This window comes from Caretta caretta, chromosome 1 (genome assembly GCF_965140235.1).
Source record: "Caretta caretta isolate rCarCar2 chromosome 1, rCarCar1.hap1, whole genome shotgun sequence".
Lineage (NCBI taxonomy): Eukaryota > Metazoa > Chordata > Testudines > Cheloniidae > Caretta > Caretta caretta.
Window position 1 is genome coordinate 109,275,225 of NC_134206.1, and position 240,024 is coordinate 109,515,248.

Consider the following 240,024-nt stretch of genomic DNA (forward strand, 5'->3'; position numbering starts at 1 on the left):
CTCATTGTGCACAGCCACAAATAAAATATATCAGAATCTATATCCAGAGAATGCCTTTATCTTTGCTGAGTCTCTTGGCCACCAAATTTTCCCAGGGAAAGAGATGATGAGTAAGGCTAAGATTTCATCATAGAATTTTTTAGTAAAAGTCATGGACAGGTCACGGGCAATAAAGAAAAATTCACAGAAGCCCTTGACCTGTCCCTGACTTACTAAAAATATCTGTGACAAAATGAGGAGCTCTGGAGTCCCTACACTGCCTGCGGCGGCTGCGCAGCGGTGAGGGCCCTGGCTCAGAGCTCTAGGAGCCCCCACCACCCATGGCTCGGAACTCTGGGTGTCCCCCCCGCCTGTGATGGCTCGGAGCTCCGGGTGGGTCTCCACCGCCTGCAACGCCTGGGAGCTCCTTGGCTCAGAGCCCCCTGCTGATCGCAGCAGCATTGAGCTGTGGGGTCCCCGTGCCACCCACAGCAGCTCGGAGCTCTCAGGGGCCCTGCGACCTGTGGCAGCCAGGCACTGTGGGGTATCCCCACTGCCCAGAGTGTCTCAGCGCTCTGGGGGTACCTTGCAACTCCTGGCTGCCGCAGGCGTGGGAGGGACAAAATCATAGCCTTAATGATGAGTTCATTTACCTTTCAACTCTCCCAAAAATTTCTTTTTGAGAAAAGCGGGGAGGGGTGCAGGTCCTGGGAGACAGAGCAGAAATGGTGATTATACTAAACACTTTTCAGGCTGCTGCCACCTTACAAGATGTCATGCCGCTTCAGATACGAGAATGAAAGAAGGACCCATTATTCTAGACCTCAGGGAGATCTTCTGTGTATGCAATGGAAATCTTTCTGTGTCTTGTGACAGATGAATTGATAAGTGCCTGGACAGGGATTGCAAGTTAAAGCAGTGGCAGATGGAGGCTTCCCTTACCAATGAATCTCACAGACTGTCTGGAATTTTTATTAGGTGAATAATTCTATTTTACTACTCTCTCCAGGAGTGGACCAAGTAAGATCAGCAATAAGCCAGATTCTGCACTAATGAGAGGGCGACTTCGCAAGCAGGGGTATTGGATAGAAGTGCCTTTAAGGATTGTGTTACAACAACAAATTACATTTTCTCCGAGATGAGGCCACAAATATTCAACTTTTGCATTAATGTTTTTCCATTAAAAAAAGCTACTGCGTTCAGCCCCTGTAAGCTGCTGCTCCCCCCTCCCCCACTTGTCTGCCATTTGAAGCACCGTGGTAGCAAGAGGGAGGAGGAGATGGGATGGTACACAAGTACAATGGCACAGCATCTGTCCATAAATGAAGCAACAGCTAGGAATAAGCTAAAACCTGCCCAATATTTCATAATATCTGTCATAATAATTGTAATGCTGGCAGACCAGATGCCAGCTAATGCCAAGGTCCCCATGCCTCAATTGAATATTGACAAATACATAGCTGGAATCAGTCTGGCTCACCTTTGTGTTAGTATTGTTAAAATAGGTATTAGAATGATAAGAATGTGTTTAGTGTTTAAACTTCAATGACTGTGAGTTGCTGCATGTATTAATCTCACTTATAACATCTGTATTCCATATTGTAGGAATCATAAGAAGTCACTATTACTTTTAGGTCCTAAATTTAACTTTCCTAAGGTTTCTGCCATCTTTCACAACAGACTAGTGCAGAAGAGAACTGTTTCGAAAGGGAACAGCTTCTGTGGCTGGTGTTGTAGCCCACATATAAACGTCTTTGAACCACGCAGCTAGAAAGTGTTGTTCTGGGGTCAATGGGCCACTAATGATAAAGTATTCTCAAAAGGTAATCTGCGAAATTTAAGAAAAGTGCCAGGTCGCCTACTCCTCTTCCTTTGTGAGGTGTTGGTTCCCACGTCTTTACTATAACCAAACCTGCTTCGGGTCTATGAGGCCCCCAAATAATCTTATGTCTTCCCATACATACCCTCAATATGACCCACCCTACTCCAAATGCTTTGTCAGAATATATAGGGAAAAATTCTGGCTCCAAGAATGAAAGCGGTTGCTGGGGATGGGAAGAAATATAGCTGCTTTGAGACCATACTCTGGCTAATCTTGATCTCATGCATAGCAAGGCCCCTGCTCTGGGCTGACAATTCTTTAAACTGTCCCTGGATCAGCCCCTCAAAATAAACTATTGAGAACTGGTAAGATTTCTGAATGGAGTCAGTGGTTCCTTTTCTCACCACTCCCATTCTCTGGGGCAGATTTTTATATTAAAGGGCCATTTTTACTTCCTTCTATAATAAAGTTACCTTAGATGAACTTAATAATACAAGTTTTGCTTATACTGCCAGAAGCTGTTTACACAGACTGAATTAACACTTCATAATAAGCCAGCCACCTCTGAATTTCTCAAACAATGGACACTTGATTTGAATTTATGTCCTTAACTTTCATATCTTTCCACATGCCAATGCAGAACCTTCTCGTTTACATTTAAAAAGCTGAGCTAAGAAAAATCATCCTTCAATGTATTTTGCTTCCTTTAAATTAAATGATTAGCCAATGTGCATTTGCAGAATTGGGGAATGGGGGGTCCATCAGAACTAGGGCACAGAGCCTCCCAAACACCTTCTGCTAGAACTGTGTGATGATGCGGCTTCCTGGAATATGTCAGCAACCAGTCACTGGAATAAACCATTGGACTAGGGTAGCATTGGAGCAGATTCATTGGCCTCCAAAACCTTCAGTAAAAAGAAGCCTGTAAAGCAGGCAAAGGAGACTTAAAAGGAGAAAATAGGGAATAAACTAATCAAAAAGATTTTTTTTCCTAAGAAACATGGTACACGTAATAACCTAGGGTTACGCCATGAATTCTCTGTAACCAGAGTCACGTTATGGGCCAAATTCAACATGATGGAACATGGCTGGACATGCCGTGAGGACCTTACTCCACCAGAAATATCCTTTTAGATATTGTGACAGACCCAGACTAGTGGGATACAGGAGTCTGGTAGAAGGCAAATATATTGGCCACTGGATGAACAGTTTTCTGTTCCCTGAGTGACCAGAGCAGGGGCTGCCCTAGAACAATCAGGAGTCTGCCAGAACCAATTAAGACAGGCAAGCTAATCAAGACACCTGGAGCCAATTAAGAACTTTCTATATTCAATTATGGCAGGCAGGTTAATCAGGACACCTGGTTTAAAAAGGACCTCCCATCAGTTAGTAGGGGGTTTCACCAGGAGCAGGGAGTGAGAAGGCGTGCTGCTGGAGGAGTGAAGAGTTCAAGCATGATCAAGCTTCAGGAGGAAGATCCTGCAGTGAGGATAAAGAACGTGCTGGGGGGAAGGCAATGGGGAAGTAGCCCAGGGAGTTGTAGCTGTCACGCAGCTGATACAGGGGACATTGTGGACAGCTGCTATCCACAGGGCCCTGGGTTGGAACCCGGTGTAGAGGGTGTGCCTGGGTTCCCCCCCAGCCCCCAACTCCTGATCGGACACAGGAAGAGTTAACCTGGTCTGTGAGAAACACCAGAAGGGAAGGTCTAAATTGGAAAGGGATCTGCCCTGTCCCCGACCCACTAGGTGGGACACGGAGACTGCGGGGATTGTTCTCCATTTCCTCCATGCTGGCCAGTGATGAGGTTAGCTGAGTGGATGCCAGGTTTGAGCCACTAGCAAGAGTGGCCAAACTGAGGGCTGCCGTGAATCTCTGAGGCAAGCAAATCCGCCAATAAGCGCAGGACCCACTGAGGCAGAGGAGGAACTTTGTCACAATATGCATGCAAGTTCTAACATTTTTATTTGTTTTTCATTGTCTTTTTTAATCCTTAAGGAGCCACTTCTGGGACCAAAGCAACACCCTGTCCTTCTATAGCTTCATGATGAGGCAATTTTAAAAAAAAACTGCTCGTCACTCAGGCTTCACATAAAAGACTATGTCATCATACTAATGAGCCAGTCACAAATAGTAATAAACTATCAACATATGCTATTTGCTGAAGCATCCAATGCAATATATGCTAGACAAAAAGATTTAAGGTGGATGAAGCTGACTTGTTGATTCCAGAAGTATTCTCAGTGGTCCTTGCTCACTCTACCTCTCTGTTTTTGCCCACATCCACCTCAGTGTAATAAGTACAGCAGCGTTGCTAGTTCTGGGGATCTTCCTTTAACACTCCTGCTTCCCATTATCCCACCTCATTCAAAAATCCTGTCCTTGATCTTTATACCTATAATGCCTCCCTTACACAAGCGAACTACTCATTAGGCAAATGACTTACCAGAAGATGACTCTTCATTTACATGATAATGTCATTCTGGAAAAGGTGTTACCTGGAACCTTTAGCAATACAAAAGGACAGAACATTGAAATGTATTCATGAAAGTTTGTTTATTCAGAATTACTCTGTAGAAAACCTGGGGCTAAATTAATTAATTGGCCATTAGATTCTTGGCTACACTAGAAAGTTGTACTGCTCTAACTATACCATTATAGTTAAAATGGCACAATCCCTCTAGGGTAGATGCAGTTATATTGGTATAAAGCAGAGGTCCCCAAACTGTGGGGCATGCCCCCCAGGGGTGTGTGGTGGAAGGTTTGGAGGGGCACAGGTGGGGCCCAAGTCAACCCCCACAGGGGGTGTAAAGGGAGCACCACCCAGCTGCCGACCTTGTGCCGGCAGGGGGCCCTGGACCCCAGCCTCAGCCTCGGCCCCCAGCCTTGGTCCTTGGCTGAGGCTCCACTCCCGGCCCTGCCCACCCCCAGCTGTGGCCCCAGCCTTGGCCCCCTTACCCCTGTCCCCATCCCCCTCCAGAATTGGGACCCCGTTCCCAGCCCCGGCTTGGGGGGGGAAGGGTAGGGCAGCAGACAGGGGTAATAGAGATGTGAGTGTGACCCTGAAAAGTTTGGGGACCACTGGTATAAAGGTATATCATAGGTTATACCCAGTGATGAGTTGCCAGAAGCTCAAGAACTGGTTCCTTCACTCGCTCCGGGTCTTCGACGGCACTTTGGCAGCACGTCCTTCAGTCCCTCCGGGTCTTCGGTGGCAATGAAGGACCCGCCGCTGAAGTGCCGCCGAAGGCTCGGAGTGCCGCCAGGTCAGTAAGAATTCACATGGGAGCCTCCCCAGCCGAGAGCTCAGGCGGGACAGACAGGATGGTCCCGCGGGCCCCATCCTTTCCATCTCGCCTGAGCTTCCCCACCCCTTTAACAACCGGTTCTAAACCGGCTTCAAAATTTAACAACCGGTTCGTGTGAACCGGTGTGAACCGGCTCCAGCTCACCACTGGTAATACCTCTAGGGCACCCCATTGGGGTGAGGGTAAACACCTCCAGGTCTGGATTAACCAATGTGCATGTTGTGCATTTGCACAGGGCCCCCATCTCAGGGGGAGGGAGGGGTAAACTGAGTGGTGATGTGTAGCAGTGCCACTTGCTCAAATTTGGCACGGCCATGATGGAGGGGCCAAACCTAGGCAGTGTGGGCTGTGTGAGAGCAGAGAGAGCAGAGCTGGGAGGCCAGGATCAGGAGGAGCCGCCCTAGCCTGGGACAGGAGCACTGAGCCAAGGGGATGCTGGTGAGTGGCCAGGAAGGGCCTCAAAGCAGGGGATGAGGGCTGGAGATGAGTCATTGGTGGGCTATGGGGTGAGTGGGGAGTGTTGCAGGGTGAGGAGTTAGGGCAGGGGTGGCCAACCTGAGCCTGAGAGAGAGCCAGAAGTTACCAATGTACATTGCCAAAGAGTCATAGTAATATGTAATGATTATATATATGTGTGTGTGTATAATATGCCCACACATAATCATTATATAAGTTGATAATGTGTATTTATTATACATTTATAAAGTATAGTTAACGATAATAACAACTTAATCTTTTACTTAGTGGGACTTCTGGCAATCTTTACTTTCAACAATTCCCATGAAGTTTGGTTTGTGATCAGTTGTGTTCACATGCAGCAGTTCTCTTAAGTGGCTATCTATCAAAATGGATCGATGCTTGGATTTCACATGTTTGAGTGTCGAGAAAACAGACTCACAAAGATAGGTCGAGGCAAACATCGAGATTAATTTTAGGACTGCACCTTTGATGTTGGGGTATTTATCCTTTGGTACAGATTTCCAGAAAGTAAGGGTCCCCTCTGTCTTCTGAACAGATTTCAGTCTGTCATATTCCAAAAGTTCTATTATTTCCATCTGGGATGTTGCTTCATCAGTGACTAAAGGGGGCTTCAGACAATTGACTTCAGTACTAAAAGGGTCAATCCGAAATCTGATTTGAGGTCTTTTCTGCTGCAAATCTTGGAATCTTTCCTCAAAACTGTCCTTAAGATTTTTAATCATGCTCACATACCTAGTTGTGCTCCATTTTAGGGGTTCTGTTGCATCTTCTTTTGAACTGGCTTGAAGTTGTGACATTGAGGGAAAGTATGTCAGCTCTCCGTCAAGCATTTGTCTGTGAAACAACTGCAGTTTGTTCATGAATGCAAATACACCTTGCACTAGATCAGACAGCAACTGGAATTCTCCTTGTAAGTCCATGTTAGTTTATCCAAATGTAGCAGCATGTCTGCAAGAAATGCCAAGTCTAGAACCCATCCAGGTTCTGTAAGCTCAGGGTGTATTCTGTGCTTCTCCTCATAAACAATTTTACTGGTTCCAGGAGCTCAAAAAAAAACAGGAAATAACTTTACCTCTTGAGAGCCATCAAAGTGTACAGTGAAATGGCAAATTGGCAGGGGAGTCGTCTTCATCCAGTTCTTCAATTAGATTTTGAAATTGTCTGTGATTGAGTGCATTTGAGAGAATGAATTTCACAATGTGAAAAACAGGTTTCATGACGTGATGAAATTTGAGATTTTTGATACCAGTTGCTCCTGATGAATAATACAGTGAAATGTCCAAAATTCGGGAAAGCTCTCGTCAGACTTACAAAGCCCTACTAATCCATTCGCAAATCCCCTCCTGGATGGAGCCCCGTCCATTGCAATGGCAGTGAGCTTCTGTAAAAGCAAGTGGTTTTTTGTAACTACCAACATCAGTGCTGCCTTTAAATCTCGTCCACAAGTTCTGTCCTTTAGTGACACAATATCAAGGAGTTCGTCCCTTACAACACAGTCGTCAGACACAGTGCAGACAAATACTGATAATAAGGTTTATCCTGTGCATGGCACGACTCATCCAAAGCAATGCTCAGATACTCACACTGCTGAAGTTGCAAGTGCAATTGCGATTCAATGTCACAGTTCAGGTCGGAGATTCTGATAGGGCTGCTGGTTGGTGCTGAGCATCCTCCATTTCCCCCCCAAAGTTGGCTCCTAGCAGGAGTCGTATTATCTTCTGAAGAGCCGCATGCAGCTCCGGAGCCACAAGTTGGCTGCCCCTGGGTTAGGGGCAAGTGGAGGATGTTGGGGGAGATGGGGTGAGTTGTGGGGGTAATGAAGGATGTCAGGGACAGTGGGGTGAGTTGTGAGGGCTGCGTGGGGAATAGGGGATTCTGGGGATACTGGAGTTGGGATGTTGGGAGCTGAGGATGGTGGGGTGAGATGCGTGGGATGTATATGAGGGCTGCTGGTATGTGCGGGGGCTGTCAGGATTAGCAGGGCTGGGAGAGGGTGTTGGACAGGCATTTGGAGGTCTGTGTATGGAGAGGGGTGGGGTGGGAGAGGCATTCAGAGGTCTGTGTGGGCTGATGTATGGGTGGGTTACGAGTGGTATTTGGGAGTCTGTGTGTGGGGTGGGAAGAGAGGGGCATTCAGGGGTCTGTGTGTGGGGTGGGGTATGTTTGGAGCAGGAGCACTTTGCTATCTAGTTTATGGAAGGTGGGGGCCCCAATTACTATAGTGCACAGGGTCCCATAATTTTTTAATCTGACCCTAGGAACCTCTCTCATCCCAGACATACTTCCTTGTATGTAGACATCACTGTAGTGCCAGTTTGGAGTCCAGGATGTGTTCCTCCCGCAGTAAGTCCTAGAAACACAGCTCCTTCTCTTCTGAGCATAACAGCAGCCCAAAACAAAAAAGGGAAACAAAAAATAATCCTGCAGGCCACAAGACAATCCGGGCTCACCCCACTGTTCCCTGCAAGGCAAAAGATAAATCTCTATGAAGGGGATCTGGGTTCCTAGAAACTCTGTGTGTCTGAGGAGCCCAGGCTGAACACCTTGGGCTCCAAAAGGGAAAACAGAGTAAAGAAGGTCCCACTATCCTCTCCACACGGTCCAGGCGGCTAAGGCCCTTCAGCAGCTTTCCTGGTAGGCAGTCCTAGCTCCGTGGGGCTAGGAAGCTAGAGCTCTAAGTCTAGCTGGGTACGTCTACACAGCAACTAGACACCTGTGGCTGGCCCTTGCTAGCTGACTCAGGCTCGGGCTGCGGGGCTGTTTCATTGCAGTGTAGACTCCTGGGCTCAGGCTCAGGCTGGGGCCCGGGCTCTAGGACCCTGTGAGGTGAGAGGGCTCTGAGCCTGAGCCCAGAAGTCTACATAGCAATGAAACAGGCCCGCAACCCGAGCCCCATGAGCAGGGCCAGGTTTACAATGGCGCCAGTGGCTCCATGGAGCTGGGTCCATGCTCAGAAGGGGCCCTGGCCTGCTCCGCTTGCACTGCGCCCTGAGACCCCACTGGCTCCCCCCACCCACTACTTGCTCCTGTTGGCCTGCCCGCCGGCCGACCAAGAGCTCCTCTCTGCCCCCTGGCCCCACCCCCTGCTTCTCTCTGCCCCCTGGCCGGACCCCTGTGCACCTCCAGCTGTGGGCAGTCTCTGCTTCCCACCACCTGTGGGGCCCTGCCTGTCCCCTCGGAGCTGAGCCGCTTGGGACTGGTGCAGAAGCCTGGCCAGTCTCAGCCAGCTATGAGGAGGGACAGTGCTGGGGGGCTTGGCTGGTGTGTCTTGAGGGAGCCCAGCAGGGGCAGGCCCTGGCCTGGTTGATCGCGCCACTCCCGAGGGGCCGGAGCGATTCCCATCCCTGGTTGTGCTGCCGGCTCATCCCAGCAGACAGTCGCCTCCCAGCAGGGTTGGTGAATGTGGCCGGGAGGCAAGGCGTGGAGGAGTGGTGGGCTGTGAAGGGGTGGGGAAGAGCTGTGTGTGTTGGGGCACTCGGGAGTGCGGGTTCTGTGCAGGGGGGGGTGGAGCTGTGGGCAGGGGTGGTGTGCAGGGCGCTGTGCATTTGTGTGTAGGGATCTGTGGGGGGCTGGGCATAGGGAGTAGGGGGGATGTTGGGCGGGGGGGCTGTGTGGCGCAGCATGGGCCCACCCCCGGAGGGGAAGGGGCATGCTGGCAGCACAGGGCCGGGTGCGCCACTCTGCGTCTGGCAACTGCTGGTTTGTAAATAGTGCCCTTATGCTGGGCGGAGCGGGGCTGCCCCTGCCATGCCATGACCTATTGCCCCTGGCTGGCCCCTCGCTCTGGGGACTGACCTCCCCATGCCATGCTACATTGCCTCCATGGGGGCCCACAAATATATTTGGTGCCAGGCCCACAAAAGATTAATACGGCCCTGTCCATGAGCCCAAGCTGGCTGGCGTGGGCCAGCCGTGGGTTTTTCTTTGCTGTGTAGACATACTCTTGCACACTTTAAAAGATGGATTCTGGATGAGTCCATCTCAAAACAGGACAAATAGTAAACTTGATTTAAGACTACGAATGGGTTAAAAAAGCCAAACTGGATTAAAAAGGGGAAGAGAAGAGAGAGATTTATGTTATACTTCATGACAGAGAATATATCCATATGTATATATTTGTGCAATTACTACCCAACAGAGATAACAAATCAACAACCCAGGAGACTGAAATCTTAAATCTCTCCGTAAAAGATATGCCACAGGCAGCAGCACGTGTTTCTCCCATGCTCACTAATCAAAGTGCCTCAATCCAGTATTGGAGGCACCATTCTTGTGGGGAAGAATGTAGTTCTGTCTTCACGCTCATTCATCCTTTAGCCCTTCTGGTGCAATGCATTACTGGTGTAAATTGAATTACTTCTGTGGACGTAAACCAAGGATGACCCCTGGTTTCTAATACCAACATTCATAGTAGAACAATTGTTACTAATTAAGTTTATCTTGTCTGAGTATGACATATAGCAGAGAGACAAGGTGGGTGAGGTAATATCTTTTATTGGACCATCGTCTGTTGTGAGAGAGACAAGCTTTTGAGCCACACAGAGCTCTTCTTCAGGCCTGGGAAAAGTACACCCAGCATCACAGCAAAATAGAACATGAAACAGATTGTTTATCATAAGTAGTTAGAACATATTGTAAGGGACTATTCAAAGTAGCAGTTTTAATCCTGATACTGATTTGATTTAACAATTTAACATATTCTCATTAGTAAATGAGATATAATATCAGTACACAGTTCAACTGTCAACAGTGCAGGCAATCCTTGTGAAAAACAACCAGAAAGGGCACAACTCTGCTCTCAGTTACACTGCTCAAAATATACAAATTATTAAACAGAACGGCTGTGAAATCTCAAAGACTAAACTGACATTATTCCCCGGCCAATGAACTTACACTAAGTATATCTTCTGTAGAAATACACTTCTTGATCTGGTAGCAATATATTCCTAGTCAAAATCCTTAGTACTACATATGTTAGTAATTAACATTTGGATTGTCTACATCTTTTTTCATCACTTTTCCTTGCTTTGTTTTCAGCAATAATGTTATGAAGATGTCAGTACTGGTCATCTGAAATTATTTAACAGTAAACGCATTCTTTGATTGCAAATCAGGCTACTGAGCATAGGCAGAGTAGTTTAACCAGACAAAGAGAAAGGGGCTTTCTTTGATCTCAGTAGAAAAACTCCCTTTGATCAATCAGGTAGACAGTGAGAAAGATAAAGTGTTTGATTGAAGTCAGTGGCTGTAGGATAAGGCCCAAAGAACCTTAGCTTTTACCTGGCTCCTTTTAAGTGGGCCCAATTCAAAGTGAGTGAATATCCAGTTTGATCTTAAACTGCCTTAATGTCAAAAACACATATTAGGATTCCCGCTTCAGTAAAGGGATTATGTTATGTTAGAGCAAAATTGATGGCTGGGACCAAGTTAATAACTGAACAAATGAATTAGATCCTGGGTGAGATCATTTAAAATATGACCAATGTTTGAGCTAGTGTGTATGTTTATTTGGCAAATCTGATAAAATACTTTAGCAGCAGGAAGGATTAAATTTTGTTATGCTGAAGGGTATTAATAGCCGCCAACAAGCAGGCCTTTGATCTGCAGACCTTGTAAAAGCTAATAGGTGTGCTAACCATCCTTCTTTCAGGCTAAATGGAAGAAGCATTAAGCCCCTTTATGAAGAGAGATAGCTTACTCCTTGGGGCACTCTGTGCCAAAAAATTAAAAATTCTGCGCAAAATATTTTAAAATTCTGCTAAATTGTGCAAATTTTATTTGTCAAAATAGCAGTACATAATCATGCCAGTTTCAATTATTTTGGTAATTTATTTCAAAATACCTGTCAGCAACTATGTCTGTAACAATACAGACAAACACAAAAATTCCCCCAGGAGTAGAGAGTTAAAGAAACCCTTGTGACAACCAATTCCTGTTTCTCTGCCCCCTTCGGCCCCCACAGAGCCCAGCTGAGGGCCCAGACACCCACAACCCCTTCCCTCAAGAGCCTACCTGTGGGCCCTCTCAGCCAATACACCCAACCCTCCTCCTCCCCAGAGCTTAACCATGGGGGCTCCCAGCCCATATACCTGCATCCCCTCTCCTTCCCCCCATGAGCCCAGCTGCAGGGCCCCCCTTACCCAGACACCCGTCCTCCTCTCCCCTGGAGCCCAGGGATCCAGAGGGAAAAACTTCCTGATACTCAGTTCCAGGCTTACACAGTTTCCTGATGACAGGTTTCAGAGTGGCAGCAGTGTTAGTCTGTATCAGCAAAAACAACGAGGAGTCTTTGTGGCACCTTAGAGACTAGCAAATTTATTTGAAAATAAGCTTTCATGGGCTAGATCACACTTCGTCAGATGCATGGAGTGGAATGTGTTGAACCGCTTCCTAGCAACTAAAAAAGATGCAGTGTGCCCGATTATGATAGTTTGGCCAGAAAAATTTATAAGACTAATTTATGACCTTTGAAATGGACATAGAGTTTATGCTCTCGTTATTTGGGGAAGGATGGCCTTGTGGCTTAAGCATATGACTACAAATCAGAAGATCTGGGTTCACTTCCTAGCTTTCCCTCAGAATTCCTACAGGACTTTGGGCAACCTACAGAACCTTTTGAAAATTCTGGCCATAATCTCATTGTCCCTTAGTTTCTCCATGTATATAAAATGGGGATAATATTTCCCAATTTCACAGTCAATTTGTGAAAATGGATTCATAAATGTTTTTAAAAAGCATTGATTTCCACCAATGGAAATGACTATATAAGTGGAAGTTTATTTATATTTATTAATTATTATTACTATTATTATACTGATTGGACCAGATCCTCATGTAGGCCCTGATCCTACAAACATTAGGGTGAATCTACAGTGCAGCTGGAAGTGTGCTTCTAGCATTGGTAAAGACACATTAAAACCAGCAGTGCAGTCACGGGTAGCATCAGCATCAGCTTGGGCTGACTGCCTGAGTACAAACTCACCTGGACCCCCTTGGTACCAACTTAAGTGTCTAGCCTGAGCCACTGCCCATTCTACCCCGCCAGCTGCACTGCTATTTTTAGAACTTTAGCAGAGCTAGTGTGTATCTGCCTACCTGAGCTGAGAAGCACCCTCCAAGCTACAATGTAGACATACCCATTATCTCCTCATGGTAATAATGTTAAATGGGTGCATGTTTGCAGGATCTGGGCCCTAGTGTAAATTGTGTCAATGAATCTACACCAATTTATGCCACTAGAAGATCTGCCCCATCATTTTGAGTGTCTCTGTATTAGTTGAATTTAAAGTTTTTGGGGTGTTTTGTTGTTGTTTTTCAAGGCAGGGGCCATATTTTCCCTATATGTGTGTACAGTACGTAGAACAGTGAGGCTCTGATCACTGATACGCTATCAAAATACAAATAAATAATAAATAAAATCTAGTCATTGACCCTATTATAAAGCTGCCTTCTATGACTCAACAGTATGAGTACCAACCACAGGGCAGACTGTGAAGAACCAGGGCACAAATCCCAAATTGGTTGTGAATTCTATATGTAGATTTTGCCAACAAATTATCAAGTGTAATCTCATCAGCCACTATAACAGCCTAAACATGAAGTCTATTGACATCTCAATCTGGGACAGTTACTCAGATTTGTCACCTAAAAAGAAGGGCTCAGGTATAGGAATCTCCTTCACATCCTCTGCAGTGAAGACCAAAGCAAAGAATTCATTTAGCTTCTTCGCAATGGCCTTGTCTTCCTTGAGTGCTCCTTTAGCACCTTGACAGGTTTCAGAGTAGCAGCCGTGTTAGTCTGTATTAGCAAAAAGAAAAGGAGTACTAATGGCACCTTAGAGACTAACCAATTTATTTGAGCATCTTGGTCATCCATTGGTCCCACTTACTGTTTGGCAGGCTTCCTACTTCTGACGTACTTAAAAAACTTTTTGCTGTCAGTTTTTGGGTCTTTTTCTATTTACTCTTCATATTCCTTTTTGGCCTGCCTAATTCTACTTTTAAACTTGGCTTGCCAGAGTTTATGCTGGTTTCTATTTTCCGCAGTAGGATTTGACTTCCAATTTTTAAAGGATGCCTTTTTGCCTCTAACAGCCTCTCTGTTGTTTAGACTTGGTGGCATTTTGTTTTGGTCCTCTTACTATTTTTTTAAAATTTGGGATATACATTTAATTTGAGTTTCTATTGTGGTGTTTTTAAAAAGTTTGCAGGCATTTCATTCTTGTGACTGTTCCTTTTAATTTCCATTTCACTAGTTTCCTCATTTTTGTGTAGTTCCCCTTTTCTAAAGTTAAATGCTACTGTGGTGGGCTTCTTTGGTATTTGCCCTCCAGCCCAGAGATGTTAAATTTATTTATATTATGGTCGCTATTACCTAGCTAATGGTTCAACTATATCCATCTCTTTGACCAGATCCTGTGCTCCATTTTGGATTAAATCAAGAATTGCCTCTCCCCTTGTGGTTGCATGACTAGCTGCTCCAAGAAGCAGTCATTTATGGTGTCTGGAAACTTTATCTCTGCATCCCGTCCTGAGGTGACATGTACCCAGTCAATATGGGGATAGTTGAAATCCCCATTATTATTAAGTTTCCTAGTTTTATAGCCTCTCTAATCACCCTGAGCATTTCACAATCACCATCACCATCCTAGTCAGGTGGTTGGTAGTATATTCCGTGTGTTATACTCTTATTATTCCAGCATGGAATTTCTATCCATAGCGATTCTATGGGACAGTTTGAGTCATTTATGATTTTTACTGTATTTGTCTCTATATTTTTCTTTACATCTGAAGAAGTGAGTTTTTACCCACAAAAGCTTATGCCCAAATAAATCTGTTAGTCTTTAAGGTGCCACCGGTCTCCTTGTTGTTTTTGTGGTTACAGACTAACACAGCTCCTCCCTGATACTTGACAACCTACTTTGTCATTCCTATATATTTTGTACCCTGGTATTAACCTGTCATTATTCCACCAAGTTTGTGTGATCCCAATTATATCAATATCCTCATTTAATACCAGGCACTCAAGTTCACCCATTTTAGTATTTAGCCTTCTAGCATTTGTATACAAGCACCTGTAAAATTTATCACTTTTTAGTTGTCTGCCTTCATGTGATGTAATTGAATGGGACTCTTTTTCATTTGACTGTTTCGGTTCAGTTCCTAACTGTACTTTATCAACTTCTATTCTCTCCTCTTTACTAGATAAAGAGAGAGAGAGAGAGAGAGAAATCCCCGTTAATATATCCTCCCTTATAAGGTGCTTCTGTCTGAACCGTGTGCTCCTCTGTTCCTGTCAGCTCTCCCCCAGCCCTTGGTTTAAAAACTGCTCTACAACCTTTTTAATTTTACATGCCAGCAATCTAGTTCCCTTTTGGTTTATGTAGCGCTCATCCCTCCTTTATAGGCTCCTCCTTTCCCAAATGGTTCCCCAGTTCCTAATATACCTAAAATCCTCCTCCTCACGCCATTCATGCATTGTGACCCTGCAGATCTCCCTGTCTAACTGGCCCTATGTGGGAACTGGAAACATTTCAGACAATGCTATCATGGAAGTCCTGAACTTCAATCTCTTACCTAGCAGCCTATATTTGGCCTCTAGGACCTCTCTCCTATCTTTCTCTGTCATTGGTACCTACACCTACGACAAAACCACCAGCTCCTCCCCAGCACTGCACATAATCCTGTCTAGATGTCTTGAGAGGACCGCAACCTTTGCATCCAGCAAGCAATTCACTATGAGGTTGTCCCAGTCATCACAAAGCCAGCTATCTATATTTCTAATGATCTGATCCCCCATTACTTTTCTCTCTCTCTTCCTTATAACTGGGATTGCCTCCCGCAGAGAGAGATCCTCAGTATGAGTGGATAATACCATGACATCCATCTGAAAGGAGGATCCCAGCTATGCGACTGTTTTGTTCCATTCCAGTTTGAGATTCTCCTTCCCCAAGACTTTCATCCTCCTCAACAGCACAGAGCCTGTCAGAGTGGGGGGTGGGACTGCTCTACTCTGTCTGAGAAAGTCTCATCTATGTACCTTTCTCTCTCCCTTAGCTCCTCCAGTTCAGCTATTCTGGACTCAAGAACCCGTACTCAGTCCCTGAGGCCATCAGCTCCTTGCACTGAATGCACACATACGCCACCTGCCCACAAGGCTTGTAATCATACATGCTGCATTCAGTGCAATTAACTGGATTGCTGTAGGACTTCTGCCTGCAGTTTTTTTTTTTACTCCTGCACCATTTTCGGGGTTGTTCTGTTTTGTTGAGGTGGGGAGGGGGGGGGAAGGTGTTTATTAGCCTAACTCAGGGGTTCTCAAACTTGGTTCGTGGCTTGTTCAGGGTAAGCCCCTGGCGGGCCACAAGACGCTTTGTTTACCTGAGCGTTCGCAGGTACGGCCACTCACAGCTCCCAGTGGCTGCGGTTCGCCGTTCCCAGACATTTAGAGAATGTAGCTGGCTCCCTCTCTAAACTTCCTCGCAAAACACTCAGTTTCCTGCTCCTGTTCACTAGCTCCTCTGGTCACTTAGGAGCTGGCTTTTTAAACCCTTGTTCTCCCTGAATAGCCCTCCCCTGGTTAATAGTTAATGGATCCTAAAGGGATTAGGGATCAAGGCCTTGTTAAGAAGTTCTCAGCCTTGCCTAGCAGGCCACTAAGCTCAGCACATGCAGGCCCCCTGCAAACAGACTACGTTATATACTACAGTCCAGCAGCAAACACACAACAAACAAACAGACAACACACTTACCCCAAGGGTCATGTAGCCGCTCCTCTTTCATCTGGAGAACTCCCTTGCAAAACTCCCCTGTTTGCTACTCCTGTTTCTGTAATTAACAACTTCCTATCTTGTCATCTATCACTTTTATATTTAGCACAAAATACATCTTTGGTGCAGCTGCCAGTATCCTGCGTACTAAGAGCAGGAGATGTCTTGATGGGAGTCAACAGACATTTATTTTCTTCTTGCTCAGCCCACAGTCGACAAATGATCATGAGAAACAATATTATAAGGTGGCTCTGTACATGATGCCAGGTTCCAGACATGTTTACTCTGGAGTTGGAATTTTGTAATTCCACAACATAATATTCCATTCCTTGGGTCAAATTCCCTGGAATAGCTAAAGCTCATTAGCAACTGGACTTCTTTTGGGCTGCCATGCAATCTGTACATCAGCTCAGGAAAAAGGAGGTTACTCATGCTAAATGAGTACAGAAGAAATTTGCCCAAACTGGTATTTTTTTTACATTCATAGCAAACACGAAGAACCTATATTAAGGAAGTGCAACTAAAAATAATTAAATTAAGTAATACTTGACAGTGACCCTAAATTTTAAAAAATGACTGGAGAAAATATCATTTGTCTTGTCCCTACCAGAATATGAATTAACCAAACCATTAAAACTGTAGTGACTTCTCCCTGTTGTTAGACCAGGTGTTTATATGAGTTGATATCAAAAGTATTCTTGGTAGAACTGTGCATGAATCCAGGACAGAAATTAAAACTGTCCTGAGCCTTAATGTCTCAGATTTCTTATGAGCCAAATCCAACCTCACCGGCTCTCCTTGGCTAGCCTCCTCTTTTGATTTGTTACCTGGGTTTCATATGTGAAATACTGCTAAGGATGACCATAATCGTGGCATTTGCATTCACCCTGGCCATGTTCTGGAGTTAATGGAAGTACTTCAATAATCCCATTTTAATGATCTGCCACGAGATATAAATAACAGTTTATAGATGACTCTCACTCATAAATCAGAGTGTCACACAGACGACCCTGGTCAGGTGAGGGAGACAGAGAGCTTTTTGAAAGAAGAGATCAAATTAAAAGATGGAAAAGATAATTTATGGGTTATTTTAACTGGTGCCAAAAAAAAATTAAACCAGCAGCTTGAAAAGCCTATATGAGAAATTTATCTTGTATATGAAAAGTAAATCCTGATTTGAACAATCTCATTTACATTTTAACAGCATCCTGGGTTTGGATTTTTAACCCTAGTCTTTTGTCAAGCAACAATCCTAAACTAAATCCAGACCCTTTGGCAAGTTTGCAAATTGCAACATTGATAACTTCTTCAAGGGCAGATTTTACAATCTGTTGGGCCTCAAGAGGTCAGAATGAGGGGGAATCAAACAGTTTCTGTCTCTGGTCTTGGATTCTGGAGGGGAAGAGTGGGCTGGATTTAGTACAGGGCAGTGACTCCCTTTCAAAATTTAAGTGCCCATGTTGTTCTTTGCTTTGGGTTTAGGTTTTCCCCTCCTCTGCTTTACACCTATCTTTTGGCTAATGCATAATATTGTTTGCAGTCCACTTCAAGCAGGAGTGGTGAAACCTTCACTCTTTTCTCAGTCTGTGCAGCAGGGGGTGGGAGAGGTGGCTCCTGGTGCACATTTGTTGCCTTAGATCAGCAGGTAAAATGCCCTCAGCCGGCCCTGACACCCTCTCGAGCCTGAGTGCATTCTGTACATACTGGAGCAGAGCAGGCTACTCCCCTCCAGCCGGCAGCACGGCTCTGATGTGTCTGTCAGGAGCTCGGCTAGAGCCGGGATTGGCTGCCGCTAGTGGGTGTGCCCCAGAGGAAGGCGTGGCGCTGCGGGCTTGTGTGGGCAGCCCGCGGCGGCGTGGAGCCGGAAGCAGCGCTGATGAGTTGTGTCAGGCGCTTGCCTGTGTGTTTGGCAGGAGGTGGTGTGAGCCCCGCTTGGTGGCTAGGTAAGAGGAGAGTGCAGAGCGGTGCGTGCGGGGCCCGTGCTGGGGCCGTTCCCAGGCCCCCATCCGAGATGATTTGGGGAAGGGGCACTGTCACCACTTGTGTGCTCGCAGCACTGGCCTCGGCTGTAGTTACGATCATCTGGCTGCAGTATGACAAAGGTATAAGCCCTCTCCACTGGGTCTCTCGCCAGCAGGGTATGGGGGACCCGCAGCTTCGTTTGGGCGGCAGCTGCCGCCAGCCTAAGCGAATGGCGGAAGCTTTCCCGGCTCGCCACGGGCCAGACAGGTGTGTGCGCTGGGCGCGCGTCGCCGGCTTTCTGAAAACTGCTGGACAAAGCAAAGTGCCCTGTGCCCAAGCAGGGTCTCCACTCGTCAAACAAACTGCCCCTTGGTCTGGGTTGCCTGGAGTTGATGCTCTTCAGGGCACCCCACCCTTCTGACTCCCCCGCGGAGTTTCACAGGCGCGGGGCGGAGGAATTAGAAAGCAAAGCCGTGGGTGGGTGTCTTCCCGGAGCAGTGCCACGGGAAGCATTGGAAGAAGGAGCTCAGGAAGAGGGTTGTGCTGTCAGAGACAGGGCCTCCGCTGAGAACAGCAATGCGTTGTAATTTGATTTCAGTCGTGCCTTGTAGTTACAACGGTCTGTACAAATGTTAGCTAATGTTTAGGCCCAACCTATACATTGTGCCTTCCTCGTTTTGGATAAAACCTAGTGTCCATGGAAATGTGTGGATGAATATAAACTGTTCTTTAGTCAATTGGGTGAAGGCTTTCCCGTGCCATGTTCGCGGTCCAGGGTTTCAGCATGACCCTGCCAAAGTGAAACTCACTAGCGTCCAAATAGGAGTGAGATGTAAATAGCAGGCAACGTTACATGGGGGTGGAGAGCTATAGCTGACAGCTTTATTTTTTTGGAGGTGGTGTTTGGTAAGAAGATATTGATTATTGAAGAGGTGATTCGGCTGCTCAGGCAGGAGCTGTCTGTTAACAAGAGGGTTCACATCACACGGACCAGTTTTCAGCACAGGGGCCTCGGTGTTTGCCTATCGCCTAACACAAGGACCTCTCCAAGTGCGCCTGGAATAAAAAATAATACATCCAGGCGCAACACTTCCACACCTGCCTGTTACCGTGGTGGTGGACAAAACTAGCGACTCTCCCGGGGGCATGACGCGAGGGGAGCGGGGTGTTGGCCAGGAGCTGCCGAGAGCAGGGCTGAGGGCCGGCCACGGCCGAGGGTTGGTTGTTTAAGGAGCCAGCCGCAGCCTGACTCGAGCGGCAGGTGCTGTCTGTGTGTCACCGCTGCGTGGCCCGGGCGAGCGAGCTCGGAGCTGCGGCGCGGGCCCCGCTCCCAGCAGCCGCGGGCCGGCCCGGCTGAGCCCCGGCGTGCGGGGTGAGGTAGCGCGCAGTGCGCGGTGACGCCGGGCGGGCGGGGGTCTGGGCGCGGAGCTGCCTGCGGCGCCCTGTGTGTGTGTGAGAGAGAGGGGGGGGGGGGAGAGAGAGGGAGGAGGGGGGAGGGCAGCGTGCGGGGCTCCGGCCGCGGCGGGCGGGGGCGCCGGCGCCGTGTGATGAGCAGCGAGCGGGGCCTAGCAGCTCAGCCAGCGTCCTACCGGGGCCCGGGGAGCGGCCGCGCCCGGGTGACTGGCTGAGCGGGCGGCGCCCTGCGCCTGCGGGGCCGCGGCTCCGTCTGCAGGGGACCCGGACCGGGCGGCGGCGGCCGGAAAGTTTGTTTGCGTGGGGGGGCGGCGGGCTGGGATGCGGGGCCCGGCGCTGGCTTCTCCGCCACTTGCCGCTGCGCCGCCGGGGCTGTAGGCGAGGCCGGGCGGGCGCTCCCCCCCCCCCCCCCCGGGTGCGCGGCCATTGCAGCGCCGGCCGGCCGGCCGAGGATGATCACCAACACGCGGGGCTTCCTGTGGTCCGACCTGGAGACGCGGGCGCTGCTGGAGATCTGGGGCGAGGCCGACGTGCAGTCGGCGCTGGACGGGAACTTTCGGAACAGCCATGTGTACCGGGACGTGGCCTGCCGCCTGGCCGAGCTGGGCTTCGAGCGCACCCCGGAGCAGTGCCGCATCCGCATCAAGGGCCTCAAGCGCCAGTACTACCAGGCCCGGGACGGGCTGAAGAAGAACGGGCACGCCCGCAAGATCTGCAAGTACTACGACGAGATGGACCGGATCCTCAGCTGCCGGGGCGGGCCGGACAGCGCGCCCGAGCTGCTGGCCCAGCCCGCCGACGGCGTCCAGCCCGCCGCCGGGCCGCCCACGCCGGGCACCCCCCACAACAGCCGCGAGCTCGACACCGAGCTCGACGAGGACGCCGAGCTCGAGTCCCCCCACGACCACTTCACCGAGGACTCGGGCGAGTGCTCGTCCTACGCCGAGCACCCCATCAAGGTGGAGTGCCCCCCGTTCGCCATCCCCGTGCCACCCGCCGAGGGTGAGTACCAGCGGCCGGGCCGGGGAGCCCCACCCCGTATGCACGCTGGTAGGGGTATCCCTCCCCCCGTCTTTGCCCCCATACCCTCTGTCCCTCCCCCCCCCCATACAATAGAAGTACTAGCGCCTCTAGCTAACGTGCTTCCAATCGCTTCTGCACTGGCCTCTTCCCTTCCAGACTCCTCATCCTCTTCAAGGGGAACTGGATTAAAACGTCTTTAGTGTCTTTAACCCCTTCCCCCCCCCCCCACTGTGGAGTCCTATCTCCTCCATTTAATTTCTCTTCTCCTTTTTGCCCTTCTCCTTCCCTATCCCAGTGTTTCGTCCCTTTGGCTCTTCCCAGAATGAAAGCAGGAGCGGAAAGGAATTAGTTCATGAAGCTCTTAAAAATTACGAAGTAAATAGTTGCAATATGGGGGAGGGAGAATGAAGGGTCTCTAGTTTTCATTCGTTTGTTATCAATAGGAAACAAATAGGAAACTAAAGTAGAGATAAGATAGGAGGTGCCAAACAGTTCTGGATAAAAATGGCAGCATCCTCATCATTCCTGCTATGTTTAAACTTTGCTATAGATGCTATGCAGTTCTGTTTATCACTGTGTAACTATTATTTTTTAAAAATAGTTTGCTATGATAATAGTTAGGAAAATGTTCTGTTTGTTTTTATCTATGTACTGTCATTTGTGGGCCAAAAACCTAACTGGGCTTTTTCTAGAACTCTTATTTGACTCAGTTGAATAGTACAGTTGTGGGGGGGGGGGGGAGGGGAGGGGAGTAGAAAGCAACATAAAGCCTGCCCCTTTCCCTGTTGCCCTTTGTACTCTGCACAAATGTTTTTTTAAAGTCCAGTCTTGTGCTGTGGGTATTTGTCTAAAACCTGACTCTGTCTTCGGAACACTCGGAAGTTAGCCAATTGGTTGACATTTAACCAATCTCCTTTTTATACATAAATCTCATCAAAGTGTTGTTTACACTAACATCTTTTTTGAAATGCAAATCTAAAATGCCAGCAGGCTGAAGCTCAATTCTGATTAGCGTAATTACCTGCAATACACAAATGAGGCTGTACTGTTGAATAGCTTTCACAAACCTTTTTAAAAGATCAAAAAGCCTCTTCCTATTTTTGAAGTTTAGTACTACAGCAGTTAAAAGGGGTCCCTATTTGATTACATGTTACCTGTATAATTTGTTGGATAAGCATGTATTCCCTATTTTGGTACTCTTAAAATCATCAGAAATAATCATGCCTAATTTTGAAACAAAATGATACTTTGAGATGGCAAAATAGATCTCCATTTCACAAGGGGAACAGTTTTACTATTTACTTGTTCCTTTTAGTATGTCTGGAAGATTGAAAATAATTTTATCTACTTTGTTTTAGGCTTTAAACAAATCAATGCTCAAACCAGTACACAACCACTCTCTCAACCCAAAAGATCAAAAAAACGCCATGCAAATTTAACACTGGATAAAATGATGGAGAAATTCCTACAACAGAGTGTGGATACAGAAGAGAAATTTTACAAATATGAAGAGCAACGACTTAAAATTGAGGACAAGCGCCGTGAAGCTGAGCATGCTCGAGAACTCCAGATGTTACAAATGTTGGGACAGATGTTGGCAGGAATTTCTTCTACAGTATCACAAAGGTCACAGTCTATACCAACTAGTCCACCTCAGAGAGCAAATCACCGATCATATGGCGATAACTTTAATTATAATGCTATGACAGCAGCACTTTCTCCACCAATAGGTACTTCATTCTATAGCATAAATAAGATCTAATATTATATTTAAAAGATTTGTGCAATGGCTGGTGGTTGTATCTGAAAATAAATGTCTAGCTTTGACTTATTTTCAATATTGTGATGAGTTTTTTTGTCTGTAAATTGAATTAAAATGCCTTGCCTTGCTATTGTACTGATATTAAAATAAAAAAGACTAACAAATTCTAAATACTGAAATAACATTTTGGAAAAGTAATCCATAAGAACTGATCAGTTCATGTCACGTTCAGATCTATATAGAATGCAATTATATATAATATGTTACGGAGCTTAACTTTTACTGGAAATGATCTGGAAGCAAGTGTCTTGCAGCAGAATGAAACAATAGTCTACATAAAATTGAAAAAAGCAATATAGATCTTAACATTTTTGAGTAGTAATCTTGCTGTCAAGGCTGTCATCATACTTGAAAATGTTAATTCAAAGTAATGAAAAAGACCTGGAAAAATAACATGTATTGAGGTTTTTAACAGTGGGTATGTCGGACATGTTTTGAACATTACGGCTGAAGTCCTGGCCCTGCTGAAGTCTAAGGAAGTTTTGCCATTCATTTCAGTAGGGCCTGGATTTCACTCTGGATCAGCGGTTCTCAAACTGTGGGTCGTGACCCCATTTCAGTTGGGGTCGCCAGGGCTGGCGTAGACTTGCTGAGATCCAGGGCCGAAGCTGAAGCCTGAGCTCCACCATCTGGGGCTGAAGCCTGATGGCTTCTGCCCTGGGTGGCAGGGCTTAGGTTACAGGCTAACAGGTTATAGCCCATCAGGTTGGAATGAACAGTTGTTTTGTTTTACTTTTGTTTTTAAAATCATCTGTGGGTTCAGTATTCAGTGGATGAGTAGTCTTATTTATATATATAGATAAGCAGAATTAGAAATAAAACTCTGTAAGCCAGTTTCTGGTTCTGGGCAGGCTATCAGAACTTATAGTTTGGGCATTTAAAGAGCCAAATAAATGTAAGGCCCAGTCCTGTGTTTCTCTGACCCCCAAACTTCTCTTGAAATTTAGTGGAGTCTTGAATAAACAAGGAATGAATGTTTAGGCCTGTTATGGTTTAAGTTAGCATACTTTCTTATTCTATTGAATGGATATCTGGTCTGTAATACTACTTTTTGATGTCATAATAGTTTATCAAAGTTTTTGAGCAATATTTTAATATTTAAATTAGACCCTGTATGTATACTACAGTTTATTTCTTACCAGTAGTGGTACAGAAAACTACTTAAGCTCCTAAATCTTGAACACAATACATATTTAACCTTAATATTTATTACTTCTAAAATGCATTCACTTTTAATCTGAAAGATGTTCTATTACCTGTGTACTACATTTGATGATGCAGATGTAGTTGTAATTTTGTACTGTAGCAAGAGAAACTCTGAATTGGCTTCCAATCATAAGAGGATTTTTTTTACAGTTTATAATAAAATATGCTTTAAAAGTAATTATTTAAGGCAACATACTGTATATGTTAATGATTTGGGACCTAAGTTATTTGTATCTAAAGTTGAAGTGAAATCTTTAGGCAGAAGTGAAATCCAGTCTAGAGTTCCTTTTTTTTTTTTTTTTTATGTTCTCTACTGTTTCCCCCTCATTATAGTCTCTGTTCTAGAAAAGCAAGAAAACTGAAGGTTTTTTAGCTGCCAAGGCACTGTAAGTAGATTGTGAGGTGTATGGGATGCATGTTTCTTGTAGATTTTATGGTAGAAAACTAGGTAGTTTGTAAAATGTGGAGTAATTTTAAGGGGGAAATATTGCCCTATTTCCAGAGCGGAGATGAGTTTTTTGTTATATTCTGGATTGTGACAATGATATTTTGGCCATGCTCCAAGAAGGTTAGTGTTTGATCCCAATGGGAGTTGAATGCCTGTATTATAGAAGGTTTCAGAGTAACAGCCACGTTAGTCTGTATTCACAAAAAGAAAAGGCGTGCTTGTGGCACCTTAGAGAAAGCTTATGCTCAAATAAATTGGTTAGTCTCTAAGGTGCCACAAGCACGCCTTTTCTTTATATTATAGAAGTCTTGTCAAAACAAGAGATCAGCCAGGAATATAATTATCATTATTGAACACTATAAAGTGATTTTTGCTACAGTTTAGCTAGTGTGGTTTAATGTTAGATTCTGTAAAGATTGGAGAAAAGGGTTTTCTGCTGACATTGCGCAGAGCCGGTGTTTTCTTGTTTGTTACAGGAATATTTTCAGAGTTGTCTCCTAACTTTCTTAGAACATCTATTTTTTTATTTGTGGTGTTGGTATGGCAAGGACAATTACTGAGTGCAAGACTGAATAGTTTTGTTCAAAGTAAAATTGGAGAGTTTGGGTTTTTTAATCATTCTGTGCGACTATGTAACATCTGTTATAGAAATTGATTACATGAATACTTCTGAATGTTTCAAAATGCACTGAGGTTTCTATCAATTTAAAAAGAAACATTGCTGAAGTAATTTTTTTAATGTTTCTATCTTTTTCTAGTTATCGAGAGAGCCTTTTCACTACACAAAACACATTCTATAAAGGATATGGAGAATATTTTTCAGTTGGTGCGCAATGTTATTCCTCCTCTAACGGCAAAGAAGCATAAAGGTCAAGATGGACGGATAGGCATCGTGGGAGGATGTCAAGAGTAAGTTAAACAGAAATATATATGCTGTTGTTGATTAGGGATTTCAAGTACATGTTTTACTACTTTTTAAAATAATTTACGTTGAAAATACTGTTTTCAAAGGGGGCTTTACTTAGTCGATCATTAGAATCAGAATACGTGTCCCCCTATGTCAGTGATGCAAGACTTAAGGGTTGGCAATTTCTTGGGGGGAAAACTAGTTTAGGTCAGGGCTGGTAAATACCAGTTTAAACTGGGAAACTGGAAGAATAAAATTATTAGAACATACTAATGAAAATTACTGGCAAATATCAAGCAACTTAATAATGATTTTGCAGTAACATGGTCTCTTTTAATTTCAGTTAAAATAAAACAAAAAAGACCTAAAACTGTATGCTAGTGCCTTAGCTACCTCAAACAGAAACTGAAACGTCTGAATCTGGGAATACCCCTTCTTTGCTTTAGCAATGAAAATTACATGTTTGTTAAGCAAACAGAGAGGGGGAATTCCCAGATTCAGACGTTTCATTTTCTGTTTGAGGTAAATTGCCAGACTACCTGTCTAGCCAAATCAAGAGACAGAGTACTGGACTAGTTGGCGTACAGTTGCTGCAACTGAATTCCGGTGTATGGTGACTCAAGTCAGAGTATTTCAGCATGAGCAAAAGTGGAAGACCACTTGACCCAGTCCATGGCTATTTTGAGAAAGTTCATGGTGGCGGCAAAGAGAGTCTTAAAGGCAGAAATTGCAAAGAAAAAGTGAATGGGAAGGCAGACCGTATGAGGAAACATTTTGCAAAATGCTGTGGAAAGAAGAAAGACACCAGACTCCCTTTGGCTAAACACATGGATCAGCATTCACGTCGCACTCCCTGTCAGTATCCATCCCAACTTGGGGAAGCTAATGATCCAACCCGCGGACCAAATTTGGTGTTGAATCCTGGTCCCATGCCACCTGAAGCATGTTGCGCATACACTAAGTAGTAGAACTGGAATCAAACCCTGAGGATGAGTACAGATAATACTTGCATAACCATTGCCAAGTACATCAGATCCAGGTCGGCTAAAGAAAACAAGGAGTAAGTATCATGTTTTTTGAACCAAAAATGGATATTTTTGTAACACAAACAACTCCAAAACTGAAACAAAAATTAAACTTGAAAATTGCAGAATATTTTATGGCTATAATATTCCCTTCTCTTTTATTCAACATCCAACTTCTCAAGCAATGATTAGCTGCCTAAGGCCAAGCTGCAAAGCATCCAGTTGAAAGCAGGTAGCTGGTGAACTGTTAAACACAAATACTGATGGCTTGAGGATAGTAGCATGCAATAAATTATGTGGAAAAGCATATGGTTGGAGTAATGTGTAGTGACCCAGTGATAGCTAACTGTATGCACACAGGGAAAATTGTGGTTTATGTATCAGTGGTTGTGAGCGCAAGCACTTCTGTATTCACACCCTTCACACCACTGCAATGATTTTTGTACAGAGTATGCCTTGTGAGGTATCATTTGAAAACAAATAACATGCTGGTCAATAATATCATTGTACAATATATGTAACAAGGCTGTGTGTGAAACTATAGATACTCACTAATATTATGCTTTAAAGTCTGTGACTAAAAACCAGGCATGTCGGGGAGTTGATAAACAGGTTTTCCTCCGATAAGAAAAGAGGCCAACACCTCAGGTCAGGTGTGGCCAAATTCAGTGAGTTATCATTTGTATGGGAAGTTGCAGCAGAAAGAGATAATGAGCATAGTAGCAACAGCCAGCGGGGAAGGAACCAGCTTGGAGTCTTATCCTCCCAACCTCATGGCTCCGTTATTCAGCATGAACTAATGAACTTTACCCGAGGGTACCCTTCAGAAGAATGTGTTTCAAATGTTCATGGGACTATAAAGAGAGGGGGAGTGAGCCCCTAAGGGATTCTTTGCCTTAAGAAACCAAGCAATTTGATCTCTGTGATGTCCTGGCCAGGCCATTCAGTAGAAAGCTGGAAAGACTGGATCAGAGGAAAATCCTCTTTAACAAAGACTGTCTTGCGAAATTTAAGTTTTAAACTTTTAGATTGGTGTTTTCACTTTTATTTGTTACCATTTCTGACTTTATCTCTTGAATGCACTTAAAATCTGTGTATTTTTGGTTAAATAAACTTGTTTTACTTTTATTCCAAATCCGCCTACTACTGTGTTTGACTTAAATTGATTATTAATTCCAGTTAAAGCAACAGGCTGCTGTGCTTTTGTGTCTTTAAAGGAGCAACAGACCGTATTACTTCTCTGAATGTTCCAGGATAGGGCTGGACGTTTTCAGGGTAGATGGTTTTGGGGAAATTTGGGACTGGGTGTGTGTTGGGGGTCACTTGGCTAATAAAAACAAAGGCTGGTTGAGACCAGAGTCTGGCTGTAGTGTAGCAAGCAGGCTGCTGGAATCAGAGCTGCTGAACCAGTGCTGCTTAACATGCAGTCATTCAGTGCATGCTCGTATGCTGGTTGGGAGCGCCCAGACAGGGAGTTACAGCAGCAGAGCATTTTAAGGCATTCAGAGTTATGGGGCGAGTAGTGACACAACCACTCACTGGTCTGGGGTGAATCTTAAAATGTGACAGAGGTTGAGACTTGAAGCAATAAGACAGGAAAGTACTGTGATACCCTGGCAAGAGAAGCCAAGGCATTAGTAAGTGAATTGTATATTTGTGGTGGTGAGCTACCTGACAGACAGTGCGGGGGAAAAGTTGTAAAGAATGAGAAGTAATTTGGAAAAAATGACACTTTAGTTACATATAGTTGTGCCTTACATTGGCTAAATCTACTTGGACAAGACCTTGCACAAAGTGCTTTGATGAAACATGTAGTAGATTTACAAAAGTATTTGAATACTGGAGCCTGTTTAAAAAAAATGCCAAGGATCTGTGAAATCCCAAATCCCTGGTGAGACACAATGGAACACTCAAATAGTATGCCTGGAAACATAAATTAAAAATTAGCTGTGTTATCTCAGGATTGTGAGTGATCATGAGGCAGAATTTGAAGGTAGAGTGATCAGTCTAACTACTAATCAAGGGATTTACCAAGAAGCAAAGAACTTGATCAGTCAATAAAAACCAGTTGCTGTGGCATTTGACACATTCCAAAGGGGCACATTAACAATTGCAGTTGCATGCAAAGTATGGTTGGATTTACTGAAGATCTTGCACTGTGCAAAGCAACAGCACAAAAGAGATTTAATGAGGCAGTTACTCCTGTACACATGTTGGCCAACCTGGTTTGGTCTTCATCTAAAATAAGCAGGAAAGAAATTGTCAACTGAATAAGAAGAAATTGCCTGGCAGTGGTTGCTCAGTAAAAATCCTCACTTTCTGCCATATTCACTTGCATTTAAAGTAGAAACGCTGTATCTAAAATCAGTGTTTTCATCTGCTATGAAGGAAAAAGTTTCCCCTGTAACATGGTGGGAAAAATCTGAAGACTACTAATATTACATCTGACTTCATAGAACTGGTGGTACAATTGCATCAGTGTTCAGCAAGCACAGAACAAATCTTTTCAAACTTTGGATACATCAGTTCAAAATTGAGGCTTAGTGTGTACATTTCATAAAAGTTGGGCTTGTGCTACAGAATGCTGTACTGCCATATGGACCTGGAGTGGTAGTCTACAATTCTGCATGCTTCTGATTGCTTAAAGTTTCAAGCCTACAGTTCTGCGGTATTGTCACTTTCATATAATCAACTGTTTTTAATTTTTGTCTATGTAACATGGAAAAATGGAACAGGTCCTGACTGAAATGTATAACTTGAGAAAATACCAAACAAAATGTGTAGACGTTCCCATGTTCAATGCTATGATTGCATATATTAGAATTACACCCAGTTCAATTTTACTTTTTTTGCCAAATTTAAGCCAATAGATTCAGAAATTTAATTTATATAACCACAATTTGAATCTAACTAAAACTAAGTTTAAGGTGGTATGCATTAATGAAACAGTTTTTATCATAGTCACACTTTAAGGCACTTTCTAACTAGCTTTTCTTGGGGTAGTAAAAACCACTTCTGGTAAATGTCATGCCATCCCTGTTTTGGCTATAAATGCAGTTGAAGTTTGGTCATTTGAGTTCCATTCCCCTCTACCTTCTCTCTTCTTTCCACCCTAATGTCTGTCTTTACACAATGTAGAAGGAAATTTAAATGGAGCTTATGGGAGAAGCATTGAGAATAAAGTAACAAGGTGAAACAACTGATGATAGTGGTGATGTCCTTATACGATTCCTGACTTACACCAGACTTATGAACTACATCTTGGCTACCTGGCCATGGTTCTTGGTTTGAATTCAAGCTGCCTTTTGAGACTCTTATTATGCACCTTCTCAACACTAATCAGGTGGCATATTTTTGCTAATAGTATCCTGATTTGAACTCTGGGGAACAGAAGATAGTGTAGGTCAATTGAGGAGGGCACAGGACTGGAAGTTATAGGACCTAGGCTCTATTCCTGGTTCTGCCAGGGACCTGATGATAGGGACCACGTGTCTTGAACCCGGGTCCTGAGGAGCTAGTAAGTTCCAGCCTGTTGCCCAGTGACCTAAAAGTTGTCAGAATAGAAGCTGAACTTTGACAGAGGAGTCCAATCCTGGGATCTGACTGACTGGTTCAGAGCTGCTATTTAAACTAAGCACAGGGACAGGAAGCTGTCCATGCAGCTGGGTTCCCCGTGTTTAGGACTGCTTCCCCTCTAGTACCTGATCCTGCTGTTGATCTCCTGGTATCTTGACCCTTTCTGATGCCTGACTCTCGGTTTTGCTCTCTGGTCCATCTTGAACTCTGACCTGCTCTGAGCCCAAGGCAAGACTGCCGAACATCTCAGTTGTGACACCCATTGTGATGCGTTGGGTGAGTCATTTCACCTTACTGTGCCTCCGTTTGGCCGTCTCTAAAATGGCGATATTACTTCTATTGTGACGTGCTTGGAAATCTACAGATTAAAAATACCACTTAAAGAGCTAAATTCATTATTTTCATAGAATATCAGGGTTGGAAGGGACCTTTTTGTTACAGTTAGGATTTCCCTATTGGATTATCCTTGTCTCTCTAATTCGCTTTTTTGATTGGTCTACTAGAGCCCAAATTTGACCTGGCAAGGCACGTTGCAAGATACTTTCTTTTATATCTGAACTTTTTCTGAGTCCCTTTTCTGAATGGATTGAGTCTGTCTCTTGTGCTTATGTGAGTACTTTGAGTTGACTTTTATTTATGATGTAATCCATGTAAATATCACACAAGTGAGAGTGGATGCACAGGGTGAAATCTCAGCCTCGTTGAAGTCACTTGGAGTTTTGCTATTGACTTCAGTGGGGCCAGGATTTCACCCATCCTTTATAAATAGGAACTACTTGAGCTTATTTATTTAACTTGCTCTTGAATTCGATTCTTCATTGTAGCAGGGTGATCAATTGCCAACTTTGTCTTTTGGTACAATTGTGTGTCTGTTTCCTAACCTAGAAAATGTTTCATTTGTAGGTACACTGGGGCACCATATTTTGCTGCAATTTCAGCTCTAAAAGTGGTACGTGTTTTCCAGCTTTCATGTGTAATGTATTTTTAATAACATAAATGGATTGTCTAGTGTCATTTGCAAAAGGCTTGTATTGTACTATGTATGGGATTTTAGTTCTACTAGAAATGTAACTTTTTTTATCTTTTTAATAATTTCTGAGTTCTAGAACATTCATAACTTCTATGGCTAGGAAGAATCTCAGATTTGTAAAAGTCATTCATTTTTTTTTTCAGTAAGCTAAGTTTATTATTATTTAATTTAGGCAAGACCAAAAATAATTTAAACTGGGCTTTTTTGTGTTTAAAGTTTGACAGAGATGACTACTCGGTATGACAAGACACTATGGCCATAATACAGCCAATTGTTATGTGCAGGCAGGCTGCTGCACCAACCTGGAACCTTACTGAATTCAGTGGGCCTATGCACAGACATAGCATTTCACCTTAACAGAACAAACTTCAGGATCAGGATCTTAAATTGCTCAGGGCTTGGAAAATGTTAAATGATGATATTAATACACCAGAGGAACCATTAGTTGGTTACTGTCTTCCTTTAAGTGTTTGTATCTTTTAAGTCTGGTGTATCTTTCTACACCCGAAGTATTGGAAACTTCTTGTCCCTGGCTACCTAACCTACGTGTATATTATTTGCTTTTTCTTATCAGAGGTAAAAGAAGCATAGGGTCAAACTCAGAAATGCATGCAATTCAATGGTAATAAATGAAATTGTGCCAATTTATCTCTAGTCCAGATTTGGCTCATTGGATCAAAAACTATGGGATTGGAAAATAACTCATGGGTAATCTTGTTTATCCTGCATGAATATAGCACAACACCAATTTTTGTCTGTGCTGTAACCTATCTCCTACTTGACTGTCTCCTTTTTGTCTTTCCTTACTGTGGGACTAGGCCTGTCATTCTTGCTCATGCATGAATGGAGAGGATTAGTCATGTGATAAAGGGTTTCAAGATCTGGCCCTAAACTTTCACTGATTTTTGCCATAATCCTGTTCAGTAAGCAAGTATATCTGTAAATATGCAATTTAGCATGGAAGTTAGAGCTAAGAAATAAAGTAATTTCTCTCCAAACTATTGAATGCTAGTCAAGATGGAACAAATAAGTGCCAAGTTTGCTTTATTTAACAAGCAGTAGGAATCCATAGTTGTTCAATGAATAGCTATTGGAATAATTGTTTATGCACTACTAAGATTACAAATGGTAATTCTGCAAATTTTCTTTCTTAGGGTGCAGACTTATCCCACGTATTTTGTACCAAAGATGCAGCAGCTGTAATAAAGTCATATAGTCCGGAGCTGATTGTTCATCCAGTGCTGTAAGTAACTTTTTTTTCTTTAAATTATCAAGTCAGGACTACAAGATTGAACATTTCAGTGTGATAGTTCATTGGTTTACAATGTTTCTCTTCCTGAATCACAGGACAGGTGAATTAAAGGTTATGAAAGTGATTATGTATTGCGTATTTTCATTTAAGAGCATGTGCAGATTCTGACCTGTTAGAGCCATGTACGTGTGTTTGCGCGTGCGTGTTTCTGTCAAAGCACAAATTAAAAAAGCAAACGTTATTCTTTCAGCTTGCTTGCTGATGTGTTTGTAATTGTAATGCATTAAACGAGAGCAGTCACAAAATCCAGAACTGAGTATGGGACAAGTCCGCATTTTAGAATCTCTTTTAAAAAGCCAAAATAAAACACTCACATCCCAATTTTTTTCCTTCTTGGTTCTGCATCAGTTTTACTTTCTCACCACTGTGGACATGACACTATACATGCTAAATTACTGCACGAGAAACTGATTTTAATTTTTTATGATTTTCTTTTTAATCTAAACTTCTTAAATGTTTCACCTTGTAGATAACCCTTTAATGACTACATTTGTTAACTAAACTCAGTATAAAATATCAAGGTCTGCTTATATGAATTTGTGAGAGGTTAGTTGGTTTTTGTTTCAGTTGTTGGCTGGAGTGTGTCACTAACTGGATATCTTACAGGCGACATTGTTTGGGTTAGGTTTTGCAAATTGTTAGGAATGAATGTACCAAGTAAGAATCAAGATCTAGAGCCCTATAAGTGAGGCCTACAGTAAGCTTGCAGTACAAATTGCAGTGCATTGGTGTAAATCAGTTCTACACACACTAGAACCTTATATAAACTAGAAAAAACAGTGCTTTAAAAACAAGAATCGAAACATTTGATAAATGCTACTGTAGACAGGATTTAATACTTTAAAAAGGGTGCTAACATGTTTTTTTTAAAGTGATCAACCCTAAAGGGAAGCCTGGGATTGACTGCTACCAGTTAGCCCATTTTAAAGATGTTAAATGTTTTCTGTGTGAAAATTGGAAAAATATGTTTAAAACAAGTAAGCAATCAGGATTTTTTTGGGGGGAGGGGCTTTTTTTAAAAATTATTTTTAAAGCACACCTTTTTGTTTTCCTGGTGTAGACAAGGTAGAGTTGTTTGCATTGCCCTGGTGCAACCACACTAATGTCTATACTCCAATGGCTAGATCCTCAGCTGGTGTAAATTGTCACAGCTTCACTTACTTCAGTGGAGCTATGACAGTTGGGGTAACCAATGTGACTTTATGTGGGAGGAGTTGATACACAGTACCGTTGGCTAGTTTGTGGTAATGAAAAGGTATCGTAAGAAAAAATGAGATAATGTGGTCAGAAAGGAGAGATTGCTGGATCTTCATGAAGTGACGGATTCTCTCTCTCTCTAAATTTCTATATGTGGAATTCCTATGGGTTCTTCTTTCCACACAGATTTTAGCTCAGTGTCTTCTGTAGAATAAAACTGTCAATTTAAAAAAAAAAAAAAAAGTTGCCCCTCTGGTTGCACAGAAAACCTTTTGACGCTAATCTGATGCACTGCCCTATTAATTCTGTAAAAAAGACAAATGCTCTGTGTGTGTGTGTGTGTGAATGAACTTGCCCTATTCATCCAAATAGAATGTTAGGTGTGAAGCCTTGTCACTGTTTGTGTCTATCGCTATTTTTTACACATCAAACTGACTTGGCAGAAACAGTCAGCTAATATACACCTCTACCCCGATATAACATGAATTCAGATATAACGTGGTAAAGCAGTGCTCCGGTGGATCAAAGCAAGTTTGATATAATGCGGATTCACCTATAACGTGGTAAGATTTTTTTTTTGGCTCCCGAGGACCGCGTTCTATCGGGGGAGAGGTGTACTTATTCAGTATGGTTGGATATTGCTGGGAACATTACTTAAACTTGAATAAAGTTTAAGATATAAAAACGCAAACAATGTTCAGGTTTGGTTTTCAAAAAAAAATTTTTACCTCCCTATAAGACTTCTTACCCATTCTCCTGCCTCCAAATGTGAGATAATGATTAAGGGTACGTTTTGGTCATGGGTATTTTTAATAAAAGTCATGGACAGGTCACGGGCAATAAACAATAAGTCACAGCCCTGTGACTTGTCCATGACTTTTACTAAAAATACCTGTGACTAAATCTTACCTGTTGGGAGGGGAGTCCCAACCCCATGCCCCAGCCCTGTTTCCCCTCCCTTCTTCTGTGACCTCCATGAATTGTTTGTGATCTTAATAATGGTCTTTCCTCATAAATGTGAGCACTGTGCATTTTTGCGGGTTCCCAAATGCCTTGATGGAATGTTTTAAATCCAGTTTTGTCTGTGTCAAACACACACTGCCCACATTCACTTTTAAAGCCATTCAAGACTTAGTTGCATCTTTTACATATCATCTCTTATGTGGTATTGAGCTGTCAGTCCCTGTTTCTCCTCTTCCAGCAACAGCAAAACCCATCAGTCCATTTTTTCCTCTCAAACATCCCTTGCATAGTTATCTCTCTTTATGAATGAGAGGCGCTCCCTATAAAAGTTTGCAGAGCTGTTGCATTGTCCTTCTTCGTACCCCTCATTAAAGGTCACCTTTGCTGTGATATCTGCATAATGCATGACAGTGGCTAGGCAGCTGACGTTCTGTGACCCTGCTTGTTATGCCAATCATTATCAGGGCCTTGTGTATTCTGTGTTCACTGATTTTTATTTTGCAGAATTTGACATTTTGCCAGACTGCTGTACAATGCCCCCTTTTAGTGCAGTCAGGAGTCTGACATCTTGTGCTCTCTGCTCTGCTGTGAGCTGACTGCAGCTTCCTCTTTTAGTACTGCTTTCACCTCAAGAGGGAGTACATTACGATAAGTAGCACATTTTCCTGCCTTGCTCTCCTTAAAAGTGCAAGCTGGAACATGAAACGAAAGCTCTCTGGGCTCATCAGGATGGCCTTTGCCTATCTTTTGAAGGTGTGGGTCAGAGGAGGTATGTGACAGCCAGAGGCTGAGCTGATGAGCCTTGGGAGCCAGGCACACGCACTCATGCCCAGGATACAAAATGTCATGGCGTGGGGGTCTGAACAAAGTTTGAGGAGGAAGGTTGTTAGGGCAGAGGGCCAACCTGATGAGCTGCAGGAACTGGGTAGAATTCCATTCCTTGTGAGCCGCAAAGGATGTGGGGCTGAATTGGGTAATTTGCAGTCCTAGGTGTACCACAACTCCTAGTTTCAGACCATTGCCCCATCTGCCACTTGGACAGATGGTGGCAGGGTGCCTGCTCCCCTCCCAGTGAGGCAAGGGTAGCAGCATGAGGCCTGGGAACGATAGAGCTTTACCTAGCTGCCACATACTCCTTTTCCCCCATTACATCCCAGGAGCTGGGTAATAGTAGCCGTCTCTATAACAGAGGTGGGCAAACTACAGCCCACAGGACCATCCTGCTCGGCCCCTGAGCTCCTGGCCCGGGAGGCTAGTTCCCAGCCCCTCCCCGCTGTTCCTCCTCCACCGCAGCCTCACCTTACTGCGCCACCGGCAGCGCAGCTGCAGAGCCCAGCCTGATCCGGTGCTCTGTCCTGCGTGGCTGCCTGTCCTGGTGCAGCCACACCCCCAGCCACCAGTGCTCCAGGCAGCGCGGTAAGGGGGCAGGGAGCGGGGGGGGGGGTTGGATAGAGGGCAGGGAAGTTCGGGGGGGTGGTCAGGGGCCAGGGGTGTGGATAGGGGTTGGGGCGGTCAGAGGGTGGGAAACGGGGGGACAGTCAGGAAGAAGGGGGGTTGGATGGGGCAGCGGGGGGCAGTCAGGGACAGAGGTTCCTGGGGGGCCATCAGGGAACAGGGGGTGGATGGGGCAGAGGTTCCTGGGGGGCCATCAGGGAACAGGGGGTTGGATGCGGCAGGAGTCCGGGGAGGGGGGGCATCAGGGGGAGAGAAGCAGGGGGGGTTGGATGGGGGTGGGGGCCAGGCCATGCCTGACTGTTTGGGGAGGCATAGCCTCCCCTAACCGGCCCTCCATACAATTTCAGAAACCCGATGCGGATCTCAAGCCACAAAGTTTGCCCGCCCCTGCTCTATAGGGAACCTAAACATTCAGCCTTATCAGGAGTAATTTTCTCCTTTATCCAGGGATTCTGTAAAATATACTGCTGCACCTTCTGAGAGGATTTGGCAAGGTAATGCAAAAAAATCAACAAAGTAACCTAATTAACATTGCTGTGGAATTGAATAGCACATGCTGCAAAACTTGAGCCCATAGTGCCTGGATCACAATCTCCCTCTTCACCCCACCATCTCACATCATATTCATCTTTTTTATGTCATCGCATACTTACACTGTAAATTCTTCAGGGTGCCCACTGTGTTGTCATTATAGGCACATACAGTGTCTAGCACAGGAGTGGGAAAACTACAGCCTGTGGGCCACATCTGGCCTGCCAGCCGATTTAATCTGGCCCTTGAGCTCCTGCTGGAGAGTGGGGCCTGGGGCTTGCCCCGCTCCTGTGCTCCAGCCGGGGAACAGGGTCAGGGGCCTGTGTGTGTGTGTGTGTGCGCGCGCGCTGCGGCTCCGCGTGGATTCCGGAAGCAGCAATGTGTTGTGTCCTCCCCCTCCTGCCCCAGCTCCTACGCGTAGGGGCAGCCAGGGGGCTCTGCATGCTGCACCTGCCCCAAGCGCTGCCTCCACAGCTCCCATTGGCCAGGAACTTGTTGCTGCTTCAGGTAAGCGCTGCCTGGAGCCTGCACCCCTGAGCCCCTCCCATGCCCAAAACCCCTGCCCCAGCCCTGATCCCCCTCCTGCCCTCCAAACCTCTCGGTCCCAACCTGGAGCACCCTCCTGCACCCCAAACCCCTCATCCTCAGCCCCACCCCAGAACCTGCACCCCCAGCCAGAGCCCGCACCCCCCGTGCCCCAATTCCTTGCACCAGTCCGGAGCCCTCTCCCACACTCTGAACCCCTCAGTCCCAGCCTGGAGCACCGTCCTACACCCCAAATCCCTCAGCCCCACCCCAGAGCCCGCACCTCCAGCTGGAGCCCTCAGACCCCCCAAACCCTGCCCCAGCCCGCGCCTGCACCCTGAACTCCTCATTTCTGGGCCCCCCCCACCTCCCCCAGAGCCCTCACCCCCTCCTGCATCCCAACCCCAATTTCGTGAGCATTCACAGCCCACCATACAATTTCCATACCCAGATGTGGCTCTTGAGCCAAAAAGTTCGCCAACCCCGGTCTAGCATGTTGAGGTCGTTATTGGAGCCTTTACGTGCTATTGCAGTACAGATGATAAATGTCCCAGTTCATAGAATATCAGGGTTGGAAGAGACCTCAGGAGGTCATCTAGTCCAACCCCCTGCTCAAAGCAGGACCAATCCCCAACTAAATCATCCCAGCCAGGGCTTTGTCAAGCCTGACCTTAAAAACCTCTAAGGAAGGAGATTCCACCACCTCCCTAGGTAACGCATTCCAGTGCTTCACCACCCTCCTAGTGAAGTAAGTTCCAGCTTGCTGACTTGCACACTCAACAGGGTTGTGTGCGGGGGTGGGCAGCACAGGTTTCCTTCTCCTCCCCCCATCAGCGGGAGCACAGAACTTCTCTGGTACCGGAGAGGGGAGAGTGAGCTCCTCTGGCCCTGGGGCCACAGGAGGAGGAGGAGAAGAGCCAGCTCCACCAGCTGTAGTGGGGAGATGACTGCTCCTCTGGCCCTGGGGTCATGACGGGGAGAGGCAGATCCTCCAGCGTTAGGGGATGGGAAGGGAGAAGCAGCTCCGCTGGCTGCCGGGGGGGTGGGTGAGGTGGAGAGGCAGGTCCTCCAGCTGCAGGGGTCACACAAAGTGTCCCTCCAAAAGCAGCCAGATTTTTATTCCTGTGCATGCCCTTGCCAGCCAACCTCCTTCTCTTCCCAGCCTTCCAAGTGTCTGAGTTCCTAGCAGCTTTTGGGCCCCAGTGATATACGCTGCATACAGGCCTACTCAACCAAAAGTATGCGCTGAATGCTCCAAAACTGTGGTGTGTGATATGTGCACTTTGGGATTTGGAACATCCTGGACTCTGTTTCAAACTCTACTCAGTAGAGAGACAGGCAAGTGGTGCATCTTGGCCCTCACTACCTCATTAAGGACTCCATTCCATACCCATTGAAATCAATTACAAAACTTAAGGGGCAGGATCTGGCCCCTGAATGTCAGCTGGCTGTATGAGAAGAGAGAATATTGCAAGGTTAGGCAAGAAGTCTGGCAGATACAGCATTAGTTCCTACGTACTTAACCATCACTACACCCTAGAAAAAGGTCCACCTGATTCACCCCAAATGTAACATACCTTTGCTTTGAGTGAGACTTTGGACTGGGGCCAGCCACCCTGAAAGAGCAAAGGTGCTACTACAGGGGTGATTTCAGAGCAATTTGAGTGCTCCTTTTTCCGCAAAGCCTAGCCTCACTCATCTGCAGTCATACTCTGAGCCCCTGCCAACCTGGGGAACTAAGACTGGCTCAGGGACTAGGACCTATGGCTGTTGCATGCCAATGTATTACCCACAGACCAGCAACTTAGACCATAGGTCTTGTATGTAAATAATCAAGACTCTGTGTGAACTTTTTCCTAATTAGGGTAAAAGTGATTTGTTATAATTCTTGTAGAGAAGATTCCAGGAATTAGTGGGGTTTGTAAAAGTTCTGCAGCAGTTCTCTTCAACGTTTTTTTAATGTCTTGTGTTTGTCTTTACAATGGCAATGCTATAGTTAAAGTTGCATCAAGTCCATTAATGGCAATTAGCCAAGATGGTGAGGGACATAACCCCATGCTATGGATGTCCCTAAATCTTTGACTTCCGGAAGTAGGGACTGGACAATGTGGGATGGTTCACTTGATAATTGCCCTCTTCTGTTCATTCCCTCTGAAGCATCTGGCAGTAGCCACTGCTGGAATACAGGATATTGGGCTAGATGGGCCATTGGTCTGACCCAATATGGTCATTCTTAAGTTCTTACATGGCAGCCATCTGTGCCAGCAACAATATATGGTTTTTGGGGGGAGAGGGGAATTGTAACTACTGTACCCCACTTTAAAAGTACAAGAAAATTATAGGTAGTGTAAAATGTATGAAGTTGAAATTGTCAGCCCACCAGTGCTTAGAATTTTTAATGACTGCAGCTGGTCAGGGCCCCTGTTTCATGATGATCTAAACTATTAAAAAAAAATCTGAGTCAAGGTACATGGTTCCAATATGGCTGTTCCCTGGCATTGCTGCAACAAATTAAAATTGGTAGTGTGATTGAAACCAAACCATGTTGTAACTCAGATAAAGAATTGGATATGTCCAAGTGCAGGCTATAAAATGGCTGTATTGATAGTCTTTGGCAAGGTGGGTAGAGTTGCTCTTGAGTGGCTTTGTTCTTGTGTGAGAAGCCTCAGAGGACAGTTAGGCAGTGGCTCATTTGTCCTGAGGGATCTCTTTGGCAGTGTACATAGGGCTGTATTCTGTCACTTCTGTTGCCCAACAGTCATATAATACCTCTGGGATAGTTAATAAGGAGACATGGATCACAATAGTGTGTTGACCGTACACAGTTCGATGGCTGTATCACCTCTGATCGTGTTGGCACAGTGAAACAAAAGATCCAGTGTTTGAAATCTAACTAGCTGAAACTCTACCCAAGTCTGTTCTTGGATGTTCAACTAGCAACTGTGGCCAAATGTGCTCATTTTGTTGGTTCTCCGTTGTTGCCTGGTAGGATGAATGTGACTGTTTCTTTCAGATGCAGATCTTGATAGAGTCATCCATGTCTTTGTTGTCATGAGGTTAGAAAATGAAGCTGGTGCAGAATGTGGCAGCCCATTTATTAAACAAAGTATCTTACTGTGAACATATAACTTCAGTGCTCTTGGAACTGCACTACTGGATTGCCACCATGGCTCCTGTTTTAGTCTGCAGGTGAAGCCTGCCAGATTCTCTAGTGGTGGTTTTGTTACTGGTAAATCCATGAAGAAAACGGTTGATGTTAAAGATATAGAACCCCCTCTTTCTTTGGTTTGTTTTTGTTTTTGCTTACCTAGTCCACAAATGCAAGGGCATTAAAGATGAAACTAACTCTTGGTATACCTGGGGTCTGCAGCTCAGATATTATATAAAGTCATCCAGTTTGTCTGAAGTCCACTGTGATAATTAACCACAATTTGGTTGATGAATAAAAGTATTAGTATTCTGAATTTACTTCAGTGTAACCCTTTAAATTACCATTTCTTAAAATTCAGATAGGTCTTTTTGGTTCTCGGGTACCTTCTGACCCACAGCATGCCAGTGAAGTCACTTTGATTTGATCTGGTTCATTAAGGCCCTTTATGAGGGAAACTTGGATTGGTAATGGGATTATAGAGCTTTTCACATAAAGGTCACCATTTCAAATCCAGTTCAAGATATTAAATACTGAAAGTTTCTGCTTTCTGATGTCTTTTTCAGTGATCTGTATGAAAAGTTAGTGGACTTGGTTCCATCCCTGGTAGACAGACAGATTTCTACTACAAAATCCATTATTACTGTACACTCCCCTGTCTGCTTCAGAAAAGAGATCAAACATTTAGTAAGCCAAGATGAAAGTACCCTCTGTCCAGGTAGGTGGTCCATCCCAGGTTCAGTCTGAGGCACCTGGGTGGACGGTGTAGGTACTCTTGCATTTCCTGTGCAGCACATCGTTGTTGGTTGCTGTCAGTCTGGTATCTTTCATGAACATACAATTACTGTATTTATTTTATAACATATTTAAACATAGCCTTTCTGAAATAAAATTTAGATTTGTCAATTTACTGCAAGAATAATTGTGTATACGTTTAACAAATAGATCAGTTGTAGGAGTTTATAGATTCACATAACTTCACGATAAAAAGAAAATCCTCCCCCCACACTTTTCTCTAGCTAATCTGCCCAGAATATTCTCTTCCCATCACAACCTCACCCAGGATTTGGCATATTGGTTAATTACTCCACTTTCTAAGATTACTTAAATCCGGGAGCTATACACTGTGTGCTGGTTTTAAATCTGTTTATCTACTGTATAAGGTGCCTCAGTGTAAATGTCAGCAGATCTAAATTTCAGTTTGCATTAATATAATTACCTGAAACACTGGACAAACACAAGTGAAGCCCATTGAGTCACATATCAGAAACTTTTTCTTACCTTTGAAGATAAGACTCTGCTTAGACTTTTGAAACTGGCCACTTAAAAAATATAAATGGCTTTATCTGATTTTATATAACAGAACTTTGTAGTTTTTATGCCAATTTATTTGGAGTTGCCTAAATGAGTCTTAGGCCAGGTCAATACTATGAACATACATTGGTATAACTGTTACACAGAAGTGTGAAAAATCCACACCCCTTGACCAACACCATTATACTGTTCTAACCCACGGTATAGACAGTACTGTGTTCACGGGGGAGCTTCTCCTATCAACATAACTAACATCTCTTGCAGAGGTGGTGTGACACTACGCCCCATGTTCTTCTAGAGATATTGTTATGATTATGGCATAACTATATGTGTTTTGTGCAAGATGGATCCTGTAGGATATCACTGCGAAGGTTATGATGCACTGAATATGATTATCCTATTTGTATGGATGTATCATTTTGATATCTGAAGTTAGGAATATTGTCTATGCATCTCTTACAAATGTGATTACACCTGGGGAACACCCACAAGGCAGAATGCAATCAGTCTAGATGGCTGGCTGGGAAGGGCCATTAGGGAGAACAATAGGTCTTAGAAGAAGCTAATCTCCTGGGGGGGGTGGGGAGGAGCCTTCCTGAGGACACTACTAACAGCCTCTGAGTCATGGCTGCTATAACACTACAGGGGCATGTGACCAGATTACCTGGTACTGGACTCCATCTTGGAATACCAGTATTTTTCCACTGAAAGGCATGGGAACCAAGATGGGAGACAAAAGGTTCATGCCATATGCAAAAGCTATTTAAGTCAGGGGAGTGACATCGTGGTTCTTCACTGACTCCCTGCCCAAAGAGACTCCTGGAAACACCTGAGGAAAAAGGACTAAACTTGGGAGAACCTAGGCTAGAGGGATTTCTAGCTTGCGAAAGGAATATCTGTGGTTTTTAAGCTGTGAGCAAGTGCAGCTGGCCCCTCAAGAATCTCTTCAAACTGCTTAAATCAACAATTAGGGTGAGAATTTGCTACTCATATCCAATCTCTTTAGTGTATTAAGCTTAAATTGTGTTTTTGTTTATTTGCTAGGTAATTTGCGTTCATCTGTTTGCTATCCCTTATAATCACTTAAAATCTATCTTTTGTAGTTAATAAACTTGTTTTTGTTTTGTCTAAAATCAGTGTGTGGAAATCATAACTTGGGGCAGAAAGTTGTTGCATATCTTCTTCCACATTGAGGGAGGGAGCAAATTTCATGAGCTTACGCTGCACAGTTCCCTGTGCAGCGCAAGACTGTATAATTTGGGTTTACCCTCCAGAGGGGTGTATGCCTGGGAGCTGGTAAGTGCCCTAGCTGTATAGCCTTCCCATGCAGGGACTGGTCAGAAAGCCTGTCAGCGTGTTACTACAGCTGTGTTACTACCTCTGTGCTGGTGAAAGTGAGAGACCGGGAGCGTGTCTGCAGCTTCTCACAGCATTACAGGGTGAATGGGAGCCCAGGCTTGTGAGTTGCGGGGGGCTCAGTGGTACCCCAGTTCCAGTTGGCACTCTGGGGGGGGGAACCCATCACAGGTGGATTAACTACCTCAACGGGAGAAGCTCTCCCACTGGCATAGTAGATCTTGGCTGAAGTGCTGCAGCTGCACTGATGCAGCATTGTAAATATAGACCTGCCCTTAGAGTGCACTGCTAATGAGCAAGACTTGGAAAACACATTCTCCAGTGATGAGTGAAATTATTGATTGGGTGACTGCACCTTGGCTTGCCAGTGCTCTGCTTCCTTGCACAACAATTAGCCTCCATTTGGGCAGATGCAGAACTCTGATTACAAAAGAAAACGAAAACAAACTTCAGGACTAGCAAGTCTTGCCACACTCTTGCTTATGAGTTTATGGCTTTATTTTTCTATCACCTTCCACAGTTCCTAGTTACTCACTGCAGACTGTCTCATACGTATTTTGGGTGTACAAAGAAGGAAGAATAACAAGCACATAAGATGCTGATAAATACACCTATGCATACTTCTGCCCTTTTTACCAGTAGCCAGGGGAGAATCAGGGAGACATTTGCTGGGCCTTTCAGGAAGGTGCCTTTGGATCCCACTATGGGGACACTTCCTCTTTCTTATTTATATCTATCATTTAATTTACCATTATTAAGGGAACTTAGTCAAAAAAAAATCTGATGGTATTTCACATTGCTATTATTTGGCTAGCCTGGAGCTAAGCAGATGCTTAAAGGTTCACAGCATTTGAAGAAAAGCTGCCACTTTGGCCTGCCTCAGGAATGTTTTGATTGCAGATATCTGCAAAGCAACTGTATAGTTTATGCTTCAGATTTACAAAGTATTATTACTTGGATTCAACCTCCAAGTGGATTTTCACTATGAGATTTTCATTCCCACCATAGGGGAATCCAAACTCTTGCCCAGTCACCCCACTCAAAAAAAGATTTTATTTGGGGACATCCCTAATTTTCATTTGGTCAATTTTTGCATTGGATTGTTAATCCTTTTTGCATTCTCAAATGTTATATGTTGGACTTGTAAGAAATTCCTGGCTCCTTTTTATATTGTTAATGCTATTCTTTTGGGACATTCCTAGGGCTTCTTACGCTTCAGGAGTAGGAGTCCTGCAGAGGTAATATCTGTTGGATAAGAGAACATTTGTTTCTCATAACTCTGCTTCTCTGAAGATCTCATCTTTCATTATTCTTGTTCTTCTGACCAGTTCCCCTCAGAGCCTGATGGTTGTTTTTTGAAGGAGGTTTCTCTTGCACTTTTTCATTTTTCCCCCTTTTGAGGTTCATTTTTGATTGTGTTGATCATTTTGAATAGTCTTCTCTCTGGGAGCTTAGGCTAGTGATCAGCTGAAGGCACTGACTGGAATGTCTAGAGGATAGCAATTGCATTCCTTAGGGCAGAGGTTCTCAACTTTTCCAGACTACTGTACCCTTTTCAGGCATCTGATTTGTCCTGCACATCCCAAGTTTCACCTCACTTAAAAACTGCTTGCTTACAAATCAGAGATGAAAATACAAGCGTCACAGCACACTATGACTGAAAAATTGCTTACTTTATCACTTTTTTATTATATAATTGTAAAATAAATCAATTGGAATATAAATATTGTACTTACATTTCAGCGTGATACTTGAGTCTGTTTTTCACTTGTGAGTCTTGTCATTCTGGGAGGCAGTGAAGTGACAGCAACAACTGTTTTTTTCAGAGTAACAGCCGTGTTAGTCTGCATTCGCAAAAAGAAAAGGAGTACTTGTGGCACCTTAGAGATGTTTTTTTCCACATTGAGTCTATTCCTACTCTCAGGGCCGGTGTTAGGAGGTGGCAGGCAGGGCAATTGCCTGGGGCCCCACACTACGAGAAGCTAAGTTGCTCAGGCTTTGCATTCCATCCTGGGTGGCGGGGCTTGGGCTTCAGTTTTCTGCCCTCGGTCCCAGTGTGTCTGAGGTCGGCCCTGACGATCCCATAAAGACAAACTTGCGACCCACAGTTTTGAGAACTGCCGAGATAGTATATAGAGCAGCATAAATAAGTCGTTGTCGGTGTGAACTCTTAGTTTGTCCTGAGTTTACTAGTGCTTTTTATATACCCTTTTGTAAAACTAAGCAGATATATAGATGAGTTAATGTACCCCCAGAGGTACACCTACCCTAGGTTGAGAACCACTGACTTAAGGGGTCAACACAGTGACCAGTAAGAAGTGGGGGTGTCTAGTTTTTACTTTGGTTGAGAATCCTGCAAGATTGTATCTTCAGTGAAACAAGGTTACGTGTTAGGTAATTACCCCATACTGGTTACAGTAACAGTGTTACATCTGTAATTTGGTGTGTGTGTGTGGTGTAGAGTATAAGATGGCAATTTTATAATTTATGTATTCAGAACTATTATGCAATATAAGCAATCCATATTTCTCTTTAGCTGTGCAATCATAGGTATTCTGAACACCACCGATACTCTGAAATGAAGTGGGTTTGATGCTACTCTAGGCAGTACTTACTCTGATTCCCTTATTAAAAAAACAATAACCCAGCAATCATTTTTCAGCATTTCTTTATGTCAGTGAATTTTGTGGTGGCATCATCATTATTGTTGCTCCTAATCTCTGGTTCTTTCTGGCAGTCTGCTTTGTGTTCTTTCTTGATGTGAAATTGCAAAGAAGTGTTGCATGAAAGTTAATGTTTGTAAAATGCTTTGAAGATGAAAAGGAGTACAGAAATGCTAAATATTATCACCAAAGGCAAAATAAGCAGGATTGGCTCGACATCGGATTTTGTATTTCTGAACAAATGGTTGTCTTAAAGAGTGTGTATCATTGGTTGAGCTGAGGAAACAAAACTTTCAAGCTTGAAAATAAAAAAAAATAGTGAATTTTCTGCTATGAGGTTATGTTCATGAACTGTCCGAAAAGCGACAACATAGTTATGCAACTACTGATGACTTGGATTCAGCTATTAGCCTAAATTTAACAAACCTCTTTTATTTATTACATGCATTTGTTCTTTCCTAGCCAAAATCATTTTAAAGTCATGCTTTTCAAAGCTTCTCTTTTAGCATGGAATAAAACCTTGTTACATAACACTTAAATTGCAGAATGCAGAAGAGGAAAAGTAATTTAATAAATGAATAAAACAGTGGCCCACATTACATTTTTTTTTCCAGAAATGGTACCTTTATTAGAATTTGGGTTACTGGAGCCTTTCCACATACTCGATTGTGTGTAAAAATGAATAATTTTTTAAGAATGCTTTAGAAGCTCAAGACTTCCAGTAGCACATTTCTACTTGCCTTTAATGTTTTTCATATATCTGATTAGAGAGAAGACAGAAAATATCTATTTGGAGACTGTTTTATTACTGTTCTTTGTGGGTTTAAAGGAGACAAACTTTAATTAGAAATTGGGTGTCAGTACACTAAGCAAGGAAACTGTTGCAGGGACACACATTTTTATCAAATGGTGGTTTGTCTCATTTACCTATGCACTGGTTCATCACTTCTGCACAGCAATCCTATTTTTGACAGAACCATTTTGGAATCTCAGCACAAAGTGTCTTTTGGGAGCTTGTCCTAGTGCATTATGGGATTCCTGAAGCAGCTCTTGCTAGTCAGAGGGGCTTTTGGCCAACTTCCAAATGAGGCACTGCATCATGGGTTGGGTTGAAGAGAACTGGTTGAGCTCATATAGCTGCAAATGCTTTTGACTCCTGCCTCACACTTGAAGAAAATCATTGTAGAGTGTGCTAGTTCTGACAGACCTAAGCTAAATGTTTGCTCCCAAGTGTTATGACCAATCGTTATAACTGATGCTTCTAAAACACCTAGGATGGCTGTTATCTGTAAACACGAAGCTTTTGTACGAATGTTGCAAATTCAAGATTTTCCAAGTAATAGTATCTTGCAACACTTTTTTTGCTTAAAGTAGAGAGGATTTGCTGGTCATTCCTTTGTTATAATGTAGTTTTGCTAATGCCGTTTAAAAAGAAGCAAAACCAAAGTCCTACTTCCTGCCTTCCATAGTGTTTTACTACCTCTTCACTCACATGCTAATTAATCCTCACAATACTCCTTGGAGTTAGGTAAGTGCATGGAAAATATTAGGGCTTGTTGACCAGACCAGGGCTGACCAGAGAATTTTGGGAGCCTGGGGTAAAATCTGAAACTGAGCAACCCCCCCCCCACACACCTTCCAAAAAAAATTCTACTCGGGGAGACCCGGGGAGAGACATTGTGGATGGTGAGCTTGCCCTTCTCTCACCCTGCAGTGGTGGCTCCCATCCTGCAGGGTTGCAGCACCCCTCAGATTCGGCCCTCCATCATGACAGACAGGCCACGGAGTCTAATTCCAGTGAGTGGCATTGTGACATGGCGTACAGGGTTGCAGCACCACACAGGTTTTGCGGGCCCAGGGCAAACTGATCACCGTCCCCAGAAGCCCTAGACCAGAATAGTCGTTGCAGAGAAACCTATTCTGCAACTGATTAGAGTTTGCAATGGCTGTTCTGGACAGCTTCCCCATGTAGCACTACGGAAGTGTGACGTATTTCTACTGGATAATATCACCAGTTGGATAGTTTGATTTTTCTGTTAATTGACAGGGAATGAGGGGGACAGTGGCCATAACTGAACATCCGAGGAAAAAAATACAAGTAGATCATAGCTTTGCCATGTTAGAACAATGAACAGCGGTACTCATTCCAAAAAAGGCTGTGGTGTACTCTTCAAACATGTAGCAGTTTGAGCTCATTATTCTCTAATTACAATTTTTCAAAGGTTCCAGTAACAAGCAAATGTCCGTTACCATTAAGTATGAGACTTAACATTCAAAAGTCAGGATAGTTACTAATAGCAAAATGTCCAGGTGCTAAGTTGACCCCTTTTAAAAGAGGTGGAAAGGGCACACAAAATGAACTACTTTTTGTAATTTCAGTTGGTTTTAAAATATACCAGGTTTTGGTATCAGAGTACACTTATTGAGAGGGAGGAGCTAAATTCCTTCCACCATTATTCTGTTTCTTTCCCTTCCACCAGCAAGTAGGGAAACCTGCTGTTCCCTTTTCCCTCTCTCCACAGTCACCCAAACAGGATCTGAATAGTGTACATTCTTCATGTCTTTGCATCTTCCCACTCATGGGGATGAGCCTGTGAGCGCAGCCAAATGGTTGCACCTTCTTGTTGGTGTGCTTAAGTGCCCCTCCACACCTGCCGTCTGTGCTCATGAGTATTCTGAGAGTGAGGCTATAAAAAGCGGGTGGGCTGGCACCCCTGCCGCCTCAGTTCCTTCCAGCCACAGCAGCAGCCAGACCTCTACTTTTCCAGACCCATCTGATCTGGGTCCTTCTCTAGTGAATTCAGTGCCTTCTATTTAGCCAGTTTTAGTTTTAAGGATGGTTAATTAGCTGGTTCTTTTTAATTTTCTGTGAAGGTTTGTATTCCTTAGGCTAGTTAATTCCTACTTTGGTTCCAACCACCAGATCTGAAAACAAGAAGACAAGGCTTCAAGAGGTGTGCCTGTTGTCCAACAGTCTTCTCAGCGTCAGACACCCATACCAGATGCCTGTTGTGGCTCAGAGAGGGTCACTCTTCTTCGAGTGGCTCAATTTGCAGCACTTTAACTGCTGGACTCACAAGGAATGCCAGAATATGCTGCAGGCCTCATTACTGCAGGAATCTCTGGCTGCAAAAACTCCCAGATCTGGCACATTTAAAGGGTCTGTACATAACCATAAGAGAGTTGCGCTTGTTACCTTGAAGTCTAAGGAGGTTGAGAGCCCTATGCCAAAGGTTCCAGTCTCTGCCCCAGGATCAGAATTCAAGGCTTCAGTGGGGACTGATTCCAGACTATTGTATCTGACCTCAAAGCTCTCAGAGGATCCCTTTGCCAGTCTCTGAATTCAGAGGCAAACCACAGGAGAAACTTTCAAATCCATCTAACTGAATTCTAAGGAGAACTCTGCAGAATAAGAAGGTTTCTATAAGCAGGGCCAAATCTCATTCAGGGGAATCCTCAGACTCCAATCTAAGGACTGCAAATCCTAAACAAAACAAAAATCTGGCATGGGGTAAATCTCAGGTTAAGAGCCATGTTCTGATTTCTAAGATTGTATTGGATCTGAAGAGATTCAGCAGTAGATTCTGTATCTCCCATCCACACTGTATCAGCTCTCACAGTGGTATTGCAAGTGCACCATATGGTTCTGCATTTGGACCTATTGTCACATTTGCAACGAGACAATGTTGTCTCATCTCCCAAATGGAAAGCAGCAAAGAGGAAGAATCCTGTTAGTTCTTCTGCTCCAATCTCCCCACCAGAGAAAAGAAAGTGATCAGACAAATCGTTGTAGATATCCCTGGACACTTTCTTTTAAAATGCCTTTGGGATTCCCCAATAAAGTTATTTTGCCCTTCTTGAGTTTTACATATGACAGGTCCTGTAGTTTCTCCAATAATTAGAGTCCGAGTCAAGATCAGATGCGAGGGTAGAGCTGTAGTCTGAAGAAGTTTTGAAACATGTTAAGCATACCCATATACCTCCTATGTTCCATTCTCATTAGAAAGATTACATCTCCTAAATACAGCGCTTACAGAACATCACACCCTCCTAGCCTGACTTTGGTTACTGGTATGATTGGGAGATACTGCTCTTGTCTTGTTGGCCCTATTAGCCCTTTCTTAGGCAGTATGGGAATGTTCCACATTCTAATCAAGGTAGAAACTCCTTTCTAATATAGGCCAGAAAAGTATCACTCCTTGGATCAGAGACTCCTGGATCCGTCATCTTCACCTGGTTTTAGGGAGCGTTCTTCCACTATAGTTCCTGATGCATTATCAGAGGAAGAAGCAGCACCTGCTGCTCAATTTGAATGTGAGGATTTGGAGCCAGATCTTGACGAGGAATCTTTCATGGATGAAAATCTTGATGTTGCTTCGGCATCCTCCCCACGTGAGGCTGCAATACAATTACATGACTTGATCTCTCCCATCAATCACAGACCAAGAAACTTCCCATGCTGTATTCAGCGTTCTGGGTTCTCAGTCTATAACTAAGATTACCCTTCCCATTTTAGGCACGTACAGGCAGTTTGGACTTCTCTATTATGGCAGACTATGCTGAAAAAAAGCCAGCATATTGTACCAATTACTGTATGAAGGTTCTCGTTCTTTCATATACACGCTACCTCTAATTCTCATGTGGTGGTAGTGTCAATATAAAGATCCAGAGGACAGTTACATTCTACTCCTTCTGACGGAGAGGGAAAGAAAATGGGATGCAATTGGTAGAAAAGCGTTTTCATCTCCTTTGCTCAATGTTTGAATGGCAAATTCAGGCAGGGAGATTGCACTATAAGTACCACTTAAGGGAGAAAATGAGCATAGAGTATTTGCCAAAGTGCTTCTCGAAGACCAAAGGAAACTTGGCAGCGCCTTCATAATGGAGGGTGAAATAATGGCTAAACATTTGTTCAGAGCTTCTTATGATTCATTGGACTCAGTAGCAAGAGTGAGTGTGTCAGCTATTGCACTACACAGACATACTTGGCTTTGTTTGTCTGCTCTCCTACCTGAAACTAAATCCAAGGTAGAAGACCTTCTTTTCAAAGGCTATGGGTTATTCAGTAATTAAGAGAAAATGAAGGACACTAGGTCAACTAAAGATGCTGGGAACTCTGCCAGCCTCCAAGAAAGAGGACCTCAGAACTTGTTTTCAGATATCCTAGACAGTTCTATCCCCCTTCCTCTTCATTGTCTTATTTTTCACAAAGATACCTCTTTCTGCATGAACAGCCCCCTCCTTCCCAGCCACAACAGAGGCAAAAGGCTTTAAAGCCCCAAAGGAAGGGGAGGTAGTCTTCAACATTTGTCTTCAGGATTGAATCTTAAACCTCAAATTTAACCTTACTTAGACAACTGACTGACCAAAACCTTATCAGATGAAGGCCTTTCCAAGGTTGTAGTTCAAGTGGTCTCTCTCTTTCTGAGACATTAGGGCTTTTGATAAACAAGAAAAAAATCTCTACACAAAGGATTTCCTTTACAGGAGCAGTTCCTGATTCTCATGTAGGAACAGAGCCTTTCTGCCTGAAATCTTTTCTACCTCACAACCAGAACAAGGTAGTGCAAGTCTTCATAAACAACACAATGGCAGTGTATTATATGAACAAATGGGGGGAATTCTTTCTCTACAACAGCACGAGAAAGCAGTTGTGCTTTGTGATTATTTATCCCGTAGCTCTTCGCCTCGTAAGCAAGGACTGCATACTGGTGGATCAAAAGAGCAGAGATGTAATGGAACTTCATGACTGATTGTTAAAAATATCAGTGATAGATGAGATCATCACCCTGTGGGGGTTCTCAGACATACTTCGCATTTTGTCTGGTTGCAAATAAATGTATCAGAGGTTTTGCTCAAGAAGGGGGAGAGGCAGTCTGTCTATATTGGATGACTTTCTACTGGAGTGGGGAAAAGGTCTGCCTTGTATCTTTCCCCCCTTCCCTCTCCTCCAAAGGTGATAAAGAAGATAAGATAAGACAGAACCAAAATAACGTTGATTCCCCTAGCATGGGCAAGGCAACAGTGGTTCTTAGACTTTTTCCAGCTCTCCAAGGGTGTATATAGGCTTGTCCTTGTGGCCAAAGACTTATTACATTCTGCCCTTCTGTTGAGTCATCTCCTGACACCCTATTATTGCGTCTGACTGCATAGCCTATAGGAATCTAATGTACCTTTGGAAATCTTGCACATCGGAAGTGTCACTAGCATTGATTAACTCTAGAAAGCAGTTTACTGGAAGGTATTATCTCAAGTGGAATAAGTTTGTGAAATGGGCAAGCAAGAAACATGTATCCATCAGTAGCAGCAATTCAGTCTATTCTGGAATGCTTTAATTAAATCATTTTGGGGTTTTCTATCTTCTCCTTTGAAAGTTCACTTAACAGCTATAGCTGTCTGTAATGTGTTGGTAGATAAATCAGTCTTTGCACATAATACGTTAAAGGAATTTATGAAGGGACTTGTCAGTATGTATCCATGCATAAAAGTTTCAGTCCCATCCTGGGATCTCAAATTAGTTCTTACGCAGACTTCCTTTGAGGCCACAGCAGAGTGTTCTTTGTTCTACTTGTCTATCAAAATGGCTTTTGTCATAGCTATGACATCAGCTAGACAAATGAGTGGATTAGATGCCTGCCTAGTGTATCCTTCATTCACTGTCTTCCAGAGAATATGGTGGTGCATTGCTCTAATCTTAGTTTCCTTCCCAGGGTGGTGTGTGACTTTCACCTTTTAATCAAACTATTAATTATCCAGTGTCTTTTCCCTAGACCTTGTACTCATGTAGACAAGACAGAGCTGCATACTTTGGATGCTAAAAGGCTTAGGCCTGGTCTACACTCGGGGGGGGATCGACCTAAGATACGCAACTTCAGCTACGAGAACAACGTAGCTGAAGTCGACTTATCTTAGGTCAACTTACCTCGTGCCCTCATGGATCAGGGTCAACTGCTGCTGCTTCCCCGTCGACTTCGCTTCTGCCTCTCGCCGCGGTGGAGTACAGGAGTTGACGGCAGAGCGATTAGGGATAGATTTATCGCATCTACCCTAGATGTGATAAATTGATCCCCGATAGATCGATCACTAACCGCCAATCTGGAGGGTAGTGTAGACATACCCTTAGTGTCTTAACAGTGTCTTCATTTCATACGCTGATAACCATAAGGGACTCTCTCTCTCTTCATAGATGCTAGTTAGTTGGGTTAGGCAGTGCAAGCAGGAGCGCTGTGAACTAGTATCCATTCCACCCTCCTTGGGGGTTAGATTACACTCTACTAGAGCAATTGCAGCCTTTGTAGCACACCTTAGACCTGCTCAAATTGCGAAGATCTGTCGAACTGCAACTTGGAGCTCTGTATGTACACTTACAAAACACTACTCCCTAGACTTAGCATCTCAGTGGAATGTGCAATTTGGAAGAGCATTACTATGATCCCTGTTCAATTAGGACCCCAGATCATACCTTCCTTACAGGAAGTGCTGCTTATCAAACTATCTCATGAGTGGAAATATGCAGAGGATACTAAAAGAAGAAATGAAGATTAATTACCTGTAATGAGAATTCTTTGAGATGGATTCTGCATTGTCTCACTCCCTGCCCACCTTCTCCTCAGAATCTTAAGTCTGAAGAGGAAGTGGAAGGAACAGAAGTGGCAGAGGGTGTCAAGCCCCCTTTCGTAGCCTCAGCCTTGGAATGTTCCAGAACACAGAGGGGAGTGGTGGGTGGTGATGCTCTCATTTGGCATTGCTCTGAGCAGGTTTTCCTGAGGTGTACCCACTGGCACATCCCCAGTAGTGTGAATATACAGAGTCCATCTGAAAGAACTCCATTACAGGTAAATAACCTTCATCTTCCTTTGGGGAAATACAGCATGTATCGTAGGGAACAATTCTACAGGGAGAATGATTAGGTCTAAGAGATCTCTTCCATCTCTGAGGCTTTTTCCAGTATGGAAAGATGCACTGTTTTAACTAAATAGATGTAAAAATCAGTCTAATTAAACCAGTGCAGATCCATAATCCTAGATGTATTTAAACTTGTTTAACCCTTTCTTAAATTGGTAATGTATTGATACTGCTGTATTGGGTGTTTGCACAAGTTGAACTCACTCAATTGTTAAATCAGTTTCATTAAACAACTGCATTTTTCTAGTATACACAAGGACTCATGTACTAATCTAAAGGAAATCTATTATTTCTCCAGTGGCACTTACCTTTATACTGTAGTTTTCCAAGTTCCTCATGCTGGCATATTTTAAAATTCAAATCAGAATTTTGTAGAACTCGACTTGTTTGACTTTTTTTTTTACAGTTGAGGCTTATAGTAATGTCAGTGAACCTTACCTTCGTAAAGGTGAAGGATAAGTAAATAGACACATCGTTTACCACAAATCTGTTTTTCAAAGATGGTTTCTTTACAGTTTTGGGTAGTGATTTGAGGGGAGTCTGAGCTCTATATAGAACAGAGAACACCAGTCCTTTTAACTAATGAAATAGCTGGCCATTTGAACATAAAGATCCTGATCCCTAGAATTCCTAATTAAAGCATTGATTGTGCATCTGTGTAGCATCCTGTTCAAGTGAACAGGATTCCTTGTGGGATCAGAGTCTGCCTGCACAGATCTAATTGCAAGACTGGGGCCTTTGCTAACAGGCGTTCCACTCCTTAGAGAGCGCTTAGGCCCCAAATGGTTCCCAATTCTCCTCTCCTCAGTAAGATGAAAAAACAAACTTTCAACAAAACAAAAATCTGTTTATTTCACTAGAGGGCAAAAACCGGCATGATAGCAGTAATGTTTGGCTAACCTCAGATGTACATGGGAGATGCTAGATTTCAGATTTGAGAGTGTTGAAAGTAAATGCTTTGTACTTGTTTTCCCTACGTAGTGACCGTCCTAATGCTGTTCATGAAGTGGAAAAGTGGTTGCCGCGACTGCATTCAGTTGTCATAGGACCTGGTTTAGGTAGAGATGACGTACTACTTGAGAACGCTAAGGTAATGTGTACTCTAGTATTTTGCTCTACATCTTTGTTACTGAATTTTATAAACCAAGTTTTCAGTTTTTGTGCAGCTAAACTAATATTTTTCAGTGGGGTTATTGTGTAATAGTCTTAATGGAGCCATTAAAATATAGTTTGAAAGCAACATCTGTAATAGGATTACTGGCTATAAGTGAATCAAAACTGCCTTCAAATGAAATTTCTATAAACAATTTCTTTTTGTTATGACTGGTAGTAGTCAAGATCTGTTGGTCACTAAATGTGAGTAACTATAATTTAAAGAGAAAAGCTAAAACTAGAAGTTGCCCAGCCTTTGTGGTGAGGGTCATAGATCTTAGGGCTTGTCTAAGTGGCAAGTTGGTGCATGGCAAGCCACAGTGAGAATCTGCAGCATGCTAGACTGTCACACATTAACTCACTGCGTGGACTCTGCTACCACACATTAACAGTTACAAGGTACACTTTGATGTACTGCCATTTCAAATGGGAGGCAAGCTTGTACACTGTAGATTCATCCTCTGGCTTCCTGTTGGCTTGCCATGTAGACAAGCCCTAAGTCATATTTTCACCATCAGAAACTCAGAGTGAGGCTTGAAGCTCATGCATCCAAGTGGTTTATTTTGATCACTTTCATTTTGATAGTAAATCTGTAAAAACAAAGGCCAATATTTTCTAACGCAGGTGTCTAAAGTTAAGCACCTAACTCTATATATTTAGGCTCCTATGTTAGAAAACGTTGTCCCCAACCCCTCCCCGCCCCCCCCCTTTTTTTTTTAACAGATTCATCACCAAAATGGAAATGATCAAAAATAATCACTGAAATGCTTAAGCTTCAACTCACTTTAGGCACCCAGGTTTGAAAACTTTTTGGCAAGAACAATATCAGTAAGCAAATGTGTACCCACGCACTGGAGGAGTTGCTAATAAATAAATATAAACTTCCTTTTCTAATGGAAGCAATATTCTTGCTGGAAAAAAGAGCATTTAAATATTTCTATACAGAGAGGAACAAACTGCTACACAATATTCCAAGATGAAGTCTTGCATTATTGCTGTCATATGTCAACACACCAAAGTTCATGTTTCAGTCTAATGCCGGAAGCTGTGTGTACAATATAGTAAATTCTGGTGAAGCGAAATGCTGGGCTAATCAGTGACCATAACAAAAAGTTGGATTGTTAGGTTTTTCAGAGATCTTGACATTTCAGCGTGGAATTTACAAAACAGTAGATTCAAGAAACACTTAAACCAGAAGGTTAAAGTATCCTGAATGTGATGGAGAAAGGAAGTGATTTTGGGAACTTCTGCATTGAAACTGTGACTTATCTTCCTTCTGTTTATTTTTAAAAAATTATTTGATGATGTGTAGATGCTATATTAGTGAAAAGACTCAGTGCCCTGTGCCCCTACTGTCCCAGTGTGCTAACAAGTGGGAGGTTCTCTTTATTTATAGAGCTGGTCAAAAATCAGTTTTTATTTCTGTGAAAAACTTTGAACAAAACAGGTTTTCATTAAAAATGTTTACTTTTCTATGAGATGTTTCTGTTTTTCAACAAAAAACTGAAACAAAACAATCGTAATGTTCTGTTTCCATTTGAAATTTTTATTTCATTTCAGATTTTTTAAAAGCAAAACAAAAAGTTTAGAATTTTCAATGAAAAGTCCAAAATTTGGTTGAAATTGAAGGTAAAAAATAATTGTCTAAAAATTTTGACCAGCTGATTTATTTGTATTGTAGAAGAGGCCTCTTTGGCCTTGTATTCACTGATAAGAAAGGTGTGTGTTTTACCTCAGGGTAACTAACATACATAAGCTATCCCTGAGGTAATAACACAGTGATGATAAGGTGCTTTAGTTTCGCTAACTAAACTAAGTTGGTCAACGCCAACTTCAGGCGGGGATATAGGGTTGACCTTTGCAAGCTTACCTTGTGGTGAAACTAAAATGTCTCGTCTTCAATGTGTTTTTTAACCATGGGGATAGCTCAGGCACATTCGTTACCCGGAGGTGAAATATGCACTTTTTTTAGCAGAGAAGACAAAGCCTATCAGGATACAGGCTCCATTCTCCTAAGCACTGTACAAAAAGCACATCAACTCTAGGAGCCATGTTTTGTGTTTGTGTATGTTTTCTGGGTCAGTACAGGGTAGAAAGGGCCTACTTCTCAATCCCCTTTTGTGTGGCTTATTTGGATTTGTTTAAATATTGTATTCACCCAAGGCTTCAGTATGTGAGTGTAGTCAGGGCAGGTGAATCCCAGTCACTTACATAGCGAGGCCTGGTGTTTCCATCATCTCTGTGCTAGAGATAGGTGCAGTCGGTTTGCTTCAGTGGTAAATTTCACTTTTGTAACTTTATTTCTCCCAAGGGGAAAAAGCAGCTACAGCAATTGGCCATTTAAATTTGTATTGAAGGGCGGTTTTTGTGTATCCTTTTCTTTACAATATTTTTGGCTAGTCTAAGCAAGCTGCCTTATGCATATAAGAATGCAATGTAGGTTTGTAATTATCCCTTATATCTTTCTTTGACTGGCAGTGAAGATGGGAAAGAAGAGGGCTCTAAGATCTGCTCCTGTCTCATGAGAGAGTGGAGGTCTTAGGGCTCTATTCATCTGTCTTAACTCTGATCTTGTCTGTAGTGTATGAATATCTTCATAGTATCTGAGTGAGCTAAGATACTAATACATTCAGGCTTCTTATTTCTCATGTTAGGCACTATTAGGAAAGGAATAGATAATAAGACAGTAAAAATCACAATGCCATTATATAAAGCCATGGTATGCCAACACCTTGAATACTATCTGCTGTTCTGGTTGCCCCATCTCAGAAAACATATATTAGAAAAAGTACAGAGAAGGGCAACAAAAATGATTGAGTATGGAACAGCTTCCATATTAGGAGAAATTAAAAAGACTGGGAAATGACTGATCATCTTGGAAAAGAGATGAATAAGGGGAGAAGGATATGTTAGAGGTCTATAAAATCATGAAGGGTATGGAGAAAGTAAATAAGGAAGTTTTTTATGTGAAGGGGTAAATAACAAGAACCTGGAGTCACCCAATGAAATTTAAAAGACTGCACTTGCCAGAGCCCATGTCAGTGTTGGGATGAACGCTAGTAAACTTACTAACATGCCGTGTAGGTTCTTTTGTTGTTGTTGTTATGTTTTCTCTGTAATGCTTTGTTCCTTATAAAGCAGGCTTGCTTACAAAGAGTTGTGTGGTAACTTATGTTCGTAGCAATCACTTTGTTACCCATCTCTGAAGAGAAAAGAAGCAGGTGTCCTAGGACAACCTGACTGGGAATGACACAGTAAAGGAAAGACAACTGTTCAGCCTGGGAATATTCTGGTCAGAAGGGAGAGAGACCCAAAAGAGGCAACAGCTGGGGAGCTGGAAGCCAAGAGTTGTTGCCTTTGCTGAACTGTTGAGGGGAATACAGGTACAGTTGTCCTGTACTGTGGAAGCTCTTAATTGCGGATTCCAAGCAAGTTCACTGGCAAAGGATTCTTTTTGAATTCAGAGAGAAATTGAGAAGTAGGTCTTGCCTATATTTGTTTCCTGTGCAAAAGAAAACTGTTTGGGAAGTAATTTATATGCAGTTTCTCCAGTTTTGTTAGTTTCAGTGATTGGGTGTTTCTGCTTCTTTTTTTTTTTTAATTTTCCCCAAATCATCTTAAGATTTTCCTTTTCCTCTGCCAAAGACCACTCTCCTTCCCCCCTTTAAACTACAAGGGTGATGGTAAACTTTTTAATGCATACTGTACATGTTAAAATTAGATCTCTTAACTAGCTTTCAGTTTGAATTGTATTAATACGTGAATAGTTCATATACAGAAATGGATGCCTCTGTTACTCAGGATTTTCAGAACCCCAGCAGGGGTAGCTTAACTATTTCACTCCAGCCGGTATCGGGAATAAATCAATGGGAACACAGCAATTCCGTCTGATAAAAGATTAATGCAAGTAAGCGTGCTCTATCTAAAACTGCAGTTCATTAAATTTTAAGCACACTCAGAGATAAGCAATAGTTTCAGAACATCCCAGATATTTACCTAACATCTGGAATGATAGTGAGTAATTAACAGCAGGTTTGCAGTGACTAGTTGCTCACCTGCCGGGGAGAAAAGATGTCGGGGAAAAAATGTCTCAAGTTGACTTCGGAGGACTGCTCCAAATTACATTCTATTATCTAGTCTTTTTATAACACATTGTTACAAAACACATAACCCAGCAGGGAGGTCACTATGAGCTATCATTTCTCCTAACTTTCAATAAACTTTTAATATTAGAGGGGCCCAGACTTAAGGTCTCCTAACCACCAAGGTTTTCAGTCTCATTTGTTTACTTTTCTTTCCCTTCCTCCCATTCTGATTAGCAGAAACTGCCAGCTAGTTTTGACTTTGCCTCTAAAAGCCTGCTTTCCAATTAAACCTTAACTATGCAGTGTTCTCTTTTTTTATTAATTAATAGTGGCTGAATGCACATAACGTGGTTGCAGTTGGCTTGATAATATTTTGTGGTACACATCCCTCAAATCCAGGGTAACACATAAGTTGCTGACATGTGTAGAGATTTAGGCTGGAGTCCAGGCTCCAAGACCCTTCTTCCTTGTGGGGATCTCAGAGCCCAGGCTCCAGCCTGAGCATGAATGTCTACATTGCAATTTTTAGCCCTGCAGCCCAAGTCCCGTGAGCCTGAGTCAACTGACCAAGGCCAGCTGTGATCTTTTATTGCAGCGTTGACATACCCCTCAATCAAGCTGGGTTCATTCTTTCTGTTGTTTAAATCTTTACCACTATTAAAGGTTCTGCAAGCCAGATCAAGCCCTCAGCACACATAGAATATAGGATCATAGAATATCAGGGTTGGAAGGGACCTCAGGAGGTCATCTAGTCCAATCCCCTGCTCAAAGCAGGACCGATCCCCAGTTAAATCATCCCAGCCAGGGCTTTGTCAAGCCTGACCTTAAAAACTTCTAAGGAAGGAGATTCCACCACCTCCCTAGGTAACGCATTCCAGCGTTTCACCACCCTCCTAGTGAAAAAGTTTTTCCTAATATCCAACCTAAATCTCCCCCACTGCAACTTGAGACCATTACTCTTTGTTCTGTCATCTGCTACCACTGAGAACAGTCTAGAGCCATCCTCTTTGGAACCCCCTTTCAGGTAGTTGAAAGCAGCTATCAAATCCCCCCTCATTCTTCTCTTCTGTAGACTAAACATCCCCAAGGAAAAGGAACAGATCTATTGATCAAGAGGGTGCCATTTTTACATAGGTTCTTCTCAGAATAGGTGCTTCTGACTCAGAGGGTGTTATAGAAAATTACCTTGTTTTAGATTGAGGTTCAGCAGCAATAAAAATTTCTTGGGAACACTGGTTTAAATGTGCAAATCTCATGAGTTTTTCATGAAGATGTGTTTCCGCCCAGAGGGTGTTTGGTATCTTGTGTTCTATTTGTTCCAATGACAGTTACCATATTTTTTTAATAGTAGTAAACATTTTAAATTATTTTGATATTTGATCTTTGGTAGACAGGTTTACATTTTTTAATTCTTGTTTTATTGCCTTTGAATGTTCATTCAAATAAATAAGAGTATTGGAGCATGACAAGTACTGTGTGTCATAGAATCATAGAATATCAGGGTTGGAAGGGACCTCAGGAGGTCATCTAGTCCAACCCCCTGCTCAAAGCAAGACCAATCCTCAATTTTTGCCCCAGATCCCTAAATGGCCCCCTCAAGGATTGAACTCACAACCCTGGGCTATCAAACCACTGAGCTATCCCAAAATCATCTGCCGAAACCGAGATCAAGCCAGGGACCTTTAGATCTTCAGTCTAATGCTCTCCAAACTGAGCTATTTCAGCTCATTCCCAGCTGAGCTGTTTCAAGCAGCTGGGTGTTTTTGCTTTGACTTGTCAACAGTGAAATAGTTAGTGATGTTGGCATATAAAATAACTTAATAAGGTTCCAAAGTAAGACCCTGTAATAGGTGGTGGTCCCATCCTGTTCTGAATGGGGGAGTTAACCTTTAACTGCTACGGTACGTTGTATTCTGTGTAGAGGAGAAGAGAGTCCATTTAGATGTCTTCTGAATATTCCGAGTTACTACTGTGATGAAGATGAGTAGTCTCTGAAGGTGAGATTGGATTTTTGTGGTTCTGTTGGGTACCTTTGCATCAGTCTTCTCCACAGAATATATTGGGGAGGTGTCTACCCTATATCTAATTTTTCAGGTAATAGGCATGAGGTACTGTCAAAATATTGAGGGATCAAAAGATGAGGTTCTGAAACAAACGATGATTAGGTTAGTAGCAGTAAGTCGTCATGTTTGAATGGTGATCATCCCAGAGTACTGAAGAAGCTTAAGAATGAAGTGACTGAGAGACAAAAATATGCAGTCCATGTAAAACTGGCTCCAATACCAGATTGCAGTAATTGATGGTGTTATATTCTGAAAATGTTAGGGTTGGTCCTGGGAATTAAACAAAACACTTACTTTATTTCCAAGTGAACTGATTAAAGCAACCAAATATAATTGTAAATGCACATGATATAAGGACAAAACCAGCATGGCTTCTGTAAAGGAAAATCATGCTGTGCAAATCTACTAGAATTTTGTGTGTTTCAGCAAAATAATGGATAATGGAAAGCATGTCGGTATGTTTCATTTGGACTTTCATAAAGTCTTTGCAGGAAAGCAAAAAGTAGGAATACATAGTCAGTTTTCAAAATTCCAAAAGATTAATTCATAGATTATAGAGCCAGAAGGGATCACCATGATCATCCGTTCTGACTTCCTGCATAACACAGGCAATAGACCTTTTCTGAATTAATTCCTGCTTGAACTAGAGCATCTCTTTTAGAAAATTGCAGGGGGGGGGGGTCCCAAGGCTCCATCCTAGAACCACTGTTAAATATAGCTACTAATGATCTACAAGAGTAGGTAAATTTGTATGGTGGTAAAAATTTGTAAATGGTACAAAATTATTTAGATTGCTTGAGATGAGAAGATTGAAGAACTTTGCTGGGTCCTAAAAAAAGGTAAATGAACAGTATGACAGCATATTGAAATTAATCCTTAACAAATTAAAAGTTAAACATGTTGGAAAGACTAATTTGAACTTTTTATAGGCAGCATAGGGTTCTAAATTGACAGTAAGCATTCAAGAAAAGCCTCTGGGTGTTAATGTGGACTGCTCCCTCAAAACATCTGTTTGCTGCACAGCAGCAATCAGACAAAAAACAAGTGTTAGGGTATGCAAAAAATGGGCACTGTGTTCAGTTCTGGTCACGTCAGCAATATCAGAAGTAGATGGGAGTCCAAAGACCATTAGGGAAAATCGTTAGAAGAATGGAAGTGTTAGAGCTATTTAATATGGTGAAGAAATGAGCTTGTGAGCACAAGATAGATCGATATAAAATAACAAATAGTATAGACAAGTATACCCCCTGTGGGCTTGGGAACCGAATAGTCCCCACTGCTGCTCCTGCATGTCGTAAAAGGCAACTAAAAGGGGGCTGCCTGGAGAGGGATGGGCTCCCCCAGGTTAAAAATTTGCCCAAGACACACCATATGATGAGCAAGTCAACCATGTCCATACCGGATTGGTTGCAGCTTGGGTTGTTAATGACCATGCCAACCGTCTCCTACCAGGGTGAACGCGACAAGTATACTACTGGTGTAATCCCAATAAAGAGGCTCTGTGGAAGAGAACGTTACCATAGCCACATGGAATGTAAGGACATTGAGACAAATAGGGAGGTTGAAAGAACTCACAGATGAAATGGAACAATACCCCTGGCACCTCCTAGGAATCTCTGAGGTCAGACGGAAGAACTTTGGAGAGGCTCTAACAGAGGAAGGCCATGTACTCTATTACAGTGGAGAGGACAAACATATCAACGGTGTAGGATTTCTTCTGCATAAGGATATCAAGAATACAGTATTAGGATGCAACCCAATATCCAGCAAGCTTATTTCCATCAGTCTAAAGGCTGTACCGTTCAATATCACAGTAGTACAAGTCTACGCCCCTACAACAGACTATGACGATGAGCAAATTGAAGATTTTTATAATCAGCTCCAAGATATCATTGATAAGGTACACAAGAAAGATATCTTGATTGTACAGGGAGATTGGAATGCTAAAGTGGGTACTGAGGCACACGCAGACTGGCAAAATTATTGTGGCCCTTTCTGTGATGCGGTAACCAATGAGCGAGGATTGAGACTTTTGGAGTTTGCCAGCTATAACAATCTGGTCCTTGTAAATGCATTAGGAGTACATAAAGCATCCAGATGATCAACATGGCATGCACCTGATGGTTTTCATCACAGTCAGAACGACGACGACATTGTGCAAAACTGATTTCGTTCTGGGATCAACAGAGCTAAAACAAGGAGCTTCCCCAGTGCTGATGCTGGAAGTGATCACAACCTCATGCTAAACTTTTGGCTGCGGCTAAGGAAAATAATTAGGCCAAAGTTCAGCAGAATCAAGTTTGACTTAGAGACCGAAGCATTGCGGAGTTATTCCAAGCAATGATTGGTGGAAAATTTGCTCCATTGCTTGCTCTGGAGGAAGACATAGAAACAATGACCAACAATTTCAACACTGTAATGAATGAGACATAAATGGACATTCTTGGGATACACTGTAAGAAGAAAAAACCTTGGGTCACAAATGAAATACTACAAATGTGTGACATTAGAAGAGAACTCAAGAGAGACGAGAATCGCACTGAGGGAGCTGATAAATACAGAGTGATTGGCAGAAAGATCAAGAAAGGAATGAAGGTGGCCAAGGAGATATGGATAGAAAAACAATGCTCTAAAATTGAAGAATGTATCAATAATAAAAATAGCAAATGAATCTTCCAGATTGTAAAAGATCTGATGAAGGAAAGATGGACCAATGCTAATGCAATTCAAGACAAAGAAGGGAACAGTCTTACAGAAGAAAGACATCATCAACAGGTGAACATAAGAATGGCCTTACTGGGTCAGATCAAATGTCCATCCAGCCCAGTATCCTGTCTGCTGACAGTGGCCAATGCCAGGTGCCCCAGAGGGAGTGAACCTAACTGGTAATGATAAAGTGATCTGTCTCCTGCCATCCATCTCCACCCTCTGACAAACGGAGGCTAGGGACACCAATCCTTACCTATCCTGGCTAATAGCCATTAATGGACTTAATCTGCATGAATTTATCTAGTTCTCTTTTAAACCCTGTTATAGTCCTAGCCTTCTCAACCTCTGCAGGCAAGGAGTTCCACAGGTTGACTGTGTGCTGTGTGAAGAAGAACTTCCTTTTATTTGTTTTAAATCTGCTGCCCATTAATTTCATTTGGTGGCCCCATGTTCTTATATTATGGGAACAAGTAAATAACTTTTCCTTATTCACTTTCTCCACACCACTCATGATTTTCTATACCTCTATCATATTCCCCCCTTAGTCTCCTCTTTTCCGAGATGAAAAGTCCTAATCTCGTCAATCTCTCCTCATATGGGACCTATTCCTAACCCCTCATTTTAGTTGCCATTCTCTGAACCTTTTCTACTGCCGGTATATTTTTTTTGAGATGAGAAGACCACATCTGTACACGGTATTCAAGATGTGGGCGTACCACAGATTTATATAAGGGCAATAAGATATTCTCCATCTTATTCTCTATCCCTTTTTTAATGATTCCTAACATCCTGTTTGCTTTTTTGACTGCTGCTGCATGGACGTCTTCAGAGAACTATCCACGATGACTCCAAGATCTCTATCCTGATTAATTGTAGCTAAATTAGCCCCCATCATATTGTATGTATAGTTGGGGTTATTTTTTCCAGTGTGCAGTACTTTACATTTATCCACATTAAATTTCTTTTGCCATTTTGTTGCACAGTCACTTAGTTTTGAGAGATCTTTTTGAAGTTCTTCACAGTCTGCTTTGGTCTTTAACTATCTTGAGCAGTTTAGTATAATCTGCAAACTTTGCCACCTCACTGTTTACCCCTTTCTCCAGATCATTTATGAATAAGTCCTAGGACTGACCCTTGGGGAACACCACTAGTTACCCCCTCCATTCTGAAAATTTACCATTTATTCCTACCCTTTGTTCCCTGTCTTTTTAACCAGTTCTCAGTCCATGAAAGGATCTTCCTCCTTATCCCATGACAACTTAATTTAAGTAAGAGCCTTTGGTGAGGGACCTTGTCAAAGGCTTTCTGGAAATCTAAGTACACTATGTCCACTGGATCCTCCTTGTCCACATGTTTGTTTGACCCCTCAAAGAACTCTAATAGATTAGTAAGACATTTCCCTTTACAGAAACCATGTTGACTTTGACCCAACCATTTATGTTCTTCTATGTGTATGATAATTTTATTCTTTTCTATTATTTCAACTAATTTGCCCAGTACTGACGTTAGACTTACCCGTCTGTAATTGCTGGGATCGCCTCTAGAGCCCTTTTTAAATATTGGTGTTACATTAGCTATCTTCCAGTCTTTAGGTACAGAAGCTGATTTAAAGGACAGATTACAAATCACAGTTAATAGTTCTGCAATTCCAATTTTGAGTTCTTTCAAAACTCTTGGGTAAATGCTATCTGGTCCCGGTGACTTGTTACTGTTAAGCTTATCAATTCATTCCAAAACCTAGTCTAATGACACTTCAATCTGTGACAATTCCTCAGATTTGCCACCTGCAAAGGATGGCTCAGATTTGGGAATCTCCCTAACTTCCTCAGCTGTGAAGACTGAAGCAAAGAATTCATTTAGTTTCTCCCAAGTGACTTTGTCGTCTTTAAGTGCTCCTTTTGTATCTCTATTGTCCAGATGGACAAATTACTGCTTTGATGTATACAATCACCGGACAAATGGAGATCCTAGTGTCCTGGACAGCCCAGATTTAAGAGGAGGATGACTTTCCAGTACTGCGTGAAGAAGTGGGGACACCTGTGAAATCACTCAAGAATGGAAAGGCTACAGGTATTGACAACATCCCAGCCGAACTGAAGGAATTTGGAGTAGAAATAGTAATAGATGTACTCACCAAGATCTGGCAGACCGATGAGTGGCCCTCCATGTGTTCACAGTCACTAATCATCACTCTGCCAAGGAAAGGCAACCTGCACTTGTGTCAAAATTACCAGACTTTAAGCTTAATTAGCCATGCCAGCAAATTGATGTTGAAAGTCATATTGAACAGATTGAAGCCACAAGCAGAGAATATCATTGCTGAAGAACAGGCTGGCTTTCGTGCTGGAAGAATTACCACGGAACAGATTTTTAATCTTCATGTTCTATGTGCGAAGTACTTACAACATCAGCAGGACATCTACCATGTCTTTGTTGGCTTCAAAAAGGCATTTGACAGAGTATGGCATGAAGCTCTCTGAGCAACCATGAAGAAGTACAGTGTTGGTTTTAAGCTTATTCTTACCATTAAACAACTGTATGCCAAGGCCAGCAGTACAGTTCTTGTCAATGGCACAATAAGAGTGTGGTTTTGTAACACTGTTGGAGTCTGGCAAGGCTGCCTTCTTTCGCCCACGCTGTTCAACATCTACTTGGAGCGCAAAATGACTGATGCCCTGGAAGATCACATATGCACAATCAGCCCTGGGGGGCAAACAATCTCAAATCTTCGCTTAGCTGATGACATTGACCGGCCTGACAGGTAACGAAGATAAGCTTGCCAATTTTGTGAAACGATTGGATGAAAGCTCTGCAACATACGGTATGGAAATCAGTGCAGAGAAAACCAAGCTGATGATAAACGTACATGATGGGATCAGCTCACATATCACTGTCAGTGGACAAGAGCTGGAGACAGCGAAACAGTTCAGGTATTTGGGGGCAGTCATCACTGATGAAGGATCAAAGGCAGAAATTCTGGCAAGAACTGCGCAAGCAACAGTGGGAAAGCTAAAGCCAATTTGGAGGAATAAGAACATCTCTCTGGAATCCAAGCTGAAACTGCTGCACGCACTGGTCATCTCAGTTTTTCTGTATGTGTGCAAGACATGGACCCTTATGGCAAAACCTGAATGGAAAATACAGGTAGAAGAGATGAGATACTTTCGTAAAATCCTGGGCATCTCCTACTTTGATCACGTCACTAATGAAGAGGTCTGCAACATCATCACCCAACGCTCCAAGTCATATGAAGACCTCCTGACGACCATGAAGAAGTGCAAACTGAAGTGGTACGGCCATGTAACAAGCTCACTGGCCTATCCACGATCATCCTCCAAGGGACAGTACAGGGGAAGAGGAGAAGAAGAGACAGAAGAAGTGATGGATTGACAACATAAGAGTGGACAGGAACGGACTTTGCGGAGACTCGAGCACTGACACACAATCGTCAGGGGTGGAGACAGTTGGTTGATGGCTTATCAGTGATGGTGCCCCAACAACCAATGTGGTTATGGGAGTAGTGGTGATGATGATGATGATAGACAAGACAAATTGGGACACTCTTATTTGCTCTCCTTCATAGTACAAGAACAGAGTATATTTGGTGAATTTAAAACTGATGATAAAATATTTTTTTACACAATACAGTAAAAGCTTTGTTATCCGGCACATTGGGGAAATGGAGGTTGTCAGTTACTAGATTGATTGATTTGTATTGGGAGATATCCAGCACTTTATTAACCGGCACTTCTGATAACACAGTTTTTACTGTACATAATTAACCTGTGGCGCTCATGGCCGTGTGATATAATCTGAAAACAAGCTTAGTAGGGTTAAAAAAATGATTAGACATTTAGATAACATTCCCTGTTACATTATATGTGGGCAGGGGGGAGATCTAAATCCTCAAGCGTCAGTGCATAAGCCAACGACAAACAACATTCTAAAAGCTTTTATTAATCACTGCTGCCTTTCAGTGATTAATGAGGGGACAGAGACACAGTTTATTTTTGGACTGGTATGTACTTGTTGCAAGCAACTTTGCAAATAAAAGGTTTCAGAGTAACAGCCGTGTTAGTCTGTATTCGCAAAAAGAAAAGGAGGACTTGTGGCACCTTAGAGACTAACCAATTTATTTGAGCATAAGCTTTCATGAGCTACAGTTCACTTCATCGGATGCATACTGTGGAAAATACAGAAGATGTTTTTATACACACAGACCATGAAAAAATGGGTGATTATCACTACAAAAAGTTTTCTCTCCCCCCACCCCACTCTCCTGCTGGTAATAGCTTATGTAAAGTGATCACTCTCCTTACAATGTGTATGATAATCAAGGTGGGCCATTTCCAGCACAAATCCAGGTTATCATACACAAATATTATCCTAGTTTCAGTTGCAGGATTCCATTGCTGCTGGTTAAATGTGAACCAGAAAGAGTACAGCTTATCTTTAAGACATCCTACTAAATTTGCATTGCTAGCAATTAGAAGATATCTCTGTCTGTAAAATGCACAAATTTGATATGGAAGTGTCTTCTCTAACCATGTTTTTAATTTTTTCTTTGAGATGGTGATCTGTGTGACCAGACTCCTTAGGCAGCTTTTTTTAGACTGAAATAAACTGCTGAATTTCATTTAGATCTTTTGGGAGTTAACATAGCAAGCGTCTTAAAATCATTTGCATTTCTTGCAGGGTATTATAGAAAAAGCCAAGGTCAAAGGAATTCCTATTGTCATTGATGCTGTAAGTATTTTTTTTTTCATACATTTATTTGTCTGACATTTAAAAAGCTATTAAATAAATTCTTTTTTTAACTGTCTTCTGCAGGATGGATTGTGGCTCATTTCCCAACAACCCTCTCTTATTCAAGGTTACCAGCGAGCCATTCTTACTCCAAACTATATGGAGTTTAGCAGACTTTATGAAGCTATGGTGAGCTGCTGATTAATTTTTTGGTGATACATAAGTATGTGTTTGTTTCATCTTTCAAAAAATATTTGTGGATATTGTATCAAACTTTCATATTGTTCCTTAGCTACGTAAAAAGCATCGTGGGGATAAGTAAATCTGCATGTGATAGTTGTCATGACAACACTGGATCATTGCTTGGCACATCCTTAAAGCAAGCAAAAAAAAAATGCTTTTATAACCATTTTCTTTTTTGGCAGCACAAAATGGATGAATGGAAAGAATATAAAAAAGTATAGAAAGACTGAATAACAAATCTTTTTTCATAGGCTTAAATTGTTTGGTTTTGCATTAATGGTAAAATGAATTATTCTGTATGGAATTCTTGTGTTGTAGCTTAGAGATCCTGTGGATAGCAATGATCACCATGGATGTGTGTTACGGCTCAGTCAAGCCATGGGGAATTTGACAATTGTTCAGAAAGGAGAACGAGATCTTATTTCAGATGGAGAAAAAGGTAAGTGAAGTCTTCAGCTGTATGATTTTTTTTTTTTAAAGTTGTGGTCCAGCTGTAGCTGATTCATTTGATTCAAGGATTGACTGATACGTTTTTGCACAGCACTTTAGATATCTTTTGAAGCTTGATGCTTAAAAAGTGTGTGTGATTTTTAGTGGCTTTGATGTGCAAGTCCTTTAACTTCCTTGTTCCCATCTTTAAAATGGGCATAATACTTATCTACGTCACGTGCGTGTTGAGAAGCTTAATTTTTGTGAAGTTCTTTAAAATCCTCAGATGAAAGGAGTGCAGTTATAAGTTCAAAGTATTAACAAACTAGTTCCAGATGTATTTACTCAAGGGAAACTTAGTTGTTTCACTACGTATTGATGTGACTGAGGAATGAAGATGTATTGAATGGCTCCATCAGCTGCTTCGTCACGTGATGTTGCCCATCCTCTTATGTAGATCTGTAAACTCTTTATCAACAACTCTGCAGGCAGTGATATATATCACTCATGTCTATTAGACTTAATGTACATGCCACATACTTTAGACTTAGCAACATTTTTGCTAAATTCTTTGTAGATAACTGTTGCCCCTTTTAAAACTTCTATTTAAAAAAGTTAAATTACTACTTAGCAGTTTTTAAAAAAGGAGTTGTTTGCTTGATGCCAAGTTTTCTAGTAATCAATAGAAAATTAATTCAAACAATGCTGTAATCCCTGTGTGACACTGTAACCATGTTTTACATAACAAACGAGATAGCTGAGGTCTAACAGGAGCTGATATGAACTACCAATTTCAGACAAGTGTATATGCCGCTTTAACAGTTATTTTATATATACACTGTCGGAAGTCAGAATATCCTGACTTCCAGTGTATGGCTGTCCTGTGTTAGTTGCCAGCAGTGTTTTAGAACAATGTAGGATTTTTGCAATATTTGTTTTTCTTCATTGCTTCCTTATTACATACAGGTGTTTTCCTGGATGGTGGAAAGTGGGGGAATAGCTCTCTGTTCTCCTTTTGAAAATTGCCTATGTAGCTCCCCACTCCTTGGATAAGTGCCTCCTCAGAATTTTCTAGAAGATGGGGCCACTCAGCCCCCACCCTCTCTCCTCACACAGGATTCAGAGGCCATAAAAGAGGGAGTGCCCCAACTGTTCTCCAGTGTCTTCTGACCACCAGGTGTGCAGTGAGCTCAGAGCAGGCTTGGTGTCTTTGAGGTTTCCTAATTGTTCTCTTCCTCCCTCCCCCGGCCCTTTCTCTGGCTCTATGGAGTACTATTTTTTCATAGTTGTATAGCCATTCATTTTGTTTTTCATTCTAAAAAAACAACTTTTTTCAATTGCCAAGCCATTATATGTGTTGTCTGAGGCCCAGCTGTGTTAGGTTGCTTCCCTTACTTGTTATATTGGTCCCATCAGACCATATATTCAATATCTTCCCTTTCTTGGGTCCTTTTACATCTCAGGCAGCATTGTTGACGTTGCTAAAAAAGCAGTCTTCAGGTCTTGGGCTTAATACAGGGATATGATGTCTGTTACAAACGTCCATGTTTGTTTGTCTTTCGTGCCTGGGAAGAGGTTATAACCGATACAAATATTCAGTTTGCAAAGTGCATCTCCTGTTGACAGAGGTTCTTTAGATCAACCAACTGAGTCTGGGGACTTCTGGCAATGTTAAGAGGCATCTTGATGCCACAGAACTGCTTCTCAAAATTGCATTGAGAGAGGAGACAATTGTTTGTTGCTTTTGTGCTGCACCTAAGGACCAATCTCCATACCATGTCTTTCCAAGATCTTTAGTCTTTACTTATGCTGCTTCATCTGTAATTATGGTCTCTTGGTCTGATGTAATTTTTTTATCAGATGAGACAACACACATGATGATTCCAGTCTGGGGAAAATCCCTATTATCGGATTAAGAAAGTGTGCCTTAGGCACACTTCCATGTTCTGAGAGGTTTTGTACTTTTTAAAGTTGCCATCTTCCAACAATCTTTATCCCTTACCTTTCTCCTTCCAGGAATCTATTGCTTCGGCTTGCGCATTTAGCACACTAATCCTTATTGTTTAAATGCTGCAGTTTCTGGACCTCATCCCTTACCTCTTACACATCTAGTGAAAAAATTTAAAAACTAAATCTGAATATGCTACAGAAAAGGTAAAAGTTGGAATTTTGAAGATAAAGCTTTCAGGCTACTTTGTACTTAGTTGGTACAGAGGAAAGCTTTGAGGATACAGCTGCCTGTAGCAATGAAAACTGTAGATAGCATTAGTTTTTTATCGATTGTTTACATTGGCTAATTGCATACTTCTGTTCAGATGATTGTAAGGCAAATATAGTCATCACAAGTAGCCTTTTTCTTTGGTATTTGAATCTGAGTGACAGACTAAAGAAGGTCAATCTATTTAGCTTAACATGGAGAAGGTCACAGGATGACTTGATCACAGTCTATAAGTACCTACATGGAAAGAAGATTTCTGATAGTAGGGGCCTTTAATCCAGCAGAAAAAAACATAATGAGGTCCAGTGACTGGAAGCTGAAGATAGACAAATTCAGAATAAAATAAGGCACATTTTTAACAGTAAGGTAGTTAAGCATGGGAATAATTTACCTAGGGATTTCATGGATTCTCAGTCACTCGATTTCTTTTTAAATCAAGATTGGATATTTTTGTAAAATATATGCTAAAGCTCAAACAGAATATACAGGCTTGATGCAGAAGCATTTTGTGCAGTTCTGTGGCCTGTTATTCAGGAGATCAGACTAGATTATCATAATGGTCCCTTTTGATCTGTGAATTGTTTATTCACATACATAGCTCTCTGAGAAACCAGTAATAATTCTCTACTGTTTTTTCTGGAGAGTGAGAGGAGTTGTAATGTTTTTAAAAGTCTCAACTTCAGGTATGCACTGCCAACTGCCCAGTGAACATAATTGGCAAGGCTTTTAATTAAGTTTTATACACGTTTTTTTTCTTTTCTTTTGCAATTCTACATTATAGCCTGGTCTACAGTTGTTGACTTCCTGCTCTACAAAGATGTGCCCCACCATTCTGTTGGTAGGTGATATCAGTACCATCACTGATCAGGGCAGGCGTGAGTACTCAACATAAGGGGAAAAGGTAAGTCAGCTTTTATTCAATATGGCACAGCTCTCTAAGGTTTTCTTTTTATTATTCTTTGGAGAACTGGGCAATAATAAAGTGTGGTTATACCAGTTTTTGTTCCTAACAAGTTTAAAATTTAGTTAGGTCCTTGAGGTGTCTGTATTTTGACTTTTAAAATGAATTGTTATGTTTTTCTCCAGCCCCATATCAGTTACTGGCTTCTCTCCTCAAAGCATTGCTTGAAAAGAGAGAGTCTCTGACAAGTAGCCACTAGCTTCTTCCCCAAGCCTCCCTCTACCAGTAGGTAGCAGCAGCATGCTACTCTCTCCAGTTCCTCTCCTACTGCCTGGAGATGTGTATAAGAAAGTAGGAAAGCATCAGGTGAAGGGAATGTCTTGCTATTGAACAGAGGTTAAAAAGCCACCTTCTGGCATGAGAGCCAGTCCAGTGCCACTCAGGCCTTGAATTAAAGGTCCCACATCCTCCCCCTACTCCCTTTATGGCTGGATAAGTGGCTATTCAGCTGTTTGTTAGAGTCCCTGTCTTGCTTGGCTGCTTTTGCAATGTTCGAGCATCCAATAGATTCTTCTGCTCTCTTAATCAGACAGCGGACAGGATGTTTGTTCCCTTTCTGCATCCCCAAGCTAGACCTGATTGAGAGATTGCAGTTCCAGTGCACTGGTTCAAGATACATTCTGAGCACAGCCTGTAGTCTCCCTGGCACTGTTCTACACCACCTGCCATCAGAGCAGCTCCTCAGTTCCTGCCTCCATCAAAGAAACAGATGACTGGAAAATTAAAATGAAATAGACTTTTTTTTTAACTTTCAAACAACTGGTATCTTACTCTCAAGGACCTAGCTAAATTTTAAGTGTGATTAGGGAATATAACAGTATAAACACCCTTTAAATAAAAGCCAGCTTACCTTTCCCACATCACTAGAGTGATTACTCCAGCCCTAATCATTAGCATTTATATCGCTGTTCTTTTGCATGCTGGGGCATGTCACCAGGATTCCTTTGCGGACCAACCTGCAAAACAGAAAAGGTTAAAATGTTACTCATTTAGTATTAATAGTTGCCAGGTCAAATAAATGTATTGATTGAGGATTTCATTCAAATTGAAATAACTTTCTTAAAGCTGAATCTTCCATTTAATGAAGCAAAATGGTCCTTGATAGCTATCCGAAGCGGCCAAGTAAGATTTATGTGTGAAAACTGATGTTGTTTGAGAGAAACATTTGGAAGAAATATAATTCTGTTTGGGGCCAGACAGTGTATGAGACCTGCACTTACAGTACCTTTCATCTGAGGATCTCTCATTACTTTAAGAAGGTGGGTAAGAGGCATTATGCGCAGTTTGTAGATGGGGAAACAAGCACAGAGAAAATTAAGTGACTTGCCTGACCTGTTACAGACAGGAATTAGACAAGCATAATCAGGAATAGGTTTCAGAGTAGCAGTCGTGTTAGTCTGTATCTGCAAAAAGAGAAGGAGGACCTGTGGCACCTTGGAAACTAACCAATTTATTTGAGCATCGGCTTTCGTGAGCTGCAGCAGAACTCTGAATTCATGTCTTGGTCTACAGCCTCGTTATACATATTTCACTTTAAATCTTTACACTAGTCATTATCTTTACCAGTGTTACTTATGCATTTGGTCATAGCTAGAACTTGCCCATATCTCACATTTTAAAATATGAATAAATAAAAATAAAAAAAACTATGAACATGAATATCTAAAATTAACCTAATCATTCTGATTAACATTTAAAAATCAAGCATTGATGGCATAGTATGAATAACCTGAGTTTTGCTGTGTTGAATATTTCCATGCATTTTGATTTTTCCGATTATATCATGCCCTTAACAGCAAGTGCTATAAGTAAGACTGCTCACTTATAACCTCCTGTTTTCACTTAACTTCCTGATTTTTAGGGTGAAATTACCCATGTTTGATATTAGCAAAATGATGAAATTATTTCTGGAATGTTTGAGAACCTTTTTTTCTTTTTCCTAAGCATGGCATCCTCACCGGAGTCTCACTCTGGGTTTTTAGCACCCATTGTGTTACAGTATAGGAACTTTTTCAGTTCAAAACTTTTTGGCAATGGTAGCTGGGCCTGAGGGTTCCTATCTAATGTGCTCTCTTAATATCTGAGCACCTTACAATTTTTAATGTGCTTTAACCTCAGTATATCTTTGTGCGGTAGGGAAATGCCCATTTTATAGATAGGAAATTGAAGCACAAGAGAGACTAAGTGACTTGCCTAGGGTCACATAGGAAGTCTATGGCAGAGCCAGGAAATGAATCAGGTCCACTAGACCAATTGAACCACTGATCGTCTTTGCTCCAAATCATCTCATGTCATATACTCATATAGTTTAAGGCCAGAAGGTGACCATTAGATCACCTAATCTGACTACTGTATCATGCAGGCCTTTACGTTTCACCCAGTTATCCCTGTATTGAACTCAATCACTTGTGTTTGTCTAAAGCCAATCTTCCAAAAGGCATTTAGTCTTGGTAGTTCGTTGCAATGGTTGATCATCCTCGCTGTTAAAATTTTATACCTGACTTCTAAATTGAATTTGTCTGGCTTTGGCTTCCAGCCATTGGTTCTTGTTATGCCTTTCTCCGCTAAAAATCCCCTTTATACCTGTTATCTCTTTGTGAATGTACTTACACTCTGTAATCAAGTCACCTCTTCATCATCTTTTTGATCAGAAACAGATTGAGTTCTTTGAGTCTCCCACTGTAAGGCATTTCCTCTATCCCTCAAATAATTTTTGTGGTTCTTTTCTGCACCATCTCCAATTTTTCAACAGGTTTCAGAGTAGCAGCCATGTTAGTCTGTATTCGCAAAAAGAAAAGGAGTACTTGTGGCACCTTAGAGACTAACCAATTTATTTGAGCATAAGCTTTTGTGAGCTACAGCATGCATCCGATGAAGTGAGCTGTAGCTCACGAAAGCTTATGCTCAAATAAATTGGTTAGTCTCTAAGGTGCCACAAGTACTCCTTTAATTTTTCAACATTGTTTTTAAAATGTGGGCACCAGAACTGGACACAGTGTTCCAGTATCTGTTTCACCAGTGCTGCGTACAAAGGTAAAATAATCTCCGTACTTCTATTCACTTCTCCCCTGGGTATAGTAGGTCCAAGGATCGCATTAGCCCACTTTGCCACAGTATTGTGCCGGGAGCTCATGTTTGTTTGTTTGTCCACTGTGGCTCCTTTTCAGAGTGACTGCTTTCCAAGATACAGTTCCCTGTTCTGTAGGTGTGGCCTGCATTCTTTGTATTTGGCTGTATCAAAATGCATTTTGTTTGACTGGGCCCAGGTTACAGAGAGATACAGATTGCTCCGTATGACTACCCTGTCCTCATTATTTACCTTTTTGCCAACCTCTGTCATTCACAGATTTTTATCAGCAGTGGTTTTATATTTCCTTCCAGATTATTGATAAAAATGTTGAATAGTGTTGAGCTTATAGCTAGAGCTCTACTGGAAACACCCTATTCAATGATGATTCTCCATTGACAACTCCTTTTTTAGATTCGTCAGCCCATTTTTTAATCTGTTTAACAAGAGCTCCATTAACGTTGTATAATTCCAGTTTTATAATGAGTGTCTTGATATACTAAGTGAAACACTTCACAAGGAGTCTAAGTTTATTATATCAATGGAGTTACCTTTATCAACCAAATTTACAGTCTCTCCAAAGAATTGAATTGGGTTTCTTTGCCAGGACCTATTTTCTATAAAGCAGTGTTGACTGGTATTAATTTATATTCCTATTGTTTATCAATTGAATCCCATATCAGCTTTTCTGTTATGTTTTCTGGGATTGATGTCAGGCTAACCAACCTGTAGTTACCCAGATCATCGTGCTTGCCATTTTTGAATATTGGCACATTAGCACTCTTCCAGTCTTCTTTCAGTCTTATGCTCAAATAAATTTGTTAGTCTCTCAGGTGTCACAAGTACTCCCAGTATACCGGGATTTATTATAATTAACATCAGCAGGTGAGAGATCTCTTCAGCCAACTCTTTTTTAGGACTCAAGTGCAAGTTATTCAGGCCTGCTGATTTTAATATGTTTATGCCTTGCAGTTCTTGTCTAATATCTTCTGTAATGGTCTGGAAAGTACTTCATCCTTGTATGATACAAGTGCACCATCCTGCTTCTTTCCAAACACAGAACAGAAATATTTATTGAATTCTTTTCTGTGTCATTTAATAACAGTTTTATCACCTCTATCTTGTGATGGACCAGCACCATTGCCACTAGCTGCCACTGCTCCATGCAAGGTATATGGAAGGTCATCCACATGGTCACCCCTGCCCATTTTTACAATGCTCTGTTGCTTAGATTTGGCCTCTGGGGAAGAGCCATGATCTAAATTCTTAGTACTGCAGAACCTGTTTCCAAGACAAGGTGCCCTACAGTTCCTTTGGGGAAGGTCAAAGAGGTCTCTAACTGAACTGGCCAAATTTTTGGAAAAGCATCACAAAGACATATCCTCTGAGGCTCTGCCAGTCTGTCAGTTTATGCTGCCTGTTGTTGCTTGGAAGTATTTCATTCTTTATTTATTTTAATTTAAAAAGTTCACAGGTCTTAATACTGGTCATCAGCCTTTTTTCCTTTTTGCAATGCGCTTACTTCAGTGTGTCAACCTTTTATCTTGAAACATATCTTGAGTTACTGAGTCTCCAAGACTAAGACTCTTGTGAGGATGATAGTACCTTTTTCCCATTATTTAAATTACATACATGGAATTTTGCTTCTTTGAAGCTTCCTCACTGATTTGTGCCCCATCATCTCTGCTTATGGTGGGGGTGGAGAGTCCGCTTTTGTTTACCCTCTAGGTGGTGTGTACATATGAGGCTTCCAGAAATCTTTTACTTTATAGTTTTCTTTTATAATTGGCTTAGTTTGAAGACCAGTTGCCTCCTGCACAATTCAGAACTGACTAGAAGGCTAAGGAGCTGTGAGGTAGTGGCAGATGGTGACACACGGCTAATAAGCAGGGCTTGTGCTCAGCTGCCACTCAGATGGCCAAAATAAAAGCTTTGAACAGAGGATTTTCCATCTTGCCTCCTGCCAAGAGTTCAAGACCTTCCAGTGAAAATTCTGTGAGATATTATCTTCAGAATAGCAGAATTAGAGAGATTTTCCCCAAAACTATATACCTTCGTCACACAGCTAATAAAAAAAAAACCCTCTGCCCTTTGAAACTTGACACACACATAGTACACACTGAGAAACACATCCACAACCTAGTCTTGGCGGGGGTAGAGGAAAGGTGGAGGGAGGAGTGATTGAAAAATTAACTTCTGGGCATGTTGTGGTGGCATCTGCTAAAATGTTGTTAGTGATTAATGGATCCATGCCCTCTCGATGATACCAACAAAGCACAGTTGCTTGGCCTGATGAGCCCAGATGGATTACTGCTGAGACAACTGGCAGGGGAGAGAGGGAGGCTCATAGTATATTTCTCTGCCACACCCACCAACAGAGAGTGAGTACAGCCTTAGAGCTGACCTGGAAAGGGTGTGATTGTGATAACCGGATTTTGTATGCTATTGTTTAAGGATGTGCAAATAAATTTCCCCAATTTTTCATGTAAATTGCCCCACTTTCTAAATAAAAAGGCTCAGTGATTCCTCTTGCAGAAAATTCAAGTGAGAGTAGCTCAGGTATTTTAGATGAACAATAATATTCAGGGATCTTGGGGAAGTCAAGGCCAGGACCCAGAGGTGGACTTTGGAGAACTGGAGCAGGGGTTGCTGTCCCAAGTAATTGTTTCCCTGCTGGGACAGATTCTGTTTGTTCTGGATCTGGGAGAGACTTTGTGACCCTTGCCCAAAGAGAGAAGAGGGTGAGTCTGGTTGTTTGCCTGGAGGAGGGGATGTGCCTGAATTCATTTTGTTTTCTTTTTATTTGCTTTGTGAGCCCTTGCAGCTCAATATGTGGCGAATGGAGGAAAGTGATCCTGTGGGCAGTAGGAGTTAGATTACAGCTAAACTATTTGCATGCTCATACTATCTTGAATTCACTTCATGAACCTGGGTGCCTTCAGAGTAAAAATGCAAAATCTAATACTGTGACCTAACCTTTCCATAGTAACACTGTTGACAAAGAACAGAAGAAAATCTCAGTTGCAAAGGTCTGAACTTGCCCCTTCCCCCACCTCCATAAGAAAATAACTTTAAATGCTACCTGGAACCTATTAAGCACAGGCAATCTCTTCCCTCTCTCCCCCCCCCCCCCCCCCCGCTCCTCCCCAAAGTAATGCAACATAAAGGTGTCACAATTAACATTTATAAAAATAGTAATACGCATTGCTTATATAGTGTATCAGTAGATCTCAAAGCACTTTATAAAAGGGAGGGTAAGTATCATTCCCATTTTATATATGGGAAAACTGAGGTACAGATAAATGAAATGACTTGCCGTGGTCACTGGCAGGCCAGTGGCAGAGCCAGGATTTGAACCCAGGTCTCCTGACTATCAATCCAGTGCTCTATCATCTAGGTGGCTTCTACAATGGTGATAATATGACTGTGGGTGCATGTACTGTATAGTTTCTTACATTTAACAACAAACAGAACTATTTCATTACACACTTCACAAGGAAAGGCAAAAATAAACAGTTCTAAATACAGGCAATGTGGCCAAGTTAAAGTTGCAGAAATTAAGGTAATGGGAAAATTAAATTTCTATACCTACATTAACAGAACATTAACAGCGCTTTGAAATAATTTCTCCTCATTCTTATAAAATATAGTTAGTTTTGCTGACAACCTTTTGTGGGAAAGGTTGTGATAGATGCTGGATTCCGATATTAAACTTGTTACAGGGGTTCCGTTACAAAAAAAAGTGTTCTCTCAGTCATTTCATGTTAAGCATTGTCTCTATAGACTGAGTGGGTATTAATGTAATTTATATGGTGTCCGCTATATGATGCACACAAAGTAAAAATTTCAGAAGAACCTTTGTCTCATTTTCCAAAGTGCTTGAGGTTCATTAATGTTCAATGGGACTTTGGCTCCTAAATGACTTTTAGGACAGTGGGTAAAATTTTCAAAAGCATCTTTCTCCTGAGAATTTAGTGTGTTAAGAGACCCAGAAATCTTCTGTGCCCTAATCTTCTGTTAATTTTTAAAAAATTGCCTACCTCCTTTTATTGGGACAGTTAATGCAGATACCATAAGATGTTTGAGTGTTTTGATAATTATTTATGACCTTTGAAAGGGATACTTGGATCAAATTTTGCCCACAATGTAGGTTTTATTAAAAAAAAAAAAAAATTCCAAGCAGTATTTACAACCCAAACACTACAAGTTGGTTGGTTGGTTTGTAATTATATTTCTTTCCCCTGCTCCGTCCTTGTAACTCACTTCTCAGATTTGTAAACTCTTCAGGTCAGAGATTATGGTGTGCTTTGTGTTTGTACAATGGTTCATATAGTGGAGACCCAGTCCTATTGGGGCTTCTGGTCATTGTGGTAATACAATTTAATAGTGCATGAAAACCTACATATGAAATTGGCTAGATGCAGAGTCTATTTTCCATTCTGAGAGAAATGGAAAAAGTAAACTGCATACTTGATAAGTTTTATTTTTACATGATTTTGCTTTTAATCATTGAAAGATGTTTTTTTTTAAAGTGGGAGATGAAGTCTTCTTTAAAGTAAATTCTAACCTGACAATGTCTCTCCTCAGAGAAGAAATTTTCTAGCATACCTTGCATTTCTTGTGTTTCCTCAGCCCTCACAGCCCTGGTAGTATGTCACGTAAACAGAGGGTAAGTATATGTGACCCTTTGTTTTTCGTTTCTTTGTAGTACTTGTATGCAGTCATGAAGGAAGCAGCCGAAGATGCGGCGGACAAGGGGACCTTCTTTCAGGTTCGCTTGGAGTCTTGGCACACTGGGCATTTCTTGCTGGACCAGAAAAAACTAATGGGTATGATTTCATTAGTTCTTTTAGCTCATATTAGCCCGTGTTCCTCACAGCAACTCCTGTAGAGATGCTATTAAGAAACACAATCTGAATTTGGGGCACTGGGATAGATCACCCTGACAAAAGTCGTGTTGTAGAGTAGACAATAGCCATTGTAATAGTTCTGGTTTTGATGAAGCCAAACTGTCTCTTGATTCTGAGAATGGCTCAAGATCACAAGGCAGAAAAGGAATGCAAACCTGAATGGACTTCCAAGAATATTTATTTACCAGAACATGTTTTTAAAATGAATTTCATAGGCAGAATATATATGAGATGTAATATTAAATAAATGGCAGTTGCTGTACAGCAGTGAAATCTCAATAATATACAAATATATATAATTTTATTATCTCTCTCTGTGGTGTATTGATGAATTGTGTTGGTTCAGTCAGGTTATTCCACAACTGTAATTTGTCATTTAAATTATAAATTTATAAATTGTAAAATATTAACGGACTAACTGAAGAATCAACTTAAACCAATTACAGGTACTTAAACATTTAATTTGGCTACGTCAAAATCTCAGAAGTAATTTGGGTTCACAATAAAACATTTTAAAATAAATTTAAAATTTATTGCCATTGCCAGCTGTTTTAAGAATACATAATAATTCCTATCAGATCAGACTAGTGGTCCATATAGTTCTATATCCTTTCTGTAGCCAGTGGCGCTGCTGCAAAGGAAATCACAAAAAATCCTGCACAATTATGGAATAACTTTCCCTCTCTTTCCATGACCTTAGGAACGGGAGATGGTCTCATTAGCCATATAACTATGTAATTCTTTTCTGAAACTTGCTCTACTTTTGGCCTCAATGGTGTATTGTGCCAGTCAGTTCCACAGGTTGTGCACCATGTTAAAGAATTTCCTTTTGTAGGTTTTAAATACATTGCCTTTTTAAATTTAATTGCATGTTCCCTAGTTTTTATATTGAGAGAGAGTAAATAGGATCATCCCATTTACTTGCTGTATACTAAATGTTATTTTATTTACTTTTTATGATGTGTCTTGCCTAAAGAGTCTCAGTCTTTTTAATTTCTCCTTGTAGCAGTTTCTGTATGCTTAGAGACATTTTCATCACCCCCCCTTTAAACCCTTTCTGTTTTCACTATATCTGTTTTGAGATAAGATGACCAGGACTGAACACAGTATTTTGGGTTAGGGCATACCATTGACTCTGAGTATTATAAAATTATCAGTTATTTTTCTTTTACATTCTTTATACATCTTAATATTGTTTGCTATTTTTGACCACCAGTGTGCATGGAAGATGTTTTTCAGTGAACTATCCACAGTGATGACCAGTTATTTGTTCCCATTATCATTTTCATCTAGGTGGGTTTTTTTATTCTAATTTTAATAATCATTTCTACTTATTCTCCTGAAGTAAGGATCATGGGTCTGTAAATCCTACCATCACCATTAGTGCCTTTTTCTTTTTTAATAGTTAGAATATTAGTTGCTCATAGCCTTCAAGTATAGTAACTGATATTAATGATTGCATATTTTTAGAAGCAGCTCAGCCATTTTACTCTGTTTCTTGAGAACTCTTAGTTCTTTGAGTATATGTCTCTATGGGTGCTCCTCTGTATGGTGCGTGCGTGCCCGTCCGTGCACTCTTGACCGGAGAATACAAAATAGCGTCCAAGGGTCCACACCAGTAAAGAGCAGTGCCTCATGTCTCCCTACTAGGCCATATGAGGAGGCGTGTGCCCGCCACTACTCAGCTCCTTCTTAACTGCCTGCTGTTCAAGACAGAGCGATTTGGTGTCTGCTCTTTTCAGCTTCCTCCCTTTTCCCTGTGAAATCTTTACTTATTTTATTTCATTATTTTATTGGTTGTGCTCTGCGGGTGGGGAGGCGGAGGGAGTAGTTTGACCCCTTAGAAGTTGAAGTTAGTGTCTAGATCCTCTTGGTTATGCCTAAAATCCTGGGGTTAAACCCTATCAGACCTGCCAAAGGTCTTTTCCCTATAGCAACTGACATTCCAGTTGCCTGAGGTGCTTGGATGAATCCCACATTCCTTCGAAGTGCACGGTGTTAGGCGAAAAGATTCTTTTCCCCAAGAATCAGGCAAGCACAGACAATACTGAAGGGGCTTTATTCATGGTATCGGGAAGACTGGCAAGCAGCTTCAAAGACATGGTGCCATAGTGGCCAGTTATATACATTCTCTTATCAATTCATTTGCATTTATCTGTACATACAGAGACAGACATTGTTACAAGTCAAGAGAGAACCCCAAACAAAGATAAAACTAAGAAGTACGTATGTATAGAGGTCATCCTATTGCATCAAGCATCCATGGCTACCTTGTGGGGGAAAGAGGCAGGGTGGGGAAGTAGGGATTAGTGCTTACAGATATCTGGCGGGCTCTGAAGGGAGGGTTAGCATTTTTCTAAGAGCTGAGTTACTGGGCGGGCATTGACCATATAAGCTTATCAGTTGTTTACAGTTGTCCATGTCCTTGCTACTGAATGCTTATTGAAACATTCGTGCTTGTTCTGCGGTTTTTGTCTTAGCTGTTAGCTAAATTTTAACTCTTTCCTGACAATGGTCTACTTGGAGTTCAAAGTCAAGTCCAAGAAAGACAGGGAGACTATGCTGAACTCCTCCTAGCTCCAGATGTGTCTTTTCCCTGCCCTGCCCCAGTACATCAGCCTCAACATCTCAGGCAACTCCAGTGTCTGCTGGAACCTTGTCAGCAGCCCTCGACACCAAGACCTTCAGGAAAAAAAAGCATATTTTTCCCAAGCAGGGAAACAAAGAAGGGGGTGTGTCACCCCAAAAGACTGATCAGGAGACCTCGCATCCCTCAAAGGATGCCACTGAGGCACCAGTACTGCATAAAAAATTCCACATGGACAAGCCCTCTACTCTCAGGCCGCCATCTTCATTGGTACCATCTGACACCTCAGCATCGCAACACACACAGACCTACCCCACATGCTAAGGTACCATCATCTTACCATAACTCCGAGGTCCAAGAAGATCCAGGGAACTTTTCATTCACCAGCTACTTCCTGATATCCACTCCGGTACTGACCCCAGCTTTTGCCATTGACTATCATAGCCCTCCATCGCGTTCCAGATTCCTGTCCACACAGCACCTCGTAGTTCCAGATGAACTGGAGTCCCTCATTTCAAAGAGGTCTACCACAGTCCCCTCCCCAATACAGCCCTGGCGCCTGCGAGCCAATTCTCCCTTGAGCTTCCAGTCTTTTGGTATTGGCAACAATACGTGAGGCCTGCCCCCCACTTAGTTCTGGGGATGATACTATGAACTGTGAGATATTTGGTACAGGACTCCACTTCTATACCATACCATCATGCTTCTATGAGCCCATTTAATGAAGAGGGTCTCCCAGAACTGACCAAACCTCCTATGTCTTGGGACTATGACTGTTTGGTGACACTGCCCCCGAGACTCCCCCTCCACACTGTGCCTGCTAGAATCACAGAGCCGCCTTGAAGAACAGTTCTTCAGGATGTCATGCAAAAAGAAACTTCAACTCCCAGCAATACCGTATCACCCTCCGGTACTGATGAACCAATCTCCAATACCACACACTTTGTCAGTATTAGATGGTACACAGGAGAAGCAAGAATCACAGACTGAAGAGGCCTCTCTTCCTCAACCAGCTGGTCCTCATTCTCCAGAGGAGGCAACTATGCCACTGCCATCATCATATGTTGATGACTTCAGGGCCTTCTAGGACCTCATGAAGTGCCTGGCAAATTCCCTACTGATCCCCATGGAAGAAGGCCAGGAGTCCCAGAACTCTTTGAGTATTTTAACATCAATCCCAAGGGAAAGATTACTTTTCCAATTAATGAGGCACTATTAACTCCCGCTCACACTCTGTGGCAAACACCTGCCACAGTTCTACCCACCTGTAAGTGGACAGATAAAAAAATATTATATTTCACCTAAGGAAATGGAGCACCTTTTTCCCATCCTTTCCCTCAGGGTGGACATAGCCAGCAAAGGGAACAGTCAGACTTGCCTTAGACCTTCTTCTCTGGATAAGGAGTCCAAACACTGGACTTACGAGGCAGGAAGTACTACTCATCATTGGCTCTTCTATTTCAGATTGCCAACTATCAGGCCTTGATGATGGAAATAGGATTTCAACAACTACTCAAAATTCACACACTTTATTGAACACCTGCCACAAGACCAGAGAGACCAAATTCTGTCCCTCATTTCTGAAGGCCAGTTAGTTGTCTGCAGGCTGCTCTAGATGCTGATGACACGGCCTCTAAATCCATGACCATGACTGTGATTGTGAGAAGAACATCTTGGTTTCAGTCTTCTCGCCTCATGAGAAAGGAGCAGAACACCATAGACGGCCTTCCCTGTGCAGGGCACAAGCTTTTCATTGAGCACCTGGACGACTCTTTCCACACCCTGAGGACTCCAGGGCAACACTCTGGTCTCTGGGAACATAAATATGTTTTAGCAGATCTCAAACCATTCAGCAATCCAGGCTGTTTCAATACCATCATGCCTTCTCCAAACCGTGGAGCCCTTCAGGAGAAGGCCGAAACCCCAAAAGAGAAGTCCACCTGCTTCTACAACTATCCAGTCTGCATCTCCCTCTAAGAGGCTGTTTTAATAACCTCGGTTGAGGGCATCGAGTAGCCTCCTCCACCACATTCTATGTGGTGCAATCATTCCATCCAGCCTAGATTTTGAAACTGCCTGCCCCAATTTCTACTTTCCTGGGAACACATCACCTCAGAAAATAGATTTTTTAGGTCATCAAAGTGGGTTACACCATACACTTCCACTGAACCCCCTCGTCTTTTCTCATGAGGAGCCCCTACAACAGGAGGTACAGTCTCTTATTATTGGGGGCGATAGAACTGGTACCACTCGAGTTTGTCAGAAAAGGCTTCTATTCCAGCTATTTCCTAGTCCTCAAGAGGCACAGAATGTGGAGACCAATCCTCAACTTCAGGAATTTGAACAACTACATCCTTGCACAGCATTTTGGAACGGTGACTCTAGCCACCATTATTCCATTCCTAGATCTGGAAGATTGGTTTGTTGCCCTTGACCTACAAGATGTCTGCTTTGTTTGCCATCCACCATTCCCACAAGTGTTTTCTACACTTTGTAATAGGATAATATCACTACCAATATTGAGCCCTCCCCTTCGAGTTCTCCATGGCCTTAAGGGTCTTTACAAAGATCCTCTTAGCCATAGCAGCTTGCCTTTGTCACTGGAGCATTGCAGTATTCCTATACGTGGACAACTGGCTGATCAGAGGCCAGTCAGACCTACAGCTTCAGTAGGCAACCTCCAAAGCACCACCTATTCCAACCTCTGGGCCTTTTCATCAGTTACAAGAAATCTATTCTAACTGCAATCCAATCCCCCCCCCCCCACACACACCAAAAAAAAAAAAATTATAAAGGCGCTACCCTGGACTCCCTATCAGCCAGAGCCTACCTATCCAAATACAGGTTTTCCACACTATCCAGTCTAATCTTGATGGTACGGTGCAGTCCACAAACATCTGTAAGGACTTGCCTGCAACTCTTGAAACACGTGTCAGCCTCCACATTTGTAGAACCTCATGCAAGTCTGCATCTCGCATGTTTTCAAACATGGTTAAGATCAGTGTATACTCCAAGCAGACACAGCCTTTGCAAATGTGTCACATTATCGCAGAAGATTCTAGACTCCCTGACATAGGAAGAACCCTTGGAAGGTTTCCATGGGAACTCCCTTCTCTCAGCTTCCACCAACACAGATTCTGACAACAGACACTTCTCTATTGGAACAGGCATCCCATCTTCAAGGAGTTACCATGCAGGGCGAACTATATCCAGGGCTACGCCCCATATCAACATCCTGGAGTTAAGAGCAGTATGGTATGCTTGCCTGCTCTCTTATACAGGGCTATTCCATCAGGGTAATTCTGAGCAGCAGGGCAGCGATGTATTACATCAATTGACAGGGTGGAGCAAGATCCCAGTCTTTCTACGCAGAAGCGCTAAGGTTGTGGAATTAGTGCATCTCACATCAGATAGAAATCTCAGCAGTCTCTCTACCAGGCTTCCGTACTGCAATTGCAGACGCTTCTGGCAGGACCATGAATGGGAACTCAAAGACATTGTCTTCCGCAGCATCTTCCAGACTTTGGATGTCTCAGCAGTGTCTTTGCCACTTTGGACAATGCAAAATGTCACCTTCTCTTCTCCAAGAGGGGCTTAAGGCTGCAATTCATTGGGAGAGGCTCTGATGACACCGTGGCACCTTACTTTGCTGTACGCCTAACCCATCTCTACCTCTGATCCTCAAGACTTTATTCAAACTGTGTCAGCAAACAGTGAGGCTCATCCTCATAGCACTGGCCTGGCCAAGACAAGTGTGATACTCAAACCTACTTCACCTCCCAGTTGCAACTCCTCTCTGACTCCTTCAGGAAGGATCTCCTGTTACAGAATTTAGGGACCCACTTCCATCCCAGCCCCTCTTCTCTGCATCAGACAACTTGGCTCCTGTTATCAAGCATGGAACTAACCTGTTCTACTGCAGTTCAAACAGTCCTCCTATCCAGTAAGAGACCTCTAGTGCCCAAAAGAACTTACCTTCAAAAGTGGAAATATTTTTATTCCTGGTGCTCTCTTCCATCTTCTCAAGCTTCAGAGTCCTGCTTTCTACGATCACGGATTGTCTCTTACACTTAAAGACGCAAAGGCTATCAGTAAGCTCAATTAAAGTGCCTTTGGCCAGCATTACAGCCTCCCACTCACCCATCCATGGCTTCAGTCTTTGTCCATCCTACCTCAGCCAGATTCCTCTAGGGTCTTCACAACCTTTTTCCTCCGGCCCTTCAGTGGGACCTCAGCCTGGTTCTTAATGCCCTGAGGAAGCCTCCTTTTGAACCAGTGGCTACTTGCTCTCTCCTCTCCCTCCTCCTTAAGACATCATTTGTCATAGCTGTCATATCAACCAAATGAATGGGAGAACTCTGCATTCTTATGGCTGACCCACTATATGCCATCTTATATGGAGACAAAGTCACACTGTATCCCCATCCTCATTTCCTCCTGAAGATTTCTTTGGAATATCCCATTTGCCGAGAGATTTGCCTACCAGTCTTCTACCCAAACCACATGCCTCCAGAGAGAAGACCAGCTTTCACACACTGGATGTCAGAAGGGTCTGTGCCTTCTACCTTGATAGGACTAAGACCTTTCAGATCTCTGAGGTTGTCTCTTCATCCTCTCTCCAAATTATAACCTTTGTGTGGAGATAAGTCATTTCTATCTAAATGGGTTTCAGGCTTCATCTTAAACTCTTATGAATCTGCAGGTATGCAGCCCCCTCAGAGAGCGACAACACATTCCACGAGGCCCACTACACATCTCTAGCTCTTCTGAAAGAAATTTCCACAGCAGAAATCTGTAGCTCTGCTGCTAGACCATCCATACCTTTGCAAAGCATTATGCCAACTCACCTGCTTCCAGGGATGATACTACCTTTGGCAGTCTTCCAAGCGGTCCTGGACTTGGCTCCTCAGCACTCCCTTCTTCAATTAGATACTGCTTGAGAGTCCCCTACAGTGGAGCATACACAGGGACATACACTGAAAGGAGGAGGAGCGGTTACTTACCTCACACTAACTTGAGTTCTTCAGGATATTTTGTCCCTATAGGTGCTCCACTTCCCGCCCTTTTTCCCATCTGCTGTGGAGTCTTCAGCTTTGCAGTCGAAAAGGAAACGAATGGCGGTAGGTCCACACCTCCTTAAATGCCCTTGTTAGGAAGCATGAGGCACTGCTCTGCACAGGTGCAGGCCTGTGGACGCTATTGGGTATTCTCTGGTCAAGAGCACATGGGTGCATGCACATCCTATAGTGGAGTACCCATAGAGTCAAAACATCTCATAGAACTCATGTTACTGTAAGGTAAGTAACCTTTCCTTGGCTAATCCTTCTGACTGGTTACTTTTTAATCCATTTGTTCCAATATCTTAATCATCATCACTCACTGAAAAGAGTAGATCTTGATTAGGTATCTCCCCACTATCATCCTTGGTGACTTCTTTGCATCAATTTAATTTCTCTGCAATGTCCTTATCTTAATTGTTCCCTTTACTTCCTCTAGTCCAGCAAATGTACTAGTTGTCTCACAGGCTTTCTGCTTGTGATATTATTATTTAAAGAATGACTTTTTTGTTTCTGCATCTTTGACTGTTTGCTCTTCAGATTTCCGTTTTACTTCTCAATTTCAGTCTTACATTTTGTCAGCCGTAACTTGTTTGTTTGGCTCCACTTTTTTTAAAAAAAAACCTGGTAGTTTAAAAAATAACTTTGATTTCTTGCTGACATTCAGGTGTGAAATTAGTTCTTATATTAGTGTTCTGTGGATGCTATCCAGTATGCACACAGAGGTCAGTGTAGTCTGTAGTTATGCTTTCACTGTATCAGTGAACAAAGACTTGCTACAGAACTAGCAGCAGAATAGTCAGACACTTTATAAATGCTGAAATTTGACAAGTCTAGAGAGAAACAGACCAGTTCATTTGCTGAAAATTAGTTGCACCAAAGGGGTCTGCACATCTATTTGAAATTTTTTAGGGGTCCACAAATTGAACACCACTGCTCTAGGCAGTCCACTCAAAACCTCCTTTTCTCCGTATGTGCCAGGGAAAGGAGGAGCTTATAGCTTTAGTGCCTCATCTTCCTGAGTCTTGCCTCCTGGGGTGTCCTTCAGGTGGCCCAGCTCAGAACATCTCTCTTCCCTACCTTCCCCCTGTGGGCCAGGGAAAAGGACTCAGGTTTAATGGCTCATGTCGCTGGGCCTCAGCCCCTATAATGTTCTAGGGGCAGCTCAGCTGGCCAACCCATGCTTATGGCTCTCTCTGCTCCCTGGCTAGTTTAGGCTAACCAAACTAGTTTAAAGCAAAGGAGGACTTGTGGCACCTTAGAGACTAACAAATTTATTTGAGCATAAGCTTTTGTGAGCTACAGCTCACTTCATCGGATGCATTCAGTGGAAAATACAGTGGGGAGATTTATATACATAGAGAACATGACACAATGGGTGTTACCATACACACTGTAATGAGAGTGATCACTTAAGGTGAGCTGTTACCAGCAGGAGAGGGGGGTGTGGGGACCTTTTGTAGTGAATTTCAAGGTGGGCCATTTCCAGCAGTTGACAAGAACGTCTGAAGAACAGTGGGGGGAGGGGAATAAACATGGGGAAATAGTTTTACTTTGGGAGTGAATGGGTCATTACACAGTCTTTATTCAAGCCTAAATTAATTGTATCCCGTTTACTCCTTTTCTTTTTGCAAATACAGACTAACATGGCTGCTACTCTGAAACCGAACTGGTTTAGGTGCTCACTGGTGCTGGCTGAGAAGTGCTGGGAGGGAGGAGACTGGTGCTATGCCATTGTGGCCCCTCTCCCTTTTTACGGCACCTGGGGTCTTGGTGCCGTGGGAGCTCTTGCCTCTTACACCACCACTGACCACTCCCAAATGGCGGGGGACAGCAGAATTGGGAGTGATGGCTTCTCCCTTGCTGCCTCAGGCCTGGATGGTAACACCAAGGTAGTTGTCCAAGGGCGCTCTCTTGTTGGAGAGTCCAAATGTGCCAGACGCAATGGAGCCCTTCCCAGGCCGGAGTCAATAGCACCAAGCGAAGAGCAGGTATTTCCAAGTGGCCCAGCACAGGTCATATTCTGCCAGTGTTTCTGTGTTGGGGATCACACCTGGTCAGTTTTCTTCTGCTGCTTTCTTGGTACCAGATAGGGAGAGCGGTGTCAAGAGTCCCTTGCAGGAGTGGTCGTCTTTGGCACCAGGGATGACTGTCGGGGCTGGGAGTACCAAGAAGTCCAAGGAACGTCCTTCCTTGGCACCAGAGAAGCAGAACAGCATTGCATCTGTCTAAGAGAAGCTGGTATGCTTCTTACTGAGGCCAAAGTACTTGGTGCCAAGTTGGCCTGGCTTGGCTCTGAGGAAGGATGAAGTACCACCTCCATGAGGAAGAGCTTAAGCCTGGTGTCCCTGTGTTTCTTAGTGTAGGGCCTGAAACCTTTACAGATCCTGCAGTGCTCCTGCATGTGGGCCTCCCCCACTGACTTGAGGCAGCTGCAATGGGGGTCACTAACCAGCATCAGCTTATAGCATGACACACACAGCTTAAACCCCAGGCACTGAGGCATGTACCAGTGCTGTGGAAGGGCTAACCGCACTAAGCATGGTCCACTAATTTAACTAACTTACTAACAAACTACCTGAAACGTAACCACTACAAATAACTATGTACAGGCTCGAGAACAAAGTCCACTGAGAGAGGTACTTGCGGGGAATGCAAGGATGAACTGAAGTTCCAATGACTGTCCTGGGTGGAAAGAAGGAATTGAGGGGGTGGCAGGCCCCTTTATACCAGTGGTATGAGCACATGACTCCAAGGGGTACCAGAACTAACCTGACAGATGCCACTGAGGGAAAAACTTTCTGGCGGCTCTGCTCGGGGTGAGCATTCACCTATTTGCTCATGTCCATTACAAAACACTTGAAGAAGGGGAGAATAGGTAGTAACAAATATAAAGCCCTCCCTCCCCCCACAGGAAAAAGAAACTCAGTACACAGATACAAGATAGGAATGGACTTAAGCACTCACCCATTACACTAAAACAAGCCTGTTTTTATCTTGTCCTTCTGTCCTAATATTACTTTTCATATAATTGAGTACTATATCACTGGGGAAGGGGGGTATTTGAGGGGAGAAACATTCACAATGGGATTTCTAGCCTGACGAGGGTCCGTAATATGGAAATGTAAGAACTAGCATAAGGTGGTAAATAAGGATAAATGTGCTTCACTCTAACACTGAGAAACTCTTATAACAGTAGAAAATGTAAGCATCAAGAAGGTAAATGGAAGCACTGAAGAATCTCTGATTTCTGTTACTAATTCTTTCATGCATATAAATTATGTTAACGCTAAATTCAGTAACAAGACAGCAGTGTATTCCAGATTAATTTAATTTTTACTGCAATCCTCCATCTTCATAAGCCACTACCTTCTGGGATTGTGCAAGGTTCTCCTGTGTAAGAGTGTTTAAAGAAAATTAACGTAAGTTTTTTCCTTTTTCCTTTAGTCAAAATCCTTTTCTAGTGGCTGCATTTGGAGCTTGTTCTCTTACAAGGCAATGTAACAACCAAGCCTTTCAAAAATGTGGACGTTCAATGACTACATCTGATATGATTTCAGAAGTTGGAACAGCTTTTAACAAACTTTTTGAAACCTGAAGCCAAAGTACCAGAGTGGAAGGAAACGAAGAACAATGACAACAACAGTAATTACATTTACAGTAGAATATACATAAGTAATGCACCCTTTCAAGTGCTGTAGCAGCATTGGTATGCTAGGTAGATTTTTTTTTTTAAATAGAAAAAATGATTAATGTAGATAGTTTTTTAAGAGTTTGGAATACAAAAAAATGTTTTGGCTGAAATATGCTGTAGTTGCAGATCTGTTATATAATATAATAAAACTAAAGTGAAAGTATTCCTCTGTTCTTTTTCATAGTTATTGAGCAATAACTAAAGTGTGTGTGAACTGCAAAAATGCACTTGATACTTAAGAAGAAAGTAAAATTCTTCCACCAGCTGAACTGAATTTCTTGGCTTGCACCACGGTTGTCATGATTTTGTTATTAGACTCTGTATCTAGAAGTAGCTACTGCACTTCATATTTCTCCACATTCATATTTTCCCCTTTTTACAGATGCCGCTTTGGAAAGGAAAAGCTTGAGTTGCTTTCCATTTTGAATGTAATTGGTTGCCTTTGCCCATTCCTAGACATGGGCAGCAATAGCTGATTTGAAATTCTTGCTCTTCATTTTTCAGAAAAAATGAGGCTCATTTTAAAACGTAGAGGAGGGGGGAACCCCCTTAAAATAAGGATTTACTCTGGAAGTGTTGGCATGAAAGGTAGGAATTATGGTTAGCTGAAATAACTTACTTTATATTCCATCTGCTGTAGACTAAAATTTAACATGGAGCACCGTGTGTGTGTGAAATGTAATCATTTTGAAGAAAAGGTACTAGGTGTGGTGAGGAACTAGTGATATTTAAATGGTCAAAAATGTCAGTGGGGGTAGACGGTTGAGTGCTTTTATGCCAACTCAAACTGCTGGAGTAGAGCTCTGAGCACATTACTGTATGTATGCATATGTGGCTATTTATTGCCTGCATAAGTAATAACTGAGGAGCCAGAAAGCTGCATTTAATTATACGACATTAGGGCCATGCAGGCAGTCAAATACAGTTAGTCCACTAGGAGCCTGTGCTGGGCCTGGGGCGGTCGGGCCTGGGCTGTAGCAAGGGGTTTTTTAAAGGCTTTTGGTGGATCATCATTTAACAGAGGCAGCGCTTTAGTGTCAAGGAGGACAGCTCAGCACTTCCGTGCGTGTCTCTCGCTGGCTGGCTGAGTAGATGGCAGGCAGGAATAAATCAGAAGTTGAGAGAGATTTGTGCAGTACGGGGGTTCTTAAACTTCTGGATGTACAGCTTAATACTGAGGTAAAACTAATTTGTGGGTGGAAGTCAGAAGTACGTTTCAGTAAGTACCAACTTACTGCCCTATGGTTTAAACCTACAATCTAACTCAATGTGCATATTCATTACCGCATAGGGACTAATTTTGCAAACTATTAATTATTAGACGCTACATATTCATTTAAACCATTTTTCCAGTAGCTTATTTCTAGAATAGAGTTTAGTACCCTATATATTAGTCAGATTGCACTTTCACATCTTGTAATAACTTCCTTCAGTGAACACATTCAATCAGAAAGGCTGTTCTGAGTAGCTCCGGCCCTTATAATTCATATTTTTGGATGCACTGTGACTACTACCTCACCCCAATGCGTTTTTGTTTTTCTTTCTAAACTGCTAACCTATTTTTAAAATAGGTTTTTATATGTTTGCTCATTTTATTCTGTTGGGGTTCTAAGACTTTTAAAATTAGAGCAGTTGTTTACTCCTAAGAAAAGACTTTACAGTGTTTTACCAAAGACAGTTTGTAAACTGTCTACTTCCCTGGGGAACAGAAGCTATTGTCATTTTCTCCCCTTGGAATTACTTTTCAACTCTAATTCCTAAAATCAAAAAAGTTAAACAGTTTTAAAACAGTTGTTGAATTGATTTTAAAATGAGGTTTTTGTATTTGGTATGTAAGAAGTATTATTTCTAAATTACATTTGTAGGTAAAGCCAAATCAAATAAGACCTTTTGGGTTTGGTTTGGTTTTGTTTTGTTTTTTTTTCAAAATGAAATTGCTTGATATCAGAGGTCAGTATAAATTTCAATTTGCCTTTGTTTTAACTATACACAGAAGTAACTTTGTTATTCACCATTGTATACAAATTGTTACAAGTTAATTTTAAAAGATTCTGGAAATGTAGCAAGTTTCTTTCCATAGGAAATAAAAATATAGCAAATAAAGCAAAACTGTTGTGTACTTCATTTGCAGTGGCTTAGTCACACAGCACCTGCAGAAGCTGAAGATGGTTTATCCTCTGTACCCATTCCCTTTTGTTACTGACAGGCTATAGCAATTTTTATATGAACAGTATCAAGTGTAGAACCCATTTACAACATGCCAAACCCAGCTCATAGGCTAATTACTTGGATTATAGATCCCCTTTTTACAGTTGCTGCATTACTTGAACAAAACCACTTGTGTTACTACCAGCTTATTTCACAATACATGCAGGAAAAGATCAACGCCTTCTCAAAGGGAAAAATCAAGTTGTGGCAAGCAGAGAGGTATTTAAGTTAACACTATTTATTAATAGATATACAAGTTTCTGCAGAGTTCTTTTTTGATTGGGAAAAAAATTAATTCACAGTGGTTCCTAAAGCATTCACTGCCACATGATCAGTCCAGTCATGTCCCTGTACTATATCAGCTGTCATTTTCCATTCTTTGCTCTGCTCTTCTCTGATCCACCACTTCCCATGTGGAAGTAGTACCCCGGTCCTGTAAGAATAAATAAGTGGGTCAAACCCAGTAAGTTTTTGATTACACACAGTACTTTGTACCTGGTTAAATTATTTAAATCCCTAGAAGCAGCCTAAATGAACCTGAAACATTCTGTATTAAGCTCAAAAGGCAAAAATGCTGATTACATTTAAAAAAAACAAGTAGGTACTTGGAAATACGGCTTTCTAATAATCTAGCGTCACTACTGATCAAGTTTAAAAAAAAAGGTGGTCCCATCTATTCACAGAACAGATCGTAAATTACATTGGACACTCCTCCGTTTAGTTTAAATAATATGGCATTGACATGAGAAAAATATTGCAACTTCAGTTCTAAAACATTGCTGAGACCACATTCTGTGATAGCTGTATACGGTGATGAATATACTGTAATGCCTATTTTTAAAAAAATATTTAGTGTGTACCTTCTCACACGTTATCAGAGTCAGTTTTCATGTTTAAAACTTTTGCAAAATCAAAACAAAATATGCCTCCTTTATGGCTACTAAAAGAGAATAAACTGCCTAATTTTGAGCTCTTTAAACTTCAAAAGAATGACATGAGGTTGAATATTTTTGAAAAAGTATGATAGTCCACTTCTGCCTACTATTATTACCTAGCCATTCAATTGCAGTTTTGGGAAATGAACTCTTCAGAGGCACTTTCAGTTTAACAAGTGAAGTTCTTAACAGGCCAGGCCAGTAATGGAGTTTTCAGATTTACCAATTTGACTGGTAGTCATGAGGGATATTTAAAGTAGAATGCAGAATTAAATATATCATAAAACAGAAAATTAGAGTATGTTACATGAGCAGATTAAAGGAGACAAGGGGGACATAACAGTTTTCAAGTACATAGAAGGTTGTTACAAGGAGGAGGGAGAAAAATTGTTGTCCTATTCTCAGAGGTTAAGAAGCAATGGGCTTAAATTGCAGCAAGGGCGGTTTAGGTTGGACATTAGGAACAAGTTCCTCACCATCAGGGCAGTTTAAGCACTGGAATAAATTGCCTAGGGAGGTTGTGGCATCTCCATCATTGGAGATTTTTAAGAGCAGATGGAACAAACACCTGTCAGGGATGGTCTAGATAATGCTTAGTCCTGCCATGAGTGCAGGGGACTGGACTAGATGACCTCTCGAGGGCCCTTCCAGTGCTAGGATTCTATGAATTACTAAAGGAGTTACAAAGACAATATTTTCTCAAAACCTTTATGTTGATTCCAAATGCAGCAAGGTCTCGCCGTAGGTTGTCACAAGCCTGCAAAAGGGGTTCTCGCTCCAGCAGTAACTGCCGTCTTCTCTCTCTCTCTTCCTGTTTTGTTTCCTTTGCTAGAATGGTACCTTCTTCCACCTGCACCGCTTCTGTTGCTCCAGGCATAGCAAGAGCATAATTACGCACCTTGACACGGAAGCTCACTAGCTCATCAATCACACTGCAAAGCATAGCTGAATTTTTGTTTTCTGGAACAACCTATAAATCAAGAGCAGCAGCGTTAAAACACTGCATCAGAAAATGAGTTAAGCAGTATTCATTCAACTCTGAAGTAAGGCCTTGTCTACACACAGGGCATGTGTACATTGCAATCAGGAGTCTGATTCCAGCACAGGTTGGCAAACCTCCACCAGCTTTTATCAAGCTAACAGCTAAAACCAGTAGCGTTGTTGCAGTGATGCAGCCTCTACAAGCTGCCAGGGACCCTGGGTACATACTCGTATTACATGTTCATGCCATCGTGTCTTCACTGGTATTTTGAACTGTGCGATCTAGATTAAAGCTGGAGCAAGTACTGCTAGTCCATGCTGCAATCACACTTATTGCAGTGCAGGCATACCCAAAGTTGTACGGCTTTAGCTATACTGGACAGGTATAATGGTGTAACTGTGCTTATGCTAATGTAACTTCTGGTATAGGAAGGGGAATAAGATATACTGTTGTGAGGCACCTTTGCACCAGCATCTTATCCATTTCCAAATCCCTCCTTAAGACTTGACTTTGAGATGCCTACAGAAACTTTACCATCCAACAATGGGTAGGCAGGTGGCAAACTCAGACAACTACTCCGGGCTTGTCTACACAGGGAAGTCATTCCAGAATAGCTATTCTTGATTAACTCCAGCTGTGGATGCTCTTATTCCCAAATTAGCTTAATCCACTTCCAAAGGCAGTGGATCTGGCATGTTTGTAGTAGACCCAAACAAACTGTCATCCCTTTATCAAGGCATCATTTCCATTCAATTACAACAAACTCTCTTCCAGAGAAACCAGGCACAGAGTTCTCTGTCTTCTAATCCTACCTCGCACCACCTGGAAGCCCCAGAGAACCCGATACAGCATCAAAAGGCTAGAAAAGCATGTACCGAGCTAGGTACAAAGGCCACAGAATGCAGATGAATGTCCTACATGAAAATTACACGATTCCCCCAAATACAGTATAACACCAAAAAATAATGCGACAAATGCATAGACTTACAGCCAGCTCCTAGCATACACACAGCTGTTCAGAAGCCACTCTAACACAGTAATACAAAGGAACCACCTCAATTTATAGCTTAACAGTTAGTGATTTTAAAAGGCTTGTGAATGAATAGCTGCGTGTGTGTACACTATAAAAAATTACAATATGGATCTGCTACCTCACAAAAGGAAATTTGCTCCCTGTTTAGAATTTAATAGCATCTGCAAATTTTAGGATCCATGGAAAACAAGCCTGGAACAGCTCCTGTCCTGTTTATTTTTTAAATATATAATATTGGATTATTGCCTTTGGCTTTTAGCATCTCTCCGCATAGCACTCTTGCTCTGGCGTTTCACTGGTTTCCTTTTCCTCCCTATTTCGATCTTATCAAGTACTTATGTACCTCAGTCACAAACATATTCTTGTTTCACTCCCCAAACTTATTTCCACTGCACCAATGCCGCAATAGAAGATGCACAGGAATATTCAAGAGCAGAATTCAGCCCATGCTTTGTTCTATACTGTTCATCTGTGTTTAATTTTCCTTCTCTTCTAAACCACATAATTTACATCTGTATCAGTGCAGATCCTTCCCTCGGTGTTTCTGCATCAGTTACAAAAATCAGAACCACCAGTTTCATCCACATTTTGTTTATATTTTTGTAAAATGTTCTGCTGCTACTATATTGTTGTTATAATACAAACAATGACACCCATGATAGATCTTTAGAGCGGTTTCATACCTGTCTGTCTCCAAGAGATATTCCAACAGTGTTAAAAAAGTCCTCTATATAGGAAAGCATGCTTCCATACACAACAGGGCTTCTAGGAGATCCACCTTCCTGTTACAAATCACAAAAACAAAGCTGGCTTACGCATACGGTTTATTGCAGGCCTCAAGCTGCCAATATAGTTTGAAGTCTATGACCTTGACTACATGGGAAAATTTTACTAGTTATGCTAGTATAATCCACCTATATGGAAAATTATTCTGATAGAAGAGTGGAATTTTTTTCAGTTTCACTTATGTCATTTGGGAAGGCTTTTAAGTTAAATCATAGACACTCCTATATGGGAATAAGAGTGTCCACGCCAGGGACTCATAACTATTGCAGTTTAAATTCCCGCTCTAGGTTATTTAAAAAAAACCACACACTCTTTCCCATGTAGACAAGGCCTATGAGCATGAAGAAAAATGAAAACCAAATTAACAGCTGAAGGTTTTTCAGGTTAATTAATTACATCAACTGCTTCAAGCATCACCTTTTGTCCTGATGAGTTAGGCACTGTGAAAGCCATTTTCAGACACCCTGACAGTATTTGTCTGCAAGTACTGGTCACCCGAGGAGCAGCATTTGTAAACACGGATGGATGCAGGCACACTTTCTCCTTTTCTATTTATCCAATATGAGCTCAACATTCAAAATTAACATGGCAAGAACAGGAGAAAAGATTTACGGGGACTAAGGCTGGCTAGCAAAGGGCAACGGCAAAATATTAAGTTGTAGGGTGTAGTGAGATGCATCAAAATGAGGTATTTGGTGAGGTTTTATTTAACATCTTCATTAATGACTGGGATAAGCCATAAATAGCTTGAAATTTGCAAAGGACACGAAACTGGAAGGAGCTAGAACCAGCAGCCAGGAAAAAAAAGATACAAATGGATCAAGAGCGATTAGGAACATGGGAAAAAAGCAAACAATGAAATAAGTTCCGTTTAGGGAAATGCAAGCCCATATATATTGGCTGTGTGTGTAGAGTACAGGGACTATAGATTACATGTGTAGCTAGACACTGCAGTGAAAGGCAGGTGGTGTCCACACTTGCCATTGCGGTGTGCAGACAGTGGGGAAAGGCTACACTGCTAAAAGTTGGAGGCACTGCTTGGGCATACAGGGAGCCGTATAGGGTACATCTCCTAAGGTTCTGGCACGTAAGGGCACTCTACTTGCCTAACCCTCTGCCTCACCATCCATGCTGCTGTTTAGATCTGGGCTAGGAGGACGTGCAGGTATGTACTACTCTGCACACTGCGGTAACAACCGTCCACGTACCTTTAGAGAAAAAAACCCAACACACAGATACTCCGTAGGAAACAAAACACGGAAAATAGTAATGTTCAAAGAGATGCACAAAGCAGCTGCGTGCAACTGCCCCTGGAATAGTGCAGCCAGTACTGGGCACGACCTTACCAGAAAGATTGATCATTAAAGGAAATTCAGAAACAATCAACATGATCCAAAGGACGAGGGGGGCTTGTTTTGTTGGAATTCAAACAGCTGGGTTATCCAGGACTTAAACTACCAACTGGACTGACTCAGTGGCTCGGAGAAGAGCTCTCTAAAGAAAGGGAAAGACGGCGACTAAGTCCAGATCTCCAGGACTGGTGCTGCTACAGGACTCAAAGGAGACGGGGTTTTTAAAAAAAATCTGAAAATGAGTTATTACTACATTCATCCTCACCCCTCTCAGCCCCAGTAAAAACAAACTGTGAAAACCATGAGACTGGTAATTAAGCAGTCAGGGACAATGAAGCAGAGAGGTTAAGTATTTGACCCAAGACCAAAGATGACATCATTGCCAAAATTAGGATCAGAACCCAGGAGTCCCTAGGGCTGTGCTTTTGCTTTATTTCCATCCTTGAACTCTTGTAATCAGCCACCCAAAGCCTCCTCTGCTTCAGCATCAGGTTTTAAATGGGGCCTCAAATTGCCAGTGTATGATCTGAAGGGTAGCTGGAGCCTTAGAGGGGCAGTTTGAGACAGGATGTATTATTTGCAAGTAGCAGAGGCAACTGTGAAGGCTGAATAAAACAGGTGCTGTGTTAACCGCCATTGCCACCCCATGCACTTGGAAATCCTGGTCATAACAGTGACTTCTTTACAAAATCAATCAATCCCCAGTCCACTCTCATCGGTATTATGGGGCTCGAAAACAGGTATGTGCAACAAGCATTAAAGCCTCTGGCACATAACACCCTCAGGTATCTTTCAAAAGTCTTCCCTATGAATATGAGGCAGCAGGAGAGAAACATGCTTTGGACACAGTGAAACATAAAACAATAGTACAGAATTCTAGAGATGCAGTCTCGATAAATGTGTGTCTTTAAGGTCAACAATTTGTAGAGCTTTGTTTCTGCAGGTCTGTGTGTGAACAATAAACTAATCTGTCTGAATTAAACAGTAGGACTGTAGACAGCTGTCATTTTCTGATCTCTGTATCCTAATGGGTTACCTTAGTGACAGCCTTAAGCTGTCTGTTGCCATGGTGAATGAGGTCCATAATTGCAGCAACAGCCCTGGAGGTGTCAAAGTCATCTGCAAATGCAGCCTTTACGTTTGCTTTTGTGTTGGCTAGTCTGAAAAAAGAGAAGGTAACGTGTAAGTTAAGATGGACAAGTTGCTAGCAGAGTACTGAATTCATCTATCAGCCAGAGGGAGTCATCTAAATGACACTGTCATTTTCTTCCTATCTGAACCATAATGGGCAATGCTACAGCTCTCAGAAGAGCAGAAATTTTTCAGTGTAAAAGGGGAAAGCTGTGTCTATCCAAAACTGAACCGTTACATCCACTCGGGAAATAGGACATCACAATTCACAGTTGTCAATGGCTACATGAACAATGTCCATCTTTCACGCTAACTGTGGGTCTGTCTGCAGGAGCCAAGTCACATGTGGTGTCCCAAAGCGTTGCAAAAGAGCGGACTTGGCGTCAGCGAGGAGCTTTTTATGCCGCATCAGAGGACACAGGTTCAGGAGCAAGCTCTCTTTTCTCGGCACCAAACACTGCGTCTGTGCGATACCTGGCTCAGAGGGAAAGGCCCTTTGTGACAGAGAAGCTTCGGGGTGTCAATTTGGGAGGTGCTCTTGCCCTCTCTTCTCCAGTGGAAGAATCAATGCTACCAGTGCATTTATTAGTAAAAGGGGATAAATGGCAACTTGTAAACAGTGTGTGGCTGTCAATGGCCCCCTCTCCTACACTGCCAATCAACCCTCTGTTTATTCCCACTGACCTCAGTACGTCATTTGACATGAATGATTGCACCACAGCCTTCTTGAGAGCCTCAAACATTATGCTGGCATCTCTGGCTCCCTACTAACTGTTTTGCTCCTCCCTTTGTAGCCATTCTGTGCCTGGTGGCAATTGCTCATGAGAGGTTAGAACATTGCTCTTGAGGCCCCCCTAGGGTCCCTTCTCCCTTGTGTATCTACCACTGCCCGTCATTAACATCATCACTCACCTATTTACTCTCAGCCACTTTTACATTGCTGGCACCCAAATTTATTTATCCTATGAATCCTTCACTGACATCCCCTTTCGGCTTCCTTTCCTCCTGTCCCAAACACTGCAATACCTGACTGCCTTAACTTTCCTCAACTGACTGTCACCAGCTGCTGACATCCTCCTGTTTGGCCAGAGACGCTCCCTCAGCAGCACACTGAGCTCATTCTCCTTCTCTCAACTATGACCTGTCCACTTGCCCTTCAGGACCACAATCTTGCTAGCCTCAGCCACCAACTCCTCTTTGCAAATGACTGTTACATACAAGCAAATGCTGACTAAAACTTCTACAGAACAGCCCACTTCCACTACTTGAATGCGCAGTTCAGTCGCACTGTAATGTGTTTGTTACTTCAAATTATTACTGCAGCTCCTACCTATGGCCTCCGAAAATTGCTCCAGTCTATTCAGAAGGGTGCAGCCCACCATCTCACAAGTGCATGGAAACAAAACAACATCATCACATCACTGTGTTCTGTTCATTGGTTCCCTATCACCTTCTGTCTCATTCACAGCAAAATCACTCTGTGTCTTCAGGGTCATGCCCCATACAGCTGTGATCTCATTCTTCCCTATACCACCTTTTTTCTGGTCCTCTCCATGTCCCACTCTCTCCTCTCCTCCATGTCAGAATTCAATTGAGAGGTTATGTCACTCAAGAGGAGCAAAGCAACCTAGGTAAGGCTACATTACATATACACCATGCATCAGAGCACAGTAGACTATGCACAAGTGTATCAGCTTAAGGAAGAAAGGGGAAAAAAGCAATCGGAAAGCGAAAAGGAAGAGGATATTGCTTCTCACTCTCCCCCTTTATCTTGACCGGGTGGATTTTTGTACAGCTTTTTAATGACATGCAGTGTGGCACAAAGTTTAACCCCTCATAATCAATCAGGAGTTCACATATTACCACTCTTATAATCAGAATCTTCCAGTGATCAAATATATATATTTGCACTCACATCTCCCACAATACATCTTCCCTAATGGGATCACACACCAGCTGTCCTTTCATATAAGCATTTGCATCACTAATAAAAGACGAGATGGCCTGAAGGAGGTTCTTTGCGTCATTCATGCTGTCATCACCAAATTCTATTGCTAAGAAAATAAAAAATTTATTTAGATGTTATGATACAGAAGATACTGTGCAACATATAGAGGAAACAGAGCCATGAGAAAATATTACAAGAAATACGAGTTCTTTACTATTTATCTGTCACAGCAAAAGTTTTGTTAAATTACCTACAAACTTAACTAAAAACATTAATCTTTAGGCATATTAGATTTAATGGTTCTAAAACAATCCAGTAATTAAAAATGGCACAGCACATATTTATAGAAAGCAAATACAATGGCCCAAAGACTGAGAAAAACTATCTGAAGCAGAATCTGATATTTTACAATAGTCTTTCACATACTGAATTTTTCCATCTAGTAGGCACCCAAAAATAGTTAAATCAGCCATATTTGTAATTACCACCAAAAAAATTAAGTATACAACTCACTCATAAAAATCAAAAATAAATCATCACATCTCCTGATGTGTAACACAAAATACTTACCTGTTTTTAAAGAGGCATACATGTTTAATTAACCATAACATCATCTTCAGTCCATCAATGTGGGATAACATCATACCACTAAGAGGGATTCTAGTTTTAGCCCATGTGAAAGCTCTACAATTAAAGTCAGGGCTTACTAATAAATATTTGCTTCAGATAGAAGAAAAGAAAATCTGCTCAGGTTTGAACTATAGTTTCTGAAATAGTGCTGAGAACACTCCGTCTTTGGCTACACCTGCAGGTAAACCATGGACAGCAACAGTCTACCTGCACCCATCACTGACATCAGCTGTCAGCTGTGGATCATCTTCATAAATTACACAAAGTTATACATGTTTTAACTTACACTGCAATATTGGAGCCAAATTCAGCTCTCATGTAAGTGGGCGCTACTCCCATTGAGTTATGGCCACTGGAAGTTGCACCCACCAACATCAGGGCTGAATTTAAACTTAATCCTTTAGAGAATCAAGTCAGAGTAAGGTACAGAGCCTTGACATATCCACTGAACATAAGTAGGGCCCTACCAATTTCACAGCTGTGAAAAACACATCACGGACTGTGAAATAAGCCCTTCCCTGTGAAATCCGATGTCCCCTTGTTCGTAGGAGTGCCCCAGCAAAGGGGGCTCCTAGCTCCGGCTGGGCTGGGGAGGGACAGGACTTGTCCATCTCCTGCACAGCTGCTCTGGGGGAGATCAGACCCACCTCAACCTCTGGGAGCCTCCTGCGGCCCTAAACATAAGGAACATTGCTTTGCCACATATACCTGTTTTCTGACTAACTTACACCCAAAGTATAGTTTATTATAGTGTACTTCTCCTTATATCAGTGCTGAGTGTGCCCTACAGTTTCCATGGCACCCTCCCTCTGGCCCCACAAACACACATGTTACAAGGGTCTCCTTTGTATGACTACAAAACACTGAACAAAAGCACACACCATTAAGAAAGATGAACAGTAGGTGCAAGAAAAACCTGTGGTGGAAGCCATAGGCCAGACCTGATTTCACTGACACCAATATAAATCCAAAAACAAGTCTAACAGTTTAAACAGAATCTCTCTGGATTTACCCCCAATATAATAGAGGTCAAAATCTGGCTCTATATTTGAGAGATTCTCAACTTGTGGGCGAATAAAATCTGTCTTAACGTCGCATTAAGATTGGTTTCAAAAATAAAACTTTACTGTGTTTTTCAAATCAGACATTTACTTTTTTTTTTTTTTTTTTTGGTAAAAAAGTTACAGAAATTGGATATCAGTTTTTATCCAATAAGATTACTCAATGAATTTCTCTGGTCACAGGAACTGTAAGATAAGCACACATGATAAATGTTTAATACAGTGAAGTCCACTTTGAATAAAGCAGTTCTTTTTCACTGATTTATGCCTATCTCCTATACTACAAGTATGGTCCAGTGCAGATGCACAGTCCAGTTCAAATGTGTTTAGTTCTAGAGTGGAAGAAGAGGCGTACATCACTCCAAAATTACGCTGTTCTGTACACTATCCCTGAAGCTCTGTTACTGGCCACTGTTGGGAGACAAGATTCTGGGCTAGATGGACCATTGGTCTGATCCAGTATGGCAGCTCTTGTTTTCTTATGTTCACTCATTCATGTCTATAATCACCTTGGATGAAGTCCCTGAGAAAGTTCTGTCTCCTGAACAAACAAGCTTTATCATCCTGGTGGACAGCTCCATTGTGCCAGAGAAGCAGAGTGGTTAACCACTGTCCATATCTCAGAGTTTCAGGAGCTCATTAATGGGCCTAGACCATTAGACTCCTGTGACAAATAAAGGGGACCGGGGGCTGGGAGGTAGCTCCCTTTTGTGGACACCCACCCAGCCTGTTAGCTATAGAATTCCTCTTCGTAGCTATTTTCTACTTGCTTTACCTGTAAAGGGTTAACAAGCCCACAGGTAAAAGGAAAGGAGGGGCACCTGACCAAAAGAGCCAATGGGAGGGCTAGAATTTTTTAAAATTGGGAAAAAACTTCCCTTTGTCTGTGTGTTATGGTTCTCCGGGAAAGAGGGGAACAGGGAGCAGTTATGCTGTGAGAAGCTGAAAGCCAGGTATGAAAAACCATCAGATCATACCTAGAGACTGCTTATCTGAAACCCCAGATATGTAAGTAAATTAGGAAATGTCAAGGAAGACATGATTAGGTTTATTTCTGTTTATTTCTTATTGGCTTGTGGACTCTTCTGTGCTAACCCCAAATGCTTTTGTTTTGCTTGTAACCTTTAAACTGGACCTCAGGAAGGTTATTCTTGATGTTTCATTTTTGTAAGTGAGTTTTTTAAATCTAGCAAAAGCCTAAGTTCCAGATGTATTTTCTTTCTTTTTGTTTTTAATAAAATTTACCTTTTTTAAAAACAGGATTGGGTTTTTTGTGTCCTAAGAGGTCTGTGCATATGTTGTTTAATTAGCTGGTGGCAACAGCTGATTTCCTTTGTTTTTCTTTCTCAGTTTTTCTCCATGGGGCGGGGGGGAGGGGAGGGCTTGAGGGTACCCCACAGGAAGGAATTCCCCAGTGCGCCTTTCTGGTTTCAAAGGGTTTTTTTGCACTTGGGTGGTGGCAGCATCTACCCATCCAAGGTCAGAGAGAAGCTTGTAACCTTGGGAGTTTAATACAAGCCTGGAGTGGCCAGTATTAATTTTTAAAATCCTTGCGGGCCCCCACCTTCTGCACTCGATGTGCCAGAGTGGGGAATCAGCCCTGACAACTCCTGACTCCCAAGTCTGTATTCTAACCTCTAGAATATGCCTCCTCTTAAAGACAGCTATCGTTGGGTCAAATGTAGGCCAACAGAGCTTTTTGAGGAACAAACAAAGGAGAGCAAGGAGGTACAAACAAAGAACTCAGGCAGAATTTCTCTGCACTAAGCAATTTATATCGGAAGCAGTTGCAAAAGGCAGCATACAGAAGCAAGTAGTAAAAGAAGCTTTAAAAATGAATTAAACAGTGGGGACGGATGGATGCACAGACACACACAAAGCTAACTCAGGAGAGGGGGACAGACTCTGGCTTTTTATCTTGGGCCTTGTCTGCACTACACGGTTTTGTTGATACAAGTCAGCTTTTGTCGACAAAACAGTGGAGGTGTACACACTGAAAATGCTTCTCCCGCCGCTATAACTCCCCTGCCATGCCGACATAATAAAAGCATCTCGACGAGCATCGCAAAGCTTTTTGCTACATAGTTAGAGCAACGCAGTGTAGACGCTTCACTAGGTTATGTCACTCTAACTGGCCTCCAGGAGGTGTCCCACAATGCCCATCATGACCGCTCTGGCCAGCAGTTTGAACTCTCCTGCCCTGGAGGTACACAGGTACGTGCCCCTCCCCCATTTAAAGGCCGACCCCATCTTCCCAGCCGACCGTGATGGCTTTACCCAGCAGCCACGCTCCCACGTGGAGCACACCGGAGCTGCTGGATCTGCTGAGTACATGGGGAGAAGAGGCTCTGCAGCTGCAGCTTTGCACCAGCCGTAAGAATTTTGATACCGATGGGCTGACTGCTAGCGCCACGCAGGAGAAGGGGCAAGAAAAGGACACGCAGTAGGCAGGCGTATCAGAAGGCAAGCGAGTCAAGCCATCGTTCTGGCGTGGTGCCGAAGACCTGCTGCTTCTAGAAGGAGCTGGATGCCCATCCTCGGCGACGATCCCACCTCCACTGCCAAGAGCCCTGTGGATACTTCAGCGGGACTGGAGGCAGCTAGGCCAGTGGACTCAACCGCAATGAGGAAGTGGTGGACGAGAAGGTGGAGCCGGAGGACAAAGTGGAGCAGGCGGCAGGGTCATCCGGTGGTGCAGTGAGTCAGGGACTCTTCTCCACTCTGGAGGGGTCTAGCCAGTCCCAGCACTCCGAGTATGGCGCACACCATGCAGGAGAGGGGAGCTCCAGGAAGTGCTCATTTTACTTTGATAGCACATGGTGAGACGAGACTGAGCTCTCATATACTTAGTTATATGGTAGAGGAGGGATTCAGGACAGAAATTAAAAACAGAGCCAGTGCATTGACACAGTGGGGCCAGGGCAGAAAAGTTTGTTCATGTACACGGGGATGCCTCTGGAATCCTCCGGAGTGAGCTCTAGGAAAAACTTTCCTGTAGGTATTCTGCAATCTTCTGCCAAAGGTTCCTTGGGAGAGCTGCCTCGTTTCTCCTCTCGCTCTAGGAAACTTTGATGCATCACCTGGCAATTACTGCTGCAGGGACCAGAGCAGCACACAGGCAAGGGGCATACAGAACCAGTCTGCAGTCACACGCATGCAGGAGATGCTCCCTTGTGTCCTGGGTTACCCTTAAGCATGAGATATCGGGTTCGATTACTATAGCCTGGGGAAAGGGGTACCAATATTCAGAATAGGCTCCCAACTGCTTATAATAACCCCCCTTCACAAACCACCCTTTGTCCCTTCTTGCTCTTTCTCCCTTGCCCACTCTCCTCCCCGCAAACTCACGGCAACCTGTGTGCTAGCCAAGGGACAGTGAGAAAGAGGTGTATGTGTACCTTTTGTGATTCACGGCTGTCAACGCACTCACAATACTGTCTCTGTTCATTATTTCTTTGCGTTCTGCAGATGTCCCCTTGAGAACACACTCCTCCACACCAGCGGAGCACCACCATCAGGTAAGGCAGCAACCCAGGAGGAGTAAGGAGGATATGTTTCATGAACTGCTGCAGTCAACAGATGCGAAATGAGCGTGGAGGGGGACAATTAATGAAAGACTGAGGGTGGACAGCCAAGGAAGTTCACAGGGGCAGGAACGGATGATAAAGCTCCTGGAGGACCAGACGGAGATGCTGAAGTCCCTCATTAGCCTGCAATCAGAGCAAGCCCGTGCCCAACTCCCCCTCTGGCCACTACAGAACTCCAGTCCATGCCCTCCCCAAACTCCCCAACCGCATTCATTGCGTATTCCCGGTTCCTCACGGTACCCCATGCATGCCACACCTGGAATTACACCCAGCTGTAAGAGCCCTAACTGCAAGACTGTTCCTCATTTTCATGTCCCGTTTGTCTGAAAATTTGTGTTTTAGCCGATTATTAAACTTGAGTCTTTGAAATAAACTGAGTCTTTATTTGTGACATACATACATCGCTCAGTGTGAACACTGAAACACAGTGGCTGTAGGTAGGAATATTTGCTCCTTGCAATAATGCTCAAGAAGTGAGCACTACAGAGGTAATTCATGGCAGCCTAGCCAAATCCATCACATACAGACACGCTACTGAGAATCGCTGTCAAAATACTCCTTCAAAGCCTCCCTGATTCAAACAGGCTCCCGCTGTGCCCCTCTAATTACCCTGGCATCTGGCTGCTCAAAATTAGCAGCCAGCCAGCCAGCCAGCCAATCAGCCTCAGCAGCCCTCCCCTGGAGAACTCCACTTCTATTAGCAAATATTATGTAGAGTACAGCAGGTCGCGATGATCACTGGATTATTTTCCTCATTGAGATCTAACCGGCCAAAAAAACCAGCACCAGCAACCTTTTAAATCAGCCAAAGGCACATTCAACGGTCATTCTGCACCTGCTGAGCCTGTTGTTGAAGTGTTCCTTGCTGCTGCCTAGGTTTCCCGTGTAAGGCTCCATGAGCCATGGGATTGTCTCCAAGGATCACTATGGGCATTTGCACATTCCCACACTGGAAAATTCTGGTTTGGAAAGAAAGTCGCAGTGTGCAGCTTTTTATGCAGTCAAGTGTTCCTAAAGATGCCTGCATCATGCACCTTCCCTGACCAACCGGCACTTACGTCAGCAAAACGGTCCCAGTAATCCAGCACCCACAAGACCATGGAGAAGTAGCCCTTTTGGTTGATGTACTCCATTGCAAGATGGTCGGAGGCCAAAATTGGGATATCTGTGCCATCTATCAACCCGCCACAGTTAGGGAATCCCATTGCCTCAAAGCCATCAATTATTTCCTGCACACTACCCAGAGTCATAGTTCTTCGAAGCAGGAGGCAATTAATGGTCCTATATATTTGCATTCCCGTAGCCCGCACTGTGGGCTTTCCAACTGCAAACTGATTCGCAACTGACTGGTAAGCAGTCTGAAGTTGCCAGCTTCGACATACCGATTGCCATTTGCTTTTCCACAGTGAGGGCAGGTCTCAGTCTGGTATCCTTGCGCCGCAGGGCAGGGGCGAGCTCTGCACACAGCAAGGTGGCTTTGTGCATCCAAAAGTTCTGCAGCCACCGCGCATCATCCCAGACCTGCACCACGATGTGATCCCGACAGTCCACCGTAGCAAGCTGGTCCGTGAATGCCAGCAGCAATCCTGAATTATTTGTTTCCATGGAAGACAGCTGGGCAGGCATTACCGATGAACTCTGTTTCGCAGCTCATGAAATACTGCAGGACCATCTGTGTTGTGTTCATAACACTCATCACCTGATGATCAGCAGCTCAGAATCCAGGCTGTCAGGCAGAGATGAAGGGTGCACAGTTTACAAGGGCTGTTGAAAAACAGCATGAAATGAAGCCCATGGAATGATGGCATGGAATGAACTGCATCGTGGGACAGTGAGCATGTTCCCATGATGCACCGCGATCCATTCCCAGAGCTCCCAGTGGCAGAGGGTGGTGAGATGCAGTGGGATAGCTACCCATAATGCAGTGCTCTGTTGATGCAAGAGCAACAACTGTGGACATGCTCAGCTGAAAAAGGAGTGTTGCGTGGATGCGCTCCACTGATATTATTAAAGCAACTTAAGTCTACTTAAGTTTTGTCAATGATCATAACTCTGTATTGTAGACATGGCCTTAGATCAGTCCCATGTCCCACAGCACGTCCTGCCTTATTAACCTTACGTGCCCACTTTGTATAGACGGCAGCAGTCATTCACGTATCCGTTTGCTTCTGTAGGTTACATCAGCAGATTCTCATTTTTACCACTGGACTCCAAATCATAAGGTTTCTTATGTCCTTATCCTTTATCAGATGAGACGTGCACAAGAGCCCAGACTCATTGCAGTGAGTCTTCACATCCTGTAAATGAACTAATGAGGCTCTAGCAAATGATGGGTAACCATTCATCAGCTGCAGGGCAGTCGGCACTTCTCCTCACCCCAGGGTCAGCTTTAGAAAGTTTGGCTGAGCTATTGAGCCATAAAATACGTATGTACGACGTAATAATGTAGTTTGGGTTTCCATTTCTTTATAAAAACAAACAAACACGTTTGTTCAGGGCTCCAATGCCTTGAGGTGCATGTCAAGGACCCATTCGTGTGCTCAAAACTAATTTTGTCTTGTGACGGGTGCAGAGACCCTGAGGTGAGGAGCATGCCATCCATTTTCTGCCGCAGAAAACCTCACACACATCCACACTTAGGGCTTGCTCAGCATCCAGATTCTTCTAGAATTTGCTCTTTATTTTCCCTAGTAATGGAGGTCTGTTGCTGAGAGTCAGGCTAAGTCTACAGCGGCACAACAGCTGTGCTGAGCACGGTAGTTACTTCCTACATCAACAGAAGGGGGTTTTCCATTCAAGCAGCTACTCCACCTCTCCAAGAGGCAGTAGGTTGGAAGAATTCTTCCATCAACCTAGTCGCATCTACTCTGGGGGTTAAGTCAACCTAACTATGGTGCTCATGGCACAAAATTTTTCACAGCCCTGAGCAGCCTAGCTAGGTCTATCTAATTCTTAACTCTCTCTTCATCCCTTTCTGTGAAATATTTTAAGAATAAACAGCACTCCTAGAGCCTTCGGCTACCAAGGCACGGTCAACGCTGAAAAAACAGATCAACCTAGCTACATCCCTCAGGGGCTGTAAAAAGTGTTGCACTCTGAGCACTGGAGTAAGGTTGACCTAAACCCAAGGGAAGATGCAGAAGAATTCTTCCATTGAGCTAGCTACCACCTCTTGGAGAGTGGATTAACTATATCGACAGAAAAACTCCTTCCGTCAACGAGGTGAGCATCTACCCTAGGGTGCCACAGCGGCACAACTGCAGCGCCGTAGCTGTGCCGCTGTAGTGTAGACATACCCCTAACGTGAGCAAGGATCCATTGAGGCAGCGGAAAAGTGTAGCTCCTACAAATAGCTGAAGTTATTTAAGCAGCAAAAAGATCTCTCTGTCAGTGAACTGTTTAAGCATGAAAATTCCCAGCATGTTAGAGATCAGCACACATTACCAAGGTGCTGAGCAGTCTTCTACGTGTGGGAATTAACGTAGTTAGACTCCACATGAAGATAACCCAATTGAAGATTGAAGCGCTGACCCCCTCAGTATTTTGGAGGATTGCGTGAAAAGACAAACTAATCAGCCCCTTTTTCTTCTTACCTGATCTGTACTTGCTGCGCAAACAAAACATTCTGAATTCATCCGCTGAATTCTTTGTCAAAAAATCCTAATCAACAAACAAATAATCAATCAGTATTATACTAGACATAGTCTAAACAGATCTTCATTGTGTAATTTTACACTTTGTATTTGATGGGATTTGTATTTCTGTATTTTGTGTTCATTTCTTAGCCTTTTGGGAATGATTAATAAATACATTTTTGATTATCCAGTTTTGCCATTATAATGTTTTAATGTATGAAAACGATTATTTTAATTGTTCAACTTTAAACTAAAGTTTATTTGTGGCAGAATTAAACAAGACAATGTCAGATATATGCCAGCTGTCGATATAAAGCATTGAAAGATGCATTCAAAATTAAATTTTCACCGTTATGATCATCTCACGCAAGCACACAGTATGAAGGACAAAGAGAAAAATAAACCTGAAATGCTGTGCTGAGATTCAGATACAACAGAAAGGGGAAGGTACCCTGAAGTCTTGCTAGCTTCACAAACAGAACGTTGGATTTGTTGAACTAGATTAGAGTTTAATTTATATGTTATAATTAGATTAGAATATGTAGGAATAGAAGGAAAATCAGGACTGTGTGAAAGTTAACTTCTCCTGTACTACCTTGATTTATCCATACAGACCTGTCAAAAACCTACTCATCCAGAGGGTAACTCCCTCATTTTGGATTAATGTTAAGGTTGCTTTAAAAATTCATTCTTGTGATAATGAAATTTACTGTGTCTTCCAAAGAACTATTTCAAATTGTGATGGTTTATTTAAAAATGGTCAACCACGTGACAACCCCGTCTACTTCTCAGCACGAAGAGTGGCAGGTAACAGTGAATGCTACATTCATGATCTTTTAAATTAGCAGATGAGAGGTAGTAAATTGGTAGCCCCTCTAAGTACTGCTGAACCATAGCATTGCAATGAGAAGTTAGTACAAGTCTGAAAAGATGGGAAAACAAAGAAATGCATACAGAAATGTAGCGTCTGTTTCAATATTACAGAGCAAGTGGCACAGTGAAGGTAGCAAAATGTCGAGCACGTACAGTGTCTAAAATAAAAATAGAAATAATTGGGGCAATCAAGGCTAAGCTAAATCAAGAATCAGACTGTGATACTAAATTATCTTTCTATACACTTTCTATAGCTTAGTAAACTCAAAGTGCCTGAAGACACTGTGGTAGTGTATGGTAGGAGAGTATTATGCCTAAGGAAGGAAATAAATTGTATGAATCAAAACTCTGAGCTGGAGCAAGGCCCATCTGGATTATCTGAATTGGAAGATCTTGATAGATGGATATGTGTATGTATGTATATATGGTTTGTTTTGTTTTTTTTTCAAATCTATGTTTTGGGGGAAAACATGTTACTCTTCAAAACCGGGTGTGTGGGAAAACTGAAAATATTCACACAAAACTGATTTTGGGGGAGAATATGAATAGCTATTTTAACAGACCAGAAGGTGTGTGCATGTGGAATACTGCAGAAAAGCACAGCTTGATCAAGGGCATCAAACATGGCTGCAGGAAAGGAAAGCCATGCCTCACTGACTATTTGCAATGTGTTCAGTGTATTACTGGCAGGGGAGATAAAGCGATGGCAGTAGGCATTGTCATCCTAGCCTTGAATTTTTTTAGAACTCTCATGAAAAGTCCCACATAGGGTTTAGCTTTCATGATGCAGAATGACTAAATGCGAGGAAGTTTGGTTCACTGGTCTGAAAATTACCTACAGGACAAGATTACCTTCATTAATCATGGCTAATCTATATATATTTAGACTAAAGAAAAAGTACACCTGGGGAACTGCAGGGAGGGGTGCTGGGTCAGTAGTTATTTATTGTTGAATGTATCTGACTTGCCCTGGATGTAAATGCTATTTGCTATGACAAAGTTCTCTTCACCTTCCCAGGAACATTCTCTCTCAGCTCATAACATTCCATTAGAAATGCAGCTGCCGACTATTTCTATTTTTTGAAGTTGTGCTTTTTGCGTTAACCCTCATTCCTCCAACTCCTCTCCAGCACCTGTCTATACTAGGAAAATTACTGTCAGCAATGGATAATTTTCCTAGGGCACATGAGGCTTAGCTGTACACAGACAGCATCAGGAGAATTAAGAATAAAGCAGCTCACATTCCACTCTGATTTTCAAAGGATTATAATTAGTCTTCCAGGAGGGCAGAGAGAGAGGAATGTATGTGCTGAGACAGCCTTTTAATCCTTGTCTACATGAGGAAAATTACCCATTGCTGACAACGGATGTCAGCAATGAGTGCAGCTGAACTGGTGCTAAACACAGCTTAATTGTACACGTAATCAAGGACAAACTGTGTTCCGCACCACTTCAAAACCTGTGGTTAAACCCACTAATAAACATATAGACAGGAGCCATCAGAAGTAACTGCTTCAGTGGAGTTAGCTAAGAAAGCTGCTTTTGGCAAGAGCCTATGCCTCTCTAATACGGTAATCATCTAACAGGATCGCACAGGCTGAAACACTGCGAGCACTTGATATTAGCTACGAGGTAAAGGTCTATTTGAGTTAAGAAGAGTGACAGTAAAATAAATAAAATTAAATTAAAACAAAAATACCAGCTACAACAGCCGTCTACACTGGTGATGGAAAATACATCAGTTCCATATAAAAGGGTTTACATTATCAAATCCTGCTTCATTATAAATGAGATAAGGAATGAAGTCTCAAAAAAGTAGTGTCCCCAGACTGAAAGAGTTTGAATAACCTATGTTAATGAATTCATATCTGCTTGTCTGCTGACCAGTTTAATAGATGGTATGAATGTTGTGTTCCAGAATATGTATCTTTGTTCACGTATGTTAAGACAGGAGTATCAAATTCACTATGCGAACAGAACTGAACTATATCTTTTGATTATGGCTCATTGCCTTGGCCTTAGGACGCTAAACAACCCTTAAGTAAGAGCAGGTTTCCTACTGATAACTAAAGGTTAATATGCTTGAATAAGACATAATGGGCACAAAGGCCCCAATCTGAGGAACAGAGACAACTTCTGTTGGTGAGAGAGACATGCTTTCAAGCCTACACAGAGTTCTTCTTCAGGTCTGGAAATTTGGGGAAAGCGTTTCTCTACAGGACAGGATTTAAACACATGATTTAAACGTGTCCACATTTTTTTCCTGAATCAGGGCCACAATGAATGATAGCACATTAAACACACACACACGCACGCACCAGAACTTCTCTAGTTCATAACAATATTTTACCTTAATTGTAATGTAGTTTTTTAATGATTTTGACATTTTTTCTTGATTTCCTTTAATAAGCAAATGCCCTGGAAGAAAAAATATGGTTAAATTAGTCTGCTACTGAATGAGAGGTGAATGAAAAAGCAAACTCTGCTTTGAGGAACTGGAGGTAGAATATGCTTAGATGGATTTGTCATAACCATTTCAGTGCAGTGCTTTGTATTTTTAACCACAGCTTTACGCCAAATCCTACACCATTAGGCACCCAGAGGTTTGGATGGGGACATTTTAAACTAATCTAAAGAAATAAAACTAACATAATGGAAGTAAATAAATAGCTTGCTTTCACCAGAAATGCCAACACACAGACACACACACACTTCTAAATAATAATAAAAAAAAGTCTTACCTCTTGACATCCTTCTGTAATATTTGGAGGCCTGTAAAGCCTCCTCACACATATAATATCCTCATGCAAAGCAAGGCATTTTCCAACCAAATTCAAAAATGGAATAAAAGCGTAACACAGACGGACAACTAATTCAGAAGCTTTGCCTTACAACAGTGCCCATACAAAATGGGCAAGTTTCAAAGTAGGGAAGAGACATACAAACCTCCACCAAATTTAGGATTTAATAGGAGCAGGTGATACTAAGTGTTCTTACATCTTGCCAGCATTGTTTCATCTATTACAGAAAGATCACATATACACAGTGAAGTTCCACCTTAAAAGGACTTGAAAGCGAGCCAAGGATTTTGAAAAGCAATCAACAGTTTTTACCAGCAGCTTCCCAAAGTAAGGCTAACTGGAAACTGTTTTCCTTGTGAAGATCTGGGCTTAGAAATGCTTCAGGAGCTAAAAGTGATGAAAAAGTTAGTGGGAAGACCAGAGAAGAATGAACTAAAGGGGCAGCCTGAATATATGTCAAAAATAATAAGCTGTATCTGGGATTGCATCCTTTTCACACAAGGCAGATATTTCCCTGGCTGCCCCTCCAACAAAACAGGCCAGCCCCAATTAACAGAAGGCAAGCCCCTTAAAACACATCCACTTTGGAAACCCTGATCATGTGAACGGTATCGTCCTGGCTGCATCATGTTTAGACCTATGAATTGCGATGCTCTAAATCTGACATCTCTGCAAGTAGTTGTGGATAAACTGCTCCCTTCCATCTCCACACATTGAGCAGCACAGACTACCAATTCTGTTCGTGGGGAGCAAGGGAGTTTTATTTATTGCTGTCATACAGTTTAAAGAGAAGGTTGGCAACAGGACTTACAGAGAAGGGGCTTCTGTTCTGAAACCTACTGCCCACTTTGGTCCACTACAACCTGAAAGTGCCAGCCTACAGAGGTCAAGATATTTTATCAGGTTCGGAGGATGGGTTAAGAGGGTAGAAGTGAACTGGTAGTGGGGGACTTACATTTTGGTGTGTTGGGATGATGCATTTGAATGTGGGCGAGCAGTTTGCTTGTTGTTTTAAATTAAACTCCACATGCCCCTAGACTCTTTAATAGCTGCATTTTATAGACTGAAATAAGCTCTGGGTTTTCAGGACCCAGAGCAGAGGAGGGGCAGCAGCCATCCGTATTTACTCCTGGGGAAATTCTGCACCACTGCGCATGTGCAGAATTCATGTCTTCCAGAGACTTTTTATCTCCGCAGAATAAGAATACATTCTGCTGGAGAGGTGCTGCAATTGCACCTTTCGCCCACCAGAGGCTGCTGTGGCACCAGAAGAGAGGGCAGCTGGCTCATGAGCCAAAGCAGCCAGCCACAGCAAGGGAGACAGCAGGGGCTGTTTTTCTCACAGCGGCATACCTGAGGGGCCAGGTGAGGTGGGGAATGACAGAGTGGGGCACCCAGGGGCTGCTGGGGGGGGGGGGGGGTGTCTCACACTGGAATTCAGAAGAGTTAGTTGCGGGGACAGGGACAGAGACAGAGACGAGGCAGATGTGCCTGAATGAATGGGAGAGACTAGGGGTCAGACAGGGTCTTCATGGGGGAGGCTCCCCAACTCCCTAACAATCCCTCCCCCGCATCAAAAAAACCTGTTCCATACTTCTCTCCCCTACACTCCTCCAGATTCACCCCCAGAAATTACTTCCCTCTCCCTAACCTCCTCCGTTACCTCTGACTCCCCCCGAACCTTTGCACTGTTTCTGAGGGATGTGGGACACACATTTCTATACTGTAGTTTAAGTGAACTCCTCAAAGTTCTGTATTAATATGCCTAGTAAGGAATCTATTTGTCAAAAAACATTTCCTGGATGTTTTTTGTTTTCTGTATTGTTACAGACATACTTGCTGACAGGTATTTTGAAATAAATTACCAAAATGATTGAAACCGGCATGCTTATTTTGTGTTATTTTGACAAATAAAATATGCAGGATTTTAAAGTGATGTGTGCAGACTTTTTAGGGGCAGAATTCCCCCAGGAGTATGTATTGCACCTGGGACAGCATGTAGCTCAGCTCAAACATTGCTATACAATGTCACTGACATTTGATAGAGTTCCCTTCAGACATATCGGTACTCTGGGGTCTTGTTTACATTAGCAAAACCATCCATTGCTGATAATGAGCACAAGGAATTTGTGCAGCTGAATTGGTGCCGAGTATGGTTTAGCTATAAGTGTAGCCAAGAACAAAGCACTCAGCACCACTTCAAAAAGTGTGGTTAAAAGCCTTAAGCCAGCTGTTCACATTAAGGGACTAATCCTGAAAGATACTGAGCAACTGCACCTCCCATTCAACTCATAGGTGATCAGCTCCTCTCAGGATCCAGCACTAAATTGTGGCTGTAAGAACTATACTGGACTGTGGATATGAATAATTGAACTTTCCTGGCTATTCAATTACAATAATTCTGCTTTGAACTCCATCCAATTATTACTGCTCCCCACTCAAATCAACACTCTCCAGTGTTCATCTTATACCCCAGTCAGAATGCTCTTTAAAGGATATTATGTGATGTGATTATGTTTTGTTTCTCTTAGACAGCAGAAGTTCTGCTCCTTGTACTGTTCAACAGTCTAATTGGCTGTACCAATTTTACATTATTCAGTGCATAATACTGATTTGCAGGTTTGTTTGTGTGTGCGTGCGTGTACACACAAAAACAAAATCAGGACCTATTACAGAGACCGTGCGTTCAGCCCTGGGTGTGGGGGATGTGGAGAGAAGGGCCCAGTATCGTAGCACTTTGTAGTAATTCCTGTGGCTGATTAAGGATCAGTGGTGATGGTCTCTAGGAAGAATGCGTCGAACCCCTTCCTCCTCAACTGGAAACAGAATCTGTACAATTCACAGTGCTAAGGGTGGGAGAGGAGTCAGGGATCCACAGGTGTAAGACTGGTTTAAAAAGGGATCTGCCATCAAAACAAGATCCTATTTTCAGGCATTTGTCCTTCATCCTATAGCATGCAGTAAGAAATAACGCTGGTCTACTGTGCAAAGGTCATCATTTTCACTTCCCCGCTCGGTGCCTCAGTTTCCCCATATGTAAAATGGGGATAATGATACTGAGCTCTTTGTAAAGTGCTTTGAGACCTGCTACTGAAAAGCATTATACAGGAGCTAGGTATTATTACTAAAGTTAGGCACCTAAATAAAAGTGTCCAAATTTTCAGAGTGATTGAGCACCTGCCGCTCTGACCGACTTCAGTGGAAACTCATATTGCGCTGCACCTGGAAAAAATCAGGCCATTTTTGTGTGTGTGTCTAAGTATGGATTTAAGTGCTTAATTTTAGGCAGGCAGGTTTTAAATGTTTGACCAGAGTATCTCGATCACATGGTTTCATAAGAAGTCATCAGCAACATGTGAATTATTTCAAATCCCACTCCTCTATATGAGAGAATCCCATCACTGGGAGAGGATGGTTCCATTAAAGAATCTAAAATATCAGGATTTTCACAACTTTGGCTTGGTGTTCTTCCCAGAGGCTGAGCAGTCTAAAAATAAAATCTTTAGAAGATGATTTATCCTCAGTGCAGGGATTTTCTTCTAATGAGGACTGCTCTTATGATTCTGAGCCTGCCAGTATTCCAGAGTGTTAGCAGAATTATTTTTGAAGCTGAATCATTTGTCCTAAATAATTCACAATATCCTCCTCCAGCAGCATTTCTTAACTGAAAGAATATAATTTATTGGCTTCTAGAGAATCGTCATCTGAATTCTCACTGGAATCCAGGTTTTTTTTCCCTTTCTTTTTTCTTTCCTTCTTTCTGGGAGAACTCAGAATCCTTCATTCTTTCCTAGACAAGAATGTTTCTACAGTTTGATTTACAACATTTAAGACTAAAACTGAAAGGGTACCACCAGCTAGAATCCTTCACTGAAAAGTAGTGAACATCCTTCACCAAGGAAACCACTAAACTTGCCTGGATTTAGGGAATAAAGCGCGGATAACAGACTGCCACTGGACAATCTCCATTTGTTGATTTACAACATACTCTACACTGGGAGTTGAAACCAGTGTTCAATTTAACCAGTGCAGGTGGTAATACATGAAACAAGTCTGAGCCATTCCCAGTATATTATTTATATTATCATCATGACCCCACTGTACTAGGCACTGTCCAAACCCAAACAAAACGACAGTCCCTGCCCCAAAGAACTTGCTAGTAAGTTTTAAAATTTCAGTTGGTCCCACAAAAGACATATTTGCCTATTAACAGACAAAACAAAAATGGACATCTTTATATTGACTTGAAAACTAATACTTTGTGATTACAGGTCAGGAATTTTTGAAATGACATACTGCTTAGCATTAGAGCTGCAGCAGGAAGATTCCAGGGGTGAGTACTGTCTATACTTGTAATCTCAGAAAGTTAAACTCAAACATATTGGGTCACAGACTGGGTTTAAACCAATAGTTGAGGCATTTGGATATTTGATCAACTATGGCTCCAACATTACAGATATACTCAACTGCAACAAGAGTTTCCTCCAAGCAGAATTGTACTATGGGCATTTCAGTTCTACGGTTCTTTCTTCTCACTCTGATCATTTTTCAAATCCCCATGAATTTAAATCTACTGCTCAGCAAGTTGTGCTAGGCCTATGTTTATATACCACATACTATGGGTCTTATTCCGCAGTCCTTACTCACATGAGTAGTTCAATTAACACAATGGGACTTCTTGCATGAAGAAGCAGTACTCCACATGTGCAGGGGTTGGGGATGCAGAATCAGGCTATTATCATCACCAACTTTGGAGAAAGTCAGAATAATCACTGTGGGAAAGAGGACCATAATACACAGGGTAGATATATTGGTACTGACAATGGTACCAGGGATAAGATGATGCAGTGGCAAAGCCTAATGCAGAGCAAAGTTATCTGGAGTGCTGTACACAGATGTGTTAGGGGCGTTCCTACTCAGAGCAGCAAAAGCATGGAACTATACAATCCTGAGCAATGCCACAAACAGGAGACTCTGTCAGACAAGGGTTTGGCCCCTTCACAGAGTCTATTTAGATAAAACCAATGAGGTAGCTGTCTGGAAAACGTCTTTTGTCTTAACAGGTGACAAAGTCACCCAACTCTCAATCTTTCTCTTTTTTTAAGCTCTGTAAGAGTGTGGAAATAAGAGGTTGAGGCTGTCTACACTATGGGTCCATCCACACTAGACCTCTGAACAATTCCATTCTGAATTTCCCCACTCACCAAGCTGCAGGGGACATTCAGAAGTATGCTTTAGCTAACCTCGTCCTTTATTATTTTTCCCCCCTCTGACCAATGCTGACGGTGCCAAATTGTGATTAAAATCAGTTAAGAGTGCATAGGCTAGATATGGTTTCTATACTTGATTTAAATAAAGTTCACATTGATAAGAGTGTTTAAAAATCAATATGGCCCAAGCTAATTTTAAACCATGTTTGAAAACAGTTAGCTATAAAACAGAATGGCATATCATAGTTGATATGGCAATTTAACCGTCTCTGGTGCTCACCTGTGCTAAGGGGTACGGGAATCTCCTCAAGATATGAAGTGATTAGTCTGTCAACCCTGCCATCAAAGACAATGTAAATTGTTTGGATCACAAAGAGGAAGTTAAAGAAAGCTAGAAAGGAAGACTTCAATGGAGTTATGACAGTTTAGACCAGCTGATGAACTGCTCCCACAGCTTTAGGGGGAAATTTAAAGATAAAGTGCCCAGTGAGTGAGTTCCAAATAGACTGGGCAATACAACAACTGTGGTGAGTTGTGGAGAAACAAGACTGTAAAAAAGAGTAGGAGGCAGAGGGAAGAAATCTTTGTTTGAAGTTGTTTCTTTTTCACGACGCCAGGACAGGAGAGTATAAAGCAACGGAAGTCAATTATAGAGCATGTTAGACACAATCTTGTTTCTTTTCTCATGACTGGAAATAATGCTAACAGTAGATAAAAGTTTCTCAGCAGAATTCAGTGGATTTAGTGAATTTAGAGTTTAGTGCTATGTCAACAACAGATAATTACACATTCAGAACTCCAGTATCTTTCTCTAATCCAGATGTTTCTCTGTTGGAAAAACACCACTGAGGGGTTTTCTTTGTTAATCTGTTTATATATCTCAGCATTATCCTCAGGTTTAATTTTCCATTGGTACAGATGACTTTCCCTACCACAACTCAAATCCCTTTATTACATTTAAAAATACTGCCGTTTTGGTTACAGCTTTCTACTGAACACTTTATTTCAAGCCCAGTGCACCTGATGCCAACAGTTAAAGGACTCCAAGAATGATTTGTAATCCATCTCCGTTTTGGTGCTTCTGAAAATTATAATCAGACATCTCACAGAATTCTGACTCACCTACTTACCCTGCTCACCTTCCCCCAGATCTGGAGGGCTCTGATTCCAAGGTGATGTGTTTTTCTATTTTTAGGAATATACACACAACAATTAAATAAATAAATAAATAAATCTCTTCTAGTTTTCTGGGAGAAATAAATATAAAAAAGACATCTCAAAATTCTAAGGAAAGCAGGTGAAGGATGAGTGAGAATTCTGTGAGATTATATCTTCAATGAGTAATAATTAACCTTCCCTTCCATTTGTTTCATCCAGGGCAAAAAACCCCACATGGTAATGCAGTTTAACTACTTAGAGACTTCCAAAAATCCAATTACAAACTCCTACATTTCTGAACTTTTTTTTAAAATAAGAGTCAATTTGTATTATTTAAGGTAAAATTCATTTTCAATTATCCTTAATTTAGAGAAAACAGAAACTTGGTCATTGTACCAGTATATCTGTATATAAGTTTTTCTCCACATTTCTGAGCATAAAAGCATGCCATGAAAAGCTGAAAGCCATATTCAAAATTTAAGATGACTAAATTTAAGCTGTTACTTACCAGAATGTAGAAAATAATTTCCCCATTGTTCACACTGATGATAAACCTCACACTGTGCAATTTCATTTTCATGATGAGGGAACGCAAGATCTATGCCACCAGTATGGATATCCAGTTGACTTCCAAACACTGTACTGTAATAATATTTTACTGATCAAAATCAGAACACCACAAGAGCCTTTGTAAGGAAATGTAGTAATTAACAGATTGAAACACTTTAAATCCAAATGCTTTCTCCAGTTTATTACAGTAACAGAACAAGTATTCTAAGAAATACTAAAAAAGAAAAGGAGTACTTGTGGCACCTTAGAGACTAACCAATTTATTTGAGCATGAGCTTTCGTGAGCTACAGCTCACTTCACACAGAGAATATGAAATAATACCTCCTCCCACCCCACTGTCCTGCTGGTAATCCAGCAGGACAGTGGGGTGGGAGGAGGTATTATTTCATATTCTCTGTGTATATATAAAGTCTGCTGCAGTTTCCACGGTATGCATCCGATGAAGTGAGCTGTAGCTCACGAAAGCTCATGCTCAAATAAATTGGTTAGTCTCTAAGGTGCCACAAGTACTCCTTTTCTTTTTGCGAATACAGACTAACACGGCTGTTACTCTGAAACCTGTCATAAGAAATACTAAAATTTCAGCAATGTATTTGTCCAGTTTCACTTTCTGCAAAAATGAACATGTTTTCTTTATAGTCAGCAATTTCTTATTTTTGTTTATATTCAAAAATTACAAATGGACATATCCTTTCCTTGTTCCAGTTACCAAATCCACATCAGTCACACGCGCACGCAGGCACACACTTTCGCACAAAATTAAAAAACTAGGAAATCTGACCTCGAAATTGTAGAGCACTCAATGTGCCAGCCAGGTCTTCCTTTTCCCCAGGGAGAAGCCCAATAAAGTTCTTGAGGTTTGGCTGCCTTCCACAGGGCAAAATCTTTGACATGTCGCTTATCGCTATCAACTGCCAATAATTTATTATTTGTTAATAGGATAAGTCTCCAAAAAGAGTAAATGCATGAAGCCATTCAGAATGTCAGTAAAGGGAGCTATCCAGATTTTATTCTTGGACAGACACTTCCGTTTTCCTGTATTTTTTTCCCTAGCCAGGAGGACAGACATGTTGGACACAAAGTGTTCAACAAAAATTATATCCTGAACATTCTACCATGAGCTAGAAATGGACTCTGATTCATTCACAGACATTAAGGCGAGAAGAGATCATTAGATCATCTAGTCTAACTCCTTTTGTAACACAGACTGAAGAATTTCACCCAATTCCCCCTGCATTGAACTCAGTAACTTGTATTTGACTAAATTATATAATCTTATTTATCTATAAGTGCCCAGGCTGATCTTAGCTCCCACTAACAGACCCACACCTAACATATTTCTAACTCTATTCCATCCAAAGATAACCTATGTTTAGGAGAAATGATTGTTTTATATTCTCCAGGTTATCTGGTGGTTGCAGAATAACTTTCCTTCCAATTTTTCAGCAAGAAAACTGTATTTAAGTGAAGTAAAGTCAGGGGGGAAAAAAAAACAAAAAACCTTAAATGCATAAAAAATGGTCAAAACTTCTTCAGCACTAAATAAATATTATCTATGAATTAAAGTTACAAAAGAACTATGACTAAGAAGGAGATGCACTGTTTGTATTGTTGTAGCCTTTCATATTAGGATTTCATACACATGCTAGTTAAGCCTCAGAAAACACATTTAACTGAAACAAAGTATTGATCCAAACCAGTCCATATCAACATACCCATTTCCTCCTGTACATCAGTGTAAACACTAGTTAACTTTCCATATCGGTCTCCCCTAGACTTGACATCAAAATAAACATCACCTGTTAGAAAACAAACATTGAGATTTATTATAAAGATAGGGGGCATTCACTTTGCCAGTGTGGTGAAAAGATAAACACTTTTCCTGAGTAAAGCATCTGTTGTGTACCATTTCCTAAAAGAATCATTTTGCTCTGGACAGTGACTGCAATAACGAGAGCATGTGTTTCCATGTTTATGGTGTCTCAAAGACTACAGATTAAGTTTGCTTATCACGCACATAAGATTATTTTTTTTAACTGCAAACCCACCCTAGGATATAAAAGTCATACTGGGTTCTTTTCTGCTCACATAATATCAACTGTACTCTTCAGGACTCAAATGAAGTCTCTCACAGGTGTAGTTAACATGCAGCTGCGGTCCGCCCACAATCGTCAGCCCTGCTTCTAAAACCCCACTACGCACTCCGTTTTGCAAAAGATGTGCTCTGCAGTGCATAAGGGATGCACACCTTCCCATAGGGACTACCAGGTTCTTATCTTGCACAAACCTCTGACGAAACAGAATGTGCCAGTTCCATGGTTTTCTAGCCCAGGATTTCTCCTTAGGAATTATATAATGCAGTTAATGCCCTTAAAGAACAACATTAAAAACTCAGTCACATTTCAATTACAAGTATACCAATGTAAGTATACAGTGCTAACAACATGTATAAAAAGTGTGTTAAAGTTATTCACAGCATTTGCTTTATCAGTTATCAATCAAAGGAAGAGATGATATTGAGTATCTGAACTGACCCCAGAGTGGTCTGGTTATAACTCCAATGAAGAGAATGAATTTCTTGCATACACATTAACATCAAACTGTACTGCTAGAAGTCTTACCTTTGGAGGTCGCATAAGCATGTCCACTAGCCATTATTCGTTCTATAAAAGAAATTATCTGAGGAATATTTTCAGTCACTCTCATATATACTGTCGGGGGAAGAACCTTAAATAAAGAAGCAGAAAGAATATGCTGCTTTAGTTTGTGACAATACCAGCATGTTTAAAGGAACCCAGCTAACGTAAAAACACAACAGTTCTTTCTCAAAATGTTGCATATACTATAGTTACAAATAACACCTAAGATGCTTATAACTGAAAACAGTTACCGAAAAAAGAACTTCTCCATTTTTTCCTAGCTTATTTACTTGGTGCATTTGACAGCACTTTGAGCCAGATGCAAAGCTCTTTGGCGTCAATGCAAAGACACTTGCTGACTTCAATGGGCTTTAGATCAGGCCCTTTCTGTAGTTGATTAATCATGTTCATTACGCTAGTGCCTAGAGACAACCAAGAATGGAGCCTCCTGGTGCTGGGCACTGCCCAAACACAGGCAGTATGCAGTACCTATCCTGAAGAGCTTATAACCGTTCATTCCTTCCTTGAGACATTTCTCCCTTGCCAAAAGACACATGTAAACATAGGGGGATCAGATGAAATCTTATAAAAATTTTGAAAAGGAATTTTAAAAATGTTCACTCTGTACTATTTAAAGGACGATTCATCAGAAATAGAGTATTTTTAAATTAGTCAATTAAAAATATAACTTAAAAATCAGGTTGTCATTTTTCCTTTAACAAATAAATGCACTTTATAATAATTTCAGTTTGAAAAAATAAAATATTAAAGATTTACACCTTTAATGCAGCCATGTCTTGTTTAAAGCCTTCTTCATAAACCCGGGCAAGAGCTAATGGTGATATGTTCATCTGTAGAAGAGAGGCAGATGAGTGAATCAAAAATCAAAATAATACAAAATAGTATAGTCTTATCAGTCAGTTAATGGCTAACTGGAAGAGTTATGAGGTTTCCCCGAGTTAAAAAAAAAAAAGTAAGGAAGGTTTATTAATCCAACATTCAGTAAAGAGACTATATAAAAGACAGTCTTAGCATAAAAGTGGTATTTCATTTATGTTTGAATTATAGGAACATTTTAATCCACACCTTTTTATAGAAACTGACTAAAAATTAAGTCCACAAATCTTTTATTTTTATTCAGAAAGGACTTCACTTCCAATGCTAAGCTTACTTTGCATTCAAAAATAAGGTGGGATTTGATAGCTCCTTTCAACTACCTGAAAGGGGGTTCCAAAGAGGATGGATCTAGACTGTTCTCAGTGGTAGCAGATAACAGAACGAGGACTAACGGTCTCAAGTTGCAGTGGGGGAGGTTTAGGTTGGATATTAGGAAAAACATTTTCACTAGGAGGGTGGTGAAACACTAGAATGCGTTACCTAGGGAGGTGGTGGAATCTCCTTCCTTAGAAGTTTTTAAGGTCAGGCTTAACAAAGCCCTGGCTGGGATGATTTATTTGGGGATTGGTCCTGCTTTGAGCAGGGGGTTGGACTAGATGACCTCCTGAGGTCCCTTCCAACCCTGATATTCTATGATTCATGGTGCAATAAAGCCATTTCTAACACTTACTGATATATGTCAGAGTTATAGAACAGAGACTTACAGACATCACACAGGGTATTTTTATTGTTAAAAATTAATATGATACTTCAACTTTTCATTGCTGTTCCTCAAATATGTGAATGCAATTGGGGAAATGAACTGATAGACAGTCAAATATTTTGTAAAGCATAGTAGCACTCCAACAATATCTACAATTTTTTAATGCTCACAGCTAGGCACAGGGATCTTCACAAAAGTGAATAAATAAGTGGAAAACAGAAATAAAGAGTCAGTTTGCATTTGATATTACATTTGTCTCAAATACTCATCATAGCCAGGGCTTGAAAAATTCACCAGAACAAAACCTTCCCTGGCAAGTGGAGGTGCTATGTTATCAAATTTTGCAAGATTTAAATTTCTAGTCCTTAGGTTTTGGAAAATAATCTGCTGCATGTGAACAAACGGAAGGCTGTCTTTCTGAATTGGCAGACAGGAGCAACAGAATTAAATTAACAGAACAAAATTCAATTTTATTGCTGCCATTCAGAATTAGGTGAGCAGAAATACATCAGTTTTATTCTGCAGATGCTATTCAGAAATGTTATAAGCAACTAGAGGCAGGCACTGGGGTCAAGATTTTCAAAGGTGACTTTGGATGCCTGATTTAAGACATCTTAAAGGGGCCTGATTTTCACCAGGCTAGTGCTTAGTACTTTTTGAACCACTTATCGGAGTAGCCAAGAGTTTGGGGGAAGAGGTAGAATAGAGGAGGCACATCTCTTGCAATCGAGAGAAGGCCTGGTACGAAAGGAAAGCTTCTTCTCCTTTCTAGGAACCAGAAAGGAGTTGCTTCAGACACTAGAGGCTCCAAATGAATCCCTGAGCAAGATTTAGGAGCCAGCACCCCCGACAGGAATCTCAGTATTAGTGAGACTTCTCACGAGGGCATTGCTCCTCAAGCTCACTGGGGCGTACCCTTCCTCAACTTGTTCATTGACCTGTGCCTCTCTCCGAATGTATTCCGTAATCGGGACTTGAAAAACGATCGGGTTCAAAATCTAGAGGATAGAAGGAATCAACAGCAATTAACAGCATGAGAGTATAAAGAACAAATTTTTCCAGACAAAACAAATGGCTTTTTGGATTGAGAAGGAGAACGCAATTATGTCCTATATCTGGACTTTGGTAAAGCATCTGATACAGTGTCAAGAAATCTTACTTCCAAAATTAATTCCACTTCCTTTGGATATGAACCCTACCCCGGTGGACTAAAAACTGGCTGAAGGATTGAAAACAAAGGTTAATGATTAATGCCCACTGAGTAAGAGATTTTCACTCTACAGGATGACTCTCAAGAATTGGTGTCAGATCAGTTTTATTTAATATCTTTTTTAACGAGCTGGAAGAATCACAGGAAATAAATGTAAAAAAAGGCCGTTTAGGTCATCTAATACATCCTCCTGTTAATGCAGAAATGTCCTTATGATATATTATCCAGAAACGCTTTGTTCAAATGGGGATAAAGGGCAAGCTAATTGCATCTGAAGACAATGTTCATGGAAATGTTTTGAAGATACCGAAGAAAAAAGAAAAACCAACACAAAAACAACCTAGAGAAGTTATAAAGTTGGGATCAAAGCACCACATTCTGGCCTGCTCAGTGTGCTGTTTGACCAAGAGCCTTTCCTGGAGCTCTAAACCAATGCAGAGGACTAATGCGGAAAAGGCAGATGCTAAGCAATCTAGAAGTATTGTGGTTCCCACAGACCGTTAAACTGAGGCTTGGTTTTGTAAATACAGTTTGAGGCACACCAAATCTTAGCTAGGATTTATTTTTAAATAATTGTGTGTGATTTCTATTATTTGTGCTATTGTTACCACAACTCTTCTAAAGACTTTCCCACCCAATAGTATGATAAACCTACAGTCCTAACCATAGAGTGACAGTCAGTAACAAATCCTAACACCTCCTCCTCTGTATAAATACCCATAAAATGGTGAGGAGACTTCAGTACGCCACTGTTCTACTAACTGTAGAAAACACCCCTCAGAATACAACTTATGGGACTTGGTAAGCATAGAATAAAAGCATCAGATTTGTTTAGCATAGTTACAAAAGTTCTGAAGGCTAAAACTACTTCATAGCACAGACTTTAATCTTGACAAAAGAATGGAGCAAATTAACTACAATTCTTTTAACACATTAAGTCAACTTTTTCTGCAAAGAAATCACCATGATGCTCTTATGAAAAAAAATTCAAGATAAACACGCATACACGTTTTAAATGTAGGTTGTATGTTAAAGCACTGGCCTGCAGCCATCAAGAAAAAAATATTCCTAAGGGAAAGAATAAGAATGAGCAAAAACTTATTTTATCAAACGCATAACAAGGCCAATATGAGAAAACTCTCTATATTTGCTGTGAATCACAGTTAAAAAATAGATTTTTTTCCTTGTAATCATTAAAAGTTATTTTTTTTAATAACTGTCACAATAGATCTCACATCAGGAAAAGAACATGCAGTTTGTGGCTGAGATCTATTGTGACAGATTCCCTTGTGTTCCAGAAGGCAGGAGTCACCAGGTCTTACACCCAAAAAACTCAATTTAAATCTTTCAAAAAATAATTAGCATTCACAATTTAGTTGTATATTATTAACATTTTATGATCTGATAAGAATTTTATCAAGCAGAAAAAGAGATAGAATGACAATTCACTATGCTCAGTTGGTAAAATTGATTTGATTAGCATCCCACTGAGAGCAGTTTACAAACAAAGCTTTTAATTTAGCCAACAGCCATCAGTGAAAACTTTGCTAGAGTAAAGATAGTTAATAACTTTATCAATCTAGGACTTATACATATCCCTCACGTTAAGCTTGTGAGTAGATCCATTTGAGTTCAGGGCCTCGAAAGCCATTAAGAAAGGTAGCGCATATACAACTCAGAGACAGATCATATCAATGAATCCTTGGCTAGTTCTAGGTAATGTTCTAATAATATAAAAATGTTGTGTGTTAGGGCACCAAAATACACCTGAGCCCTCTCAGTCCATTTCACTGTACAGTTAGATCCTTCCGGGAAAACCTCTGAGAGGTGCTGAGCACCTGCAACTTGATTTTATGGAAGCTCCATGATTATTTACAGAACAACCATCTTCTTTAATGACCAATTCCAAGGCGAATAGCGACAATTTAGATAATTTCTGTAAAACAGCAGCTACTATGGACAACTGTCCAAAGTTCACTGGTTAATATTTTCACCCTAGGACTGAGAGGGGTTAATACAACTCCTCAACTCTAATGAGAACCCCAATGACTTTCCACTTTCCCAAACAACCTTGTATTGAAAAAACAGCCCTTCTAGCAGACGACTAAGTAGGGTTGCCTTTGTAGCCAATGGTATGGCATTTGTTGTACCTATATCTCACTGATGGGCAACTTTATACACTGCTTCCTTCACAGAGATACCTATGCCAGCTCTGCCAGATTCCCATGAGTTGAGAGCCCAGGAAACAATCAGCCAGTGATTTTAAAAAGCAGTAACAAAATCCAAGTTGTTGTCCAAGACTACTCAGTATATTAAACACTATAAGTTTTTGTCAAAGTAAACGTCATATATTTACCTCATTGGCTCTTTTAATTATTTTGTCATCTATGTCTGTAATCCCCATCACCATGACTACTTCGTTTCCAAAAACCTTAGTTATTATTCTTCGAATAATATCAAATCTAACATAGGAACTGAAAAAGAAAAATAAGGGCTTTTAAATGTGTATTATTGGTAATAAATCTAAATAAAATTAATAAAACAGCAAAAATCACCCATATAGCAGCTCTGAATGGCCTAATAATGAAAAGAGAACAATGATAGTCTTTAGAGAGAGAGAGAGAGACACAGACAGAGACAGATACACACACACACAATATATACAAAATGCTACTCCAGAACTAGTTACATTCTGTAAAGAAGTTATGCAAATCTCAGTTGAAGTGGTCTACCCTCTTCTGGCACTAGTGACACATTACATCAAATGTTCTGAAGTGTTTCTTTTCTTGCACACATCTCTTTAAAACAATATACTGAAGTGAGATTGTGTTAACCGAAAGGCTTACTACTAAAATGAAGATCATACTTACAATACTCCATACTCAGCTTCTAAAACCTCTAATACAGAGGTGGGCAAACTATGGCCCGTGGGACCGTCCTGCCCAGCCCTTGAGCTCCTGGCCGGGGAGGCTAGCCCCAGGCCCCTCCCCTGCTGTCCCCTCTCCCCCGCAGCCTCAGCTCGCCGTGCCACCAGCACGGGAGGGGGCTGCACTGCGGGGCCAAGGGAGAGCAGGAAGGGAGACTCACCTGTAGCCACAGGGGAGCAAGCGGGTGGTGTGGCTAAGCAACAACAGCAGCATCTCAGGATAGGCGCAGACCTGCAAGGTGATGAGCACCTACAGCTCCCACTGACTTCAAAGGCAGCTGTGGGCATTCAGTACCTTACAGGACTGGGTCCAGAAGGATATTCACAAATCTACATTCTCCATACCATCCAGCATGCTGAACAAACTGGAGACTGTTTACTGTGTCTGCAAAAAACAAACAAGGCTCCATTAACTTTGCAGATGTATTTGCACCTTTCACTTAGCTGCCTGGATCTGATGGTGATAACACAATGCCTTCCCAGAAATTCTTAGTCTCACATCATAAATCGCGAATATCATATTTGAACTGCACATGAAGAAAACTAGTGTTACTTGCTTGAATTCTGCCATACTAAAATGTGTCTTTGGAAAAGTAGCATAAAAAACTAAGAAACAGATCAAGTTAATGAATCCCTGGCTAATTCTAGGTAAAATTCTAATAACATAAAAATGTTGTGTATTAGTCCACCAAAATACACCTGGGCCCTCTCAGTCCATTTCACTATCAATAAAAGAATCACCATTAATGTCAAAAAGAAAAGGAGTACTTGTGGCACCTTAGAGACTAACCAATTTATTTGAGCATGAGCTTTCGTGAACTACAGCTCACTTCAAAATGCTTAAAATTAAATCCACCAGCTCTGTGTTTTTCTTTGCTAATACACGTATGAACAATGCACTGTCTCCTGCTATAAACCTCTACTCTGTTTTTAGAAGAAACAGCATGTTGAAATATGCAGAAACCTTGGCATTTCAGGGAGCAGGATTCTTTTATTCTTCAATAGCAACATGCTGACTAGAAGAAAGCAGAGAGTGAAGGAAGAAGGGGTGGCACAGAAAAGAACCCAGCTCTTGGGATTATTATTGCTAGGAATCAGCCAGCTGAGAAGCTGGATCCTAACCAAGTTGAAACCCTCATGTCAGCGAACTGATAAAATTTCAGAATTAAGTGTTTAAAATCAAGGTTACATTTTGACCCATTAACAGGAATCCTCTTAAATGGGGGCACACACCGTACAAATGTGAACATGGTTCCAATGCCTGGGGGCTGTTGCACAGCAAATAAAAGGGTCGTTTATTTGTAGGGGGCAGGGGAGAGGGTTTAAAACAAAAATGTAATTCCTTTGAAATCCCTCCTGCGGATGACATTCATTTCCATTGTTAATTCATTTCTGTATCTGTACCATTACTTCCTTCATTAATTGCGTCTGTCGTGGTTTAAAAACAAGAAAAATAAAAACTTGTTTGAAGAATTAAGTAATAAAATGGCATCCTTACTCTTTACAAAAATAATTTTGATTAAAAGAAAAAAGTGAAAATATAACTTTATGGACCACAAATGGTTTAAACAGAGTAGCAGCCGTGTTCGTCTGTATTCGCAAAAAGAAAAGGAGGACTTGTGGCACCTTAGAGACTAACCAATTTATCTGAGCATTTTCTTCATGCTGCTAGGAGTGGTGGGTCTCACGGGTACATTATAGGCCTGGATGCCTCCCCATGTTTTCTAATCAATTGCCTACCACATGAACCTCCTTCAGCAGCTGATGACTGACCAGCAGCTGCAGAAGAAGGGGTCCAGAGCAGAAGCAATCTGTAAGCAGACCCAACTACAGAGGGACACTAAGAGAAACCTGCCATCCTAGTCAAATTAACACTTAAGTTATACCTAACCAAGCAAGGCAACTGGGCAATGTGAAGGCGTAAAAACCAGTGGAAAATTATGCACATTGGAAAGAATAATTTGAATTACTCATACATGTTAGTGAATTTTAAATTAACCCGTAAGAGCCCAGAAAAAGCCTTGAATGTCACTGTGGACAGTTCCATGAAAGCCTATTCCCAATGTACGGCTGCAGTCAACAAAACAAACAATTTATGAGGAAGCAAAAGGAATGGGGTAGAGATCGTAATGCAGCTATATAAATCAATGGTGCACCCATACTTTGAATGCTGTGTTCAGTTCTAGTTACCCTTTATAAAACAAAAAACATGAGAAACAGGTGGATTTCAAAGATAGGAGATGAAGATGATTAGAGACATGGTGAAACTTCCATATAAGGAAAGAGTGAAAGACAGGAGCTATTTAGTTCAGAGAGGGGATAAAAAGAAGTACATGAAAAACTGAATAATATAGAGAAGGTAAGTTAGGAACTCCTACATATCCCTTCTTGCAAAGGACAGCAGAGAGAAGAGGACAAGAGGGATGGATGGAGAGATAATCAGAAAAAGGAGACTAAAACAAGGTGAAATTCCCTGAGTTGTAAAGGGCCTGTTCAACTTTAGACCTGTCCAGGAAAGGAGGAGGGAGAGATGAATGAGCAGAGCAGACACGCAGAATTGCCTCCTCACCATCTCTGAATAAGTTGTGGTGGAAAAGAGAAGGGCCACGAGGAAGTACATATACAGATCCAGAGACTCCCAAACCCCTAACTGGGGACACATTGTGTTGGTTCCTGCTATTCCAGCCCACAGAATTTGTGCATTAGTTGTGTAGTAAATCAGTAAATTAGTTGTGCATTGTTTTAACAAAGTCCATGAATATTAAACATCCTGCCTCCATTTAGTTTCCAGTACAAAGCCTGACTATTTAGGGTTTGTACTAAAAGAGTGACATACATGCAGAAAAAGATATTGGGGGTAAAAAGGAACTGGGATAATAGTAAGAACAGAAACAGTAACAGTTTCAACCCTGAGATCCAAATATAATTCACTATGCAAAAGTTATATGGGATATTAAGTTAGAAATGAGCTACTATAGTGTATATTTTGGTATTCCACTGAACTAAAAGAATATACTCACCCATGCTAAGGTACTGGCACACAAGATGCTACATTTAAATAAAACTTTCTGGAAAATTATGGGTTTCCTTCTCGCAGGCCATTTACTAGATATTTCCTTTTGTTATTTGCATTCAGATGACACTTACCTCCCTACTCTCAAAACAGAGAGCATGGTTCCCAACCTGCGAGGTCCAAACAGGTTTCAGAGGTGTGCAATGACACTCCCATTTGTTACAGCTAGATGGGAGAATGGTTCTAAAACTTTGTGTTGTAATGTGGGATTAACATGGAAGAGGTGGAGAGCCACTACCCCAGAGGAAAAAACACTTGACAGAAGAGCCTAGAATGAGGTACTTGTGGAGTAAAGAAGTTTATTGATATAGCAAGTTTAATAATTTTCTTGAACAATGACGTTTTAAGCTATTCTTCCAAAGTGAACAGTGTCAGCCCTCTCCCCCACCAATTTGTAGAACTAAAAATAGGGGTTATTTGGAAGTTAAAAAATCATCATACTGCATATTAGGTATTAATTAAAATAATTCAAGTATGGTTTCCAGATTTTCTGACCTTTATTAGCATCCAGATTAATAAAGCCCTGTCAGAAAGTTACAGAAAAGGTGGAAAACTACAACAATAAACACACAAAAAGAATACAGCAACACATAAGTACTGAGAGTGCAAAAAGGAGAGGTTGCCAGTTCTATGTCTGGGCACTTAGTATTTCAAAACCTGCATTTCTACAAGAGATACATAGAAATAAATATTCTAATTCTCCTCTCACAGTTCCTGCCACAGCAGAAAATGGAACACAATGGGTTCAGAGAAAGAACACAGTCAAAGTCAATGAGGCAGCATAAGCGAAGAAGAAATATTTACAATATTAAGTGGTATTTGACATTCATACCGCTAACCATGACCTGAAAGACATCCTTCCTCAGAGATGGAGTAAGATGCAATACACTCTTTATTTTAAGCAGTGGTGCTGGAACAATTTTTATAATGGAGGTACGGAAGGAAGAAACCATGTATTTGGGTTGTTATTACTACTTCCAGCCAGGGGGTACAACAGCACCCCGAGTTCCAGCACTTATGATTTTAAGTATCATTGGCATGAACCATAACAGCTGCTGAGCACTTGAAACTTCCACTGTCTTCAGTGGGAGCTGGAGATGTTCAGCACACCCAGTTTCTAGCCACGCTAGTAGCATTCTTTCTTTAACATGGTGAAGGTATTTTTCAAAGTTATTTCTGCCATACCTGCACATCATACTATTGTTTACATTGATCTCTCTCACAGGAAAGCCCTAGATTGAATGTAACCATACAATAAACTACCCTCTCGCCACCAGTGGAGGTAACCCCACTCCAAAACTGAAACAAGTTGTCGAGGAAATTTTAGATCATTTCCACAGTTCCTGTCCAAGCTATACATATTCTTCTTCTGCAGTACAGATGAAAGCAAAACTTCCTAGTCAGCAGGAGTTTTGACTATCATACAGTTGCAGGACTGGTAACTCAAGGACCTTAGAGTCTCTCTGGCTGACGAACTAACAGTCATCACATGCCTTACATCAATTTAAAAAAAAAAGAAGATGAAATGCTTCCTTTACAATTACCCCCGATCTTCCAATCCTACTCACACAAACTGGTTTATTACTATAAAACTGTTAATGAATTTTGAAGCGTTGGCAGGTTTGTGTGCTTTGGTTTTATAAAACAAAAAGGCATTGAAACATTTTTTATGGGGAGGAAAAAATAAGTCACACAGAATTTTCAAACAATTTAAAGCAAAAAAGAAAAAAAGACAATTTTTGAGCCTACCAACCCTAAAATGTCCCTTTACCACGCTAACAGCCCCGTACTGTTTTTTCTAATTGCTGACATAGTAACCAAGCCAAATGAAAGGAAGAAATCATTCTTGCAGCCTATGTTCATATGTAATGTGATCAAAAGAGCTGCTTATACAGATCTAACAGTCTTTAACTTGTCTGCACACAGGAATTTAGTAAACGTACTTCAGGCAGTATATTCTTAAGCATTTAAAGTTAATTTAATAAACAATTGGCAAAATTATTCATTTTTTTAAAATCCAAATTACTTGTGGCATATCAGCTGCTCTTCTTCCAAAATGTTTAAAACAGATTGATATGGAACTGTCTAGCAAATTAAAGTTAATGTATTATGTGTAACAGTCACATTCTGCAGGTATCACGTATCGGGGGTAGCCGTGTTAGCCTGTATCCACAAAAACAGCAAGGAGTCTGGTGGCACCCTTGTTATTCTGCAGGTATGATCCAAAATAATTCATACTGTCCTAATAAATAAATGAAAATATGTACAAAAAAATTTTTTCCCCTCCATAGAGACAAACTGCCAAACTGATCAGAACTTGAAAACTTTGGATGTATTAACTAGTATATGTCTATTTTAGCACTAGGTCAGACAACAGATCTTCTCCTTCAGTTTCTTTGTACGGTAAATGCTACCAAGTTGCAGCTGTACACCCAGCTCCACTCTGAAGAGCATACAACCATAGAAGTATAGAGCTGGAAGGAAGTCTATTCCAGAACTTAATTACTCTTACAGTTACAAAGCTTCTCCTAACATCCAACTTGAATCTCCCTTACTGCAGATAAAGCTCATTACTTCTTTCCCTGCCTTCAGGGGGCAACAATAGATTACCATCCTCTTTATAAACATATTTGAAGACTTATCAGGTCCCCCCTCAGTTTTCTTTTCCCAAGATGAAACATGCCCAATTTTTTTAACCTTTTCTCCTACGTCAAGTTTTCTCAACCTTTTATCATTTTTGCTGATCTCCTCTAGACTCTCTCCAGTTTGCCCACATCGTCCCTAAAGTGTGGTGCCCAGAATTGGACACAGAACTCCAGCGGGGCCCTCACCAGTGCCAAGTAGAGAAGGTCAGTTACCTCCTGCGTCTTACATATGACTCTCCTGTTAACGCACCACAGAATATTGGCCTTTCTCACAACTGCATCATATTGTAGATTCATGTTCAATTTCTGATCTTCTATAACCCCCGGATCCTTTTCAGCAGTACAACCACCTAGCCAGCTATTCCTCAGTTTGTAGTTGTACATTTGATTTTTTTTTCTTCCTTCTTGTCTACACTAGAAAATTAAATTGGTTTAACTATGTCACTCAGTGGTGTGAAAAATCCACACCCCTGTACAACATAGTTAAGAAGACCTAACCCTCCACGTAGACAGTGTTAGGTCAATAGAAGAATTCTTTCCTTGATTTAGGTGCCGCCTCTTGGGGAGGTGGATTAGCGACGCCAACTGGAGAACACCTCCGGTCAGTGTAGGGTGTGTCTAAACAGAAGTGATGCGGCTGTCGCATTTTAAGTGTAGACATACCCTTACTGTAGTACTTTGCACTTGTCCTTGTTGATTTCAGACCAATTCTCTAATTTCTCAAGGTCATGCTGAATGCTGATTACGTTACAGGATTAGAAATGTCCTGAAGTCCAACTCCCAGAGGAAGAATTTAGCAAATTAACAGGATGGGGCAGTTCCCAAGCAGCTCCTCTCAACCAAAATAAGCCATTTGTTTCACTGTTGAATAGATTTCACCAGGAAACAATTGCATGAGGCTAGCTTTCATTTTCAGTCTCTGGTAAGAGGCACAGTCTTTCTTAAGTGAAGAACAGCAGCTTGTCCTTTGGATAGCAATTACGTTTCATTCATCCACCTCAGGTTTTTGGCTGTCCTGAGCTACTAGACACAAGAGGTTTGTCTATTAAAAACCTGTGACAGGCCCATGTCAGGGGACGTGGGCTCGTGGGGCTCAGGCTATAGGGCTCTTTAACTGCGGTGTAGACATTTGGACTCAGGCTGGTGCCCAGTTCTGGGACCCCCTGCGAGTCCCTGAACCAGCTGACACAGACCAGCTGCTGGTGTTTACCTTGCAGTCAGTCACCTGACATCATAAAACATTAATGCAGTCTTCCTCCTATAATTTTAAAACAACTCACCAAGCATGCCCAAGGTGCGCATGATCGTATACTGTTGGCCCACAGCTATACCTGTGAACAAAGGGAAGATCTAGTGAAGAACAAATAATAAAATAGTCAAAAGCTGTTTGACGTATTACCTGCTGCTATGGACAACTAAAAACAGATACATTAACCAAACTGAACACTGCCACAGGAAGGTGATTAGCTGTGCAGGATGGATCCCTTTGCTATCAGTTTAAAAGCAAGGGAACATTGACAGGACCCCTCCCCCCCATCTCACCAGCAGCATTATTTCTAGAAGGCTGCAGAGTATAACCTTTTATTTTGTATTGGGCTGGCCACTGATTAATGCTATTTAAATCGCTACCAGGTCGCCACTCCTGCATTGGCCAGTATTAAGGGCTCTCTGCTTCTGCTCAGGCTGTTGTAGGTCTGGATCCCGGTATCCCGGCCCGTGGGCCTGATCCACTTCCTCCCGACGCCAGAGCAGCGCCTCGCCGGGGAGGCCCGGCTCCGCACCAGCCCGGCCTCCGCACCAGCCCCTCGGCCGGCTGCCACGGGGAGATCTCCCCGGGCCCCGGAGCGCAGGCAGCGGGAGGCAGCGGCCCGCCGGGCTTGCAGCATGCTCGCGCCGCGCCGCGCCACCACCCCCGGGGCGGCGAGAGCTCCGCGCGGGGCAGGCCAGGCTGCAGGCTCCGGGGGGCGGGCCAAGCGGCTCCCCCGCCCCGAGGGCGGAGCTGCAGCCGCCGCGGCACAGCCCGCGCCGGGTGTAGCTACAGCAGCCGGGCCGCCTGTGCAGGGGACAGGGAGGGAGCGATGTAGCTACAGCCCGAGCGGCAGGAAGGGGCGGGGCCGGGGGCTCTGTCCCAGCGCCGGCCGCGCCCCGGGCGGAGTCGGGGGGAGCCGAGCGGGGCCCGCGGCCGGGCCGCCCAGGGCTGCGCTGCTGGATGCTCTTGGTGCTGCAGCGGCGCCTGGTTCGCTGCGCTCCCACTGGGCTCGCAGGGGGAAACGTCCAGCGCCCAGGGCTTCCTCCGAGCAGCGGCCATGCCCGCCTGGACACGGGAAGGACAAGGGGGGGGGGTGTCACACTTGCCCTTGCGGTAACACACTCCATTAGCTTTGCTGCCTGCACTTTCGCCTGTAATCTGCTCACCTACGTAAAGGTCAGCAAGTGCCTAAAGGTTTGCAGGGTGAGAGCCTAACAAAGGAAGTGGATCTGCGTGTGTGTCCCCCCCCTTTATCATAGTGTCTCATAATCTATAATGTGTTTAGCCTTGAAGTACCCTTACAGTACCCCCATTTTATGGTTGGGAAAACCGAGGCACAGAGTGATTACGGTCACACAAGAAATCTGTGAGAGCTGAAAATTAAACTTGGGTCTCTCAGCTTCCCAGGTAGCACCCCAAGGACTGGACTATCCTTCCTCTGAGATTTGGAGAAGCTTTTATTTAATTAAGATTAATAAACCACTTTCAAAGTATTTGAATAAAATATATCAATGCAAACTATTAGTACAATAGCCTTATTTTTGTCAAAATTTTCAGGACATACAGGTAAACTTTACAAAGGCCTTGTATACAAGAGAAAGTTGTTTGAGTTGAACCTAAATTGGCTTTTAAACCAATTTAGTTAAACTGTTGCAAACCTGTGTGTGAACACTCAATTTGAATTAAAAGTGGTTTATTTCAGTTCATCTTAGACTTGTTCATAATCTACTTAAAATATGTTTATCTCAGTTTAGTTTAAACTGAAATAAGTTTCCATTAGGGTTGCCAGGCATCCGGTTTTTGACCGAAATGCCCAGTCGAAAAGGGACCCTGCTGCAGTGAGGGCCCGGGGCTAAGGCAGACTCCCTGCCTGCCTTAGCTCCATGCAGCTCCCAGAAGCAGCCACCAGGTCCTTGCAGCCCCTAGGCAAATGGGTGGCTCCGCAGCTCCCATTGGCTGGGAACCATGACCAATGGGAACTGCAGGGGCAGTGCCTGCAGGCACAAGGGCAGTATATGGAGCCTCCCTGGCCACCCATGCGCCTAGGGGGCTGCAGGGACTTGGCGGCTGCTTCCTGGGAGCCGCAGTAAACGCTGCCGGGACCCTGTACCAAACCCCCTCCCACACCCCAACCCTTTGCCCCAGCCTGGAGTTCCCTCCTGCACCCCACGCCAACAGCCCAACCCCCTTCCCCAGTCCTGAGCCCCCTCCCACACCCCACTCCCTACCCCAGCCCGGTGAAAGTGAGCGAGGGTGGGAGAGAGCGAGCGATGGACAGAAGGGGGATAGAGTGAGCGGGAGTGGGGCCTTGGAGAAGGGACGGGGCAGGGCCTCGGGGAAGGGATGGGGCAGGGGTGTTTGGTTTTGTGCAATTAGAAAGTTGGCACCCCTAGTGTCCATAAAGCCTTTTGCACCAGTTTAACTAAATTAGTTTAAAGTCACCATGTGAGTTCAACTGACCTAGGCAAGCCTTATGTCTTTTGATGAGGTTTAGGTGTTTCTAAGAAAAATGGACCATATTCATCCTTAGAGTAACTCAATAGAATTCAGTCCATTATGCTACAAATTGGAGTTATACCAGGATGAATTTGTCTTGCATTTAGCATAAGATAGGGACAAAAGCCCAGATCCACAAAAGGGCTTAGGTGCTGTGATGCTGAGCCTTTAAATACCTAACTTTTAGGTTCCTAGAAAATCACAGAAACAACACTGCAATCCACGAAGTCTGAGCCTAAGCTCCCATACAATGAATGGGGAGAGATGGGTATCAAAAATACTATCCACAAAAGCAAACGTGCTAGGCTGAGAGCCACCTAAGCTGGGAGATGCTGACAAGAATGGTGTGTCCGAAGCCCCGCCCTTCTCCTGGCGGTAGCCACTTCACTCCAGGCTGTAGGGAGGTGCTTATCTCTGCTGGATATCCACAGCTGGGAGCCCTTTTTAGGAGTCACGCAGCTTAGGCATCGAAGTCATTACTTGTGAGACAGAGTTAGGCACCTGCCTCATTCCACACAAAACAGCCAGCAGAGCAGATGCCCAGCTTGTAGCCCAATAATTGGCAAACTTAGTTGGGATGGGGGAGAGCCAGATTCAGTTTCCCCCTCTCTACTACAAGGGAGAAAAGATTTGAGCAGGGATCTCCCATTGCTCAGGTGAATGCTCCAACCACAGAGCTACGGGACAGGAGTTCCCTCAATCTCTCCTGTGGAAGTTGTTCCACTGTACATTTAAATAATCTATTAAAGAGTCACTAGGCCAGAGAACAAGCAAACAGGTGACAATGGCTCTGTAGCCTGGTGGTTAGGGTACAGAAGTGGAAGACTCAGTCCCCTGCTCCAATAATTATTTATACGTGGTGGAACTACTTCAACAGGCGAGACTGAGGAGCCCCACCTCAGGATATCCCATAGCCAGTATTGCAAACTCTTGTGATTTATCATGACTCGCAATTTTTGAAGTGTTTCATGATGAAAGGCTATCAGCTCAAAATTTTTGCCTTCTTCAAAGTGGCCACTATCACTTGTTACTGTCAATGTGGCTGAAGTCAGCAGGATGGCCTCCCATTTCCTTACAGCCTATCTGCATGTGGAAGAGAGGCTGTCCTTAATAAAACTGATAGCCACCTTCCATTGTTTTCAATGAGACTGAAGCCACATGCCCATGGGCAAAATGTCTGTCAGTCAGGGGGCCAGACAGGACACAGGGACTGTGAGGAGCTTGAGAGACTCTGTGACCGATGTACACCGGCGAGCAGGAAAGATTAAGTGGTTGCAGGGGAATGGGATGCAGAGAGATAGGGGATAAGGAGGAGATGGAGGTGGGGTCTAGAGCAGCAGAAGCGGGGCAGTGGGGGAGTCTCGGCTAGGGAAGAGCCGAGATCAGGGAAGTGCTGCTTCTTGCAAAAGGCTAAACCAATCCTGTTTTGTTTGGATTGTGACACTATTGCTTATATGAATGATCATAGGCGCCGACTCGGTGGGTGCTCCAGGGCTGGAGCGCCCACAGAAATGAAATAGTGGCTGCTCACTCAGCACCCACCAGCAGCCCCATGGATTAGCACCTCCCCCATCCACCCAGGGCCTCGCACTCCTGGCAGCCCCACCGATCAGCGCCTCCCCCTCCTTCCCAGCACCTCCCGCCCTGCCGCAAGCAGCTGTTTAGCAGCATGCAGGAGGCACTGCGGGGGAGGAACAGGGGCAGAAAGAGGCGGGGGGGATCCTTGGGGGAAGGGGTGGAGTGGGGGTGGGGCACCTCCCCAAGAATTGAAGAGGTCAGCGCCTATGTGAATGATTGATACACATTTTTGCATAGAAACCCTGTAATTATTGGGTCAATTTTGGAATACTGAAAATACTTTCAACACTTAATTTTTTGTTAATTATTTAATTACGGGAGTTATATAACACTGTCCTCCTTGAGTATGTTGATTACCTGTTAGCTAACATTGATTAGTTATTTCATACTTATTTGTGAATATGTCATCTGTTCTTTTAGTACTACATAAACATATGAATTTACTTATATATAAGGACAGAGTTTATTTCTCTTTTGCTGTTCCATAACATATACTATATTCATTTTTGTCAAAGATCCCCCCCACTCCTGACATTCCTCTGCCCCCTATTCAGCTAAATTCAGAAAGAAGGAATTAATGTAAAGTTCATTAATATGTATATCTAACTCATCAACCTAAAAAAAGTAATATAAATTCTGTGCGCCTGTATGAGTCATGACACATTAATTAGGTTAGTGGTTCTCAAACCACTTCCCATCCAGCCCTTTTTCTATCAATAGAAATAAACTAGGCCCTCATGTTAACTAGGAAATTAGGTCAGTATAACTACTTCGCTCAGGGGTGTTGAAAATCCAACCTAACCCCCTGTGTAGACAATGCTAGGTTAATGGGAGAGTTCCCCTGTTGACCTAACTACTACCTCTTGGGGAGGTGTAGTACCTCCCTGACAGGAGAACCCCTCCCAGTAGCGTCTTGGAGTCTTCACTGAAGTCTTCACAGGTCATAAATGATCTGGAGAAAGGTGTAAACAGTGAGGTGGCAAAGTCTGCAGATGATACTAAACTGCTCAAGATAGTTAAGACCAAAGCAGACTGTGAAGAACTTCAAAAAGATCTCACAAAACTAAGGGATTGGGCAACAAAATGGCAAATGAAATTTAATGTGGATAAATGTAAAGTAATGCATATTGGAAAAAATAACCCCAACTCTACCTTAAATACTATGGGGGCTAATTTAGCTACAACAAATCAGGAGAAAGATCTTGGAGTCATCGTGGATAGTTCTCTGAAGACGTCCACGCAGTGTGCAGCGGCAGTAAAAAAGCAAATGGGATGTTAGGAATCATTAAAAAGGGATAGAGAATAAGAATATCTTATTGCCCTTATAGAAATCCATGGTACGCCCACATCTTGAATACCGCGTACAGATGTGGTCCCCTCATCTCAAAAAAGATATACTGGCATTAGAAAAGGTTCAGAAAAGGGCAACTAAAATGATTAGGGGTTTGGAACGGGTCCCAAATGAGGAGAGATTAAAGAGGCTAGGACTTTTCAGCTTGGAAAAAAGGAGACTAAGGGGGGATATGACAAAGGTATTTAAAATCATGAGTGGTGTGGAGAAAGTGAATAAGGAAAAGTTATTTACTTGTTCCCATAATATAAGAACTAGAGGCCACCAAATGAAATTAATGGGCAGCAGGTTTAAAACAAATAAAAGGAAGTTCTTCTTCACACAGCTCACAGTCAACCTGCGGAACTCCTTGCCTGAGGAGGTTGTGAAGGCTAGGCATTGTAACAGGGTTTAAAAGAGAACTGGATGAATTCATGGACGCTAAATCCATTAATGGCTATTAGCCAGGATGGGTAAGAAATGGTATTCCTAGCCTCTGTTTGTCAGAGGGTGGAGATGGATGCAGAAGAGATATCACAGATCAATACCTGTTAGGTTCACTCCCTCTGGGGCACCTGGCATTGGCCACTGTTGGCAGACAGGATACTGGGCTGGATGGACCTTTGGTCTGACCCAGTATAGCTATTCTTATGTTCTCATGTTCTTAAGTGCTACAGCTGCACCTTAGTGTCTTGACTCTCCTAGGAGGGAAGTCAAGACACTAAGGGTAATTGCCACCCAGGTATTTCCTATATCTCAGGGGTAAGGAGCTGATAAGTGGAGTCTCCATCTGAGTAGCCAGGGAAAAGTGTGCATTTTTGTGTGCACCAGAGGTTGACTTTTCAATCTCAAATTATCAAACACACATTGACAAGTGTGTAGAGGGGAGTTAAAAAGTCAAAAGACAGAGTAAAAGGTGGCATGATTTTCTCAGATTGCATTTGAAGTTTGGTCTCATGGGCAATTTATTTTAATTCCAGATAACTCTGAAAAGATCTTTACAAGTCAGATACTTTTCCAAAAGTCTTCCTAGGCAATTCCCCAGTTTCCATCAGCTGATTTATCAAATCCGCTTTCTCACCAGGCATCACAAGCAGAAAACGCAGCCCTAAACCAGTGTTTCGATGGTTTTGGTTTTGGACTTTGTTTACAGCTACCTGTTTGTTGATCTTCCTCCCTTGGGAGCACAAAGAGGAATTAAAGTGGTGACTACACTGTTTGGAGTGCGCTGATCCCTCTTTGGGGCCTCTAGGTGCTACTGAAATGCAAATAATAAATACATATCAGAAAGGGTTGATCTGGCTGGTGTCTTTTGAGACATTACCATTTCCTACAGGGCTGAATTTCTTTCATCAGCAAACTTCTCTACTACCTCTACAAAAAAGGTAGATGTGTTAGAACTAGTGTGGGGCAGAATTTTTTTGCCAAATAGTTTATTTGACAAAACCTGCAGTTTTGGTCATCCTGAAACTATACCTCAATATGACCCAAATAGATCTGGCCATTCACAAAACAGCCGAAGGAGGAAGTGGTACTGCCAAACTCCATTCTCCCCTCTCCTAAGCACCTTTAGCTTGGTGGTTAGGCCAGGCCCCTAGAATATACAAGACCTTCGTTGAATTCTCTGCTCCAGAATTGAAGTGGATTTTTTCAATTCACTGAAAATTAAAAAAATAAATAAAAATCAGATTTAGTTTGACCAGGCCTGATTTTTTTTTCTTCTATTTTTTGGAACTGCCACCAAACCAAAACAATCAGTTTGTCACCCAGCTCTAGTTGGAAGTAAATGACCACAACCTTCCGTTTTGACTGGACAGTATAGAAAGTCTCTTTGTGGTATGCTGCCTCATGGAGGGCCTGACGTGAACCTCAATAGGTTTCCCTCAAAGCTATAAAGGATAGGTCTAGATAAGTCTTCTGGGATTTATTATGATTATTTAATTCATTGCCTCTGTGTGATAATAGAAATCTCTCTTCATCAAAACTATCTATCTCTGGGTCTCATTTTGGTTTACAGAGAGTAAGATGTAAGGGCCCTAGCATTCTTCCAGCAGTTATTTTTTTTCCCCTAACGTGTCATTTTCCACAATATTTAGATCTAACAATTTCAGATTTTTGATGAGGAAGAAACCTCACCAATGCATAGTTCGCTATTTTGAGTCTTGCTGGGATGAAATCAAAGATACTGTCCAATACCCTGTGTACATATGCTTTATGTATTTCTGTGAAGCTTCACAGGCCAATTACTTCAGTTTCCATTGTGAACGTTTTTTATTGTCTCATCTCTTTGATTCCTGTATAATTCCACGCACATCTTGATAGCAGAGTTGTCATTAACTCTGTGATCTTCTTTGTTCTGTACAGTGCAAATCACTTTGGCAGAGTTCAAATGATTAATAAATAACAGTTAATGGCATGGTTTTTAACTCATTCCCTAGTTTGGCTGACATTGTTAAAATAGCTGGGGATTGATCAGAAGAATGCATTTAGAACTCCTCTTTTATTTTTTTTCTTCATATGGTTTCAGAGCACATCAAACCTGTCCTTTGCTCGCTACGCTGGCTTCCCAAATCATTTCAAATCATATTCCAGCTATCAGTCCTTATCTTTAAGCACTCCATGGCCTGGGCCCAGGATATCTAAAAGACCACCTAAAGCTCCAGGATGAAGACCATGGTTGACAACTTCGCTCCTCTGGCACAATGGAACTCTCTACAATAAGGGTAAAGCTTATTGGTGTGGGAAAACTTTCTCAGGGCTGGTCTGAGACTGTGGAATGAACTCCCTGAGGAACTCAGGGCCATCACAAACCTTACCACTTTCTTCTTTGACTTTGACTTTGCCTTCTTTAACATACACACAAATAGCAACGGGTATATTCATTAAAAATAAAAAGTCCTACTAAAACAAGTCACTCCATTGCACATGCTTCTCCCCAAGGGGAGAGGATGAGATAACAAACCCATGACAGACGTTAGTCATGTCATTTAATGCACAATTGGAAGGCTCTAAGATAGTATGGTGATGAGTATGGTTTAAGAACCGAAAGAGAATACAATGAAGTAGTCAACCTGTGGAACTCAGAAAGGCTTTAATTTAGCATTCGATTCATAACCTTCATGTCCTGCAATGAAATATGATTTTCTAAGTGCACAAAAGGTTATGGTTATTAGTAAAGGCACTTAAATAAACAATAAACATTACATTACACTTTATACTTATTTTATTCTAGTAGAATAAATTCAGTGAAATAATGGATAGTTTACTGCAAGCACTAGAAAACTGAGATACGAAAAGGAGAATTCGCAAAAAGAAAAGGAGTACTTGTGGCACCTTAGAGACTAACCAATTTATTTGAGCATAAGCTTTCGTGAGCTACAGCTCACTTCATCGGATGCATTCTGTGGGGAAAAAAAGTATGCATCCGATGAATTGAGCTGTAGCTCACGAAAGCTTATGCTCAAATAAATTGGTTAGTCTCTACGGTGCCACAAGTACTCCTTTTCTTTTTGCGAATACAGACTAACATGGCTGTTACTCTAAAAGGAGAATTAGATTTCAAAGGAAAAGGAATACAGACTAACACGGCTGTTACTCTAAAAGGAAAATTAGATTTCTGCCAACCTAACCCTCCCCACAAGAATAATTGGGTTAATGATCATGAGGTATTGGAACCATGAATTATGCACCTTAAATCAAGAATACTTCTGGGGATTTCCAAACACAGGGCCAAATTCAGGCAGTCTGGGGCTCCAGGCACACCATGACACAGGTTCTTGGTAAACCCATCCCTTCCCTGTGGCCCCAATCTCCACTCAGAATGGTGGTGCTAGGGGACCACCCTTCTATCCCAAAAAGAAAGGGACAGCAACATGGGACTTTCTGCCCCCTAAGAGTGGCAGCAGGGTCTTCCTCCCCAATGAAGCAACAAGGGTGGCAACAGGGGTCCTCTCATAGATGACTCATGCCTCCTGATACTGGGGAGGCACAATCTAAAGAGGAGAACATGTGACCGACCCACATGTCTCTTCTGCCCAGTGACCTCCCCGCCCCGCCCAGGGCCACCACGTTCTTCTCACCCCACCAGCATTATCTGCAGGGCCTCCGTCCTTCTCCCACTGTGCCTCTTCCCCAGCATCTTTGGCCACTGTCCCTGGCAGCCAAGCATGGGTGGGGAGTGGGAGGGAGCTGCTTCTCACTCTGGCTGAAGCTGGCTACTCCGGGTTGCTGACTCTGTGCTTGAATAATAAGAGTATAGCAGCAGAAATATACTACCGACCACCTGACAAGGATGGCGATGGCGACTGTGAAATGCTCAGGAAGATTAGAAAGGCTACAAAAGCAGAAAACCTCAAAATAATGGGGGATTTAAACTATCCCCATGTTGACTAGGTGCATGTCACCTCAGGAAGAGATGCCGAGATAAAATTTCTAGATGCTATTAAAGACTGCTTTTTGGAGCAGCTAATCCAGGAACCCACAAGGGGAGAGGCAATTCTTGATTTAGTCCTAAGCATAGCACAATATTTGGCCCAAGAGGTGAATACAGCTGATCTGCTTGGTAACAGTGAGCATAAGGCAATTCAATTTAACATCCTTGTAGGGGGGAAAATACGAAAGATACCCATCACAATAGCATTTAACTTCAGAAAGGGGAACTACACAAAAATGAGGAAGCTAATTAAATGGAAATTAAAGGAACAGTCACAAGAATGAAATGCCTGTAAGCTGTGTGGAAACTATTTAAAAACACCATAACAGAGTCTCAAACGAAGGCCTAGAAAATTAGGTTAGCATAACTACATTACTCAGCCTGAAAAATCCACACCACTGAGCGGTGTTGTTAAGCCAACCTAAATCCCCATGTAGACAGTGCTAGGTCAACAGAAGAATTCTTCTATCTACCTAACTACCACCTCTAAGGTAGGCAATAGCATTTTAAGTGTAGACATACCCTAAATATATACCAAATTAATAAAAACAGTAAGAGGACCAAAAAAATCCCCGCATGGCTAACCACAAAGTAAAAGAGGTGGTAAGAGGCAAAAAAGGCAGCCTTTAAAAATTGGAAGTCAAATCCTAATGAGGAAAATAGAAAGGAGCATAAACCCGGGCAAGTGAAGTATAAAAGTATAATTAGGCAGTCCAAAAACGAATTTGAAGAGCAAATACCAAAGACATAAAACGTGACAGCAAAATATCTTTTTAGCTATGTCAGAAGCAGGAAGACTACCAAACATCAGTGTGCCAGGTTTCAGAGTAACAGCCGTGTTAGTCTGTATTCGCAAAAAGAAAAGGAGTACTTGTGGCACCTTAGAGACTAACCAATTTATTTATTTATTAAATTGGTTAGTCTCTAAGGTGCCACAAGTACTCCTTTTCTTTTTGCAAACATCAGTGTGGTCACTGGACAATCAAGGTGCTAATGGGGCATTCAAGGAGGACAAAGCTGTTGCAGAGAAGCTAAATGAGTTATTTGCATAGATCTTCATTACAGAGGATTTTAAGGAGATTTCCACACCTGAGCCATTCTTTTTAGGAGACAAATCTGAGGAACTGTCCCAGATTGGGATGTCAATAGAGGAGGTTTTGGAACAAACTGATACATTAAATAGTAATAAGTCACTAGGACCAGACAGTATTTACCCAAGGGTTCTGAAGGAACTCTAATATGAAATTCCAGAATAACTAACTTTGGTTTGTAACCTATCTCTTAAACCATCCTCTGTACCAGATGACTGGAGGATAGCTAATATAACACTGATTGTTAAAAAGGCTCCAAGAGAGATCCTGGCAATTACAGGCCGATAAACCTAACTTCAGTACCAGGCAAACTGGTTGAAACTACAGGAAAATACAGAATTATCAGACACACAGATGAACCCAGTATGTTGGAGAAGAGTCAACACAGCTTTTGTAAAGGGAAATCATGCCTCATTAATCTATTAAAATTCTTTGAGGGTGTCAACAAGCATGTGGACAGGGGTGATCCAGTTTATATAGTGTACTTGGATTTTCAGAAAGCCTTTGACAAGGCCCCTCACCAAGGGCTCTTAAGTAAAGTAAGCAGTCATGGGATAAGAGGAAAGGTCTTTTCATGGATCAGTAACTGGTTAAAAGACAGGAAACAAAGGGAAGGAATAAATGGTCTGTTTTCATAATGGAAAGTATTAAATAGCAGTGTCCACAAAGATCTGTACTGGGACCTGTGCTGTTCAACATATTTATAAATGATCTGGAAAAGGGGGTAAACAATGAGGTGGCAAAGTTTGCAGACTGAAGATAGTTAAGTCCAAAGCTAACTGCAAACATACAAAATGATAGTGTCTAAATTAGGTGGTTCCACTCAAGAAAGAGATCCTGGAGTCGTGGATAGTTCTCTGAAAATAACTGCTAAATGTGCAGCAGCAGTCAAAAAAGCTAACATTAGGGAAGGGATAGCTAATAAGACAGAAACTATCATAATGCCATTATATAAATTCATGGTATGCCCATACCTGGAGTACTGCATGACATTCTGGTCACCCCATCTCAAAAAAGACATACTAGAATTGCAAAAGATACAAAGAAGGGCAACAAAAATAATCAGAAAAAAGAAAAGGAGGACTTGTGGCACCTTAGAGACTAACAAATTTATTTGAGCATAAGCTTTCGTGAGCTACCGTGCCACTGAATGCATCCGATGAAGTGAGCTGTAGCTCACGAAAGCTTATGCTCAAATAAATTGGTTAGTCTCTAAGGTGCCACAAGTACTCCTTTTCTTTTTGCGGATACAGACTAACACGGCTGCTACACTGAAACCAAAAATAATCAGGAGTATTGAACAGCTTCCGTGTGAAGAAAGACTAAAAAGACTGGGACTGTTCATTGTAGAAAGTGATGACTAAGGGGTGATATGATAGAGGTCTATAAAATCATGAAAGAAATGGAGAAAGTGAATAGGGAAGTGTTATTTAAGCCATAACACTAGGACCAAGGGACACGCAATGAAATTAATAGGCAGCAGATTTAAAGCAATCATAAGGAAGTACTTCTTCACACAATGCATAGTCAACCTGCAGAACTTATTGCCATAGGATGTTGTGAAGGCCAAAAGTACAACTGGGTTCAAAAAAGAATTAGATAAGTTCATGGAGGATCGGTCTATCAATGGTATTAGCCAAGATGGTCAAGGATGCAACCCCATGCTCTGGGTGTTTCTAAACCTCTGACTGCCAGAAGCTGGGACTGGATGACAGGAGATGGATCACTTGACAATTGCCCCATTCTGTTCATTCCCTCTGAAACATTTGGCACCAGCCACTGTTGGAAGACAGGATACTGGGCTACACTGACCATTGTCTGACTCAGTATGGCTGTTCTTATGTTTGTATGTTTCCTAGCCCATTGCTTTAACCATGTCACCCCTGTCTTTCATCCCTCCACTGACTTCTCTTTCTCTGGTGCATCAAATATAAGCTACTTGTCTTCACTTTCAACACCCTTCACAGCCTGTCTCCATCGTACCTATCATCTCTCATTCACTATTAAGATATCAACTCACATCTCCAATTGGTCCATGATGCCATCCTCCATCACCCATTTGTTAAATTTTCAAAGAAGCATCTTTGTGCTTTCTCCCATGTTGCCCCTCACACTTGAGAGGAGCTCCCCATAAACAACTGTAAAGCCACATTATTGTTCGTCTTCAAATCCCTTCTTAAAACTCTCCTTGGCTGTGATGCCTGCAAAAAACATGACAAGGACTAGGCTGCTGGTGTGCTGTGACTACAACCTGTCATGCTGACCAATACTGTCTGATTGTTTCCTCGTACTCCGCCATCTGAATCCATCTTTTATCGCTTGTCTTATATACAGATTGTAAAACTTTTGGGGCAGAAGCCATCTTTTTTGTTCCACGTTTGTGCAGCGCCTAGCACAATGGGGTCCTGGTCCATGATTAGGGCTCCTAGGCATTACTATAATACAAATAAATAATAATAATTAATAATTAATCATAATAATATGTTTTTGAAAACTTAGTTTGGTAACTAGATCTTAGATTACAACTGCAATGGCATGCTAAACTGTACTATACTGTTCAGCTACTAGGTGGTAGTGTGTGTAACATACCTTATTTAAGCTAACCTCAGCCATACCTGGCAGTAAATTAAAGGATCTTATACTGAACACATATGGTATGTATCTGTCTGAGAAGGAAGCTCTGTGGCCAGTCCATATCTGCTACAGAAGCCTGACCTGCTAGTAACAGCCCTGCAACCTACAGTGACTCCTGACATGACATGGTGTCAGGAATAAACCAGTTCCAGAGGAGAACAGAAACAAAAGAAAAACAGCAACACAGGTTGCAAACAGAAGGAACAAAGCAATAAAGATTGCAGGATCTCATCAAGATGCCACTTTTCAATGCCCCAGAGAATGTAACGCTTTGACAAACCCTCACAATGGACAGCCTGGAAGCATTGCTACAAAACTCCATAAGGAAACTGAAGATATACAGGTATCCTCTTTAATTTATGCTATTGGGAAGCACGCAGAGCATATCTTTAAATCTTTTACCTTACTGAAGATAGTCACAATGATGCCTATGAAGGAGTTTGGCTATGTTTCATGCACACTTTATACCTCAGAGAAATGTGGTTTGTTTCACAGAGCATGTTTTCACCAGTGAATTTAAGAACCAAGAAAAATTCTGGATGTTTTATAAGAACTCTGCATGCATTGTCTGAAAACTATGATTTGGGGGCTGCAAAACATGCCAATATCAGAGAGAAGCTGGTTATTGGGTTAACAGATAAAAATCTTTCACAGCATCTACAGTTAAAACCAGACTTAATCCTAAATACAGCTATACAGCTAACAAAGCAGTTTAAACTAGTCAAAGAGCAGAACAAAAGGCAGAAGCAGCTTTAAAGACCTAAAATTAGCTTAGCTTCAGGTAAACTAACCCTAAGTCATACACAGACATACAAGCGCTAAAAGTCTTTCTCTTAAAAGCCCTGAGACTATGAGGAAATTCCAGGCAAAATACAAAGCCTTTCAGAATAAATGTACAAGATGTGGAAAATGTTATAGCTCAAGATGTGTGTCCAGCTAAAGGTGAAATATGTAATAAATGCACAAAATATGGACATTTTGCAGCTGTTTGCTGCACTAAGGCAGTGAGAGAGCTAAATATGAATACAATCAAGAGCCATTATTTGTGGTATCTATCATATGTGATGACACAGAACCTGCCTGGAGAATGAAGCTGAATATTCATAGAAAGATGATTGACTTTAAAACTGACTTAGGAGCTGATGTCACACTTATCTCAGAAGGGACCTACAAGACCTTTCCACAGTGACAAAACCACTGAATGAACTGTTAAAGTCGAACACATCTTGGCTATGGGGGCCAAATCAAGAAATTGCCTTCAAAAAGCTAACAGAAATTATCTCAACAGCGCTAGTTCTCAACTACTAGGATGTGAACAGACCCACAGTGGTCAGTATGCATGCAAGGAGTTATGGCTTAGGTGATGTATTGTTGCAACAACATGGATTTGAGTGGAAGCCAATTGCATTTTGCTCCCACATGCTCACAGAAGCAGCAGAATGATATGCACGTATTGTAAAGGAGTGCCTGGCAAGCATATGGGCATGTGAGAACTTTTACAGATATTTGTGTAGATTGGATTAGTTTACACTAACAGACCATACATTTCTTCTAACCCTCATTAACTGAAAAGACCTGGATCAAACACCACTGAGATGCCAGTATCTTTTGATAAGATTAATGCAATTTAACCCAAATGCTAAATAGGTTCCTGAGAAAAATCTGTTAGTAGCAGGAATTCTGTCATGGAGACCAGCATCACACTCAACTACCGTGAGCTCAAAGCTGATACAAAAGACATACGTGGATACTGTGGATGCATACAGATCAATGACAGAAAAGAAACAACATCAGTTACAAAGAGCAATATTGACAGACACACAACTTAAAGAAGTTCTAAGTTACATTAGCCCTGGTCTACACTAGGACTTTAGATCGAATTTAGCAGCGTTAAATCGATTTAAACCTGCACCCGTCCACACAATGAAGCCCTTTATTTCGACTTAAAGGGCTCTTAAAATCGATTTCCTTACTCCACCCCTGACAAGTGGATTAGCGCTTAAATCGACGTTGCCGGCTCGAATTTGGGGTACTGTGGACACAATTCGATGGTATTGGCCTCCGGGAGCTATCCCAGAGTGCTCCATTCTGACCGCTCTGGACAGCGCTCTCAACTCAGATGCACTGGCCAGGTAGACAGGAAAAGAACCGCGAACTTTTGAATCTCATTTCCTGTTTGGCCAGCGTGGCAAGCTGCAGGTGACCATGCAGAGCTCATCAGCAGAGGTGACCATGATGGAGTCCCAGAATCGCAAAAGAGCTCCAGCATGGACTGAACGGGAGGTACGGGATCTGATCGCTGTTTGGGGAGAGGAATCCGTGCTATCAGAACTCCGTTCCAGTTTTCGAAATGCCAAAACCTTTCTGAAAATCTCCCAGGGCATGAAGGACAGAGGCCATAACAGGGACCCGAAGCAGTGCCGCGTGAAACTGAAGGAGCTGAGGCAAGCCTACCAGAAAACCAGAGAGGCGAACGGCCGCTCTGGGTCAGAGCCCCAAACATGCCGCTTCTATGATGAGCTGCATGCCATTTTAGGGGGTTCAGCCACCACTACCCCAGCCGTGTTGTTTGACTCCTTCAATGGAGATGGAGGCAATACAGAAGTAGGTTTTGGGGACGAAGAAGATGATGAGGAGGAGGTTGTAGATAGCTCACAGCAAGCAAGCGGAGAAACCGGTTTTCCCGACAGCCAGGAACTGTTTCTCACCCTAGACCTGGAGCCAGTACCCCCCGAACCCACCCAAGGCTGCCTCCTGGACTCAGCAGGCGGAGAAGGGACCTCTGGTGAGTGTACCTTTTAAAATGCTATACATGGTTTAAAAGCAAGCATGTGAAAGGATTACTTTGCCCTGGCATTTGCGGTTCTGCCTTTGCAAAAGGTTTCTGGGGAGGGCAGCCTTATTTCGTCCTTCATGGTAGGACACTTTACCACTCCAGGCCAGCAACACGTACTGGGGAATCACTGTAGAACAAAGCATTGCAGTGTATGTTTGCTGGCATTCAACCAAAATCCGTTCACGCGGTGGGAGGAGGCAAAATGCGACCTTGTAACGAAAGCACATGTGCTATGTATGTAATGTTAACTTTCAAGGTTTACCCTGAAAGAGTGTAGCCACTGTTTTATAAAATGTGTCTTTTTAAATACCGCTGTCCCTTTTTTTTTCTCCACCAGCTGCATGTGTTTCAATGATCACAGGATCTTCTCCTTCCCAGAGGCTAGTGAAGCTTAGAAAGAAAAAAAAACGCACTCGCGATGAAATGTTCTCCGAGCTCATGCTGTCCTCCCACACTGACAGAGCACAGACGAATGCGTGGAGGCAAATAATGTCAGAGTGCAGGAAAGCACAAAATGACCGGGAGGAGAGGTGGAGGGCTGAAGAGAGTAAGTGGCGGGCTGAAGAGAGTAAGTGGCGGGCTGAAGACAGGGCTGAAGCTCAAAGGTGGCGGCAGCGTGATGAGAGGAGGCAGGATTCAATGCTGAGGCTGCTGCAGGACCAAACCAGTATGCTCCAGTGTATGGTTGAGCTGCAGCAAAGGCAGCTGGAGCACAGACTGCCACTGCAGCCCCTCTGTAACCAACCGCCCTCCTCCCCAAGTTCCATAGCCTCCACACCCAGACGCCCAAGAACACGGTGGGGAGGCCTCCGGCCAACCAGCCACTCCCCCACAGAGGATTGCCCAAAAAAAAGAAGGCTGTCATTCAATAAATTTTAAAGTTGTAAACTTTTAAAGTGCTGTGCTTAAAGTGCTGTGTGGCATTTTCCTTCCCTCCTCCACCACCCCTCCTGGGATACCTTGGTAGTCATCCCCCTATTTGTGTGATGAATGAATAACGAATGCATGACTGTGAAGCAGCAATGACTTTATTGGCTCTGCAAGCAATGATTAAAGGGAGGAGGGGAGGGTGGTTAGCTTACAGGGAAGTAGAGTGAACCAAGGGGCGGGGGGGTTCATCAAGGAGAAACAAACAGAACTTTTACACCGTAGCCTGGCCAGTCATGAAACTGTTTTTCAAAGCTTCTCTGATGCGTACCGCGCCCTCCTGTGCTCTTCTAACCGCCCTGGTGTCTGGCTGCGCGTAACCAGCAGCCAGGCGATTTGCCTCAACCTCCCACCCCGCCATAAACGTCTCCCCCTTACTCTCACAGATATTGTGGAGCACACAGCAAGCAGTAATAACAGTGGGAATATTGGTTTCGCTGAGGTCTAAGCGAGTCAATAAACTGCGCCAGCGCGCCTTTAAACGTCCAAATGCACATTCTACCACCATTCTGCACTTGCTCAGCCTGTAGTTGAACAGCTCCTGACTACTGTCCAGGCTGCCTGTGTACGGCTTCATGAGCCATGGCATTAAGGGGTAGGCTGGGTCCCCAAGGATACATATAGGCATTTCAACATCCCCAACAGTTATTTTCTGGTCTGGGAATAAAGTCCCTTCCTGCAGCTTTTGAAACAGACCAGAGTTCCTGAAGATGCGAGCATCATGCACCTTTCCCGGCCATCCCACGTTGATGTTGGTGAAACGTCCCTTGTGATCCACCAGAGCTTGCAGCACTATTGAAAAGTACCCCTTGCGGTTTATGTACTCGGCGGCTTGGTGCTCCGGTGCCAAGATAGGGATATGGGTTCCATCTATAGCCCCACCACAGTTAGGGAATCCCATTGCAGCAAAGCCATCCACTATGACCTGCACATTTCCCAGGGTCACTACCCTTGATATCAGCAGATCTTTGATTGCGTGGGCTACTTGCATCACAGCAGCCCCCACAGTAGATTTGCCCACTCCAAATTGATTCCCAACTGACCGGTAGCTGTCTGGCGTTGCAAGCTTCCACAGGGCTATCGCCACTCGCTTCTCAACTGTGAGGGCTGCTCTCATCTTGGTATTCATGCGCTTCAGGACAGGGGAAAGCAAGTCACAAAGTTCCATGAAAGTGCCCTTACGCATGCGAAAGTTTCGTAGCCACTGGGAATCGTCCCAGACCTGCAACACTATGCGGTCCCACCAGTCTGTGCTTGTTTCCCGAGCCCAGAATCGGCGTTCCACAGCATGAACCTGCCCCATTAGCACCATGATGCATGCATTGTCAGGGCCCATGCTTTCAGAGAAATCTGTGTCCATGTCCTGATCACTCACGGGACCGCGCTGACGTCGCCTCCTCGCCCGGTATCGCGTTGCCATGTTCTGGTGCTGCATATACTGCTGAATAATGCGTGTGGTGGTTAATGTGCTCCTAATTGCCAAAGTGAGCTGAGCGGGCTCCATGCTTGCCGTGGTATGGCGTCCGCACAGAAAAAAGGCGCGGAACGATTGTCTGCCGTTGCTCTGATGGAGGGAGGGGCGACTGACGACACGGCTTACAGGGTTGGCTTCAGGGAGCTAAAATCAACAAAGGGGGTGCCTGTACATCAAGGAGTATTTCAGGCAGGACTGCACGGAGGGTTCCAATAAGAAATGGTGCACCTAAGTTATCGTTGTTATTGGAACAAGGAGGTTAGCCTGGCCTCTGATTGATACATGGCTAGATTTACCTCGCTGCACCTTCTCTGTGAGTGACTGCAGTGTGACCTAGAGGAATGAGTCCCCTAGACAGGGGAGGAGGCAAATGAGTACAAAACAAATCTGGTCTATTTCTTGTTTTGACCCACTCCATCTATCTTTTACATCTTTGGCTGGCAGCAGACGGTGCAGAAGGACTGCATGCCATCCACATCTCATGGCTGCTTGGCAGAAGATGGTACAGTACGCCTGCTAGCCATCCCCATCTCTTGCCTGCCTGGCAGAAGATGGTGCAATACGACTGCTAGCAATCCTCATCTCTTGCCTGCCTGGCAGAAGATGGTACAGTACGACTGCTAGCAGTCCGTATCGCCTGCCTGCTCACCATAAGACGGTTCAATAGGACTGACTGCAGGACTAAAGAGAATGACCTGGTCAAGTCACTCCAAATTTAGTCCCTGCGCCCATGTCTGCCCAGGCGCTCCCAGCCGACGCGGCCAGGAGCACCTCGGACACGATGAGGACGACTACCAGTCGTATTGCACCGTCTGCTGCCAGAAGGCAAGGGGTTGCTGCTACTGTGCAGCAAAGCCGTACCGCGTCTGCCAGCACCCAGGAGACATAGGGTGACGGTTACCTGAGCGGGCTCCATGCTTGCTGTGGTATGGCGTCTGCACAGGTAACTCAGGAAAAAAGGCGCGAAATGATTGTCTGCCCTTGCTTTCACGGAGGGAGGGAGGGAACGGGGGCCTGACGACACGTACCCAGAACCACCCGCGACAATGTTTTAGCCCCATCAGAGCGCTCCATTGTGACTGCTCTGGACAGCACTCTCAGATGCCCGATTGTTTGCCATTGCTCTGACGCTGGGAGGGGCGCTTACAGGGTTGGCTTCAGGGAGCTAAAATCAACAAAGGGGGTGGCTTTACATCAAGGAGTATTTCAGGCAGGACTTCACAGAGGGTTCCAATAAGAAATGGTGCACCTAAGTTATTGTCCTTATTGGAGCAAGAAGGTTAGCCTGGCCTCTGATTGATACATGGCTAGATTTACCTCGCTGCACCTTGACTGCAGTGTGATCTAGAAGAATGAGTCCCCTAGACAGGGGAGGGGGGGGAAGCAAATGAGTACAAAACAAATCTGGTCTATTTCTTGTTTTGACCCACTCCATCTATCTTTTACATCTTTGGCTGGCAGCAGACGGACTGCATGCCATCCACATCTCATGACTGCTCGGCAGAAGATGGTACAGCACGACTGCTAGCAGTCCGTATCGCCTGCCCGCTCACCATAAGACGGTTCAATAGGACTGACTGCAGGACTAAAGAGAATGACCTGGTCAAGTCACTCCAAATTTAGTCCCTGTGCCCATGTCTGCCCAGGCGCTCCTGATCGACCTCACAGAGGCGACCAGGAGCACCTCAGACATGACGATGACGGCTACCAGTCGTACTGTACCGTCTGCTGCCACAAGGCAAGGGGTTGCTGCTACTGTGTAGCAATGCCGTACCGCGTCTGCCAGCACCCAGGAGACATAGGGTGACGGTTACCTGAGCGGGCTCCATGCTTGCCATGGTATGGCGTCTGCACAGGTAACTCAGGAAAAAAGGCGCGAAATGATTGTCTGCCCTTGCTTTCACGGGGGGAGGGAGGGAACGGGAGGCTGACGATATGTACCCAGAACCACCCGCGACAATGTTTTAGCCCCATCAGGCATTGGGATCTCAACCCAGAATTCCAATGGGCAGCGGAGACTGCGGGAACTGTGGGATAGCTACCCACAGTGCAACGCTCCGGAAGTCGACGCTTGCCTCGGTACTGTGGAAGCGCTCCGCCGAGTTAATGCACTTAATGCACTTAGAGCATTTACTGTGGGGACACACACACTCGAATTTATAAAACCGATTTCTAAAAAACCGACTTCTATAAATTCGACCTTATTCCGTAGTGTAGACATACCCTTAGAGTTGGAAGGTCCAAGATCTAAATGACAATAGGGAAGTAACAAGAAACTACTCTGCAGTACATGGACAATTAAGTAAGGCAAATGGACTCATGATTACAGGTGACTGCATTGTAATTCCAAACAAAATAAGAGGAGGCATCCTAAACTAACTAAAGGCTGTGATTGGGTCAACCAAGCAGTGTGGTGGTCAGGCATCAGCAAGGACATAAATTATCTGCATGTGAACACGGTAGAACTAGCAGAGCGTCACAATATAAATAACCTTGAATAACATATCTCTCTACCAGATAGACCTTGGAAAAGACTAGCTGCAGATTTATATGAATATAAAGGATATCATTACCTGGTCATAGTGGACTGTTTTGCCAGATGTATAGAAATAATGTACTTGTTGCATATTGTAACATGTCACAGTGTTATTGGTAAACTAAGTGCACTTTTGCTTACTTTGGTATTCCAAAACAACAAGTGATGGACAATGGATCACAATTCACTGCAGCAGAATTTAATTCATTATGAGCTAAACACGATTTTGAACCTATTACTAGCAGCTTACATTACCCACAAGCAAATGGAGAGGCTGAGACAGCTGTTCAGATAGCCAAGGAAATCCTGCAGCAGGAAGATCCATTCCTTGCTCTTCTGAGCTACAGATTAACACCACTAGCTGCTACTGAATATAGTCCAGCACAACTCCTGATGGGAAGACAACTCAGAACTACCATTCCAACTTCGGAAAAGAATCTCTCTCTAAAGTAGCCAGACATGAGGAGAGTCGCCAAATCAGAAAAAACAGCAAAAAAAGCTTATGAACATGTTTACTACGGGTGAGACTCAATTAGAGAACTGCCGGGTCTATAACCTGGTGACTGTATTCATGTCAAACTGGATGGAGAAAAAGGATGGACAACTTCAGCTGTCATAAGTTACCCAGGAAAGAATTTTCTGTAGTATCTGGCTGGTGAATCTTGCCCATATGCTCAGGGTTTAGCTGATCGCCATATTTGGGGTCGGGAAGGAATTTTCCTCCAGGGCAGATTGGAAGAGGCCCTGGAGGTTTTCCGCCTTCCTCTGTAGCATGGGGCACGGGACACTTGCTGGAGGATTCTCTGCTCCTTGAAGTCTTTAAACCACGATTTGAGGACTTCAATAGCTCAGACATAGGTGAGGTTTTTCACAGGAGTGCGTGGGTGAGATTTGGTGGCCTGAGTTGTGCAGGAGGTCAGACTAGATGATCATAATGGTCCCTTCTGACCTTAGTATCTATGAATCTATGAATCACCCAAATCATATGTGATTGAGACCGACAGTGGAGAGTTAAACAGAAACCATTGACATTTACAGTTTGTTCCTCAGAAAGAACAGTCAACTGAGCAAATTCTACAGATGGCAGCTGCAGAACAAGAAGAAGACTCAAAAATTGCAAATCGACCACAGTCAATTGTTGCAATTAATTAACAGCCAGATGACCAAGTTTTGGGTCATGTAATTAAAAACCAGTATGATTCAGAGACACTTAACAGACTGATACTTCAAAGATACCATGATATTGAAAATTTTGTAAATGGTAGGAACGTTGAATTTAAAGGGGGAGATGTAATGGAATGCTAAACTGTATTATAATGTTCATCCACTAGGTGGCATTGGGTATAACATACCTTATTTAACTAAACCTCAGCCATACCTAGAAGCACATTAAAAGATTTTATGTTGAACACATCTGGTGTATATCTCTCTGAGATGTCTGCACAGAAGCTTGACCTACTAGTAGCAGCCCTGCAACCTACCATGGACAAAGTGTACATGACAAGAACTAAGTTTTCAAAAGATTTTCTACTATCCCTCAATGAATATTATTCTCAATGAAGCGATTATTCTGTGAGGGACCTTTTTTCTTTGGGAGCTCATCTTTTCCCCTCTTGCTGCTTCTAGAAGGAAAGAGAAGGTCAGAATAGTGCAGAAGAGTTGGGGGAAGAAAGGAGGTGGTCAGATCTTTGCAGTGGGGGATGCACTCAGGGCATCAGCTCTGCCCCACATCCAGAACCCCCTTCCATTTCTGTCTCCCTTCAAAAACTGCCCCCATAGTGCTGAGACCAGGATGTGGAACTGAGAACAGGCATGTCACTGTGAAGGGATTAGCATGCAGCTAGTGCATTCTGTGGCCAGGGTTACCATTGCCAGGGAGCCAAAGGCAGGGGAGGCAGAGAATTGGGCTGTGGTACATTGGGGTGTGGGATGCTAAGAAATTATTTTTTAAAAACCAGTGAAATTAAATGCCCCAAAACTTCTTTGAAACAGAATTAAGATTGCCCACTGATGCCTCCTCCTGCCTTTCCAGAGTTCAGCTACACTAAAATCTCTGAAAACCAGGAAATAAAAAGTAAAGATACATGCTAGTCCTGCAATGTAACCTTAACTCTGTCCTCTTTGAGCAATGCCCCAAAATGCTAAAAACACACATACTAATACACTACCTTTACACATGCCAGCTATTGCCAGCTCCAGGATATGGAGACAAAATTGGCTCCTCCTGGAAAGAATTCAGATGTCCATATTGATTCTTTTATTGTCTTTGCTACCATTGACCATTAAGTGTTGTTAATATGTCACTGTAGCCTGGCATGTTTGGAGAGAATTGCTCGAGTGGCTCTGTTCCATTCTGTCTGAGAGATTTTAGAGATTACTGTTAGGCAATTGTTCATCTATCCCAAGGGCTCTCTCATTCACAGTTTCATGCTGTTCTTCTGGCTGGCACCCTTCTGTTCAACATATACATGAGGTTGTTAAGAGTGTTAATAGGGAGATCTGGGATACAATGCCTTCAGTATCCAACCCTGGCAATACAATTGAACAACTTACTCAAGCCGAATAGTGTAGGCCTGAATGAGGGCTAGCTGACTGAGGCTCAGTCCAGGTACGACTGAGATAATTGGCTGAGGTAAATAACAGAAAATAATGGCGGACCCTAGATCAAGATCCTTCAACTAATGTAGTATGTATACCGTTTGCTACTGAAGTTCACATCCTGAAAGCTTTGGATCTCCAGTTGTTGCTGGATCCCCACATTGCCATGGTTGCTACATATGTTTTTATCATTTGCACTTGGTAAAACAGGTTGTGACCATTTATTTGACATGTGGACCTCATCCTGGGTATCCGTACCTTTGTCACCTATAAGTTGGATCGCTGCAACATGTTCTGTATGCGTCTTGCAAACCGGTGGGCTAACTCACAAGCCCATGCATCAGAGAACGTTCTCCTGCCACAGGACTTCACTTTCTTTCCTTCAAAGCTTCAGTTTTATTTCTTCAAAATAAAACTGTTTAACACAATTTAAAATATCATTCATTTCCTTTCCTCCTGATTTGGGGCCTTCCCCAGAACCCCATCTACTCCCTACAGGGTTACACTCTACAGGCCATCTGCCTTGGAGGCACATATGAAGTACGTTCTTTTTCATGACACAGAAACTCCTGTGGGAGTCTTCCTGCAACTATCACTAGTCACTATTACTGACTTTTATGAGGACCAGGAGATCTTCAGGCTATCACCTAATGCCTGGGTCACATCATCAGCTGGTCAGTCACAGATGTGGGGGTAGGCCCAACTATCCTTAAAGGTCACCAGTCACCATTCAAAAAATTAAAGTTAGTGCAGAATGAGGCTGCCCGTTTTGTATTTCATGCAGAGAGCACATTGAATTTATGACCATAGAATCATAGGACTGTAAGGGACCTCGAAAGCTCATCTAGTCCAGTCCCCAGCACTCATTAGCTGTCCGTTGATTTCTTAGTGAACCTCAGGATTGTGGGTGTTGATGCATAAAACTTTAAAGGGTTTGGGTTGTGACTACCTGAAAGACCTTCTCTCTCCCCTTTTGTCATACTGTGAAGCTTGGGATCAACCAAGGCACTTGAGTTTACAATCCCCTGGTTCAAACAAGGGGTAGGTTAGGATGTCTTGTCAGTGAAAGATCCTCAGTTCTGGAACTTCCTCCCTCTTAGCACCACACAGCCCAGATTTATTGACCTTCAGGAAACACTGAAAAGCTTATCTATCCAGGCTTTTCCCCAAAAGCATTGAATAGGGCTGGAGGGGAGAGGAGGAGAGTTCATTTTTTGGTGAGTTAGGAGGGCCTTTTACAGCCATTTGAGATTATAATTTGCATGCATAATTATTGTTCTGTGCCTAGAGCATTATGTGGGTGCTTTACTACACAGAATAAATACACGCATTTTATGCCTCTCTTAGCTGTTCAAGGTTTACATCATAAGTAAGATAACTAACAGACAAAAAGGGGAAACTGAGAAAACAGATAGGGTAAAGCATAAAACAGAAAAGAAAGCAGAGATTGGATAGTAGTTATTTAGTGCTCAGATATCATTGTGATGAGCATAAATATCTAGATAGATTCAGATACCTTGGGTAGGGCCTGGCTCTTCCTCTGTGTTCTGTATAGTGATGACCCCAGTGTTAATGCTTCACAAACAATAACAGTTTTGCCAACCCTATGCATTCAAAAATGATGAGTCAGGCCCCCAGAAATCATGAAACTGGCTTAAAATCATGAGATTATTAAACTAACAAATGGGGGGTTCTTTTTATTTGCCTCCTGGTTTTGGAGCATTTAGGGATCGTGTTTTCCAGCTTTTCTCTACAACCATGAGGCTAGAAACTTACTTTTTTTTTTTTTTAAATGAAAGCTGAGATTCTCACGTAATCGTATGACTTCTGGATCTGGGGCTTTAAAAGAGGAAATTTTCAGATAAGCACAGATACATTTTCCTAATATTGAGAGACTTATGATAAAATCACACATGTTGCCAATCCAGTTATATTAAGTGAAGGTCTTCATGAGTAAAGTCAAGTCTTCATGAGAAGACTGCTTAGAAGAGAAACATACATATGAACCTTGTAAGGAAGCTTTAATAAGAGGTCTATCCTGCACTGCTTTCACCACAACACTGTTCTTCCTCCCGCTCTTTTTGTGATCGTTCACCTAGCCATAGACATTGCAGCATCCCGGAAAATGAAGTTTTGCTATTTATACTTCCCATATTTTGTACTTATAGCATAAGCAATAAAACAAGCAGGAGAAACCTGCTCCCAATCCTCCCCACCCTCCCCCCGCCAGAGAGATTCCTCCAGACACAGACCAGGGTTATCCTCCGCTTCCTGCAGTTGAAGCTTCAGTGGTAGCAACAGCTAGGTCAGTGAAAGAAACGCAGGGAAGAAATGCATGAAGAGCTACTAGAGAAACTACAAGCAACCGAAGCATGATTGGGGAGGAGGGAAAAGAGGAAGGAAGAAAGGAAGGTTGGGAGGAGAGGGAGAGAAGATGGAGGGGGGGAGGAAGAGGAGGAGCTAGGCCTCTCCTGCTAATGATACTGTTGTCTTGACAACGAGGCTTACCAATAAGTATCCATTTTAAATAAAATATCCTCCCCCCATTAAAGCACACAGAGGGAGGGGAGAAACCTGCTGATTTTTAATCACTTTATTTTAAAGGCTATTGTTAAAATAATAACACTTTCAGCTCCTTCGAAAGACACCTCCCCTCTGCCATCATGATCTAAGCTCCCACAGCACAGCAGCAAGGCAGATCAGAGAAATGCTGAGTCTCTGCCACCTCTGGAGAAATGAGCTTTCCAGCCAGAGCTTTTTCTACCCAAAATCTCCCTTACTGGAGAGCAGGGAGAGTGTGAGGGAAGGAAACACTATCAATGGGAAAGGAGGATTTTGCTGTGCGTATTGCAGTCTATTTCCCCAATGAGGTTTGGGGTGGTTTTGATGATGTGTGTGTGTGTGTGTGTGTGTGAGCGTGCTCATGTGTGTGTTACACTCTCTCTCCCCTCTCAAAGTATTGTGGATTGAGGGAGAATTTTGCTGCATATTTGTGTCCCTGTCTAGGGATAAGACAAGGATTTTGCTGTGTGTGTTTTAGTATCTCAGCCTCTGGAAATGAGTGTGTTCTGAAAGCTTTGGGGTGGGTTTGTTCCTTTCCCACCTACCCCCAGTATGGTGCAGAGAGTATTGCACACTGTGTATGTTTTACTATCACTCTCTGGAATGGAAATTTACTGCATGTTACAGTCTCTCATTCGCTCTGCTGGGGATATCTTCTATCGGGGAGGATTTTGCTGTGTATTAGGCACTCTCCTTTTTGGAGAATGGGGCATTTTTAGTGGGGCGATGTGAGGAAGAGAAATTGCTGTGTACACTAGTTTCTTCCTCCTCGGGGATGGGGCATACTGGGTACTACAGTATTTCAGCCTCTGTGGACATGTAGAGGTAGACAGCCTCTGTGAGATGTTCATTACTAGCACATCCAGCAGAATAGATGTGTACCAAACTTTAGAAAACAAAGACTCCCTCTCCTCTAGTTACAATCTAAATTAAAGGTGACCTACACTGGGGAACGTAATTGGCTGTATCTTTTTTTAAATTTCTTTATGCTGCATGAAGGCTTGAAGGGTTTGTTTTACATATTAATAGCTCAGGCATCACTTTTTTCATTTTCTGTGGGCTACTAGAGAACGTGCAGAGATAGGACATCTCAGCTGCCAACAAAGTGAAATCAAATTAGTTTAGAGATGTGATTAATTCTCCAGGCAGTTTAAAACTCTTCTGCTGCTTTGTTTATTTTTCCTTTTTGGTTGGCTTTTAACTCAAACTGCTGGATGAAAAGCTATTTTGTTAAAGATACAACAAGGAGGGGGGAGGGATAGCTCACTGGTTTGAGCATTGGCCTGCTAAACCCAGGGTTGTGAGTTCAATCCTTGAGGTGGGCCATTTAGGGATCTGGGGCAAAAACTGGGGATTGGTCCTGCTTTGTGCAGGGGGTTGGACTAGATGACCTCCTGAGGTCCCTTCCAACCCTGATATTCTATGATTCTAAGCTGGCCCCTTCAGTTCCTGGCCAGAGGGGCAGCCAGTCCTCATCTCCGGTGAGACCATGAAGACATGTGGGAAAACCAGAGCCCCAGAAGGCTTACAGGGCTTCTTGAGCTGTCCAAGTAGAAAAGGGGAGGAGTAGGGGGGATGAATTTCATTGTTCTCATCAAATTACCTTCAAGAACACAGGACCCCACTTAGGCAGGAAGCTGACAGGGGACGGGGCTGCATAAAGGTCCCCCAGGCATCCCCCCTCCAATTCCACCCACCCTCACACGGGCAACACCCCAAAGGCACCGCCTAGCCTCCCCTCCCACTCCATAGGGTATGGCCCCCTTACACCCCTGAGGCACTCCCCTCCCCCTCACACGTGAGCCCCCGCAGACCCTCCCCAACACACACGCGCTGTCCCCTCCCTCCCCAGTAACCCCTTTGTTTCCTGCATGGGCATGTGCTGACTGCGTGCGAGGGCTTTTTCTGCCCGCCCCGCAGTGCACACGTGTACGGCGCATGCCCGGGGACCCAGGGGCTGTTGGGAAATGTAGTTTAACTCTCCCCACCTCCATTTTCTCGTCGCCCCTCGTCAGAAGGCGCATGCGCATTCCTCCCCCCCCTCCCTTGTCGCGGTGTCCCAAGCAGAATTGTCATTGCTTGTCCCGCCCCGATCCCCGTCTCTGACTGGCTCGCAGGGCGGCGGGGCGGGACACGACTGGCTGGCAGCAATGTCAGCAGCCGCCTGCGCTGGCTGGGTGACTCTTGAATTCATGCCGTTGCCTGGCGGTGGCTGTGCCAGTGGCCGGTGATCCGGGTACCGCGACTCAGACTGCGCCTGTGCCCGTTCAGCGGGACTCCGAGGGAGCCGTGCCTGGGAGCTGGGCGGTCCACTCCGGGGCTGAAGCAGCAGCCGCGCTGCACCATCTTCCCCCCGGTCCTGCGGCGATACCTCCCGCCCCGCGGGAGAGGCTGTGCGGGACAGCGCAGCCCTTTCCACCCGCTGCACAGCGTGGGTGCCAGTGACCCCCGTGTAAAAGCACCAGCCGCTGAGTTCATCACGTACAAACGCCCCGTGCATCGCCGCCATCTCAGCACCATGCACAACTTCCCCCGTAGCGTCAGCGCTCTTGCACGTAGCCACACGACTTTCCAGCGGGCCCCCGAGCACCATGCCCTGGCTCCCGGTGCGCTCCCGGCATCACACACGCGCCTTTGCCTCTGGAACCCATTTGTTCCCTCGGTACCTTACCGGCAGCCGCAGCGCAAGCTCCCCCCTCCCCGCTTGGCTCTGCTGTTGCAGCTGCCCCACCTCCTGCTCTTAAACGTGAGTAAGGAGAGGAGGTGCAGAGAGAATGAATATGCACATAAGCCTTCGTGCTGCTGCTGCTGTTGCGGGAGGGGGGAAGGGTCAGTGTGTGGAGGGGAGGGGTGCGCATGCGTGCTGCGTGGCGGGGCTGAATGTTTCCCAAGTGTTTGAAACTGGTATTTGGGTTTTCCACGTTGGATCAAGTGCGGCGTATAGCGAGAGGGGAGGCTGCATTAATATAACCGGGGACGGGAGCAGCGGCGGCGAGAGGAGCGTGGAAGGAAGGAGAGAGGCTAGGAGCGGCGCACGGAGGAGCTGCTGCTTCTGTCAGACACTTTGCACAACAGATTTTGTTTCCAGATTGTTTCGGAGGATCTGGTTTGAGTCCCCCTCCCTGCCTCCCCCTTCGCACACACAAATCCCTCTGATTGTTCCTACCACCTCCTTCGTGAGTTACCCACAACGACAGCCATTCAATCAGCTGCTGCTGGCGGTGGGGACTAGCGGAGGGTGCGTGTCTCTCTCTCTCTCGGCGTTCACAAGAGAGGAGTCAGATGTAGCTTCTCTCGGTTTTGGGGAGCTCCAGAGAGAGGTGGACAGGGAGCGAGCCGGGCAGATTGGGGCTGTCGTCTTTGGAGCGAGCAGCCCTCCGTCTCGCAGAGAAGGGGGGAGGAAGACTGTTTGTCTTGCCGGATGAAAATGTTGAGTCCTGCAAACGGAGAGCAGCTTCACCTCGTGAACTATGTGGAGGATTATCTGGACTCCATCGAGTCTCTGCCCTTCGATCTGCAGAGAAATGTCTCCCTGATGAGGGAAATTGACGCCAAATATCAAGGTAAGTGCTTTCTTGTGTGTGTGTGGTGCTGGGTTAGGTGGTGTCTTTTCTTTCCTTGGTAGCTGAGTCCTGGCACCCCTTGCCCGCTCCCCGCACCCTGCAGGGATGGTAGTTTTTTATTTCTGGGAGGAGGGAGAAAGCAGGAAAAAAGAGCCTAGAAGAGGAGAAGAGGGGCTGATCTGCAGCGTTAGCTCTTGTCATGGGGCGGAACAAAAGGTCTCCGGCTTCTCTTATTAAGCAAGGACTCTGCTTTTCAGTGTAAAATACTGGACAAGAAGACGGGGGGCAGGGAAGCGGGGTATGGGGGGCTATTTCTGGGTGTGTAGTTGTGGGGGGAGGTTTTGTAGGTACCGGGAAAGTGCTGGGTGGACAGAGGGAGAGATTACAGCACAACAACATTTAGGAATGTACAGTATTCATTATGGCTGTAGTAAGGGAGAGAGGCTGCTAGGGAAGAAGGGGGAGGAGGTTTAGATGCGAGTGGGGGGCAGGGTTTGCTTTCTTCAGGCTCTTTTTAATGGGGGTGCGTTTCACCCTGTAAAACAGCCCCGTGTAGGGGGGAGGGGAGTTATATAAAATAAACGCTGGATGGGTTATGGATGAGCTGAATGCTAAGTGTCCCCTCCCCGCAGCATGCTGGCTGCACTCACTCCGGGGCATGCCGTCTCCTTGCCCCGCGGGGAGAGGGGTTAGTTTGCGGAGCAGCTTTGTCACTTGCTGTGTGTGTAGAGGGGAAGGTCTGTTGGGCGCTGCGGGCAAAGGTGGCACAGGGTGCTGGAGGGGACCCCTCCTGCTGGACGGGGCGAGGGCTGGTCTCTGCGGCACTCGCCGCTGATCTGCGGGCTCCCCTCCCCGCACGCGGGCTAGAGACTGGTGGAAAGCTCCCCATCGAAGGCACCGGCAGCAGGGGCTACAGGGCAGCGCTGCCCGGTGCGGGGGAGGAGGCGTAGGGCGGCGCGCTTTCCTGCACACCCACCACAGTGCAAACAGGAGCTGCGTCCGCGCTATGTCGGAGTCAGTCACCCCGCTCGCTGCGTCATTTATAGCCCTCCCTCATTAGCATATCGCGCTTCGCCCCGCCTCCGCCTCGCGCTATTGGCCGGGCTCTGCCCCCACGGCTCAGCCTCTGCCGCTCACTGCCCGGGCTCGCTGTTCCGCCTTCTAGCTCCGCCTCTTCGCGGCGTTTCCGAAGCCCCTTTTTTTTGTGGGGTTGATTTGAATATCTTGAGGTTCTCCCCGCCTCCCCGTTTCTGATTGGCGCCATGGGCTGCGCGAGATGGGCGCAACTTTGGCCTTCGGATTCTGATTGACACGTTTTTAGGTGGGGGACCTGTGCTGTCTCCGCCTTCTGGTTCTGATTGGAGCCTTGGGATTGGTGGGCGGGTCCTTCCATTCTGGTTGGTCGGTTGCCCTGGAGACGTGAGCACCGGGTTTTCTGATTCCGATTGGCCTGCTGCGCCGAAAGGCACGGGTTCCTCGCACTTCTCTTTCTGATTGGCGTGCTGGACGGATGAAGGCGGGTTATCCCTGTACTCTTTGATTCTGATTGGTAGAGGGCAGACTCGGCTTCGCCTCCTTCCCTCTGTTTCGAAAAACGGGAAACTCTGTTGGGCCCATTTCCTGTTCAAAGAACAATAGCCTGACGTCACGTCCTGGTTGTGCCTACTGCGTTGGCAAGTGGCCGGTTGCTAAGGAGGGGCGGAGCCTCCTGAAGGAGACTGATAGAGAGCGCCTTCCCGGTTGGCTGAGCGCCCGCCGGTGCCCCGCCCCCGCCTATAATGGCGGCGGAGCGCCGCGGTGCGGTGTGGGGGGAGGAGCCGGGAACGGAGGCCGGGACTCAAGCGCCCCCCCGCGTGTGTCCTGTCTGACCGGCAGGGGGCGGCCTCCGAGCTGGGGCGGGGCGAGGCGCTGGGGCGGCGCGGGGCTGGCGGGACTCCGCTGCCCAGCGCCCTTCCCGGGAGGCGGCCCTAGGCGCCTCGGGGCGGAGCTCGCGCCGCGCGTGGCGGGTCCCCGCAGAGCCGCCCGCCCGCCCGCGGCTGGCCCGAGACCCCAAACCTTCCGCCGTCTCCAGCCTGGACGGGGGAGAGAAGCGATCCTGGCCCCCGCCTGGGCAGCCCCCCTCCAGGCGTGCAACAGCCAACGCCCAGCCCGGTTCCTAGCCCGGAAACCGGCTCCTTGCAAATCTGCACCCCACGCCGGTGTCGAGGGAGCTCTTTCCTCTCCACAGAGAGATGCCATTTACACCCGGGCCCCGGGGTAGCCTGGCCGGCAAGTCCAGACCACAACCTATGAATTTCTTCTGCTCTGTAACCTTCAAAATGCCCCCACCCTACCCTTCATGTATTTTTTTTTAAAAGCAAATTAGCTCGCTATTAGCCTTCCTTCAAACAACAATCTCTTCAGATTTTGAAAGGGAGAGGGGGATCCGAGAAATATAAATTACCATTGGGCTTATACATATGGTTTATAGCAAGATTTTGGCAGTTATTTTAGATGTGGGATTGTTCCTTAAATTGAATTTTGCATAGCATTTTGCTGATTTATAGTGTGTGGCAGTATATCAGAAGCTTTGAAATACACACTTCATTAAACAGTAATCCTCATGAATCACACAAATAGTGGTCTCTCCTGACATACCTTTAAAAAATAATAAAGAGTAGAGCATTGTGGTAAGATGCCAGTACTCAGATTTCATTGTACAAAAATATAAAACTTACTGATGTATGGCAAAGTGTCACAAAATGAGTTATAGTTGAGTAAATGAACAAAGTACAGATAGTGCAGTATCGTTTACCACCACTGTTCATTTACTAAATTGCTAAGTTAATAATTAGTAACTGCTCTCCTAATTATTGAGTTAGTGAGGTTCTACCATATACAATATACATTTCCCCCAAACTACCATTATGTAAGCGGCTGAATAGTCCTGCTCTTGTGGGGAACTTTCCTGGCTTCTGCACTACCCCGGTGAAGTGGGCTAGCGAAAGGATCTGAGTCCTCGCTCCCACTTCCTTTACTCAGTGGCCTCCCTGCCCTTGAGGGCTCCTCTTCCACTCTCCTGTCTGGCAGAGTCCTTGTAAACCCAACAAGGCTGAGCCCAGGATTCCTGGGGGGCTCGACCCCCAACCCTGCTGTGGTCATCTATGACAGGGGCTAGGGTGTCCCCACTCCAAGAGACTCTCTGCACTGGGCACTTCTCTGACCCACTGACCATTACATATAAGTTAAAGCAAATGCAAGTTATTTAATCGACAATTAATTTTAAAAAGAATAAGGGGAAATGGGAAAGGTGAAAGGAAACACCTCACCCCGCTCTGCGGCAGGGAACATCACAAACAGCGTCTCTGGAATGTCCGGGCAGTTCACAGTCTGTTCCTTGGAAGTCCCAGGCCTCCTTCTCAGGCCCTGGCTGTGCTGCAGGGATGCTGTGGGTTGGACACTTGCTCTGGTGGTGGCCACACGCTCTCAGGCTCTAAGTGGTAGGACCCTTCTGCCCAGTGTCGCCCCCGCCCTGTCGGGGTTACGATCCAAGCCTGGCCTGCAGAGCCTCTTGGCTGAGGCATCTCCCTGTGCTGGGCCTGCTGCCCAGGGTCCCCCTCGTTCTCCCCAGCTGCTCACCACACCCAGCTCCGGACTGCTCCAGCCCCAGCTCCACCACTCTGTCTCTGCTGCTCTGCCTCCAGCTCCCTGGGCTGCTTCTCTGGCCCCTCTGGCTCTGGTTGCTGCAACTCTGCTCCCAGGACAGGTCTGCTCTGCAGGCTGCTTCTGTGACTCTCCTCCCAGCACTGACCTGCTTCCTGGGCTGCTTTTCTGGCCCCTCTGGCTCTGGTTGCTGCAGCTCTGTTCCCAGGGCAAGTCTGCTCTCTCTGGGCTGTGCCTCTGGCCTTGGGGCTACAGCTCTGTTCCCAGGGCAAGTCTGCTCTCTCTGGGCTGTGCCTTTGGCCTTGGGGCTGCAGCTCTGCTCCCAAGACAGGTTCTGCTCTGTCGGGGCTGCTTTTCTGGTCCCTCTGGATCTGGCCCAGCTCTGCTCCCCAGCTTAGCTTGGGCCCCTGCTTTCTCCTTAGCTCAGCCCCACTCTGTCTGACCCAGGCAAATCCAGCTCACACGGAGGACGGGACCTCCCTTGCCTCCTGACTCCCTGATTAGCCTGCCCGCCCTGTCATTCAGGCTGACCTGGAGCATTGGCCTCTCCCCATTGTGCCTGGGGACTATCAGTCTCAGGGTCCTGATTCCCCATTGACCCTTCCCCCTTTTTAGTACTGGGAGCTAGCTAACCAAAACACCCCCGCTGAATGTTAGCAACGGGGCAACAGTCCCCTTACATCTAACAAAGCTGTGTTTTTTTAAAAAAACAATACCCATGTTTCCATCTGGGTTTGTGAAAAGTCACCTTTTTGAAGGTGGAATTTTGAAAAGTGCTTAGCATTGGGCACACTCTGCTCCCCTTCAAGTCAATGGGAGTTTCAGTATGCCATTTAGACATACTGTGGGCGTGGTTGAGAAAGTGATGTTGGCAGCTGCTGGCATCTTGTCTATTGATGGAGCTGTACCAATGTTAGCAATGGTGGGAAATGATTATGCTAGCCTCAACCTGAGAGCATGCACACCAGACCACTGGCAATATAAAAGGATAGGCAGATATAGGGTACAGCAACTATCTGTTTCCACCGGAGTAATCAAGTGTCCCCTGTTACTTGGCCTCTAGATCTTTGTTAGAAGAGAAGGGTGGGGGCCCTGACTCAAAGCCATTCAAGTGACTGTTGAAATAGAGCCTCTTGTTCATTTATGTTTTCTGAAAAAAATTAAAATGACACAAGTCAAGGTTTATACCCTTGCAGGCATCAAACCAGCAGTCTGCTTTGCTTAATGCAGACAGAAATAATTTTTGCAGCACAGGATCTGGCTGTTATTCCAGATCAACACTGAATATTCCAAATTAGTTACCTTTATGTGGGCCTGAGCTTGCTGCCATCAATCAGTGGGAACAGTGAGGTAAATATTTCAAAGTTGGAAAATAAATCTGTGACTCTTATTCAAATATGGATCACAGGGGAGCTGGGCAAATATTAGAACAAGGTAGACAAATTTATCTCTACAGCTATACTTTAAACCTGGGACTTTATTGGCTTAGAGACTTTCAGTGCAGAGCAGTGGATAATGTTGAAATAAATGTCTCAAAGAGAATTTTTGTGTGTTGTGAGAAACTGTTTAGCTCAGCTAGTGCAGTACTTAAGATTGTCTGATGGGTATTGCCTATGTTTTCATTTTTATGGCTGAGGGTGGGCTTTCTGATGCTACACAGCAAAAAAACCGATAGTTTGTGTCCTCTGCAGCCTACGGAGTTACAAGGTGCACAGAATTCCCAGCATGTGATTTTTGCATTTGTAACTTCCCCAACGTGCTTTAAACATACAGGTGACAGAGTAAAACCAGGGACTCACAGGTAGTTGACTATCTTGGGAGACACTGAAACAGCTAGGCTTTTGCATAGGGCCTATACAGTATTTACCCGAGAGTGGATTAGTATTAGCCATTCTGGAGAGGACAGGCAAGCCATGCTGCTGAGTCTGCTTCTCTAAGGAATATTACAAATTAGAGCCTGGCACAACTTTCAGCTGAAATAGCTGCTAAGAAACTTATTTTCTTATCTAGTGTCACACTTAAGTACCAAAGTCTCCCAACTCCATCCATCAGAACACCCACTTGTTGCTGAGCAACCCTTTTTATTTGGGCACAGTTGTAAACAGCAGCCAACTGTATCACTCAGTATCTTGTGTTGTGCTGAGCAACTTTGATTAGCACCTCACAGGAAGTGCTCTGCAGCTAGGAAGATCAAGATTATTATGACTAAATGAAATATGCCTTACCAATATATTAAATAGTAGAGCAATGCTAGCAGTGTGATAATGGTATATTTTTCATGTGCATATAGCATATTTAAAATGAAGCTTTAATAATAGGAATGGAGAACCGAATTAAACTATTTTGCCACTAAAAAAATTAGTAGCCTGTAGAGAAACATTCTTTGGATATCCACAAAGAAAAGTATTTCTCCTAGAAAGATTATCTGTATCTCAAATTTAAGTGGGCTAATCTATTAATGACTGTGGCTAAGTGCCACAAAATTGGAATATAGACTTCCGAATTTAAGTCACTGGGAATAATGATGATAAATGTTTAATCTCCCACCATACTTAATCTCTAAGGGTTTGTCTTGATTAGGATAAAAGGTTTTGTTTTTTTAAGAAGGTTAGCTAGCTCATTCACACCAATTCTACCTGCTGCAGTACAACTAGCTGTATCTAAACTAGAGTCCTAAAATGTATTAGTTAACATGTTATCAAAAAACAAACACCTTTTTATCCTAATCATGACAAAGCCTAAATAGCAACAGCTTTGTTGGTATTAGTTGTGTAACAAGATCTATTAGCATGTTTTCTTGTCCAAAAGAAAGTCTTATTAGGGAGATAAATGTCCACATTTGTAAAATTCAGAGTCAGACCTTTGCTATTTCATTTAAATGTAGATGTGATTGTAATATTTATTAGGTTAACTGAGTTACTTGTCTGTTTTTTCTGCCAAGCCTTACATTTTTCTAAAACCTTCATTCTTGGTTAGTAAGCTAAACTGTTCTTCTCAGCAGCCTTTGTGTTCATTTCAAGGTGAATGGAAAGAGAAACAGAACATGATGCAGTTTAAAAAAAAAAAGAGAGAAAAGAATCCTCGTTGTAGATAATATCTGATGAGGAACGAGTATATTTATGATGGTGAAAGGGAAAGGAATCTAACATGTCTGACTGATATTGAATGGAGTTTGATGAAATGAGCACAAATCAAACACATCCATCTATTTTTCACAGTTATGAACTCTAGAATCACACATTTGACCCTTTAAAACTTCTCTCTCTCCAAAACAATGTTTGCCTGTTGAAAAAAATCCTTATAGTAAGTAGGACAATAATACCACTTCAAGACTATCTCCATTTGGTTTATACTTTTACTATTTTAAATCCGAGATCATAACTGCTCCAACTGTTGCCAGATATATTTGAATGTCCTAAATACTTATTTTCTATGGTTAAATACATATTGAAAATAGATGCATGTATTTACTCAGATTGCAACCATTTCAGAATATGTTGGTGCGGGAGGGACATGGCCACATGCAGGCATGTATCCAAGCCTCCCGCACATCTTAAAAGGAGGTAAAATACCTAAAATATAGCTATAGTTTGTATATTGCAGTCCTGATCCAGCAATCCTTAGACTTTGGCTCTCACCTGCCAAAGACTTGGAGGAATAGAAGGGTAGCTTAAGGCCTTGTCTACACTACAGTTTTGTCAATGAAAGTCAGGTTTCGTTGACAAGACAATGGAGATGTACACACTACAGTGCTCCTTCTGCCAACAAAATTCTCCTACTTTGCTGCCAAAATAAAACCACCTCAACAAGAGACATAGAGCTTTTTGCAGCAAAGTTACATTGACAAAGTGGCAGTGTAGACACTGCACTTGGTCATGTTGCTGTAAATGGCCTCCAGGAGGTGTCCCACAATGTCCATCCTGACCACTCTGGTCAGCAGTTTGTACTCGACTGCCTTGCACCCAGGCATCCCTCCCCCTTTAAAGGCCTGAAAATTTTTGAAATTCCACTTCCTGTTTGCTCAGTGTGGACAGCTCACAACAATCTTTCCAGCTGACCATGGCAGCTCCATGCAACAAACGCTGTCCCGCTTGGAGCACACCTGAGTTATTAGATCTGCTGGCATTGTGGGGAGAGGAGGCTATGCAGTCCCAGCTCTGCTCCAGCTGTAGGAACTGTGATACTTACGGTCAGATTTCTTCTAGCATGTTGGATAAGGGCTACAAATGGGACATGCATCAGTGTGCGCGAAGATAAAGGAGTGAGGCAGGCGTACCAGAAGGCAAGGGAGGCAAACAGTCCCTCTGGTGCTGCGCTGAAGACCTGCTGTTTCTATAAGGAGCTGGACACCATCCTCTGCAGCAACCCCACCTCCAATGCCAAGAGCCCCATGGATACTTTGGTGGGGCAGCGGACACAGCCCCGAGGACAACGTAGAGCACATTTTAGGGTCATCCAGTGGTGTGGTGAGTCAGGAACTCTTTTCCACTCCAGAGGGGTCCAGCCAGTCCCAGCAGTCCATCTCTGGAGTATATGATGCGGCAGAGGAGAACTCTGGTAAGTGATCTTTTTGAGCTGAAGTTATATGAAGTAGAGCTGTCCTTTGCTTTGTATATATTGTAGAAGTGGGTAAAGGGATAGAAATGTACAAGACTAGCTGTGTTAGCAAGTGCTTTACATTCCTCTGTGCAGCAAAGCAGTGCGGTGAAACAGCGTGTTAATGTACACCGAGATTTCACGGGAATTCTCGAGAGAGATCTAGAAAACTTTCCTGGAGGTACTCGCCAATCCTCTGTTGAAGGTTCGTTGGCAGAGCTGCTTTGTTCCTTCGCCCATTGTAGGAAACTTTCCCGCGCCAATCAGCAATCACTTGTGCAGGAACCAAAGCAGCACACAGGCGAGTGGCATAGACACCCGGTCTGAAGCTGCACGCATGCAAGAGATGCACCCTTACATCCTGGCTTACCTTCAAGAGTGAGATAGCATCTTCATTGACCCCTGTCTATGGAAAATGGTGGCAGAATTTACAATATTGTCCCTAGTCACCTGCAGTGATCCTCTTTAAAAAAAACACCGAGACCCTTTGCCCCATCTTGAGTGCACCCTCCCCTCCCCTAGGCCGACCTCACCATATTTAGAGTGCTCACTGAGCTGTCTGCTTGCCAAAAGACCGTGAGAAACTGATTCGTATTTTTTAAAGGTGCATTTTACTATAATGAGTCGATGCAGTGTGTGCACTAACATTCATGCTTCTGTTTATTGTTTCTTGTGTTTCTACAGCTGTGGCCTTCAGTGGAACCCCCTACATACTGGTGGAGTGCCTCCGCCAGCTAAGGCAAGGAGGATATGTTCCGAGAATTGCTCCAATCCTCAGAGGCCGAAAAACAAGAACGCAGGTTGTGGAGAGAGACTTTAAAAAAAAAATTATAAAATAGGCAGGACAGAAAGGAGAGCTAGGAGTGAATTTTAGTAGGCTAGGAGCAGATGATAAAAGCGTTGGAGGAGCAAACAGAGATGTTGAAGTCTCTAATCACACCGCAGGCAGAATTCATGTGTTCGACCCCCCTGCAGATGATACAGAACTGCCTTCCATGCACTCCCCAAACTCCTCCCACACATTCCGTGCAACTTCCCAGCCCATCTTGGTACCTGGTTACTCCACCTCTTTGGACAGCTTCCAGAATGATAGCTGGACTTACACTCAGCTATGAAAGCCTACACTGCCCTTCATTGTTATCTCCCTTCCCACCAAGTCTTTTGTGTGTGTTGTTAATTGGTATTTAATAAAAACAAACTCTTTGAATGATAACCTGTCTTTATTTGTCTCCAAAACACAGTGGTTTATGCTGGAATTAATACACAGTGTCAATTTCATCATTTGCTCACTACACATCCCGGTCAGGAATCATCAACATTTTCATACAACGCAGCAAGTTAATAAAGCATGGCAGAGTGCTGTATAGAATGACACATTACTGGAGCTCATTGTCAAAGTGTTGCCTCAAAGCCTCCCTGATTCAAATTGCTCTCCCCCTGGTGCACTTCAGCCCTGGTATCTGGCTGCTCAAAATCAGCCACCAGGTGATCCGCCTCCACGCAACCCCGTGGGAAACGTCTCACCTTTAGCCTCACAAATACTATGGAGCACCCAGGAGGCTGCTATGACCATGGGAATATTTTCCTCATTTAGGTCTAACTTGTCATAAAGGCATCGCCAGCCTGCTTTTAAACTGCCAAACGTATATTCTACAGTCATTCTGCACCTGCTCAGCCTATTGTTGAAGTGCTCCTTGCTGCTGTCCAGGTTTCCCATGTAAGGCTTCATGATCCGTGACAGTAAGGGATAGGTCGGGTTTCCCAGGATCACTATGGGCATTTCAATATCCCCCATTGGAATCTTTTAGTCTGGAAAGAAAGTCCCTGCTTGCAGCTTTCTGTACAGACCAGTGTTCCTGAAGATGCATGTGTCATGCACCTTTTCGGACCATCCCACATTGATATCAGTGAAATGCCCATGGTGATCCCCAGTGCCTGCAACACCATCGAGAAATACCCCTTTCTATGGATGTACTCTATTGCAAGGTGGTCTGGTGCCAAAATTGGGATATGTCTGCCATCTATTGCTCTGTCTTACTTAGGGAATCCCATTGCCGCAGAGCCATCCACTGTTTCACACACATTGCCAAGAGTCACAGTCCTTTGTAGCAGGATGTGATTAATGGCCCTGCACACTTGCGTTACCGCAGCCCCAATGGTTGACTTCCCAACTCCAAACTGATTCACAACCAACCGGTAACAGTCTGGAGTTGCCAGTTTCCACACAGCAATCGCCACGTGCTTCTCCACTCAGAGGGCAGCTCTCATTTTGGTGTCCTTGCGCCGCACTGCTGGGGCTATCTCCGCACACAGTTCCAGGAAGGTGCGCTCTGCATCCAAAAGTTTTGCAGCCACTGCTCATCATCCCAGACTTGCATAACTATGCGATCTCAGCGCTTGTTTCCTGGGCCCAAAAGTGATGGTTCACCATGTGCAGCTGCTCCGTGAATGCCAAAAGCAATCTGACAGGTTTCAGAGTAACAGCCGTGTTAGTCTGTATTCGCAAAAAGAAAAGGAGTACTTGTGGCACCTTAGAGACTAACCAATTTATTTGAGCATGAGCTTTCGTGAGCTACAGCTCACTTCTGGTGTTGTTTCTTTCCATGGTACACAGCAGGTCAGGCACCTCTGATTCCTGTTTAAATCGGGTGCTCATGGTATACTCAGTGACCAGCCATGATGTGCTCATAACAGTGACCACAACAATAGAGAGCAATGCTGGATCCATCCTTTCAGACAGAGATTGCGAGCGCACAATAAACAGGGGCCATTGAAAAATGCCACAAAACGCAGTTGAAAGCCCATGGAATGATGGTACAGAAAAAACTGCATCATGGGACATTGAGCCCTCACCCATGATGCACTTCAATCCACTTCAATTGTCTAAAAGGAAAAGTCTTGAAGATCTAGGCCACTTACCTGGCAATCTGTAACTTCCCTTCATTGTGACAAGCTGCTTCATAGACATCACATACTGCCGCACCCACAAAACTCGCACAGGGTGTAACAGTCTAAAATGAAATTATTTTAATAATACATTTCTAAATTTAAACTAGATGGCATTTGCATTTTGTTCCAGAGAGACCAACTATTCAGCTGTAGATGTGAGCCGCTACTTGTCAGATTTCAACTTCGGTGTGACTGCCTTTGATCAGCTTTGTACTTTACAAGAAAGTAGTGCTGCTTTTGGGAGGCAATAGTATGGGGAGGTTTTGTTCAGCCATTCTGTATGTGCAGAATATTTATAGTTTTACTTTTTTCCTTTGCAGAGATCTTAAAGGAGCTGGATGATTATTATGAAAAGTTCAAACGAGAGACCGATGCAGTGCAAAAGAGAAGACTGTTGCATTGCATACAGAGAGCACTGATCCGGAGTCAGGAACTGGGAGATGAAAAGATCCAAATTGTCAGTCAGATGGTGGAGCTTGTTGAGAATAGAACCAGGCAAGTGGACAGTCATGTGGAACTATTTGAGACCTGTCAAGAGACTAATGAGACCACTGGAAACAGTGGCAAAGCCAGCCAAGATAAGTCAAAGAATGAGACAATCACTCAGGCTGAAAAGCCCAACAATAAGAGATCTAGGAGGCAAAGAAATAATGAAAATCGAGAAAATGCTTCTAATAATCATGATCATGATGACATCACCTCGGGAATGCCAAAGGAGAAGAAAGCAAAAACATCCAAGAAAAAGAAGAGGTCTAAGGCTAAAGCAGAGAGGGAGGCTTCCCCTGCGGATCTTCCTATTGATCCCAATGAGCCAACATACTGCTTGTGTAATCAAGTCTCCTATGGAGAAATGATAGGATGTGATAATGATGAGTGCCCAATTGAGTGGTTTCATTTTTCATGTGTGGGACTCAATCATAAACCAAAGGGCAAATGGTACTGCCCTAAATGTAGAGGAGAAAATGAGAAAACTATGGACAAGGCACTGGAGAAATCTAAAAAAGAAAGGGCCTACAACAGGTAGTTTGTAGACTCTTGATTGTGAAGAAAGATAAAAAACCAACCAACCAACCAGTGTATTTATTGTCAGTGTCACCTTTGTTGAGGTGCAAGGATTGTAAAATGTATATTTTTAAAGGAGGTTAGAAACTAAACCATTCCTGTTATAGGGACGGCAATAAGAGCAATTTTGTTTTTCCATTTGATACAGCTGTAAAAAGAAAGTGAAAGTGGTCTGGCGACCAACATTAATAAACATGTAATAAGAGTTTAAATTTAGTGTTCAGATAGATCTAAAGACAATATAATATTTCTTTTTTGTGCTGGTAGCACTATACCCATTAACATTTAGATAACAAATATTGCTTAATGTAATTTCATTTTTCTTTATAGAGGAATGTTATTTACCTTTCCAGCAAACTGTCTAATATTTAGCCATCCAGTTGTATTTGAATAAAATGACAGTACATTACAAATTTAATTTCTTTCAGTGATGACCAATGCAAGATCAAACAAGAAGGTAAAATATGACTTCTGCTACAGAGTGTGTCAGTATAACAGTTCAATAACGAATGTTTAAATAGCGTTAGAAGATTATTTTTTAAAAAAGTAAATGGTTAAATTTTACATGACAAATATTTTATATACTGGCCGAGTACCACAAGGGCCATTTTAAAATGATTGAGTACATTTTATATTTAACCAGGAAGTGGTTTAGTAATGAAACTTAACATAAATCAAGCTTTATACTGTCACAGATAATAGTGTAGCAATCTTTAATTTGTATAAGGTGTATAAATGTAAATTTTTAAGTGGAGTTGCACTTACTGTATTATAATCGGAAATGCAGCCAAATGCCATTGTGTATCCAATGTGCATTTCCTTCTGTATGTATGAAAATTGTACAGCTGTGATATTAAGAAATAAATGAAAAAACTTAGTTTGCTCCTCTGGTGATTACATTTTAATATTGATTCATACCATTTAAAAATTAATTTCTAACTTCAGTTGCACCATCAAACTGCTGCCTGGAAGCCTAAAGTAGAATCTGTTGTAATGGTAGTCAAATTATGCTTCCAATAATGAATCTTCAGAGAGCGTATGATTAGCAAGAGAATAAGAGTCTCAAAATAGCATTTAACCTTCCATCCAACTCTACACTGTAGTTCTTACAGTTACTCTAAGACCTGGCCATATATCTTAAATAATAATAATTAATAATTAAAAAAAAATCAATGGAATGGAAGTGGCCACGTTTACATTCATGCAGATATAAATTAGTTCACATTTGTTATCAATAGGAAGTGCTTATTGAATTACAATATTATAAAAGAATTATTGCAACTATCCAGTTTAAGCATTTGTAACCCTGCTGGTCTCCTCAAATAAAACTGCTTTAGCTGTAATAAAAATGCTAACTTTAGGCACCCAGATCACATTTCACATTTTTTTATAGAACATAGGGTCAAACTGTTCCCTCCACCTCACAGTGGAGAGGATGAAATCCTGGCAGAGTCAAACAGGACACAGAGAAGGGAGAAGTATCATTCTGTTTTCTGCCTCCTCCTGTCTCTTGTGGAACTCCCTATGTGTGTGGGGGGGAGGGTTTAAGAACAAGTGGGTTGGGGTTGGGGCTGGTAACAGGAGAAAGGTTGGAGAAGGGCAGTAGGAGAGGAATGCAGAGAGGTGATGGGCAGCAGGAGGAAGATTTGGAACACAATTCTGGGACTGATCCATTCATATTACCAAATCCAATGGTTCATATAAGAATTTTGTAGATTTGTTTCTCTTATGAACACCATGTTCCTCTTCTCCTAAAATTCCTAAACTGCAGCTGTTCTGTCTCTCACAAATAATGAAATCATGCCACTGAACTGGTGGGCTGGTTCATCTGCAAGAAGTGGAGTGGAAGATATGGAGTCAGCAGAACAGGAGTAAGTGCAAGGGCTGTGGTGACCCCGGGATGTATAGAGAAGCTATAAAATGCATTAAGTCACATACTGCAAATATTACATCAATCCTATGGGGATTCCCGACCTAAATTATACTGACTGAGTTAGTTTTAAATTAAATGAGTTTCCCATTCATGCTCTGACCCCTGAGCTCCACAACTGGTAAGGATCCAGGGCCAGCAGGGGAACTATGGCAGCAAGTCTCTGCTGAATCTTACTTTGTCTTCTCTCTACCCCACTCCTCCTCTCCCCCATTTTGTTCCTCTTCTCCCTCCCACACAGTCCCCTGCTCTCTTTCCTATTCCTCACTCCAGCTGCTGTCCCCTCTGCTAATCCCAACCCTTGTGGAATTGCCTGGCTCCAACGTTCTGTCCCCTCTCCAATTAAGCCTTGTCTAATCAAGGAGAACATGTTTTAAAAAATCGTGCTCACCAAACTAATTTGAAATGCCAGTTAGGATGGAATACAAACACAGTTCAACATCTCTGAACCCAGGCTAGCTGGCCAGGGTTGATCCTAGGTTCCCCCATTAAACTGTGTCCAACGTAGGTCCCAAGTGGTGTTTCAAATGCAGAGAGCTGGGGTAAAATAATGGCGGTGTGGAGATGCATGATAGAAAAAGTCCAATTTAAGAGGGATCCATTAGTTTGCTGATAGGTCCATCTTGTCATTGTTTTTAAATGAGTACACTTTCTGCTCTTGCCCTCCCTTATCTTAGCCATGTGTCAAAGGCACCTGCTCGTTTGCTAGGTGGTTTAAAAGTTATATGATCAGCTTACTCATTTCTCCATGACCTTCCTGCTCTTCTCAATTCCACATATGGGTTGCAATTTTCTTTTGCTGCTTACCGTTGACATCTCTTGGACCTACACCACAGTATTTGATAGGGTCTAATTTCAAGCAATGAGCCTGTTCACTTCATTTAGCGTGAACTGGCTTCTGCTATTAAGCTATTCATTGTTGGAAGTATGGCTTCATGGTATGCTGACACACAGTCTACAGCCTCATACTGTGGAAACTACTCAAGCTTTGCATCTTGTTTAAAATAGTATCTTTACCAATGTACTTTTTTCTTCTTGCCTGTTTGGTCAACTTAATGGTTTAGAGAATGTACTAGCCCTGGAACTTATTTCGTCTATTTCTGCACAGAATAGGTTCGGGGGAGGCAGCAGAAGTACAAGCTTCCCAACACCATCCGTCAGCATAACTGAGCACTGAGTTGGAGAGACCATCTCTAGAAGTGAGAGAACATTTGAGTCTCCGTGTCCATTCCTTGCTTGGCTTCACTCCTGAGATTGCCAGCAAATGGCACAGTTAAGATAGGTAATCTCTCTACTAAGAAATTGGACTATGCTTACTAAATCATGTCCTACAGGTGACTGAACAATCATCAGATGTAACAGCTATCATTCAGTAGCTTACTACTAGAAAATGTCTGAGTGGGGGGAAGCATGACTTGTTTTTTTGTCAGAAATGTTCAACGAGCTATAGTCATTGCTGCTCTGGGCTGGATTTGAATGAGAGACCTAGAGATAAAAGGATCCCCAGAGCTAGTGATAAATTCCCCAGATTAGTAGAAGATGCCATTTCAATGGTAATGCAGCAATTTTTTCACATTACTAGACAGGTCCATGGAGCGGAGGCACTGCAGTAGGAGACTTAGCAGGTACAGCTAGAAAATACAGGTTAGCAGATAAGAGCAGGTAGTGATGAAGTATTTTGTGTCGCACGTAAGGTGTAACTGCAAGCTATAGCTAGAAGAACAGACAGACAGAACCAGCATGATACTGAAGAAAAAGAGCTAAACACCAATTTGAACCATTACGTCACCTAAAAACATCTCAGTTAAACAGAATTACTGTCTCCCTAAAGCAGCCATCCCAGCCTTGCATATCATTAGGCTTCAGTAAGTTTCCTGCCAATTAAGTGGATTTCCTGTCCCAATTAAATGCAATGTACCAAATAAATACAACTGAACTGAACTGGATTGGTCCATTGGTTCTTTTTTGGTAGAATCTTTTTAGTTAAAGTCAGAAACAAGGGTAGAAGTCGGAAAGTATGCTTAGAGACGTGCTTCTTTGCCTGTAATGTTGTATTAACTCTTCATTATTATTTACAAGAATAAGTTTCTTTTGTTTTAATTAAAATTAACCAAGTTAATCAATATATATGATCTAACCCTAAAAATAAGTTTGATCGTCTTTGAAGTGCCATCTCCTCAGTGGACCATGTTGGTATGAACTTAACCAAGACACAATTAAGTTTCGCACAGATAGGAGCTCTGGATTGGTGAGGGGGAAGAGAGAATCAAATTTCATGCATAGATCACATTTCACCTTTGCTGCAAAGTCTGCGCTGGCTTCGGAGGTGTTGGTTTTGCTCTATAAAACCCTTTATAGTTTGAGACCTGTGTAGATGTTTGGATATATAGCGATGGGGGCCATAAAGAACAGATAATTGACTAGTTATCTTGAAGACAAATATGGGCCAGATCCTCAATTTGTGCAAATCATTGTAGCTCAGTTGAAAGCATCCCTTCCTATCAGATAATGACCTGGCTTCAGCTGTACATACCATCATTACCTCCAGGATGAACTACAGCAGTGCAATACACGTGGGTATGAAGACTTCAGTGCTTACAAAACTTCAGCTACTACAGAATGCTATAGCATTTTTCCTCACCAACATGAGCACATCACATCTGTCCTCCACTCTCTGCATTGGCTTCCCATACCATTATCAAACCATGTCACGTCTTGGGCCCAGATCCTCACAGGTTTGTAGGAACGTCACTTCCATTGAAATCAATGGGAGTTAGGCACCTAAACCTTTTTGGATCTGGGCCCTTATCTTCAGCTTGCTCAGTGGTGCTCAGTCACCTGGGCCCAGGATATCCAAAAGGTTGCCTGAAGCTCTGGGATGAAGACTGTGTTCAACAACTCTGCTCCTCTGGTACAATGGAACTCTCTACAATAAGAATATATCTTGCGGGTGCAGGAGACAGAACTTTCCCAGGGGCCAGTCCAAGACTGTGGCACAAATACCTTCAGAAGCTAAGGTCCATTGCAAATCTCCCCTCTTTTTGATCCAAGTGCAACATGAACTTTTTCAACCTGGCCTTCTCCAATGAGTTTACACAGCAACATGCACATAAGAACCCGCAAAGGCAGGACCACTATATACTGGAAGACAAATAAATAGCTACCCTTGTCTAATATGGCTGCTGTTAGAGCTATCATTTTTTTATGTGGCTGAACGGTTCTTTTTCTGACTTGGCTTGTTTAACATCTGACTAGAAAAATGGGGGGAAAAAAACAAACAAAAAAACCAACCCTCAAAATTAATCACATGGGTGGAAAATATTAATAGAATTGTTAGCAATAAAAGTTACTGCTTAACAGGATTTTAATTCATTAGCTTTTAAATTACAAAAAATAGCTAGTCCTGTTGAGTGCCTCAGCTTTTGGGGGCCCAACTTGAGACCCTTTACATATGATCGATTTTCAGAAAGTGCGGACTATTCACCCTCTGAAAAGGTAGGGCCCCTTTAAAGTGTTTTACATTGGGTACAAAAACCATTAAACCATTACAAAAACCATCAATTTTTAAAATCTAAGCTACTTTAGACATCTAAATAAGGGGATCTCAAGGGGCATTAGGCACCTAAATACCTTTGTGAATCCCGCTCTAGGAATCTAACTTTAGGCTCTCATTATTTTAAATACTTATCTCACAAGGGGTATTGTGAGGATAAATACATTGAAGATTGGGAGGTGCTCAAACACTATGGATATAGTGTGGGAGGAGTGTCACATAAGTACCTAAGAGAGAAGATAGGAGGACCCAGATCCATAATGGTGTTGAGTCTCCTAACTTCCATTCAAACCAATGGTCAATGTGACTTTGAGCAAGTCAAATCCCTCCCTACCTGTAAAACAGGAATAATAGTACCTATTTACCTAATGTACTTCACAGGATGTTGTGAGGATTAATTAGTTAACGAGTCAAATTAATCTCTAGAGTAAATCTATTACTTTCCATTTAATTATACCATGGATGAATTTGGCCCAGGACTTTGAAGGAGCAAAATATTCTTGTTACCTAGTTCATGTCAAAAATCTAAGTGAAGACAATATGTTATGGAAAACTGATTGAATACCATGCATTATGTTCTGCTTGTTCAGCAAGAAGTTGTTTATATATTTATTTTTTGGATGAAAAACATAAATAATTGTTGAAAACATTGTAATCTAACACAGAAAATAGGGCATTTGTCTACATTAGAAATTAACCCTGATTTTGGTCTGCAATATAGCTGCACCCGTGTAAACCTCTTCTGGAAGATAAGCTACAATTTACACCACTGGTGTTTTGCCTCAGTTTCAAGCAGGGACAAGCTCTACTGTTGCCAATTGTAGGAAAGAAAAAACAAAAACAACACACTAGGGAGTTGCAGCTACACTGATGGCTGAAACCAGGGCTAATTTCCAAGGTAGACAACTTCTAAGGGCTTAACTATGCCCAGTTTTTGTACTGTTTTAACTACACTGATACAAAAACTGATTTGGTTAAATTGGCACAACCCCTCAGTGTAGCACAATCCCCTAATGTCATTATATATGTTGATGTAAATTATTGAGATACTCTATACTGATACAAACACCAAAACTAGCTCCCCTAGAGACTTCAAGACAAACAGGTAGTATGTGGTAAAAGTCTAGTCTCCTTTGTCTAGACTAGTGTTTTAGAACGTGTTAGCTAAAAAATTATACCACACTTTAAATCCTAGTCAAGACAAACCCTTTCAGTCATCAGCTATGAGAATTTACGAGTCTGAAAATTAGCCACAGGAAGGTTCTCATATTATTTCCAGAATACAACAGAAAGACTAAGAATTACAAAGAGAAAATTAATAATAAAAATGCAACGCAAGACTATAGCACTGAAAACAACATCATGTTGTTTTTTAATTCATACTACAATTTATGGCCAATCAACACAGTGCAATTGTCTTAAGTCACTAAGGTCTTGTCTACACTATAGAGTTAAGTCGATTTACGTTACATGGACAGCCCTATGCCACTTTAATTACATTGGTTGTGCATGTTCACACAACGCTCCTTGTGTCAGTGGAGTGCATCCACAGTCGGTGCTCTTGCATTGACAGAACATTGCATTGTGGGTAGCTATTCCACTGTGAAACTCTCCACCCTCTACTGCTGGGAGATCTGGGAATGGATCGCAGTGCATCATAGGGGCGTGCTCATTGTTCCACCCCATCATTCCGTGGGCTTCCTACTTTGTTTTGAGCCATTTTTAACATCCCCTGTAAACTGTGCATCTGCCATCTCTGCCTGATATGTATCCTAAATTGCTGATCAGTCTGGTGATGACTGTTATGAGCACAACGCGGCTTGTCCTGCAGGATTTCATGAGCTGGGAAACAGAAAAGTGATTCTGTGGTGCCTGGCCTGCTGTGTGCAATGGAAAGAAACAATTCAAAATTGCTGCTGGCATTCACGGAGCAGCTGCACACGGAGGACCATCGGTACTGGGCTCAGGAAACAAGGACTGAGTGGTGGGATTGCATTGTGATGCATGTGGAGCCCCCCTTAAGAGAAGCTAGTCCCCGGCTCTGCCCCTTTCACCTGCACCCCTCCCCTACAGCCAGAGCCCTGAGACCCTCTCCCTCCCACACCCCATGGCCAGAGCCACAAGTCCATCCCCACCAATCCAGAGGAGTGCCAAGCCCCCCTCAGCCAGAGGAGCCCCAGGCTGGCTGGAGGCCCTGAGTCCCTTCCCCACACACACACCTGCCTGGAGGTGCCCCGAGGCCCACTCCCCCTATGCCCCAGCCCTGGCCCTGCCACAGACATGCTGTGCCTCCCCTCCCCAGACCCGAAGCTGCTGTGGGGAAAAGCCTCTCACTCTCATCAGAAGAAGCTTTTGATATGCCCCATGCAGGTCCCAGAACAGCAGAGGAGGCTGTATTTGCTACTCAGCTTCCTGGGTTCATCAGTAATCTCTCTAGAGTCCAGAGACTTTTGTCAACAAAACTGTGTAGTGTAGACAAGGCCTAAGTGTCCGATTCTGAAAGCCTTACTCATGTGAGGTCAAACTCATTCACCTGAGTGGTCTCACTGAAGTCAACAGGAGTACTTGCATGACTGGGGGTGTAGCATGTTCAACTCCAAGGTGGGCAAGCCTACTGGTTAGTCTACGATGAGATAGTCCTTCCACACCCAAAGTCCTAGGGTGGGCTTGCCTGGTGGTCAGCAGGCCCAGTGGTCAACCAGCAGTCGACTGTTCCCTGGTGCTCCAGAGTTCTCCTGTACGGGCAGGGGGAAAGGCAGGCAGACCCCAGGTCTTCTCTCTTTTCTGGATCCCAGCCCAGGATGCAAGGGGGAGAGATGTAAAGTGTCTTGGTTGCCTCTTCCTGGTGCACCTGACCAGCCTTTCCTGGCCCACCTCCTCTTCAATTTGGGGCATGTTCACAACCCTTCCTCTATAGTGGGGAGTTCCCAATAGGCTGGTCATTCATCCAGTTTCAAGCCAGACAGTCCTCTTTTAGGGCAGCACTGTCCCTTGTCCGGTACTGAGACAAAACTGGACATGTTTTTTCTGGTATCTGAGTGGAGGGTGCCATTTTGAAGACTATGTCACTCCGTCCCCGCTGGAGTGAGCTTGCATGCACCATGCATGTGGTCTCTCTGGTGGGAATGGGGGACTCTACAAAATGATGCCTTCTGTGTAGCAGGACCTCACATGCATGCACAGTGGCAGGCCCAGGCTGGCAGGGACAGAAGTACCAGAATGTCCAATTGTGACAATCTCCAGGGCACAATCTGGATGGTGGAACAGCAGGGCCCCCTAGATTCTCTATCCTGGGATGCCTTTTACACAGGTTTTCTGTCAGAACATCCACTTCTGGCCTGCTCACACAGCCTTCAGCATGCAAAGTCACCCCTAGCTATGTAACATGAATGCTCTGCCAGCCATTAATTAATTACTCACAGGACGACATCCGCATGTTCTTAGTCCCAGCCTTGACCTCAGAAATGTGCATCTTGTGCTGCCTAGTACTCTCCTGGACAGTACAAGCTCATAGAAAGTCTATCATTTCATCAAAGGAAAATGATTCTGCACCGGCCTTGTTAACTCAAGTGTTCCCAAACACTTCAATCTAAACACACACACTGGTTTAGATAAAATACTAAAATAACTGCAGGGACTGGACTAGATGACCTCGCGAGGTCCCTTCCAGCCCTACGATTCTAGGATTTGAAAACTAATTACACACTGGTCAATAATATAATTGTGGACTATATGCAACTGTGCTGCATATGGAGTTACAGATGTCCTCTGATATTAACTTTTAAAGTCTACTTTGTTCAAATACAGAAACAGGTCTGCCCACGTCTTGAATACCAATGAAGTAGGGCAACTAATGACAATGGGAATGAAATTTACATATGCGGGAAATGGAACCATCAAAGTTTACAAAGTGATTTGGGAATCAGCACGACTGGATCACAAAGAATTGAGTATTTGCTTGTCTAACCAACCTGGTCATCAGGCAGAGACAAGGAAGGTACATTTATATAAAAGATAAACAAAGCCATCAAGCTAACAAAGGGAGGAGGTAACAATTCAACTTTCAACAGGGGATGGAGACCGCATCACCAGGAAGCCTTCTTGCTTCTTGAACTTTAAGAGATATGTTTTTCAAAGGTTTACTGGACTATAAAGAGAGGGGCAATAACCCCCAAACTTATCTTTCACCTAAAGATAACAAAGGAACTCAGCACTTTACCTCTGTGGAAGGTCCTGACTGAGACAGTGTCAGCTATGTTGGACCAAGAATAACTGGTATGTGACACCATCTTAAACAAAGACTGTGCCTTGCTAGATTAAATTTTAGATTCATGTTTCCTCTGTATTTGCTTACATCCATCTCTACCTTTATTTCTTTTACTTGGCATCACTTAACCTGTGTCCTATTGTTAATAATTGTAAAATTATTTTACTCTAAACCAACCCACTGCTGTGTTTGAACTAAATAATTAACTCCAGTTAATGTGGCAAGCTACTGGGCATTGCTCCTTAAAGAGCAAACAAACCTTATTATTTCTCTGAGTGGCCCACGAAAGGGCTGGATGCTTCCGGGCAGACTGTTTTGGAGAAATTCAAGAGTGAATGTGTGTTGGGGTCACTTGGCTAGTAGTAACCACAGCTGGTGGAGACTGGAGTGAAGCTGTGGTGTAACAAGCAGGCTGCTTGAGGCAGAGTTACTGAACCAGGGCTGCTTATCACCCAGACACTCAGTGCATGCTTGTCTGCTGGCTGGGAGCATCCACACATGGGAGTTACAGTAGCAGAGCGTTTTAAGGCACCCAGGGTTACAAGGCAGTTTGGATTGAACCCCAAAAGGTGACACATATCTCCTTTACCCATTTTGACCTTATAGTATGAGGAAGTCTAAATCAAATTTAAAAAAAAAAAATCACTGCAAGAAATCAGAGAACTGATTTATTCAAGCCATTCAGTTGATTAAAAAACGTAGCACAGTAAGGATTTCAGATAGAATCATAGAATATCAGGGTTGGAAGGGACCTCAGGAGGTCATCTAGTCCAACCCCCTGCCCAAAGCAGGACCAATCCCCGACTAAATCATCCCAGCCAGAGCTTTGTCAAGCCTGACCTTAAAAAACTTCTAAGGAAGGAGATTCTACCACCTCCCTAGGTAACGCATTCCAGTGTTTCACCACCCTCCTAGTGAAAAAGTTTTTCTTAATATCCAACCTAAACCTCCCCCACTGCAACTTGAGACCATTACTCCTTGTCCCCTCTGTGGCAATCCACATCATTTTGTCTACTAAACTCCCAGCAGTCCTCATAAATCTGTTGTGTACTTCTAGTTTGAGGATTCCTTTTAACCTTTGCCCAAAAGATTAGATCTAATCGTTTTATCCTTAGATTTATAGATACGTCTCCATCGACTATTGGCAGCGCACACACTGGTGGTGTTATCATTGCGCCACATGCCAATTGCAGAGCTTGAACCTGAAGTAATTCCACATTTCTAGAGTTGTTTTTGAGGCTGAACCAAAAGCTTGGTATCTTTAGTCTAAAACTGATCTTATCAATGCTCTACACATCATCATCAGTACCGTCTGATCTGCACCCCATTTGTTTCCAACTACATTTTTAGGTAAGTTCATCCTACATCTACACTTTTGCAGGATATTATCTGTGTGACCCTTCTAAGTTAATGTATTATCAAACACTCCTCCTAGGAACATAAACGGTTGAATTATCTGAATTTTTTCCACTATAAAGAAATAAGTCCCAGCCTTCCCTAATTTTCTTCATGGTTAAAGGCGCACTCCTTTATTTTTTTGCAAGGGAAAATTTAAATCCCCAATCATTTCTCTACTTGGAAATTCTCTAGAGAGCCTCATTTGTCTTTTCCATGGCTACTGTAGCAATTTTATGCTTAGAGAGTAGTCTGCAAAAAGGGAAATACCTATTCCCATCCACACACTTTCTGTGAGGTCATCTATCATAGTGGAAAACAAAGTAGGTTTGTGGCATTCCCTTGGTAAGCTTGTAGGTTTTTGATAAAGCAGGGTGTACTTTGTATAGATCTTTCACTTCAGAAGTTCCTTATCCTCCCTTTTATTCTAGTTTTATTGGTGTATATAAGAGGCCTTCCCTCCATGAATGTCATATGCTCTTTCAATGTCCAGGAAAACTTATCATGAAGTTCTTAGTCCTTATGCTTTTTTTGTACTTCCGTTTCTAGTCTCACTATATGGTCAACTGTGCATCTTCCTTTTTGAAACCACTTTGTACGTCAGTTATATCATCATTTGTCTCCAAGTATGCCAGTAGTCTTACATTTATAATTTTTTCCATGATTTTCCACACACGATAGGAGAGAAATAGGCCTATAAGCATCAGGGCTTGTATGTAGCTAGCTTAGTATCCTAACCGGTATCACTAATGCTTGTTTCCACTCTGTTAGCAGCAGACCTTTTCCCTATATCATTGTGTAACTGCAACAGAATCTTTATATTCCCTTCTGATAAGTGTTGAAGCATTTCGTTACTTAAATTATCTTTGCCTGGAGCTGTATGCTTCCTTTTCCTAGTGGCTGGAATAAGCTCCTGCACACTCAACTTTTTGTTTAACACATCAGTACAGTCTCTCTAGTCCTTTAATAGTTCACATTTCTCCTTAAAAAACCCTCCTATTTCCCCTTACAAAACTCATTGTTTTGATTCATATCACTGCTGGCCTTGGAGTTATTTTGATAAAATGTCCGTCATTCTAAGTTAAAGACCTCCATTTCATTGTTTACGATAAAACCAGGTACACTTTTATTTTAAATTTCATTCATTCTTTGAATTTACTTATATATTTCTGAAAGCTTTGAATCTTGGAGAAATTTTTGTGGGAAATTGAACAATTTTCCTGTTTTTGGTCTTTTTGATAATCCTTTGTGCCACCACCTTACATCTTTTCTAATCATTAAGTTTTTACTGTTCATTGTGTTTTGCTTGCTTGTATGCCTTTTTTCTTTTTTTGATTGCTAATTTGAAATCCTCCTTCCACCAGGAAACCAGATTTCAAAGTCAGGGGCAATATGATGCTTTGTAGATGGCCAGATCAGCTGCTCCTGTAATTCCTTGTATTACGTTGGTCTAGAATTCTCCTAGGTTATCACTTGTACAGTTACTACATAAATATTCATCACATTTGATCTTGAAATGGCCCCCAATCAGATTTTAAAAATTTTACACTAGGAACTCTTTTTGACATTTCCTCAGCCTTGGTTCTCAATAAGCATAAGGAAGCGATCATTCTTCTTTGAGTGCTTGCTCATATAGATTCCAATTAGGTGTGTGCATGCCATGTGCACAGTGTGCTGGAAGGTTTTTCCCCTAGCAGTGTCTGCTGTGTCAGCTCTGGAACCCCCTTGAGTCTCACCTTCATAGGGCCCCACCAACCGGCTGCCTCTCCAGTTCCTTCTTATCGCTAGTGACGGTCGTTGATGCCTTTTGACTCATGTTCAACAAGTGATCCTCTAGCATAGTATTCTGTAAATAGTTAAAGATAGGTTTTTTTAAAAGTTAGTTAAATATTTGGACTTGGTGTAGTGTGTGTGTGTGGGGGTGTCCCTCCCCTGTTTCCCCATCCCTCTCCTGGGCCTGGGGCATGCCTCGGACCCAGGGGTTTAAGCTGTGTGGGGTTTGCCAGAAGCCTATGCCCAAGGGCAACCCACACTCGGCTTGTCTAAAGTGCTTGGGGGAGTCCAATCAAACAGACAGGTGTAAATCTGTAGGATTTTTCACCTCCGCACAAAGAAAGAGAGGGACCACGGATTAAAGTTACTGTTAATGGAAGCAGCTCTCCACCTTCAGTCTGAGTCGAGCCCCATGGATACCACATAGGGCTCCTCAGTGCCAGTGCGCAGCGCACCAGCTTCAGTCCAGGAGATGCCAAGGAAGGACTCTGGGGTCAGAGACCCTCGGCACCAGCATTCTCCAGCACCGAGCATGGTGTGGGATCAATCTCCGCACTGCTCACAGTCTCCTGTCCCAAAGAAGAAGCACAGGAAGACTGATAGAGGGCGCTCACCTTCCAGTCCAAGGGAACGTGAACCACCCAAGGGAGGGCGACCGGTGGAAGACTGCACCTCCCCTCCAGCTCAAGAGCCAGCACCATCGACTCCAGGCCCATGGGAGGGATCATTAAAGACCCAGGTGGAAGATTTGGATCGCCCTTCCACACCCAAAATGTATGAGGTGGCACGGGACCTGATAACTCTGACAGGTCCATACTCCCCCGACCATGGTTGCACTGCACTGGTACCGAGGCCCCAAATGACAGAGGCCACTGGTGCAGTCCAGGAGCAAGCCGGCTATGACTTGGCAATGGTCTCCATCGCCCCAGCACTGATCCCGGGCACTGCCAGGGTCTCTGCGCATGGACTCATTGGAGTCCAAATTGGACACAGACTTATATGTGTCCCAGAGAAGCTGGCACCGTAGACACCGGCACTCCCAGACAGCGGGGATGACTCAAATTTCCCCCTGGTACCGTGGCCTCCACAATGGCAGATGCTGACTCAGTGGCCCTTCTGGACCCCGTGGGCTTACCACCAGTCTCGGGGTCCACCTTGGCATGCTCCTTTTCGGTCGCTTCTGAGAGAAGAACCGTGTCTAGGGCCAGGGATCTCTCCTGAGCATCAGCCACCACTACTCCCAGAATCAGTACCTGCACCTGGCACAGACAGCAGAGCCGGCACCGGCATTGTACCTGGCGGCACCGAACTTGGCGGCACCATACCCAGCACTGTGGCTATGATCAGTATCACAGAAGGTACTGCGGCTAGCGCCGCAGCTGCTACTGTGGCCAGCACTGAGGTGGACACCGATTTGGGGCTGGAGCCACAGCGTTTTGAGGAGCCAGATGGGCAGGAGGGGCCCTCCCATGTTTGGGGCTCCTCATTGTCTCCAGAGGAGGCAGTGGCAGGAACATCTGCAGGGCCTCCTGTTCCTGACAGCCCACCTTGAATTTCTGAGCTGGGTCGCTCAGAACCTCGGGGTACAGATGGAAGAGGTCACTGAGGTGTCAGACCCAATTATGGACATTTTATCCCTGGCAGGACCCACCAGGGTGACCCTTGCCCTGATAAAGACCATTCAGGAGAACAAAAACTCTGGCAAACACCATCCTCTCTGGCTCCTACAGATAAAGGAGTTGAGAGAAAGTACTTGGTGCCCTCCATGGGCTATGAATATTTGTTCATCCACCCCCCCGACAGATTCGGTGGGGGGGGGTGTCTGTTAATGAGAGGGAGAGACAAGGGCAGCAAGGGCCTACCCTCAAGCTAAGGATGCAAAGAAGCTGGACCTCTTCAGGAGGAAGATATACTCCACCAGAAGGCTCCAGCTTTGGATCACAAACCAGCAAGTAATCCTTAGCCGATATAACTTTAAGTCATGGGATGCAATGTCCAAATTTTCAGACCTTGTGCCACTGCCTAGGTAAGGCTTGGGAGTCACGTAGTTGGAATCGATATGAGCAAGCACTTGAAGAAGAAAAAACTGTTACTCACCTTCTTGTAACTGTTGTTCTTCGAGATGTGTTTCTCATGTCAATTCCAAACCCACTCGCCTTCCCCTCTGTTGGCATATCCGGCAAGAAGGAACTGGAGGTGGCGGTGGGTCAGCGAGGCCCTATATGGGGTGCCATGAAGGTGCAACTCCAGGGGGCTCTGGAGCTGACCCAACAGACGCTGCTAGGAGAAAAACCTTCCAGCGAACTGTGCACATGGCACACACACCTAACTGGAATAGATATGAGCAACACATCTCGAAGAACAACAGTTACGAGAAGGTGAGTAACCGTTTCTTTCCCATTCCATCTTTATGAATTTCCCAGTTCCATTCACTAGCTATAATATTTGTTGCAATTCCCAACTCCAAAACAGAAAAAGGAACTATCCACTGATTAAATCTAGTAGCTGCTCCTGTATTCAGTAACATTTACCATTTTGGTCAATTTTCTTACTTCCCCATAACTGCTTATGGCTATTAAAATCTCCTCAAATCACAAATGGGTTTTTGATATTAGTTATTTTAGCACTAAAAAATTAGCTAATGTTGCATGGATTATAAACATTATTAATCTGTAAGTAAATGCTTTTGTTATGCATGGGAATCTCAATAGCATTATATTCAAAACTTAGTTTCTACACATCCATTTCAACATGGTTATGTCCCTCTTTTATAAATATGCGAACCTCCTGCCACTCAGGTAGCCTCTCAGTCACTCCGGAGCATCTCATATCCTGCTGAACTGAATGCAAATTTACTTATTGGCCATGTTTCTTTACACACATATTAGATTAGGCCTTTCCCCCACTTCAAAGATGGCTCTCTTTTGTGCCTGTCCATGCATTACTAAACTATGTACATTCCAGTTAAGGATCGTTAAGACTATCTTATTTAAATTGTATTATTGCCTTCATTTAAAATTGTGTAAATGAGGTCTAATGAGAGGGTGTCTATCTTTAGATATTTTTCTGCTGCTTTTGCTATGATTTTAATCCTTTCGGTGTTTCTCCTTGTCTGCAAGGTGCTGTAAATAACTTCTGTAATGAATGCTGTAAACTTCTCTTTACCTACAAGCAATACATCATCTCCCATTCCTCTCTTACTCGCCTGCCTGACCAAATATACGTTCTGCTGCCCCGTACATGTTTTCCTCGCTTTCTGTTTTCTTCAGTGGGTACCTTTTGAGAGGATACTATTATATAAGTGATACTATTTAAATAATTTTTTTTATTTCTATGGCTCACTGTGCTATCACACATCCTTTATATGCTGCACTGTGCTTTCCCGCCCCCCTCCCCATTGCTGCATTTAGGTTCTGTTCCTTCTAGACAGAATGGCTGCTTACAAATGGCTGCCATATGTCCAAACATTTGACAATTATAGCACTTCATGTGTGTGGGGGGGGAGGGTTGGGGGTGTGTGTGAATATATTGTTTAACCCAGAAAGATGGATACCCCATTTGGATCCTATCTGGAAGTAGCCCATGTTTATGTGTTATGCAAGAAGCTGTAGATGTCTGGTTTTCTCCCTCTCTCCTACTAAGTAGCTGTTTAACAAACAAACAATACTTTATCTTTGCCTATACTCCTTTTGAGATCATCCTCAGACAAACCTAGTGACAATCCAGACATAACTCCTCCTGCTTCCAGCAGGAATTTAGGAACTTTCATTTTCCCTCAGGTTACAGTTGTAAGACATTTTCCAGCTTGCTCTTTATGGGTATAGTCTATCAGTAGATCTCCACCCTGCATTCTTTGTACATCACCAGCACTTTGCTTTATCCATTCAGTCTTTAAACATCTTCTATTTTCACATCTGCTGTCTCTGACAATGATAAAATGTTGACTTTTATCCTGTTTTTCTTTTCTATGCATTCCTTCTTCCAATCCTGATACAGCTAGTCTTTTTTTTTTTTCTTCCCTTTTCTTGATCTGAGACCATTCCTCACCCCCTGCTTATTCTCTTTTATAGTCCAAGGGAACTTTCTCTCCCCCTCACCTGTACTGTCAGTTTCAATGTCCAGCATCTCAGTGAGATCTGAGTTACCCAGGAAAGAATTTTCTGTAGTATCTGGCTGGTGAATCTTGCCCATTTGCCCAGGGTTTAGCTGATCACCATATTTGGGGTCGGGAAGGAATTTTCCTCCAGGGCAGATTGGAAGAGGCCCTGGAGGTTTTTCGCCTTCCTCTGTAGCATGGGGCACGGGTCACTTGCTGGAGGATTCTCTGCTCCTTGAAGTCTTTAAACCACGATTTGAGGACTTCAATAGCTCAGACATAGGTGAGAGGTTTTTCGCAGGAATGGGTGGGTGAAATTCTGTGGCCTGCGTTGTGCAGGAGGTCAGACTAGATGATCATAATGGTCCCTTCTGACCTTAGTATCTATGAATCTAAATATAGCATCCCATCTCCTGGAAATATTATGTTCAGAGTATGCTGAGGCTTTTGATTTAGCCTGTGTCCTCACTGCAAAGTGGCCAGATTACCAGCCCAAGCAAAGGCAGAACCTGGACTCTAACCCAACCCCCAGGCCAGGCCGCACAGGTTGAAAGCATCACCAAACTTAGGTTTTTATGTGTGGATGGGAGGAGGAAATTAGGAACATCTGGATAACCGCAGCAAAGAAACACCTTTACTGTATTGGCTTGAGCTGCTGCTGGATTACAGAAATGGGCTCAGAAACTGATGTCTCATTATTATGACATCTGGTATGAGTCATCTGAAAAACACAAAGCATTATGCCCTTTGCTGTTAAAAGGTGAAAAATCTACCACCAGCAAATCTCATCTTCAAAATCTCATTTGTGGAAAGATTTCCTATTGCTGCAAAAGTAATTACACTGGAGACAGGAAAAAGATTGGTTTCAGAGTAGCAGCCGTGTTAGTCTGTATTCGCAAAAAGAAAAGGAGTACTTGTGGCACCTTAGAGACGAACCAATTTATTTGAGCATGAGCTTTCGTGAGCTAGAGCTCACTTCATCGGATGCAACAAAAGCTCATGCTCAGATAAATTTGTTCGTCTCTAAGGTGCCACAAGTACTCCTTTTCTTTTTAGGAAAAAGATTGGGGCTTAATTCTTTGTTCTGGATTCCGGAATAAAAGCAAGGCAAAGATGGCTTTAAGTCACCTTAACATTTTCCCTGTTCTCGAGTCAGCCACATGCGTGCCTAACTCTTGACATAGGTCAGAGCAGCGCAGGGCTCCTTTAATTTTCACTCAACTGCCTGTGGCTCCAAGCAGCTGCTCCAGTAGCCAAGAATAGCCAGAGCACAGTAACACTCCAGTCATGTCCCCTTACCTTCTACACTGAAGGCTGAGAGGAATGACTTGGAGCTGCTACTTTGCACTTAGAACAGCTCTTTGCACTCTTGGAGCAGCATAAAGGGACTGCAGTGTAACATCTGGCCTCTTCTGTTGCAAAGGATAACATTGTAGAAGGTTGTCCTCAGTGAGCAGATTACATCATATACAGTTTAAAAAGTGGAACTGCAAGCAGAGACTGACTGTATATTGTGGAGTTTCCATGTGGTGATACCAAAAATTTCCATAATCCAGATGGCGGAATTGCATGAAAGCCACACTAAAAGAATTAGAGTGAACAGAAGTATTTTTGGCAGCCAGATTTGGACTGGGATATCAAGTTGTATGTACAGCGCAAGGTGTGCCAATGGGCCTGTTCCTGCATGCTGTCGTCCCTGGAAATGGGTTCAGAGAATTCACAGCAGCTTTGCAGAGAAGGACAAGCAGATGTTCCTTGTAACAGTTATGCAGGCTCAAGATGGCCAAAGGTAAGAGCTTCGAATACTATGTCTGCTAGCAATACTGGTGAGGTTGTTGAGCCATGGTGTCTGCATAGGAGCTTCTATAAGTCATATCAGACATATGACGTTCACCTCTGAAGAATTTTAAATAAGAAATAGTGGTATAAAACATGGGCAAGGATGGATTTAAGGATAAAATTCCAATGGCTCCCAATGGTAAGGCCCAGTGTAGGGCGTGTGTGGGGAAGCTGAAGAAGCATGCAGGAGCTGAGTGGGCAGGGGGAATAGTTGTGGCAGCCGTAGAGGCAGATTAGCTTCTTGCTCCAATGGACCAAACACCCCTTTTCTCCCCAGCCTGTACTGTATCAGACTGAGGAATCCCCTCTTTGTTTTTCTCACACAACAGTTTCTTCTAGAAGTCCATACAGGTACTGACTCTTATTTCAAAAATAAACTACAGATCTTCCTGCATAAGCCTGTGGGACATGAGACACACTTATTGCTTCACTCATCAAGATCAGCTCCACAAAGGGAAGTAAATCAAAGAAATCTAACATAATAGACTCACTAGTTTATTGTGTTGGAGTCTGGCAGAAAGATTTTTTCCCACCCAAAGTTATTACCTGGCGGTTTCCTTTCTCTCTGTTACAGCAGGATGAAAACATATCCACTGGTTTCACTAACCCATTTTCTTAATCAATGTACAGGGCAGGGGGTCCATAGATTAGATAATTTATTTGAGGAAGATTTATGTTTAGCTTTTGCAGATCATCAGCAAAGGATCCCAGTTCCCCACATCTCATTTCTTCAGACAGATCTGAAGCTTGACATCTATATTTGGTGTGATGGGGCAAGACCAGATGGCTATAGAAAAGTAGGGGGAGATAGATATATTAGCTCCAGGCTAAACAAATCCCTGGTACCAGGATAAGTGAAATGGCAGCTGCTCCAGGTCAGTTAAGACACCTGGGGCCAATTAAGAACTTTCCAGAAGGCAGGGAGAACACTAGGTTGATTGGGACACCTGAAGCCAATCAGGGGCTGGCTGAAACTAGTTAAAAGCCTCCCAGCCAGTCAGGTGGGTGTGCAGGTCAGGAGCTGTGGGAGGAAGTTGCGCTGTTGGAGAGACTGAGTAGTACACACCATATCAGGCACAAGGAAGGAGGCCCTGAGGTGAGGGTGAAGTGGAGCTTGAGGAAATGAGGGCTGCTGTGGGGGAAGTAGCCCAGGGAATTGTACATGTCATGTTTCTAAAAGGTCAGCTACCATAGCTGATACTATTAGGGTCCCTGAGCTGGATCCTGGAGTAGAGGGTGGGCCTGGGCTCTCCCCCCGCCCCTTTTGCCCCCTGATTAATTACTGAGACTGGGAGACAACAGAGACTATGCAAGGAAGGATATCTTTTCCTCACCTCCCTTGCTGGCTTATGATGAAAATGGCTCAGTAGACTGTGACCCTTGTCTCTAGAGAGAGAAGGGTTACGTGGAGGGTCACAGTGAGCCTCTGAGGCTAGCAAAATCCACCAGGAAATGCGGGACCCACAGAGGCAAGGACAGAGCTTTGTCACATTGGCTGTTCTTTTATTATTTCTCCAACATCTGAAAGTGACCGTGGCTGTTTGGAATACTCACAGCATTGTCTGAGAGCAGTAGAAAAGTTTGCTGCTCAAACGTTTTCCACATAATTGATTCTCCTAAATGAACTTTCACACCAGTTGGAATTCTCAGTTAGCCATTTTGGCTCAGAAATATGAATATCGCGTTCTTAATGTCAGCTCTTACAGTTTCTCTCTGTTTTTAAATCCCTTAACAACTAATAGATGACATGTAGGATGAATCCTGCAAGAGAAAGGGGCCTGTTCCACCTGACTAAGTTGCTTTTTGTCACCATAGGTTCGCATGTGTCCACACCCAAAATTTGATTCCCCTGGTGAAACCCACACTTTCTGGGTCCCTGGACAATTCCTCAGCCAACATACTTCTGCCAGCAAAATACCACAGTGGATGCTGCCTTACCTGTGCTTGTAAAACAGTCCTCCAGCCACAGTCCAGCAATGCCCTTGTCCCTGCAACAATAACTGCTCCAGTCATAATTTTGAACTCCATTGCATGATGGTCAGTCACTGGAAGTGCCTCCGTGCCCAGCTTTAAAATCCTCGGTGTGTTTTGAAAAATGTCTCTTTTCCTGCTAATTCACATTTGTGAGCAGATATGCCTGGCCCAGCACAAAAACAGAGGTCCAGCGAAACCAAGTATTCCTGCCTGGACCAGAAAAGAAGTCCTTGATCTCTTCTTCCATACTTCGTGGGGACTCAACTACTAACCTCAAATGGGACAGTAGACACCTTGTAAGACCAAGAGAAGGGACCATCAGCACTGCCCAGCAAGGACCAGCTTGTAGAGGATGGGGACACAGAGGGGCATACAGATCCTGCTGAGAGTCAGGAGCTCTTTGATATGCAGCTGGACGCACCAAGACCCAGACAAGCCCAGAGAGGAAGGGGAAGGAAGCACAGGTAGGTGCATAGCTGCATGATTTTTTTTAAATGCATTTTTTCTTTTGCAATGCCTGAACCACCCTCCTCCCCAATTCCTTCAGTCATTCAAAATGGCACCCTTCTGCATGGTCCGAGAACAAAGGAACTGACTTTTAAAATAGTCGATTTTAAAAAACCATGAACTGGCAACGAAATAAGAGAATATTAGAATCATTTAGTAGCCAGCATGTTTTGGCATCCAGATAGTGTTTTATGAAAGATGAAATTTTAACGTATTAAAAATCAAATTAGTTACAAACAAAGATACTGACATCAATATCTCAGCTTAAAAATAAAAGACATAAGAAATGTATCCTTTGCAAGCAATACAGTGTTTGTTCATTGTGTATACGCATTCAATAAAAATTACATTTTTTGGAAAAATAAATAAATCACAATATATTTATTGGGTGTCACCAAATAGAATTGTCAGAGACTAAAGCACCATCCCTTCCCACCGAATTCATAAAAGGTGTTTATAAATCAGAGAGCCATATTCAGGCCAAAGTCGGACATACACAAAAGCAGCGCACAGCAATACAATGGCGCACTGTTAAAATGATCTTTTAAGGCCTTCCTCAGCTGTACAGCTTCTTGATAGGCTGTCGTTGTTGCCCTTGTGTTTGGCTGTTAAAAATTCAGCAGACATTCCAATTCCCCCTCTCCACCCTGCCGGTAAGGTTTCTCCCTTTGCTTCACAAATATTATTTAATACATGACATACAGCAACAACAACAGGCATTGTCTCTCTCTCTCTGGTGTTTGACTGGCTGATTCTTGCTCATATGTTCACGGTTCAGGCTGATTGCCAAATGTGGGGGCAGGAAGGAATTCCCCACCGGTCAGAGTGGAAGTGACCTTGGGGCTTATTTTTTATTTTTTTTGCCTTCCTCTGCAGCTTGTGGATCATTTGCCAGGATTAACAGGCTCCCTCACTCAATCATTTCCCTGCCACTGCAGTGGCCTCACGCACTGGTGCACCGTAGGCCCTCCTATTCTCTGCCCATGGCACAGGATGGTCTAGTTTCTGATGGGCTGTAATACTTTGGTCTAATTTCAGTTGCTGGGTTTGAAGTTGTGGGTGGAGGCCTGTGATATACAGTAGGTCAGACCAGATGATCTGCTGATCCTTTCTGACTTTAAATTCTCTAACCACAGCATTGCAGAGACCCCAGGAGAGGGCAACAGTCTCAATTCTAATGAGACCTCCCTGCTTTGGCTACCAATGTTAGTCAGGTTTCAGAGTAGCAGCCGTGTCAGTCTGTATCTGCAAAAAGAAAAGGAGTACTTGTGGCAGCTTAGAGACTAACAAATTTATTTGATCATAAGCTTTCGTGAGCTACAGCTCACTTCATCAGATGCATGCAGTGGAAAATACAGTGGGGAGATTTTATATACACAGAGAACACGAAACAATGGGTGTTACCATACACACTGTAACAAGAGTGATCAGGTAAGGTGAGCTATTACCAGCAGGAGAACGGTGTGGGGGGGAAACCTTTTGTAGTGATAATCAAGGTGGCCCATTTCCAGCAGTTGACAAGAACATGTGAGGAACAGTGGGGGGGCAGGAGGGGGAAATAAACATGGGGAAATAGTTTTACTTTGTGTAATGACACATCCACTCCCAGTCTCTATTCAAGCCTAAGTTAATTGTATCCAGTTTGCAAATTAATTCCAATTCAGTCTCTTGTTAGAGTCTGTTTCTGAAGTTTTTTTGTTGAAGAATTGCCACTTTTAGGTCTGTCATCGAGTGGCCAAAGAGATTGAAGTGTTCTCCGACTGGTTTTTGAATGTTATAATTCTTGAAGTCTGATTTGTGTCCATTTATTCTTTTACATAGAGACTGTCCAGTTTGGCCAATGTACATGGCAGAGGGGCATTGCTGGCACATGATGGCATATATCACATTGGTAGATGTGCAGGTGAACGAGCTTCTGATAGTGTGTCTGTTGTGATTAGGCCCTATAATGGTGTCCCCTGAATAGATATGTGGGCACAGTTGGCAATGGGCTTTGTTGCAAGGATAGGTTCCTGGGTTAGTGCTTTTGTTGTGTGGTGTTGCTTCAGTTTGGGGGGCTGTCTGTAAGCAAGGACTGGCCTGAGTCAGTTTCACACTCATATGCATGCTATAACTATTGCAGTTAAATACAAACACATAACTTTGCTTCCTTGTAACCCAGCATTGTAAAAGTACAGTATGTGCTTTTTAAAGGGGAATTTAACTATATGGAAAATCCATAGCTGTACTATCAAGCTGTTATTGAACTAGAGGAACATTAGACACTAATAAAGGCTTCTAAAAGGACCTGGCTGCAATCTTAACTATGGGACCATAGCTGCTCTGGATGCCAACTCCCCAGCCTCCTGGATACAGTATAAAAGATGCAGCCAGTTTTGCTTTTCCACCTGTGTTTGGGGAGAGAATTAATCTGCCCATGATTTTGAATGAAATGAGCCTTAATTGTTAGAATGGATTCTGAAGATGTCCTTTTCCATAAACTATTTAAGTGCCTTTGGTATGCTTTGCTGGGTATAATGCACAGAAAGACACCAGACCTGCCCCCAAGAACTTACTATTTCAATAGACAGAAAGCACAAGATGCACTGGAAGACTGTGGAAGTTGGTCAAAGAGCAGTTTACAACATCTGTATTTCAATGAAGGGCAGCTGTCAGCAATTCAGCTGCTGCATTTTTTTTAAATGGGCAGAGGTTAGTATTTTTTAAACCTTGGGAAAGAACTGAGTTTTAAGGAGGGAATTTGAATTAAGAGAAGCTGGGTGCCTGGTGTTGAGGCACTGGGAAGTCTTTCCATGTGTGGAGAATGGCACTGAAGAAAACAGGAGAAAGAGAGGTAGACACACACAGAACAGAATGTCCGTCTTTCAGTTCTATTTCAGCTCTCAACGTTTTGCACAGCAAATAAATGAGTAGTTTCAGTTGTCATTAGAGGTTTCTGAGCGTCTGTAAAAAGAAGTCTGGTTGGCACATTTTTCTGTTTAGTGATAGTTTTTAGCAGGGGAAATGTATTTTTATGGCTACGTAGGTACACAAATAACCTATGAGAACATACTTCCCAAAGACACCAGAGTTGTAGTATTGGTATGTCTGCTACAGTGCAAGTTATTTATATTGTCTGTGTCTCCACAATTAGACTTTAAACAGGGGGAAACACTTATGAAGAACCTAATTAGCAATAGGTGATTCAGCATCCAGGTGGAGCTGTAGGAGGAAGGTCTTTAGTGAGCATGCATGGAGGTCAGTGTTACATGCTGGCAGACTTGTCTTTGTCAGGTAGAAACCTAGCAACAGCATGCATTCCTAAATCCCTGGTGTAATACCAGATAGATTCCTCTTAAATCCTGCCCCTCTTTCTAGTTCTATTCATCACACTACCCCATCCTGCCAATGAAATGCACTATTTTCTAAACATTCAGGAAATGAGTACTTTCCACATTTTATCTGAGGATTTCAAAGTGTTTTGCAAAAAGGTAAGTATCATATCTCTATTTTACAGATGAGTAAGCTGAGGTACAGATAGGAGATCAGACTTGCCCAAGGACACACAGCAAGTCAGTGGCAGATGCAGGATTAGAACCAGCAGTGTACAGCCTCCACTGTACTGAGGGGGGGCGGGAAATGGTTTAAGTAAATTTTGCCAACTAAAAGAGTTATACTTAAGTCTCTGAATTACAGGTATGCTCATCATTTCCATGCCTTCTTTTTCACTTAAATTATTCCCCCCGTAAATTTAGGGCTTGCAAAAGGTGCTTGATTGGCAGCACTGGAGACTGACATTCGGTACGTAGAGACAGATCAGGTACAGCCTCCTACTTTCCTCCATACAGATTTGTCAGTATGCCGCAAACAGAGAGGTGAAGGTAACAGTCTCCATGAGCTGTACATGAACACTGCCAACAAAAGTGCAGATTGTCAGGGTGGTTTTATGATGCAAATACCTAAAGCAACTAGTCTAACATCACAAAATGATTTCAAAAACATCATTCGATAGTGATTTTCAATTACTTGATCTTACCTGGATTTGACCTATCATCCTAAAGGTAGCAGCCTCTATACCTTTCTACTATTATTATTCTTATACTATTCTGGTTCATATTATTGGGTCCATTGCTAAATTAAAATCAGTTCATTTAAAAAAATTAACAACAAAGCTGCAAACTCTGTAGACAATACAGAGCTTTCAACAGTGACTGCTTACTGCAGCTTGTTAACTACTTATGATAAAGCTTAAAAGTGTTTAGTAGTTTCCCCAGTTGGCCTTTACATAGCCAAAACAATCTGAGATAGTACTCTTACCTTCCAATTTACATTTTTCCCTTTCCTACCAATTGAAAAGATAACCACCACTTTCTAAATGATTTCTTAAAAATATTCTCTAGCTCAACCACAAGATATGGGCTTGATGTAGGAATCACTGGGTGAAATTCTATGGTCTGTGTAATACAAAAGATTAGACTAGAGGGGTCATAATGGCCCGTTCTGGCCTTAAAATGAATCTATGGTATTCTTTTATTAAAGGACATATCAGGTTGAGACAGAAGTGGGAAAGTCTGTTGAAAGTCTCTGGGTAAGGTTATACGTGGTAAAAAGCAAGGGTGATGTCTACTGTAGACCATTTAATCAGGAATAAGAGGCAAATGAAGCTTTTTCCCCCCCTTTTAAACAAAATCATCCAAAGCACAGGACTTTGTAGCGAAGGGGGAATTCAACTACTCAGACATCTGTTGGGAACATACAGCACGGTACAGACTACACAACAAGTTTTTGGAATGCATTGGACACAACTTTTTATTACAGAAGGCAGAGAAAGCAACTAGTGAAAAGGCTGCTCTAGATTTGATTCTGAAAAATAGAGAGGAACTGGTTGAGAATGTGAAGGTGGAAGGCAGCTTGGGTGAAAGTGATCATGAAACGATGACTTCATAATTCTAAGAAATGGAAGAAGGGACAACAGCAGAATAAAGGCCATGGACTTCAAGAAGGCAGACTTTAGCAAACTCAGAATTGGTAGGTAGGATCCTGTGGCAAGCAAGTCTAAAGGATGAGTGTGTTCAGGAGATATGGGAGTTTAAGAGACCTTAAGGGCACAAAGACAAACTATCCCAATATGTAGGAAAGATAGGAAGTATGGTAAGCAACCACCGTAGCTTAATCAGAAGATCTTCACCAAAGTGAAACTCAAAGTCATACAAAAAGTGGAAACTAGGTCAAATTATGAAGGTTGAACATAAAAACTAAAAAACCGCACCACCATTAGCATGGCGGTAGCAAATTAGAAAGGCCAAGTTATAAAACAAAATTAAACTATCTAGAGACAAACAGTAACAAGAAAACATTTTACTAGTACATTAGAAGCAAGAGGAAGACATGGACAAAGTAGCCCCATTACTCTGAGGGAAAGACAACAGAAAATGCAGTGTTAAATGCCTTTGTTTGTTTTTACCAAAAAAGTTAGCACTGATTGATATTCTCTTTTAGTCATACAATGTAAATGGGGTAGAATCTGAGGCTAAAATAGGGAAAGCACAAGTTAAGAATCACTTGGAGAAGTTAGAGGTCTTCAAGTTGGTAGGGGCTGACAAAATACATCCTAGAGTACTCAAGGAACTCGCTGAAGAGATCTGAGCCATTAGTGATTATCTTTGAGAATTTGGAGGATGGGAGAGAGCCCAGAGGGCTGGAAAAGGGAAAATACAGTACCTATCCATAAAAGAGGGAATAAGGGCAATCCAGGGAATTAGAAACCAGTCTGTTTAACTTTGGTACACAGAAAGATAATGGAGCAAATAATCAATTCGTAATCACCTAAAAGATAAGGTCAGACGTAACAGTCAGCATGGATTTGTCAAAAACAAATCATGTTGAAACAACCCAATATCCTTCTTAGACAGGGTAACAAGCCTGGTGGATGGAGGGGGTGGGGGAAACCAGTAGATATGATATATCTTGATTTTAGTAAGGCTTTTGATACGGTCTCACATGATCTTCTCATAAGCTAACTAGAGAAATACAGCCAAGATGAGGTGGGTCCACAACGAGTTGAAAAACTTAATAGTTCACGGTCAAATTGGAAAGGCATATCAAGTGGGGTACCACAGGGATATGTTGTGGGTCTGGTTCTATTCAATATCTTCATAAGTTATTTGGATAATGGTCTATACAGTGCACATATAAAGTTTGCAGATGATACCGATCTGGGAGGAGTGGCAAGTGCTTTGGAGGACAGAATTAGAATTCAAAATGATCTGGACAAACTGAAGAAATGGCCTGAAATAAATTGGATGATATTCAAGAAGGACAAATGTGAAGTATTCCACTTAGGAGGTGCACAATTGCACAAATAAAAATGGGAAATGACTGCTTAGGAAGGAGTACTGCAGAAAAGGATCTGGGGGTTGACAAGAATGACTGCCAAAGTAACACACAGTGTACACAGACACTGCATCGTCCTAACTACACCAACATAAGCCCTATGCTTCTTGTGGAGGTGGAGTTAAGTCGGTGTAGTAGGGCATTTCCATTGGTGGGAGCAAGGCTGTAGTGTAGACACTGACATAATTAGGTTGATGCAAGCTGCCTTACATTACACTACAGAGTTAGGTCAGACCAAGCCTCAGTGTTGATATAGTCTGAGGCAAGTGAAAAAATAGATAAAATTTCTCTAAGGCTATGTCTGCACCAGCATTTTTGTTGGTATAGCTACCACTGCTCGTTGGGGATGGTTTAATTATCTTGATGGGGGAGTGCTCTCCCGGCAGCACAGAGAGGTTTCACAAGAGATCTTACAGTGGCACAGCTGAATCAGTACAGCAGTGCACTGTATGCTGTCTAATACAGAGATGGCCTAAGTGTCCTCTCTTTTCCCCTCACACACTAGTAAGAGCCTGATAAGTAGTTAATAGTTCCCAGAGAATGTCAGAGTATCATACACATTCTTTGTGCAAACATTGAATACACAAAGAACATTGTAAATATTATAAAAACATTGTAAATAGTATTTCAAATACGATAAATAACTTTAACAAAATCTGTTATAGTGTGAGGACAAATACAGCAATTCGTGTGTTAAGCAGTCACTCTATAACCACTCCACAGCTGCTAGGCAACAAATCTCCTGGTTTTCCTTTACAGACTTCCCTACTTTGTTAAGGTTACGGATATTTAAATATAAAAGTTTCAATACAATTTACACTTTATACTTTTTCTTTCTCTCGCTCGCTCTCGCTCTCTCTCTCACACACACACACACACCATTATTCTGAGAGTGGTTCTCCATCTTTATAGTGTGACTATAATATGTAGACTGGTGTCACCTGCAATCTTCAGAGCTTGAGAATGGCAGACGCGGTTCTTTTCCAACCACTTCAGAATTCTATCAGCAAATAGTCTGGAGTCTTCACAGCTAGCAGCATTCTAGGCCTTAGGTTAATAGTTGAGCTGTCCTTAGCTGCTGGTGAAACAGAAATCTGTAGCCCATATCCAAATAGGTACAGGGATTGGAATCCAGCCCTTGCAGCAGATCTATCTATTGGTTCTGGTAAATCAGCTACTCTCGAATCTACAGGCAGTGCTTAATTTGTAATTAAAAAAGGTGCCAGGGCTCAAGAAATGTTTTTCCCTTTCATAATGGATGTGGCAAGCCCAGAGGTGCCAGGGCTATGAACTGCCCAGCCTAGAGGTGCTGAGGCTCAGCCCTGGCACAACGCAAGCACTGTCTACAGGGCTGACCAACTCCTGTATGTCTAGCCTCACACTCTGTTTGGCTCAGCTATCAGAGGGTAAATGGGTGTGATCTGCACTACTGCAGTAGACCGACAACTTTTCCTTACAGGAAGTAGCTTTTTATTTCCAAAAAAAAAAAAAAAAAATTCTTTGTGAGGTATTCACAGGAACTGTGGAGTGGTTTGCAATCAAACACTTTTTACATTTTTAGCATTTCAAGAGCAATTTAAAAAAAAGAAAATGTTAAAAATAAACTAACCCTCATCCCAATCCTCTGCACTACTTCCAGTCATTGCATAATGGAACACAAAGGATTCTTATGAGCCAGCTGCTGTGGTGTCCCAGATTGTGTAGTGCACATATGTGCAATTCAGTAGGAGGCACTCCAGAACAGCAGCACTCAGCATCTCAGCCATAGCATAGCACCAAAGGACACCTTTTAGAGTATCTCAGAAGAGCATTTCTATTCTGAAAAGCAACTGTGTTGAATAAATAGTAGCACCTTCTTACTCAGATCTGTCCACTGTATATATTTTCAGAGTCATGTGTGCTGACTTCACTGGCAAACTAGCTGACTATTTTTATTCCTGTTAGCGGTGTTGGCTCTGCAAGGCTAAGAATGAAAGAGTCTGGATGTCAGAAGGAACTGTTAAGCGAAAGCGGAGATTCTAGAGCATGATTTTGCAGCAGAGGCTGAATTCTACAACAGTGAAATCATGGAATAAGCCATGCCCTGACTTGTGACTAAATTAAAGTTTTAATTGCATTTTACTCCTGTTAGCCCTGTAGAGCCAACACAGGTAGGTGGGAGTGAGTTGAAGATTCTATTCCCTCTTGTGCATCCTCAACAGTAGTGTTTACAAAGTTCCAATTACAGGACTAATAAATTACATCTATCCAAAACCACCAATGGCAATGAGGATCCACAGGTGTCATTTAAGACCTGACTTCACTTGTGTCATAAATATAAAGGGAAGGGTAAACCCCTTTAAAATCCCTCCTGGCCAGAGGAAAAATCCTCTCACCTGTGAAGGGTTAAGAAGCTAAAGGTAACCTCACTTGCACCTGACCAAAATGACCAATGAGGAGACAAGATACTTTCAAAGGCTGGGAGGAGGGAGAAAAACAAAGGGTCTGTGTCTGTCTGTATGCTGCTTTTGCTGGGGACAGAACAGGAATGGAGTCTTAGAACTTTTAGTAAGTAATCTAGCTAGGTATGTGTTAGATTAGGATTTCTTTAAATGGCTGAGAAAAAAAGCTGTGCTAAATAGAATGACTATTCCTGTCTGTGTGTCTTTTTTATAACTTAAGGTTTTGCCTAGAGGGATTCTCTGTGTTTTGAATCTAATTACCCTGTAAGATATTTACCATCCTGATTTTACAGAGGTGATTCTTTTTTACTTCTATTAAAAAAGTCTTCTTGTAAGGAAACTGAATGCTTTTTCATTGTTCTAAGATCCAAGGGTTTGGGTCTGTGGTGAGGATTTTTACCAAACCTTCCCCAGGAAGTGGGGTGCAAGGGTTCGGAGGATTTTGGGGGGGACAGACGTTTCCAAACTACATTTTCTCAGGAACCCAGATAAAGTTTGGTGGTGGCAGTGGAAGTCCAAGGGCAAAGGCTAAAATAGTTTGTACCTTGGGGAAGTTTTAACCTAAGCTGGTAAAAGTAAGCTTAGGAGGTTTTCATGCAGGTCCCCACATCTGTACCCTAGAGTTCAGAGTGGGGAAGGCACCTTGACAACTTTTAATAAATATTCTACAGGGTATGTGTGAGGCAGAAAGAGCCCCGCTCAATTCTTTATTCACAAGCAGAGGTTGCAAGGCTAGTAGTTGAAATGCAAGCAAACCTGTAAACCAAGCACATTTGACCTGGAATCTTTCAGACTCCAGGCATGGAACTCCACAATGCCAATTTTACTGGTCGTTTTCAAGTAGAACCAGAGTTAAGTGCTGAACACTGTAATATTACCCAGGGAACAATCTAGACTGAACAGCGGTCCTCTCAGTTCTTCAACCTGGAGTGCCTTTCACAGGGCTTCTGTGTGAGAACCACCACTCCTGGTCTGTTCACATTAGCTGCTAGCGTGCAAAAATCATTCCCATCTGAACTAGATGGGAGCTTCTAGCCAGTCACTCCTGAATTATATTACAGAGTAACACCTGCAAATTCCCAATCCCAGACTTGTTCCCAGGAATGGGCCTCTTGTACTGCTCAGCTCTTTCCTTCTGGACAATACAAGTCCATCATTTCATTAATAAAAGATGATATGCACAAACCCAGTTATCTCAAATGTAGTTTGCCAAAAACTTCAGTCCAAACACACCAGCTTAGATAATAAACTTGCTTTAAGTACTTAAAATCCATCTCTCTGTGACTACAAGTAATGAGGCATAAAAGTCAGAATTAGTTACAAAGAAATAAAAGGTAAAATATAGACATACCTAATTTAACAAGCTAAGTGAATTTAAAGCTAAAGGTTTCTCTCACCACATGCTTACAGCTGTCTGGCTGGATTCCTTCAACCAGTTCAATGATGCTTTCTTTGTCTTTCAAACTTTGTTGATGTGGAGAGGAGAGAGGTGATTTGAGGCCTCTGTTACTCATTTTTATATCTTTTCCTCCTCTTTGAGAAATCATCTCCAGCTGGGGTTCAGGCAACAGCCAGTCTGGTTACATTAAAACCCCCAACTGTTCTATTGCCAAGATGTAAATTTCTCTCACTCCTTTCTTCCTGCCAAAGAATGGCTACTTAACTAGGTGATAGTCCATTTGATTTTTTTTGATGCCTCAACCAGGTGTCAGTTTTCCTTTGTCTTGGAGGAACTGGTTTGTGCCCGTTTTTCTAAACTTGGAGCATATCTCAGCAATGTCATACAGTAGAATCTCAACTTCACATACAATGATCAGCAAATTATGAGTTTTCAAATACTTCATGAGGCATACTTTGTACAAGAGATTATAGTTTTGTAAAAGTTGTGAATATAAGGATACAAGACTGTCAAATGCATTTCTGGAATGGGCTCCATAAAAGCCCCAGTAGCTGCTGGACTATATTGTTGGCCAATATGCAGCACTGGAGAAACTTTCAAAAGTACCTTTAATTAGCGACTAACCCTGCTCCCATTGAAGTCAGTAGAACTCCCATACACCATAGTGGTGCAGGTTTGGACTCCTGATGAGCACATGTGAATATTTCTGTAGAATGCATTACATAGAAACAGAAATGCTTACAGCTTTGCACCCCCAACACAATATGATGGTGCATCATTGGGGATGCAAGATGCACCTCAGATCCTTGTGCACAATTGTGCAGTCCAGACCACATTTGCTTTTTCTGCACTGGACAGAGGCTGTTCTCCTTATGTATTCCTTGGGAGTGCAGATGAGATATGGGAATCCCCCACAAACCCTAGCCATGCACCAGCAAGTGGAGCTGGCTGGTTATGCAGGGAAGAATAACCTGCACACCTTGAGATATGTACTGCCCAGCCCTGGGAGAAGTTCTGCTTTTCTGAGCCATCTCTGGGATGGTACAGCTCCAGTTCTACCCCCAAGCGGGACTGTAACTTAAAGGTACATCTGAGCCCTGAATAAGCACGTATAGAGGAGAAGCAAGTTTTAGCATCCTACCTAAAAAATTCAGATGTAAAGCAGGCACTGGTTATATCTTGGACAAACTATTACAGGGCATTGACCAAGAACTGGGGAATTTTGACGAGGCAAGTCCCACTCAGCCCACAGTATGTTAGTGTCCAATTCGAAATCCATAATGCCCGACTCCCTAGAGCAAAGATTATACTTTCAAGTTAATTGGTTATGTTTCCAAAGTTTAGTACTACAAATCAATCAGGAAATTCATTTCAGTAGAGCACTCCTCTCTTTTGCGCTCTCACTCAAGTCAATTTCAAATGCTCCGCTCTACAAGTTTCTCTTCTTTTCAATTACTGAATCCCATGGTAGTAAATAAATTTATTTCAAGTGCACACATCTCATTTTTTTCAATTACAGTTCCCTCTCAAGTAATCTAATTTCTTTCAAGTCTTCAATTTACTTCCAACTTTCTCTCCAAGTTTACACATCAGGTATTAGAAACACATCTTAGACTCCTCTGAGTTTTAGAATGTCATTTTTGTCTTCATTACCTTTAAATTGACTAAACACTGTGTATAGTTTCTGTAAGCTGTAAAATTCACATATATCATCTGCTGTATGCCTTGAAGCTTTGGGCTTTCTTTCCTTCCATCCTACTTAGTGCCAATAATTGTTCCCTTCAGTTGTAGGAATGATTGTAAATATCAGGAATATGACCCAAGTTTGATTTAAAGAGTATTTATTCTAAATTGCAGCAATAGCAAACATGATAATTAAATAACACTGGAAAGTTGTATTGTGTGACAGACTGAGCCTTATCTCTGAGCGTGCATAGTGATTGGTGGAAGCATTAAAACAAATACATAAGAGTATATAGCTTTGAATATATATGGGAAAGATAGATGACTGAATGAATTAGAGCCATTAGACTGAATGGGCATGGAGGCTGAGCTAGCTACTCACCCCTAGAAGGTGGTTCCTCCAGGGCAGGTTGGCAGCACATAGGGAGATACTGTAGGGAAACTTGCACTGCTGCTGCCTATGCTCTTTTCTTCTGTGGATAAGGAGAGGATTTCAGACTCTGGAGCTGCCATTCTGGCACCTTTCACAAGTGCTTAATTACATTTTCAAAATCTTAAATCTGGAAAAAAAAATAAACTAGGTAATTACAATATAGGATTCACATAAGCCAGCCGCACATTCATAAGGGGTTTAGAATGAGGGCAGAGGTACACAGCCCTTCATAAGTAGTAGAGAACTACAGCCCCAGTTCAGCAAGATTGTAACTTGGAGGGCTGGCCGCCTAGTGGTTGGCACACCTGGTCTCCAGCCCCTTGTTTCCCTTGATGAGGTGCCTCCGTCTTTTAGGCTGTAGAGGTAGGGGAGACCCAGGCTTTCCCACTCTATCAGGTCCCAGCCCAGGGCTCTTTGTGAGTCAACACTCCCCCACCTGCCCCGGGCTACTTCCTACCACTGTCCCTTCAGTTTGGGGCATGGCCCCTATAATCCAATTGACTGGGGTGGCTTACCTGCCTTAGTGCCCTTCCATGGATCCTGGGCAGCCCCCTGCTGCAGTCACAGGCTCCTTCAGTAGGGTTGCCAATGTCTGGTTTTCAAAGGCAAGCTCCCTGCCTGCCGTTGCTCCGCGCAGCTCTCGGCAGCAGCGGCATGTCCCTCCTCCAACTCCTACATGTAGGGGCAGCCAGGGGGCTCCGCATGCTCCCCCACCCCAAGCACTGGCCTGGCAGCTCCCATTGGCCAGGAACCGTGGCTAACGGAAGCAGTGCCTGCGAACAGGGCAGCGTGCAGGGCTGGCCACAGCTCCGTGTAGGAACCAGAGGGGGGGCATGCCACTGCTTCTGGGAGCTGCCCGTAGCCTGCAACGCTGCTCTCCCACCCCCCAGTGCTCCAACCCCCTTCCCTAGCCCGGATCCCTCTCCTGCCTTCCAAACCCCTCAGTCCCAGCCTGCAGCATCCTCCTGCACCTCAAACCCCTCATCCCCCCCAGAACCTGCACCCCCAGCCAGAGCCCTCACCCCTGCTGTTCCCCAACCACCTGCTCCAGTGCTGATCCCCCTCCCACCCTCCGAAACCCACAGTCCCAGCCCAGAGCACCCTCCTTTACTCCAAACCCCTCATCCTCAGCTCCAGCTCAGAGCCCACACCCCCAGCCAGAGCCCCTTCCCACACCCTGAACCCCTCATTTCTGGCCCCACCCCAGAACCCACACCACCAGCCCAGAGCCCATATGCCCTCCCACACCCCAACCCCCTGCCTCAGCCCAGAGCCACCTCCCATACTCCGAACCTCTTGGCTCCACCCCCCAGCCAGTAGCCCCCTTCTGTACCCCAAACCCCTCATCCCTAGCCGACACAGAGCCCGCAACCCCAGCTGGAGCCCTCCCACACCCCAACCCCCTGAGCCAGCCCACTGAAAATGAGTGGGTGAGGGTGGGGAGAGCAAGCGACAGAGGGAGGGGAGATGGAGTGAGTGGGGGGGCAGGGCCTCTGATAAAGGGGGGAAAGGGCGGAGCCTCAGAGGAGGAGCCGTGCAGGGCAAGGGTGATCAGTTTTGTGTGAGTAGAAAGTTGGCAACCCTATTCTTCAGGCAGGGTAGTCCTAAATTTGGTGAGACCAAACCTCACAATGTCTCCCTTGGCTGAGGAGACCATACTTACTCCCTGGTGGCAGTCTCCGCTGGCAGGTTAGTGACCCCCTCCTCTCAGGTAGGGAGGCAGCTAACTTCTACCTCTTTGCCAGACTCTCCTTTTCTTCCCCCTTCAGGCCTAGCATTGGCTGTAGATATAGCAGGGCGGGGCTAACTGGGCCCAAAGGCTCTCTTTAACCCCTGCTGTGCTGGTGGGCAATTTCCCTGCTTCATCACATCACAACGATAAATAAATATGTTCCTGGGACTTATGCATTTGCTTAGGTAGCTTGCTGAACTGGGGCCTAAATCCAGGCTTCATTGTAGCACTTTCCAGATGTTCCTGGTATTTTGATCCAGCCACACTACAAAGGAGAGAATAGCAATAAACACATGTTTATTTGGATTCTAAATCAATTTTCTTTTTAGTATCTGACGAAGGTAGGTGTGATCCAATGTGGATACACTCTGTGTCGGGGGCTTATCCCTTATGTCCATTTGCCATTACTGCTCAGTCCCAAGCCAGTGGCAGGTTACTGAGCAGTATGATGCCATCTCTGCCAACTTTCTCACTGAGTTAGATGTAGTTTTTCCTTAGTTCTTTTTGTTGAGATGTCTTTTCTGTTTCCTGATGCCTTTAGGAAATACTCCCTCTAATTTTGGACATTAGAACAGAAAGCAACCCTCTGTTTCCATCACTCCTCTGTTATGTTAATTGCATAATCATGCCTCTCTGGGTTTTGACTGTAAGTTGTGCCTCCCAGTTTCCACCTTGAGTTTGTAGTCACTGATTCTACATTTGGTGAGAAACTGCCTACTTTACTACATTTTACTATAATGAGGTAGTTTTCTAATGTGTTAGCTTGGTGCAGGGATCTAACATATCTTATTTAGTTCATCTCCCTGCCAATACAAACTTATTTCCTTTTTTTACAGGAAGTTGTTACCCTCATATCCAGATTGTGCATATAGGGCCATATGTTCCAATAGGCTGTGTGCTGGAAAGCATAGCACATTACTATGAAAACTGCTTCACAATCATCATCATAAGCCAAAACTACCTCCTTGGCAAGATGCCATTCCAACTTACAACACCTAACAGTCTCATGGAGAAGTTTCCCAAGAGACATTTCCCTTCCCCCCCAGTAAGCTAAGAGGAATCAGAACAGTCAAAATACCGTATTCTATTTGAAAAAATACTATTGTAACTTCTCACACTAGAGACATAAGGAACAGCAATAAGGAAAGGTTACTTCATACAGTAACTGGAGTTCTTCAAGACTTGTGGTCCCTATTAGTATATTCCACTCTGGATTCCCATGCGCTCCATGCACCTCAGACCAGAAGATTTTTGCTAGCAGTCTCTGTTAGTCTTTGCCTATGTCCCTCATTGGCTCGTGCTAAGAACCATGGGCATAAGGGGCAACGGAGACTGACCGCTTCTCCAGTTCCTTTTTACCATGAATAACTGAAGGATAAGGCTTCATGCAGAGGGGAAGGAGAGGAAGGTTAGAAGAAGAAGGCCACCTAATGCTGCAGACACTGAAGGTGTTCTGTCTGGACCACGGGCACGATAAAGGAACTGGAGAGGCAGGCAGTCCACCCCACCCCTTATGCTCTCAGTTCAGAGGTCAAGGAGGTGCAGGGCTCAAGCATGGAAAAATCAACTCTGCTAGCAAAAATCTTCTGGTCTCAGGCATCTGGAGCACATTCACACTCAGAGTGGAGCCCACGTAAGGAACCCTCATTCAAAGAAAAATTTACTTGTCAGATGACATCCTCATCTTGATGTGGAATGTTTTAAACACTTCAGTGGATTGCTAAACCTGCCGGAGTCTGCCTGCAAACAGTTGAGAATGCAGAGATCTTGCTTCCCCAGAGGTGGGTATTGAACTCATATTGATAACCTTTCCCACTCCTATTATTCTGCCGTTGTTTGGCCTTATTTTTCTTGTGTCAAACCTCCTTCCCCATTGGTTGTTCTTATCTAGTTTCAGGAGGGTGACAGTATGATATTTTCTGTTTTCATTGTACTACAGCATGATGCCATGAGCACCTTTGAAGTGGAGATTATGGGCCAGATTGTTGCTAGCTTCTGAGAGCAAAAGTAAGGCTCTCCCCCACATGTCATCTGTGCTCCCTGGGCAGACAATGGCCACAATTGCAGTCCTTGTGTTCTCCAGAGCAGAGGGGACTGCTCCTTGCTAGCACTCCAAGGGTGGGAAGAACTGGGACAAAGAAAGCTATGTATCCCACATAGGGTTGCCAGGCATCTGGTTTTTGACCAGAACGCCAGGTCGAAAAGGGACCCTGGCTGCTCTGGTCAGCACTGCCAACTGGGCCACTAAAAGTCCGCTTGGCTGCAGCTCCCATTGGCCGGGAACCATGGAGAATGGGAGCTGCGGGGACAGCGCCTGCGGGCTGGGGCAGTGCACAGAGCCTTCTGGACACTCCTCCACCTAGGAGCCGAAGGGACATGCTGCTGCTGTTTTCCGTGCAGACTTCCTCTGTCCCCAGGAAATGTCGGGGCCACCTGAGGTCAGTGCCGCCTGAAGCCTGCACCTCGAACCCACTCCCACAACCCAACCCTCTGCCCCCAGCCCAGAGCCTCCTCCCACACTCCAAACCCCTTGGCCCCACCTCCCAGCCCGAAGCCCCCTCCTGCACTCCAAGCCCCTCATCCCAACCCCCTATCTCAGCCTGGTGAAAATGAGTGAGGGTAGGAGAGAGTGAGTGACAGAAGGAGGGGGGATGGAGTGGGGTCTGGGCCTTGGGGCAGGACAAGAGTATTCGGTTTTCTGCAGTTAGAAATTTGACAACCCTACTCCCACAAACAATAGGTAGCAGATCTGGCTGAGTGTGAAAGAGAAAGCATGCTGCATCCCTTTTGGGGGAGTAGCAGGAGGTCTGCTCCCCTGGGCAACTAGAAGTCCCAGGAAGCATTGTGCCTTACTGAAGCACAATGCCTCCAGCACTCCCACTGGGATGGGATAGCTGCTCCTCACCCACTATACAGAGCTGTGACTAAAAGTCACAACAGAGCCCCGCTCTCCCTCTTTATAAATAAACTTAATATCATCACCCTAACTTTCCTGTGCAGTGTAATTGCATGGATTATGTCAGTGACATGTATTCTTCAGACAAGGAAGCCACCTCTTGTTGCAGAATCTTGCTCCAGAATTTCAGTTTTCGTGTAAAAAATGATTTCCTGCCCTTGCGAAGAAAAGCTTGTGATTGCTATTCTGTGGTTGCAGAATTTGGCATTTTTCCAAAGTGCCAGAGACTTCAGCACTTTGCCATTTTGCTGCACTCTGCACCCAACTTTTCTTTTTGTGTTGCCCTGTCTGCTGGGTGATATCTGCAGCTGTCTCTTCCTCAACAGATTCCTTCACAGCGGGGGAGTCAACTGAATTACAGGGCGGCTCCCTGCACTGCTCCATTGGGCCAAGCAGTGGGAAATCAGGGAGCCTCTCACATGTGGGGTTTTGTGCTTCTGCACCGAGTTCACAGAGCCCTCTTCAAAGCCATGTCTGTTGCGGGATGCTTGAGCACCCTCTCATGGTATTGAATGTTCAGTACCCAAGGCTTTATAAGAGAGTGCATCTGCTGGGCCACCAGCCACCTCAGTTTGTTCTCCTGAACCACAGGCTCCTGTTTACATAGAGAACTCAGGGTAGAGGGGAAGGTAGGCAGGAAGTGTGAATTTTAGTGCAGGATTAAGGAGTTTGTTGTTGATCTAGATCAGTGTTTCCCAAACTTACAACAGTTGCATACCCCTTTTGAGACATTCGTCTTACCGGCGTTCCCCTTCTCCGGTGAAGATAATTTTGGCAGGCGGTGGTAACCACATTTTTATAACACACTCCTAATTTGTTTCCTTCTGGATTAAATGTTTATTAGAAATACAAAATTATATTACATACAGTTGAAACAAAAATTTTAATAGAAATAATAATTACATATAGAAATAGTACTATAAATAATTAAAATAATAGAAGCGAATCAACAGTCTGGCAGAACAGCGTGTGTGTGTGTGTATATATATGTGTGTGTGTGTGTATATGTATGTATATAATATATATGGTGAATTCATAGCATTCTGAAATTAAAATACGCTGGTTTGATTAGGTTAGTGAAGAAAGCACTAGTTTTAATACTTACTCATTCGGTATTGAAAAAGTTTCAGTACAAACCAAATTATTCAATGTGAGGGATGGAACTGCTTTTGACCAGACACTATCGTGGGGATATCTGGGTCAATGTTTGTGATCTTAAGACGAAGATGGGGCTCCACGTCAATAAGATGATTTCATTTTTTTGTTTTGATGCCAACCAGAGTAGAGAATCCGATCTCACACAAATACAAGGTGGGAAAAGGCAGAACATACTTGACAGCTTTGTCGGATAGAGCTGGATATTCAGAGCTAACCCCCAGCCAAAATGACGTTCGTGTATTTTGCTCAAATTTTGTTTTCAGGAAGCTATCTGAAGCCAGCTCCAAGAGCTGTTCTTCTGAATCAGAGAGGTTATTTGGCAATGTTTGAACATTGATGATAAAAGGGTTCCTTATCCATTCAAAGGTGCAGTACGGTTCAGGGAAATACTTACAAAGATCTTTCTGCAAGCTTTCCAAATGCTGCTTCATGGTTTGCAAAACATCACTATCAAGTTCGTTAGTCAAGTTTATTACTAAGTCATGAAGAAATGGAAAGGAATCCAGTTCACAACGACTAAGATGTTTATGCCACAGTTTCAATTTTGCGACCATGGTGCTCGCTTTGTCTTGAACATGGAATATGGATATGAGTTTCCCTTACAAAGATAGATTGAGGTTGTTTAAATGAGCAAAGATATCTGCAATATATGCTAGTTTGCAAAGCCATTTCCAGTCGTGTATACGGTCTCACAGGTTAAAGGTTTCATCTAAAAAAACTTGCAGTTCTTCTCACAGCTCAAACAGGCAATTCAGAACTTTTCCACGCGAAAGCCAACACACTTCAGTGTGAAATAGGAGGTGTGTGTAATCACTGCCCATCTCATCACAAAACTGAGAAAACAGCCGGGCGTTCAGAGGGCGGGCTTTCACAAAATTGATTATTTTCACAGCTTCATCCAGTACTTGCTTTAGATCTGCCTGCATGTTCTGGGTGCGAGTGCTTCCCTGTGAATGCAACAATGAGTCGATTTTTGCTTCTGGTGCAACAGCTTGAGTACGTGCAACAACTCCCTTCTTCAAACCAGTCATCAAACTCCTTTCTCTGGCGCCATCCGTGCTTATTCCAACACAATTACTCCAATCCAAGTCATTAGTTTTGATAAAGTCATCAATAACTTTAAAAATAGCTTCTCCGGTTGCAGGTGTTGGCATAGGTTGGCAGAACAAAATATCATCGTGGACTTCATTATTCAGCTCATATCTGACAAACAACAAAAGATTAGCTAAATTCACAATATCAGTGGATTCATCAGCTTGCAGTGCATAGTAGCGACTCTTTTGTACTCTTGACAATAATTGCTGCTTAACGTTTTCAGCCATATCTGTGATTCTACGATGAACAGTATTATTTGAGAGGGGGACACAATCTATAGTTTTGCTAGCCTTGTCTCCAATCATCACTTGCACCATTACTTTGGCTGCAGGTTTTACTTATGTCTCGCCAATCTCTTCAGCAGCTCCAGACTTTGCAATTAAGTGCTCTACACTATATGAAGCTGCCAAAGCTTTCATATTTTCACCTCCCGTCACATTACAAATTGTTTTCTGGGACTTCTGGAGATCTTTGCGCCTATTTTCAAAAAATTCTACAGGTTTTCCCTTGTATTCTTTGTTTGCTATCGAAATGGTTGGATGGTTTCATACTTTCATTTGTGAGAGTCTTATAACAAATCACACATAGTGGAACAGGCTCCACCTCATCGCCAGTCCACAAAAATCCCAGTTTAAGATATTCTTCAACATATTTACAGGCTTTTTTCGTTTTCTTTGCTGCTGATACGTTCAATAAACTTACAGATGGTTCACATGTTTCACTAATTTTGTCGTCACAATTGTCTGATGTAGCCAGATCTTTAGATTACTACCAATAGTTATTCACTTTTATCTTTTATCCATCAGTATGACTTCCGCACATGCCACAAAGGCAAGCGTATTGCCCGAGCCGCGGTAACGCGCACACGTGGTTTGCATCGGCTCTGCTGTGCTATTAGATGTTACTGAACGTGTTATCAGATTAGTTACAATGTAAACCTGTGTGTTTCTATTGTACAAGTGTACACCATTCTTATATATTAAATTTGAGTGATTTGTTTTCTGCTGCTAAAAAAAAACTATGATAAAGTAAAATAAAAAATTCTGCCGCGTACCCCTTGAAATACTTTCATGTACCACCAGGAGTACATGTACCACACTTTGGGAAACGCTGATCTAGATGGACAATCTCTTCTGAGGTTACCACTTTAGAGAGGACTTCAACAGAATAGTCTGAATGCACAGAGGAAACGAACAGGTTACTGGCTCCTGGTAAGTAATCTCTCTTTTAAAATCAATTATATACTGAATGTCTCCTTTCCCCCTTGCATTTTGTGGTACCGAGTGTATAATTCTAAAATAAATGTAGAGGAGATATAGTGACATATGGAAATGGATAAGAAAAATTGACCTGTAACATATTGGCTCAGAGCCAATTTACTGCAGCTTGGAAAATCTAACTCCAAAACAGATTAGGCTGCCTGCCCTGAGCAGGCCCCAAGGCAATGCATGTTAAAAGCTGGGACCTGAACAGGTTTGAAAACTGCTTGGATGAAGTTATGAAAACTGCTTGGATGAAGTTATGAAAACTGCTTGGATGAAGTTAATCTGCCTTTTCTTTTCCACTAGATGAAGCTATAGAGCAAGGAGTGGCTTACTTTCCATGTCTCAATTTAGTGAGCTAATACTAAAATTACCTTTGGGATGTAGTTTAATTCTTATTTTCCTAACTCAACTTTTGTTTTCCATCAGTTTGCAGCATTTAAGATTGGATCGTCAGGACTGATTATTCTGGGCTTGGCCCTGCAAAGTGTTCTCGGCACCTTCCTGGTAGGATGTTTAGTGTAAGTTTCATGTTAATGATTTTGGCTTTATTTGGTTGCCTTTGTTGCTTTCTCACTGTGTGGTCAGTTTATTAGTCTGTTGTGATGTCAAAAGTGAGAATTATAGTTTCTCCTAACACTAAAACTGTATTACATTTTTAAAAATAAACTAGAATTCTGAGTTTGTTATTATCATTGTTTTATTTTGTAGTGCCTGGAGGCCCCAGCTCAGATCAGGGCCCCATTGTGCTAGGCACTGTCCAAACATGTAACGAGTGACAGTCCCTGGCGCAAAAAGCTTACCATTTAAACAGACAAGACAGACAAAGGGTGGGAGCATACGGAGCTTCCCCGATCACCCCTACTTCCAGGAGCTGCGCAGAGCCGACTGGACTTTTAACAGCCCGGCAACCCTAGCTTCCCCCCACAGTGGGGTGAGCCAGTGTTTGTGGCTCCAGTACCCCGGGGGGGTGGGGGGGAGAGGAGTGGGGGGGCGCTGAAGCCCAGGGCTTCTGGCCTGTGGTGCAGAGACTTGCTGTGGGCTGGATGGAATTAAGCAGCGGGCCAGATGCAGCCCACGAGCCATAGGTTCCCCATCCCTGCACTAAAGGCATTTGGAAACTGCTAGCAATGGCTTTTAAAGAATGCTTTCTAGTGGTTTCTGGTCACTTTCTACTTGAATAATTTCCTGGTCTTGAGCATATTGGTTGAACTTTTCACACCCAAACACTATTGCAAGACATTCCTTTTCAACCGGGGCATATCTCTAGTCCATTGTCCCTTTTTATAGGACTGATAGCTCAAGCCCTGTCTCACTTGTATGACATTGCATGTGTAAGCAGAGTCAGGATGAGCTCCACCCTGACATCTGGTGGTGAGGTGTGGCAAGTTGTGGAAAAGAACTTCAGGGGCTGATCTCATTTGCATAGGAAACCCACCCCACCAAGAATGAGGCCATAGCTGCCCAAATGGTCACTTTGGCTGCTGTGGGATCCCCAGTGTCTCTGTTATTGGGGCAGGAAGAATAAATTGTTATTACCCTGATTATGGGAACTGTGCTTGGAACTGTACTTGGCCTTTTGTTATGATGGAGGGACTTGCTATCAACTAAGTAGCACTCGCTAGGCAAGGGACATGGGTTCCAAAACTCTGTGAATTGAGAGAGGTTGGGGACAGGTATTTATACTTGGTGGCATGGGTTCCCTGGTGAGGGTCTTGCATGTTAATTACACTTCCTCCTCTCTCCACTGAGGCATATCAGAACTAATGTTGATTCCATTAGGAGTCTAGTTACAGGCTGCTGAGCTGAATTCACTTTGGGCTAATGGTGCACCAGCGCTAAGGCTCCCCTACTACAAGCTGAAATCACAAAAGAGCTAAAAACCGATTAAGAACTGAAATCACTGAGTGTTGTTAAGTAGTGGGGGAGCCTGAAGATATATTGTGGAGCAGTTTGCGGGACGGCTGGAGCGGCTTGTGGACTGGCTGGTGGAGCAGTTCGTGGGACGGCGGGAGCTGCTTGTGGGACGCGGAGTGGAGCTGAGCGGAGCAGTTTGTGGACTGGCTGGTGGAGCGAAGTGAAGGCCTATGGAGCTGTGGGGCAGCTTCAGATCATGTAAGGTGCCCCCTTACCTCTTCTCCCCCCCCCATCTCCACCAAGGTTGGGAGGTAGAACTCTGCAGATAAACTTTCGAATTCTGGGGCTGCCCTGACCAGGGACAGAGACTTTTGGGACTTTGGGTGATTTCGGGTTGCTGGACTCAAGAACCCAAGGGAAAGGACACGCCCCAATTTGCTTGGGGTGGGTTTTTGCTCATGGGTTGTGTTATGAATCCTGTTCGTGGTGTTTCCCCAACATAATGCCACATTGTTTATCTCTGTTATTAAAAGGCTTTTTGCTACACTCAGACTCCATGCTTGCGAGAGGGGAAGTATTGCCTCTTGGAGGCGCACAGCGGGGGTGGTATATATTTGTCCCAGGTCACTGGATGGGGGCTCGAGCTGATTTTGCATTGTGTTATTGGAATGGAACCCCTAGATACTGAACCCGGCCCTTGTTGCTGCCAACTCTGATGGGCAGAAGGGTTACACATGGTTGCATTTCATCAGCTATGACACTGATCCTAGCAAGCCCTGTTGGTACATCTTGCTGATGGTGTTGATAGTCTTCTGCCAGAGGTTTGATTCCAGATGGTACGTACCTGCTGGTGTCTAAAATGTGGTTTGATAGCTGCTTTCTGTATCTAGTAGCACTTGCCAATGTCATTCCCTGCGATCAAGTACTAAGAATACTGTTACTCTTGCCAAGTCAGGTAATATTTCTTCAGTCATAGACATTTGGAAGTGAGCTCTTTTAGCGCTTTGTTTATGCTAATAAACAGCTTGCTTGCTTCTCAATGGCTACCATGTTATTAAGCCAGCTTGTGGGCTCTTTCTTCATTTGCTTCATTGCTCCTGTTTTTTTACTCCTAATGCAATGGTTGCTCTGTGAGACAGGTGCTGTTCTGGCTCAGAATTGTTTTATCTATTTCTAGGTGTAACATGCCTGGAAAACATCCCAGTCTTTCAAAATCATTGTTGTAATCACTTAGCAGCTTTGCTGTAGGGATGCCACAGCATACTGTCTGCTCTGGCTGTTTTTTGTTTTGCTTGTGCATCATTTCCCCCAGGTGTAGAGCATTAGGTTCATGCATTTACTTGTTTTAGCTGAAAGCGGTGGCTTCTGTGTTGTCTGTACTACCTGAAATTTCAGCCTGTATATTTTTTCCTTGGCATTCTGCTTGTAACTTACATTCTCCTCATGGTATTATGGTTGTGCCATTGTAGAATTTTAATTTGGCTTTGCTTGGTTGTAATTTTGCTTCTATTTTTTTTGTTTGCGCATGATGCTGAAACTCTTTGTATGTTTCCTTATGCCCCACAATGTGCCCCAGCACATTTTCTGATGCCCCTTTGCCTATTTGACATTACATTTCCTGTTTCTTTGTATACTGCTCCCTGGTCTTTGCATTTGGTGCTAGTCTGAGCTTTATAAACTGTATATTTTTGCTATTTTGCACTGCATTAATGTAATGTACATGCAATATCTCATTTTTTTGAATCTCTGCATGCATCCTTGATATTTTTCTCTTTATTTTTCTTGTCTGTAAGCTTCGGCATAATGAATTTCTCTTGCCACAGTTATTGCATATGACCCTACATATGGGGCATTTTCCATTTTCATGGTTTTCTCCACAGTATCCACACATCTTGCTTTGCATTTTGTCTCCGTGCATTTGTGTTTGCATAAATTTGTGTGTACGTGTATTTTCATTCTTTTCCTATACTTTTCCTATACTCCTTGGTGAATTATCTCTGTCTTCCCCACTTATTCTCTTCATTTGGCTGTGAGCTTGTCCAATAACTTTACACACATCTGTAGATTTTGGAGATTTAGTGTTGTCTCTTTGAACATTCTAATTCGAGCATCTGCATTTTTTATCCCTATTACTAGTCTATCAAGAATTAGTTCATCGTTAAAGATTTGATAATTGCCGGCATAGCCACATAGTGTAGACACAGCCTACATCAACAGAAGGGACTTTTTTGTCATTGTAGGAAACCACCTCCCTGAATGACATTACCTATATCAACAGAAGCACTCTTCCATTGACATATCTGCGGATTGGTGTACACTGGAAACTTTCATTGACACCCCTTAGAGATGGAGCTATCCCGACCTAACCCCTAGAGTAGAATGGAAGAATTCTTCTGTCGACTAGCTACTGCCTCTCAGGGAGGTGGATTAACTTCAGCAATGGGAGAATCTTTTTTGTCAGTGTGCTGTTGTAGTGTTTTAAGTGTAGATGTACCCTGTGTCTGTACTGCGGGTTGTGTTGGCATAGCTACGTCAGTCAGGGTGCATTTTTTTCACACACCGACAGACCTAGTCAGTTGTACAAGTGTAGCATTTTACCAGGGTCATCCCAGTCTGCTGCTGACATACTGAGATGCTGTTGGACTATGTGGCAGCCTTTGCCCATTACATCTAATAGTGTGGCTTTTCTTACTTTGTTTTCCTTTTTATCCAACCCTTAACAATTTAGTAGGTTTGCCATTGTGCTCTAAAAATTGTCAAGTTGTTAAACACATTCGCTTTTACGTGGCCATCTGTCACCATGATTATGGGGGGCATTTTGGTACAATATTCTTAGTTTCTGAGTTCATGTACCTGAAGGAGCCAATTGACTTCTGGCACCATGTTCTGTGTGCAGACATAATGAGAGATCCAAAACTGTGTGATATACAGGCTACATTCCTTCCTCCACATGTACTGTCATCCCTCTTCAAACCTGTCATGAAATGAGTTCTCTAAGTTCATTATGCATGACCCTATGCATAATCATACTATAACACCCATAGGCATGCGCAGCACATTTAATTAGGGTGTGCACCCAGGGAATTTTATTTATTGAATACTCAATCATAAAGGACATTATTTTTATTCATCAAACAACTAAAGAAACTAAAACTTAACTAAACGTAATGTTTTTTAAATTAACAACTAAACTTTACTTAAAATATACAAACTTAAAAAATGAGACACAAAATACCAAATTTTTGCTGTAGTGATAACCAGGCATATACAAAGATACAGTCAATTTTCATGATCTTTATCTTTAACCAGATAATGAGCTAACCCAAATTGACCACAACAGATGAAGGTCTCTTCATCTTCCTGTCCTAGAGAATGAGACGTCCCTCACCAAGTGTTATGGACTTAAATTGCTCAATCACATCATTGTAATTAACTGACAAAGCCAATTCTTGTTCAATGTACAAAATCATGAGTGAGTCAAGGCGCTGCTGGGACATGGTACTTCTTAGTTTGCTTTTTACATGTGCTAGTTTGTTGGCAATGATTCTCATATTGTCCCTGCCAATGTCTAAGCTCAGCAGTTTTCCCATTGCAGGCACAATTTTACAAGTCTCCTGTTCAAATCGCTGGTCAATGCCTGTAATCACAAAGTCTACGAGTGGGTAAAATGAAATTATTCTCTCCTGCTCCTCTTCTGTATCAAAGTGATGCTGGGACTCAAACGCATCATCAATACGAGTGGACGTTTTTCTCTTCTTAACTGGAGGAATCGACGTATCATTCTCTACACACATTTTCACACTGTCATTGAAAATAGATTGAAAATATTCTGGGCTACTTCTCATTGCAGCCAAAGAGTTACACAAGCTTTTCACTCGTCATTGCAGTAAGTTGAGATCTAGAGCTTGAAGAGCCTTACTCACTTTTACCACCATCTGGAAAATAGGGTGCATCATGTGAAGGGCAAAGATGAACTTGAATGAATTTAGTTCATGGATAAGGCCCCTTTTATTTTAGCGTCAGCAAGGAGAGTTGTTTCGATAATCTCTTGTAAAGCTTGTAAAATGATGGAGTAGTTTTGTTTTACAGCAGCCACTGTTCCTGCTCTGCATGCCCATCTTGTATTTTACAGGAACTTCAAAGTCTTCAACTGGGATCCTACTTCTTGTGAAATCTTCTCCATTACTTTATATCGCACAGGACTCCCCTCCATGAAGGCATAAAAAGTCTGAATAACACGAAAAAAATCAAAGACAGTTCTGTTTTGTTTACTTGCAGTGCATGCATCTTCTAGGATGAGGTTCAAACAATGCGCATAGCAGTGTACATAGAGTATTTCACTGTTTCTTTCTTTACATTTCATTTGAACTCCCACAGTACATCCAGACATAGCTGCGCCTCAAAACAGACAGACATCACTGATGACCAGTCAATTTTAAGAATGCCAAGGATGTCATTTAACTGGTCAAAAATAGACTGAACTTCAACTGTTAATAGTCTCTGAACAGACACAAAATGTTCAACTGGACTATGTTTTTCATTGTCAAAATACCGCAACACAATGAAGGTCTGTTCATGGTGTCCACAATCAGTAGTGTCATCGGCAATTATTGAGACCATTTTTCCATTTAGCGAAGACACAATCTTTTGTTGCACAACGTTGTGCAAGGCTACAATTAAATCATTTTGGATGCGATTACTCAGATAGGTAGAGTTTCAAAGAGATTGTTGCACATGCTTTGCCATTGCGGGATCATATTTTTTAAGCATATTGACAAGACTTAGAAATAAACCTTTCTCAGAACTGTGAGCTTTTTCATTGTGACCCCTGAATGGTCTCCCACTTTTCGCCAAACACAGAACAACGTCAATCAGTCGCTCCATTACACTTCGGTTATGGCACCGTTCTTCTTCTTGTTTAGACAGATAAGCCTGCTTGCCCTCATCCGTTCATTAAAACTTGACCATGAAGAACAGCTCAACACATGAGGTTTTGACAGTTGGTGGTTTTTAAAATATTCGTTAGCCCTATGCCAGTTTCTGAATCCCTTATCAGTAAATGCTGGATCAGTGTGACCTTTGTTTGCTGCATCATTAGAGGAGATGAAACGGCAGTAAAAGCAAAATGCTGCATCCTCTGTTGAGCTATATTCTAACCACCTATACTTTTCATACCAATCGCACTGAAACTTCGTTGTTTATTCCCTATTTTACTTCTACGAAACATACTCAATCTAGGCTGATAAGGACCTCTAGATAATCGAGACTGGCGTTCTAATCTATTTTTTTGGAATATCACAGATGGGGTCATCAGATAGAATGTTTGATGGCTTTGAATAGGAACTACGCTGACCTGAACTAAGAGACAAAGTCTGTTTCTGTTGGTCATTACTCAGTTTATTTCAGAGGAACAGCCGTGTTAGTCTGTATTCGCAAAAAGAAAAGGAGTACTTGTGGCACCTTAGAGACTAACCAATTTATTTGAGTATGAGCTTTCGTGTGAGCTGTAGCTCACGAAAGCTCATACTCAAATAAATTGGTTAGTCTCTAAGGTGCCACAAGTACTCCTTTTCTTTTTACTCAGTTTATTGTACGCACTGGAACTGGTGGCAGCATTATCTTCATGTAAGTTCTTAGCAGAGGAGTCCGAGGTATTTGCACTACTATCAGCACATTCATTATAATTCAGTTTGTCTGCTCCTTTTCTTATATTAACAACAAACCGATCCGTATTTTAAAATTAAAAGAGGGTATCAAACAATTGAATTAAAACATAAAGCCACGGGCTTATTATGCTATTTCAGTAGAGTACACGCAACAAAGATTACAAACACTGTAGACACTGAGCTGGGCATGCCTGACGCGGCCGTTTATATAGGTCAAAGAATTTTCTAGAATAGTAGTTGGAGGGGGAAGGGTAGGACCAATGGTAATGCGGTGTCGCAGTAGTGGGGACGCATGCTGCGAGTGAACGCGAGCTTTAAGTACATTTCTACAACATTTATATTACACGATTTGGCGCTTATTGCATAATACAACATAATACAACTGCAAAACTAAGCATTTCTGATGGTATCTTCTAGAATGAGCACTGAGTCCCCTTGGGTAGATAGAAAGATTAACCTAAATAATCTATACAGAAGTCCCTGGAACCCCATAAGATCGGGTCCCTAATTCATGAACTATTAGAACGCATTTACAAAACTTTTCTTAAACATTACATGAATATATTCTCTCATACTATAGAATTAGAATTTATAATCCCTATTCCATGATGAGATATCTTTATCTTTAGATATGTTTTTTCCTCAAAAATCCAATTTAAATAAAAAAATTGGATATTTTTGATTTTTTTTTAAAGTCATTGATTTTTATCCACCCTAACAGCTGGGCATGGTGGGGATGGGAGGAGGATTGGTCCCCAGCTGGAGCGAGGCAGGAGCCAGGGGCAAGATGAGCACAGTGGGGCATGGAAGGAGGATTAGTCCCTGCTGACTGGAGCAAGGCAGGGGCCAGGGGCAAAAGCACAAGCGGGGCGGGAGCTAGGGTTGGGCCCTGGAGCAAGGGAGGGGCTGGGGGTAAACTGCAAGTGCAGCAGGGCTGGGGAAGGGGTAAACAGGATCCCCCCCACTCCTGCCCACATAGAGCGGGTACCTACTTTCTCCCTGGTTCTAGCACATTCTCTTTGTCTCTCTCTGCACCGAGCTGATGGTGGGGGTGCACTGAGCACAGGGCTGGGGAGGCAGGGTCTGGGAGGGAGTTAGGGTGCAGGAGCAGGCTGGGAGTTGGGGTGCAGGGTCTGGCCAGGAGCTGGAATGAGGGAGGGGACTCAGGGTTGGGGCAGGAGGTTGGGGTGTGGAGCGCTTACCTGGGGCAGCTCCATTTGGTGCAAGGGGTGCAGGTGGATATGTGGGTGGGAGGGTGCAGGAGCTCCCCGTTTGGTGCTCAGGGTGTGGGTGGGGATGTGAGGGGATGCAGGAGTCAGGGCATGGGGTGTGGGGGGAGGCTGGGTATGTGTGGGGGGTGCAGGAGTCAGGGCATGGGGTGTGGGGGGAGGCTGGGTATGTATGGAGGTGCAGGAGTCAGAGCTGGGTGTCGGTGAGGGTTGCAGGAGTCAGGGCAGGGGGCTGGGAGTGTGTGAGGGGGATGCAGGGGTCAGGGCTGGGGAGGTGGGCTGGGGTCGTGGGGGTACTCCCAGCCACCTGCCCTGAGCGGTTCACAGCAGGGGGCTGGAGGGAGTATACCCCAATTCCACCCCCTTTCCCAAGGCCCTGCCCCCGCCTCCTCTCCACTTCCTCCTCTCTCTCCCCAGTACTCAGCTGACCGGGGGGAAGGGAGAGAGAGTGAGAGGAGACGGGGCGAGTACGCAGCCCACTGGGGGAAGAGGCGGGAGCTTGGCTGCCAGCTGCCGTGGAGCAGCAGGACAGAGCCCGGGGCGCGCAGCACCACCAAGCTTCTGCCCTGGCAGGGGAGAGCGGGGGTGGAGAAAAAGGCCGGGTCGGGGCCCCCCCATCCCAGACTCCCCCGCCCCCCATCTCCGGAAGTCCAGCCACCCTTTTTTTTGCGCTTGGGGTGGCCCTGATTAGGGTGTGCTTCGACACATCCCCTGCGCACGCCGATGATAACACCCCCTATTGGCAAGCTTTCTGTTGTAACATGCAGTTCCTTATGGAAGAAGGCCATAAAGAGGCTGTTCCTATTGGCTTCTGAATTGTCCTGTAGACTACAAAAGACCCACAGAAAGGATATAATTCTCTATTAAATTCTGTAGGTTTTTAAGAATAATTCCCGTACACCTCAACGGGCTTTCTTCCCCTCTAAATTCTATAGGATGTGGCCTTTCAGGGTGCCTCTCCCCTTTCTTCCTTCCCCTGTTGCAGCTTCCTATGCCACTGTAACAGTTCTTGGAGTACCCAGGACTGTGAATCAACTTGTTGTTGGGATTCCTGCCAGGAGCTTTTCCACTCACTTATGCAGAACACTTTGTCTAGTTCTGGAAGAACAGTTCATCCACTTCTCTGGGATCCAAAAAACTCAGTTCGACTCTAGTTCGTTATTCAATTTACTTTATGAGGCATGTTACAGCTCTTTGCCCGTGCTGGCCAGGCCCAGATGGAGGGTGTGTAGGTACAGGGTAATACCATGATTCCAATTAATGTCACACACCACACCATTTATATAGATCTTTCTTAGCTACTAACATCTATACTTCTTGCATGTATAGTATAATCACTTTGCAGACCGTGAATGGACTAAATGCTTTGTAGATTACGTATGGACCAATCACTTTGCAGATTTCATAAGGCAAGCTTATCAGTTCAGGGTCTTTCTGCCTACTTTGTTTACTACAGACATACCCACAGTATTTAGTTTAGTTAGTTTCTGCCTCCCTTATTTACTATAAATATATTCACTATAGTTAATTGTTTCAGCAATTATGTATTTGGGCTTGTTCAGCAGTTACTTGTTCAGACATGTCTTGTCTTAACTTGGGCCAGCTTATGTCAACTAAGCCAGAGGCTCTCAACCTTTCCAGACTACTGGACCCCTTTCAGGAGTCTGATTTGTCTTGTGTACCCCCAAGTTTCACCTCACTTAAAAACTACTTGCTTACAAAATCAGACATAAAAATACGAAAGTGTCACAGCCACACTATTACTGACAAATTACTTACGTTCTCATTTTTACCATATAATTGTAAAATAAATCAGTTGGATTATAAATATTGTGCTTACATTTCAGTGTATACAAAGCAGTATAAATAAGTCACTGTCTGTATGAAATTTTAGTTTGTACTGAGTTTGCTAGTGCTTTTTATGTAGCCTATTGTAAAACGAGGCAAATCTCTAGATGAGTTGATGTACCCCCTGGAAGACTTCTGCATACGCCAAGGGGTACACGTACCTCTGGTTGAGCATCAGTGAGCTAAGCCAGCCTTACACTTGTTACTCCCCAGCCTGCAGCATGAGGGAGACATGCTTGTGCTTAGCTGGGTGTCAGCTCCCTGACACCCCCAGCATGTTAGCTACCCAAGCATGTTCTCCTGGGCAATGCCAGCCCTTTCATTGTCTTGCAGTTTAACAACAAGTGTACCCCAGTCCCCGAGCCGCTTTGAAGCATTCCCCTGTAGTGTCCAGCCCCTTCTCCACCAAACACTCACACGAAATATCATGTCTGCTGTCCCCAAGGGAGCAGTGTGCATGCCAGCTTGTATGGTTCAACTCAGGATCAACATTTTGCTTAATACCACAGCACTGAGACATATATATAGTGAAAACAACAATATGGTTATCATCAAAGATTCAAGAGATAGTGAGTAAGGATAATGGAAATAAAAGGGTTACATATAATGCAAAACCATTACATGTCTTCTAGAGACTAAACTTAACTTAAGCTAACCTCCTCTCCCCAGTCAAGGTTGCTGAAGATCCTGTTTTCACAAAGGTAAATGCACTGCCCATTCACTTCTCAGGCACAGCATAAAAAGGTATGTTCCTTGCCTTTTCCTTATCTCCACAACGTTAATGTCTATACTCAGAGGCAGCATAACCCTCCCCCCACCCCGTGGGTTGTTTTTCTGGTGTGCTGCTGCTCACATCCCTCTGGTAACGTCATATGCAGCTGTGTAGCCATTGTGTTGGCTTACAGTGCTTAATTTACGTGCTGACAGGTGAATCTTTGTCTGAAAAGAAAACCTGTTTGTCAACTCTGCATATTTTCAGTATACATACATAACTCCTTACCTAGTATCTGTACAGACGTTTGACAACAATATTAACGACCAGTGTGACCCTGGCTTTCATTTGAGATCTCATGCAACATTCTTTGGTGAACTGGAATGGACATACCAAAATCAGGGCATTCCTATACCCCTTTGCCAGTTGGCATAGAGGGGTTCATGGGTCACACTTTCCCTCCCAGGGTCACCCTTGAATTCCCTTTTTTCTCAATTCCAGCTCCTCTGCCTTTCCTTATTCCATCCCCTGAGGAGAAGGACGGTTCACTCTACTGAATGAAGGTGAATGAATGTCCCCTCCTTTCTTTATGTCTCCTCATGGTAGCAACTGTGATGTTGCACTCCATATGATTTTATGAAAATATGCTAATAAGTGTGAATATAATGTAACCGGAATATGCTTCATGCAAAAGGTCTCTTGTAAGGTATCATTACAAAGCTTATAATCTACTTGTATAAATGTATCATTCTTGTATCTGAAACTAGAAATATGAACTATGACTCTGAGGTCCTATTGTAATTATGCAAAGTGTGGGCCATTAATGGTGGTTTGGAATCTTAATGGCTCCCGTCAACTAGGACAATTGGTTGTAAATGGCTCTGTTTACTTGCAAGCCTTCCTGTGGGTCAGGCCAGGAAGAATGAAGGCTTGGGGTCTCACAGAACATGTGGCCATGTCACCTGGTACTGGAATCCATCTTAAACCTGGGGCTTTTCCATTTAGAAGGGGAGCGGGGACCTGGAGAGACAAAAGATTCCCGCCTTGTGACAAAGCTATATAAGGGGGTGGAACAGAACAAAGGAGGTTCCAGCAAATAGAAATTTGGGACCATTCTTGATAAAACCAGGGCAAGGTTGGTGCCATTGTGTGGACAACAAAAGAGCAGGGCCCCATGTATTCTGCAGTCCCATGGCTGTACCGTTTACTAAAGTATCTACCACCTCATAATTTTGTAACAGATTCTAAACTTTTCTTTTTAAGAAAATGTTTGGTCTTTGTGGTTGCAAAGAAAATTTTTCCTGTTTTCTTCCAGGTCTGAGGGCAGCCTGAAACAATAGCTGTGAACTGTCCCACTTATTTCAATGGTGTGTTAAATCTGAAATTTAATGATCACAATTTCAGTGTCAACATTGCTAATTATTTCACTGCTAACCCTTTAGTGAAAAATCTGCCTAACAAGCTTACCTATTGTTGCTAGCTAGGGAAAATTCTGTTTTATCTGTGAATTTTCAGTTAAGGATGCTCCATCTCTGACAGGTGTCACAGTGGGGTGTTTTTCATTTCCATGGCAACTGAAAGCAGACCAGACCTTTGCTGTGATCCTGGGCTTAGAACCACCGCTCAGAAAGATGGCTCCAGAACAATAGCTTTCAAAGCTGAAAAATGCTAAGTGTATAAAAGTGCTATTTAACTCAAACCATTTGCAGCAGAGCCTTGACAAAAAATTTAGAGATTTCCTGGAGAAACACTCTCTTCCTTTTCAAACTACTTAACAAGTGAGGAGTAGCCAGGAAAAAAACCTGGACATAATACAATCCTCTGAAGGAAGTTCAGAATGTCTGGCGTGGAGAGTCCTAGAAAGAAAAGCAGTATTGCCAACTTTTGCAATTTTTTCCCTCCCAAGAGACAGGATTTTGGAGAGTCTTGCAGCCCGTCTCACAATGACGTGAGAAGCTCCAGAGTCCTGTGAGAAGTTCAGCCCTGCCAGAAGCCAGCTGAGTCTCCCCCCATCCACTCTGTTTTCAAAGGAGTAGATTGGGGAGGAGGGGGGCTGAACTGAGTGGGCCGCGGGGGCCAATAGGGTGGGTTGAACTGAGGCAGGACTAAACTGATGGAAGGACTGGATGGGAGTAGGAAATGGGCAGATATGAGGGTGAGAGCTCCTGCAGCATGGTCCAAAGTCATCTCATTCAGTACATTTGGCAGAGCAGGCAGCACAAACTGTCACACGCAGGGGATGGGCAGAGGGAGCTCAACAATCAAAAGACAGACTGAAAAAATGCAATAGAATCTTTCTTCTGATCTCGTGATTTGTTGGCCGATCTCACGATTTTGGAGAGTCCGACTCATCATTATGGATCTCTTGAAGTTGGCAATTCTGGAAAAGTCACATGTAAGACCAAATGTTTCCTTTCTCAGTCCTCTCCTGGTCAAACAATCTTCGAGGTCAGACATGGAGCACAATAAATCATCCAGAGTGTAGGAGGGAGAAGACTTCAATCGACCCATTGGGACGGGGTCCCTCGGGTGCAACCTGGACTGTGGGACTGCTGAGCCCTCCAAACCACCAGCCTGGGCTGCCTCTCACACGGTGTTGTTGATGTCAAGCTGCAAGCCTCTGACAGGCACTGCACTCATACAGCTATCCACAGGCAGGCACACAACCAAGTTACATGAATGATCTCCCAGCCATTCCTAAACCATCAATAGGGAGGCTCCATTCAATTCCCCCCAGCTCTCTAGTCTTGCACACCAGAACTGTACCATCTTGCACTGGTCAGAAGCTTGGCCAGCGTACATTCACTGCCTAGTTCACCACACTGTCAAAGGAAAGTGAACATGCACTGGCCTTTGTAACCTGAGATTTCCCAGGCACTTTAGACAAACTCACTGGTAAGGACAAAATATTAAAATAAGTTTATGAACTACAGAAAGATTGATTTTAAGCGATTATAAGTGGTAGCATAAAGGTCAGAAATAGTTACCTTAAGGAAATAAAAAAGTAAACACGCGTTCTAAATCCTAAACTTTTAGACTAAGCAAGAGCTGAGTCAAACAGCTTTTCTCACCCCAACAGATGGCACAAGCAACTTACAGTTCTTCAATACACGGACTGGACCCTTTTCCAGCCTGGGACCAAAGTCCCTCAGTTCAAAGTCTTTTTCTTCCAGACCTTCTTCCAGATGTTGAGATGGGTGCGGGGAAAGGCCAAGTGATGATGTCACTTTCTCTCTTTTTACACCTTCTTCACCTTCTAGAAAGATCCTTGCTGTGACATGGGGGTCAGTCAGTCCCCATTGGTCAAGCAGTCTCCATTGCGTAGGTGCCTTCTCCAAGAAGTCTCTGGGATAGTAGATTGGGTGTTAAAGAGCCATTAACGACCGTCTGGCCGGTGACGGCTACTCCTTTGTTGTAACTGAAAGGCTGGTGGTGGGTGTTCCCAACCTCACAACATATGTCTAACATATATATAGTAGTACCTCATAACTTTCCATACAATGATAGTACATACAATCCAATAGGATACTATTGTTCAACAAATCAAGACCTTGCAAAATGATACCTCACAAGGCATACTTTGCACAAAACATATAATCATATCACAAAGATGAACATGGGTTTTCAAGGTACTACTTTGAGGTACAGCGTGTCACACCCATGTAGAACTGAACAGGAACTGAAAACTTACTGGGGCACTCTGTTCCATAACACCCTTCTACCAAAGGCTGCCTCAGCAGGGGTGAGGATATCTACTCCCCAGCATTTGAAAAAGTGTGGATGGAAGAGCCTGTAGGAGCCTTTCAGACCTCATAAAATGTGTGTGATCTCTCTGCCCACAAAAATCACTGCTTTTTTTCCCCACAGAGCTTTAGGAGTTGTATGGGGTTTTCAGAGAATCCCAGCCTTGCTCTTCCAACTCTCTAGATGGCAATGGCCTCTCCCTAATGTGTAATCTCTACGCCAGACCCTGGAGAAGCCACAGTTTCAAAGGGAACACGTGCTGAGATAAGGGAGCTCAACAGCTCTTTCATTGGTGGGAGGGAATTGTTCCCTTGTCTGAAGCCTCAGTGACTGCTTTGTCTTTGTTCCCCCCAAGAGCAAATAAGCACAAATATTTGGAAGGATATCAGAGGTGAGCCCGCAATTCCAGTTTCTTCAAGCAGAGCTATAGTTGACTTCCAGGACACATCTTTGGAAGTTTTTGAATGTACAGCAAGTCAGAGCCAGGTGAAGCATCATCCTGACAGCTGCTAGCAAGATCTAGTTAAAAGTAGCTTGGGTGTAGTGGTTTTGTTGTTGCTGTATTTCAGTTTTAGGATTTTTGCTCACACTCACAATGGCATCCCAACTGAGCACAAATTCCACAATAAGAAATTACAGTCAATAGTTTAAGGGCTGAGGCTGATGTCTCCAAATTTAGTCTGAGAGACCTTATTCTCCTGTCTGTGACTATGGCAGAAATACTCCCTCAGCTAATATTATTTTCCCCTTCACTAATGAGGACACAGCAGGCTTAACTTTATGCAGAGTAATGAAGACCTTTAATCCTTAGGCACAAGAAGGACTTGCTAGGTAATTTCCACTCCACCTTAATTATGCCCTCATGAACCAGGTAAGAGAGAATTATACGGCTCTTCAGCTTTGCAAGGTTTTTTTTGTTTTTTGTTTATTTGTTGTTTGTTTGGGGTGTTTCATTTTTTAAAACCATAAGCACCTATGAAGTTAGGTCCCCATGTGTGCTTAATTCTGGGAAGTTTAGTTTAGAGATGGTAGTGCCTCGCTCAAAGTACCCCAGCTTTAGAGATTTCTCCTTTTCTGTAGAGGATCTAGACGGGAGACTCCCTCCTGAGATGTGTTGAGACTTTCTGCTGCCCTTTTAAGAGCTGATTGAGAGCAATATCCTTCACCAGCCCCTGGGCCAAACCCCTGAGAGGAAGCAGAGGGGCTGGTGAGGAGCAGAGTGCGTTACCAGGGAGATTGAAAGGACAGGGCAAGCATATGTCCTGTATGTCTCCCTGGGGACAATGCTAGCCACTTCATGGCCTCCTGTGGGACTCCTGGAGGCTGGAAGTGAAGAGGAGTTAGGCTCATCTCCTAGGGAAGAGGATCTGAATCACTTTACACTGTGCTCCCTGCTGCTGGGGCAGGGCTGAGTGGGGCCTGACTGCACAGAATGAGCATGAGCTGGAGCCTCTGTGCACAAAAGGACTCGCTGGTATCAGAGAGGTCACAGGAGCTGGCACCTTCAAGGTAGCTGAGGCCTTGCAGGTAAAACAGCCTCTGGTGTAGCTACAATGCTGCAGTTGCCCCGTGGCCCATGAGATTATAAGGGCCCATCCAGCAGAGCAGCAGGAAGTGGCCCTGCTGGGTAGCTGGGGAAGCTCTTCACTCCTTCCCCAGCCATTCCTCATCCCCAGCTCAGGCACTGAGCTGCTTGGGGCTGCTCCTAGCAGCATCTCCAGCGCTGGTGGGGCTTCAGCCCCCACAGGGCCAGGTAGCCCCTTGTCCTTTCCCTGGCCGGTGCCATAGCCACAGACTCACACTGTGGCTGTTACTTCAACAGGGAGAAGCTCATTTGAAAAGGCAGTGGGGGTGGACTGGGGGGTGTGGAAGTTACAGGGGCCAGGCAGGGGGTGCCCAGGTCCCATTGTGGTTGAGCTGAGCAGCTCCAGGGGAAGGGCTGGGGGGCAGGGGTCTCTGGCCCCAGGAGTGAAGGATGACGAGGCCAGGGGAGTGGGGACCTAAGCTATTCTTGCACCAGGGCCTCACTACTCCACCGAAAAGAAGCTTGTGAGAAGGGGATGCTTTGTGATCTTCTCAACCATCTCAGCATGGTCCATGCCCGCAGGCTGGCTGGGAGCTGGTTTCTGCAGCCTGCTGTCTGCCTTCTCTGGGAGGAAAGGAGCTGTCCTTCAAACCCGCTTCAGGATGGCAAAAGACTTTTTTATTTTTGAGTATCGATTTTGAGGAGAAAACCCTCAAAGCCAATGAAGAAACTGAGTGACATTTGGTTAAACATCTTTTCGAAACGCCTTGGAGTCTGCTGCATGTGACGCCTGGAGGCAGAGTTCTGGAGAGCTCTTCCCGAGGGACAGTCCTACCCCCAGGCTCAAAGCAAAGATCTCCAGTTGCCAGGACTGAGAAACAATGGGGCATATTAGTACAGGGCAAGTGGGGCAGCTGTCTCAAGCGTTCACCAGGCGCCCCTCTGACAGTACTTGAAAGGGAAGAAGTCGGAACATGAAAATGTGTCCCCTTCTTATCCAGTGCAAGAAGGCTCAAGAATGTGGGTTCCAGATTCTCAACCTGTTCCTATGACTTTCTGGATATCAGAATCCCCAACCTGCTTCTATCCGATTGCCCAAATCTCTAGTTTATCCATTCCCTCCTCCAACCCTGCCCTGCTCCACCACAAAATGGCAATTGGTACAATACAATTGTGCATTTTCAATATAAAATATTGTGGCACACTGGAAATTGAAAAGCTGTGTTGGGATAGTGTCATATAAGTTTAATTTAATATCAAAATAAATAACAAAGAATACTGATTATTCATTTTCAAAGTAATTTAATAATAATAAAAATGCTTACTCGTGGAAGCATTTCCAGTTTGCTGCAGAAAGCAGCATCAGAATTTAAGTTCAGACCATATAGGTGCTTCTGGGAGACACACATCAAGCGCTAACCAGACACAGTAGCACTTCAGGTAACGCCGGGAAATTATGACTTGCCACATCATTTGATATTAAGCACATGCTGGAAGTCTACAACTTGTAGAAAAAAAAATCTTTAGAGACCACTATTAAATTCTATCAGAAATTTTCTTCAATATTTTAAAACATAATTTTAAATTTAAAAAAGATGTTTTTCTGACTTTTAGCTACTCTGGGAGTTGAAAATACTATGGGACACATGAAATTCACTGGGTTGCTCAGACTCGCAATGCTGTTGCCAAAATACATGGCAGAGGATACAAGACACTAACTTTCAAAGGGTATCTGCTCAGACAAACTCTATTTTGGAAAGCCTTTACAAATATAATGTGTTGGAATATCATAAAACAATACAAAATATTTTCCTCATTGCAGGTTCTTACAATAGTGTCCATACTTACCATTTCAAAAATGGATAGAGAACTGAATCTACAATCTATTATATCTCCTACACAGTCATAGCACATCTGGGTACTATAGCAAGGAGTACAGAAAAAACAATAATTTACTTCACCATGCAGCATCAAAGAAAATACCAATCCACCTACTGGCTTTGTATAGGTTCAGCTCCTTTAGGTTTGCTATGTGATATCCAGAAGTAGAAAATAGAGTTCACTGTATTAATGAAAGGCAAAAGCTTACTTTTAAATAAAACACATATTATAGTTATCCATGTATAGTTAAGCATTGGAGCAAATTACCTAGGCAGGTTGTGGAATCTGTCACTGGAAATTTTTAAGAATAGGTTAGACAAACACCTGTCAGGGATGGTCTAGAAGATAATACCTAGTCCTGCCTCAGTGCTAGGACTAGATAACCTTTTGAGGTTTGACAAAGTGGGAATTTTTTGTAATATTTTTAACGAAGCCTTTGTGTGTCGCAGTTTCCCCTGTAAGCTGCGTTATCTCGGAGTTGGAAAGGAGCTGTTTGCTCTCAAGGCAGGTGAAGACACATAGATATGTGGGTCACCGAGCTGTCTGGGTCTTGGTTCCCCCATTGATGAAGCCTCTGAGAAGAAAATGGCAAATCCAGTTGCCTGAACAGTGAAACCTAGCACACAGTGACCCAGAGAACTATGGACTTGCTTGCTTCTCAGTAGCTCAAGATCTATAGAGGTATGCGGTGAGGGATAAGTGTTGGCTGCTAGAGGCAGTCAGGGCTCTAATCTGAGGTTCTTCTGACCACGGAAGTCTGACAGATGGAGAGACAGAGCTTGAACAGTGGAGATCACGAAGCTTAGCTTGTCTTGGTGCTGAGCTACCCAGAATGGACTATGCTTTAACCTTCAGTTCTCTGTACTAACCTACGCACTTCCTATGCTGTGTTCCAGGTGACTAATAAACCCTACTGCTCTGACAGTGCTGTGTGAGCGTCACTGCAAATGCTTGGTGAGGTGCTTTCATCTCCGAAGAGTGTACAAAAGACAGTTACCTTTTCCGTAACTGGTGTTCTTTGAGATGTGGTGCTCGTGTCTATTCCACAATAGGTGTGCACACTCACCACATGCACCGGTGCCAGAAGTT

At 43.2% G+C, this 240,024-nt stretch overlaps 3 protein-coding genes, 1 long non-coding RNA gene and 1 pseudogene across 13 annotated transcripts in view; 2 read left to right on the forward strand and 3 right to left on the reverse strand.

Annotated features, from left to right (window-relative positions):
• The window catches only part of LOC125628604 (uncharacterized), an 8,190-nt gene extending 231 nt beyond the window's left edge, over positions 1-7,959 (reverse strand). Inside the window, exons 1-2 of the long non-coding RNA XR_007354258.1 lie at positions 7,872-7,959; positions 4,248-4,306 (exon numbers count right to left, since the gene is read on the reverse strand). This is a non-coding gene — a long non-coding RNA (uncharacterized LOC125628604). The remainder of the gene's footprint in view (positions 1-4,247; positions 4,307-7,871) is intronic.
• An 11,882-nt stretch (positions 7,960-19,841) lies between these two features.
• On the forward strand, positions 19,842-91,222 carry NAXD (NAD(P)HX dehydratase). Of its 5 annotated transcripts, XM_048855149.2 has the most exons (13): positions 19,842-20,734; positions 22,114-22,485; positions 24,990-25,140; positions 30,643-30,688; positions 31,924-32,012; positions 54,120-54,228; positions 67,843-67,893; positions 67,978-68,082; positions 68,455-68,575; positions 71,565-71,621; positions 79,520-79,640; positions 80,938-81,014; positions 90,813-90,926. In XM_048855149.2, exons 1-12 carry the CDS (start codon positions 20,185-20,187, stop codon positions 80,975-80,977), a joined length of 1,812 nt encoding a protein of 603 aa, XP_048711106.1. In that variant the 5' UTR covers positions 19,842-20,184; the 3' UTR covers positions 80,978-81,014; positions 90,813-90,926. The 5 variants fall into 5 exon arrangements, 4 of the variants coding, with proteins under 4 accessions (XP_048711106.1, XP_048711086.1, XP_048711115.1 ...); XM_048855129.2 differs by lacking the exon at positions 80,938-81,014 and having other exon boundaries at positions 19,845-20,734; positions 90,813-91,222; XM_048855158.2 differs by lacking the exon at positions 71,565-71,621 and having other exon boundaries at positions 19,845-20,734.
• A 2,267-nt stretch (positions 91,223-93,489) lies between these two features.
• On the reverse strand, positions 93,490-165,566 carry CARS2 (cysteinyl-tRNA synthetase 2, mitochondrial). 6 transcript variants are annotated; one of them, XM_048855196.2, is made up of 15 exons: positions 165,468-165,566; positions 136,334-136,384; positions 128,766-128,883; positions 124,379-124,450; positions 123,582-123,687; positions 122,676-122,759; positions 121,742-121,871; positions 120,898-121,031; positions 113,571-113,638; positions 110,306-110,372; positions 101,402-101,540; positions 99,392-99,515; positions 96,901-96,999; positions 94,909-95,172; positions 93,490-93,700 (listed from the first exon to the last, which is right to left on the reverse strand). In XM_048855196.2, the coding sequence occupies exons 3-15, from the start codon at positions 128,817-128,819 to the stop codon at positions 93,626-93,628; spliced, it is 1,416 nt and encodes a 471-aa protein (XP_048711153.1). In that variant the 5' UTR covers positions 128,820-128,883; positions 136,334-136,384; positions 165,468-165,566; the 3' UTR covers positions 93,490-93,625. The 6 variants fall into 6 exon arrangements, with proteins under 6 accessions (XP_048711153.1, XP_048711131.1, XP_048711146.1 ...); XM_048855174.2 differs by lacking the exon at positions 165,468-165,566 and adding an exon at positions 136,683-137,018; XM_048855189.2 differs by lacking the exon at positions 165,468-165,566 and adding an exon at positions 136,632-136,776.
• Positions 165,567-165,672: 106 nt separating this feature from the next.
• Positions 165,673-179,485, forward strand: ING1 (inhibitor of growth family member 1). The gene is made up of 2 exons (XM_048855224.2): positions 165,673-166,359; positions 177,867-179,485. Exons 1-2 carry the CDS (start codon positions 166,218-166,220, stop codon positions 178,568-178,570), a joined length of 846 nt encoding a protein of 281 aa, XP_048711181.1. The 5' UTR covers positions 165,673-166,217; the 3' UTR covers positions 178,571-179,485.
• A 39,362-nt stretch (positions 179,486-218,847) lies between these two features.
• On the reverse strand, positions 218,848-219,528 carry LOC125626189 (zinc finger BED domain-containing protein 5-like; annotated as a pseudogene).
• Positions 219,529-240,024: the final 20,496 nt, after the last annotated feature.

Excerpts from the sequence above, each read along its gene's own strand:
- NAXD (XM_048855129.2), top strand. The coding sequence starts at position 20,185 with ATGATCACCAACACGCGGGGCTTCCTGTGGTCCGACCTGGAGACGCGG. Across the intron at positions 20,735-22,113 it reads CCCCGTGCCACCCGCCGAGG|GCTTTAAACAAATCAATGCT; the intron begins GTGAGTACCAGC and ends ACTTTGTTTTAG. Across the intron at positions 22,486-24,989 it reads AGCACTTTCTCCACCAATAG|TTATCGAGAGAGCCTTTTCA; the intron begins GTACTTCATTCT and ends ATCTTTTTCTAG.
- ING1 (XM_048855224.2), top strand. The coding sequence starts at position 166,218 with ATGAAAATGTTGAGTCCTGCAAACGGAGAGCAGCTTCACCTCGTGAAC. Across the intron at positions 166,360-177,866 it reads AATTGACGCCAAATATCAAG|AGATCTTAAAGGAGCTGGAT; the intron begins GTAAGTGCTTTC and ends TTTCCTTTGCAG.
- CARS2 (XM_048855174.2), bottom strand. The coding sequence starts at position 136,939 with ATGCTGCAAGCCCGGCGGGCCGCTGCCTCCCGCTGCCTGCGCTCCGGG. Across the intron at positions 97,000-99,391 it reads AGCTTAAGGCTGTCACTAAG|GAAGGTGGATCTCCTAGAAG; the intron begins GTAACCCATTAG and ends GATTTGTAACAG. Across the intron at positions 93,701-94,908 it reads CATTTGGAATCAACATAAAG|GACCGGGGTACTACTTCCAC; the intron begins GTTTTGAGAAAA and ends TTATTCTTACAG.